This window comes from Melospiza georgiana, chromosome 1 (assembly GCF_028018845.1).
Source record: "Melospiza georgiana isolate bMelGeo1 chromosome 1, bMelGeo1.pri, whole genome shotgun sequence".
In the NCBI taxonomy this organism is placed as follows: Eukaryota; Metazoa; Chordata; class Aves; order Passeriformes; family Passerellidae; genus Melospiza; species Melospiza georgiana.
Window position 1 is genome coordinate 121,600,447 of NC_080430.1, and position 288,358 is coordinate 121,888,804.

Genomic DNA, 288,358 nt, shown 5'->3' on the forward strand with positions numbered 1-288,358 from the left:
GATACAAAAGAAAGTGTTAGAAAAATCGTGAGTTTTCATCCCACACCTCAGCAAGTCAAGTCCCACTGAGATTCCAATTCTTCAAGAAGATTCAGAATTTTTTTGTCCTGTTTTAGATGGCTGGTCACAAAAGACAATATCTGACAGATTCTGATAGATTTGTAATTCTAAGTTAATTGAATATTTTACCACTAGCTGCATAAAATACAAAATGAATTAACAAATAGAGTGCACACATGTGCTATTTCTTTTGGGAAACAAAATATCTGATTGTGATAGAATCTTTAAAGAATTGGGTATTAAAAACCCAATGAACTTCTTGATGCACTTCCATCTATATGAATGGAAACAGGTAAAAGCCTGCAATAGCCTTTCAGTTGTTTGGCGGGGGTGGGGGGGAAGGAACATCTTAATTTCTTGCAGATTTATGTAAAATAGTCCAAACTCATGAAACTGTGTGTGAAGAGCACAGTCTTTAAGGTGATGAATAGTACTAAAAGACCTCCTCACCACTCTGAAGGTAGTTAACTGAGCTGACTGCCTGGAGCGCTGACACCTTTAAACGGCATGTTTATCAAGGGAAAGATGGGTTGAATTTGTAAAATATTTGTCCTCCTTCTGGGGCCATACAGTAACCCACTAAACCGTGTAATTGCTTAATTTTCTTCTACTCCATACCCTGCAAGAGATGACAAGCAGCGAAAATAGAGCCTGATGCTGAAGGAAAGTAAGATTTTACTGTGTGCTGGGCAGAGGCTGCTGCGTGCCTCCTGGCCATGGGAATAGCTATAAGAGAGGGTTAAAAGCTCTTCCTCAGAGCCCCCCGGGACTGCTGTGTGCACACAGGTAATGCTGTGAGCCTGACTAGGGGCTGCCTGAGGCGGGGCTGTGCCCAAAAGCAAGAAGAGATGGGCAAGAGCCCATGTGGGAGTGGGCATGCAGAAGGGTTGAGCAGAGGCAGAGCTGCTGCAATGCTGTTCTCAGCATTGCAATGCCCTGTTCTCAGCAATGCCCAGCTCTCAGCATTGCAGTGCCCTGCTCTCAGCACTGCCCTGCTCTCAGCACTGCCCTGTTCTCAGCAATGCCCTGTTCTCAGCAGTGCAATGCCCTGTTCTCAGCACTGCCCTGCTCTCAGCAAAGCCTGCTGAGCCCACCACTGTGCCTGGGCTCTCCCAGGACCACCACAGAACCAAGCTAAGCCAAGGCACCTCCGATTAAGCCACGGCAGGTTAAACTTCTGCTGAGTTTCTAATGACTGTAAAAACTCCCCTTTGGCCTTGGGTGCTATAACTATTTATGAGGTTGACCTTTAATTACTCTCTCATGTAGAAATCTTTGATAATATGTCTTTGAAAGCTTGACAAATACGGACCTACCCAGCGCAGATCAATACCAATATAGTAACAGAGTAGAGCAGCTTCCACAAAAGCAGATGCTAAAAGGTATTACCAGCAAAGCTGCTTCAAAGGACTAGGAACTTCAGCTGGGCACTGTCAGCTCTTTCCTACTACTGAAGGGTTTAGGAATGTAGAAAACAAACATGCAAGGGATGCCAAATATTAACGTGACATAAAGACTGGAAAGGGCATGAAGCATTATCCCACTGGGCCCAAGGGAACTGCAGCTGCCAGCAGCAGCAGGACACGAGTGACAGCAGCAGGACAAGAGTGACTGCCATCTGCCGTTGCTGTAAAGTTTTCTGCTCATCTGCCTTTCAGGGCTGGAAAAAAAATGATAGTGCTGAGTACCTGGTTTGAATGTCACACAGCTTTTTGAAAAACAGCTCCTTAGCAAATTCACTATCTGCATGAATGCCATCCAAAGCAGTAATGAAACCGAGAGTGGATAGTTACTAATTCTACATTCAGCTTACTTGAATATTCAGTATTGCTTGATTTTTCAAGTTTTAATAGACATTGTACACACGCATAAGCATACCTATAGGTACACAAATGCACATATGTGTGTGTGTATGTACACACAAATAAAATCAAAAAGTCAATAATATTCTGTTAAGAATGGTGAATACACTTGGAAAATGTCTACACATTTGTAGGAGGAGGAGGGGGTTGAGGAGGGGATTATCAGTACAAACATACAGTTCTATAAAACAGAAACTCATAATCCAGAATACTTAATTTTGATTTTAACCCACCTAGTATAACTTATTATTATCATACAAGTTTAATGCTTTGTCTCATAAGTACTATGCAAATAAGTGGGGGTTCTCCTAGGACAATGATAAAAAGCACAGAATATGCATCATCTTTGACCACCACAATACATTATAGGGAACTTGACATTATTCTCACCAAATGAAAGTTTGCTGCTGGGAGGGTGATTCCCAAAGACATAGACTGAAGAACATACAAAGATAAAATTTTAAAGTTTTTATAATAGTTTTTATTTCCTCATCACTGCTAGAAAAATAATTGATCCATCTACCGGACAGCTATAGTTAAAGAAAAGCATCAGACCACAGAAGCTGTACAGATTTTGGGAGAGGTTTTAAATGCTAAGAACAATTTTAGTTTTCCTTCTCTTCTGAATTTCTGCAAAAATTCTTGTTTTCTCTTATTCAGAAGATCAACTGTTCTCCTTTAGCTCACCACAGAAGATTTTTTTGCCATAACAACCTCCTGGCCAAAACAGCTCCCAGGAGACAAAAGCAATAAAAGCCATAAAGGAAGAATGTTTTTGTCATGCCAGGCCCTACTGCTCATGTCTTACGCTTACAAAACCATCAGCAGCTAAATTAGGGTAGACAGACCATCTGAATAGATTTGGCCAGTCACTCCAACTACTTAAAAAATCCAATATATAGAAACAAACTATGTTAGCAGTGTCACAGCAGTGTTACATCAGCATAGAAACAGAAAAAGAATTTAAAAGCCCTAAAGTCAGGGACCTTCCCCACAAGGGGGTAAGATCAGGTAAGATCAGACTGATTTTCTCTATGCTTGCCCCCCTGCCTGCAGATCTGGCATTTGAATTCTCTCTGTGTTGGAAAGAAACTCAAAAAAAAAAAAAAAGCAGTCTACCTGAAGGGGTCCTTCTCCATCCCTCTTTTCTCCAATCTGCAAAACATAAGGCTGAGGACACCCTTGGGAAGGGGCCTGCGTGTGGGCTGTGGGGAGATGAGTAAAGAACCCAGATGCATGAGCAAATAACCAAATGTCTCTTATCCAGGAATTTTCCCTTTTAATGACACGTTTTCTCATGCTGAATTTTGTTCTGTGTGTATTATATTAACTGGATGTGTGATCTCTCCAGCTCTGAAACTAAGAGAAAGAACCCTTAGAAGAAGAGGAATGGGTTAAACAGAAGCCTACTGTGATAAATATAGTAATATCCATAATGGGTTTCATACAACTCTTGGCTGGAGGTCCACCAAAGTTGAGAGAGAAGAGCTCCTTTTGATGGTAAACTTCTGAATCAGCCTCGTTACAATGTGTGGAGCAAAGACACCCAGCCGGGGCCTGTTCGGGCCCTGCTGCCTGCAGGACAGCAGAAGGTGTGAAGCCTTCTTTTCGTGCCAGAATAAGGAAAGCTTTCAAGAAGGCAGCTCCAGACACACCAGAAAAGTAAAATCCTGCCCTCCAGGGGCCGGACTGTCTCTCTTCCAGCACTGCACATGGCTCATGGAAGGGAAAGCCCCCAGTCCCTCCAGCATCTTTCAGCACTGCCATCTCCAGCACTGACCCCACTTTGATTTGGACAGAGGATGGACTTAGTCTTGCTCTCTAGGAAGCTTGATTTCACTTCAGGGGTTATCTGTGAATTGCACTTCTTGGCCAGTACAATCCAAGTAATCATCCCTCTCTCCTTCCCTCATTCCCAGTGGGTGTTTCCTCTGCTCCTGCATTTCTGTTCATGACTAAGGTATCTCCAGCACTTCCTGCTCCTGTCTTGCCCATCCCCAGTAGCAGCAAGAGCAGGATGCTGCCAGCCCGAGTTCCCACTCTCTGCTTACTGATGGGTACAGCTGTACATCAAGCTCTGGGGGAGGGGGCTCAAGAAGAAGAGCAGATTCCCCTTGGGTTGTTTCATGGGAGCTTTCACATCCCTGACAAAAAAATAAAATTGAAAACTATATCCACTTTTCATTAAGAGTCTATTGGTGAAACTGATACTACAGAAATACACATTCCTGTGCGCTGCCTTCCTGCTCCATAATGGCTCTTGCATTAGGGGCTGGGGGCAGGGGGGCTGCTGTTATCCATTTACTTTAGTAAAGATTGCTATTGAATTAAACCTTTAATGGGGTGTTTATGCTCCTGCTCAGCTAAGAGCTCCAAGCTTGTGGCAGAGTAGTCTTTCCCTCCACCTTGACGGCTATCAGAGAATCAATGCAGGTAATCCCTCAGCACCGCTGCTGTGGGCCTGCCCTGGCCACTGCGCTGGGGTCACTCGTGGGAAAGTGAAACTTCTCCGGGGAGTGACTTTTCACAACACCCTCACCGCCTCTGCACCGACCCTCTGCAGCTCCAGAGGGAACGCCACTGACCCCACTTCCATTTAGACAGAGGATGAACTTACTCTTGCTCTCTAGGAAGCTTGATTTCACTTCAGGGGTTATCAGTGAATTGCACTTCTTGGCCAGTATAATCCAAGTAATCATCCCTCTCTCCTTCCTTCATTCCCAGTGGGTGTTTCCTCTGCTCCTGCATTTCTGTTCATGACTAAGGTATCTCCTCCTGGCTCTGCTCAAGATCCTGCAGTCAAAGTGAAAGGATTGCATTTTCTCACTGCTACTTTGCAGGCTGATAACACTGCAGTTTGCAGGACTCTGTGGCATTCTCACAGCAAGGAATTCAAAAGTGCTCTTGACACTACTAAACTGCTGGGCCGGCCGGAGGTTAGTCCTGTGACAAAGAATAGTCTTGTGACTTAAAGTCTGGCTTGTCACTGCTGCACTGGAGATAAGCTGGGGTTTCAGTACAGCCCCTACAGCAAGGCTGCTGCAGAGTGGCTGGCTGGGGAGGGAGACAGAATTGAGTCCCTCAAGCCCTACAGCAGGAGAGGCAGAGGTGCTGTCACTCTCTGGTGCTGCTGCACAGCCCCTGTTGTCAACACCCAACCCCAGGAACCTTCGAGGGGATGGCTGTTCAGAAAAGGTGTTCACTGGTGGAGATGAAGCCTCTTTAAAGCTTGAGTCAAACACCACAAAAACACAGACTGAAAGTCTGGACACGTTTCACCTAAGGTAGAAAAAAAAAAAAAAAAAAAAAAGACAAAAGAAGAGAGCAAAGACAGAGCCTCACACCCCTCATGTGCCTAAGGCCCTGCACTAAGTGTGCTAAGGAGAGACAGAAGGGAGAAAATGCAAGGGCATGCGTACCAGGAGAGAAAGGGAAATGAAGGTGATGGTGGCTGTGTCTTTAGGGGTAAAACATACACCAGCACCTGCTGCAAAGGCGTGTAGGAGACTGGGGACACAAGGAATGGCTTTCTTAAGAAGGGGACAGCCAGTCAGGGCTCCTCTGGTGAATGATCTCTTTTGTTCAATGGACAATTCAGCACTGACCAATATTTGTGACATTATCTTCAATTCATTAACCTCCTTGCTGCTTTTCATTTTCTTTCAGTGGTTAACCACCTCCCTGTTCTCCAGAGTGAGCAGCAGGACAGGGACTGGGACAGCAGGGGCTGGGGACCAGGTGTTTGAAAAACAGGGATATGCAGGAGATGCTGGAGGCAGCAGATGTCTGTGGCCAGGCCTTTTGTTCTCTCTCACTTGCAAGCCTGAGCTCTGGGACCACCTTTTCTTTTGTCTCCCATTGTCATTTACCCAGGAGGAGCATTTCAGGAGTTTGCCTCACACAGTCTCTCTCCCTGCACCCCTCTGCTCCAACAAAGCAGTTGATTGCCCTCATACTCTGGTTTCTATTTAGATCACTTTCTATTGACATTTAAAAAACTCACACAGAGTTAATGCAGAGCACTTAAAATCAGCTAGTGTCTTACAGGACTGATTAGTCCCAGGGACTTGTCTTGCTGCTCCCCTTGGGAGGACCGTTTTAAATCCTAGTTAAAGGAAGAAGAGCCAGGGTGCACTCACATCCTTTGCCTTAGTGAAAGCAGTGACTATGTGACCCCAGACAGGGACACCACCCCACAGCCAGTTTAAGCAAAACTGAGTGAGAAACATGAGTACCTATTGCACATAGTGTATTACTGTGGTTACTGTAATGGAAAATATCACTTCTGTCCTGTATTTGCAGATGCCAAGAAATGGAAGAGATGGATTTAGTACAGCATGTAAAGTCACAGCCCGGCCCCCTGAGAGCTGCAGGGCTGTCCTTTCTGCTGCCTCAGCTCAGAAATAGCTGCAGGAGCATGGAGCACCCCGGAGCCTGCTCAGGATGGACCTGGCAGCCAGGGCTGCCCAGCACAAGGACTGAGATTTTACACATGGTCACAGATATTCTCTTTTCTGCTGAGCTTGCAGTGCAGCCTCCTTCATGCACATGTCCTTCTGTGCCATGCAGTCATTCTGGGAACATGCCAGATAGAAATGTGCAGCATGCACACAAGCTCCCTTCTTAGCTGTGTGCATAAATATCCAAAACCCCACTGCTGGCTCAGCTGGCTGGAGCTGCACATTCACTCTGCTGCTGAGAACACAGCCACAAAAGGAGCAAGTGAATGTGCAAATCCTCCGGGAGGAAAAGCTCAGCTCACTGGACACACAGGATACAGGTACCCTACAGGAGGATTCCCTAATCTCTCCTAACCCCCAATCTGGTAAGAACAGCAATCTGTTTGCTCTGACAATCAGTGCATTTTTGTTTCAGAAAACTAAAATCCGTGGTAGTCTCGCGGGTGGCTCAGCTTGATCTCCCTCCTGATACATTTCTTTCTCCCCACCCTGCTGCGAAGTGTGCGGAGTCAAGTGCCGTCCTCACTGTCCCCAGCACAGCTGGGACTCACTATTCAAAAGGGAAGGATGACTCTATAGGGTAGTTAAATACTACGAGGTTGTTTAATTCCTTTTTTTAGTGCTCAATTCGGATCCATCATCTTGCTTGCAAGTGGGAGTGAACTCAACCCAGAACTGAATGCCCTCAGCTTTCATGAGCTGTTGGGGTACTTAAGACCAAATCCATCAAGACACTGGGTGCCTTTGACTTCTTGCGCAGTCAGCTCTGCCCAGCAGGACAAGCACTAGAATTCCCAATAAGAGACAGTTTGACTCTGTAACGACTTACAAATGACACAGAAAACACCCTCCATCCATTTGCTAGTGCCTCAAATACACAACTCTGCATCTGGCAGAAAACAAGCCATAGCCCATTAGCTAACGCTGCAGCCTCCAACAATTTGTTTTTATTGTGTAAAATATTAATAATAGGAAAGATGGGTGCTAATGTCTTTACAAACAACTCGATGGGTGAGGGTCTTTAGGACAAACAGGTGTTAATGTCTTTGAGATGGGTCCTAATGTCTTTACCAACTTCAAGCTGAAAGTTTGTTACAGAACCCAGACAGTTTGGCTGCAGCATAAACTCCTGAACTTTATGGTAATAGAAAAATGGGTCAGCAAAGCCTGTTGCAGAACCCAGATAGTTTTAACTTCTGAACTTTGGGAGAAAATGACAAATGTTCAAGGCAGCTCGAGAAGGCTGTACCTCGCCCAACGGGGAAAGGAAAAGGGCAACATGCAGCTGAGAGTTTAGGATAAAAGAAGGCTCAGTCTCCCAAAATCTCAGTGGGCTCTCCCTCCCCTTATTTAAATAAAGTTGCAGGACTCCTCTGTCTCCTTTAGGGACACTGGCTTTTCATACAGTGGTTTTGTGCACAATAACTGGCATCAAAATTTACATATATGGTTTTAATGTGCAATACAGCCAGTACTTTCAATCACAAGTACAAGTAAAACCCTTCACATACTCCTTTACAGGCAACACATCAAATACTATAGCAAAGTGCAAATAATTAAGAACAAGACATTTGGGGTTTCTTCAAGAAGATGAAAATGCACACAAGAACACTACAGAGGCACCATTTAAACATACAACCTTCATTTAGAGCAAAAACAGAGGTAACCTGCATGGGAAGCTAACCAGGCATTTCACAGTGCTTCAAAGCCATTCCTAGTCATAACATTTCCTTCATTAGTAGGCAGCTTATTTCACCAAATCCTGATTTTTTTTTTTTAAGGGACTGAACTAGCAAAGGCTTCACACACATAATTCTTGTTTCTGTTGGCCAGGATTTTGTATGTTTGTATCTATCCTCCTAGACAGCAGGCAGCTGGAAGAAAGGTACAGTTCCCCTACCTGTTTCACAGCATTGTTTGTACACATAAGTACTGTGATAATTTTCTGCTCAGGAGTGAATTTTACCTATTTGGAGGCCTGGAATTCAACCCTCATTATGTCAAAAATTTAGCCTGCTGTATTAGAGTAATATTTGCTATTAAAACAAGCAAAAACCAATAATCAGAGCATACTCTAAAATCTACATGTATAAACATACAATACAAATGGATTTGCTTATTTCACATACTTCCTAGTGCTGGGCCTCAATATTTTGTTTACCAGTAAGTGATTCAATAAATATCTAAAAAATATTTTTACCATGAAAACAATGAGAACAGAGCAACTTAAGATACAAAAAACCCTTATAAAATTAGTGCAAATCAATATATTTAAGAATACAGTATCTGCACAGTACAATTAAATGTACAAGTAAAATATTTTCTATTTTTATGCTGTATTTAAAGAGACCAATAAAGTTGGTACAAAATAAAAACTTTACTTTCTTCTACTTTATGTACAAAATTCTTGTTAAATCTAGCTGATCTAGGATACTTTGAAGAGAACTTTATCATCCCAGTAATATCGAACTACCTGTGTTTACCAACTAACTCCAAAAAGGATTTCCATTATTCCTCCTGGATGCAGGACACAATCCCACTGCCACAGTGAGTCCTCTCATATGCACAGCCTTCTGCACAGCCTCCTGCCAGGCGTGGTGGTCATTCAGTGATAATTCAAACTTCTATACCAATTACATCACTCCCTATCCTCAGCAGTCCTTCAGCACAGACTTCTTGTTAAGCCTCCTATTTAAGATTTCACATTGATATGGAATGCCACTTTCTTAAGTACTGAAAATGTCTCACTGACTACACTCCTGGCCTTGCTTGTGTGGTCAGTGAGACATGGAGGATGACATGTTCCAGTCCTCCTGTGGAAGCAAAGCCTTTCCTGCAGACCAGGGAAGGAATTTTATGTGCAGAATTTTAAGCACTGAGGAGTCCTGGTATCACTTTACAGTAATCCAACATAAAGCCAGGAGGAAGCAGAGGTGCCCACCCTTCATATCAGGGTTCACTGCAAAGATTCACCTGGCCAGGACCAGGCAGGTTCAGGGAAATGCAGAAAGAAGAGCCCACTGCTGGGATAGTGCTTGCCCCTGGCCTGCTCTGAGTCTACAATGAAACACCCCTGCAAGGCCACCTGACTGCTCATTATCCACAATGGCTCACTGATGGTATCACCATGTTTGGTCCTCCAAACTCTTGAGACGACAAAACCAAACCCCACTATCTCTGCTAGCTGGGATATCAGGCCTGCATATATCTTACTACACCCCACTTCTCTCTTTCTGGGTTAACCTGCATCCAGCACCCTCTGTAGGAGCTGCTCTCACAGTCCTGGAGCTCTCAGTCTCTCAGCAGCTAAATGATTTAAAATAGCTCTTCGCTGGTCCAGCAGCCAGTCTCTCTGAGGAAGTTCACATTTAAATAGAACATTACTAAAAGACAAGTTAAGGGTAAGTAGACCATATAACTGAGGTCATCTGTCCAAACAACACGAACAGGTTAAATCAGCTTTGAGAAATGCACCCGACAGAAACATCCCTTACAGAAAGCCTTGATACAGATTATACCAGGCAGCCCACAGGCATTGGAGATGCAAAACACTCCTCACAGTGATATTTGTGCACAAAGGGGTTTTGGGAGGTAGAATTCCTTTCTGCCTTTAGAGATTAAGTATGGGAGGAGAAGGAGAGTGGCATCAGGGGGTGTACCCTGTTCCCTTTGCTCAGTCATGTGCCCTGGGCCCAGAGACCAGACCCACCCCAAGAGCCACCGCAGGCGTCCCCTCCTGTGCCGTGCACACAGCCACGCACAAACAGATACACACAGACTGATGCACACAACGAGCTGGCCCAGGACACGACCGTGGGGCTCCTGACTAATGAGCAGCATGGATCTTGAGGTGGAAGCTGTAATCCTCCTGCTGGGGGAAGTGCTGGCCGCACACGGAGCAGGTGCAGCCCTTGTCCTTGCTGTGCGTGCGCCGCACGTGGCTGTCGTGGGCGGCGTGCGAGGCGAAGGCTTTGCCGCAGTGCTTGCACTTGAAGGGCTTCTCCCCCGAGTGCTGGCGGATGTGAGTGCGCAGGATGCTGGACGCTGTGAACGCCTGGAGGGCAGGGATCATCCAGGGCAGGAAAGGAAATGGAGTTGCAAGTAATTTACATGGCAATCCCCACCTTCAGCTAACCCAGACCCCATCAGAAGCACGTAACCCTAAAAATTATGTCCTGAAATAGCTCACGTTTCCACTCCTCAGGTAAGTGGAAAAAAAACAATGAAAACTCCCAGCAAGGAGGAATCAGAAGGCAACAGCTATTGCTATGCACATGTGGCTGAGTCCATGGAGATAGATGAAGCTCAGAGAAAGATTTCTGACCAAAGACACCAGTAAATATCTTTTATGTCAGAGGGAAGAAGTCAATACTACCCTAATTAGTTTTGCAGCTCATTTATGTGTGAGAAACATAAAGCAGGCTTTCCCTACAGTTTTTGTTTTTAAAGTTAAACCCTTTGACTGTTTTGGGATTCAGCTGCTAAAACTCATCTATGCAGTCCACCATTCATCATTTACAGGTTCATTTTTTCAGCTCCATCATACTCTTCTCTTTCTGCAGGCAGAGTTTCCAGCCTGCTCTCCCATCTCTAACACTTTTGAGCAGCAAAGTCATAAAGACTTCTCCTCCATCTGGGGGTAAAACTCTCTCATTAAAATTTGAGCAGGAATGTCGTAAAGTTTCCCATGTTTTTCCTATTTTGTCTTATCCAAAGAGAGAAAATTTCAGGCCCTTCACTATTTGCAGACCACACAAAAGAAATACTCTCTAGTAAGTTTTCATGGCAAACAGCAATACATCTTAGCTACCCTTTCACTAGGAACCTTATAGGACAAGAAGATCACAGACTCCTATCACAAGTCCTTAGAGGTGTATATCAGGGGCAAAAATATGTTTCGGGGAGAGAATGGTGATGCTGACCCAGCACTGCTCCTTTAGTCTCACAATGTTCCTGAAGTAAGTGACCACTGATTTCCACCATAGGAGCTGGAAAAGCAAAGCCACTGTTACAGGTAGAAGAGGAATAGAATCGTAATTTTATAGGAGGAGCCAGTGAGGATTCATTTAAACAGACCCTGGTTTTCCAGCCTCAGAAATGATGGCTATGTCCTAGGACAGCTGCATGCTGCAGCCTGAGGACAAACAGTTTAATCTGATCCAATCCACAACAGTCCAACTAGAACTGGCTGGAGACTGGTCAAGTGTCCCTAGAGATCTCTTTATAGAGCAAGCCATAAAGCTCTGCCACCTCCTCTTGTGATCAGAAGATTAAGGATGAGATTTCATCCTAACCTCTGAGAACAAGTACGTTCAGGATGATCATGGGGAGACAAAAAAATATAATAGCCAAAAGGAGTTTCCTCTAAGGGCACTCCAGCAGGACACTTCAGCTTTGTGCCAGTCATACACAAAACTTCTCTCTCTACAAAAAATCAGGAGCAGGTTACCACTGCTGATGGGGCTTCTGCATTGCATGGACACTCCACAGCACTGGGAGCCCTACCAATATTCATCCTCCAGCAGCCTGTGCATCCACATGCTGTCTGCTGTGAGAGCTGCCAGCACTCTCACAGGGAGAGCTCACCTGAATCACCCCTGCTGTGATGGGCAGCAACAGCAGAGTGCATCTTTGATCAGGGCTGTATGGTTCTCCTTGTGCTCTTTTTTAAGTGAAACCTTCATGCCCATCTGCACATCAATAACCTTGATATTTCAAGGTAAGCATGCACAAATTCATGTTGTGCAGGTTCATTTTATAGACCAAATCTGTTTATTGCAGTCTAGAAGCAGTGTCAATAACACCAAAAAATGACCTATTTGATGAAGAAGTGGGATACTGGATATTGCTGCATGCTTTGCATGGTATTTGAAATGCTCTCAAGCTTCCCTAGACCTTATTTCTGCAGCAGATCACTGAGCTGGTATGAACCACAAATTCCTTGTCAGATGGAGACCAGACCCTGTTTCTTTATTTCCCTGTCACCTTACCTCACAACTGCCCAGAATACACACTTACTCATCTGGTTACTAGTTCAATAAAAAGCATTTTCTTGAAAGAAAACAGAGAAGAAACAAAGCACAGCAGAGGGAGGGATGGGGCAGGGCTTTGCCTTACCTTGTTGCAGTAGACACATTTGTAGGGGCGCTCCCCAGAGTGAACCCTCATGTGTTTGTTCAGGCTGGAGGATTGAGAAAAGCTCTTCCCACACACAGAGCACTGGGAAAATAAAAAGGAATAAAGTTAAAAGGAAGCATGTAACCACATAGTTAAAGAGAAAAATGAAGTATGTGCATGATGTGCACATTTCTTACATATAATCTAGATATACACATATATTTATGTATTCATGTGTAAACACAATAGCAATTTTAAGCTGCAATAAATTGAAATACCCAGAAGTTTAGTCTGGTTTTAAGAACAAATTTACCTGCATATGCACATATACATATATTATATATATATTAAAACCATGCAAAATCATTTGTGTTAAAATTGTTTCAATAAAAATTTGTTATTTTACAGAACAGATAATATTGTTTTTCAGTAATAAAAATCTGAAAATTTCTGTAAAATCACTTAAAATATATATAAACCAAACCCCAGTTTTAATTTTTTCCCTAAAAGATAAACCAGCTAATGAATAAAATAATCCTAAATTTACCAAGGCAAGGGAAAGGAAAAGGAATTACATGGTATTTAATACCTCATATTTATGGAATATTTTTTATCTGTTATGAATTCCATGCAGATATTCTGACATTGTAAGAGTGCCATTTTAGTTACAAAATATTTTTTCTGAAAAAATAGACATTGTAGGATGATCTATAAAATAGGTATTTGGAGGATTTTGAGACTGATTTAACTGTGCCATTTCAAGCACTAGAACTTGCCCTTCCCAAGCTTGTAGAAAAACTCAGATTTCCCATTCCCAGCGCTGCTAGAGAAAACTGGTGCTAGAAGCAAGGTGTTTGGTGGAGATGAGTAAAGCATTTTGAAGTTTTGCTTTCATCAATTGCAAATCTGCTTCATGCTGAATGTAAAACTTTTAAGCCCTGTTTGGTCCAACAGACACAGATAAAGCTGTGGTCTGTTCTCAGACCGAAGGGTGGGGTGTGGGAAATAGACATGGTGTGGGAAACAGACTTGAGACATCTCTCCCCTGCTCCTGGACAAGCCAAGCACCTTTAAACACAAGTTAACCCCACACTGTGTAAGAAAAGGGACACTACTCATAGGCAATCATCCAAAAAGCCCAGGGGAAATTTTGTTTCTTTTTAAACTGAGACTGTGGGGTTTATTTTCCCAACATAAATCCATTAAATTTCTTTAACCAAGCTTTGCTGCACATGACAAGCTCTCCCTGAGCAGTCCCACCAGGAAACTGCCAGGGAAACTGGAGGAGGAACAACGTTATCAACATCTTACCTGGACCAAAAAAAACAATTTAATAATAAGTACCCTCAGAAGATCCAGTGACTGCGGAGAGATCCGGGAGCAGGCTCACCTTGTGAGGTCTGTGCTTTTCGTGAACGTGGAGAATGTGGATCCTCAGCCTGTCTCTTTTTTCAAAGGATCGGTCACAAAGGTGACAAGGAAATTTGCGGTCCCCCTGGTCCACGCAGCGGGTGTACTTGAGGTGTTTGTCCCGGTAGTACTTGTAGGCAAACACTTTGCCGCAGCGCTCGCACTTGAAGCTCTCCCCGGCTTCTGTACAGCAGAAGGGAAAGTGCCACCCCTCCGTTACACCACGGCAAAAGGGATTCAGGTCAAATCTGCATCCTTGTCAGAGCTCGGACCCCTACGGGGAATTTTAACTCTCTGAGAGGGCAACGACTGTAAATTGATACTGGCAATATCATGAACAAAATATGTGCCGCGTCTCCTGAGCGTTCGCAGGGCTCCCCTTGCTTTTTAAAAGGAGGGGAACAAACGAGAGCCCACAGTCTGCTGAAATTATTCGGTTTAGCTACTAATTTCACCAAAACCAGAATTTCATCCTTGTATATCCATAAATAGCAAGGAAACATGCGAAGAAGCAACTCAGAGTCCCACATAAAAACTTCTCCCCCTATGCAACCATTGTGAGATGTTTCTTATCAAGAATTGTCGGCAAATTTTACCACCATCCCAAAAGGAAAAGAAAATGCACACCTTTTCTATCGTTGTCAAATAACTATTGAACAAAATAGCATGTTTATTTGACTTAAAAAAAATATTCAATTCATTTTTTACCACTGAATTTAGGGAAAACACCAGAAAATTTTCAGGCGTTTATACATTCTTTTCTGTCTTTAATAAAAATAGCTTTAGCTTAAGCCTTAAAATGAAATGAACAATTTAGCATCTGTCTGAATTAGACACTTTAAGACAACAGGTATAAAATTTTCTATGCCAAATTTTCATGCAAATTCGCTTCTCTCTCTGCTGCAGCCGGCTGACTCAACCCTTCCCTGCTCCAGTTTTTCCCGCACGGACACAAATCTGTTTTCTCCATACATAAGTTTTGCTTGTAAGATCATACTTTCTGTTCATTACAAGTAGAAGTACGCTCCCTCTCCCCTCACTGTCAAATGAAGAAAGTGCATTTGACATTTCTTTTGCAAGCAATACTGGCATTACGGGATCGGAACGACATCAGCCTGCCTCATTGACCGAGAGCGGTAATTACACGAAAGTCAGGTGTGCAATCCTGAGATGAAAATAGGACCAAAAGTGGAATAACTCCGAAAAGCCAATCTCCTCCCAAAACGGGACCCTGAACAACGGCGCTGCGGGGCCGAGGCAAGCCCAGCCCAGGACCACCAGATGTTTTACAATCGTCAGACCAAACAACACTTCAAACTCCCCGAGGAACCGCGGACCGGGAGCGGGCTGACGGCAGAAGAAAGAGGAGCCTCTCGCCCCGCGCTGCCGGCAGCCCCCGATGCAAAGCCCCGGATTCCCGGTGCCGAGGGGAAGCTGCTGCCTCGGGGTGCTGGATGCCGCAGGAAGGGGCGGCGGGGATCGGCTCCCCGGGAGGGCGGAGGGACAGAGCCGAGGGACAGACTGCCACCGCCCCCGCGGCAGGACCGGTCACCCAGCACCGCCTCATCGCGGGCTCTGGGGAGCTTTAAAGTAAAACGGCCGGACAAAGGCGGTGCTTGTGTTTCTTTAGCTCCCCTCGTGTGAATCTAATCCAGGCCAGGCACACGTCCGTGGGAATAAGGGGCAGTGTCCCTCAAGGGGTTGCTGGCAGGCTCACCTTCCGGGTGCTGCGGGGGTTTCTTCCCCTCCGCCGTGCCCTTCAAGCTGATGGGGATGCCCAGGAATTGCACGTAGCAATCGCCGTACCACACCAGCAGCTCCTGGTTCGGAAAGATTTCCTTGCAGGTCTCGTAGAAGATTTGTCCCTGGCACTGGATAGCCGTCAAATTCTGCTCCTCGGGGAACCTGGCACAGTTCACCAGGGACATCCAGTTGCCAGCGGCGCCCTTCCCGTCGATAAAGTGGCTCAGGCCACCGTATTCAAAGATCTGGGGAGCAGAGAAAAAAGGATCAGGTTTGACGTTCCATACACGTCCCGTTCTCACCAGTCCCACCACCCTCACTGGGCCGAGCCCCTCTGGCAGGCTACGGTAGAGGGGACGCCAAAAACCTCTCCCCGGCCCCGCGTTGGGGGTGCGGGGTGAGCCCGACGGTGCCTCCGCTACCTCCCACATCAGCGAGTTGTCGTCGTAAGTCTTGATCTCGCTCGTGTTGACCACTTTGCCTTGGAAAGGGCCGAAGCGGACTCCTTTCGGGATGGGGTCCGTACAGAAGACTCCGAGCTGAGACACGTCCCCGTAGGCCACCCGCAGCACCGAGAGCCCTGCGGGGGACAGGGGGCTGAGCGCGGCCGGGCGGACGGGCGGCGGGCGCTCCGGGACACCTACCTACCTTCGGGCAGCTGCAGCGAGTCCCGGTCCAGCAGCGGGGCGGCCGAGTCCGCAGCGCCTGCAAAAGCGGAACCCCTTCTTCAGCACGGCACCGGCCCTGCAGGAGCGGGTCCTACCGCCCCGACAAAGGCCGCAGCCCGAATCACCCCCAGCTTTTTCCAGGTGTGGGCTCGTAACGCAAGAAAACCACAGGGAAAATAAATCCGACGTGCCCCCGGCGATAACCCTTGAGCACCCCTTTTGGGACTGTCCCCGAACCTTCCCGCACACCTGGCCGCAAGGAGCGACCTGCCGCCCAGGGTTACTCTGTGCCGGGTCAAAGACCCCCTTACCCGAGCCGGCGGGGGACACCCGGAGCCCCGAGATGGCGTGGAGATTCCCGGTGGGCTGGCTGCTCCGGAGTGCCCCGTAGAGCACCGCGTTGAGCTCCTCCTCGGTGAAGTGGTACCTGCAGCTCTGTCCCGCCGCCCCGTCTGCCCCCGGACTGCGGGCAGCCCTGCGCGGGGGGCTCGGGTAGGGCGGCGAGAGCGACCCCGGCGCCCCCGTCCCGAGGGCCGAGCCCTCGTTGGGAGGGAAGGGGGCCGGCAGCCTGGTGTAGACGGGCAAAGGAAGCCTGGGGAAAGGGTCGGGGGGCAGAGGGGGCGGCTGGCTCAGAAAAGCGGGGACCCTGCTGTAAGTGAAGGGAGGCAGAGGCGGAGGGGAGGAAACCAGTTCGCCCAGGGGTTTCAGGGGCTGGAAGAAGTCGGGGGCCGTCTCGAAGTAATGGGCGGGTGGAAGAAAAGAGGGGTAGTAGGAGGCGAGGCCGGCGGGGCTTATCCCGAACGAGTCTCCGCCGTCTCCGGGGACGGACTCGCCGGCCAGGGACAGAGCCATGTCGGGAAGCAGGGGGCAGACACCTGGGTGCTGCCGGCGCGGGGTCCCTCTGCGGGGCGGGACGGAGGTGCGGGAGCTGCCCTTCGCCGTCGGGGCGGGCGGGCCCTGCCGGCCCCCCGCGGCTATATCGGCGGGGCGGGGAGGGTGGGCACGGGCGGCCGCCCTGGGGGTCACACGGCCCCGGGGGCGGGCGGGGGCGCTGCCCCGACCGGCACGGCTACCCCGGGGCGGAGCCACGGCCACTCACGGAGCGGCCCGGCCGCCCCTCCCCACGTCGGGGTAGCGGAGGGGGTGTGTGGGTGGTCCGGCCGCCCGGACCCTCCTTCCCTGCCGCCGGTTCTGCCCTCCGCCTGCCCAGGCCCGGCCCGCGGGCCCGGCCGCAGCCCCGTGGGCTGTGCCTCGCCTCAGGGCCGGAGGCCGCGGTGCGGGACTCACTCCCCACAGACCACCACCTGCTGCCGGAGGACAGGGTGCCGCGGGGCAGGACACAGGGCTCCCACACACTGTCCTAGGGGCTGCAGGGATGTGGTTTGAATATGGAAAGGCACAAAACACCGCTGAAACTCCGGTGACCTGGACACACAGGAGCAGCGCAGTCACTGCAGGCTTCACGGGCTCAGCTGAGGCGCTTTGACTCCAGCCTGGAGCTTCCTGTTAGGTGCTAAGCAGAACTGGGGTCTCTCTCCTGCTGGGGTCTCCATGGCTCCATGAGCAGGCTCACCCGCCCAGGATGGGACCAGAGGAGGACACCTGGCCCTTGCCTCCTGCAGAGGCGCTGGGTGATCCCCTCTCTATGGTTTCATCCCGGGTTTTTATAGGGTTTTCTCCTGCCTTCCTTCCAGGTGGATACATGGCAAAATTGCAATGAAAAGGCGGCTTGGAAGGGGCTGGAGGATCCTAGGAGCCCAGGTGTTCGCTTTGCAGAGTGTCATTCCTGCTGGTGCAGAGAGAGATGGAGAAATCTTCAGCGCAGGACAAACCCCATGCAGCGTGTGTTACTGCAGAGCTCCCTCTTGAGCAGCTCGTTGCAGCCTGGGTGACCCTGCACATGCAGGCATGGAGGGGAGGGACAGGATGGGCTCTGCTGCACTGTGGACAGCTTGGGCACTTGCACCCAGGGGGCTCTCTCAGAGAGAGGCAGCACAGGGCTTCCTGGGACACAGCAGAGCATGAGCCAAGCTGCACACAGACACAGCTGGAGTGGGGAACATAGCCAGGCTTAGCTCCTGGAATTTTAAATGCCATTTCAGTGGTTATATTTGGTGTGCTATAAAACTTAATTAGTATAGCTCCATGTGAGTCCGTGTAAAATATTGTCTTCATCCCAAAGAAGGATGGGTTAGGAAGCACTTGAAGCAGCTCCAGACTGCCTGCACTTGACCAGAGGTGAAGCCATCCTTTCAATCCTGATTTCTTATCTGGCCTGAATTAAGTGCTCTGAAATAGAGAGTTTGAGAAAGAATCACTGGCTGCCCGGGGCAACGAGGGTGTTCAGCCCTCATTCCTTCAGGCACTGCAATCCCTACTTACTACAGTCTTTCATTTACAATCTCCCTTTATTTTTGCACTCAGGACATAAACACTTAGACAGCAAACATAAGCACACAACCCCACTGGAGAGAGACAGAGCTGATCCAGTCTCCCTCAGCTGCCAAGATCCCTTCCACAGCCAGTCCAACACATCTCTGTCCCCAGAGTTGAACAGAAACATTTCTGTAGTCGGCATTAAACATATTGGGCTAATTTTTCTACCTACAACCTCCTCCTCCATCCCAACCTCTGCAAGACAAAAGTATTAAGTACAGCAGGGAAGCTAATATGTACAAATCTTATGGAGAAAGTAGGAATGAAGCCTTATAAAACTTGCTTGAGATAGTCCCTTAGCTTAAATGGCCTGATTTTTCAGTTGTCTTTTCAGTTTTAATTTTTTTTTCTAATTTTCTATGCTTTGTGCCAAACCTCTGTTATTTGTAAAACAGAATTGATGCTATAGTGCTTTAGGAAACAGTTTCAGCCAGGCATTTTAACACAACTTTATTGATGCATCAGTAGCATAAAAGTAGTACCAGCATTAAGCTGATTTACAGGAATAAGTCTTTGAGCTCTGATTGCACAGAAAAGTTTGAGTTATATTTAGAATTTAAGTGTTGCCAGTGAATCTGAAATCTTTTGACAATGCTGTGTCCAGGTATCACAGCAAAGGAAGAGGGACTAGAGGAGACATGATCACATTAGAAATTCAGGAGAAATGAAGTCAAGTAAGCACAACATGAAATTTTAAAAGTGACATCATTGATTAAATTGTAGACACAACCAGAAACAAAAGGTTTCCTTTTTCTAGAAGCCTGATGACACAGAGTCCAGAGGAGGAAAAGCCTTGAAGCACTGTTGCCACTATATTGCAGATTAATCTTTAGATGCTTTAACATCCTCTAAGAGGTTAAAGGCATTTAGTGCATTAAAAAAGTCATGACCTCGGGGAGAGACGTGGGGCAAGCAGAAGGGCAGCCTTGCAGATGCACCCCCAACAGTCCAGTCAGTACTGTGGGCAGCCCCAGCCTAGAGGGCCTCCCTTCCCTGATTTTATGTCTTATTACAAAGTAATCAGAGAAGTCTATTAGCCTCCCTTCCCTGCTGCAGGATTTTAAGAGTGTATTCCCTCTTTGCACTGATGTGGGGATGTATAATTAAAACAAGCACCAAGGGACATCCCTGCAGGCTGCTTGCATAGCATTGTCACCTCAGTTTGGACACAGTGAGTTCTTCATCAGTCTTACATCCACTCTACATCTCCCTTTCTCCAGGTTTAAAGCAGCCTGCCTCCTACACATTCCCAAACACACAAGTTACACCTGTGAGCATCCCTGCAATCCCCCAAAGACTACAGTGCCACAGCACTCCCTGATGCTCATCTTCCACGTGGCCCAGCACCTACACTGATACTCAGCTGCAGCATGGACATGGGAATGCCAGCAATGGCACTAGATGCTGTCATGGAAATAACCTGAATTGCAATTTAGATGAGGTTAGAGCAGAAACAGTTTATTGCTATGGCTATAGAAGAGGATAGGTAGCATAAGAGCAACTGAATCTGCTGGTAGACTATTAAAAAAAGGGGAAAACAAAATTAAGGTGATTCAACTTTTCTTTTCCTGTACTAGCTGTATCTTTAGATACAGCAACATTTTAATGGTGATACCATTTGCTCTTTGATTTCACAAAAGTAATTAATTGCTCTCAACTCATTCCAAGTACACTGAGAATAGAGAATTAACTGAAAAATATATGCACAAGAAAGAGGTGGGGAAGCCAGTCTAAAATTTGGATCAAACCAATCCTGTCATAGTGATGCAGTCCTGTTCCCTTTGTTGGAGTGTGCCACTGAGTAAACACGCAAGCAAAGGCAGGAATATCTGTTGTTCTTGTGTTTTAAAGACACTTTGCCAACAGTTTGCAGGGAGCTGAATAAGTTACTCCAGTCAGGATCACTGTGGGACCTTCCAGCATCCTGAGTAGTTGTAGAATGAAGTGATAAAGTGAAGTATAGCCTGAAACTTGGATAGGAGAAACATTTTTCAAGCAATTGGAGAGTTTTCCTACGTTTCCTCCTCTGTCTTTGCAGGAATATCTCCTAGGGAGAAATTCCTGGGCAGATTACAGAAGATGGAGCAGCTTTACCTCCCTAGCAGTTGTATGGGACTGGGTGAGTGTCTCAGTTTCCCCAGTCTTTGCTACCTTCTTCATTCTTAAATGAAGTCTCAGTGAGTGGTGGTTGAGTAGTTCAGAGCATATTCAGTAGGAGCTGACACATTCCAAGCAAGGTTCCTGCTGCTGTGTGAATGAGCTTTACCTCTGGCTGTCTGGTGGAAGAAGGGTCTGAATGCTCTCTCAGCTCCTTTCTTTGCACAGAGCCACCCTTTCATCATTGAGTGTTTCTGCCTTTAGTGCCTAATTTCAGGGGAGGTGGAGGAAACACCAATTGGATAGCATTCAAACTATCACTTGGCCGGTCTCCTGCACCCAAACTGCTGCTGTTCTTAAAGCCAGAAATTTTAAGGACCCACAGAAGGATTCCAGCTCCTTGGGGTTGGAGAAGTAACAGAACATTCATCCCATTGGAGCAGGGAGTTATCTGAGCATCCTTGGACACAATGACAATCACACTGGCTGACACTGGGTTTTCCTGCCCACCCTCCCTTGTGTGTAACAACCATGGCAGCATTTGTCTAATGACAGCAGCCATGTTCACCCAGCAGCAAAGCTGAGCACAAATGCCACAGACACACAGACACAGGATGCATACAGAGGACACTGACACGTTCAGTCACACAGATTGCCACGAACAAGGTGTTAACCTCAACTGCATCCACTTGTGGTACCTATGTAAGACATAAACACAGCTAAGTTTCCACCTCTTCTTTAATTGGGAGAGCTCTATGTTCACTGATGAAAGCAAATCATGCCCTCCCTCTCTAGGCTCACAAACACTGATTCATGGGTGGCCTTGCTCTGGGCACAGCCCTTCTGCCTGCCCAGTATCCCTGCCCACAGTCCCAGCCCTCACACTGAGCTTTTCAGGTCCTTTACTTGCTGGCTGGTGCAGCTGGATGCACCAAACCTGAGCACTCACACAATTGTCCCTTGAGCACTCCACCACATTCTGGTCATACTCCAGGGTACAGTTGTCAGATTTCACCCTTTCAGGCAGAATGTTCTGTTTCAGCCACCAAAAAATGTTTCTCTAACTGTCCTTTAAGATCCTCTACTTGATCTTAATTTTTTTTTTCCTCCTGTGTGTCTCTCAAACTTCGGATCAGAGATTCTGTTTTTCTTTTGCCATCCTCCTCACACAAACTGAAGAATACAACCCACTGAAACTGGGGAATTACAGCTTCTGCACTCCAAAATGCTCCTTAAACATAAACCCTGTAATGCAATCAAGTGTGGTTTTCTTCATCCCCAAGGTAAGTATACAGAACGAGAGACTGAAGAGAAGAAACAAGATATACAAGGGCTTCCTCCTGGTCACAACATCTGGCTTAAGCCCACCATGCTGGCTGAGGCTGGAGTCATGAGCAGCAGTAACAAAGGAGGCTCAGACTAGAACCTGTCTGAGATGGTTTAATGGGGTCCATCACACCACCTGAGTCTTTAACTCTTGGTGTGGTTTCTTCTTCAGATGAGACATCCCAAGAACCTGTCCTGAAGTGGCAAAGAGCTCAATGCCCAGCTCTGAAGGACCACTGTTCAGACAGGTTCACTCACACTAATTCCAACTTGGACCTTTCCTGACCTACATCTCCAAAGGACTTCATCAATTTGTGTTCATTCTTCCTTCTTTTGGCTGATTTTAGAGTAGGACCTCTTACTGTGGCTCTGGACTGACCTGTGTTAAAAGCTGGAATTCAGTGCCAGCAGAGATTTCAAAAAGGTGATATTACACAAGTCATACATACTCACTACAAGCACATGGCCAACAGAATCACTCAAGGCTGCTCTGAGTTCTGCTTTCTTGAGGACAAGAACAAATCCATCAGGAAGGTTTCCCTGTGATCGCTCTTCCAGGAGACAGGGTGTGAGTCAAGAGGCCCCACTCAGGCTGCACTTGGCATCTCTATCTCCACATTTCCCAGCCCCACAGGCAGAGGGCTGATACCCCTGGCTGCTCTCTGCCCTTGCCACAGGCCAAAGCCCAAGCACACACGACATGCAGCCCTCCTTTTACTCTGGAACAACACATAAAGAACTGTGAGTGGTGAGCAACAAGCTGGGGAACAATTCACAGCTGCCAGGCACCCGTTCTATTGTGTGAAAAGTCCAGTCTGCGAGACTCAAGGCACAGTTTACCATGAGAAGGACCTTCAAAAGGCAGAGTCACTTTTTCTCTGGTCATGATATCAGGTTAGAAGAACTTGTCCGTATGTCACATGCACTGGTCTCTGACAACAGAGCTTGATCTAGAAAGTAAAAGGCAGCACTTCTCTTTCACAAAGCCAGTTACATCAGAGGTCTTCATTAGCTCATCATATTTTAAAGCCAGGAGTCTTAGCTAAAACTTTTGTATCTTCTTTTCAATATTAATTAACTATAAGAATGTCTAAAGGCAAGGTTCCCATTGGAAACATTTTGCCTCTTACTACATGGATGTTTTTTCTGCTTGCTTCTGACTTCACATTGGGAAGAAACTTCCTTTCCTTGCATTAGTTTCCTCATCTCACCCTGATTTTGCTGAAAATAAGAGAACTGCAGGATAAGCCTTGTTTCGGTAGGAACGGCAAAAGGCTACAGGTGTTTGAAAGTCTTTAAAATAACTTTAATTTCTAAAATTTTTAATATAAGTAGTTTTTCTGCCTCATCCATTTCCCAGAGACAAGATAAAATAATTCTTTACATTGTACATTCTGGAATGCTACAAGCACAAGCATTCTTGTAGCTCTTTTTTTTTTTTTTTTTAATTGACCAATCAAACCTTTTCAACTGTCTTAAATCCACCATTTGGCATGGCAAGGAGAACAAACCTGTAACTCTTATCATCTTCACATCTGAGGTCAGCCTCTGCTGACACTGCCACGAAAGATGCCCATTTCATCCTGACTGATAAAAAAAAAAGTACTCATAATGAACTGTTCTCACATTAAGCCAGGTGATAAACATTTTCAGTCAATGCAGCCCTGAAAACGACTTGCAAGTAACAACTAGCTGGAATTTCAATTCATTACCAATGCCTGCTGCTTTTTTAAAACCTACCAATCCATCTACCCTCCAGTGCTTTAGTGCTATTTCTTACAGCCTTCTATGAACAAATGAAGACACAACAGAAACCTGTTGAAATCTCTAAAGCCATGTAAAACCCGAAGGCATTAAAATTTATTAAATGATGCAATAACAACAGAATTCTTTATTTACAATAGCATTATTTAACATCAAATAAGCAAATAGCATCAGCAAAGCAATATTAACTTGCATAAATGTATTTAAAATTTCTCTGAATATATCTACCTTTGCATAAACTGCTAACACTAGAAATACAAACATCAATGCAGGTGAACAAAGTGATGTTCAGAGTCAACTCCGTTTTTGAAAATAAATCACAACCTGAAACACTGTAAGCTTTCTCCTGAAGAACCATAGTTTATATATTGCTTAATTTTACCCTTGTATAATCTTTTCATATACACACATCTCAGATGCAACTTCATGATGAACTGTACAAATAAAACCCACAAATGACATAAAGGGAAAAAAATTAAATGACAGTAAATGTTTGAAGAAATGTGTCCATCATCTCTATTGAACAACATAAAGATTAAGTGATGATGCACTTATTCCAAAATTGTACACAATTCACTATACAAATATAATACATCAGACAGCTATGTAGGAATATACAAGACTTAAAAACAGATCTAAGGCATTATGCTAGATTTTAGCATTTTGAGGTTCTTGCACATAGCTTTTACCTGTAGTAAGAAACTTAAAAGATTTTGTTTTAGTCTACAAAGAAACACCAGGGAGAAAATTCTAATTAAAATCAAAGCCACTACAGTAAATTTTCTTTTGTGCAGAGAATGCTTTTGCTCTTAGGCAGCATACTACCATACAAATACTAGAAAACTTTTAAATTCACACCAACAATTAATGGCTTAAGTTGCATTTCAAAACTGATTGTGTATCTTTGGGTTCTGCAAGTGGAGCTGTGCCACCCATTTCGTCTGTTAAGCCCATATGAATTCCGCTTTTAAACAAAGATTAAAAAATGTATTGTATAAACTGCAAAAACATTGCTTTTAATTAATACAGGCCCAAAGGGATACCGGTGTGGGACAATATTTTAAGGATTGAGTACAAATTAACTCCTTGTAGCAAAACAGCTCACTTCACTTTTTAAACTCACCACATTACATGAACACTTAAACGGGTCGTACGACCATGTATATATGCTTATTTTTCACATTATGCGCCTTTCACATTTAATTATGTAAATAGAACACTGATTAATTGTTCTCTTAAAACAAAATCCAAGTACTTTCTCCGACAAATTTACTGTATACAGGATGAAAAATACTGATAATGAAGGGAATTGATTTGGCTTTTTTGTTTCTATAGTGATCAATATGATCAGAAGATTCCTTCACTCACTTTTCTCTTTCATTACTTAGAAGACGACAAAAGTCACAATGAACCCAAACGGACCCAAAGTGATAGGTACAATCTCCTTTCTTTCAAAATGGCAATGGATGATGAAGTATCATAATCACTACAGATAAGGGTTTGCAGATCTGTTGTGAAATGGGACAAATTTAAACTATTTTTTTCCACTGTGAAAAAGAATAATCTATCTGCAGAGGTTATGGTTAAGAACCAAAAATGAATGGAATAGCAACAAAATTATTTTTAGACTCATTTACACTTTGTGGTGCATGAAATTAATTCCTTCAAAATTATACATTTCGTATATAAGTAATTTTTTTGTCAGATACATAATGCAAGTTCAAGACCAATGTTGTAGTAATGAGGCTGTGGAGGTTAGGACTGATGGTTATTATGTCCCATCAGCAGGTCAAAGAATGGCTCAGCTGACTAAGCATTCTGTTTGAGTTCTGCAACAGAATGGTGACAGCTGAAAACGTCTTGCTTCTCCAAAATGGTGGCACTGTCTTCTTTAAGGACAAACACAGACACAGCCAGCCTTTGTCATATTTTCCTCAGCCTTAACATAGAATAGCTGCTATTTTATTTGAACTCCCACCTGAATACCAAAACAAATTAAATGACAACAAGACAAACTTTTCAATCCCAAAAGGCAGGGCTGATGAGATATTATAAAATGCATTGCATTTTACATTTAATCAAAAAATTTGCGTTCAGGTTAGAAAGTTTGTCGATTAGTGTCCTGGTTCCGGCCAGGATAGGGTTAACTTTTGCAGAAGCCAGGAGAGGGCATGGCTAGGACCCAGAGGTTATCCTATAACACCTCACATCATTCCCGGGGTGGGGAAGGGAGTCTCTTCCCAGGAGAAGGGCTCTCTTCTGGATCAGCGCAGTGGCGGAGGGAGCATCGGGCATGTCGTGAGTTTCCGTCTGTCTCTTTCTTGTACCCTCTGTCACTAGTACTGAAGTTGTTACTGTTTTCTTATCTCATTGCTGTTTTCAGTAAATTGTTCTTATCTCAACCCATGATCTTTACCTTCCGTGCCTCCAATTCCCCTCTCCAGTCCTCCACAGGGAAAGATGGAAGGGGAGCAAATGGGCTCACGGTTTGGAGAGTCTCAGTGGGAGCACTAAATTAGGGAATACTATTCCTAAACAATTAGGAATCAGCAGAAAGAAAACAGGTCAAACTCATCAATTTCTAATATTCCAAGTCCTCAGAAAGTGATGTATAGTAAAAGATTATTCAAACCACAGTGGGCAAGGAAAAAAACCAACACGCCTTAACAGTGGCCTGCTTAGTAACAGTTTTTCTAAGATTTGTTACGAAAGGATATAAACATACAAAAATCAAGAACTGGTTCCTACAGTGGCTGCATATAATATAGGTTAATTAAATGGTATTATGAGCAGAATCACAAGGCTTAGAAAATGAGAAGTCTCAAGCCTACAAATTAGGTCTAATCAAGGCATTGTGATCCTTTACAAAACACTTTTCCAGGAGACACACACGGCTAAGAAGATATCTAATTTAATACTGAAGTACCTCATTTGGAATCAACTTCACAACATGTATATCTCACAAAAATTATACAAGTAAAACACTTAAGTTTTCAACTTAAATTATTGCTTGTTTACATATAAACTGGATTTTATGTACCTTACAAAATGTCTTCGTAGTCCACACTGCTTTAAAATAATCAGAAACATGATAGTGGTGAAGTCTGTAGTGATATCTGCTATAGGTATTACAGGAATTGTTATTTTCCCAGCTAAGGGAATGGGAACCAGAAATTATCATGCTTTAAAGCAGGTATCTTTGATATTATGCACCAATTCTGCCACTACCATAATCATTACATGCATTACCATTGAACTCTGCTGTTCGGCATCCAGTAACCGGCTGTGCAGATTGCTGGAAACACACCTAAGGAAATAACGGAGTAACCTGTTTTTTAATTCTACTAGAAAGAGTAAGATGACAGAGGTCAGGAGAGCTGGGTTAAAAAAAAACCAGATTTGCTGACTGTTAGGAATTTAATTAAATGAGAATGTAACCAACTTGTATGTTTGGATTAATGACTTGCATCATAAACACTACCACAAAACCCAACCAAATCACCCCTTATAAACAGCCCTCTCACAGGGTAATTTTCATCTGTTTCACAACTTTAACCCCATTCAAAATTGGTCTGTATAGTTTTCTGCATCAGTTGATCTTCTCTGACTTGCTGTCAGTGGAACATGCTTGTTGGAGGTCTCTAAATGTACCAGACGTTGCTTTTATGCCCTCCTCCATGCCTCCTCTCCGCCCCAAAATGCAGGCCTTAGTCAAAAACACCAGTTTTCAGACAGAACTGAATCCTTTGCACCAGACTGTGTAAGCCAGGGAAAACAAAGCAAAAAAACCCCAAGGTCTAGAACTAAACAGAAACAGAACGAGAGCATGGTTGTTTTTCCTTAAATACATACATTTAAATACATTCAATCTGACATGGTTTATGAAAATTGCCTGTCAACATTTACTTTGCAGGAGAGATCTAAGTTGCACTAAGGTGAATGCAGTGAACAGACTGAGCAATGTCTGTACGTTAGCTCCAGACTGTCAAAGAAGAGGCTGCTCTTGGGCAACGCCCCCGGCTCCCCTCGGGAAGGCAGGGCTGAGTCCTGTTGGCAGCAGGCAGCCGCCGGGGCCGGCAGCTCCGCGGGGACAGACAAACAGATACAGCTCTTCAAACTGGTAAGGGTTTGGGGCCGTCAGCCCAGTCAGCTGAAGAAAGGAGCAACCAAACCACCCTCAGGGTCAGCAATATTTCTGCAAAAGAAGAGAAATGGGGGAAAAACAAATGAATTCTTCCTGCTGGGATAGTGAGGATGGACAGGTCAGTGAGATCTGGGATGCTGTCAACTGTGCACTACTGTAATGCTTTACACCTGAAATTTAATTGGAATTTATAAAGCTAAACTATTACTTGTGTATGCTGATACAACTGACCAGTGATTTAGTTCCTTTGATATCAGTGGCGGTTTGATTTCACTGCATTCTTAATTCATTCCAATTATCCTGGATGTTATAATAACTCAAGATCATCCACCTGTTGTGAACTCCACCTGAAGGCATAGCAATAGGGTTTAAAAGAAGTCTTATTCTCAGAATATGTGCAAAAATCTCTCAGTTCTGCATCCCTGTCAAAGAAAACAACTGCCTTGGCTCACTTTCCCTTCCAAGACTCATAATGAAAAAGGGAATAAAGAAATAAAGCCAGCTTCAGCTATGGATCCCTAGAGATGTCTTTTACCTCATACTTAATACCCTTGTGATGTCTTTACACAAATATAGTACAAACTGGCTTCAGCTGAGTTGATTATCTTCTTTCTTATTCACAAAAACATCAGGATGTGGTTTTCACAGCTGTTTTAAGACTACTCCTTCCAGTGGCTGCAATCTGTGCCTTTCTGTCTTCCTCTCCTTCTAAATGCCTTCTCCCATGGGGTACTGTGGTCAGTCAGGTCAGAGAGTCAACCCAGCCAAACCCATCTTCCTCCTCCCCTGGGGTTGCTTTTCACTCCCATGCCGTGGCTCGGGCTGTGGAGCAGCTCTTTGCTCACAGCTTCCTGTCACGCATGAGGAAGGCCCTGTTTGCTCAGGGACAGTGCTGCTGGCTAGGCAGCTTTCTCACCAGTCCCCGTGCATGCTGCTAGGCTGCCTTCTGGAAGCTGCCTACACTATGCTTTGGACCTTACCACAGCTTCCTCTGCACTCACACAAGGCCTAGAAATGTAGCTTTACTGACAAAGTCACTGCCAAGAGTTATCCTGCAAAGCAGGAAAGCAAGGTCCTACGTTTTATGCATCTCCTATTCCCAGTTTAGCTGGTGCAGCTGGAGCTCCTTGGGTGTGAGCAGCACCGAGTCCTGATCGTGGCTCCTCCTTCCTTCATCACAGCACAGAGACACCACCCTCACATCCCTCATGCCCTGACTAATATGGACAAACTAAACTTTGACTCTTCTTTCTAACATGCTGAGAGGCTCAGGGACCCTGTCAGTGGTTTTTGAAGTGGAAACAAAAGTGAAAATCGAAAGATGTCCTTATTTTCAGGGCGGACATTTAGGAAACAGTATCTCCAGAGATATACTAAATAAACACTCCCACTATACCAGCGACTTGCAAAAAATTATGTAATGTGAAAGTTGCCCATTAGTTATACAGCTCGAACTTTCTTAAAAAAAAAAAAGCAGCTTTGTAGGAGTAGTTTATGGCTCAGCTGCATGAAAAAGCAGCTGTTTAACCTCTATTACAGTTCAAAGTTCAGTGAAAAGTATTTATAGTGCATATAAACTCCATTTTCATTGACAGTCAGAGGTACATTAGTAGAATAAATGTAAAATCACCAAGTGCAGTCTGATGTATCTTTCCAAATGATTTGGGATGTTTGAAGAAGTTGTTTTTCTTCAGGTGAAACAGAGCTTCTCTTATGCATTGCTACTGTCCCTCTCATTATCATGGCACCAACACCACTATAATAATTTTACACCCCAGAGATTCCCTGCCAAAAGTCATGCCACTCATTTCTTTCCACCTGTACCCTGACTTCTCTCCACCATCTCTTGTACCTAAAAAGGCCCACAAGAGAGTTGGAGAGCCACCTTTTACCGTGGCATATAGTGACAGGACAGTGGGCAATGGCTTCAAACTGAAAGAGAGTAGGTTAAGATTAGATATAAGAAGAAATTCATTACTGTGAATGTGGTGAGGCACTGGCACAGGCTGCCCAAACAAGTTGTGGATGACTCATCCCTGGAAGTATTGGATGGGGCTTTGAGCAGGCTGGTCTAATGGCAGAGGGTGCCCTGTCCATGGCGGGGGGGGGGAACCAGGTATCTTGAAGTTCCCTTCCAACCCAAACCAATTTATGATTCTGTAATAATGCCTTGGTATATAACAACTTCTGCTAGAGCAGAATACATTGCATCTTTTTATTAATCAAAGTGGCCATGAAATGGCTGCAGAAGAGACTCTTTATGTACAGATGCCCCACTCTTGGAGACTGACATTTGTATGTTTATATGAGCAAGATGAAGATGTGAGAAGAACTGGCATTTGGGAAGTTTTCAATATATAAGAATACAAAAAAGACAGGGATACAATAAAATATATATGTATGGTTACTTCTGCCTCGGTACTTTCACATTCTTCATTTTCACTCATGTTATTAACTTTTCAGACAGATGTTTCCAATTTCCCCTATTACTCAAATTCCTCTTCTTTAACAGCAGAGAACCGAGGAGGAGGGGCCGCTAGGTGGCGCCTCCCCCGCGTCACTCGGCCCCTCTCAGTCAGTCCGTCCATCGTCCGTCTGTCCCTCCCTCTGTCCTTCTGTCTCTGTGTCTATAAAGCAATCCTCCCTCACATTAATTACTATTATACAGGGCACTTGGAACTTGCTAAGTAAAAAGGTAAAGTACCCACTCCAGCCTCAGTATATTCATAGTTCTGCTGTGCCTGTACCCCTTTTCTTACCCGTGCTGCATCTCCGTCCTGCTTTATCATATCCATTCCAGGCAGCTGGTTTGGAAAGAGATTGCCTCCCCTCATAGCAGGATCATTAACCTATTGGTAACAAGATATTAAAGAGAATGAATCAAGAAATGTCTTGGGAGGAGGGCTGGGAATTTAAAAGAAGCATTACAGACCACTACACTACTTGCATGTACCAACACCCACTCCTGAGATGATGCTAAAGTCAAGGAAGTGACTGTATAGCCAGGCACTCCTCTTGCACAGCATGGATTTGACTTATATTATTCTGCTTCACAGTCAACAACAAAGATTTCATTCCTGATACTACGACCCTTATGCATATTTTACAAAGGTTCCATAAATTATCTCAGTGTTATCTAAAGAGGAAATCCCTGCTATCAAAGTTCTGAGAGCAGAAACATATAACTACCTTCCTAACCTCAATAACACATGGCTTCGCTGCTTGCAAACCACCATACACTTTTTTCAAAGCCTGATGAGATAACATGTAGGCTAAATGATACCAACTACTGATTCAGTTTTAACAACATTTTTCTGTTTGCAAGCAATGGGAGAAAGGTAACATTAAATGGGAGAACGTGCAGTGGCATGCTTTCCTAAAGGATGGTCACCACAATTTTCTGAACACAGTCACAGCAAAGTATTGAATCTGTGTGTTTCGGCACAACCAAAAGGTCTGTCATGCTTAGCCATGTGTAATTTGCCAAATTTACAGCATGGCTTTTTCAGTCAAAGGATTAATCTCACCATGTAGGAACTGGCATATAATACAAAACAGAGCCCTTCAGCAAGGTTAGGAAATATTAGAAGAAACAGTTTGCATTACAAGTTTAACAGGGAAAGAAAGAAAACTCTTTCTAGGAAGACTTTCTTGAGTCAATTCTACTCCCTCAGAGTAGATCCCATTCTCATGACACTGTCCCTCCAGACATATATGTTGGTAAGATCTTGTCTCAGACTTCTCTTGTTGAGGAAGGCTCTTGAATTCACCACACAAAGTCTTCTCATTTCAGATCCTCCTGACTGTTATTTCTGTTGCTAGTCACTCATTTTAAAAAATACATTCATATGCAACCACCTAAAGATTGGTTTCCAATCCTGCCAGATAACAAGACTACAATTCAATGAGAAAGATTAGAAACGTAAAATATTTTTGCCTTAGGAATTTTGACTCCAAAGAAATTAAGTGCTGCAAGCCTCCTAGTGATGTTTTCTGCTCCTTGAAGTGGAGAGATTTTTAAACCTGAATGTGAAAATTTAAATCAGAAGGGAAGAGAACCACATTATTTTATTCAGAAAGAGCAGACAGCTTTGCAGCTTTATCTGCATGCAACTGATGAATCCATGTTTAAAAACTGCTTTCTGCTACTAATCAATATTCATTGGAATGTGCAAGCACAAATACCTTTTCTGATTGTTTAGTAGACAAAGGGAGGTAAAAATGAAAGCAGAAATAAAAAAAGTGTATCCTGAATCAACAGCAGTTTTGAAACCAAAAGATGACTGCATGATTTGCCTCATGGCACTTAGGACAGGTATGGAAAAGGAAAGTGGCTCCAGGCCACGACAAAAGGAACAAAGGCATCAATGAAGTTTCTATTAAAGAATCTCTTTGCCAGTAAGATGCAAGAATCCTGACTGACATGGTATCAGATATTAAAAAAAAAACCCAGCCCAAACTCAAAAAAATAACAAAAAAACCCCTACTATTTTGTTATATGAATACATTTGCTTCAGAAGATCTTACAACACCCAAAAAAAATTCAATTAGAAAAGTATGGAGAAGGACAAAGAAATGGAAAGGTTTTTATAATTTTCTGAAGAATGGTAAAGTGGTGTTATCATATATAAAGTCTTACTAAAAAAGAGCAAATATGTTTTACAATTCCTTTGCAATTAAGCAAAATTAATAGTCTCCCAAAAAACAAAGTTATATACAAGGTGTATAACGAGTAAAGTTTCCTACCACTCCAGAGCTCCTTTAATCTGGTATGCTGAACAAAGTCAAAATACCATTTCAAGATAACTCTTCTTAAATGCCATAATAATTTTGGCCTGGCGAGTACTGCCCTGTGCAGATTAATACACAACTACTCTGACTGGACTGGGTTTACATCACATAGTGATAAGCCTCTTTTCTTGCACAGGTTTCAAACTGCTTCTCTGATAGCTCAGTAAACAGCACGGATCCATGATGCAAAATAAGGAACAGGCAAAACCGTGGCAGCAGTCCACTGTGCCAACAAGAAGCTGAGGACCAGCTGATCACAGTAAGATCTCTGAATGATGCAACACCAGGAAGGTTTACTTTCTTGATGCCTGGGAAAGCTGTTTTGGACAGGAGGAACCTGCAGACCTGGCAGCCAGCATTTCAGCATTACTGGTAGCAGCCTCCTAGAAGAACACTAGTAAGAGCAGCCTGAAGAGATTTAATGTAATTATAAGAGAGAAGATGATAACGAGACAAGATCTCATTCCTCAAATATATAAAAGAGCCTCTAAGTATATAATAATTACCAAGCCCATTTTGGCCACAATCTTTTTGCCTGGTGAGGCTGGGAGCCCAGGTGGTAAACCAGAGAAGTTGGAGATAACACAAGTATGATCAGATAGACACCGAACTTAGTATTTCTGAGCTCTGGATGCATCTGTCTGATACAGCATAGTGCCACAACAAGAGAGGAAAGAGAGCCAACAAAATCTATTTGGTACCAGGGGTAATACACCTGCTTCTCACCCGGTAAGTCAGTCCAGGCACAGCTGTTTATTATTAGGTAGTAAGATCTTACTTCCAAAACCATCAAATAGTAATAATGTTGAGTTTTTTTCAAAAGCTAGAACACATTTGCAGAGAGTAACAGTGAATCACTGTTAGTCTCACTGTGGTTAGAAAGAGACAAGCGTGTGGAGTTCAAATTATGTATTGTGGAACAAAAAGTGACACTGAATAAGTAAACAGAAATGTAGGTGACAGTATAAGAAAACCCCAAAGAATGAATGAAATGGCAACAGTCGGCAGAATTACAGAAAATACAGTCATTTTGAAAACCACCAGTTACAAGAAAAAGTTCAGCACAGTCTAGGTCAATTGCTAAATAAAGATGTCACTTAAGTAAAACATTATGCCCTGAAAACAGGAAAAAAAGGTGTCAATTTTAGTATTCAAGTATACATTTTTAGTTACTTGTGTTTCTCAAGAAAGAAAATGCAAAGCAGTACAGCACATTCCTGAGGACTAAAAAGTACTGTCTTGTGGCCCAGAAATGTTCCCTCAGCTGTCAGTTGGCCACCTCTGACCTAGACCAAGCATAAAACATTTGCTTGCAGATGACACAATGCTGGGATGGTAAATCAGGAGGAAAACAGGTCACTGTTACAGAATAAGCCACAGCACTTTGCTTTAACAGGCACAATCTAAGAAATGCAATTTGATGGAGACAGGAGGGAGGCAATACTCCTGGGAACAAAGAATGCAGAATATGTTGAGGAGAATTTGGGGGACCATGATAAGGGTTTCAGTGTGACATTGTCCCCCAAAGAACCAAGGCAACCCATACACTGGAAGAGAAATTACAAGCAGAACTTGACTCTACACAGCTTTGGTGCAGTCACTGTTAAATCACTGTCTCTGGTTACTCCATTCATGGTTCTAGGAGGAGGTTACAACAACAGAGTTTAAAGTAGATCCAAAAAAGGAACTGATGGGCTGAAACCCAAATGTTGAGATGGATAAAGAACCTCAGCCTATTTAGCTTACTGGAAGTTAGATAAATGCTATCTTGAAACAAGATCTTGTAGTCTAACAGGAAGGAAAAGCAGTGTGACAGCTGTGCCAGGGGAAACAGCCTGCACGGAAATCTTCAAAATAAAACCAGATCTCCTTCTACAACGGAGTTTGTAAATTCAGGTTCCTAAGAAAAACTGTGTAGCACAGGAATACTGAGAAATCAGATAGGGTCACAACCTTTAAATCCCCCTTTTTTTCTTTTTTTGTTTTACTACTGTTTTACTACAGTAAATGTGTGCAACTCTATTAACTTGGTAACTAATAATAAACAAAGTCTGATATAATTTGGCTTAGCAACTGGGAATATCACAGAAGGTGACAGATCTGGGAGTATCAAAATTACTTTGGGTCACCAGTACGTAGCAGCTGTAAGGGACAAATGTGATCTGCAGCTATATCTGTCAGAGTATTCCAAGAGAAATGGGGAAGAACTAGTGTCATGCACATGGCTCTGGTACTTATGAAATACTGATTCAAACTAGAACAGCTGCAGAAAAGCAAAGGCAGTTTAAAACCTAAGAGACTGAAAAAATATGGCTTGTTTGGCTTACAAGAAAAACCCCACAAAATGCAAAACTAAACAAAAAAAATCTACCCAAACTAACAACAAAAAAAAATCATGTTGATAGAATCTTTCTAAAATACAGGAGAAGAAAAGAGCTACTTAAGGTAAAGGACAACATTGGAAAAGTAAATACTCTGTTATCAAATTTAGGCTAGAAAAAAGTCATACATTAACAAACCATCAACATAACCAGCTTTAAACTGGAACATTATGGTATCAGAAAAAAGTTATAGCAAGAGATCTCTATAGCAGAAGATGTTACCTGAAGACACAAGAGGTACCTTCCTGCCAATATTTCTAAGAAAAGTCCATAATTTCAAGCCTGTATTTTTGAACAAGCTGAAGGTCAGCTTTGAAACAAATATATGAGCCTGTTAATTAACAGAATTTGTTTATTAAACACTTAATAATGTACTGAGAGAGTTTAATTGCAGGTTGACAAAGAGAAATGTTATTTTTTCTTATTTCAGATATCCTAAGTAGCAGTATCAAATAAGAATGAATGTGAATCCTCTCAGCAGAAAAGAACAGGTTACTTACCTATTGATTCAGCAACCTATTTTATATGCATCACATTACACAAAATGTGCATTTAGTGCTTGCAAAGTTGCCACATGGATAGCTCTGAAAACTGATTGAATATTTATTGTTTGGGGCTACAAATACTGTGGCAGTTGAAGCATCTTCCAAACCCTGCCCACACAGGCAGCTTTCACTCCTCTCTCCAGGAAGGAGCTGCCTGCCATCCACTTCCAGCCTTCACTGCTGGGAAAATCAGCAACTGCAGCTGTGCCACAGACACTTACCTACTGAGAACAGGAGCCACCATCAGCATGTGCTCCCCATGGAAGCCCAGGAGCAGCTACAGTGCTCTCTACCTCACTGGTCACCTTGGCTATTTGAGTGCAGAACTAAAACCAAAGCCCTTTTATCATCATTTTTGAAGACAGCTAGTAAGAGAAACATAATGCAGTGGACCTGAAAAACTACTGGAAGTAAAAGCAAATCCTCTAGCTTGTCATCTCACATCCTTAGATTCTCACCTGCTCAGGACCCATGGAGGACAACCCTGATGTAGGCACAGAGGTCGCTGAGGTCATGCTGATCTGCCCTGTCATCTGGTTCATGTTGTTCATACCACTTGTGTTGGTTGCCATGGATACACTGATGTTCATGTTATTGTTGTACATGCTGGTGCTTGCTTGCTGCCCAAAATGTGGTGGAGACTGTTGTGAAAACATGCTACAGCAAGGAATGGAAAAAGCAATGTGTCAGACTTAGAATGCTGAAGCCACTAAGAAACTTTTTAAAATATATCTTAAGCTAGAATTTCTATATACTCTCATTTATTCCAACTTCAAAGGAAAAACTAGTTTTCAGCTGCATCGATGTCTAAGGAGTAGCTTTTCAAAATTTAAGGTCCCATGTCTGTGTAAAAAATGCATGCCTTTGCATGTGAAACTATGGCAGAGTACAAATCTGTTATGCACGTGCAAGAACAGCCAATTAGCAGTCTAAAGGAGCTTTGTATGTATTTTAAAGTAATGTTTGGAGGGAGAGGAAAACACCTTTAACCTCCAGTGTTGGCACAGTGCAGAACTGCTGAGCTAAAATTGAAGACAGGGTAATAAACTTTCTTTTTTGCAAAATAGGCTGTTTGCATATATGAATACCAGATTTGCACATACAATTATGGCAAGTGGGCTCACAAATATAGACATGCAATTGTGCAGCAATTTATTTACTAGGTCTTTGCATCAGGTTTTGAAAATATGGCACTGTAAGAAATGACATCAAGTCTAAGGTATCTATGTTTCTTTAAGGACATTTCTGAACAACTTACAGGGGAGTAACTGTGGGAAACCTCATCCTAGATTTTATTCAGTCCAAATGCTTTCTGGACAGTATCTTCCTTCCCACTGAAAGCCACATAAGGGACTTCTTCACACTTCCTAAAATGCACTTCACTGTTTACACATCAGTCTTCTCTAGTCTTTGAGCATAATTCAACAGCCAATGAAAGAATTATTACTGACAATGTGTCTGTTTAGAGGATGTGCATTAGACTGAAATACTGGAAGGGCTGCTGTGTCTCATTAACAGTGGCTGACTTTCCCTTCCCTGTGAAGCACTGCTCCCACAGCTGAGGAAATCTTTCAGGTTTAACACTCAGTCTTGCACTTGGGTACTCTGTTAGGCTACTGCTCTGCACTCTGAGACCTGGTGCAGTGCAATGGCATTCTGGGCACAGAACCAAACCCAGAAAATCCCACTATTCTCTTCCTTCCAATTCCATGTCTTTTCAGGCCACCTCACCCCATTTTTAAATTGTTATCTGGATGGCTGAAACAGTACACTACAGATCATTGTGAATACTCAGTGGCTTGTGTAAGCACATTTGACATGTCTCTGCTGTAGAGCTGCAGCTCAGCAAAGCCAACCATTGGACTTCTGGAGCTGCCCCTGCTGCCATTTTTGGCAGAAGCCACGACAGTGGCAGCTATGCCTCCTGCAGATGCTTCAGGAAGACTGTGAGGATGGACAAGGATGAGGGTAAGAGATAAATCAGCTGCTTTAGAGGGAATTTTACTTGGATTAGCCTCATCAATAAAATACTGGTGTTTTGGGTTTCTTAAATCTTTGTCAGCTAGCTGGAAAAAGATTTGTCACTGTGCTAGGACAGTAAGCCTGAGAACTTCAGGGTGACAAAAGCACAGTGCTAGAGACAGCTGTGTGCACCCCAGTGCCAATTGATAAAAGGCTGTACCTGACAGCTCCTCCCATTTTCCAAGGATAAGGTCAGATCACTGCCATCTGGAAGCTCATTGCTGCCTACTAATAGTGTTCAACATCCAACCCATTTGATTTGGACAGACTGATTATTAGAGCTACACCCACTGGGGCAGGGGCCTCAGCTGAAAAGGTGACTGCATGTGTGAGGTATTGCTACAGTGCTGTCAGGGAATGACAGCTATATGCTGACCCCCAGCATGTGCAAGGACTAATGGGTGAACCTGGTTACACTCCAGCATTTAAAGTGGGAGGTGATAATCCACTCTCTGCAATTCCAGAGCAGTAGAATGCACAGGCTCTGGTTTAGCTGATCCAGCCATGTAGAAAGCAGTGTGGGATGAAAATCATATGCAGAAGAAATGCATCCACACAAACATTAGGGGCTGGAGCTCACTGTGCAGCACAGGTGCTTCTGAAGGGTACACAGTGTCTGATCAGTTGTAACAGACAAAGCAATGCATTGTGTGGATGCAGGTCTTTTAGCTGTGCACTCACTTTGCCTGGTATGAAGACAGAATTTAAACCAATTTGTCAAACCAAACCAAAAAGAAATCTCTTTTAGGACAGATAGTTAGCAACAAACAAACACACAAACAGCTACATAAAACGAGCCCATAGAGAAGTGTAGACCATCAATGACCCCATTACTCTGTGTGCTCATTTTGGTTTTCTTCTGGATTTACCTGTTACCACCCATATTCCCTTGTGCCCACCCATTCATCTCCGTAGAGGACTGATAGGCAGGATTAGCCTGAGACTGCTGAATCATGGGGCTTTGAGTGTGAGCCAGCCTTGGTGACATCAGTGGACTCTGAGGAGTGGTGGCCCCTGTGAAGCCTGGATCGGGCTGCTGACTAATACCTGAAGAAGAAAATGAGAAATTTACCCACTGTACATTCAGAGTTAAAACAAACCAAGAGCTCAGACCTGCAAATGTGTCTTTAACCAGTCTTACTTTTATAATCTGGTAAAAGCAGATACCAAGTTTAGAGTTGGATGGACATAATTTGTTATATCAGCAGAACTTTCACATAATATATTATATAATATAATTATAACATAACTTATCCAGTAGGTATAAATAAAGAAACTGTATAGCAATAACTGTATGGAGATAATTGCCCAGAACAGGTTTGTGGCTTTGTAAAACAAAGAAAGGAGATGGTATTAATTATATTACACATTGGGTATGGGGTAGGAAATGGAATGCCTTATCTAAAACTGATTTATATTACTTAAATTGAGGAGGTTTTTGTTTAATTCACTCAAAATTCAGAGGCCATCAAGCAAATACATACACATATATGAGTTTGTGTGTGTGTACACATATTTATCTGCATATATATAAACAAACACACACACTGCACTGCTGCTGCTGCTCAAAGAAAGAGCAGTGCTTGGAGAGTAACTGGTACTAGAGCTAGGAAAGTGGAACCTCCAAGGGGTCCAAACTGCCATGTTTTCCCTGTTCCCAGGGAGCCAGGCAAGAGCCTGTGGATCAGGGGCTCGGACCCAGCACTGGGGGCACACGGGGGAGTAGGACGGACAAAATTCAGCGAGGGGAAGTGGAAGCAGTACCGTAGTTCGGAGGAAATGGGAACTGCTGTGCGTTTGCCTGCGGGATGCGCGGGTTGCTCATGGTTGCCGGGATGCCGCCGGTGGCCACCATGCTGGGGGTCATGCTCAAGCCTTGGCCTCGCATCATCAGCGTGCGCTGCTGCACCTGCTGCTGCTGCTGCTGCATCTGCCGCTGCCGCAGGTGCTGGCTCAGGATCTCCCGCTGCCTCTGCGCCAGCATCTGCGCGTTGATGGGGCCCTGGGGAAAACCACCACCACCCATCCGTCAACAACCCTTCCAAGGCAACCCAGCCAGAGGTATCTCCACTAGAGCAATCTCAAAGATTCCAGCTTTTTTCCCCCTCATCACACAACTAGCAGAAATACAAAGCAGGAGAGAATAAACTTGCTAATGCATGCTTCTGCTAGGAAAGACTTCCAGCACTGCAACAGTCAGTAACTGAAATAATACCAGTGTTTAAGGCTGCAGTGATTTGTATTTGCAAATGGAGCAGCTCATTAAAAGCACACATCTTTAGGAAATGAGAAGCATGGTTAAAAATGCAGTTATATCAAATCTTTTTAAAACAGTCATGCATCCTATTAAAATGGGAATGACTCTCAGAAATGAAACAGCAAAATACTCCCTTATCACATAAGATTGCAATATTTGTATTGAAATTGTACTTGCCACATAGCATAACTATTGCATTATATTGGGGCAAGAAAGCAAAAAAGGAAGTGACTTTCTTTTTTAAAAGGTTTCTCACCTGTGTTGGCACTCCAGTTCTCAAAGACAGATTCATATTGGAGACGCTGCTGATCTGGTTTATCAGTGGCTGCCGATTCTAAAGAGAAAAAAAACCAAACCACCCCAACACCAAAACCCAAAAGTTTTTAGAAGGAAAGGCAAAACAAGAAGTGTTACATACAAAGTCATACAGATATACTTCCCTGATCAGCTGGTCTGCAGACCTAATTCTACATATCCAAGCAGTGACTAATTTTCCTCCTCAAATCCTACTCTCATTCACAGAATGCTGCTTCTTAAAGAGATAATACAGCATAAAAATAACAACACGGGCACTATGTTGTTAATACCAAACATGGTCCCTTCATAGTTCCCGTTCTTTTCACTTTGGGACTGGACTGTTGAGGTTTACTCCAAACTAAACCTTATTCTGATGATTGAAGGCAGAAATGATCTTTCCTCCTTAAATACCATAAGCATTGGTATCTCACTGATAGTACTACAAACCTATCTATTTAAAAACAAAACAAGAAACAAGAACTTAATTCTCAGAAGCAGACCAAGGCCGAGGTAAAAAAAGGATGTAGGGAACAGGCAGAATAAAAGCAGTTAGATTGGCAGAAGAGTCAAGATACAGCAAATAGAAAAAGACGTATATAAGAAAAAGCACCAATGTAACCTTGCTCAAAGACTTTGTGAGACCTAGACTTAAATACTAGACTTAAATAGTACACTTATTAGATTTAAATACTAGACTTAAAAAAAAAATTCTTGTATTGTACAAAGAACAACATGAAGGTGCCAAAAAAGAAGATCGAAAAAGAGAACGAGGAAGGCACTATCTTGTCCAAACTCATTGTGGCTGCTGTTAGATTTTAGCTGAGAAGGGGAAAGAAGCAAGAGCCGCTCTCTTTGGAGCAGGCTGACCGCACGCGCTGCCCGGGAGAGAGGAGGGCACGGACGGGGCCGTACCTGCTGCGCCTGGAGCCGGTGCTGCAGCTGGAGGCGCAGCTGGTTGGGCTGGCTCTGCACGATGCCGGCGGGGCGCAGGCCGGGCCGCGGCTGCATGCGCAGGGCGGCGTACCCCGGGCGCTGCCCCATGCCGTGGAAGCCGGGCTCCTGCATGGGCGCGTAGCTGCCCTGCGCCATCTGCGCCTGCGCCGCGTACTGCTGCGAGAACACCGGGGCCTTCTGCTCCAGCAGCATGCTGGACTCCTGGCTCGGGAACGTCTCGGGGTCGACAGCCTGGCTCTGCAGAAACACACCAACAACAGGAACAGTTGGTGGGACACGGCTTTCCAGAGGATTATACGGGACTAATACAGACAGCCTGCAAAAACAACCTTCTAGGGTGGGAATGTTTTTGAAACAGAAAATCACATTAGCTTTCTTTAGCTCAATATAAAACTTAAAAATAAGCAGAATTGCATATTTGAGTATCAAAATATATTCATGGAGACAAATTCCTTCTCTCTCTTTTCCTTTGTTATGCTGTTTTTTTCTTTATAAAACCCCATAATCTTTCTTGTGTTCGTTCTTTACACAGACATTGCATTACTCTTCTAATGAATAAAAAACTGAAACGACAAATGCTAGATCAAAATCTGTAAATGAAGTGATGCTACCATATTTTTGCCACTGAATCTGAAATAAATTCAAAGGCATTACAAATGAATAGTTAGATTTTTATCAGTATCTTTTAACAAAATAATGACTTCAAATAAAGATGCCTGAAACTATTACAGAAGCTAATGTGAACAGAGTGCCTAATTCTTTCAGGGCACTTTTGCACTAACTGATTATCCATTAGCATAAATAAACTAACACAATTCTGAATTCAATTCTAGATACTCCCCTAATATTTGCTCTAGCCAGAATAATTTTATAGCTTATTCCACACTGACCTTGAAAATGAAGTTAATCTAAATTTCAGTGCCCTCATGAAATAAAGTCTTTAAGCTGCTGTAAAATGTTCGAAGACTATTTTAAAAAACATGTTTTAAAATGAAGCAGTCCTCTTATCTGCAAGATCCTTTAACTGTTTCCACTGAATTATTAATTAAATAGAAACATATTTACTGCTTAGTTTGAAATAAACCATTATTAATATTTTTTGGTGGTGGCATTCCAAAACCTATATAATATTGCATGAAAGTTGCATAGCGCAAAATTGAAGTTCACCAATAAATTCTATCTCCAGCTCTACACCTCACTGACTTCTGTGTTGTACCAAATAGGCTTGGAGATAGCTTTCTCATGTTCAAAGCAGAATTTCATTGGTCCTATTTCATATCTAAAATGCAGAGCTAGTTCACAGCTATGCTCAGGGTGCTGATGAGTGCTGGGGAATGAAATGGGTATTGCAGGTTCCTCTGAGAATATTAAGTCATTGTACAGACATATACTGATTTTGGAAATAAAATTCTGATGCCAGAAACATCAGGAACTAACTTTTACTCAAAATACTTTCATTTTCACCACTTTTTTTTTTTTTTGCACCTGAAAACAGGCAAGAACCTGAAACAGGCAAGAACCATGTGGAAGTCAACAAAAATAACTGTGGGGAAGAATGGATGAAAAAGTAAAGAACAAAGTGTAGCAAGCATGCTCGGAATGTGAAAAAAAATTACAGTTTAAGTGCTTGGCATGGAATCAGCTGCCTCAGATAAATTTCATCCCTTAACGCACATTATTCAACTAAGGAAAAAACCATGGGTGAATTTATACATCTCAGGTCTGCTAATCCAAAAGCTTGTTGCCCCCATCACACTAAACTCTTGATCCTGCTCCCTTGGCTCCCAGGTCTTCATGCTCTTATTTTACTCTTTCCTATATTCTGTTGCTGGCCATGATCTTACCTTTTGTCCCCCCACAGCTGTTCCTCTGACCACCGTTTTTTTGTTTTGGTCAGTTTAGTTGCATAAAGCAGGTCAGAAGAAAGAGATCTAAGTGAGGGGGGTGGCAGGGGAGAGGAAGGAAGACTAAACCAGGGGCTGAGAGAACGTTTTCAGGTGACACTGAGCCATTAAATGGACCACTATCCTAAGCTTGCAAGAAGTGTTTTCAACTTTTTCAACTCCACCTTGACAACATATTTTATAAAAGCAATATTTAATATATGCAAAATACCATGTCCAGTATACCTGGCTCACTAGCTCTGGTATTCCTAGAGCCCTGTCGATTTCTTCTAAACCATCAAAATTCCTTAATGCCATGTAAAGCTGATCCAGGAGAGCACCCTCATCACTTGGTGACTCTGATGAAGGATGATTACACAAGAGATCATCTGGTGAGCTGCCAAACGGTTGCCTGTGAAAACATGAACAGAGGGTTGGTAAACAGCTGCTGGAAAACATGAAATAATATCAGAGGACTAGTACTCAAACTGAACTAACAAGTAGAGACAGAAATTATTTTAATTGCTGCCAATTTTGGTTAGAAAGTTATTCTGGTGGAAGTTATGCTACCCAAAGAAATAACTAAATGATTAATGCCTGTCAAGACCTTACAAAGGTGGTATACCTGACAAGCAGGAAAGCCCAATAAAGGTAGCCTAAGTGCTGACTGCATATTACAGGGTCAACAGAGGAACTGAGAAGTCAGTATAGTCACTGAAGACAAAAGGATAAATAACTTCTGAAAGTTTTAAAACTAGTTGTAACTATTTTAAAAACTAGTTCTAACTTTGAATGTCTCATGTCAGATCAAGTATACTACCACAAGTAGTACTCATTTCCATAGACTCTCCCCTTAGCTGGTTTTCTGTCAGGCTAAACAAGCAAAAGAGGTCACAGATGGGTCCATGGATTGTCTGAGCTCTCAAAAACTGAACATCTGGAAGAGCTGGGCAGAAGCTGAGGGAGCAGGGAGAAAAGGACATTCCCCTTTTTGCTTGCAGCAAAACACTGCATCAGCTTACCCCAAATGCACACTTGGGTATCAGTTTATAGACTTGGTTATGTGCCTTGGAAAGGCATCAGCAAGAACTTGGGTACTGTCAGGCAGCATGTGATGACTCTATAAATCCTGCTTACCTCACCCCTGAATTTGTATGCGAAGCACACTTGCAGTTACAAAGGCAGAATAAAGGTTTGTTATAAAACCCAAAGGACAAAACTTCCTGAGACACAAACTAAATCTGAAATAACACCTTATCTGCAGTCAAATGACAGGTTTTTGTTCTGCAGTTCACACACCTGCCCTGCTTCACGCACGCTACCACAGAACTGCAACAGAAAATAAAAAGAGCAGAGCATTCTGCAGGCAAGGGCAGCTACAATATGCACATCCCACAAGAATCCCATCCCAGATAATTACTCAGAGACAACAAAAGCTGTCACCCATGGAGGGAGGAAAAGCACTGTATGTGAACCCTTTTTACATGTCTGTTTAGAAAAAACAAAGAAACATGTTTGTGTATTTAGTTTCCATAATGAGATATATGGTTGCCATGGAAGTCTAATCTCTATGTCGAAGCTAAGCAGGAGAACTGCATCGTCAGGCTGCACACTGAATGAACTCAGTGTGGCAGGCAGGAAAACTAATAAAAATATATTCTTTTTAATTGGATCCCAGACAGTAAAAAAAAATAAAATAGGAAGGATGTATGACACACCTTTAAAACATTGCAAAGTATTAATCAAACTCATACATAGAGAAATTTTTCTAACTCTCATAGATGAAATTATAAATCAGCAAAAGGAAAGAGGAAAAAAATTCCTTTGATTAAAATTGCTTACCAACTCTAAAGATAACTTCTAAGAAGGCTTCTATTATATGGAAAAACAGTTGATGAGGCTAGCAAAAAACCCTCTCTGAAATTGCAAATGAGTGTGAACACACATGATAAAGAGAACTAAAACATTTGTCAAATTCTCTACATTAAGAAATGACAATTACTTACAATTTCTCCATTTTATATACCACAAGGAAAATTTTACTTTTTAATGTAAGAATTATTTTAACTCATTTAATACATGGCAACCATCAGATTATAAAAATAGCCATCTTGGGGATTAATAAAGCAAGAAATGGCAGCATCAACCAATTAATCATCTCTGGTTGGGGTGTAAATGATCAAAATATTGGTACTTTCAGATGCAATGCAATGGCAATTCTTCCATTATCTTCAGCTATAAGGAAATTACTATATGGAAATAAGGAAATTATTCAGCTGTAAGGAAATTGTGACAAATGCAAAGGTAAAAAAATGGAAGAATTAACTGCCTGGCTTGCTGACCAGACATGACCCTGTATTTTCTTTTAAGGTGTAGTTTTTGAAGTGAATAATTCAGTTATACAAACACTGCATTTTGCATATGCTGACTGAGGGAAACACCAGGAAACATCTTGAAAAGCATGGAATATAACAAAGAAAATGCCACATATATTTATGGCTAATATTTTCGGGCATCCTAATGAAAATTAAGAGAATGTAGTCAGAAGATAAACTTTTTTTCAAACATACTTTTTTTTCCAAACGTATCCACCTAATCTTCTTTTCAGTGATCCCTCAATTTACTACTTACACAATTGAAAATATTTCAACGTTTTGCACTTGCTTGTCCATTTTGCCTTCCTTAGACATTCCACATATACACAGTCTCTCTAAAATAAGCTGCAGACCTTTTGGAGAAGACATGGCTCTTTTTTAAGAAACGTAAGCGGCTTATAACAATTGTGCCATCACTTAAAAGTCTTGATGATGAATGAAGTTATGAATACATTACATATGAATTAATGAGTTGTGACCAAACTGCAGTTCTGATTACCTGAGGAGGAGCTAACTTCAGGAAGAGTCAGCCTTCCTTTCACTTCATCTTTCCTTCCTCCTCTTTTACAGAATTTAGGTCAATTAAAAGAACCCAAACAAAACATAATTAACCATGTCCTACATCACTTAAAATGCTACCCTGTGGCAGGAAGGGACAGATATTATGACTACACAGTCATGGCTAGTACTACTGGCACTCTTCCACATTTAGTGTTAAGTGTAATTGTTAACAACAAGAACAGCAAAATCAGACAGAATCACATCCACATTAATGCTCCAGAGGTGAAAAATGGTGCAACTATAACTCAAGTGCTGGCAGCATTCACTGTGATACAGAACTTTCAATTCATTCAGCACATTACATGGTAAAGAGAGCATTTATAAATATTATTGGAACACACATACATTTCGCGAGCACAAAGTAATACAACGATTAAATTGATGTACATTTGGTGGATGTTCTATGCAGAACTTGCTTTCCACGAGAGGTGTAAATTAAAGGCATGCAAAATCTCTCTGTGTTCTGATGTGACACCAAGACTCACCTGTTCTGATTACCAAAAGTTGCCTGTTCTATAGGCAAGATGCTGTCTGGCCACGGTGCAGTCTGATTTGGAGGCGCCTGCTGTTGGCTATACTGAGGTCCTCCCATGTTCATTTCCAATTCAGACGGCCCTAATCAAGAAAAAACCATATAATATTACAGCGACCTGAGGAGGTCGCTGGGGTGAGAGAGAAGGACGAGAATCTTGTTTCTTGATCAGAAGGCTGGATTTATTGATATATGATATATAATACATTATAACTATACTAATAAGAATAAGAAGAGAGGTTGCAGATGCTGCTAAGCTAAGCTAAGAATAGAAAAGAATCTAAAACAAAGTTCTGTGTCCCAGGACTCTGTCCCCAGCTTGCTCCTGTGACTGGCCCTTAATTATAAACACATGGAACATGAACCAATCACAGGTGCATCCTATTGCATTTCACAGCAGCCGATAACAATTGTTTACATTCTTCTTCTGGGGCCTTTGCTTCCCAGAAGATGAACAAATCCGAAAGAAAAGATTTCTATGAAAAAATGTCTGCGACAATATAACTTTTCTGAAGAGAAGCTACTTGCATGTTAGTTCTTAAAATTGAGTTACCTATGTTATGGTAAAAGTAAACTAAAGCATTAAGACTTCAGCAATATTACACTTACAAGCAATATTACTCCTTTGTTAAAATTTGCTTTTAAATTTTGAGAAAGTACAAGTATTCTGAAAGTGGTTCAAAATTATAAAATAGCAGATACAACATCATAGATGCAAAAATGAATAACACAAGCATAAGAAAAAGACTCTACATAGAGTCAGTATTATAATGCGCTTGCTTTAAAAGTGACTGGGAACAATTATCTTGCCACAGCATTTGGTCTAAAAAAACTCCATAGTCTTTAGTGAACCAAAGCAACTTCATGTCCTCTTTCTCTGGCCACACAACTGTGGAGCTAGAGTAGCAGGAACTGTCCATCTCAAAACATGTTCAAATTCAGCATTTTAGACACCTTCTTTCCCAGATCCACAGGAAAATTTCACTGTGAAGTATGGCTCTTATCAAATCTCTAAATGAATGGAGGATTTCTTACTTTTCCTTTTTTTCTCCTGCTTCATCTTTAACAATCCAGCGTGCGCCAGAAGGAACAGCTCCAGGTGTGACTTACCCATATTCATGACCTGAGATGGAAGCATCTGCCTTGGGCCAGGCTGGCTGCTGGGTCTCAGGGGGATGCTGCCCGTGGGGTTGCGGATCATGCCTGCTTGCACGGGCCGGTTCATGGCGCCGGCCGTGGGCGCGCAGGTCACCCTCGCCGCGGGGGCCTGGCTGCCCCAGTCTCCGGAGGCCATGGCAGGCCGAGGGGCATTGCCACCAATCATCCCTGTGCAAAAGCCAAACACACTCAGGCACCAGCACATGATCACAACAGCTTTAGCACCACTGCTGCCTGAGGAGCTGCATTTTCAGCAATACCAAAGCACTCTGTACCACCACAGCTGCCCATCCAGATGTGCAAAGCTGCAGAATGATGCCTTACACTGCTTACTTGAGGGACTGGAGACTGTGATACATCTTACAAGAGGAAGACTCTTTTATCATTTCTGAAATGCTGCTCGGGGTAAGTGTTCCCACATGTGGTCTGCGACAGGTGCTGAGGGTGTGTGGATGGCCTGAACTTCCTTCCTCAGGAAATGAATCACGTTTGCTGATGGGTGTCAGTGCTTTACTTTCCAAGCGCTAAGTGAGAATGGGGACTTGAGTAACAACGTGCTAACACTAAACACACTTACAAATTAGAAGGACTGAGTATCAATTTGTGTTCTGCAAACATCTTTTGGCGACTTCTTTCACTTGGAGCCCAGAGCTTTCAGAGCTTCAAGGCTCACCCAGATAATCTCAGATGAATGCTCAGTGCAGGGAAATTACTCACAGGAACTTTCCGATAGATGCTGAAGCCCATTACCGTTATTACAGGGGAAGTCCTCCCACATCTACTGTAAACAACTGATATGTTTTATTTACACTTGGAATATACAGAATACTACACTGACAGTAGCCAAAAAGCCTCAAGCAAAACCAAACACAAAAATCCCCAAGGCCCAAAGATGGCAGTCACAGTTATACATTTCAATTTTATACCAGTCAAGAGAGTAGATAAAACACTGATTTCCGGTTGGACTAATGGTTCAGATTGGTTTTTGCAGTTGCATTATAGAAAATCCCTAAATGAATACTAAATGCCACACAAACAATTATTACTTATCAGTTCAAATATTTGGTGACATATAACCATAGAAAAATCCTGTGAAGAGTTTCAGCTGCTGTACAAAATTTGCTTTAGTGTGTTACATCCTCAGGTTCAGCCCATTTGTGTGCATATTCTATCAGATGAAAGATGTGCTGTGCTAGATCAAGGCAGGGACCCAATAATATTCTCTAACTTGTATACATAAGATGAATAAAATCCTCTAACATGTATACAGAACATGAAAGTAAGAGGACACTTGAAAGAATGCAAGTTGATTTCTAAACTGCTTAAATAAAATATTTCAGCCTTTGGCTGCATGTCTCTTTTAATACTGATGCCAATGAAATACACAAATTTGACACCAAATAGCCAGCTGAGAGGATTTACAATGCCCATTTATTTACTCAGAGCTCTTACAGTGGTTGATGCACACTTGCACAATCTCAGATTATGCACTAGTTGAAATAAATCCATCAGCCAGGCTTTTCTTGTCAAACAGGCTATATGTTTGTTCATTATTAGGTGACCATGTTGTTAATTGCAACATCTGATGACTCTCAAAAAGGAGCTAAGCCTACTAAGTAAAGAATAATTGAGGGCAAAGCCAACATCATAAGGGCAACAGTATTACCCATGATTTTGTTTTGAAAGACTCATCTCTATAGGTAGGTAAAAGGCAGTGCATAAAAGGGAGGAATAAAAATATGCAGACAGAGAAATTCAAAATAAATATGCCAATACATAACATGCCACAAAACAGACTTCATGGAGAGTAATAATCTGCACTGGTATTAACCCAAATGTTAAGCTGCACATGCTACAGCCTGTTACTCAAGTATATTTGGAAAAAAAAAAGGAAAATCATCTTACCTGCGCTGCTGTTGCCCAAAGTTCCTTGACTTCCTATCATCCCTTCATTCCTGCCCATCAGTCCCGGCTGAGGTATCACTGAGTAAGGGCTACTCGTTCTTATGGGTGGGAAAGATCCTGCACCTGTTGGGTTCTGCAGTGTTATGTCAAGTGGTAAATTCTGGTTTGGTAATAACCTGCCCAGTTGCCCTGCTCGTGGGTTATTAAAAGCTAGACAGGAGGAGCAAAGAAAAAAAAAAGCAAAGTTAAAAGAATGGAAACTTCACTAGGTTAAAAAAAAAACAAAAAAACAAAAGAACCTAGACACAATTAAAGCTCTTGGGCTCAGCTATTTAATGCTGCATAATTTACTCACTCCATATCTGTCTGAGAAACATCCCTTCTTGACATTTAAATATAAATTTCAAAATGGAACATTCTGACACTAAACACAAACCAGATATGATCTATATTTAAAAAAACTTTAAATTATGCTAGTTAACTGACAGAAGAGCCACTACAGCAAAATATACCACTATGTGATGCACATACTACTGTCAATTAATCTTATACCTAGTAGGACTGTAATTGCATGCAGATGCCATCCTGAGGCAGATTGTTAGGAATTATCTCAGTTTGGAGAGTTTTCCAGCACAAGCTATGCCCCTGAAGAAGTTTTCAAAATTAAGGACAGACTGACTCTATACTGGATCCCACAGCCCCATTTTAACATGTCCCTCTTAATTTTTTGGGCTTTACATTTTTTGTCATTAATAAAAATAAATACTTCTGTGATTCAGCAACAACTATAAACGAGCCCAGAATCAGAGCTGTGCCACCATAATATTCTGGTAAAAAAGAACCATCCTTGATGGTTACTGCCACCTTTATGTAAATACTTTCTTCTGGCTTGTGCCTTTAAAATCAGCCTCTGCAAATAAAACACCAGACTGCTTCAGCAAAGTGAGTTTCTGACTGTGACTGGCAAGCATCTGGCTCAGCTGGTCTTTGGGCAATGTTCCAATTCATGAAAGCATCCTCTGTGTGCTCAACTAGTTCTCAAACATGAATCAAACACTGACCTTGTAGCTTCAATTCCACTTCCAATCATACCCATGAAATACATGCAACTAAATTAAACATTTTTGTGAAAATATTATTTGCAATACTTTCTGATAGCTTCCCCTAGAAGAGGCACTTCTGCATTTTTGTGTTCATCACATTACTGAGAAGTTAAATTAATACTATCTTATTTTAGACCGAAGTAGTGCTACTTTTGAATCTGAAAACTTATATGAGGTTTAGCAAGTTTATTAAAATGCAGAGAAATATCTCACAACAGAGGTCTCTGGCTTTTATTTTGTAAAACCAGACTACAGGAACTCATTGTATTTTTGTTTTAATGTAAGTTCTCTGCCAGGTGTATTTGCCTATATGTGTGTACAGAAAATATATCACATCACATACACCTAACTTCTAACCATGAGATTCAAGTTTTGTTTTGTCTGCCTGTTTAACTAAGCAAACAAAACTTACTTACGAAGCAAAAATTACTTTTTCAAGATTAGGGGTATCACAAAGTCTAAGGACTGAAGCAAAATTAAACTTCAGTGACAGTTTCAGAACAGTGCGCTCCAGAAGTTTGACACATCACATAGATAAATGAGCTATTTTATGTGCAGCTTTGCCAGCCTCAACTAATATTACAAAAAGGAATTCTGGTAATGTGGCACAAAATAACAACACAGCTGATGAACTGTGCTGGTGCTTAGATCACATCACCTCCTGCTTATTCTACTCTTTGTCAGGATGGGACTGAAGGAGGCTCCCTATCCCCCATATAACAGACTCTAGCAATTTGGCAGATCTAGCAGCCTTTCTATTTTTCAACAGGCAAAAGTATCTGTCTGTTGAAAATAAATGCAATTCATTAAAACCTGTAAAATTAAAGTTGGTTATTTCATCAGAAAAAAAAAACATAAAAAACCCCCAATCACTTTTGGAATTGTATATGATTTGACATTCATTCTACATTGCTTTTTTGTGAGCATATGAGAGGCCCCTCACTTTTTCTGTGGACCTGTTTTCTGTGTGCCCTTCTACTGAACATAAGGCACAAATTCCTAGGGAAATCAGGCACAGACACAAGAGTAAGTTGGGGGAAAATATTTTAGGGCTTTAATTTAAATGGGAATCAGAATGCTGCTTTTACAGAACTGCTGCTAACCATGAAGCCACTCTCATTTACAGTCATACTGTTACTGTACTGCCAGTAGCTTTAAAAGCAGATTTAAAGCTAGGCTACCCCTAGAAAGCCAAAAGGCTGGAAGGACAAACAGATCTTACTTCAGGAACAATATGCTGAAGACTTCACATGCACAGAGACTGCCTTCTGAACTTTTGAGGTGTTGCTGTTAGTACCTCTATACTCATAAAAGCAAGTACATTAAACCCAAGCATCCTTCTCTGAGCAACATGGATAACAAGTGATAACTTAAGAATCTGAAGTGGCCTTAATATGAATTTACATACTAATATTCATTGATAGAATAGTAGTATTTATGTAAACATTTCTAAGTAACTTGAGTGAATTTGAAAGTGGCTCAGTGTTAGTTTTTTATTATCAGAATGACTAAAAATATTATCTAAACCCTAAATTCTATAAGAAAAAAACCCAGAGCACATCTAATGAAGTAAACAGATGCGGCCATCCCAGCAAACAGGAGCAAAAAATGAAGCAGTGGTTTTTTATGCTATTGCATTCAGCATTAGTACTTGATAAGACTCTTGTCTTGCTTGCTTTTATATTATGATGGCAAACCAATGTTTCAATGCTGATTTGTAAGCCGATTAATAAGGTTAAGGAAAGCCGTCAGCTGGAAGTGACTCAACTAAAAGCCACAATCTCAAATTAAAGTTGGGCATTCTTAATCTTCTGTCCTTCATTTAATCTTGTGGTTTCAGAAGACTCTCCTTCATGCTTAGAAAAGCCACCAGGAAGGAACGGCCTGCATCGCAAGAAGATGCACGTGCTCTCCGTGCCAAAGCCCTCCCAACAGCAGTGTCACTTGTCACCCCAGGAGGGCATGTTTGATGTGAGGGCACCCCAGAAAACGTCTCTGGGGACACAGACTTCCAGGCTGTGTGAGCTAGACACGGCTCCCGTGTGCCTGGAGCTGGGAGGACCGCAGATGGCGCTCTGTCACCACACAACACCGCCAGGACCGCGAGCTGCCCAGTTCCTCCCTGGCTGACCCTGACCGGGGCACCTTGACCCCGTGCCAGGGGTTCCCCAGCCGTGTGTACGTGAGGGGGGTGCACTCACTGCTCTGTGAAATCCTCATTGCTGGTTTCTGGGTGGCCACTGCCGCGCCGGGGCTGCTGTCACTGGTGAGCTGCATGAGGTCATTGATGATGGCTTGCTTGTCCACCGAGCCCGCTGGCACGCCTGGGCGGCTGTCTGGGAAAAGCTGTGGTAACTGGCTGTTCTGCAGGTCATCCAGAATCTCTTCCAGGTTATCCAGCTCGCTGCCTGGCTGCAAGAAACAACACACAAACCCCAGTACAGGTCGCTGCTCGCCTGCTGTTGGCCAAGCTGCGCAGCCCCCAGTGTCCCGCCCGAGCGGCCTCTGATGTGTCTGGCAACAGGCCTGATGTGGAGGAAGCTCACAAACCTGTTGGAAGGGGACTGGGAAGGCTTCCCAGGGCTTTTCCCTTGCTTCTGGGGAGCCCAGAGTAGCACTGGCACCCTTCAGAAGTCCTGCTGGGGACTTATGATTCCATTGATTCCATACCTTGGGCAGCAGGGGGATTCCTGCCTGTGCACTTTGTGATGAGTGCTGACAGCAGGGATAACAGGAGAGCAGGAGTGCTGAAGATGGGGGTTTATGTAGGTGTAACTGCTACTTCTTTCAACACAGTTGTATTTCTAGTCTCTTTATGACTCGATTAAAAGCATACAATCAGAAAGTTACTTTATGGCTATATCAATTCCCCATATGCCCTTTCTCTGTTATATTCCAAACCTGAACACTGAATAACTCTACAGAGGTTAACTGGCAATATATATACATGGGATTGGGAATTTATTATACTCCCAACTTCCCAAATCATTGAAAATAACTTCTCTAGAGTATGACAAGAGAAATCTACATCTACATATGAATTTACATTTAAATTTAGTAGAAAATTAATGAAATAAAGATGGGAGAAAAATTAAGTTCACCTTACACTAACATAATTACTTACTTGCTGTTTTTCTTATATATATTGATTTTCACTGATACTCTCTTTTGTCAGCTTCTCTGTCTAAAACCTCTTAGAATTAAAAAAAATTTCTGACTGAAATGTGGTAATCATTGCAATTATGTTCTCCAATCCTAAACTCTTGATAAGGGTAAGACTTGGATAATAATTAAGAACAGGGTGTCCAGTTTCAGTTTACTACCATCTTGAGCAGTGAATATATCACAGCAGTATTTATAACAAACATTCGTAACAGTATTTATAACAAATATCTACTCAAAATCAGTGTCTTCATTAGGAAATGTGCAATGCCAGAGGAGAGGCAAAGTGAGCAGCCACCCATTAAGGATTGGGAACTGAGAAATAACATCCCAAACATGCAGAACTGAAATACAATTCTTCCTCGTTTTTTTTTTTTTTGTCCTTCCCCACATCATGAACTTCTTACTGAGAGCAATCTTAGGCCAAAGATCACAGGATACTGAAGAAATACCTGAGATGGCTTTAAATACCTACTGAGGTTCTCACAGGCTAGCTAGAAAGCACAGCACATTAGTCTGTACAGAACCCCTGCCACCACATCTAGCCGGCTCCTGGGAAGTCCAGCTATTTATTCAAAGGTAGCTAAAATGCCCCAAGGTTACACTGCTGAGTGCTTTTTTTGGGTGACTGACTGCAAATAATCATGGTGCTATTTTTTATTATTTCTACATCATGTCCTAGTCATATAAATTGTAGTATACAGTGCAAAAGAGGAGGGAATTCACTCCATCAAAAGGCAGCATGTGGGTGATCTAGAGGCTGGTGTTATTGGCAAAATGGCAGGAAATCAGAGAATCAGAGGACTGGAAGAAATTTAAAGCCTCCAGGCAAAATCAGTGTGTGCCATTCCCCATGGAAGTTCATACAGTTACTTGTTAAAGACATCCAGAGACAGAAAATCCACAGCTTCCCTGGAGAATTGGTTTCAGCACTCTGCCATCCTTGCTACTCTTGTATTTCTTTTATCAGTCTCAATGCAAAATCTCTCACACAGATATTTAGACCCTTCTTTCCAATCCTATTTTCAATCTGGAGAACATACTGTGCTACCCTTTCTTTTTCTAACTTTTTCTGTATTTGAAAACATGTGCCCTTTTGTGTTTTAAGCTGAAATGAACAAACAATCTCAAATTGTGAATTTTCTTCAGCAAATAACCTGTTTTCTAGGCCTCTCATTACGCTCGTTGCTCTTGTGGATTGCTTTCACTTGATCCACACTTTTGCTGAAGCCATGTCCAAGACAGGACTTAAAATGAAGCCTTATAGCTGCTGAGTAAAGCAGAAAATTTCCTCTACACATAGTATGCTTTGATGGCATATTCCAGAAAAGTATGTGATTCTTTTAATTACATGACATTTACTGTCTCTCACTCATCTTGTCATCACTATGATCCCTAGAACAGTTCTGAAAAACTCCTATTTAGTCACTTCTCCCCTCATAATTAAAAAAAACAAAACTGAGACATTATTCTTGACTAATGATAATAAATAGCATTTATTCACCCTGAATGTTCTAATATTTTCTATCTATATCTCTTCATTGCAGCTGAATCTGAACTGTGTCCTCCAGGGTGTTTGCAGACACATTCAAGTGCCACACTCAGCTTTACCAAGCTCCATTGTCACATCAGGTCATTCAGGTTAACTAAAACACTGAGCAGCTCTAGATGCTGCACGAGTCCTGCAGCATCTCCATTTTGACAGTGAATCCTTCAATAATCACTGTGTGTGGAGGGATTTCCAAACAGCTTCCTCACCACTCACAGCAGTTTCATCTTGACCATGCACCTCTACCCTGCCATAAGGAAAAGGGCCTTACTCAAATCTAAACACCTTGACACACTATTATTCCAACAATTCTGCTACTTTCTTGCTGAAGGAAAACAGGTTGGCTGGTCCAAGATTACCTGTTCCTGACAAATCCCTCTGATGAGGATCCCACTGCTTTCCAGGCAATTACAAGCAGCTGGGTGGACCCAGCACATCAGTAGAAAAGGCTGAGCCAGGAGGAATCCAAAGTGATTATATAAAACCTAAATCACTGCAGGGACAGGTGATAAGCAGATTCAAAAAGGTGCTCCAAGAGACAGCCATGAGTGATGTTTATAGGAGCTGCATTTGAGCGATGGCAGATCTGCTACAAGAAGAGCGCAAGAGCCAGGAGAAGAGACTGATACAGAGCACCATAAATTATAGAAGGATGATTCAGGACTCTTTGGGGGAATTAAGACATATGGCCTTCATTACATGGATCTGAGACAACAGCAAAGGGAAGTTTTATACGTTGCAGGGGGGTTTTTTGGTTGGTTTTATGTGGGATTTTGTGTCATCTTTTCTTTTAGCATTCTGGCTACTGCAATTCTTTGTTCAAACACTAGATATATATATAAAGAAACAACCTCAAAACCAAACCTAAAAAAACACCAATGAAGAACATATTGATCCAAATGTGTCAGAAAACTGCACTCCCTAAGATGTTTCTAATTCCTCTCAGAAGTGGCAAAGAAAGGGCAAATACAACAGATGTATTACAACAACCCAAATACGTAACCTTCTCCTTTTTTTGCTGAATAATCAATATTAAATACTTAAACTTTATTTTTTATAAGGGTTCTCCACTGCTACAAAAATTCCAAGAGATTTGGAATTATCACCAACTTATGATGTTATCCTAAGTCTTTCCAGACTCACCCTCAAATGGCACCATATGTGCAGAAACTAGCATTAAAATATTTACTTGGCTAGATTCAAGGGATTTTTCTTTTAGTTATAGTCTATATTTATTTTGTTAATGGCCTAAATTGAATTATATGTAAATAGAAGGCACACCCTAAGCTCCCAGTGAAACAATTATTTGTCAGGAATTAAAAAAAACAAAACCACCTGACAAAGTACTAAGCATCACAAGAAAGTTCTTGTGTGGGTATTTCCACTACGTCTAAGTAATGCAATTATGACAATCTCTGTAGAAGTTGGGCACTAAGTGTCAGAAAGGGTAAGACAAATAATTCTCAGGGATGTTTTTGCATTTGAAAAAGTACTTATTTTATACTGTCATATAGAGAAATACAGATTAAACTTAAGAGCTTACAGAAGCTGTACTGAAAGGCAGCTGCACCTCAACATGAAGTTTGTTTTACAATAGTTGCTGTTTCAAAGCCCAGCTTCCATGGATTGTGAAGGACTGGATAAGATACTCAAGCCTCCGGAAATCTCCTTCCTGCCATGGGCATTGCCCACGGCTTGCACTGTGACCCTCTATTCTAAGGACTTAAAACAGGATGTTTTTTGGTGGAGACACAACTTGAAACTACATCTGATTTGCATAAATTTGAAGTTTAGTTCATCTTCTGCCTCAGAAGTACAGGCAAAGAATTTGACCATAAGAGGCAAATGAAACCAAATCCCTACTCCAAACTGGCAATAAATCAAAGGATTATAAAAGGAAGGGAAAAGGAAGTTAGAAGTGGAACCAATACAGTATTTTTCTCCCTGGTAACTGCAATAAACATAAAATTGGCTAGAAATCCTATTAAATTATCAAGCTATTCTATGACTAACATTTGAAAGCAGAACTCTAATTGAAAGACATTCAGAAAATGGAATCCCCATTCTAAGGTTTTGATAGAATTTCAAGAAGAAACAAATGTTCCTCATGAACTTAATGGATTCTGGACTATTAAACCAGAAATAGGTTTTTTAAATATGAGTGGCATGTGTAGAGAAAATATGCTGGTATTGGGAAGACACTGGTTTCCACATGAAGCATGAATACAGCATAGTTGATAAAATATGTGAGGAACACCAGAGCAGTTTCTGAGTTTTAGGACAAAAATGTACATACTTGAGATGATTTCTGGAACAGCATTTGCGCAGACTGTTGCATTGCAAAGTCCCTGTCAAACAGCCTGTCTTTATGGTCTACTGAACAAAAAAGAGGAGAGTACACTTGTGGAGATTAGGATTTCATTCCATGCTCCCCCAGGTGATTTCTCAGAGAACAAGCTACTTTAGCAAGGCCATATCTAACACTGTTCATGGTGTTTCTCTGATGTTCCTCTGTACTTTCACTCTCCTTCCCCTCCAAGCTGTCAGGCAGTCCTTGCCACATCTGACCACTTCCTGACCACTACAGGGGCTGCTCCTGGCAGTGGACAGTCAGGGAGAGCAGGAGAAGGCAGGTTTACTGCTCAGGGATGCTCTCTTCCCTTTCCAACAGGGCTGACCCATATGAGAACTTGTGCTCGACAGCAACAGCCCTACCACGGTTGGTGCTGGAGGAGAAACCCCACTGAGTGTCCCCAGCAGGTCCCTCTCTCATCCCCTCCCCTACAGCTGCTGTAACTGGAACAGCAACCAGCCTAATCAAGCCTGATAACCATCATCCCACCAAGGAAGGGAAAAAGGTACAGCAGGGCTGGAAATATTCTCTGCCATTTGAGAAAGGCTTCCTGTCAGTCGCTGCTCTCTGCAGAAGAGTATGTTTAAACACACTACCTAGAAGACTGCTATTTTTAGTGCAGTGGTGCACTTCAAAGCATTTCCTGCTCAGAAAGTCACACCAAAAGTAAAAGGAGAAAATGCAATGGCTCTGTTGCCTCCCAACACACTGATCTCCCTTGTAGAGGCCATCCCACTGCTGCTCTGCTGCAGTTTCCAGAGAAACTGCACACTCCAGTGACTAATTACTTAAAAATACAACATTCCTCAGGGAGGAGAAGTTTTAAATAAACCTGCAAAATAGGTAACACAAGCACATGGCTAATTTTTACATATGGGAGGAAAAAGGAGGGGGAAGGATGCAGGAGGATGGAAGAATTTAGCTCAAGAATCTGTGTTCTAGTCTTGTACTAAATAGTTCCAGCTTTGATCTAAATTTAGGCAATGAGCACTTCCTGTGGGAGACCATCTTCCAAAGCTGAAGAGTTTTGATGCTAAATATTTTCAGTGATTTTATAATTGGGGTAAAGTGATTATTTGTTTAAAGGCCTGGCCTTCAGACAGTTAAACACTTACATTATTCTGTATTTCCCACCATTTCCTCTCCTACTCCATGCTGGACTTCTGTTTATTCAGGTCCAGGCTTCACTGCATTTTAAGTGGGTTTTAAAGTTCTGTTTACAACCAACAGGAGCAACAAAAGCCCTTCTGTCATTATCCAGCAGTCTTCCATCACAGTGACAAGACTGGCTGCTCCATACCTTGGAGCTGAGGAAGCCCTCACCACTTTATCACAGCTCCTGCACTGCTCTGTGGTTTTCTGAGCAAACCCAACTCCCAGACCTTTCGGTGCCTCCGGTTCTCCTTCTCCTGGGACACAAACTCTGTCTTCAAATGTTAAGAAAAGGCAATACATCCACAGCCCACACTTCAAGCCCCTCAAATCCCTCCCCAGCCTCAGAAACATAAAACCTAAAAATAAAAAATGAATGGACCATTCACTTTACGAAGTTCATCATTCAGGAGACCTGATTTTCAACTGCTTGAGGTTGGCAGTGCTTGTAGAGACTGAAGTCTCTTTCTTGAAAGCTGGTTTTATAGTTAGTCTCATGTTTACATTTAGGGTGAGACACAAGTTGCCTATGAAAAAGTAAAGCAGCTAGTTTAAACTGTTCACCTGTGCTACCACTTGTCAATGGGAAGACCAGTAAAGAACAGCTAACCTCATCTGTTTTAGACACACATTAGGATAAGATAAGAAAAAAAAAAGTCCTGGAGTATTTTTCTGTGTTTCCATCAGCAATAGAAGGAGTTTGAAGGACTGCCTTGGACTAGACAACAAAGTTCTAGAAGGGATAGAACCTGGTCTCTGAGAACTGGTTTGTAAGCTAAACTGTTTCTTGTGTACTCCACAGAGATCATGAAAGAGGAAATTTTAATTCTTTTAGAAATTTAATTCTAGGGGAACAAACCATCTGAAGGCCATGATTTTGATCTATGGAGGAAGGGCATACAGTTTTTTGTGATTACCAAATTTTACATTCTTGTTGAGTAACTAATTTTGGAGGATTGAAGATCTCTGCTTTCAATCTAGTACTGACTTCAATGTGTAGGATCTGAACTAGGAACTGAAATCTATCAGACATGTTAAAAATATGCCATTCTTGCTAGTTTACCTATGAAATTCTTGATTTCTGTATTTTTATAGCCTAATGAACCATCAGTTCTCAAAGAGAATCTACACCCTACCTCTACAAACACTAGAAAATACAGGCTTCTATTGAAAACCAAACTAACATCCAGGCTTGAGGATAAATCAGTGCAAACTTCAGTGAGGAGAAATTAGTACAATTTGGCTTGGCTTCTCCTAAAGTGTGGGAAGGATTGAAAAACCACAATTGCTCCTACATAGTGGCAATAGTTGTCAAATTTTGTTGAAACAAAAGCAGCAAAGTAACCTTAGGAGTTGCCTGGATAACTGAGATTTTAACAATGCTGCATCTACACTGCAGTGACACATTTGGCCTCTATGTTTTGTGGTTATAACCACTGTTGAAAGAACTGTCTACTAGTTACAGACTGCCAAAAGGGCAAATAAAAAAATATTAATCCAATGTTGTGTCTTAGGGCTAAGAAAATGTCATCTAACCCTCCTCAGTCTCACAATACAATATAGAAAATATAAACAAGAATGTCTTTATGCACACATAATAAAAAGATAAAATGGGTTAAAAAAATAAACAAGCTCAAACCTAGTCTACACATTAGAAAATATACAAAATTTTTAAAATTAAGGATATGGCTGTGAATGAGATGCATGAACATTTGCATTGCATATGATCTGATCATGATTTACAAACTAAGGCTTCACACACAGGGCTGCCTGGGGATTAATGACCAGCTGGGAGATTTGATAGTGTAGGACAAATCTAAGGATCATTAACTCCAGCTAGTTATAACCTTCCCAGAAAATGCTTTATACTAAAATTGATATTGTAATTACCCATTTTATAAATAATATAAACAGTAATACTGAAGTAGCAGATTGCTTTCACTGTGCCCCTTCTTCTTGCAAAGCTCTGAAAACTGGAGCACTCTGGGTGATGTGGACCTGCTGCTTTTGGAAACTGAATTCTGCATCAAAGCCAGTGTGACATAACACTTCTTAGCATAGGTCCCAACAATACACCATTTATTATTGTGTTGGGCAGCACAGCAACAAGGGATCTTGCACAGAAAGCAAAGAAATTCTGAATGTAAAATTCAATGCAGATAACCTTGCATGAGGAGACAGGATCCCTGCACTGAACAATTAATCTTTCACAGAAACTTGAGGCTGAATATAAAGAATTTTTAAGATTACAAGAAAATCCCATCAAATCCTCCAGACTGCCACATAAGTCTATTTGCTTTGATTTTAATTTGCAGGTCAAGCATAACATGAAGACCAGTAATGCAAAGTTGTTATCAGTCCTTTCAAACAACTGTTCTTGAGCATGAACCTGTTTTCCATGGGAGGAGTGTAGCTGCTATGCTGGGCTAGGTCAAGGACCCATTTAGCAAGCACAACAGCAGTTCAACCTCAGCCTGTGGGAAAAGCTGTCAATTAGGCAGCACTAACCAAGAGCCACGAGTATTTTTGCCTGACTACCATCTGGGAAAGGCACCCTGCATTAGCCATCTCCTCCCAGGCAGAGCCTGTGCTTTTACACAGTGTGACCATCACCAGCTGGGAAACTGAGTGAAGACTGGATTTCAAAAGACAGGTAACAGCCTCCTGAAGTGCCAAGACGCTACTCTTAGTGTAAGTCAGATGGCAGGAATGCAGGCCTGGAACAAGTCATTCACACATAATGCAAAAATTAGCTTACCTGTTCATTAGGCTCAAAGCTTATCTCTTCTTTTTCCGTCCTCATCGCTATTAACTTTGTGCTACCGGAAGGGTCTGTCTTACTGTCCAACCGCTCCAGTTTTGGGGGTATGTCTGGTAAACCAATATCTTTAGTATCATCTTTATCTAGCAAGTAGCGAAGTAGTGCATTATTATTCTTCTTAGGACTCGCTGGCTCCTGCTTAACAGTCACCTCTGAACCAGGAGCTGTGCTACTGGACTCCTGGTTCAGTTCTTTGCCTGTGGCCTCTGCTGTGAGCTTGGCCAAATCTACAGGAGAACTACTGTCCTGCAATAGTCTGTGCAAAATTTTATGCTTCTCCTTGAGCGAGGTTCCATGTGCTGAACCAGACCCAGGCAACCCTCCCGTGGAGTCCTTGCTAATGTCTCCCATGGTACTGGACAAAGGTGAAGGCTCCATCTGATCTGATTTGGTGGTCAGCAACTGTAAGAGCTTTGTCTGGCTTTTTCCATCGTGCAGTTTATTCTGTCCATCAGGTCTCTCGCCACTGACAACCGGTGGCATGTTGCTATCGCTGCTGTCTTTCTGCTCTCCTGAATGGCAGCTGCTCTCTGCTTGTCCAGTTGTACCTTCTGATTGCTCCCCATATATTCCAAAGCAGTCTTTAGAGTCCAGGCTTCCCATCTTGCTTAGCTGGGGAGGATTCATATTCACAGGGGAATTTTGTAAATTTCCCATTTTTAGGTCAGGTGAAGCCAACGACGATCCTAGAGAAACGCCGTGGCCCTCGCTGAGGGCCTGAAGTGCGTTCAGGGAACTGTTGGTGTAGTTATGGCTATTTCCTGTGCTGCTGCAGACTCCCACAGGTGAATGCAAGCTCCCTGCAGGGGAGAACTGACTGGGTGGGATGCGAGGACTTCCTGCCACTCCAGGGCTCACGCGATGCCTTGGGGAAAGCATAGAGTTTGGCTGCCCTGGGTTCATGCCGGGGCTGCTTTGAGAGGGGCTATTCATTTTTAGTGCATAGTTACTACCCTGAGGAGTGGATGCTTGTATGCTTGACACATGGTTCATTCCCCCTGAACCACCAAACCTGCCTGCTGGCATGCCCACTTGCTCCTTTGGGCCATTTATGGCAAAATTTATATTGCTACTGATGGTCATATCCTGACCTGGGTTCCCACTGCACATGGCCTGATGGGCAGGGCTGCTGGAACTAATTGGGTTCAATATCTTCCCCATTCCTTGTCCAGTCAAATCCTGATTCATTCCACAGACATTCTGCTCTCTATGTGGCAAGAGGAAGAAAAACAGCCTGTTAGCTACATGACAGTGGCCAACTTGCAATTACATAACGGAAAAAGAAGCAAAACCCAAAACCTCACTTTAAAATAACACAAAACCTCTACAATCAGAAACAAATCAACAATTTGACAAAAGTGATATGCAACTCTCAACATGGCTGAACATTAACAGTATGGTTTTTCAGTACCTCATTAGAAAACAATGAAAGAGAGGAAAAACAAAATTAAACCTCATTTAAATGACAGTCATTAGAAATGCTGATAGGTTACAATTTCACACTCTCTTTAATGTATCTCTCTACAGTTTGGCAAGAGCTAATTTCTAGAAATGAAAGAAATCTCATCTGAAACATATGACCCAACAAATACATGTTTTACAAGACAGCTGCGGACAGCTGTTTGCTGGAGTTTTGAATTTCTCTAAGTTAGCCCCACCACAAGGCTGGAGTGGGCTATTTGCCCACCAAGTTCATAGTGAAAAGAAAGTTGAAAAAGTCACATTTTTACACTGCCAGAGTATTTCAATACTGCTCCAAAACAGCCTGTGAGCCAAGGGAACTACTGGATACTTGTTCAGAATGAGAACAGTCTGTTAGCAATCCAGTCCTGCACAGGCATTTAGGAAAAGGGGAGAAGAAAAACAACAAATCACACACACAGAAGCTGAAACTTGTATTTTAGAGATGTAAGCCTCAAGACAGAAGAAAGAGAAGAGAGAGACACACACACACACAGAGAAAAAGCTCTTGTGAGAGCACCTGAAGGTCACTTTTCGTTTCCTCAGTAGATTTTAATTAGTTTATGGGAGGATGTAATACACTTTTTACTCTGTGCTAAAACTTAAATTAGGAAAATCAGATATATTCCCAAATGCTAAAAGCTACAAAAGAGACAGAGCCAAGTAGGTTAGGAAGGAAAAAAATGAGATTCTGACAAAAAAAATCAAATCAACTCCAGACTTCCAATACCAAATATAAATGGAACATTCCTAATATGCATTCTCCATGAGACAAAAACCATTCCTATTTGCACAGTATAAGTAAGTGCAGATAAACCTTCATTTTGCTAAAGTGTGAGTAGTAAAATAATTGAAAAATACAGAGCAGTGAATCTTCTTATTCTGTATTGGTTACCTTAGGTATAAAGGCAAAGGCGAAAAACATTAACTATAAAAAAGGGGTATTTTTAATGCCTTATTACAAATACAGTAGTACCAGCACTCTGCTTTAAAAAGTGCAAGAAAATTTATGAGTACCATTTAAAAATTATCAGTGCTTGCTTTTTAAAATTTAAGATTTGGCACTTAATAAAATATTAGGTCTATTCAGCAATCCAAAGAAAACAAATTGCAGACAGCTTTTAGCCTGATCAATCTACAATTTCTATAAAATGGTTTTAGTTATAAGTACGTTTAGCACTGTTTTCTTCCTCTCAAGAAAAATGATACAGAGGACTGGGAATAAAGCCTGAAACAAAATCTGGTACAAATACACCAGGACGTGCAATGACTTAATAAAAATTGTATGTTAAAGTTCTGATGTCAGTGATTGCTCAATACTGACTTTAGCATATTATTGTCTCTACTTTTTAATAATAAATCAAACTAACAGTAGTGACACTGCTTAGAATTGGACATATGAGAGCCACTAAGCCAAGCACCAGAAAAGACAAGGCACAAAGACAATCAAAGAATTAAGCAACACATTGTCTAAAGTGTAGTTCTAATACTCATAACATGTTTTTTAAAGAAGAACCAGAACCAATAACAGAATATGAACTACAAGAATTCTAAGCTTTCTAGATTTAATTGCTTTTGAAAAGTTTCTTGTATCTACTACGCAAAATACAGGAAATTAAAATACTGAAAATAAGAACATGGCATTGAAAATCCAGCATGCCTGCCATTTTCAAATTCTGAAACAATCTTACAGTCTTTTCCTGCTGCAAGCATTGATTTCAAAATCTTACTTTGTTTCCATGATATCAGTTCTGGGTCAACAGAAATCTATCAGCCTTAAACAATCTATTTACTTTGGCAACCTCGTGCTTTGCATGACTCTCAGCAGAGTGTGGACGCAAGGAAGTATAGGTGGCCTTTGAGTCACAGTAAAATGTATTGTGTTGGGGAATATAAGTGGCCTTGCCAGTTCTAGTTATTCTAAATGAGCCACAGCTGTGAAGTCCTTAGCTGGGCAGTAGCTGTGGCTCGTGAAGGTTACTGGGATAAAAGGGGGTGGGTTGAGAGCCCTGATGAAGCCACAAGGAACTGCACTGCTGAGAAGAGCAGCATGGTAGAAAACCACTCAGAAGGTACGGACTTTAGAAATATAATAACAACAGTATGCTTACAACAAGGAAGTGGCCAGGATTACCTGTGAAGCATATGCAAGGAGATGACAAGCTGAGGCTCACTGGTCGTCTGAGAGCGGATGAGCTTGCTCTTGGTTTGGGCAGAGACGATGGTGCCGTCCGACAGGGAAAAGCGATACACGGGGCTGAAGGCCAGCCCCTGCCTCAGCACTGCAGGCAAGCACAACAACACAGGTAAGCTAATGGCACACTGCTCAGCTGCTCGACATCTCATGCTTAGCACTGATGCCCAGATGTGGAGCTAATTAAGCAAAATAAATAAAAATCACATTTTGAAAATAAATAGATGTGTACAAAAAAAAAGAGGATCCCGCATGCTGTAGGGCGATCAAATGAAAATCTGCAAGGAGTGACAGCAATAACAGGAAGATACTATGAAACAGAATGTATTCCAGGAGCAGACAGGAAGCTCTTGATGTCCATTTCACTTTTCATCAAATATGTGTCTAATTCCTTTTGTTCCTCAAACACTTTTTCACTGTACCATTACACCATGATGATATGATACAAGTATCCTTAGTTTTTAGATCATCTGTTTCCATTAGCCTGTATATTCTCCTCCAAGCCTGACTAAATTGTCTTGCAACAGTTACTCTCACTACCTGTTTAATTTAAAAAATGCATAAACTCTTACCTAAGAACAATTAGAAATGAGAACTGGAAAGAGAAATTATTACTTTTAAAAGAACAAATAAAAAATATATATGTCTAAAAAATTACAAATAAAATTACCTAAATCAAAACTGGGGCTCTGCTACCCTTTCTCAGTGTTGATTGCATTTCAGGTTTGGGGTTTACTTCACTGTACACATTCTGCAGCCCTTTAAGTTTTTAATGTAAACTTGAACTGAAACAAATTCAGTTTTTTAACTTCCATACACCTCTGTGACACTTCTTTAATGAAATATTAAAACATGTTATGGAAAAGCACATCTCCCAAACATTTATTCTACTGTTCACTCTCTGCCATCAATGAAACAAGTGTGGTCCCTTAAAATTTCTAGTCCAAAAGCAATCACATTAGGATTGCAGACATGAGAGAAGTAAAATACTCCAAAAATTTTCATATACTCATTTAGGGAAAAAATAGGAACGAAGCACTACAAATACATTTAGTTTCTTATTTTTTCATACATCTATATTTTCTGTGGGGTTCTGTCTCTCTCTTTTTTATTTTATTTTTTTAAATTAATATTATCATGTGATCTTCATTTCATTGCTAGTCTTTTAATATTTCCTGTTATAATGAAATGACGTCGTTTTCCAAGTGTGGCCTTTATTTTTCTGGTCTACAGAGCTAGCACATTTTCAGCCTTGCAAGACTGGTAACGATTGCTTTCCTTCCCTGTCCCCCACTGTTATATATTGTTCTGCAAGGTTGCAAAGTATTATCTAGGCAGTGAGAAAACAGGAAGCACAATTTAAACAACCAGAAGGGGTTTTTCAGAGTAAAAATGTAACGAAAAACAAAAACCTACAACAGTGAAACAATACAAAACAAAATTTCACTGTTAGGTATGTCATTGTTTCAGTTTAACCTTTGGGCACCAGAAGGTCCAAAGCTCTTAACTTTAGCATATACCACATCAGGAAATTCCAGTACTCAATGCCAACAGGATACAAGTGAAATCTCTACTTAAATCATTTTCCAAACTAATTCTTTAAGCAAACAAGAATGTTTCCATATTCCTCTTGAGGAAATGCTATTTTTCTGACCGTGGCCAATAAAAACTTACCATATATTCTGCATTTTACACTGAGAGATAATTTTAAAGCATGTTTTTTATTGTTTATCAAGCTAATGCTGGATTTTTTTCACACTGTAATGCTGGACTACATGTAGCAGAGCATTACTTTCTTTGCTTCCATTCTCAAACCACAATGACTTGAAAACTGCAAGCATAAAGATGCTCCAGCCTGAGATATGACTTGTTTGTCTTCCCCATACTGCAGGTCAGGGGAGCAAAATATTTCAGCCATTTTTCCTCTTCAGTGCTGTATCATTTGTAGGGAAGTAATTCCAGAGGTTTTGCCTCCACTTACACTCACTCTTTTCATTTTGACAAGAAGAAAAGAGCCCTCTCATTTAGATTAATTCTACAATTTACATGATGATCCTAAGCCACAACTGCAAAATGATACAGTGTAAACGCCAAAACACTTATATTTTTACCACTTCATAGAAAGCTTAAGAAAGGACTCATTCAACCTTAGGACTCAAGGTAGTAGCTGCAAATTTGGTCAGGAATAACTTCAAGAAGACTGAAATTAATCCTTCAACTGCCCTCTAGACCCCTTGTTTAATTTTAATTGCATATTGCCTTCTTCACTTGTCTAAAATCACAGCACAAGGCTGTGAACTTTTAGCACTTCTACTGTACATACCCCCAAAACTGTTATCTAAAATAACACAGCATTTCTGTGACCCCACATTTCTAAAAGACCACCTGAAGATTTCAGGAAAGCAGAACATATTAAAGAACATTTAACTAATGCCTCATGACTAAAGCTCTTTTTTTGGTGTATATTTGGTGGAATAATTAGATATTCCAGTTATAATTTAGTATCCAAGATGACACATCTGCTGCTTAATGACCATGGTAACTATTTGTTACAAGCCAGCTGTAAACCCTGTTCTTTAAACATGAACCCAAAGAATGATGCTTCTGTACTGGAAACGTTCCAGCTATTCCCAATTGGTTTTGAAATTACTTTCCCATGGACTAGATAGGGTTATTTGCTTTTATTAATTTGGGTCTGTGTTACTAGAATTAGAAGTATAAGGGTTTTATGAAAAATCCCCACCCAGTCACTACTACAGGAACCTCATGGGGACCATTCCAAGTGCAGTGCTTTCCTATTTCTTACCTGCCATAATCCTGACTGAGTAGATGTGCTTGTGGTATATCCTGTAACACTTATCAGCTAGATAAAGTGCAGCAATGTAGGTTTCCAAACAGTATGAGAGGTGCAGCTTTGGGAATTTACGCTCAGTGTTTCTCACAGGAAATGTGACAGTAAAAGTCCATTTTTGTAAAGAAAGGGAATACGGGCAATGAACTGCAATGTGTGAGTTGAGGTTTTGAAGAATAATGGTGAGTGAACATTTGGACAGCATGCAAGGGTCTTTCCTTCCAAAATAATTTTGACATTTGGAAGATTTAAAACACACTTCAGGATGGCACAGTTGTAACAAGAAGGATAAAACAACCAGTGAGAAAGCTGAAGACCTCCCTAGAGAGAGAGCCATCAGTGTGCTAAGTAAAACAGCTTGAGAAAGGGACTGTCAGTAGCTGGTGATTGCTCTGAAAGCATAACAAAGAGGGAACAACCAAGAGATACAAATGGCAAACAGGTTAAAAATAAAAAGTACTAAAAGTATGAAACCTAACCTTCCTGGTGATGCCTCTTGGCAAAAGATATTTCTCCCTCGTGCTGTGAATGGAACCTCTGAATGCATCTTCTCACCAAATCCTCCCAGCCAGGTTTCATAGCTGCTCGCATGGTACTTGTGTCCAATGAAGTTATTTTGCCTGATATTAGATACATTAGAAAGTATTTGTTATAGCAATTTCTCCAGTGAGGAAAAGGAAATACAATTAAAACTTCTACTCTTATTTCACAATACCTTGAAGATCCTGGCGTGTAGTAAAGCTCTCTGACGAAGGAAGAAGTGGTCTTTCCTTCATTGGAGCTCTTCTTGCAACACAAATCAAGCAAGACTGCAAATCTTAGAGAAAAATGTTACTTCATTTTATTTTCATGAAAAGGGAAGACTTTTGCTTCCACAAAGACTTCAGAAATACTTTAAAAAAGTTCCTTAAATCTATTCAGACCAAAATATAGATTTTGTACCAATACATGCATAGACAAAACTCAGTAGATTTGTAGGACTCAGTAGGAAGTAATCTTCATTACTTCCTAAAACATTAAATAAAACACGAAAGGTGGCTTTGCTTTCTTTCAGAAGAAAAATTAACAAGGACTCCACCACAATCCATAAGTATTGGCACATGTTTATGAATCTACCTGTAGTAGCTCAACCACTCAGGAAGTAAGTAATAAAAGAGAATATACTGCATGCACAAAGAGCACGTTTCTTTAACATTCCCCACTTCATATTTTCTAAGTCAAATTCCTTAAACTTGCCTCAAATGCTTCCTGTTCCTGAGAACTCACCTTCACTATAACCATTTTTACTTACCTGAACACTTACAAAACAATCTGAGGAAATTTACCTGCTGAAGTAGTAAATGGGAAAGGAAATGGTGAACCACGATTGTCTTCAAATTCTAAGAATTCAAAAAATTGCCCTTTGAAACCTTCTTCCTAGTCAGCTACATTTTTTTTTACAATTTCAGCAATATAAAACTAGGGTATCTCCCTTTGAGGTAAACAGAATTTGTCTCAGCTGGTTTAACGAATAGCTGCATGCAAGTGTATATCCTCATAGCCAAGACACAAAAGCACATTTCTACAGTTAAATAAAAAACCCCCAAACCTAAGAATTTTTCCAATTTTCAAGACTTAGAGGTCAACTTTATCAACTGCCCTGAAAGTGCATTAACACAAACTGGAAATGGTAATTACCTTCACCGTCCTCCTTGAAGGAATTTGGTTGAGAAACAGCAAAGCACTGCATAGTTTCATATTTCTGATGTGCTTCCTGGTTATCGTGGCCTTCTTCAGACTCAGCCAGAGGCTTGACCAGCATGCGGCAATTGAAGGTATGGCTGTTCCGCCTCGGAGCGTCACCGGACCAGGATCCCCCATTCACTGAGCAAAAGCAAAATCAGGTGCTGAGACAAAGCTGCTACCAGGCATTTCTGCTGCTTATCCACAGGAAATTAATCAAGATGTTTTACAAACTGGCTGGGAAACAAGCTCATTTAACAACAACAATTTAATTATAATATTAAAGCCCAAACCAGCACATAACTAGGTCATTTATAAAATTAACAGATTTTAAGAGCACTGCTAATTTGTTCAGCTATTATGTTTTCACAAGTGACTCAAAATGACATAGTAGAAAAGCAGAATATAAGTCTAAATATTGGTGCATGTAAAAGTTACACAGCACTGCAAAAGCCTACTGGGTAGACCAAGTTGATTAATGAGACTGAAAAACATAAGGCAGTATGTAGGATCTTTCCAGCAAACTTAAAAGGTACTACTAGAAGACATGGCTGCATTGTATAAAAATCTCTGTCCAGGTTAGAAGGGAAAGAAATGAAACTAATATGCCCTTATAAAAACAGGAAGCAATACAATAGGGAATAAATTGAAACACACAGTCACAGCTACAATGGGAAAGACTGAAGGGTTGAAACGACCTGGGTGGAGCTATGGATAAAACTAAAGCCTAACACAGTGCTTAAGACAAGTAAAAAAAGAAACAAAATCCTGAGATGCACAAATATAGGTACTGGACATCAGTCAGAGCGAATCACTGTTACACCACATTAGGAAATGGCAGGGTCATATTTAAAATACTCTTTGCTTGCCCCCTTCAGTTATAAAATGCAATAAATGCAGTAATATATTGACTTTAGCCATTTACATTTTTGCTTCTTCAGAGTATATAAGTACAGTAATAAAATGCTAAAGTGAATTGAGCAATACTTTTTAAACTGCTGTGAGTAAATGAGGAACCCAGTATTGACTTTCTCTTTCTTTTCATCTCCTCCAACACTCAATGACATTAGAACTAATATTAATGAACCCAAAAATGGCTGCAACTAACAAAAACAGTTTCCTAAAGTTAAGTATTGCTGAGAACAAAACCATTGAAATAAAAATTCTAATATAAGGAGGTTTCTGATTTTTCTTTTATATTTCTCCTTTCCTGGGCCATTTTTGGAATAAGCAGCCAAGACAGAGAACTAACAGAGTTCACATAGCTAATGCTGTCTTTTAGATTCACTCTGGAGATCCATTAAAAAATATCAGCTAACATGAACTACTAAAAGCAATTTTAACAAAGAAGAATTTGCAAAGAGCGGAGAATGCTTTTGAGAATAATATTAATCATTCATAGCCTATATATACATTAAAAATAAATAATGTATACGATGAAACTGTAAGCAGTGTCAGGACATTAACTTCAGTTATTTAAATGCTGACTTACAAAACCAAAGTTAAATAAGTAATGGTACAATATCAGGAGAAGTTATATACCTAAAGATTTTGGCAGCAGGATTTTGACAAATTCATTGTGGTCCCCTACATGCAGGATGCTGTATATGCTTGTGTTCATCAGCTCTTCTTGGTTGTACCTCAGGTACTGTGTCACATTCTCAGAAACAAACACAACATTACCCTCTGGGTTCACTACAAAAAAGAACCCATCTAGGGCCTAAAGGGGGAAAAATAAAAAATCAGAGAGAGAGAAAAACACAACAGCAAACAATCAGATTAACAAAATACACAGAAAATAAATACTCGATTCAGAAGACATAACTGAATTTTTCCTCATCCATCCCAGTTCTTACATTATTGTCTCTAAGAGCAAAGGACACATTTCAGATTGAGCATCTAATCTTACTTATATGACAGCAGGGTAAAAGCACAGAAAGGTACACACTTTGCAAAATAATGAAACCCACAATCTCCAAGCATGATTGCAGATGGTAGAAATGTATCATCCCTCTAATTTTATGTCATATAAGCAGATAAAGGGGGAATAAAAACTTAAAAGCACCAAAGCTTTTTGTCTAAGCATTCAATTAACTATCTACACAGACTTCTGCAGCTTTGCCTAATTTATTCACCTCTCTAAGGATTGGCAGGAAATCACTAGAAGAGTTGTTAGTTATTGTATCTCCAGGGACAGAAATAAATTAGAAAAACAGGCCACCCACAATTCGTTGTGGGTCAAAACCAAGTGGATCCATACTAAATCTGAACACAGCTCACTGCAAAACAGTCTGAACAAGGAGGAGCTGCTACAGCAAGCACCAGGCATTTTTGATCTGACCCAACTTGTACACTGTACAACTCATGTGTTGGTCTTAGCAGGCAGTTCTGTCCGCTGGTTACAGAGAGATGTTTAAAACATTGCACATTACTGAGCAGTTAGCAAATTTAGATGATAAAATAGAAGGCTTAGGATGGATTTTATTTCCACCTTCAGCCACCCAGCAGAAGGCTAAAGAGATGACAGAACCAGGCTCTAGGCCAGAGGTTCACAAGGGAAGGATGAGATGCAACAGACACAGGTTGCAAGTCAGGAAATGTCATGGAGATACAAGAAAAAAAAAATTCCACCATGAAGGTGGTCAGATATGGCAAGAGACTTCAGAACCACCTTCAAGAGATATTCATACCTTGGCTGGACTCAGATCTGGGCCACCCGCTCTACTCAGACCAGACTCCAGTGGAGGTAGGAATACACAAGCTCCACAGGTTCTTCCCAACTTAGTTAGATAAGTTAGATAATGATTCTGCTCCAGGGGAGGGTCAGTGAAAGCACAATGCAAGGGGAGCAGCTGAGCCAATGGCTGACAAATGCTTTCTTTGTTCTATCTTAAAATTAAAACAAAATAAAACCCACAAAGAAATGTGTAAGTGCGTACTTTCCCTGACTGCCTCTAAATTAAGATAAACCAGGTCTTTTTGTCCTCTTGTTGGCACAAATTCTAATCTCTGGCATTGTTTTTAATCATTGCCTTCTTTTAGTTTCTGATAATTTTTGATTCCTCCTGTTGATTCACTTTCTGTGTGAGATCCATCCTTTACATGTACTTTCTTAACATTCATTACATTTTCCTGCTGAGTAGTATTTATTTTAACTAATAAAGATTTACAAATTAGTTAATAAATTGAGGGTCTAGTATAATTTTCAGCATAATAATTTCTAGTATCATAATCAGCATCTCTGCTATTGATTAGTGTTTTAGGCTGCATTTCACCACCATTTAAAGCCAGTGTAAGCATGGCCTGTTTGATTTAGTACTCCCTACACCACAACAGCAACCTGTACTGTGTGAGGCTATGAAGAGCTGGACCAGAGAGCTGAGTTGGCTGAAAACTAATTAAAGAAAAAAAAGATGCTAGCCACATCAGTCTCCAGTTGGCCAACCATAGAAGCCACGGTATTTAGAGCTGGCAGAAGTGTGTGGGTTTGGCCGAACCATCCTGCTTGGCAGCTGTCCACACATCAATTCATAGGGGCTGCAAAACCAAAGCTAGCACAGATGTTTATTGGAGTCCTAAAGAGAAAATTTTCAAAGGTGGAGATGGCACGCAAGAGATTATGAGAGTTACTGGCATCCCACAATAATCTTCAGTTTTCCCTACTGTTTCCTAGGGTGGCAACTTGTTTGGCAGAGAAGTGCTCTCTGTGCTGTTCCCTCACAGCTGTTTCTTGAGTTGATCACAGATGTGGCCATCTGGGCTTAGAGCAACAAAGGCCCTTATATTTCAGTCTCTCATTTCTTTCCATTCTCTTAAGAAAATAATCTTGCAGGTAAGCAGCAGCAGGCCTTTGAGGAAGTTAGTGCACCTAGACACTTGAATATTTTAGAAGCTCCACTTTCACAGTAATTTCTTATTTCTGTTCCCAGATGTGAGCCACCACAATCAAAAACTTTTTTTTCAGAGCTATTGGGAAAATGGCTGAACAAATAATGGACAGTATGATGGAAGAGAAATCAAGAAAACAGATATTTTAGATTATATATTGGAACAGAAAATACATTTGTGTTCTTTGAGATGTTGTCATCTCTCTCGACTATTTTTCCACAGCTTCTTCCTATCTACTTTATGCTTTAAGCAAGAAATATGTTAAAATATTCCTCAGAGACAGCTGCCTGATGAATTTTACTCACTTTCTTCAGCTGGAAACACTCATTATTTTGAGTATTCTTCAGTTTTATTCTCTAATAAAAACATACAATAACATTTCTAAACCAAATCAACTAATAAACTGTTCATCAGCATTGCAATTTTTGTTATTATTTGGCAATGAGAAAAGGTAGGGGGTTTTAAAGAGGTTGTGTAAAAGGGTTCTGTAAAGATTAAATAACTGAATTGCATTTCCTTAAGGTGATAAAGACACAAAGAAAGCATCTGTAGTCTTTCCACAGCAAATATAGAACAACTTTCAGTCCTTTTTAAGTTTCCTCGTGCAAAAGAACTGTGGTTCATTAATTTCCACAATGTTTCATTGTTCATATGCAAAGGAAAACTAAATTAAATGGAACAACAGAATAAATGGTTGATTTTACATGTCATGTTTGCTGCAGTAGCCAATCACACAAGATAAGCCATGAAAAATATAATCTTATTCTTATTTTCCTTGTCCTTACAAAATAGGTCCTTACAATTAAATTAATAGAAAATTAAAGATAAATTTTAACATAGCAGTGTAAGAGATGAATGCATAACCTTGTTCGATAGCAAAAACAACAACATTCAATTCAGTGAGTATGTATAATAAATATTAAATAAAATAAATTATTTTGTTATCCCCACTTTTCAAAGAACAATGCCTCCAACCTGTCTAATCTTATGTTTTGCAGTGTGAATTTGGAGCCTTTATTTCATGCACAGTATAGAAAACTATGTCTTCTTTTGACCAATTATGAAAAATAGAGCAGATACTTAAAACTGTTATACAGGCATTCAGAAATGACAGAATAATTATGCTTTTGCCAAAGCTGGCTCCCTTAGCTTTATTCAGAGTTTGTGTTTTATGTTACCTAAAGTTACATTTATTCTTCCTTACAAATGAAGTCCACAGGCAGAATGGGATGGGAATAAACAGTTTGCAAGTGAGTTTAAGCAGATAAAGCAGTAGTGCACATGACATAAGGATCCCTGATAACATACCTACCCAACATTACTGCTAACACACATTTGGAAGCTAGGCTTGAATCATACAGCCTTTTGGGGTATCAAAATAACTGCTAAAATGAGACAGAAATCTTAACTGAACAAACTGAAATACACATCCTGAAAATCTCTCCTAGATTACTTTCATATTCTAGGGGGAAGAGTCCTGCTTCAAGTGCTGAAATGATAAAATATTAAAGCAGTATAGCAATGGCATGCAATTTTAGAGGAATATTTTTCACTTGTACACATAAGTACACATAAGTCAATGTTTAAGTGCAACAGGTCCTCCACAGCTGTTGTGGTTCAGAAAAAATAAAACATGCACAAGCAGACACCCAACACTTGCTGTCAGCTGAAGCCCCTCAAGCTGTCCATGTTACAAAGAAGCAGGAACTCTCTGGGCCTCTCCCTACTTCAAGTTGAGAGAGTTTCATCACTGAATGCAAGAGAAATAAATATGCTGCCTACTCTTCAATGGCGTAATCCCAAGTAGCCAGGATGGTTTGTCTCTCTTGACCATTCCTTTACAGCGACCTCTGACTACACCTTTTCATTTTGTTCATCCCAGGAGGAGCAGAACTGCCCTAAATACAGGGATTTTGTGCTCTTTACCTCAAGCATCATTGGTCCAAGTGCATCCTTGTCGATGACACTCTGACCTGTAGACGATACATCTGCTTTTTGCACTTCATCTTCATTAGCTGCTGCTGCTTTTTCTGCAAGAGAGAATACCATGTGTTAAGCGACAGAAGACTGATCTCACTGATACACCAAGAGCCCACAGAGCATTGAGAAGAGCTGTGAAATGCTTACAGTGCAACAGTTCTGAAAATGAGATTAGGCAGTCTCCCATAATGATTCAACGGAAGCACAGCTAGTCTATTTGCTTCTCAGTTTTCAGGTCTTGTGACACAAAAGAAGTAATTTCTCATGTTTCTCTGCTAGACATTTCACCAAACTACAGAGCCTAACACTGGGCAAGGACAACGGCTCTTTATGAAGGTGCAGTGGGCAAAAACTAGGCTCAAGGTGTAGTCAAAGACTGATCTAAAAGAGCAGGCAAAGCTTACAGCTGCAGAGCATTTCCACGACCGCTATATTTAGAAGGAAAAACAGAAGTCCACAATCTACGGTTTCAGTACCGAGAAAGAGCGGCCTCAGTTCTGCTCCCATGTCTCCACCCACGTTCTTACTATCACGTCATTTTCATACCGCCTTATTTACCAATATATTATTAGAACTACATACAATTTCAAGTGCTGCATTTGAAAATTGCAGGCAAGAAAATAATGATTTCAGTTCCTGGAACATAATGCCATACGTTAAAATGTGTATACAGCATCACAGGTTATACCCAACTCCAAATGCAAGAGATTTTCACAGAAATTTCAAACCTAGTGGGCTTATAATTCCTATCAAGAAATGAACTGTATTAATATTTCTATTTCAATAATGCTATTTTTGTTTAAAAATGAATTAATAAAACTAATAAAACCAGTATGTAAAATACATATTCTAATGTACATTGTACATTGTAAATTAATGAAACCAGTTACTTTTTGTTGTTAGTTCTATACTCAAAATAAAATTTGAGTTCTATATTCAAAATTATTTTACTATATTTCAAGCAGCAGTTATGTAAAAGCTAGGACCATCCTGCAATCTAGAATAGTAAAAATAATATAAATTTCTTATTTTTTAATATAATGCAATAAATTATTTTACTAAACATGAAAGCACACTGAAATTCTAACTAGAATTTATGTCTTCAACAATAAACTAGAAGAACATTCATTGTAGGAATTACTGAAAGTACCACGTGCAGATGGAACAAAGGGCCTTTGGAAAATTACTGAGAGTGAAAATTAAAACATCAGTCATGCAAATTAAAATGTATCCAAGTGTACAGTATTTTCCACTATCTGCAGATCTGCAATAATGCAGGTAAAGTTCTTCTGAATTTCCCTGGCATAGGTTTTAAGGTCAGTGTGAATATGTGCTGCTCAGACATAGAGTAAAGGAGCAGCTTTTGTGAAGCCCTGGGTGTCCTCCTGTCAGCAATCACCTGCTGGCAATAAGGCTTTGGTCACTTGGGCTGTCTCATCCTAGATTTCTATGGTTTCTTGCTTTCATGAAGAGACTCACAAAAATTTTAGCTGTCTTCTTAGGTGTTATACACTATATAACACCCTTGTGAATAATGATTTAGCAAATTGCTCTGAAGATGGAGTTGCAGCTAACCATCTAATTTTAAATCAGTCTGATTAGCATAATCTCATAGAAATAAATTCACTAGAAAGAACTATTAACATTTCCTCTGCCACTTGAACTCACAAGGACATAAAATTAGTATCTCTGGTTTAGACTAGGGGTGGGATTTTATTCTTTTCCTTACCTCCCTCGTTTTGGCAAAAAGCAGAAATTAGGTGTAACAGAAAAACAATTGAACAATCCTTCCCATGCTACAACACAGCAGAGTTGGCACCATATGATGATACGAAACTGAAAACATGTTCTAAAAATTCTAAAAGAACTCTAAAAATAGAGTTGAGCTTTTAATAAAGCCAGTGATGATATCTGTTTCCCATCTGTTCCTGCTAGCATAAAGTGATCTCTTATTTTCACACTGCAAAATATTAGAATGGACAGGGATACCAGCTTCTTGTTCTCATTTGACCACTGTTTCAGCCATTGATACCATCTTGATTATGCGAGAACATGGAATTATTCTCTATGAGCCAGAAATGGAGGGGCTGCAGATATGATCCAACAATGGTGTGAAAGCACATTCATTACAGTTTCCTTATGTCACCAGTTTACAGACTACTTTTACCGATTATTTTTACATAATATGAAATATTTGCTGCTGATTTTTTTCACTCTTACAACCATGGAGTTTATACATTGATAAAAACAATGGTTTTCTTTCATGCACACTGATGAGGTTTATACAAAGGAAAAAGTGGACATTTTAAATTATTATAATAGTAATCAATACAGAAGCTGCAATACCAGGTCAGACCAAGGATCTCTCAAGCCTCACATCCAGTTCCTGAGAGCCACTGCTTTCCTCTCCACTTCCCTCTTCTCTCCATTCTGATTGTTTGATCCCTGACTGCTTCTGCTTCATCACCAGCTGTCCTTCACAATCATCTGACTTCTTCATTTTCTTTTACACTCTTTTCCTCAGAGAGCCCAACATCTTTGTGGAATCAATAAACTCAGTGCTTTCTCAAGGAAAAAGCATAATGAATGGAGAAAATATGAAAATTCTATTTCTACTCGAATGTTACCCACCCTCTATTCCCAGAGATGGTGACAATGTACCACTCATGAACTACTAATACTCAATGCTCACTACTCATGAACTTTGGCTAGGCACTCTGAAAAGTATAAATCACAAGTGCTCCAAAATGACTGACTTCCTAATTGGATCTGTAACTTAATTGGGTAAGAATTCAAGTAGCTGGAGAGCTTAGAAGAGGCTACACATCCAGGCCGTAAGCCACACTTAAATTTAAGTGGCATTGTATAGGAAACCTAGGCCTCAGACAGCCTCTGAGTAGGACCAGCTGTAATTCACGTCGCTGTTAGAAGCTGCAGCTACTAATAACATTCAACTATGCAATAAATGATCCATTTTGGACTGAATTACAAAGCCCCTCGAGTAGACTTTATCAGCGCTTCCAAGACAAGTAAGTGTGAATCCTGTCAGCAGTGCCGTCCTGACAGTCAGTCATGGGGAATGTCTTGAAATGCAAATCTCTCCCTCAGCAATACAGCCCACGGGGCTAATTGACAACAAAAATTTGTTACAGAAAGGCTGGAAAAAACCAATGATTGATACATGAATTTCTAATGCTGACAAAATAATGCATTATCACAAGTCAGTATTCTTCGTTTTTCTTAACAGTTCCAGCTTCCAGCGTTAAGTAATGGTGCAAAAATGTAAAGTTCACTTTCCCTTTTTTACTTCTATCTTTTTTGAGTTCATGGGAGCCCAACAAAGAAATCAAAAGCTCAGAGAGCTTATAATTGCTATGCTACATTAATGATCTTTGAATGTCAAGGCTTAGGAAAAGGGCTACATTGCAAAGCCCCTCAGAACCTTGTTCTCCCAGCCCCAGGAGAACCCCTGGTGTTACCCTCTGACTAAGCACAGCCACTGGATTTTGCCACTGCAGCCACATGGAGAGTGGGAGCTGCTTCCCTGACCTCACAGCTGCCAGTGATGCCTCCTGCTGGAACAGCCCCTGTTAAATGTCAGCCAAGTGCTACCAGCTATCCTACAGGCACAGCGGCCAAAGGGCAGCGGAGGAAGAGTATGGACAGAGGTTGTATTTACAGGGCTGTATTTACAGCCTTCTGCAGCCACAGGAAGTGAGCAGCATGGAAAGGGACTTCCCATGGCTTCATCTCCATACAGGGAATTCTGCACTGGAGAGGCAGCATGGAATTAGAAACTGGTCCCATCCTTATGAATATAGCTACCAGGGATCAAGCATATTTTATCTGAATTACAGTAGTATAAACTTGAAGCACATTAAATAATTATTAGCTCTGCTCAATTAAGAGTTTAGCCTAGAGAGAGAAAAAAATTTAAATAAAATACAAGTACCCCTGAGAGAGATACTACAAAGAATATATACATCCAATTATGTAGTATTTTAGTGATGTGCGTAATTTAGACTTTAAACTGTGGAGATGTTTACAATTGCATAAGCAGTATTATACTAAAATACATATTAATATTTTCAATTGGGCATCTTCCTAGTGATCATAAACTGTATTTACTTTTCTACATTTAACATACAGAATAAAGAAGGAAAAAAAAAGCCCTCAAAAATATTTTCTGACAAATGTATGAGTGGGAAGCCTCAAGCTTTATTTAAAGCTCATTCCAGATTCTGAAAGCAAACCTTTGTGAAATCACATTAGTTTAACAGAAATTCATAAGTCAGAGAAATAGAAGCCAAAAGCAATAGTTGGAAGTCTCCTGCTACATTTTAACTTAGCAAGCACTCTTGGTTTTCCATCCTCCCAACTCAAACTATGTCACTTCTCTCTGCATTTCTGACAGCAGGCTCTGAAGTGTTAATGACAGGCATCACCTTCTCTTGGTTGTGTTTCAAACTCTACTTTCCTACAGGTGGGCCGGCAGGACCAGCTGAACCACTCAAAAAGCTCTCTTTGTCTGTATTCAAGCTCTGCTCCAACTTCCTTAAGGAAACCTGCTACAGAAATATTTCCCCCTTCGTGCTCTCTGCAAAACCAAGATGCATTTTTAAACTAAAAGAGCAAAACTTAGCCTCTGCAGGAATTTCAAAAAAGATGAAGCATAATTTGAAAGCGAAAATTTGCATCAACACAGATGTAGCTTATTTTTCACTGGAGCAACATTTAAGGCTCTTCACAGAACAAGAAGAGCAAAAAAGAGATGCTGGTGAAATGCTGGGCAGACAAAAACCTATGTTCTAAAAACCTCCCAAAAAAAAGGTTAAGCAAAAAAAAAAAAAAAAAAAACCAAACAAAAAAACCCCAAATACCCTGTAACAGGTAAATTCAAGTTCACTATCCAATAGTGTTTAAAACAGGGTTTCCAGATGCCCTATATGTAATTCCTGCTCTTTGTAATTTTCTGGATTTGCTATTGAAATGCCACACTTATCTCAAATCACATACCTTTTCTGTACAATACATAAAAATATAAACAAAGAGATTTTAATAAGTGACACTAGAAAACTCAACTCTGCCCTTTTCAAAAAAAATTAAAAATCATACAAATCAAGATCCTTATAACAGTAACAGGAACCTCAGTTGAAAGTGAATCTCAACGCTATACAAAGCTGAAACACGCAATTAAATTTTACACTGGAACTATCTAGAAAACAACTCATCTTTTCCATTTTTGGCAAGTATTAGCCAACAACTCTTGTCTTGCCTAATTCATATATCTAAGTTTGCCCTGCATGATCTTTCTGAATTGCTGTGCAAAAGTAACACCCAAACAATCAAAAACGCAGAAGTATCTAACTGTCCAAAGGTAAGGGTAGATACAGTATTAAAAACTAAGGCTAACATAAAATAGAAAGTATACTTAGCAAAGGCCATATTTTAGCTGACCTTACAGTTTTGAGCATTAGATTAAATAACATTGCAAATATTAGATGCAATAACATCTGTGTATGACTATTGCTAAGTAATTGTATTGACTCTGGTAATGGACAGGAGGTTTTTAACATGAACAGGGCTGTACAGAAAGTGCCTTCAAATGTACCAACTTGAATAAAAGAAAAAAGAGAAAAAACCCAAAAAATTGTATTTGGTAATGTGAGTAGTTTTGGATCACTACACATGATGAAGTAAAGCAGTGAAGAACGTGCAAGTTATTTTGATGCTTGGTTAACCACAGGGAAAGCAGCTCTGCCTTGTAGCTGTGTAATTCAAAGCACTGCAATCCATGGCTCACTTGAAACTTGATATCCCCATGCACGTCCTCACCCAGTTCCCATTGCCTCAACACAAGTTGTTTTTATTCCCTGAAAGCAAGCAATTTTTCAAAACAGCAGTGCCTAAGAAACAGCAACTATTTCAGCAATCAATTTTAACACCAGCTTATCCCATCCTTGTGAATAAAGTTAGCTACTATTTTAGGGAAGTGATTATATAGTGAGGTTGCTCTTTCATCACACAGCACACATCTGTCCAGAGCAAAGCGGCTCTTAGACTCTTGAATACATATTTTCCCCCAGAAACTATAGATCAAGTCTTACAGGAAAAACTATGCAACATCTCAGGAAGGTTTTAGGAGGTAAAACAAGGGAGAATTATGCATCTGCACTGAACTAAAATTAGAAAAGCTGCCATATGGCTCTGTGAAGCCAGCAGCACGTTCTTATTCATTAGGAAGCATTCTGCTAACATAAAAACACAAGGCCTTCCTGTGCTCTCCAAATGTGTTTATCTTTTCAACATTAATGCATGATATATCATCAGGCTGCTGAAATCTCCTGCAGTGCATATTAAAAAAGCACAGCTGCACTTTTTCTCAGCACGTTTATTCACTGGGAGCAGAGCTTTGCCCACCTCCCTGACACAGCCCTCTCGTCAGCCCGGCTCCCCTCTGCTTGGGAAGGGCTGCACTCCCACTGCACGCTCGCCTGCCCAGCTCATCTGCCCGTGTTCTGTTCTGCTCATCACATCCACATGGTTTAGCTTCATATTTACTGCTGCTGGTGGAAGCACACTTAAATGGTAAATGACCCTAGGGTTTGAGCTAAAAGCCCTTGGAAAGCTGTAAGTGAAATTACTCGCTCAGGAGCAGCAGCACTTACAACGTTGTGGTTTCTTTTTCCAGCGCAAGCTGCTCTAAGTGGTGCAGCTGCTCTCCAGTCCCACACATACCTGCCCCACCTTCCCATGCTAAAGGAGCATCACTAAGGCACTAACTCTATGGAAAGCTTCATATTCTCACAAACCCATCAAATATAGGCAAACATTCGTGCAGCTTCACAGGCTTTGAGTGAAGTCCCGCTCTTAGAAAATTCAGTAACAGTAGCTAGCATATAAAATTTTCATGGACACTGAAAAGAAAACAAGCAGTAAAAACCCATGATGAAATTTGGAATAGCAACAAATGGAAGTAATAACACCTAAAATTAATACTAGTTTTGTCTCTTAATAATTCTGACATTTTGCCATCATTCTTTTTTTGTACAAGTCAGCATTTTTGTCACTCAATACACCTCCTGTAAGAAGGACTGCCTGCAAAATAATTGCCCCCAGCTCAGTTAAACTGGAACAAGGACAAAAATAATGAAATTCAACTTACCAAGGATAATATTTAACTGCTGGAGGGACAGAAGCCTATTATCTCTATATGTATTTTTTTGCTAAATACTTTAATAAGCATTTTACTACCTTCTCCTTGGCTTCTTCCTCCCTCTCATTTTGCTGTCTTTGCTTTCATCAACATCTATGACCTCTTTTCCTTCTCATTATTACAAAACTCAGCGGTCTGCTTCTTGGAAGTGAGGAAGCAGACAGTGGCAGCAGTGGAAGTGCCCACTCCTTCTGCCCTGGCCCCAGGATCCAGTTGTCTCCAAGCCCCATGAGCAGGGGTATTGCAGTGCTGAATTTCTGGCACATGGCACCACTCAGAGCACCAAGGCAGAATCCCATCCATAAACACACTTAAATAACATATATGAAGATTGCTAACTCTTGGATATAACAGTGACAGCTGAAAGTGATGTTGTTATTTATATGTAAATATGTACTATTTACAGAACTTCGTACCTACTATCTGCAGATCTACCTACTTAATGCAGTGAGCAAGAGATTATTCTTACCTGGTATCACCTCAGAAGGCTCCTAGTCTCTGGTAAGTTAAGGACTGGGGACTGCAGTAAAACCCAGATTTACAACCCTTTCTCTGCTGCTGCTCAAGTGAAGACCAAAGAGAAATGTCCTATCTGGGACCCCAAATCCTCAATGGCTTGATCCATCCCCAGCATACAATAAAAATATGAAACAATGGAGCAATTAAAATAAATTCTTTGGTGGTATTATTTCTAGTATTTTTATTTATCAGTAAAGACACAGGAGGACAATTGCTGTATTACCCTTTATGTGAAATCCTTTCTTAAGACTGAAAGGAACCCTGAATCCAGAAACTGTTCCTCACCCCATGCCTCCTTTGAACTTGTGATGATGTGTCAAACTACCACATTGTGAGTGGAAAGTTATTTTTCATCTCCAGAACATGGAATTAAGCCTCCATCATGACTATCACCTGTTGAATCCCTGGACATGCTGCAACATTAACCTTTTCCACAAAGTTTTCAAAAAGATGGAAGAAATATAACTGGATATAGCTTTACTCCTGCAACATTTTTAGACCTGTCTTATTATTAAAATATTTGAGTATGTTCAACATATGCTTTTATATGAAATGAAAGGTTGTGCTTAACTTGCAAACAGAAAAATTAAAGGTATATGTATTCCTGTGTTTTAAAGAGATCATCTTTTCCCCCAAAAGACCACCAACACCGTCTTTATAGTGTATACAGACTGATTAGGGAAATATCTAAATAAATTAATTATCAAAGGTGCCCTGCCCAGGAAATATCCTTATCAAAAGGCCAAAATCCGGGATGATGCTGAGAATTTCTAATTTTCACTGGTTTTAAAATGCATTTTTAAATACAGGGGTTTGGGATTCTCTTTTTGCATTTACATTTCCTAAGAATGTCTAGTAACCAGTATAATCACAAATATCTGATTGAGTACAGTGTCATTTACAGTATTTAATATATGACCAAAATACAGTACTCAAACAATAAAGGAGTACATGTGTTAGATTAAGCACATTGGCTGTCAGTGCCTTACCCCAAAATACCCTGAATTTAATCAGTCACTTATTATTCTGTGCTAGAATCAGATAAGCAGATTCAAATATATGTATCTGTAGCTGTATACACAAACACATCCAGGAAACGGTTTTGCATCTGTTGCTATTTACATGATTTCAAAACACTCACGTAAACTACTCAACTGTGCATGATAACAAATGCTGCACAGCCATCAGCACTGACTTAAAATCTGTTACATTAATATGGCTGCATTTCAAAAGAAAGAGCCAAGCTAACTGACCTCTGCACCGAAAAATGAGATACAAATATTTGGCATCACTTTGTTTAACAAAGTAATTATTTTCTTTGGTATGTGCTGAATTGGGACAGAAAAATTTACTGTATTTCTTGGCATTTGCAATTTTATAAGTGTTAGATATTTACCAAATGAGTAACCTCATCTTATTTTGATAATTCATCTCTCAAAACAGTATTGATATAAATGTCTAAATGGTGGGAAGTCCAGTGTTCTTTAACATTTTGGCTGAGCTAATGTTTTCAAAGACAAGAAACATGGCAGAATCTGATAATTTTATTCCAAACAGGGCTCCACCATGGTCTCAGAAAGAATATATTGCTTTTACAAATGTTAACAGCATCTAATTGGTTCTCTGACATGTTAAAACACTGGCCAGATTTTGAAAATAAAGATACAAGGGTTAACACTTTAGACTAGAATCCGCTGATGCAGTTGCCAAGCTAATTAAACTTTTGGGTTTCCAAAACTTGGGCCAAAATAACATACTAGAGAGGAGTATTAATCTAGCCAGACTCTATTTCTTGAAGCCTAACTCTTCTGTACTCAACCAGCTGTTAAAAGGAAACAGATGACTCGCTTTCTTTGAGTGCCACATTGCCATGATTACAAAATATCTGTCTTATTTTAGGATGCTGATAATAAATCTTTGTGACACACCAGATCATCCACAAAAACAGGCAAAGATCTTCTTGCTTTTATAAATTGCCACTGACAACTGCATGAGTTTTCAAGAGACCTAATGTGGCCCACAAAAAAGAAATATAATGGATCATGGGCTCCCTATGAAAGAAGTTTCCATAATAAAACGTAGGCCAAAAAGGAGCACAGATAATTGAAGACAGCTAAGAAAGAACAGAAACAGCTTTAATTTAATGTGTCCATGTTAACATGGATTACAGGGCTCCTACTGTTTCTAATAGTCCAGATTATGGTAGATAAATCTTTTGCAAAAAACCTCTAAATCATTAAGGACAAGCAAAGTTTTCTTCTATAACAGCCCAGTGTTCAGAAATAGAAGCTTGGGCCCCTCTCTTTACTCGTCTAACCCACCATCATAGGCCTCAGCCAAAATTTCAAGGCAATTTAGAAACAGAAACTTTCCTATTACTGCAAGGAAAGCAGATGGAAAACCAAAACCTTCCTAGAAGAAACTGCTTATTTCTGCATGTTAGTTATTTAAAGGGATTTTTTAATCCAAGTCCTTCACAAAATTGTGTTTTAAGATAAATTTAATATATTTCAACAGTGGCTACATTACTTCAGGTACATTACTTCAGGGTGGCTGTGGGAAGAAAGGTAAGATTATTAACCTGCATTGCTTAAAATATTCTCTAAAATGAAGAGATCCTTTTTCATTACCCTAGAAAATCTTGGCTTATCTTGTTGCTATGATTTACATCCAGACAAAGTCACTTTTAACCTCAATTGTATTAATTTATTCTGTCACATATTAATTAGCAGACATTTTAAAATGCCTGCTAATAGCACTGATAGATACAAATGGGCTCCCTTCAACAGACTGAACCACACTTAAAACTTAATTAATTAGGCGCTCCCATTTCTGTATCTCTAACTCAGATTCATGAAGCAGGGATCTGCACCCAGTCTGAAATATGTCAGTATAATCCATAAACAGGAAAATGATTAAACACTAATGGTATTGTTTTCTCTCTTTTCTCAGTGAGCTTTATCAGTTCTCTTCTGAGAAGAAATCTGGAGCTGTTTTAACAGTTCCCCAAGAGTTCCCCAAGAGTTCCCCATGGACAACCAGGAGCTCAGCAGAGGACGCTCCATGCTGTGCCGGCAGGTGCTGCCCAGCCAGCTCTGCCGTCTGGCTGCTCTTCCCAGCCCCAAACTCCTGACATGGCACAGGCTGGGAGTGAGGGGCCCTTGCTGGACAATCATCACCCTGAAAACGCTGAACATATGCAGCTTTAACCAGGAACTGTTGAAGATCACGGTCTGCCTCCAGCCATGTCCCTCCCTGGCACGAAGGCTGGTAATGCAGGTCTGCAGCCAAGCCTGAGCATTACATCAGAAGTGATAATCCAGAACATTTTCCTCCAGTCTCCAAGGTACTTATTTGCCTGCAAAAAGGAATATGGGTGCCTGCTCCTCGTTTTACATTTTACCCATTAGAACACCAACAGGTGAGACCTTTGGCTTAACAGCTGTTATTTCCACAGTATTATGTGCTCACCTCAGCCTAAACACTGAAGAATACTGGGGCCAAAGTCCTTATTAAATAAACCAACCAACTAACCCAACAAAAATCCCCATAAAAACAATAGAGAAATCATATCCCTTTCTTTGGAAAGCATTTAAGCTGCTGAGATAAAGGATATATGCTCCTTGTCTGACCTCCAAAGAAAGAACAAGTGGCAATGCCCATGACCATCACATAGCTCAGGGAAAGGAAGAGTATTCTTGCACCATAATTCACAATGACCCTGAGAAAGCCAATATCCTCCCTCAGTTATATTTAATAAAGGTTTTACAGACTGGCTTCTCTGCCTGTATCACTGATATAAAAAAGTAATGGGAAAAAAGCTTACTGGGCATATTTACATTTTAGATTGCCAACTGCAAACACATAATTATATTTTGAACATTAACTACAATGGCCTGACAATCTGTACTACAATGTTCACTTAAAATTAGCACCTCTTGCAGATAGACAGATGGTGGCTCAACTTTCAAGCTCAATAGTAATCACAATAATCCTTGATTTTCATCAGTGTAACACTCAGCAATTCACTAGTAACTTTTGTCAAATTCCCTAAACTATTTGATGATTTCTCACCACAGCAACCAAGAGTAAAAACATTATCAGAGGGATGATAGTGAATGGAATAAAACTGTCACAAGAGTGGTGTTGCTGGTCATAAAATTACGGCTAAAGCCACACCAAAGGCAAAAGTAGCAGGACTGGAGAAGGCACAAAAAACCCCAAAAAACACAGGACAATTACCGAAGAGAAAACAGTGCAGGCTTAAAAATAAAACCCTTCAAAAAATGGGGGGAAATTTGAAAATATAAAGAAAATTCATCCAATACAAGACTCCATTTTTGACAATTAGTGACAGGGAGCATTGCATTCAGAGGAGTCAATGGGAATATGAAGAAACAACTAAAGACAGAAAAAAGCCCCAAACATTCAAATCTTTCCTTCAACCCAAGACGATGAAAGGCTTTATACAAAAGAACCAAGACAGGAAGAATTTTATGCGATTGGCACAAAATACCTTGCTGTTTTTTCCACCAAACATCAAAATAAACAAACCAAGAAAAATCTAAATGAGGGTCCATCTGAGTTTTCCAATCTATATTTAGAAATTACAACCTTGATATTTTTTCCTCTTTTTTTTTTTTTTTAATTTCCAAGTAGATTAAATGCTATATTTAAACACACTTCCTCTTCAGTGTTGAATATAGGCCCACACCTAATTTGTCTCTGGAAGTCATCTCCCTCAGTAGAATCATGGGAATTGCAGGTTGTTCCAAGTCTTTCTAGGAAATTGTGCCTCAGGAAAAAATGTACTGGTATAAGGCTAGTGCTCTTCAGGATCACATATCTTAAGATGACAAGGGACCATTCTAACTGCCTAGCCAGCTCTCTGTAACACATCCCAAAATATTTCACACCAACTCCTGGATCATGACAAGAACTTCCACTGAATCTTTTGAAGAACATTCAGACTTCTTTGAGAGAGCTAACAGAACCTACCAATTCCTTCATTAAGTCACTCCCGATTTCAGCTAACCTCCCATTAACAATCTGCCCCTCCTGTATGAGTCAGTCACAAATTCCAGCTGCGAGGCAGCATCCTGCCTTTGTGTGCTGGAGTCCTCTGTGGCAGGCACACTGTGGAGCTCCATTCTGGTTCATGCCAGTGAGCAAAGCAAGGTGTACAGACATGCATTTCTGCTCTGAGCCTCAGTGAAGGGATGCACGATACGGCTGCTTGGTCCAAAGAAGCATGTGGATACTTATTCAGATAACATGGGCATAGCTGAAGCACCTCCAGTTATGGAGTATCTGCTTAATAGATTTATGGTTTATGGAGTTGTCTACTTTAGCAGAACTTAAATTTATGTACTGTTCTGTCTCCCCTTTCCCCTCCTCTGATGTTGTGCAAGTTAAAGAAGGAAAGGAGAGTACGCGTGTGGTTAAGTGTGCGGGGGATATATTAAGAATACCCCTTGTCTTGTAAAATACACAGAGATGTGCCAACATCCCATAATGATGGAAGGAAACAGAAATCATGTATGTATTGACTCTCTAGTCCCTTGTCTGGGGGCATTCACTATGAGCTCAACAGTGTTCATGACAGAGCAAGCAAGTGATCACTTGCCATGTCACCCTTCAATCTTCAGTCTGTGATTTTCCCCCAGTTGTCCATTGAGGGCTTTCATAAAAGAAACTGAAAGCTGAAGCAGTAATAGCTGACATTGTTTTACATATCCTTGATGATTTCATATTCAAGGATCCCTATTTCCAACTAACTGTCCATACACAGAATGCTTTACAGCAATAAAAAAATGCATGACTTAGAACAGATGCAATTATCTTGGTCCTAGTTTGAACACAGAGAAGCCTTTGATCAATGCTTCTTCAATGTGCTGTGAATCCACAGGTTTTCAGGATTCAAACATGGTATGAAAGGCATTGCACCCTATTGTGAGTAAATATTATATTATTGCTTTTCAAGCTGCAGTCTTTAAAAAGAAAAGATAAAAGCTGTGTAACAAAAGCTAGATTCCTTAAATAGATGATTTTTTTTGACTGAAGTATCATCACTATTCACAGTGAATTAATTTGCTATTCCATAAATTAAGCTGCAGACAGAAAGCCAAGGTAACATGAAGTCTCCTTCATTTACTTGCTTTATGTGCTGCTGAGATTAAGACGTTGCATTCATAACCTAAAGCACATAGCAAGATTTGGTGTTCTACAGTCAGCATATTTTACACTGCAAACCATCCAGCAACAAGGGACTGAAACCATTATCATTAGGACTCAAATCAGAAGGCTACAATTGTTCTTTAAAACCTAAACTCAGCATTTATTTTTTAGCACCTAAACTCAGCCTTTGTTTCTGATCACACCTCTAAAGACAGAACAGCTGGTGAGAAACACTGGACTCAAAAGCTTAGTCCATATTGTGCAGGGATGGGTGTCAGTCTACATTTCTGCATTTTGTTTTACCCTCAAATAAAAATGCTGAATGAATTTATGGTATTAACAGTTCACAAGATTACATGTTAAACTGCAAAAAATCCGCTGAACGAACATGTAAAGTTTTGAAGTTTAAATTGCTCAGTGACAATTTAAATGCAGTCTGAGAACAATACACTTACCAAGGAGGTAGCCTCCAAAACCCAAAATTTCAAGGAGAGATGTCTCCATCTCTCTTATGCAAGACATTTTTTCTACAATCCCAGAAGTACATAGACCATAATATGATCACTACATATTAAAGTAACTAAACCAAAATGTTAATGAAGATATTCCTGTAAAGAATAAAGAGGGAATACTTGACAATATCCCCCAAAGAAGGTTAAATATAGGAGAAGCAGCTCAGTCCTTTATAGCTTTCGAAGCATTGGTGTTACAGATCACAACCTCTTACAGTGCAATCATCTTTGCAGCTATATAATACAAAACAAACAGCCACACTTTGCTAGTTTGAACTATTTTTTTTTCTCTTGGACATTTAGAATTTATGAAAGAACACAAAGACCAAAGAAAAGCAAATATAAGTAGGATGCAAAACAATCAAGAAAGTTTTCCTGTAGCACTTGCCAGTAATGACTATTTCTACCTGAAAAAGAGCAGCACCTCAACAGCTAAGAGTAACATCTAGTTTTTTTTCAACTTTGACCCATAATTTGAAGTCAAAGTTTAGATTTTCAGTCTAAAACTTCAAGCAAATTCTCTCTGGCATGGAAGTCATCCATCACTGACTAAGCTGAAGCCCACGGTCAGGAGGAATGTCTCGTTAGGTGACAGCCATGACGTGACACCCTGCAATGCCCAACACCACCAGGACAGCTGTGGCCATTGGCCCTTAGCTCAGTCATGGCTGGCACACTTGGACTGCGTGGGAGTGGGGCCCCACCAGGGACCCAGGGTGAGACAGATCCTCTACAACCTCTACAATCCTCAGGCCACCTCAAAACCACTGCTCAGGCTCACCACACAGCTGCAGAAATGCTACTGTCATGGTAGGGAGGAAATGGAAACTCATGATCAGGAGGAGGGCAGGCATGGTGAAACCAGGGCTTTTCAACAGCTGACTTATTTTCCACAGGTTAGTTTGAAGCCTGCACTTTTGATCATTTTAATCTGTCTTCTTGAAGAAAGAGAATCACAGAATCACAGACTAGCTCAGCTGGGAAGAGAGCTTTAAAAATCACTTAGTCATCCCTCCTGCCATGGGCAGGAACATCTTCACCAGACAAGCTGCTCAAAGCCTCATCCCATCTGGCTCTGAACACCTCCAGGGATGGTGTATCCACAACTTCTCTGGCCAACCCACTCTGCTCTCACAATAAAGAACTTCTTCCATAATGAAGAAGTCCAATCTTCCCACTCAAAACCACTGCCTGGCACTACAGGTCTCAGTAAGAAGTCTCTCTCTGCCTTTCTTGTTCAGCCTCCTTTACACATTGAGAGGCTGCAATAAGGCCTCCCCAGAGCCTTCTCCACTCCATGCTGAACAATCCCCCTCTCTTAATTGTTTGATCCCAATGTGGACATAGTTATATGTCATAAAGTGTCTTCAGCTTCTTATTCAGTTAGTAATACTAATTACATTATAACACTGCCTCCACACAAGAATATTAATATCATTAAACTGCCTTAACTTATGTGTAGATAAGGTTTAAGCTAAGTATTCTCCATGATACACAACTCCAATAAAACAAGCAAACACCAGGAAGCCTCCCACTTGATGGGTTGCTGGCCAAGGACTGCTTTTCATCAGATACAGAAAAGAAACTGATGGTCTCCATTTTAAAACCACTTAAAATTCTTCAGTGAATTGGTAGTTCTCTGGAGTCATGCAACTAGTAAAGTCAACATAAACTACATATTTAGCCAGAAAGACTTACAATGTACACAGGAAGAACAAAGATATTTTCAATGTATCACTCTCAGCTGTAGGCAGGGGAGACAACAAAGCAAATTCAGTAATAGTTGTTGTTTTGGATTGGTTTTTTTTTTTGTAAATGCTCTGCATAAATTCCTTGACTTCAAGCACAAATTTCTGTGACTCTTAATTTAGTCTTAAAATCCTATCAGACTGAAAATATAGGATATCCACACAGTGATAGCCATGTAGAATTCCTTCAAAAAGAAGAAGATTCAAAAATTGGCATAAAATTTGAATAACTCATCTCAAATATGATTAATATAAAATATAATTACAGTAAAATTGACTTAGTAAAATATTTGCAAAACAAAAACCAACAAACAAAACACAAGTCTTCATATGCTCCCTTGCCTTAATATCCTGATTTTACCAGATATTTATGCACATAACTTTGAACGTTTAAGTAGTTCCACTGACTTAACAGGGATTACTCATCTGCTTAAAGTTAGGCAGTTGCTTAAATACCTTGTGAAATATGAATCTAAATTCAGATCTGATAAATTCAAAGTAGCAGCAGCCAAAGCAACACCTCATTACAGTGTTAAGACCATGCTGCTTTCTTTTAGCAAGTGATTTTACTTGCATACTGGTGCTGGAGGCAACAATGCACTACCTGCTGGAGTGCCCCTGTGATTACACAGTATTGCTACAGGGAAGCAAAAACTGGTTTTGCTATCAAATGTGAAACCAGAAAAAGAAGATAAATATGATTAACAACAAGCCTTCTTTCAAAGTTCATACAGGTTTCCATGCATGTCTCTCTTCATCAACCGCTTCTTCCTCTCCCAACACTATTTTGCTTTCACATGGCGATTCATTCTGCCCAAGGTCTGTCTTTTAAGGCTATTCTGAAGACAAGGTCTGTTTCACATCTCAGAAATGTACATTAACAGCTAGACTGGTAATTGCCACCCAATATCCCTTCCCTGAACCACTGAAAAGCTGATCTACAGAACATAAAACCTCTTCAGAAACTAGTGACACATGAAAACTGGACTCTGCAGGAAAATGGAACTGGCATGAAATCATATTTGAGGGTACTTTACCATAGTAGATTATATCCCACTGTATGTGAATCTAAATAAGACAGGTGGATGCCACAGTAAAAAATTGCTACAGAAGACAGAAAGGGTTGGAGAATAGGAGGGGAGAAATAAGAGAGAGAGACCTGGAGTTTAATAAAAGGAACTCAGGGGACTTGGGAAAAAAACCAAACAACCCCATGTCCTGCACTTTTGTCAGGACACATTCCTCAGCACTCCAACCAAAGAGGTCAGAGGAGACTTAGCTGCAGAAACTGCTGAAGAAGCTTAAGGTGATCTTCAGTATCCTCTGTACCTACTGCATTGCTGATATTCACACAGGAGGCTAAAGAACAACTAGATAATGTAGAAAAGTAAATTTAAAAGCTTTTTAAAAAGCAGGAGTTGTTCAAACAGTGAAATATGATAGATAGTCTCTGCTTTAAAAGATGAGTTATTTACCTGCTGAGACTAGGGCCAGCATGACAGATAAAAGGAGCTGCAAACTAAGGGCAAGGGTTTAATTTTTATAACCTGCTTTATATCCAAAAGAAGAATAAAAAAACAAACAAAAAAACCAGAACTAAACAAAACAACCCCACAAAATCCTGAAATAAACAGAGACAAAGCAATCAAAAAATAATGACAAAACCCCCACTACCACAATGAGGGGAGTCAGGCTGATGACAAGAGTGAAGGAAAAGGACTACTGTTGGAATAAAATCAAATAAGATTGATGTGAAACAGTTCAATTGATTGTCAACTAAGGAAGAAGAAAATTCAGATTACTTTTATTTACTGTCAGAATTCTGTTGTCTTCAGATATGAGAAAACATTTTAAGCAGTACTTATATGACAGAAATTAGTATCTTAAATGCTGAAGTTGCTTCTTAAAATAAGATATGATCCTAAAATCAATCAGATACTATCTTGCTAAGCATATTTCTTAAGTACAATCAAATGGCTTTATAGCTTCTTGGACATCTAGGATATAAAGGAATGTTTATTCCCAATGGTCTTTACACTTGTCTTACACAAGCTTTTTAAGCATGTGCAAATCAGAACTTACTTGCCTGTACACATTATGAACACATCTGTAACATACATGACCATTACCCTTTCCAAGAACCTTAACATGGACTGCAAACAACAGGAGAGCTTACACCTCAACCACCATGTAGCACAACTGTTCCAAATTACTTTCATGTTATAAATAAAAATCTGAATGAATGTTTTCCAAAGTGCTTGAAACACAAGGCTCAAATCCCAATAGAGATATCCACTTAAGATTTACATGAATACAACTTCTGTTTCATCTTCATGCTATAATCACAATTTTCCATCTCCTCTGGACATTCACAAAATCTCCATCCAATCACTGTAATATAGTATGATAAAAGTCATACTCAGTAGAAAATTAGGCTTTCAAAAAAGAACTTGTCATCACTTTCCCAAGTACTAAAACCATTTCAAAACCCAGATTAAAACTCCATGCAATGGTTACATCTTCCAAATATCTTGAATTCTTTTAATGAATTTAGCTTTACACATGCATTTATAACTTGCCTTCAAATTGTAATAAAAAGAATCTCTAACATACCACAACTTAGGAATCTTTGAAGTATATACTGTGAGAAATGATAGAAAGATAACAGATAAAGTATTCCAAGTATATATTTGCATATAAAATAGATCAGGATAACATTATACTAAATTATATAGTATTATTAAAGCAAAAGATCCATTATTTTTTCAGCTACCAGCCCAGCTAGCTTGACATGGGAAACAAATATCAATCTGCATTTCATCCTTCCTTGTTCTCATTCCTAGAACCTAGAATAAAGTTTCCTTGACAAAGCTCAGTAGAAGTTATAAAACTTGTTGCTTTCAGTGGCTTTTCAAGGTATTTATAACTGACTGTGCTTTTGTAAATAATTAGACCTTTAGGTGCAATTAGAATTTTTAGTATTTATTTCAAAGAAACAACCTCTTTACTAAAATTTCTAAATAATAAAACTGTAAATTAAGTTCTCACTAATTTAATCTAATCTGCTTTGGAAGAAATGCAGAGCAGACCCACTGTATGACCACTAAGCCATCTTAATTTGTCTATGTAGTGTAAAATCACAGAAGAGTTTCAGCACGTTCATTTAGTTTTGTCCTACAAGTATTCTGCGTAACATTAAAAATCAACACAACAACTGCAATAAAACATTGTTTTTAACCTGACTCTTGTGGCACTTCATGCAAGTATAGCATTATTTTAATGACTTTTGTTTGAGAAAGAGATAATGCAAGTTTTTGATTGTTGTCAAGGTGTTCTAACAGGTCTTTACAGTGGAAGACCAATCAGAAAGATTTGGAACAACCTAAAAGTTAATACATTTAAATGATGAGCATATCCAAGTGCAAGATTCCCAATGTGAAGTGATAAATTACCTATAAAACATGAGAGAGCAACAGTAATAGCCTCACGAGGTCTGCAACCTGTTTGCATTGTTTATGTCAGATTTTTTGTGGCACTGAACAGAAGTACATGTAGACTGTACTGCTTGTGCAACCTGGACACTTAGTATATGTGAGAGGTTTTTGTTAAAGAAGTGCCTGTTTCAAAATAATACTGCATTTCAGAGTATGCTGTCAGTTGAATTTTTCTTAAAAGGAAAAGTAGCTTCTATGTAGGAATAGGTATCAAACCTTTATCAGCTCAAAGGAATAATTTCAAATATTCTGATCTTCTGAGATGCTACTAATGACCACCTTGAAGGTCTCAGTGTTTTGCGGTGCCCCTTAGAGGCTTAAAGTCAGTCTGTACCAGCTGTGAGTTTTATGTGGACACCCAGTTACCAGATCATCTAATTGTCCTCAGCTGAAGAACCTTGTGTAACAAATCAACATCAAAAAGAGCAATTCAGTGTCTTTATTGCTCAAGGGCTGCAAACAACTTCTACTTGTTGAAATAAACAGTGCTCACAGCAGTTTAGTCTGTCTTTAGGACTGTATATTCAGTTGTTTTCGTAATAAGATTTTATGACTTTAAAAAACTAACTGCACATTCAGCTTTGGCACAATTCTGGCCCTTGATGACTTCAATAGTTTACGTATAACCTGGTCTGGTGAGTGTGCATGTTTCATGAAAACTATTGTTGTGATATTGGTCCTAAACAATAAAACCCTGGATTTGACAAAGTTACCCTGAGTTAGAGCCAGATTTTCAGACTAGATTTTCTAGAACTGCTTACAGAATTACCAAAGTGGACTAGCAGATTTTCCTTTGTGCACCCACTTCCCAGGAAAACACAATTTTTTGGTCCTTTTCCTTTTCTCAGGTAAAGATAAGGAGTATGTGTTGCTTGGTGATGGAAAAAAAATCAATTTGAGAAAAGGATGAAGAAAATAAGGGAAAAAGAATACTTCAAAAGCCAGTAAGGTTCAAAACAATGATGGACATTGGGTCAGGTTAATAAGTACACTTCTAATAAGGGGCATGGCAACATCACTAGAATATCCACTTTAAAAATCATAGCAACCTAACAGCAAAAAAGAGGAGAACAAGCTGAGAAATAGAACACTCCTTAAGATTAATCAGTCAGAACTTTGGAGGCAACTGACACAATTTGTCTCCTTCCACTTTCCATTTAGCTTTGAACAGACTGAAGTCTAAAACTGCAGATCTACTTATATAGTTATGTATTTAGATAAATACATATCTAAATTATGAAACACGCGGTCTCCACTTTTACAATTTTACACACACAGTATGGAAAAGGAAAAATTCTTTTCCCACAGAAAAGCGAAAAAGTGAAAGATGTTCAAATTGTTTGAAAATCAAAGAAATCACTCTAAACACAGTTTACAAAGAGATATAAATCTTCTACATTAAAAGAAAAATTACATGCACCCACTTTAAGAATTTGAATCTGCCCCAAACACCTGCAGTGTGCCTGCCTAGACAGACCTGTGCCACAAAACCCACTTCCAAAAAATTTCAAGTTTCTAAAAGATTTGGGTTTTCTCTTTGAATAGGAAATATATCAAAAGAAAAGAAATACAAAACTAATCTTCTAGACAAAAAACAGGAAGAAAACTGTCACGTTCTGTGGTTTACATTTATAACAGGACCCTATCTAGAGATTAGAATAGTTTCAAATCTATTGTAGTTGAGGATATGATGTCATCATTTAAAGGACGCAGATAATTTAGTCCACAATATCTATTCATACCAACAAAAGAAAGCAAAACGAGCATGCAGAACTCTTGCATACCCCACTCTCCTGGACACTTCTCTTTTGCAAGGATTCTTACTCATCCATGTAAAAGTATGTGGTTTTTTTTCCCCAAAGCCATCTGCTAGTTTAACTTTTGTGAAAGCACAAGTGATTTCAATTCCATTAGACACACACATCAGACTGATCGACTTAGTCTCTCTCTAAACAATTTTCAGTGAAGCTTATTTTAAAAATACTGAATATGATACTTAAAACACTCTATTCACATGTCTTTACAGCATTATTCATTACTGATTAATGAAAAACATGGGAATTTGCTAAAAAAAAGCTGAAGAGACTATCAGGTTAGCCAAAAATAAAATAACAATCAAGACGAAATATTCCAAGTCAATTAATTAGTCTTCTTACCTTGTTCTTTTATCTGACGAATTTGCTTCACAGTTTCTTTCAAGATTGCACATTTGTCAGGTTTAAAGTTAAAGTTGTCAATATCATTAAAATTTGCAAAAATCAGCTCTGCAAGTTCTTCAATGTATTTATTCTCTTGCTCACGATTGCGTTTCTCAGTGCTTCTTTTAGGGCTGAAAGAGGAATTTATAAAAATTCTGTCTTTAATGTCAGTTTACTTGTCTTCTGGCCAGCTCAGAGGTCATTTTAGAAGGTTTGACAGTAGTTTAACAAAAACACCTCTCTCACTACCAGTACATAACTTAGGAGTTTATCACACAGAAAGGTTTCCTCTGGAACAAGGAAAGGAGCATTAGAAAAGACGTTACTTATTTTTTTTTCAGCAGTCATGTTTTTGTTTCAAAAGAGGATTGGGATTAGAAATTGAAAACACAAGATTATTTGGGGGGGAGAAGGGGGGGGGGGGGTCAGGATTTGAATATTTACAAGTATCCCTCCCACACGGCATTGAGAATCCAAAGAGTATTATACAGTGATTGTGTATGAGAAAATAAACCAGCTTAAATAGTTACACTGAGCAATCCATACTCCCTGCCTCCTTATGAATTTATGGCAGTCTTAAGAAAAGATGAATGAGTGGTTATGCTTTAAAATGCATTTGTGTTGGTAGCTGTAAAGCTGGAAAATATTTTTCAAGACCTAGATTATAATGTACAACAGAGGTGGTAAAAAATATCTCAGATTGATAAAATGAGTGACTGAAGACTTCTTGCAGTAAATGCCAAAAACCATTTTTACATCTCTCCTAAATTGTCACCAAAATTCTGCATTTTGGCAGAAAGTTGGACTCAAAAATAAACAAACAAACATCAATAACAGAGAATAGTTCTCATCCCCACCCCAAACCCTCAACAACACAGAATTACTGCAATAAAGTAGTTTGGCACTGACTTCTCTTTGCAAGAATGTTGTTTGTCATCTTCTAACTGAAAAACAGAAGCACATGTAACATTTTTTAACTCATTCTCTCAATATTTCCAGAAATAAATGGTCTTACCTGGGTCCAACTTGATCAGGATCCTTGCGCTTTCTCGACTCTGCTCTGGATGGGTCAGAGGTATTTTCTCCCATCCCACTCATCTTGAACACATATCAGCAACTAAAAGGAAGAAAGTGCAAGAAAGGGTTATGGTGGAAAAGTATTGCGTTCTCAGTTGGTATTTACAAGTTTCTCATTCCATGCTCAACTAAGATTTTACTTGGCCAATCCATCATTCAAAACAGCTTGTTTGAAAGGCACCAATAAAAATACTGTGTTTATGACCCAACAAAATGCTACACAGAACTCCTTGAGAAGAAAATTTGTGGTGAGCAAGTAAAGCATTATAATCTGATTGTTACCAGAACTGATAAGTATATTTTGTGCCTGAGTTGCTGAATTTTTGTGGCAAATTTGCAAGGTTGAATGCTGAAAGACAAAAGAAAAGCCATAGTGCCATACAACAAGAAAAACACAACAGAACTGAAATACATGAAATAAAACATGTGTCCCAGCTACATCAAAAGGTAGCACATGCAGCTTTAGCTAAAAATCAGAAGATAATGGCTGCAAAAGTAGAAAGCTGTAGAAACAGAACATCTGCCAGCACTAGAAATTGCTGAGGAACTGATAAATATTTTGAACATATAATCTACCTCACAAGGAGAATAACTTGTCAAGCTAATGTAGTAAAATAACAAAAGTTTATAATCTGTGCAATAAACAGCCTGTGGAAATCCTGCCCTGCTCCCAACTGTTGGTTTCCCTATGCTGTTTAGAAGCACATGAAACTCAGATTACACATTTCTCAACAAGAACTAATATTCTGGAGGCAGAAATCACCAAAGGACATAGGGAGATGATGTAAATGATCAAAAATTCATAGAAGATGGAGCAGTCCCAGCTCAGCCTCTGCCTAGCTGCTGCCAGTTTTGTGAGGATGATGGGAGAGAGGTGTTGCTAGACGTTTCAGAGAGCTCCTGTAGTGTTTGGGATTAGCAGAAAAATAAGCATGAGGAGCCTAAAGAAGGTGAGTGTGTCCAAAAGGTGATTCATACCATACTAAAATAAGAGCTGGAGCCTGTAATTGTATGACCACTTCATTTTGGCATAAAGTGGAAATCAGGTATCAAAACAAGGGAGTTCACCACCTCCTTCAAGCCCTTCATTTATTTCTGTCCCACCAGCTCCTTTCCCTCTGCTGACCTGGTCAGCCATGCACTGAACCTAGTAAGGGAATTGCTAGGGGTTAAAGACACAGTCCTCTTCCCTTTTTCTTTTTGACATTTTTAAAAATCTAGCTGCCAGCCTGTGTGGGGGTAATCAGATGTTCACATTGGAAATCTTGGTTTTCTCAATGAGCCAACTGAGTGAAGATACTTCATATATTGGCAGAAACAGCCCAAAGATTAAGGTGTGAGCAGCTGATGCTGAGAAAGGCTACTCACTGAAACCTGAGCAAGCAAACAATGAGATGGAGCCATCCTAGATTCAGAACTGACCACCACCTAACATTTCCCTAAATTAAAAGAAAATAAAAATTCCTTTTTACTGAAAGCAATTTTTCACAGAATATTCTGAGTTGGAAGGGACTCACACAGATCACTGAGTCCATGGGCCAGTGAATGGCCCATACTGGGACCAAACCCACATCCTTGGTGTTACTAACCCCACGCTCTCACCAACTGAGCTGATCTCAGTATTTTTTTAACCAGTTTGAGCAGAGAGTGGAGTCATTTCCTTTCTTCTAGATACTGTTCAAGTTTCATTAGAAAGACTGTATCATGCCTGTAACATACAGCTTCCATCTGGTCTTTGACATGAACGGTACCAGACTGTATTTGAAAGACACCTGGATTATCTTTTTCTCTACTGAGTCTATACATGCATATGCATATCTACATACACACTGCTATTATTTTGAGAAGATCCCACTGTAAGCTGAGCCAGAAGGTCCTGTGGCAAAGCAGACACAACTCTCCAGGGAAGATGCACCACCACAAGCTCCACCATTCTGTCCTGGCTGCAGAACCCCCAGTGCCCAGCGGAGCACGAGACATCGACTGCAGTGTCCAGCAGGGTCTGACACCCTGACCCCAGCTGCTCCCCTACAGCTGTCTGTCCTCACTGACTCCTAGCCCCAGCAGACACACATATCTGAATTTATCCAAGCACAGGAGTAGCAATATACATTCACAGATTTTTCCTTGAAACTATGCAATTTCAGAAGTGTCACAAATAAGAGCTCCAAGGAAGGTGCAAGATACTGTTAAGGAACCTGACAATATTTAAACAGAAGCTTTGTCAGTGGAGAGTTGGAACTGTCCTTGCAGCTCTGTTTCTATGACTAAATTTTTCACTGACCAAGGTGAGAAAAAATCATCAGCATGATGAAAGCTGTATATTCCCAAGATCTGATCTCTGATCCAGACTCAGATGGTGAGTTGGTCTTCTAAAGTTCAGAAAAACAATTAGGCTGGGGAATCCCATCATTTCTTATGCTTCCCAAGTAATACCTGAGAAATGTAAATCAGCCATTTTTCTTGAGTAAAGCAAGAATAACAATTCACAAATACTGTCAAACCCTCAACTGTCATCTTCTCACTCCCCTTCCCTGCCAAGCAGTACGGAGGTAAGCATTTATGGTGGACACCATCCTCCAAAACCCTCTCCTCCTCAAGAAAGCATACAGAAACTGTTACTGACAGCTCTCCTACCTACTCTGCCAGACTTCAGATAAGGAAGTTTTATTTTTGTGGGAACCAAAGTTTCACCAGTAGCTCTACCAATGTATAAATCAATTCTTCCTGCATTCACACTAATGCTGTTCTGTAGGAATCCCACTAGGTCCACTATCAGCCTTTGGAGGACATATTAAAACTCACCTCCCACTCCAAACTTTAAACTTTATTCTTCTGTACTAAGGGGAACAAAAGCAGTATCATAATGACAAAACTAGCACCTTCTTCTCTCCTTTTTAAACAAAGCAAATAGTACTAAACAAACAATATATGTATTTATTTTGTTTGCACTTACAGGCTATTACATCTTTTTTCTCAGTGGCATTATCAGTTTATTCTTAGAATGAGTTACCCATGTCTTTCTCACTCATCATAATTTATTTCTGGAAATCTACCACCTACTACCATGTTTGCTTTCTGTTCTACTTTATGTCTTAATTAAAAATCCTGTTCAATACCTCAAAGATTTTTATAGGCCATTTTCTTGTCTTGTAGGTAACTGTACTCCGGAGCAGAATTTAAAATCCAGGGATGGGTGTTCTGAAAAGTGGAGAGCTAGACAGATGATATTGAAGCAGAATTTAAAATCCAGAGATGGGTGTTCTGGAAAGTGGAGAGCTAGACAGATGATACTGAAGCAATCTAAAAAATCTCAAAGGCTAAAATGAAAGTCACTCATTTGTACCTAGCACACAGTACTAAAAACAAAAGGATGTGCCCCCAAACCCTTGTCTCCCTAGGTATTTAGGGTCTGACTGGGATAGCTAAGAGATCAGGGATTCTTCTGGAATTCAGAAACTAAAATCTATTCCCTAGTTTGCAGAAATGAGGAAGAATCAACTTTTAGAAGGTGTGGATAGACTCTTCTGTAGCACTATCTTACCAACTAAAACAGCCAGAACCCGGGCGATGGAGATGGAGTTTCCTCTTCAGAGAGGGCTGCCATGCCTGTATTTCCAGCATGCAGGACAGCCTCCTGGGTGCTAGGCCACCTGCCTGCCATAGCTGGATGCTCATGAAGCAAAGAGGGAAGGCTGATTAACCCTTGCAGTGCAGAGTCTTTAGGGGTGTGGTCCATACCAGTAAACTCAGGAGTAAGCAGTTCAAGCACTGTCTGGAGAAACAGGGATTGAGGTTTATTTAACTCCCTTAGGCTGAGGAGGGTAGCAAAGCTCCATCTCCCTCTTCTCAGCAATGACTCTTAATGAGTCAAAGAGGAAAGCACTCATCCAGTTTCCTCATGTCTTTTGAAAAGAAAGCAGCTGTTTCACATATTTTTCCATGAGCTAATTCGCAATCAAGACCAATGCATACCACTAGATGAAGAACTTGAGAAGTTTTGGGTACTTCTACAAATTGAATGTGGCACAACCAAGAAGCTAGAAACACATTTTTCTTAAGAAAGTCCTTCTGGGCACATACAGTACCAAGGGACAGGGTCCTGGGAAACTTGAAACTTCCAAGCAAGAAACAGAAAATGTCATAAATTTTTATTGAGTTGATAGATGAATTTTAGACTGAGAAATAAACATCTGTGGGTTGAAGCAGCTAAATTGCATATGATACTTTTTGGTTTCTGCCTTAATTTTCTCAATAAATATTGGTTTATCTGTATCAAAATGTCTTGGTTATTAACTATTACCAACAGTTTTATACTACACAAACATTCATAACATGGTATCATTCAATATTTTAACAGAGAACTTAAGAATTTTTAATGAACTTTTAGATATTCCTAGGTTCCTGAGCTACTCATAGAACTTCTCAGCTCAAAAAACAGAAGTCCCACATTTGAAGTCTAAATTTTTCCAGGAGACATGACAATTCAAAACTAAAGACACTATGAGTAGAATGACAAGTCAGAGACTCAAAGTTTTACTCCAGTAAACTTCCCCTTAAGGGAACTACCTTAGATTAAAAAGCAGCATTTATCCTGCTCCACTGATCTTTTTATATATCTCTACAGGAATTTTCAGAAAGAAGAAAGATAAAGAAATTAAACCATTCGATCCATCCAATGCTTTAGATGTAGTGGCAATATAATATCAGCTCTATGATATAAAAATACAAAAATCAAGAAAATGTTGGTAAGGGTTATTTAGCAAGGTATAGAAAAATGATTAAGCAAATTGGGAACTAGTTAAAACAAAATCAGCAGTAATCACTACTTTGAGGAGAGAGAGATAAAGAAATGCTTGATAATGAAAAAAAATTCATCATGATATGTCAGATTCTGAACTAAGTTTTATTTTAAAAGCAATTGTCTTACAAAGTTAAATTTGAATGCATGTCTCGCAGGATGAATTGTCATGCAAGACCAGGCACTCCCTTTTTTATTGTGTAAGTTGTTTGAGAGCTGTATTGCACTCCAAAATACAAACATAATATCCCACTGTGGAATTGGTATTTTGCCTTCAGTGGCGGTACCAGATTTTTCTACTCTACATTATGTTTTTTTCCATGTGTCCTATCCCAATAAAACACCAAAACTACAACAATAAGTAAGAACTGAACTTCTAATGCTGACTAAGGTGCTACTCAAGCTTTAATTCCACTGGGCATAAATGAGCAATAGAGCCATGGAAATATAAATACACTCACTGTAGCATTTTCCTACAAGGAAAGAGATAATTAGACAATCACATATATTATTACTAAAAATATCCAAAGAACTAATTTTACTCTCCCACTGATGACCCATATAAACAGGACATATCAGGTAACTTAATACTTTTTTCCTATTTATATTTAAGACCAGAAGTGCATTTTCCCTCTTTCCATTTCATTACCAGAGGTCAAAGCATGCAAAATACTTGCCAAAAATAAACCCCACTGGCTAATCATTCCAATTGTTAAATTTAAATCACAAATACTGAAAAATTAAATTAAAAAAACTTTAGGATAGTACATATTAGTAACCACATTGATTGACACCTAACCAGTTTCTACCAGATGCAGGAGACTGAAACAACAGAGCCTGAAATTTGCTTAAATTCTTTTTTCTTTTGTTTTTTCTTTTTTGTTTGTTTCTTTTGTTTTGTTTTTGTTGTTATCAGTAATAAAACAATAGTCTCTGCTCTCGTCATGACGGCACATCCTCCTTTACATCCTCCACCAGCAACTGCTAAAGTTGGAGTACACAGAGAGGCTTAACCTAATTATAAAGCAATAGTAAACATCCATCTTTCAAATGGGAAAGAAAAGCAGAGGCACCGTGAAGTGGGAGACAGGAAAATATCTAGCACAAATCACTTGTGTGAATTTTTACATCTCCTCAACTCCTCAAATGTCACGAAGGAAGATGGCATGCAGAGCAAGCCTTCCAACACTGATCCTCAGCACCAGTGAATTCAGTTAATCATCCAGAGTCAATGCAGAAGAAGATAATGTGCATTTTATCTCTTATCAGAGCAGGCCATCTTCCAAACAAGGCCTGTTAAACTGTCAGATTTATTATAAGCCTAACAAATGCAGTTAAAGAATAAGTGAGGATTACACCTTCAAAGCTGCTATTTCAACCTGAAAAGTAGCAAACAAAAGGTAAAGCACCATATAGTGGACAATCAGGTAGCAGTACTGTACTACCACCCCTCCAGCCCACCAACAGATGAAACTAGTGAACCTACAACTGATACACATCAAAGAGATTTATTACAGTCAGTGCTTTACTGAGTAACAAACAGAAAAATACTGTTTAGTGACCAAAACTATACTGCAAGTCAGTGAGAAGGTTGGCAAAAAATTTTCTCTAACAGCTAATTTGAAAAAAAACCAGCTTATAGTTCTGTGGTTGTTTACTCAAACATACAGCCATTAAAGCTCATCCTTTTTTCCTGAGAAGTTGCCATGACTAGAAAGCCTTCTATCTCAGTTTCAAAATTAGAAAAGTACTCTGTGTAACATTAATTCTGGTAGAAGCCAGAGGAAAGTTGGAAGTCACATGCAAATTCTGATTCTTTGCATTTTTTCCTGCTTATGAACTCTTTTTTCACTGGCTTCATTTCAGAACTGGAAAACACTGAATATTGATACATACTGCAATCTGCAACCTTTTCAGCAAAGGCAATGCTTGCTTTCCCAGGCCTCCAAAGGAAATTGCTGTCAGAGGCAGGATAAGATACTAGATCAGAGAGGGGGGGGCCACTGGAGCCTGAAGCCAACCTCTCCTTGGTCAGGCACAGCAGCTCAGGGGAACTTTTCCCTCCCAGCCCATGGCACCTGTCAGAGTCCCAGGCAGGGAATGTCGCCTGCCCATCCCACGTGCACTGGGAGAGCTCGGCCTTTTCACACACGACCTCGCTCGGCACAGGAGCTCCCACAAATCCACACAGATGTGAGTAAAGGTTTGAAAGTCAAAAAACAAGAGGTGAAAATCCAGGGAAATACAAGGAAAAAAAGACTGCATTGTCTGGTAAAGTAAGATTTAAGCAAGAGATCCACTAATAAGAAGTGTGACAGAAAAGGAAGTTAAGAGATATATTAAGCCATCCTCCTGAATCCCTGGTACAAGTAAGCCACATTCTCTACAACCAATGTAGGTATTCCTGTCCTTCATCACTGGGGTGGTGTTTGGGGTTCACACCTGGAACCCCAAACAAAACAATGCCAATCTGCCAAAATAAACAAGATGTGCAATACCGTGGGTTGGTGATGGTAACTTTAGATTAAAAACATAAACTAATTTATTTAAAGGTATGCTTCTTTCCTCAAAATAGCACCACCACCTTTACTACATACACACCTGTCTAAAACCTTTGCCACCCCACAACATTCACACAGGACAAAGCTAAAGGGAAAGCAGAGTTTCTACAAGGAAGGTGATAGCAGCGAGATGAAAGACTCTAGTCACCTTTAAAGGATTTGTACTAAAATCTGACATGCATCTGTAGCCTCTTCTATCTTTTCTATTCTTTCTATTTTAAAGACAGTCTATTACAGGTAACATTAAAACAAGATTTATGGCAGTATTTAGCAAACTCTATTCTTCAACTCCGCAAACTAGAACTAAGAAAAGAAACATAATTTACTTGGAAATGCCATTGAGTCCATGTATATAAAAACTGAAAACTGGCTCCAACACCTACTACTCACATTTTTAAGCTGAAGGCTCCTTCCTCAATCTTTTCCCTCACTCCTGTGTAATGGCTTTAGAGTGGTGTATTAGACAGCAAGAAGACGACATATTCCATTTGCAGCCTGAAAGCCAATAACGCTCATGAATTTTTTACCTGACAGACACTTCAAGATGCCACTGGGAAGATCGCCTAATAAACACATTAGGCTGCAAAATGGGCGGCAGCAGCTCTTTAACACATGCTGTAACAATCAAATAAATGGCTAACATTAATGTTCAGTGTTACAGACTGGGATTTAATACCACTTTTCTGTAAAATCCACCTACATCTTGATGGAGAAAGAGGTTTTTCTCAGCTACTCAAACCCACAGGTTTAAGAAACTCCCAGTTCTGCTTGAGACTTTGCCAAAACCCCTCCAGACTGACCCCAGCTCTGTAGGCTGGCTCCTACCTTCTGTATTCCCATAGGCTAAGGCTCTTAACAGAGCCACTCACTCAGCTGCTTATGGATTAGGCTACGTCAGCACCTCTAATATGCCCAGGAATAGCAAAACCAGGCTCTAATAAAACAACAGGGAAAAAAAATATTAGAAGGAAGTACCTTTTTCTTTTTTTTTCCTTAATATACAACAGGTTTGCTTGATTTCTACTTTTAAAGAGGAAAAGATCTGTTTGCATCAAAACATCATCAAAGAGGAGACAGGTGTTACTACTGAAAAAACCTTCAAGACTTTTTTTTGTAATTTCAGATCTGGGATTCTATTTCTCTACTTATCAAGAATTGTTTGTGATTCTTAATACTCAAGGACAAAAAGAAATGCAGATTAATATCACTAAAAGTTCCTTTTAAACACCAAATTAAATAACTACAAGGCTAGAATATATTCATACATATATCAGTCACTCTTACATCCTTTTGTTTGTATTAGGTAGGAAGCTAAGTTAAAAAACCAAACCAAAACAAAAGTTATTCTAAATCAATTTAGCCTTGTACGATGCATTTAATAAGTATTAAACTTTGGCTGCAAAAAATTCTACGCCTGCAAGCATTTTCCCTGAAAAAGGAGTCCAAATTTCCACATAAGTTGTTTATTTAAGTTTTTCTCTTGTAGTTTACAATTATTAAGAATTTATGAGACTGATTTTAAAGCCTATTATTCGCATCTACTGTGATTTAAAATAAAACTTTCTGAATAGCATAGCTGATAAATGAAGCAAATCTAACAACACAGAAAAGGATAATATTATGGGAACCTTTGTATTTAAACAGCTTTCATTTCCAGTTGATGATACTTCTGGAACAGTGAGTTAAGCATATTTTGACTCCTACTGAATCTTCTCTGCCAATCTCAGTTTCCAAACTGTTATTTGTCCACTTAAATTCTCACACCAACTTCCTCTCCAGAAACCACCAAAGAGCAAGGAGAAAATCAAACTCAAGAGAGGAAAAATGGAGCAACTCTCACAAGCGTAAGACACTGTGGAAAAACTCAAATCCATGAACATTTTCTAATCTCATAACTGACACAAATGTACACATTACTTACAACACCAGAAAGCTTATACAGTTTGGTGAGATTTTCAAGATGTCTATCTTAGCAATGAGAAAAATATGAATATGACCAATCACATAAACAGAGGCATTTACACATCTCTGTAATGTGGGCTTGCCTACATTAGGATTTCACTCCAGTTAACTGCCTGTCAAACACCAGTCTGTTTACATCAGATAAAATACATTCCATTGATAAAAAGCTCAGGAAACATGGTTCTGTACAGGTAAAAAGCAAAAAGTAGAGGGCAAGCCAGATAGAAACACTGTGTTTTCACACAAGGTGCATACAGTAACACATAGAGTTATAGGACCTACACACACAGATATAAAACCTATCATATTGGAATTTAAGTTCCTTCATTTATCAATCTGAATTTCAATTACTTCACACAGCTAGAGAGGTGTTGGTCCTCCTGGTCACTCAGACCAGCTTAGCATGTCTGCACACTCAGGTGCAATGTGATGTGCAACCCAGGCTTCAGCAGAAGATGCTTATGTTGCATGCCACCTTTCATATCTCCAACCTGGGCATTAAAACAATGTTCCTTCAGCCCCAGAGTAGATAGATACTGAAATCACATCATCTTACTGAAACTTTTGTTGCACTTCAATAACTCCACCTCTATGTGTCTTCTCTGGTGCCTCATCAAAAACTGAACTCATGTTTTTAATTTTCACATACCTACAGCACCTAGAGGGTTTATCTTTCTTTTCTACTTAACCACCCATTACTAGGAAGCATGTTGAAATTTCAGGCCATTATTTAAAATGCCAAGTTTTGGATTAAAACTTTGAGCTGCAGAAAGCATACCTAAACATTATCTATAATATTTCGATACATTTTAATATTGTTATCACGGTGAAAGAATAAACCACTGCACGCATATGTACAAGATACATACTCCACACACTTCCTTCTATAATACTGAGATGCTTTCATAAGCATACATTTCATTTAACAGTGTATAATAATAAATTTTCAAATTAAGAATTCAAGCTGCTTTGTTCCTGTAGGTTGCAAGTTAACAACAGTCTGAAGACAAACATACTTATATTCAAGTTAAACAAATGGTAGCACCCAGCTCCACAAATGGCCACAGTCATGGTAACTTTAACAGCTGTCTGTGAGGTGAATTGGACTCCACTTTGATGTCCTTTGTGCTCCCAGAAGTTCAGAATGCTGCACCACTTCTTTAAATTGTATACCAAATTATCCTGTTCAGTACAATGCCCACTACATTTTACCCATCCTCTCTGCCTCTGAAATGCATTTAGAGTGGCTGTCCTGGAAAACTCAGTGTTCTCCTCAGCCTCTGATGGCCTGCTGGGCCCTGGTCCCAGAGGGTGCCTGCCTAGTGGCAAGGATGTGGTTCCGGATGTTATGGGAGAGAGCAGATGGAGAGCTTGGCCTCTGCTCCCATCCCCTATTTGTATGAACAGGTAGATTCCCCCAGCAGGTGCTTCCTGCTGATACTGCTACACATGCCAGTGTCATCCATTTACACTGCAGCAGCAGTGGAAGAGCTGGGAAGCAGAAAAAGCTTTTTTCTTAATAAAGTTTGAGGAGCAACCAATTTAATACATGCTTTTTGAGAGGATACAGCTATATGCATGAATGATTATATTTGTATCACCTCCCAACATGCAGAATGTTGGGAGGTAGCAGTAGTTTTGTACTTAAAATAAATATATACTAGATGGACATTAGACTTTTGGCAAAGCTAACATGAGTGCTAACTACACACATTGTTACTAAGAACAAAAATTAAAGCCACCAAATTATGTCAGAGCCACACATGAACGTCGTGCCAACACTTACAAAGTATGATTAACTTGATGTTTTTAATACATCCATTAGCTCAAAAACTGGTCTGTGAACACAAATAACAGTTACTAACAACTTCAAATTTCATGTCTGTCTTAATTTCATTTGCTTTAGTAAAAAATGCAACCAGCAATAACAGAAGAAGATGAAAAGTATAATTGTCATTTTAAAGCACTTAAAAGCATTAAACTCATAAAAAAGTTGTTGCTTTACTTAGTCAAGTGCCAAGAAATAAAATCTGGTGAACACCAGCTTTGTAGTAATGTGTGTCTATATATATACACACACATATATATGAATCCAGGCTGTGACCAGATAAAATATTCATAGAAATGGCTGTATGAGTCCACCAAAAGAAACACTGAGTTTGTGACTAGTCTACCATGGAAGCTAACAGCAGGTATCTTGGAAGAAGGTACAAGGCAGCTGTAGATGATCCTTCCCCCATACCTGCTCTCTGTCTCTGACAATCAGTGGTACAAGCTTAGCTGCAGCATAGCTGTGCCTCCTCCTTCCTCTGAACCTATCTTCAGTGATGCCTAATTCCATCTTAAATCCATATATACCTTTGGCCTCCACAATGCTTACAGGCAATGCCCTACAAGCTTTACAACAGCTCTCTATAAGCTCCCCAAAGCAGAAATGGCACTGTAAAAAAACAGAACAGTTCTATGGGGATGCTATGACTCAACAGAAATAAATCAGAATTTTATCACTGACTTCACTGAAGCTTTGATTCTCCTCCTAGTCTACTATAAGAAGATATCAAACTGTAATTTCTCTCTTTTGTAGGTCATAAATCACTCCATAGGCCTGAAAAGTCTATGCTTGTATCCTGTGGCCCAAAGAAAACAAGGTTATTCTACTATTAAAGCTGAATGCTAATTATAAGCCATTTTATTCTCTTTGTAAAAATAAAGTGGAAATTATTTTTGTTAATAGTGAAACAGTTTCTGGTAAAGAATCACAAGTGCTAAGAAAGAATCAATGTCTACTCCGAGTATTTTTAATTTTGGATTGTAATGGAATATAATCACTAAAGAGAGGAACACCCACTACATTCATAGAAGGAGCTGACCAGAAGTCTGCAATACACAGCCTCAAAGCAAAAAATAACACACATTTATAACTACTTGGACTGAATACCTGGCAAAACTTCAGGAAAAGGACCAAAAATAATTTTATTCCAAGCAGTTCTAACAGAAGTTTCTTCATGAGGATCTCGTGTTGCTCAATCACAACAGCCTATGGTATCAGGAATGGAAAATCACAGCAGTACAGCATCCTGATGAAGTTTGTTTAGGGACAGCGTGCATAGGAGAAAATTAAATAGGAGCAGCAAAGAGGATATTCAAGTACAACACACACTGCAAATGAAATGCATTTATTATAAACCTTTGGCTTGAGTCTTCATTCACAATTTTTGCCCAATTGCTGCACAGATCCCCATGCTCTGTATGCCCACCACCCAGGCAGCCCTCCCCAGGGCCCCACAGTGCACCTCCAGCTCTCAGGGCAGGGATCAGCCTCGCTCATGGGTACTGAGACCAGCCACTTCTGAAACACCAGGCTTTCACATCCCACACCTCACCTCCAGAGACCAAAGCTTGACCTGCCAGTCATAGCTTTTAGTCCAATTCAGGCATCCTTCTAGGCCTGCCACGGATGAACATGAGCAGCAAGAGAAGCTAAGGAGGAATGCAGGCAGTAAAATGACTCCATCAGGATTTCCTCACAAGTACAGTGATTATCAACTTACAAACACCCTTCTCATTTACTCAGCTCCAACAGCTTGGCTTGCAGATCCAGTCCTCAGTCCTTAACTCAGCTTTCTTGCTACAATTATGGGGCTATTATGTATTAATGTGCTAACAAACTTATTTTACTTAATAAAGTAGATTCTGAGAATCAAGGTTGTTTGCACACCTTCCCTCATTCTTTTCTATGACCAGCCTAAATAAATAAATAAAATGTCATTATAAAATCTAACCAGACAGTTGACTTCCCAATGACACTTATTATTAAAAATTGTTCTAAGAACTCTGGAGTGAAAAAAACCCAAACATTTCAAAGTACACCTCTAGTTCACACCTGCCAAGGAGGGTTTTTCCTTACAATACTGGTACATTTTGCAATGCAGTCACCTTCCCTCCTTCCTTGCATGAGAAATTCCCCTTACAGAGATAACAACAAAATGGGGAAAAGAAAAAAAAGAGAGCCACACGTTTTGAACATTACCAGTGTAACCCTGTTGACTACAGAAGTATACACAGCTTTGAAAAGTGGACAAACAAAATTACTCTGGTCAAAGATAGTTTTATATATGCTAGATACAATAATTCTGTAAGAAACCGCTTATGAAAGAAAACATCCCAACTTGAGTTTGTGAGAACACAGAGCCACATGAAGAACACAGTCTACACAAAAGGTTGATTTTGTTCCAATTTCCCCCCCTTAATACATCCTAAAAGGCATCAGGGAAATCAAAATGACTGTACAAGCAGCAAAAATGTATTTTTCTACAAAACATAAGTGCCAACATATCAGAAAGCACTACTCAGCCCCCACTATCTTGTTAGATCTTCTGTAATGAAATAAAGGAAGAAAACACAAGAAGCAGAGAGGAAGTTTCATTGTTCTTGTGGCTTCGACATTTGGTGCCGTGAACGTGACAAGCTCTCAAGCCTCCGCTCCACGGCACCGCCTGCCCCAGGCCTCTGTACCAAAATGTTACCATGCTGCAATTAAAATAATCAAACTGAGACAAAAGAGAACAAGCAAATAAATAGCGCAAACTTGTTTACGTTTCTGGCTCTGCCCTCACAGTATGAAATAAAGTCTCTTCAAACACCAACTACATTAATTTGAAAAACAATAATATTTTCCTTTCTCCCTCCTATCTCAAAGTAGCACGAATTTTTCAAAGTTCTAAATAAAATAAACTAAGGCATTTCCTGTATGTATTTAGCTAATTATTAAACTGATTCTAAGCATGATAGTCACCACCACTATTTCAGTATGAATCTGGGAAAACACACTTTTAGCAAACTGCCAGTGCATTGCAGTAATGACTGATCATATGCATCCTCTCAACCCTGCCCTTAACTTTGGATACAAATTTCTAAAGAAATGACAACCAGCACTCCTATACAAATCCAAACACTTAATTTTAGCTTCTTTTTTTGTGCTCCAGGATTAGTATTACTGCTGTGATTTAAGGAGAAACGCTGGGCTTAATGCTGCATAAGAGAGGAAAATAAAGTCAACAAGCCTGCAATAACTTCCCAAGGAGGGGGGACAGCATACTGTCTTCACTTTACTACAAGTAACTACCAATAACCTTTTTGAGGGGGATATTATTAGTTAATTAATCTGCAATATTAAATGCTGTCCTCCCAAGGTTAAAAGAAAGGTAAATACTGCCGAGATATTTAATGACATCATCATGCATAACCATGAGATAAATATGAGGTCTGAAGATTAACTGAATGTCATTCTGTTTACATGAGCATGTACTTGTAAAGAAAACTATTAAGATTAGAGAATAGAGAAAGTTATGTAACAACTACCAATATTTCACTGTGTTTTGACTACTCAAGCTCTTGGTCAGAAAGAGAAGGCTTTATTGCAAAAATGTCTCACTCTGACATACTTTGTAGTTTCTTCATGTGCATATAAATTACTGAATATTGAATAGTAATTACTGCAATGAAAAAGACACTCTCAGGCTCCACCTCCTCTTGACAGTGGGAAAATATAGATGGGTTTGTGCATTATTCTGGATGCCAGAAAACTTGCTTACAAAAATATTTCCTGTGCACTAAGATATATTTAGCCTCATAAACCCATAAAACTGTCACAGGCAACCACAAGTACACCTGTAGCCATTAAAACGGGGGAGGGGAACAACAGAAACTGCAGACTCGAATTTACATTATTTCTTTGCAATTGTTAATTAGAAACATTCTCTTTAAACTCTCTTTCTCAAACGGAAATAAACTGTTCCTCTCACTCCCCCAAACCAAGACCCCCCCAGCCCCCCTGCGCCCCCAACATCCAGACCCCTATGATGCACGCAGGAGCACACATATGCAAAGAGAAAGCACTAACAATGAAGTCACAGCACTTCAGAAACACACCTTGTCATCTTCCAGCCCTTGCAGATGAAGGCAGATCTTATTAGTTTTTCTCCGTCTTCAGATCAAGATGTAGATAAATCCCCCACTCATCCCACTGGCTTTTTTATTAAAAACAGGAGGAGGGAAAAAAAAAGGAAAAAATAAAAAGAAGAAAAAAAATAAAAAGAAAAAAATCCCCAGACGATTACCAGTAAATTTACAGCTTTAAAAATATCAGCTCTCCATTATCCCAAACCTGTGTTATGTCTTGATGTAAACCAAAGCACATGCTGAGTGAGGACGTGCGCACACAGCAGCTTATCATCTCTGTCATCTGCTTCTAATGACAGCTGACAAACTGGCCACGCTAATCCTTCCCTAACTGCTGATCAGAGAGATCCCCCTTTGACAATCCAGCATGGTGGAGTACTCGAAAATTCCTCCTGCTTCTGTTCTGTTGCTGCTCTAAAAAGCAGTTTCCTTTTCATTGAGATAATAGCCTTTTCTGCAGTCACGTGGCAGCCGGGCTACATTAGCAGAGCTTGATGATAACAGAGCAACTCCCCTCCCTCCCTCCCTCCCTTCTGCTGGTTTGAAGTGTTCGACTCCTGGAGAAACCCAAACCCAGCACACTTGAAATCATTTTGCATCTTCCTCTACCGAAGAGCAAATTGTGCTGTCGATGTGAAAGAGGAATATAAGGGCTCTCTCTCTACTTCTTGCACCAAAACTAATTAGCAAATACATTTTTAAACAGTGCCTTTGTTGGGGCATACACATTGGTCATAAACATGTCATATGAGACTAAACTGAATATTAAGCATGCTTAATACTGACTATCTGGCAAGCTAGAATTATTCTTTTCCCCCAAGAGTACTTTAATTTTTTGCCTGTAATTTTAGTTCTGCTGCAATAAATACTCTTCTCTCAGCAACAACCTATGGTTCAAATCCCCCCAGCACACAACTCTCCTGTAAATACAAAAAAGCACAAATAACAAATGATCCACACTACAAACTCCAGTGTCAGTGCTTCCATATATTAAGTGACATCATTTATCTTGCTTTAACTCAGTACCACGACAAATATCTTATGTATTTTTTTAAAGACACTGTCAAGTGGGGAAATCTACCTAAGCTTCAGCTTCACAGTTCCCTCCTAAATGCCAAACCCCAGGCAGGTTTGCACCTCGCTACTCACAAGTTTTCCTGCTTGTAAAAGGCAAAGTACACAGACAAGCCCAATGCTCTGCCCTGCCCTCACTGAAGTAGTTCACAGACTACAGAACAAGCCTTTCCTCTTCTGCATTAGCACCATTTCCCTACTACCTCAGCACACAGCATAAACATCCCCAAATTATTTCCCCCAGCTCTGTCCTCCTCTGACAGCACTGGGCAGTGCAGCTGGGCACAGACCAGCATAGCCTTACCCAGGCATTTCATTGTTGGGATTTGCAGGCGATTTAAGAAAGTTGTGGATGAAGCACTGTAAAATAACTGTCAAGCCCACAGAATAACTTTTGCAGCTTTGTACCTGCTCTTTTCCTATATGATCCAGAAACAGAATTATCTCCTTTTGCTTTAGGGTAGATATTAGAAAAAAAGGTTCTTCCTCCCAGGGGTGGTTGGGCACAGGCTCCTCAATGAAGAGGTCACAGCACTGAGCCTGACAGAGTTCAAGGAGTGTCTGGACAATGCTCTTGGGCACAGGGTGTGACTTAGGGATGGTGCTGTGCAGGGCCAGGAGTTGGACTTGATGATTCTTGTGGGTCCTTCCCTGTAACTCCTTCTACTTCCATCTTATCCCATTACACCACTTCATTCTCCTTAAAGACAGCATTGATCATTAACTTACGGTTTCTCCAGGAAACTGGAAAACAGTTTTAGAGACTGTGGCTGTACTCACAGGAAAATAAAATGGAAATTGTGAAGAAATAGTGGCTGTCCTGTGCATACAATTTTTGCCAATGCTGCCCCATCACCCCTTCTGTTTACCCCTCTCCCTAAGGACAGCTCTGCTCAGGGAGACAGCCCTGCCCAAGGCTCTGGGGAAACCTGCCCCAACACTCTGATCAGCACCATGAGCTCAGGCCCAACCCTTCTGCAGCAGAGCAGCTGAAAACGAAATGGGAACGAGGCCCCTTCTGGAGCAGCGTGAATCCTATTTCCTACTCTTCTCTTTTCCATGCTACAGAGGGAATCTGTGAGAAAGATCCTCAGTCCAGGAAGAAATAATCTGGTTCCATAAGGAGAATACATTCACCAGAAAAACATATTCACAGTAAATTGAGGGGGTTTATTTTTCCCAGGCCTTTCTCCGTATGTCCCTCCTTCTCAAAGTACTACACTGCATAGGGTAAGCAAAATGAACATTATTTGGAGTTACATACAACTTTTACCCCAATACAACAGGAATTGCTTTGCAATCTTAATTTTATCTCATTTGCATTTTCCATATGAATTCCTTATCTAAAGAAGATACATCAAGCATACTAGTCAAATTGGAAAATTATACTAATGGGACAAAACCTGAAGATTAGGGAGAGCATCTCTGGTATTCAAGAAAATATATTAACAATTACCAGAAGGAAAATGAACTTTCACAAGAATGTTCACATACAAAACACTTCACTTGTGAAGTAAAAATCTAAGGAAAACATAAAAAATGGGAGCAAGCATCCCAGTCAGATAGCATAGCTAAAACTATCTCCTTGATGTTTACAGGAATCATAAAATGAGAAATTTACATTCAAAATAATATGGTGAGTACAAACACAGTAATCACAGTGTTAACGAAAGAGTTATGTGTAAGTAAAAAGGAGGTAACAGAGAAGAGTCATTGTAGCAATAAAACAGGAGATGAAGGCTGAAAAAGCAGTGAAAGTACACAGATGTTGTTAAAAAGATTGCTTAGTGAAGAACAGTATACAGATAAAACTAATGGAGAAGTGGGAACATTCCACTGCAGTGTACAGACTAATTCTAGACAAAAAGGGAAAGGAGAAATGAGTGAAGAATACTCCTGACAGAAAACACTGCTCTGAGTGGGAATAAGGGAACATGCAACAGCAAGAAGAAAAGGCTCTTTGGCTTTATCAGGCAGTGATATATGCTTCCAATGAAATGACAGAGTTGTTGCTACCTTTCAAATAGTTTCACAGGCATCCCACACTCAATTTGGGGATGAGCAGGTGACATTCAAAACTAGTTCTAGCATTGGAGACTTTTTCATGTTAGGATAAGACACAGATCTTACACAGCAGAAGAGATTCACCTAAGTTTTCTCTAAGAAATGAATCTCATTAATACTTCATTTTCTTTGCCCAGCTGCAGGTGACTTTGCAATAGACATGGGGAAGATGCAGCTTCACTACAACATTTATGTTCAAATAGTTGCAACTGATAAACAGAACACTGTCCTCATTGCAGGCATTTCACCATTTTTAAAGTTTGTTTTCTTTTTCTTCCTTTTTTTCCTTAAAAAAGAATGCATCAGGCAGACAGGACATATCACAATAATCTGATGTTCTTTGCCCTTCTAACATACCCACACTTAAGACAAGGACTGGTAAAGCCATCTCAAAAGACCTTTTCAGTCTTCTTAACTCCAAAACATAACTTCTTAGTCCATTCTCTCAACTCTTTATGCCATACCCAGGAGGATCCAATTCCACCCTCACAATCCCTTCAATTCTATCAGTCTGGAGTAGCCAAAGGGTACCCAGTTGACAGCTATAGTAACAGCTCTCATTTACAAAATGGCCAGACATTTCAAACTGTGTTTGTAAGAGTTTGCAAAGCTGACTCACCAGGCTTTGTTCAAGGCACGAGGCCACTGACTTTTAGGAAAGCTGGCTGGGCAGCATTAAGTCTCACTCCTCGTGAGAAAGACTGGAAGGGCACTGCACCAGCAAAGAGAACAACCAGAAACTATTAGGGCTGACTGCTATGATGCACTATAAGGCTATTACTGCTCAGATAAAGGAGTAAAACAGTATAGTGATTTAATGTGTTACACTTCAATAAATGTAGACACAAACATACAGTTTTCAAATATTAGGTATTTTTTTTCAAACTCCTCTACAGAACATTACATAAAAACATTGGTTTTTCAAGTCAAAACTGAAAACCTGTTGACTTAAATGTCAATGACGTGGACATTTCATCAGTTTAGGAACTCCTAATTGAAAATTGGATTCCTCCATTTACCAGCTGATAAAAAATGAATAGAATACTGGAGATAAATCTCGTTTTTCTGACCTTCGCATCTCCTCTGGAAGGGCACAGAAATCGTATCACTGGAATTTGCTGCATTTGTCATTGCTCACTGTCAGTCTCTGTATTAGCAGTACAGGCACCTACAGTGCTAAGAACCTTTTCAATTCTGTCCATATGAGAGCAATGAAAAGACACTCCCTCCCCTCTCAACCTCTTAGATATTACTGTTGGCTTCTCTCTTCATTCCATAAAATGTCCACGCTTCTTGAAGACAGCTCATCAAGGCTCTCATAACTTTCATAAACATCCACTCAGAGCATTCCATGTGCAAGTATCTGCAACATCTAACTGGAGAATGCAGTACTGAGGTGTGTGCCATATATAGCAATTAAGTTCTGTATGGGCATGTCCACTGTTCTTTTCAAACTTGTTCTTTTTTAGACAAGTTTGATGACTATAGTTAATTGAAATTTTTGAGTAATAGCTGATGAAGATTTCTTTTTTTTTTTTTTTTTTTAAATCTCCATTGCTTCACTTCTTTGCCTTTAATTAAGAAGGAATACAAGAGAAGAAAAAGGGGTTCTTTCAGTGCAATCTGGAAATGGTAGCTCCTGGCTCAGTTCTTTCTCCTCCTGGAGACTAAAAAAGGTTGTTCCCCTCTGTTTAGAGAAGAGTGCTTGCCAGTGCTCTCTATGGTTATTCTCTCTGGTAGAAATAGGACTCAATCCACAGAGAGAAAAGTTAAGACCATGAGATGCTTCCATCCGTGCTGGGAGTACACGAGAAGAACTCAGCAAAGGAAGTTCAGCAAGCAAAGAAAAGCAGAACCAGAATGGAAATACTAGAGCATAGAAAAAAAATGTTGTATTAACACACAATGTTACATAAATATATTAACATCTAGTGCTACCATGCATTTTTAACAGAATGTAGCTAAGTTATGAAGAGTCTGGGATTTTTTATAAAGAAATTATTTTACGTTCTACAGAATGTGCCTTCCAGTGAATACTTTTTTTTAAATCAGCTCAAACTCTTTATTTCATCTCATCTCAAAACAGAAGTACTTCTAAGGACTTTTAATACTAAAAGGTTCCCAAAATTTGCAGACTGACTGCTGGCAGGATTCAGTGGCTGAGATTTGAATTAGACAAAAGTTTTAACTAGATAAAAGTCAGACAAGAAAATGTTAACTATTAAGAGCAAAACAAAACCATACTAATTAATCCAAGGATAAGGTAAGTTTTCTTTCATGTAGTCTTATCTACAAATAAAGTATTTCCAAATGACATCATATGACTCAATCAAGGTAGAGGATTAAAGATAAAATAATTTGGTGAAATTTCAAGGTTTCTGATAACCAGGCAGGGCAAAATAGTGTAAGACTCCAGCTGGCCATAACAGCAACAGTGTGTGAACTCAGCAGGATTTGATACATTGCCTGTGTTTCCCTTGAAACAGAGACTTGCTGCTGTGCTTAATGCAAGTGGGACCTCTAACTTTTAGTTCAGGATACAGCAAATTATTCTGCCATACCTGGTGATGAACACTCAGGTCTCTGCACCTAGATCTCCTATTTAAGAGAAGACTGACATTTCCCAGGAAGTCACAAAAATGTCATGTCTCATGAACATTCAGCAGTCTTGTAACTGCTAGTGGCTTGCAGACATTGCCTTGCATTTGAAAAGCCAGTTCCCACGAGAAGCAAGCAGGAAATGCACTGAGACTGTATCTTGCAGATCCTGAAATTCTGGGCTTTCACATCCTTCCAAGAGACCTCAATGAAGAAAGGAGATGCTACTGATTACAACTAGTGTCACCTGGGAGAAACTTGAACACAGGGACAGCTGCTTTTTACAAATTTGAGAAGAAATAATAAGCTAATTTGATGTTGCACCATCCACTCTCATCAATTCTAACAAGCACCTGGAGCAGCACTTTGTGATGCCGAGTGGTGAATGATGACAATGAACAGCAAACATTGATGACTGATCCCTTGCCTTAACCACTGAGCACGTGGTACACAGAGAAACAGTCATGCTCCAAATTTTGGTATTATTAAACATCCAAAATATCAGTGGATGAGACAAGGTATAGAAGAGAAAATGAACAAAGTTAGGTTTTCTATTAATAGATTTCAAGCAGTAATTTCCATCAGCATTAGACAGAGCCACAAAACTTAACTGAGCCCAAACACAAATACTTCTGAGAACTACAAGAATTGGCACTATTTGATGAGAAAACCAAAAGCCACAGACTGCAGCCTACCAAACAAAAAGTGAAAGGAAAAGCAGGAGCAATTGAAATTAATTTGACTTAAAATAAAATAATTAAATACTCTGCTATGAAATAAGTATCAACTTCAGGACAATTGGTCTATGCTCATTTTTATAGTGACGTAGATGTGATGAAATTGGCATTTAATTTTAGCACTGTGTCAATTCAGAAACTACAAATCCCACTTGTGAGAATAAAAGAGGAAAAAACCCCACAACCTTTGTGACAATCCAACAGCAATGACTGAATGTAGGGTATTAAAGAATATTTAACATAATGATAGTTATGTGTTGAACAGAAACCAGACTTGCTCACTTTTCACACAGAAGTGCAGGTTTGCTAGAAGCAGCAGTAATAACAAATGACATCTTTCAAGCATGTAAGACAAGACTCATTTCATTTAAGTAAAGAAGCAATAAAATTTAGGTATGCAGGTAAATATTTACAGTAGAAACAAGACAATTCTTACAGAGACAGAGTTCTGAGCAGAAATGCTACACCATCTCAACCATCCCCAGTGTGGTTAGCACTGAATATTTAAGTCTATGATAAGAGGAAACATGTCAGAACTTGGGTCTACTGCTAACTCTTATAAAGTTCAACACACTGAATTCCAAAACAGGAATCTGTTTACAACTTTACTTTGTACTAGGTTTTCCCTAAAACCAACTGCAAAATCAGTTCATACATAAGACTGAAGGGAAAAGATCAGAAGCAGAATACTGCTTGATCATTTTACTCTGAAATATTTAGAACATATTAAGAGCTGTCCCCTCTAGAGGACTCCTACACACATTTACGTCATACTGTACATCAGTATGAGAAAGTCAAACACAATGTTTGAAAATGGATGGCAGACACATTACAACTGCTATCAACTGCAAACAGCAGGCCTGATAGATCTTCCCTCAATGTAAAATTAGTGACCCACACCACGTTTATACACAGTAAATTTGCCACAAAAGCAACCTCAAAATTATTACTGTAATGAAAATATCAACAATATGGGCAGTGCATTTTATTTTTTCAAAGACTGCATTTGAGCATGTTGTGTTGAAGCACAAGAAGATACAAGGTCTGTAAATGAGGAGAAAAGTCATGCTTGGAATGGCTATTTCATTGCTTTCCTCTTGGCAAAGAGAGTCCCATTTTATCTTTCAAACACATGGCTGTCATGACTCATCTTGAAAAAGCAGTACTTGACAGTTCACAGGACTATTTCTTAAAATCATTAGCAAATAACCTTTAATATGAGACTTATGAGTAATTTGGATTTTTACAAATTGCCAGTCCCAGGTTCTTAAGAACCTATATTTTCTAAGCTCAAAGTTAATAACATAATAATATATATTGTTTAAGCCATTTGTCTTGAGTGAAGCAAATATCCTTTTGAGAAGAAATCAGTCAAGTTTAAATTAACTGTCCTTTCTGCTGTGCAATTTCTTCCCCAAAACCAAAGAGAAAACAGGCAGAGTATGTAACATATCAAGACAAAAAGAGCTCAAAGAAAATATTTTGCTGGCAGTTTTAACAGCAGTATGGCAAAGACAGAGACAATTTGAAATAATCTGGACATAAAGTCATATTTTGCCTTCAAAAGTCAGAAACGCAATCACAATCCAGTCAAAGTAACTGTGAGAGAACTGATGCACTCTGTTTCCAAATTACACCTCCACCTGAGAAGCAGGATGCCCCAACAGGGCCACCTTAAACTCCAAGTAGATGGCCACTACCATTGTCCAAAGGTAAATCAGTGTTACTTGCTAAGCAATATTTCAAGACCATCTTTTGACTTCGTTTTGTGATGTGCATTTTTATCAACCGCTTTGCAGATGACACTGCAGTGCTAATTTTGAATGATAAAGCCATGTAGAGTCCTGGACATGGGAAGGCTGATCTTCTCTTTATTGCATATGTCAAAGGAGGTGACTCTCCTCTTCTACTCTGCTCTCATAACGCCCCACCTGGAGTCCTGCATCCAGCTCTGTGGCCTCCAACATAGAAAGGACATGGATCTGATGGAGTGAGCCCAGAGGAGGGCCAAAAAGATGATCAGAGGATTGGAGTGCCTCTCCTATAAAGACACAGAGATTTGGGGTTGTTCAGCCTGGAGAAGTCCCCAGGAAGCCATACAGAACCTTCCAGCACCTGAAGGGGACTTACTGGAAAGCTGAGGAGGGACTCTCTACAAGGGCATATAGTGACAGCACAAGGGGAGATGGCTTTAACCTGAAAGAGGGTAAGTTCAGATCAGATATTGGGAAGAAATTCTTTACCATGAGAGTGGCAAGATGCTGGAACAGACTGCTCAGAGAAGTTGTGGATGCCCTATCCCTGGAGGTGTCCAAGGACAGCATGGATGGAGCTTTGAGCAACCTAGTCTAGTGAAAGGCTTCCCTGTCCATGCAGGGGAGCTGGAACTGGATGGTCTGTAAAGTCACTTTCAACCAAAACAATTCCATGATTCCATGTTGCTGTGGGAGTTGTGGGGTTTGGATACTACTGCTTTGGAATAGCTACACACACACACACTCTGATAACCACTCGTATTTTTGAAAATGCTTCTAACTTAGCAAAGCCAAAGTTCAAGGACAATCACTCTACTCCCAGAAGAGAGCCTGACAGGAGTGGATACAATGAAATTTAAGTGAACTGAGGGCATGAATTAACACTAAAGGGAGCTTTGTTCTCAAACTGGTGTGATCCTCTTAATAAGCATCTGTGACACTGCATTTACTTGCTGATGTTACTGTTCAAAAAAGTTAAGGTGTTAGGGGGCTGTTGAAGGATTTTTTTTCCCTTGAAAGGCTTCTGGAAAAAAAATCCCACATTTTTCACTTAAATTTTACATGGGAGGGGGTGCAATGTACATTGACAGCCATCCAGAAATGTAAGTCCTTCCAGATGAAAAGATATCTACAGTAAAATAAATTTTACAAACAATGTCAAAAACCAATAAAAAAGGCTAACCCACGTCCCTATCAGCCAAGAGATGCAATTTCTTAAATTACCTGCTGCTTGGAGACTTTGGATTTAATGCAATTCAGAATACACTGGCTGCCAGTACTACATAAATGCACATACAGTGGGCACTGAGGGGCACATGGAAGAACACTTTTTGAGAGGAGCAACAGTGGAGAGCCCCCAGTGGAAGCAATGAATGATGTGCTGGAAATTAAGTAACAGGGCCAATTAAAATACCTCAACTTTAGAAAACTAGGTAATATAAGAATACAGCTACTGTCTGCAGTGCTGTTCTTCTCCACAAAAGTGTGTTTTTTTAAAAAAATCCTGTGGTTTCAATATAATTTTATGATTTGAAATATTACATAATACAAGGGGAAAAAAGCAGCAAAGGAAACATTGAGCTGAGTATCCTGTACATAACACTGACAGTAACATTTGTATTTGCAATGGAGATTACTGAGAGGGATAAGGAGAAAAAAGTGACAAAGTTCCCATTTAGGGTTCAAGTTCTTGGGAAGCTTCCATGACACAGTATTCCTGCAACTTCTGATACATCACACTCACTTAATATCTGTGCTATATGTAAATCAGATTAATTACTTTTATAAATATATAGCCTGCAGTACCTCAGTGTTGTTAAGAATCAGAGTGGTGGGTAGATAAGAAAAACCAGACTTGCCAAGACATCAGATTCTACAGCTGTGAGGAGGGCTAGATGAAAATACCCAACAAATACAAAGACCATGCAAAACAATGCCTGAAGTAGAATGGAAGAGAACCAATAAGGAAGGCAACATAAAGGGAAATACTTCCAAGCAAATGGCTCCTTTTAACCAGGCACTTTACTATGGTCCAAAAGTACAGTCTTCTTAACAAAATATATTGATACGTAGAAGTAATATTTTTTTAAATTTTCTGGGAAAGCTCCTACTTGGGAATAGCACTGCTTCCCTTCATCATCGCAATCTGATTTCTAGTAACATCTTCCCAATCCTTCCAACTGGACATGACTTCAGCTGTAGAACTGCCCTTTATCCAAAGGTGCAGAAGAGAACCAAACTTATCCAGGAGTCTGTAATCTCCAAGAGAAGTTTTAAAACTGGTGCAAGAACTCTCTGCTTTCAGCACTGGAAAATCTGTGCCTATCCCAAAGAGTTAAAAGCTCTTTTGGATTTAGCTGGACACAAATCTGACCTAATATTTGGACTTGAATTAAAGGCCAAGCACTTGAGATTTATGCTAATGTCACAGATCTCATTTCTGGGTAATTTAAGTGTGCTCCACTGAAGACCATTCCTTATACTCTTTCAGAGGCTAAAACTATTACCGAGAAACCAAATTATTAAAGTAGCATATAGGAAATTCTAAAGTAGCATAGCAGGAACATGCACAGCACTTCTGCAAAACCTGTGCTAGCTGCCTACTGATTTCCAAGCACAGCTGAGAATGATCACATTGAAGTGTAAAGGCCTGTTCTTGCAACAAGCCCATTCTTGTTTCCTGCATGCTTTGCATCTCCACCTATATATACATATTCAAGATAAGCTATGCATACACACACATATAATGTGCCTAAATTAATAAAATATATAATGTAAACAGTAAGCACAGAACACAACTCTTTTGATGACAAGTAGGACCTACAACAAACTCTAGGAAAGAAGAACAGAAAAATACTAAAAGAAAAATCAGTTTCACACTGCTGGTATGTCAATTAGAAAACAAACAGCTACAAGCACTAGCAGTAATCTCTTACCCTGTCATAACTTTACCATGATTTTGATGCCATGAAACTCTAATTTGCTTTCTCCAAAACCCAGTATTTGCTTCACCTATGACTATTCTTTTTGGTCTCATATTCATTCTTTTTTGTTTTTTAGATGTTTATTATTTTGAAAACTACATTTGCACCTCTCAGACAAACCTGGGTATTAACAGTTGAAACCAATTCCTTGCAGAAACCAATGTTTCAAGATTATCACACACTCATACACATAAAACTATATTAGATTTCATACAAAGAACACTTTTTTAGGTGTTTTAGAGCTATGAAGGTATGACTTTTATTCTCAGGGGAAAAAGGAACAGACAAGATATCCATAACCTTACAGTCTGCATGCTGTGCATGTCATGTAGCAATAAATAATTCATATTTTGACCTTATGGGATACCTTTTACTCATGGATTTCAGAGAGCTTTTGCAAAGGTGTATATATGTTTTATTATCAGAAGTTTATAGATCTCAGGGTGAAGAGAGACATAAAATTACCTAATCAAGGTGTATTTAAGTGGGTAGTATCAGGCATTCTGCCTTTTTGGTTCAGATTGCAACTTACAGGGATACTACAGATAATTTCTTAAATGTCCAGATAATTTCTTAAACTTAAATTAAACCTGCAAGAAAATATGATGGATGTTATCTCTGTAAAATTACAAAAAATCTAAACATATTCCTGGGTGAGAGAGGAGAAAAAAATTACTATCTCTAGGTATGCGGTAGCAGGATAGTACAGGAATTCTCCAGAATAATCTTATGCAAGCATTCTGGAAAGGGCATTGGATTCACAGGCAGAGCTGTCAGGATCTGCTAAAGAGGGATGAAAACAAAGCTGTCTTCCTCCACAATGAGATTTTTCTTGGAGACTCTATCAGTTATCAGAATGAGCCTGAAGAAAGTAGAAGCAGTTCTACAATAAAAATTATATAGAGATGTGAACAGTAGAAAATAATATATTTTAGAAAGACTGATTCTATTTCCAGCAACTTTCCCAGAAGACTCACTACCAGCACTTAAGGTATGTAAACCAGAACTAAACACATTAACTATTCCAGTAAATATTCTTTTTTATTTTCATTTGCTTAAAAAAAAAAAAAAGGCGTTTCCCTGATGTCAATAATTAACTCCTGAAAAATATCTTAAATAAAAAATAAATATGCAAAAAAGCTTTGCATAGAAAACAACTCCAAACTCATACATAAATATGAGAACATTTGTGAGAATGTAGCACTGGAAAGACAGTTTGTTCGTTAACACCACAGCAATAATGCTCTGGATTAAATACTTAAGTCCTGCAATGCTCTGAACTGCCTTACCTAACATTAAGTACAGGGCTCCATTCATGGCCTTAACTGTAAAGATTATGTGCAAGTGCTTGCTTGGAGTAAGCTTGGAATGTTTTTTACTTTTCAGGATAGAGTCCTTATGTTGTCCCAGACTGCTGAGAACTTAGAAGCACATAACATGCATAAATTATCTGTTCAGCTGCCCTCAGGAGTGCAGCAGTAGCAGGACCCAAGGTCCTTACGTGTTAGCCAAGAAAGATAACAAAGAAATAAGCCTTGGGTTGTTTCTTTGTATTGCTTGTGTTTGTTTCTTTTTCCCCAAAGAAAGAAGGTACCATAATCTGCCACAGAGGGAGCTTACTCTGTTCTAATAACAGAGATGTTTAAACAAACCAAAGATTTATATTTTACAGGAGGAAAAAATTATCACCACTGTTATCACTACTGGCTTATAACAATTGGTAGCAAAACACTATTTCATAAAAGGTCAGCATTTCAAAGCTAGATTTAACTAACACTACCACTGAAATGTTTCCTTTACATAAAATTAGGTTTTAAAAAGAAAAAAGAAATCACAAAAACACACACTCCTTATTCTGTATGTAACAAAATGAGGTAAACCCAAAACCTAGTGACTGGCAAATCAAACTACCATCATAGGCAGAAAAAACCTATCCTGACTTGTCTATGCAATCAGAATGAAATGGAGTTTAAGGATATCCAGCATGCACTAAGAAAAGACAGATTTGCCAGAATTTTCCTGGGATTAATTAAAGTGGAATCATTTGAAATCCTTCTCTTCTTTCCAAGCCTCTCCAAGCTGAATTTACTCCATTTAGGTAACAAATGCAAAGTAGGTAGGAAGGCATGTGCTATTTTCAAATCAGAAAAGCAATCTGGTTTAGAGAAGAGAATTTTTTAAGCTTTCAAAATACAAAACCATTCAGAAGACCAAACAAAATACATTCCTCAATTCCTTTGTGCAAATGGAGTCCTTCAGACAGAGAACAAAATGTGCCCCTCATGAATAATTTCCTGCACAAGATTTACACGAAACCCTCAAAAGTCTTGATGTTCATGCCCAACTGCAAAAATATTTGATGCGGCAGAGAGATAAGCAATGCTTCTTGTTGGAGCTGAGTCTGTGACTCCCCTACCCTACTGCTGGTGTGTAAACAGGACCGGGATAAATACAAGCCTCTGTGCAAAAGGTGAGGGACCATCAGCACACACTGCACGTGTTCCATCACAATTTGCCCCGTACCTTCTCTGTATTTAAGCTCCTTACCTTTTTTTCACCACTACTTTCACCACCTATGCTTAAGCAGAAATTATTATAAGCTTATTAGCTGTAAGTGGTCATGTCCACAAACATGGGGAAGGGTTGGTGCTTGGTGCCAATCAGCTTTCACTAATCTGCACCCTATCAGTGATCCCACTGCTCCTCGGGATTGACTGTCAGGAGGTCAAAACTGTTCCTGAGCCAGCAGGGGCACAAATATCATGTTCCTGGCTCCCTCTCTTCTGCTGAAGGTATGTATCAACCTAACTCCTATGTCTTATGGAAAATGAACGTGTCCAGTTACTCCTTTGATTTTGATTTGTTATGTCACAGACATTGTGCAAAGCCAGAAATTTTCACAGCTTAGGCGAGGAGAAGAGAAAATCTTGGAAGATCTGCGGAGTTCCTCATGCATTTACAAATGAAGAGCATCAAATTCAACACTTTCTTGTAACAAATATTTCACCTTGACTTTGATACTTTTTGTGTGGGGGAAAAAGTAGATCAGAATCTGAACTTTGTCTACATTTCCACTAGCAACTTAAATGCATCAAGAAAAAATGTTCTTTTTGCTAGGTCTGTATGGGCAAATTACTGCTTTTATCCTCCAATTACACAGCCAGCACTTAGCTTGGTGAGCAGCACAAAAAATAGTGGTGTTATACTACATACTATAACTATATTCTATTACTTTATTTGTAATGATTATACAATGGCTTATTGACAACTTTAAAACTTCTCAATATCCAAAATACTCTTGTGACAATAGTTCACTGGCAGAAACCTAAATATTACTGGTAAGGTGGTGATGATGCTCTCCTGACATGCTAATTTCAAGCCCATGCTAAACCAGGTAAGTACCAAGACAGGTGAGCAATACCTCAATACAGGACAACAAGGAAACATGCCAGTAGGTTTGGAAAGTTGTCTTCTGGAGGCAGAAAAAAGCCCACCATTTTATTTGAAACTGTATGCAAGGTGTGGTCTAAGAAACAGCTTTTGTCATTTACTCTTTCAGAGCACATAAAAAGAAAAACTAAATTAGGTATTTAGATAACACTAAAAGGAAACTGAGCTTACCCTTATTGCACACAGGCGTTTCACCTATTTACCAAAGGGTAGATAAGAACTTTTTGTGCCACTCATAATAGAAACCTTCGTACTCAGCTTTGAGCAATCCTAGAAGAGTCATTTTAACTATTTTATTTCCAGCAATGATTAGGAAATACGAGCATCTCTCTTATACTGTGGCAAGCAATAACGATCAGAATTAAAAGAAGAATATGCAGCCATTATAAAGCACAGGTCACTGTTACAGGTTTAATATACCCCCCCCCCCCCCCCCAGTTTGGTTTATGTGTTAAAAGGTTTTATATTTTTTAAAGCAGCATACAGGGTATTCATCAGGTAACTATAATTGTTCAGGATATTTCAGGAACTGGAATACAAGACTAGTTATTTACATAATAGCTGTGAAAAGTGCACATCCTTCAATTAAATTTCTATTTTAATCAGCGAAACTGTGGGAATAATCCCATAATATTTCAATAATACCATTTCAGTAATAATGCTTCAATACTTTTTTAGACTTCAAAAAGAACAAGAATATAACCAGACAAAACTAGAGTCTGGATATTCTGGCTCGGAAAATCCTTTTCTTTCCCAAATATGAAACCCACCTCTTTAATTCATTTCCCTTTCTACTTCATGTATTAAGAATCATCCTTTTCTATAGAATTGTTTTTGGATTTGCATTTCTCAAGTACAACAAATTCAGAATACCTCTATGAAGCTGGTACTTATTAGGCAGAAAGCTGACAATAACTGCTTCTGATTTCAGGTGGTATAGCTGTCATGTAAAGAAGCTTTAATTCATTAAAGTCATGAATACAACAGACAACCACCTCACACTGAAAAATTATGCCACTACCTTTAGATTAAGATTACTCAATGAGGTTTTAATGAGGTCTGTGAGGTAACCCTGCCAACCCACTATCTCTGGCAGAAGCCACCCCAACGCCCCGGCCCAGCCTCCACAGGGAGCACAGGGCAGCACTTGTGGTTGTGAGCACACTCTGAAGAGCTGGGACGTAACAGGTCCAGGAAAATTTTGAGTGCAACTCAAACCCGGTGATCTGAAAGCTGCCCATCTGTAAAAAAGGGGAATGCACCAGTGGGATTTTTAACTGACCCAAACTTTTTTTTGGTGGTGGGTTTTTTTGTGTGTGAGGGGGATTATAAAACTGTAGAAGGAATTAATCTATGACAGTGTGCACTGTTTGACATTTGAGGAGAGTAGTTTCCATTTCACTGCATTTCAACAACCAGAAAAGTTTCGAAATCTTGTGTGACCAGATCAAACTCATGTAGTAGCAGTCACTGAGCCGTTTAAGTGCCTTAAAGCTTGCAGCAGCAGCTCTTTGCTGCAGGTACAGGCATGGCTAAAATGAACACAATTCATCTCCAAAAAGAAATGGAATTACACCCAGCAGTCTATGTACAGTGCAAGCTTCAGCATGATTTAAAAGGAAAAAAAAAAAAAAACCAAATCCAACCAACCACACTTTATCAGTATGTAAAAATTCTCCCTTCCTCCAAAGAGCATTTTCCAGTATCTTATTTAGCTTACTACCATATGTTTGCAATTTCTACTCTCCGTGGAAGTCATTCTGAAAAACCAAAGGAAAATTTTTTGTGAACCACAAATATAATAAAATAACCCCCTCCATGAAATGGTCTAAAAAGCTTGGATTGCTTCTGCTCCACCTCCCCACATCTGGCACTCGCATCAGATTACAGCCAGAAGGCAAGGCAGAGAGACGGAAAGGGAGACAGTGGCTGGATCCCAGCTAGGAGGAAGCGTGCCTTCTATAACTCACTCTTTTCCCAAATGCCGATACGTCAAAGCCTGATAGGAGAAACAATTGTGGGAGAAGTTTGCACACGTACATACACAAGATACACAAACATCTGACAGGCAGTGAATTACACAAACTATGCTCACATAGCTTCAGAACTATCAGTCTGTGCCAAAAGTGCAACTGGGCTTCTGATTTTGTAACTGACAAAATTTACAGGAAATGGGCAATCATTGGTTTCTAACTCACAACACTTTCACTTCTTCTAATTCTCCATGTATTTCATAGGCACAACAAAACCAAAAGACACTGAATAATCTAAATGCCACAGTCTTGTCAAATAAGCAGTTCATTGATTGGTGGCTTTGAAATTTAAATTTTGCAATCTTTAAACTGGTTTAAAACTCAACCAGGAAGATGCCTGAACCTACACAAGAATGCAAGGAGCTGACTGGAAGTGCTTTTTCCCAGAGCTCTCTCTAGAATCACATTCTCCTCATCCCTTCAAGCCTGCATCAACAGCATAAAAACTTTCACTGAGTCTTTCAAGCTTAGCAAGAAATCTACTGCAGTCCAAATTATCGAAATTATTCAGACCACTCAAATGATTTTTTTGTTCCAAATGGACTCGGCACGCTGGTCAGGAACTCACTGAGTCAAACACGAGCAACAGAAGTGGGATTCTTCTTGCTAAGCTAATTGATGGCCCTACAAAAACAAAACGCAACTGCATATTCAAAACTTTCAAAGACGCCCTGTATTAGAGCTGCAGAGCGCCTTCCCCTCGGTGCCTGCTGTAATATGATCATAATTGCTGTGAAAGGGCGAGAGCCCGACTATACGTTAAATCCTGCCATCTGTAGGTGCTTTACACAGCTCCATTTGCTGCTGCCGGGTCAAAAGTTTACCCTATTTTCGCTTGTTCATAACCAATCACACAAGCCTCTGCTATGCGTAATCTTTGACCTACTCTCAAAGCAATTTTTGTATTATATAGTCATATGATTACACTGAAAAAACCCACACATTTTATTAAGAATACAGTTCTTGTTGGTTAGCTTTACAATTATTATTATTTCCATATTCAGTAAGCGTACTGTACTGACCTTGTTCTTCCCAGTTAACTCCCCTGGAGCACAATCATAGAGCCATGAATTCTCCAGCATTTCTGGCTAGTTGCAATCCAGAACCACATGCAAAACAGAGCTGGAAAGCATTCACAGTATCTGTCATTTTAGAAGTAAGGGGAAAGAACTGCTCCATCTGTACTCATAGGGAGAGAAGACTTTTTGTAAACATTTAAATTAATGTTCATAGTAAAAACGAAAAATGTTTCTGAAAATTAGGACTGCCATAAGAATATCCCTGTATGTTTACCTTAATAACTAAATATGCAAAAATATACTTCATGGAAACATTTATGCTACTGATATTACTATTATTAATATCAAGGGAACAAGCAGTTTCATGAATAACAGAATTAATTAAGCCTCATCTCTCACAGATTTACACCTCCTGGTTGGTTGACTTCGGTGTCTAGAAAGGTGAAAGCTTTGAAGGAAGTTTTTCCCACAGCTGGGACATTTGTTTAAAGCCTCTCTTTTCCCATCGCTAGGATTCCCAGACAACTAACAAGATTGTTTCATGCTGCAACCTTTCCCTCTGTCAGGGCACCCTTAGGTGGTTCCACTTAGACTCAGCTACTTATTTTCACAAAACCTGCGGGATCTGAATTTCAAGCTCTCCACTGTGCCAAAAAATGTGATCGAAATCAGCAATAGGTTCAAAAGATAATGAGGAGAATTGAAGGGATGTGTGTGTGCATCTACACAAGTGCATGGTGTGACCTCATGAGCCTTGTTTCTGTAGGAAAAGAGGTTAAAAATAAAGGACAATATTTGACCTTCTTGCTATTTCACAGAAAGCTAACTTAGAAAGACCCAACTAAACTGCCGGCTTTACTAATAGGTCACCCAAAAGTAACAGCACGATATTTAAATCCATCTTGCACATTTTGCTAGACAGTTTTTAAAGAAAAACAGACACACAGGCCCATTTAACTTCTAACAGGAGATAAAATCAGATACTTTTTCAGAGATATATATTTTACTGTAATCTATAAATTGTGATAGATTTGTGATGTTTAAAATTATTTTTAAGCTAGCATTTATACAAGTCTGTTCAATCTTCAAGATTATAAACACAAGTCAGCACTTGCATGAATAGTTACAGTGCTCCATTTCACATTTGACTTTTAGTTGCTAAACCCTTCATAAATGTAACAAGAGAATATAAAACCAGCCCTTGCCACTGTGATCAGTAAAGTAATATAAACCAGAGAATAATCAATCAAATAACAGCATTAAGCCATTTCCAAGCAGGTAATAAAATACATTCACATGCAAAATTCTAATAGTTATGAAGTCAAATCATTTACTAAGAGACAGAATAAAAAATTACTCCAAATAAATAAATCAAGATGTAGATTTCAAGGCAACACCAGTCCACCATCTTACCTCTTTGGTACAGCAAAGACCATACACAGGACTTAGCAGCTCCTACAGAAAAGATCAAGACCTTATATGTGCAAAGCACATCTCCTTAGAATGCTATACATGAAGTCATATATCACTTCCATAAACTGCTCAGTCTAAGTCAATAAGATGTTTGGAAAACAGGAAAAGCTACTCAAAATGTTTCATTTTTTGTAGAGAAATAAATAAAACCCAAAATAAAACAGAAGTCAATATTTAAAAGCAATGAAAGCAGTTCATCTAACTGGCAAACATGGTGTCATGTATACCAGACATTAGCTATCAGATATTACACAAAATTCTATACAACAAGATGTTTATTATGTATATTAATATATAAATACAAAAAATAAATAAACTGTGTGCACATATACACACAGCCTTCAGACATCTGTTAACAGGACTGATATCACCTATGATCCAGGCCAGGAACAAGTGAATAGTCTTTCACCCAGGGGAAAGCAAGATGGATGCTGTTACAGGAAACCTACTCCACTCAGCTTATCAGAAGCAAAATGAACAGAGGAAAAAGCCCAGTATAAACGGAGAAACGAAGACAAGGCAACAGAACTGACTTTTAAGAACACAAAGGAGAAGGCTGAAGGTACCCAGAGCTATCTACAACATGTCTCAACACAGGGAAATTTTTCACCTTGGCAGAACAGTGTGATCTAGAGCAGAGCTCAAACAACTGGAGCAACAACTTATCAGGAGATAAAAATACTGAAGAAGTGAAGTTGATAATTCAGGAAACCTGACTCAAAGCCCAAGATGATCCAGTAACACAGAAATGCTACAAAACCACTCAGTGTTTTATGTAAGTTTGTGTATCTCTTCTAATTTTCTTACTATGCAAAAAGTGATTTTAGAAAGTTTGCAGCTGAGCATGAATTTATATTATTCTTTATATTACTGGAGCAATTTGGAGAATTCAACATCGGTCTTGGTAATATGGTTAGTTCACTCATATGGGCCCCATTCCTGATAAGGAGAAACGATTTGTCCCCAGCAAAGAGATCATCCATACCAGAGCCAGAAACTTTTCAGGAAGCTGATGAGGCTCAGGGGAATTTACAAGTACCAGGATTTTATGTAGGTTCACAGAGCAATGACATGAGGGATCTGTGATGCAGAATTTTTTCTTCCTTTTATTTAAGAGCAACAATTCTGCTATACAATTAGAGACCAGGCCAACTGCAGTAAATCCTTACCACCACATGTATTTCCATTTGACTGTACGGGAATTAAGCAATCCAGACTATTTCTATAACTACACATACAAAAAAGTAACAAATTACTTCTATCACCAGCTGACTGTATCATAGTAAACTGAGTTCTTAAAGATATCACCCAATTTGTACATGATTTTTCTACTGTTTCATTTCACCTGAACCATTTTCATTAGTACAAGAGCCTAATGATTTCCTGGGTGTGAAAATTCTTACAACAATGAATCTAAAAAAAGGAAAAATTTTAGAAATTATAAACCATATAAAAATCTAAATCTTAATTTAGTATTTAACTTTATGATGATAAAAACACAAAACCAAGTGTGGAGACAATTGTTAGAAGCATTTGCTTTGGAAAATATGCACAGATTAAAAAGGTACTCAGTGCTCTCATGTAATGGATATGCATATTATCTCAGGATAATAAAATTTTTATAGACTACCACTGCATGACAATGATGAGTACACATACAATTTTATTAATATTATTATTGTTTCATATATATACAGGGCTTTCCATCTTCCCATATTCTGTTTGGGTTTAATAGTTACAGTCTCAAATTATTCCTGCAATTCTCCTAAAAGGCAATATAAAAATATAATATCAAAATCCACTCAAATATTATTATTTGACTTCTCAAATGGCAATTAGAAGTTTGAATCTGAATTACTTCATATGCAAATAAGGTGCTTTTTATATGGCAGAGGAGCTTGGAGTTGATAAGGGCATTTTCAATGAAGTGTTTTAAAGGATGTGGTTTTCTATTAAAAGAGGTCATCTAATACAAGGAGTTGGCAATTCTGTTTCAGTGGTTGGCTGCAAAACCTCCCACCAGCTAATTCTCACAGACTTCACTTCCTAGTCCTTGGGGCAGTCACCAGCCTGGCCAGCCCACATATGCTGCAAGTAGCCACCCTAGAAATATTATCAAGAGATTATCATGGAAATAAAACCAGACCACAAGAGAAGGGAGGCTCCTCCACTCCCTCAGAGGCAGCCCTCTAAAGTGGATTGTGGCAAGCCTCCAGTGCAGTCCAGTTGCTGGGCAGCATTTGCTGCAGCGAAGTCGCTCTCCATCTCCTTTGGTAAAAAGCAGAGCAGATGGAAATTTCCTGTAGGCTGGTCTTGGCCCAGAGAGCACTGTTTGGACGATCCTCCTCCAGGAATAAGAGCAATCCATTCATTGCAACAAGCTGACTGGCCCTACTGTCTCTTACAAGGCAGCTCGGCCCAATCGCTGCAGTCGGTGATAAAGCACAGCGCAATGCGAGCACATTTCATCGCCTGTGCCCGGCCAGGAACTAAGCCATGAGGGAAAATATGGCCATGTCACGCTAAGCAAAGAAACACATGAGTAACTCTGGCAAGCACCTAAGATAAGGCTTTTCTGAATGACTAAAGGTAATGTTATATTGATGTTACGATAAATTATTACCTACGGACACAGAGTAAGCAGCAGAAGCTGTGCAACCATACTCTTCAGAGTGGCAGCTGAATGCTCTTCTCTTAAAAACATTGGAATATTCTATAAGAATAAAAAGAAATCCTTTACACAATTAAAAATATTATAAATCTGTTGTGTCCTAAAAGTTTCCAAATTTTAATTACAATGAAAGAAACATTTCAATATATGTAACCACCATGGACTTTTTACAAGACTCAAAGGAGCTCTCTCTTTGGTGTTCCCTTGCCTGTCCATCATAGCTAAAACACTTTGGAGCTCAAAGCAGAACTCTGTCCTGACTTCTGTTCCCTTTGCAATCACTGTTGTACATATCTTATTTGCTATGTACAGGCTGCTAAGACTGCCTTTCCAAACTCCATTCAAACATGAGTCAAGGTGCTGGTCACTGATGTAGCTTTTCTGGTTGGTCCAGCTACAACAAAATGAGTCTGCCAGCTTTTCCTGAAGAAATTAAAACATTGGAACAGGATGAAATAGTCCTTTAAGGCCCAAAGACAAAAGGTGATCACTATGAATTTATGATATTTTACTTTTTATCTGATAGTAGAAGAGGAAAGCTAGGAAAGGGAAGGGGAATGTTCTGTATTATGTTTAGGACAGAGGAATCACTGTTGAGCTCTGCCTAAAGGTTTCTCACAGGGCTTTGCAAAATGCAGTGCTACCTATCACATGAAGAAAAGGCACACTCAATCATCACATGCAGCCAGTGTTGCAGCTTCATTTTCTGCAGAGCTTCCCTACAGAAAAGCTCCTGGGTGAGCAAACTTTCCCTGGAAAGGCTCCTCAATGGTCCTCTCCAGCAAGTAGAGTAAATGGGGAATATTCAGTACGTATTTGCTGTTCAAATGCTGTTCATGCATTATATCAGCAGAGACAGAGAGTGTACAGGCCTTGTCTGGATGAAAAGTTAGAGCTCTCTTCAAAGGCTCTCCAAGCAGCCTAAAGCATATTTAAACCAACCCAAGAGTGCACGGGAACAGAAGAGGAACTCTTTCTTATCCTTTTGTACTCATGCTTTCTCTCACACTAAGCGCATGAGTAGAGTCAAAGGCAGGATGGCTGAATTAACTCAGAAAAAAGCTGTCCAAAAAAGCTGAGCAATCAGTCCTCAAAAAATTAATGATAAAAGACTTTGAATAAAGCCAATTTGTAATGGAATGTAAGAAGGGAAGTCCCTAAAGAGAAAAACTGTCTACCAGCTCTGCAGCAGGTTTTGCTGCCCCATGCAGTTTACCATGGCAAGACGCCAACTTGGCAAGACTCGCTCTTCTCCAAGGAGCCTGGCAGAGATCCAGCCACACTCACAGGTCTCATTGCTGCTGCCAAGCTCAAGGGGCAACTGAAGACCCTCTTCTGTGAATCTGCAGATCTGGTTATGACTGGGGATATTTGTGTTTCAAAATGCTCTTAACCAAGTCAAAGTCCCTCTGTGTTTATACAGTGACTGAACAGGCGAAACAGAATACTTAACCCAGCTACAGAAATGAGCCACAGATTGTTAATTATATGGCTATTTGCACTTTGACTGGAAGAGGAAGTAAGCTGGTTATAACTACTTTGGGCTTTACTCCTGCAACTGCATTGAAACCACATTTATGACAGCTGAAACTATGCAATTTATATAAATGTAGGCGCTTCCTGTTTTTGAAACAAGTCGTGGTCTGCTTGCCCTTACCTCACAGTAACATCACTGGAACCAGAATGTATTAAATGTGCTACGTTTTACTGACTTTATGATCTTATTTTTCTAATTATTTTTAAATGTGTAAATAAAATACATATTTTGGACTACTGCTGCCAAGCATATCTATTCCTAGGACCTGGCTGTGCTTTTTAGGCATTAGGAAACATATGTTTTTCACGTGTGAGACTGAAATGCCCAGCTACCACCAGGGCATGCTCAGTCCCTGGTGACGTGGTCATGGTCACTCAGATGAGGAGGCAGGTGCATCACACTCCCCCAGCAGGCAGGCTGCACTCTGAACTACACATGCAGGCAGACCTAACCTTTTCCATTCAATATGCAGTATTTCAAGTAATTCGTAATAGCAGCAATAGTGAAAACTTTATTATTTTGTACAGTGTAGTGTTCATTCTTCATTGTGGCTAATATGTGTTCAATTTTACAGACAGTGAGTATGGGGAGTAATCACAGCCATACTAGCATAAATTGAAGAAAATCACAATTTGACTAGAAGATAATTTTGCAAATATTATTTAAAAACCCTAATAGGCAGGAGCATGTTTCCTGTCCTTTTCTCTCATTTTGCTTATTTATGTAAACTGGAACTCACAAACCAAACTTCTGCAATGAGTACAATTATGTACCATCTGCACTCTTGCTTTTCCAGTACAGTTATTTTCCTACAAGATTACAGAAGGAAGACTGATCCTACTGTTCAACTAGAAAGCAAACGGATGTCCAGTAATTCCTGATGATAAAATGTGGCAATTCTTACCAAAAAAACCACACACCTCCCATTTAATTTACAGTGCATTCCTCCAAATTTAGTTCGGAACATACTATTTGAAAGTCAGGTATCTAAATCCAAGACATTTACAGTCAAGATAGCCAAAATCCTCAAAAGACAGAAGGGACAGCATTTCTACCACCTTTGTTTTGCTCTCCAAGACCACAACCTCATATTTCAGTCCATTAGATCCCATCCTTTAGGCTTAAGAACTCACCAGCTTCACAGTGCTAAACGAGGGAACAATTACAGAACTTAGTCTCATGTTGCAAGAAGACTAAATAAAAGTTCAGTTTAAAAGTACTTGTGCAAAAACCTTCAACTTGAAGAAATACTAAAGCTAAAATTTTACCTGATTGATTTCTGTCTACTTTAAAAGTAAACACAATATACAGTCAAGCAGGTATTTCTTAAAAACACTTCCCTTGGTTGCCTTCTCAACGAAGACATGGTTTTGAAAGCAATTTACAACTGCAAGAGGCAGGTCCTGCCTTCCTCTCTCTTCCAGGCCATCTTCAGCAGAGACATTTGTCCAACTCTGATGTTAGGAAGTTCAAAGAGGTCAAGAGCCAGCCAAGTGACTCAACCAAAAATGCATCGAGCTGTCCTCTGGTTTGGCTCCCTGAGCCAGCTCAGCCCAGAGCTGTGGCTCAGTGGCACTGGCACAAAGGAGAGGGGGCAATACCTCAGCACAGAGGGTGCAAGCCACACTTCTGGAAGCTTTCAGACCAATGCTAGCTGCCATGATGTCACATTTGCGGAATCTCCACAAAAACTGGCCGTGTGTTCAGCCCCTAAGCTCCAAACAAGAGAGGACACACAAAAATCCAATTCATGATGTCCATCTAGAGCTGCCCAGACTGAAGAGACTCACTGAGCTACAAAGTCTCCACTCATCTTCTGATTTTTTTTCTGACTGAAGCCTACTGTTTCTACACAGAAACACTCAAGTCCAGATCTTCAAAAACTTATTTCCCAAAGTAATGTGAGCATTTCTAATAAGGAGAAGAAAAAAAGGACTTAATGAAGGCAACCCAGATTAGCTAAATGACACATCGTAGTGGAACAATTCTGCTGTTAAAGACCATGCAGATGTTAGGATGGAGGCAAAGAAAGCCTTTCTTTAGCTACAGCACAGCTGCTGCTAACAACTTCAAAAAGACTTGGCACAGGATTTCAGCCACAAAACTTTCCCCTCACTTCATTTCATGAACATCATCTGTAGCCTCAGTGAGCTGCACCAAGGACAAAACCAACACATGGGGAGTTTGCAACATCTTATCGGCAGTGGGGCAGCTTTTTGCACCGGCAGTACTCACATGCACATTCAGTAAACTTGTCTGTACATCTCCATTCCTCCTCAGCACAACAATCCCTCAAAAGCAATGATATCCCACACTGCTGTCCTCCTATTTGTTCTTCCATTATCTTCTAAGTTAAAGAAGACAAACAAACTACTACATAATTAAGAAATATTACAGCTTAAAAAACAGCTGTAATCAACAGATCATTTCCTTTACTTTTTAAGGAATTAGAAAGTACTATCAACTTTCATACACTAAGCTACTCTAAATAGACACCCTGACCACAAAGCTGAAAATATCATAGCTTACAACTACCCTGAATGCACATGGTTAATGCCAATCTTGTATTTTGCATGTAATATACGTAGCACACAAAAAGTATATATTCACTGTCTAAATTCAAAGTCCAGCTTTCCCTTTCAAATATGTCAAAGAATTACAACCAGTTATGGCTGTAATACATAGTACATAGGAAGTAGTACATAGGAAGAACTTGCATTGGTTTTATAGTATTTAACAGTAAAGCACTCAGAACCGAACTGGATCTGCATTACATTTGTGATTTCCTTTCAGTGATGACAGCATTAAGATACATACCTGAGAACTTTAAGATTCATGTATGTATATGACATAAAATTAAAACATTTGTGACACATGGGAACAAAATCTTGGAAAGACTATTTTTAACGTCTCCCTTTTTTCTTCTCTTATTATTCATATGTCAGCTTGTTGACTCTAAGACATTCTTAGGCATCTAGCATGTGAAGCCATAAACTGCTTTGTCATCTACAATATTTTTCCCACATCTGGAAATCTACAAAGAATCAGTCCAAATGAGAAAACAGCAATAGGAGCAACTAAAACTCTATTAATATTTAAACTTTGTAAGTAAAACAGACTAGGCAAAAATGGAAATTAGAAATAGAAACAGAAAGAGAAATGCACTGGAAGAGGATTTTTTTTAAGACCTGCTCAACTGCTTTACTACCAAGAACTTGATACAAAGCTGGAAGTCTACAACTTTAAAGACTATTAGTAATATTTATTAAAAACAGTGAAGAAAACTCATTAAACCAAAGGTAAAGCTTGAAATACTAGAAACATTAACCACATTATTACTGTATTCATAAAAACAAGACATTTTGACATGACCGACTTTAATAATAGTAAAAAAAGTAAAGAATATGGGCTCTAACCCCCTGACTCTACTGATCTTATAAAACACCATCTACTTTTCAGAATTAGCAACAGACTCATGAAATTGAACCAATTTGTTCAACAGATGTTTCAGCTGACTCAAGAGAAATTTTACTTTTCTATTGTAGAAACAGAGTGAGCTGAGTAAAATTCCACTCTTATTAGCAGCATTTGAAGTATATTAGCTCATAATTAGCTGCCATTTCCATTCCTTCTTTCTTTGACAGAACAGAAAACATTTTCCACACCGAATTAGACGTGACGCTGAAATAAAGTAGGCACATTGATAAAAACAAGTCACCCTCCTTGTCTCCCCCCCTCCCGTTTTATGGGACATGCAGGAATGGCAGAGTCTGTATTTTCCTTGGCATTCCTGTCCCACATGAGCTGATAATCTCCCTGGTGTGGCTGTGCCAGTGTGCTGCCCTGCAGGCCCACAACACCCCTGCTGTTGCAGTCCCGTGCTTTCCTCCAGCGGGCTCTGCCAGCGCCGAGATCCTTTCGTAATGGCTGCTATTGCATCAGTCTAATTGCAACATAACTCTCAATACTCTAGATAAAGGAAATAATTTCATTTTTAACTTCTGCTCATAAAATACAGATTGTTTCCCTGCAACCCCCACTGCCTTTTTCTGTTTATTTTCAAAGATTTAAAGAAAGACTTGCACGCTGCACAGCAGTAGTCAAACAAAAATACCTCATGTTTTCTTAGAAAGCAGCACTTAGAAATATTGCTCAACACCTAAAGCATTAGTGCAGCCTTTCACAGAGCTGTATGCAGTAGATCCCCTGTGAGCAGGCTGGAAGGGGAATGTACATTCTTACTCTGTGTATTTAATATAATATTCAGCCATTATAAAACCTTCACAGTTTTTTACTCTCTCTCTTCCCTGCGATGGAGAGAAATAGCTTATCTGGCAAACACACTCACTATGTTTCTAGGCATTGAAAACACACTCTTGGTTAATTCATAAAACCTGATTTAATAGTTTTCTTGCATTCAGGTTAGCTAAGTTGAAACAATATTTAGCTTAACCATGCCTTGGCCAAAAAATTCTCTGTTATCTACTGATTACAACAGCATTGTAGCTAGCTATGGACATCACACTGGGAAAATACAAACCCCATGACTGAGGAAATGCAGATGAAATTCTGACTCCAAGCCATTTTGATAGTGGGCATTACAAGCACTACTTAATATCTGATATAATAACCAGGCACAAGAGTCATGTGCCTGCAATGAATGATGAATTTACATGTCATTTTAATTTTATGTATATATATTATCTCCGTTGACAGCTTCAAAAAATGCTGTGCTTCTTGTACCCAAATCATCTTGCACGATACGAAATGTCTACACTAAAATTAATCTGGATGCAAGCACTCATAGGAGGAAATATCAGAAGCTAAGTCTCCGAAAACCTAAACTTTGCCTTTGTTTGCTTTTGTGGCATGGTACACGTCGCAGTTATGTCATACCATGTCCACAGCACCTCTGTGCTGCTCAAAAACGTACAAAATTACCACTAATCAAAACAATAATCTGTTTAACTCTTGGCATTTGGAGTATGGTCCTATACCTGATTTACTGCACACTACTCAAACTTTTTTTTGGAAGACAGAACAAGTGATTTCTTTGTGAATTCAATGGTGCAGCTGAGTGCTCCATCAACATAATGGTTAGTCCTACCCTGACCCTGTTACTCCTAGCCTAGAATAACAGAGTTATTCCCAGCTTCCTAACTAAAGCACTGACAGCTTTAAGGTCAAAATGATTCTCCAGTTCTGAAGACAACTTTGTCTCCAGTTTGGCATAACTCAGACCTGATTTTTTCACAGCACTTGGCATTACGTTGTGCTTTATATAGCACCTCCAAACCTCAGCCCCCACTGCCTCACCCCCAGCCACCAGTGGTCAGTACTTTTCCAAGCAAGATCCCAAGATCTCAAGTCATCCACAAGACACACTGAGCAAAGACATAAGAAAAGCCAGGATTGAGCAGCTTACCTAGCATCACCTAGGAAGTCTGCAGCACAGCCAGGAAGGGAGTCCCACTCGCCAGGGCAGCATGCAGCTGCACAGAGCACCAGAATGGCTCCTGCCTTCTGCAATCCCCTGCCTTATCCACCACACACGTCCTGACTTCTGCTGGAAGTGAGGCAGGGTACTCCAGAGAACAGCCTTCTCCAATGCATCAACCAGATTCATTCCCAGAGCAAGTCCATCCTGTGCATGGAACCGAGCAGGAGTCCTGCAGGAAAAAAACCCCAGCACATCAGCATGTGACTTAATACCATTAAATTGAGAGGCTTCCTCACAAGGGGCCAAAAAAAGAGATTTGCTAAGGTAAGTTCAGTTTTGACAATCCTTGACTTGAACACTGCCACACTGGAAAAATGTTTGTATTCACCAGTTCTAGAAATAAGAAACTGAGACATCAGACATTGTTACACTGGCACTTACAAAAAAAACAGCAGTTGGTTTGAAATCTTCTGATGAACCATGCAGCTTTTGTGGGAAAGTAATATCAAACTGGTTGCAAATGTGAAATCATTCTCTGCATGGAAATTAGCCATAGGTGATGACTGAAAACATCCTCAAAGAGCTTCTAATGAAATCAAAGAGTGTTTACTTAACATTCAAGATCTCTGGACCTTCCAAAACAAACTTCTCTGCCTGTTTTCCTCAAGTCACATCCTCTGGCCCATGCTGATTGAAGCCCTGGTCCTTCTTCATTCCTATCTTCAGCACCCCTGCCAAGTCTCTCCTCACCCTGCTCCCCAAGGATTTTCATCTCTCCCAGCTCAGTCACTTCCAGGCTTGGCTAGCAGTGCCACACGCTCCCTTCTCCCTTCATTTCCCCAAAATTAACTCTCACTCTCCCACCCCGTCTGCCTCCTCTGTTCACAGTCTACAGCATTTTGGGGCCAGGACTGCACCGGGACCACTGACCACACATGTCAATGTCCCACCGGTTTGCTTCTGGCTCTCAGGCACCAGGGTACAAACCCAGCTTCCCTCTCCTCTTTCAGGTCACACAGCTCTCACATGCCAAAGACGCTGCGTGAGAGCTGTCATTTCTTTAAAAAGTTAAAGTTTGTTTCGATCTGAGAATTTTGTGGTGCTGACAAAGACAAAGCTGTGAGTCGCAATCGGCTCTTCTTCCCCAGTGCCCTTCACCAGCGCTTCCCACACTCCAACTCCTAGTTTCTGTTTCAAGGGGAGGGACATGGAGCATTTCCAAAAAAAGACTAGTTTTTATTGTTTTGTTTGTTTGTGGGGTTTTTTTTTAAATCTACAATGAGAAACAACTTTTTCCACACATGCTCACAGAGAGCAAAATTATTTTGGCAGCAAAAAAAAAAATTAAGCTGGCAGCAACTGCCTAGCCCCAAAGACTAACAAAGTAAAGTTATAAAAAACTCCAAGGAACATCCTATACTGGGAAGTACCAGGCAGCCTTCCTTACTGCAATTTCTGGCACTCTCTTTTCAGCTTAACTCATTCAGCTCACTCCAACAAGAACTGTGCCAATCTTACCACCTGAGTGGTCAAGCTGAGCAGCAGCAGCTGTGGGTGGACGGTGCTGGGGTGAACCCCATGCCATGCAAGCTGCCTTTGCCTTCACCACCAGTTTTGTTGCATGCCTACAGCAATAGAGCAAACAGCATCATCAGTGCACGGCACATCCAGCATTTCTTCAGATGTTTTCATCCTGGAGGTACCAATGACTGCCTGAAAAGCTACAGCTGCTCAAAAAGTACTTCCAGGCCAGGAAAACCTGAAGTAAAATGGGTTAGCTTCAGTCCCAATTAAAGCCCCACACAGCTAATAGAGATAATTTAAGCAAAACCATTTTACTTTACATTTGCAGTAAATCAGGAGCAGCCCTGTATAAGTTACAAAAGGGAAGGATAACTTCACACAGTGCTATTGCTTGTGATCACCTGCCCCTGCCTGGAGTGGAAATAGCCTTCTTAAATGAAATATTGGGAAGCTTCTTCTTTTCCTTTTTTTCTATTTAGCTGTTTAGTTAGTTATCTCAGCATGAAAAACAAATGCAGCATGCTGTCAATACACAAAGGAAAGAATACATATAAAACAAAAAGGAAAACCTCTCAAAACAGATAACAGTCTTTTAGAGCAAAGTCCAACTTACAGATTTTTATACTGAGCTCATAAGAGCAAACAGGGCAGCATGGCTCTTGTAAATATTCTGTACAAATAAGGTGCAGAAAAGGAGACCAGGAAAAGAAAAACACATGCTCACAGACAGATGCTAATTATGACATGGATTAAATGCAATATGACATTTATTTTTAAGAATAATAGAAATAATTATTTCCAAGGCATTATTAGCCATTCCTGTGATATCATATTTAGTCTAGAGACATTTGATGCACCTAATTCTTAACAACTATGGCAAAAGAAGTATGGGACCCACATGCACACTCCTAGGACAATTATGTTAATTCTTATGAAAATAAACTGAGAAGCTTCAACCTCAATATTTAAAACAAAATGAGCATTGAAAGCTCACTACCATTTTCCAAAATTACTAATAAATAATTTTATCATATTTTAAATTCAATTTAGCAATGAAACTGGCTATCAAGCATCCATATTAGCTATATGTACTTTTTTTAAAGTCAGAATAATTATCTGATCACTAGTTACAGTTCAGATGAAAAATATAATTAGGTTGAATGAAACTTCAGTACTTCAATGTACAATCATGGAAACTACACAAAACTTCTTGCTTAAAAACAAGAGCAGAATTTCATGCACTATTTCATTTGGCAGAGTATAACACATTTGCTGTCAGCAAAAGACTTTTTTCAGTGAAGAAAAAGGAAAGTATCTGAATTCATACAGCACTGCGCAAGTGATTAGAAGTATCAGTCACTGCTAGTTGTCTCTCAACTCTAGGCAACTGCAATGGATTTTGTTCCTACAGACCACTATACTGTGTTTCTAAAAACACTTCCGAAACCCAGCAGACCTCCAAAAAGCTATGTGTTTGTTTAACATAAACTAACCTAATTATTTTGTCATCAAAATCAATATTTATGGACTAAAACACTACTTCAAGTAGGAAAGCTTTAATGTAAAACAAATCATAAAACACTGATCATGGATATGCTTGAAAAGGCTCTAGGATTGCACATATTTATATAAGATTTGTGAATGTATAAACACTTGGTTAAATATGTCAGGAAAAAGGTGAGGCTCAGTGCAGTGAACTAAACATCTGAAGACTAAGCTTCTTTAGAACAGTGGATTCCTACAAGGACTTAAGACAGCTGGCTGAAGTATATCAAATATCTTCTTTAACAGCAAAGACTCATCCAAGTCCATAAATTCATTGTTCCTATTTATTCTATTTTTAAAGTAGTTTCCATCATTTTTGAAATGCAAATTATTCCATGAAAACTTTCAACAGCTATTTTTATTGCTAATACAATTATCACAAAGGCACACTACAATGCAAACAGTGTGCTTGCTATGATCAACAACACTGGCATTATTTGGTGAGGGATTCTTCTGTATATGAATAAAACAAATTCTGTCATAAATTCTGTTAGGGAAGCTGGTCTTTAAATCATCATAAGAAAAATAATTTCCCACAATACTAGAACTTTTAATCATCAGAAATCCCCAAATCATGATGATTCCTTTTCAATCTCAAGAAGTTTCTCAAAGAATTCTATAATCCTACATAACTATAAAATCCTATGCACTAGCACCAACACAAAAACTACTTCATGCATTGCTCAACACGTATAGTGTAGTTTATTCTTTCATTTCAATCTGTTCAAATAACATGACACAATGAGTTCAGTATAAAACATCATGCAAATTAACAGATTCCCAACATTAAGGTTACTGCTCCACAATACACTGCACACAGCTGCTCACAGCTTGCCTTCACACTGAAAAGTAGATTAAAATGGAATAATGAACTTCTACCTGTATTCCACTGATTTTACTGACTTGGGGCATATTATTAAAAAAAAAAAAGTTAGTTACAAATAGTGACAACAGCACCTACAGCTCCAGCTGCTGCGGCACTGCATCCCTTAGTTTTGTGCCTCACTGTCATATGAAACAAAGCCCTTGCCTTGGTGCTCTGGTTAAAGGAAAAAAGGGGTGGAGTTTCTAGTACTGTCGAATTCCATATCACCACGTCATGGCGGGGACAAGGTTCCAGCAGGAGGAAGCTGAGGCTGGAAGCAGAACGCTGGGAGGGCGTGTGCAGCTCCCAGGGCCAGCTCGGCTGCCCTTGTCCCTCTCTGCCAGCAGCAGGCCCTTCCCCGTTCCGCCAAACCGCAGCATTTCTGGCTTGGTGCTGAAAGACAGCACCAGCCAGCCCCAGAAAAAAGAAAATGGAGCCCACTGGAGCCACATGGAGGCCAAGCCCCATCCATGGCAGCCACAGTAGCCGCTGGAGCTGTGGTTGGAGCCCGAGATGCAGCCAGAACCACCGAGCACCACAGTCCCACTCCCACAGTCAGGCCAAGAGGAAGGGTCCCCTAAGCTGTTTCAAGGCCCTGTCACACCCCACCAGGTTTAGTCTGTTTTTCCACTGTTTTCCAGCTGGGAGGGAAGTAGAGCCAGGAGCATCCCTGCCATGCTGCCTTTGTTTTCCCATCCACCACATGGCTCAGCATGGGGCCAGTTGCCATTCTGCCTTTGGCTGGGAAACCACACTAGGTTCTGTCTTCAGGAAGTGTTTTGGTTTGTCCAGTGGTAAATCCTCTTTTGTGAGTAAAACACTCACTTTATTACATTCCTTTATTAACATTGCTGTGGTTATTGAAATTTTCCAGTAAATTGTGATTCCATTGTATAATCTCTCCTAGTGTTTCCTCCACTACCAGAAGGGAGGGGAGGGAAGGGGGCAGCTTGAGTGGCTTTAATTTTCCCCCTGGGTTTTGAACTAGCACACTCAGAAACCAAGTCAAGCACAATGAGCACCCACAATACCAGCCCTCCACTGTTAACCCACCATTACAAGCTCAAGGTAATTCAGTTTCAGTCAAATATTCTTCAAAAGTCAAATGACTTTTCCATTCTTTAGCAAATATTGAGGGAAGCAACAGATGCAAAGAGGCAACGTGTCATAGCTTTGTTGACATCAGGTCACATCCCCCACAGACTTTCTCTTGGGATCTGCAGTAACTTCCAGCACCTCAAGCACTGTTCTGCCTGACTAAAGCTTGGTTACGTCATGAGCACTTCTTTAAGACCACCATTTAAGCTCACCTCACTTCATGTACTCTACAAGAGAATTTGTTTTCCTTAGTCTGTGAATAACAGTGCCAAAACAGCTACAGAGCAAACAGTAAAAAGGTATATAGCAGTATGTAATCCATATGCTGTCTACTAAAATAAATCTACTTATAGTCTGTTGTTTTCAAAACAATGCACCTGAGTCTCAGATTTGTGAATACTGGAAGTCATATACTTAGGTGTGATTTAACTTATTTTATAGTAAATCAGAGTTATAAAAGCAAAATTAAGTACCAGCACAGATACAAGGATATCTTGCATAGAAAGTTAACAAAAAGCCCTTAGAATAAATGCATATACACCTGTAGTATTCTCTGGCCACTGAGGTGGCTCTTAGGATATATCTCAAAGCGAAGATGACTCTTGGCACGCATTTGGCTTTGGTACTGTACCAAAGCAAACCTTGCAAAGTTATCTCTTATTTCTGGCTTGCAGCAGAAATACACTGTGACCCTTTATTTTTGTGAGCAAATCCCCATTTCTGCTACAGGGCTTTATGACTATTAGAAAGCTCTGCTTTAGTTGTCACCAAAGTAATTTTCAGAAATTCAAAACTACATTACATAATTCATACATTTGCCAGAGACACAAGAAAATTATCCACAGAAAAAGAGCAGAGAATAAAAAATAGGAGAACTGAGAAATATTATTGCTTCTAAACATGTAAAAATCTATGTTATGCATAGGTTCCTTAAAAAATAATGAACACTAAACTCTATTAACCTCTATTATACTGTTTATGCCTAATTTGCGAAATTCTTTGAATAAAATGTCTTTTTTTACAATACCTTGCTATGCCAACAGTGTGCTTAGCTCCAGAAACTGTAGGTTCTAAGCCTCAAATCCATGACGAGAAGGAGCAGAGAATATTTTCTTACAGAAACTGTGTGTGAAATGTGAGTGTGGTGCCTCACTGCTTGACAGCTCTGATTTAATACAGTGATTTCCCCTCTACTGTCTGGGCTACATTTGTAAAACTTAATAATCTCCTTTTTGGTATATCTTTGGAACCCACAAATCATTCCTCTCATGGAAACCACCCCAAACACCATCACATTATTCTGGCAAGAAATGCTCAAAGTGTGCTGTCACACCAGAGTACTGAGCCAACCTAACAGTTCACTATTAAAAAGTTCCCTGCATTCATCCTATGCTGCTCAGTTTATCCTGCCATGCCAAACCGTCTCAGTCACTTGTTGATACTTCTCCCTTTGCAGAGACAGATTAACTCTTGCTAGCCCAAAGACCAGGAATCAGGCATGCTCCCTGCCAGCTAAGTACATTTGATTAAGCTATACCAGCCCTCTGAAATCTGATTACTATTGTCACCTCCTGTCTCTTTCCAACTGAGTTTGAAGAATCTCTGAATACTCCAAACAGCAGTTTCCAAGCTGTAATGCATGGCTGATAGCCTCAATAACTGCTCTGTAATTAATCTGGCAAAACTCTACCATACACCAGCATCATAAATGCCTAAATTTCACAAAGTGAGAGCAGTAGCCAGTAAGATAAATTAGTTAGGAGAAAACATCCTCAAAAACTTAGGAAAGCACTTAGCAACAAAGCTGGCCTGTCCCAGGTCCCCATACAAGAACTGAAGAAAGCCCCCAGTACATCAACCTGCCCCACTCATGGTTTCAGTGGCACTTCTCTCACCTTCAGCCAGTGCGGTGGATACACTTCAAACTCCACAGTGCAGCAGTTTCAGAACTTTTTGTAAGTTTTTCAGCAAAGAGGGAAGAAAAATCAACACTAACTTCAGTATTTTGGTTCAAATTGCGCTGCCTGATTTTGCTTTTTATTTCTTGCCAAGCATAGGTTTTTTTCCCCCCTTTAAGCCAAGTCACCACCAACTCACTATGAAACCCATGGAGACAGCTTCTCTATCACAATCTGGTTTTAATGTGAAATGGTTTTAATACTTACCTCCAGTGACAGTTACAACATAGAAACAGAGAATTATTATATATTAATCCTACGCATTCCCAAGTCACAAAAGAACATAGAGCATTTAAATACACATTTCAAAATAGAGAAGTCTACTTAATTTACTAAGAATAATACTATGCATAAACATTTATATAGATTACATTATATATAAAAATATAAAGTTGAACATTATATAAAACAAAATTGAACATTTTCTATAAAAATATAAAACAAACACAACATATATATTTAATTTCTAATGTCTAAAAAAGCTGTCCCAAAAGTGCTACTTAATTCTTCTAAAAATCAAGCCAGTCCCAGTGTTATGACTAAATTTGGTGACTCATCTTTGGTTCCAGGATTTTTCTGCAGATAGCCCCAGAAATAAAAAAACCTGCTGTTGTTTCTGCTCAACACAATTGGAGTTAAGTTGCATCTCTCTCTCAACAAAGAGAGAAAATATTTTATTTGTTTCAAGTGTTCATTAAGTGCAAGTGGGATCAAGTGAAAAAGCTGCTACACCTACAGCTCAGTGCAACTGCAGTCCCCAGCTTTCACCAAGGAATGTTCCCATGCAAGGCAGGGTGCAAAGAAATTCTGACTACACATAAATTAAAGGAGGTAAAGAGAGGTTCACACTTTGCTGCAAGGATCGGTCACGCTCACTGCACCTATTCAGAGCACCCTGAACACCCCCATGCCACCTTTCTGTCATCCTCTATTTCACAGACTACTGACCCACCTTACCCACTCCTTCAGTCACATGAGCACCACTCCTCCCTTCAGCCCCTTTTGGGGAAGCTAAGGGCCATTAACATGCCTGCTACCTGACTGGTTTCTAACCAGGCAGGCCAGTTTTACTGCTACCTTAATGACTGCAAAGACACAACTGCATTTTCCAGTTTTCTGAGTAGCCACTCCAGGAGGGGACACGTGGAAACGCTGGTGCACATGCAGGTCCATGGCCCTGCACCCTCCCAGCTCTTGCATCACATTGGTGGCTGACACCCCTGCACATGCACAGGGCAGCTGAGCATGCAAATCAACCACCTTTAGATGCAAATGATTTTTTTTTTTCTTTAAAAAGTGGCCAGCTGGCATGCCTAACTCTATTTCTCCTCTTGCATGACAGCAGGACAGATTCCCATTTCTATCAACAGACTGCAAAAGGTTTTGTAAACCATCCCTTGGTAACACCACGGCTTCCTGCATCACATTTCTTCTAGTTCCTCTTTCACCTCACTTCCCATACCCCTCAAATCCTCATTCCCATCTCTCTTCCTCCTGGGCATGGCACAGGTCTAGCAGAGTGCCAGCTCTGGGAGCTGCACTAGGAGGATGGGCAGAGGCAGTTTGGGATATTACACTGGAAGGTGTTAATGGCCACCATCAAATGGTTCTTTCATCTCCAGGCAATTCCAGAGCTGGGCCTGCTAACCAGATGCAAGGGGCTCCCTCTTCCCCTCATGTCTTCCTTCTGCATCCCAGACAAACAGAAGTGCCATCAACTTGAGTCCAAGGCTCTATAAACCAATTAGAGGTTTATTTTGATCTTAAAAAGAAGAAAAGGACAGTTTTGCCTTTATAGATGTCAGAAGGAGTTTGCAAACCAACAGTGCAACTCTGGAAGAGACTCTTGTAACAACTCCTGTCTGCTTAAGAGGTGGCTGAAAATATGCAATTTGATTGCTGAAATTTAACAACATTTGAAATCCTCAGAAGTTCTTACCACAATCATATGTGGGAATAAATAATAAAAAAGAATTTTTAAAAGCTTCAAAAACTAGATGAAAAGCATGTAAGATTGGTTAGGTGCTTTCTACTAATTAGTACTGCTTTTATTATACAGGGCAAGAAAATGACAGTTTTTTTCCTAAACTGGCAGTGAACAGCCAATTCAATAAGCTGCGTTTTTGTTTTCTGTGACAGGGCAGTGGAAAAATCTCTTTCATTTATTAGGTCTGCAGAGACCAAAACTGGCTGGGTGTCAAACCTGCTTTATAAAAGCCCAGATCCATTCAGCCATGTGTAGATTCCATAATTCTTTATGACCTGTTCTCAGTATCAGCTTCACAAAAGATGAAACTTTCGTGTCTTCCAGCGAGTGTTAGTGCAACCCTTTATAAAACGAAGCAAAACCTGAACTGACAGTTCAAAACAGAAAGGAAAAAAGCCCACCCTAATGGCACTGCCAAATTAAATTAGTTTTAGATATTTTTTTTCCAGATGAGCTTTGCATAAAGATATAAAATGACGTCCCTTATAATGGTAGATAAGCAAGCTGCATAAATATGTAAATTTTAATAGCTCATTGCTCCATGCCCCACTGCATGCACCTATGCTTAAGTGACAGTTTCATCACCTCACTAGTGATTGCAGAGTATCCAGAATTTGTCATGGGGACAGACAGGGCAAGGCCTTAAGCTGAGAGGTCTGATGGCAAACTGAGATAGTAACACAAACTTTTTTTTTTAGGAGGATGGGGCTTTCAAGACAGAAGAAAAGTAGGAGGGTGGAATGACTGACTGGCTTTTAACTACAAGAATAGCTAGATGGCTTGGATAAACTGAATAAAACGTGCTGCCCTGTTAAAAACTACCTCTCACATCAAATCAGGTGCACACTCTATTATATCCAGGGAAAAGTATTAAATTTCATTTATCAGTAAACACACCCAGTATCACATTCTTACATTTTTTACAGCAGAAGTCTATGAATAAAGCACTCATAACACTTTATAATCTCACACTATGAAACTGAAATAACTAATTAATAATTTTATTCAAGTGAAATATTCTTGGCTGTGCTAGGATTCCTCTGTATCTGTCTATACTGACAGCATTTGCTTGAACTGTCCCATTGTTTCGGCAATGCATTTTTTTATCTATTGCATTCTTTAAGGTAAAAAACTACAAGCTAACTCACAAATGTTTCCCACATTATTAAGTACTGTAAATAATCATTTTACCATCAAACCAAGGAATTCTTGTGAAACATGCAATATGCTTCACATATGCTAGAAGCCTAGTGTCTCATTCCATACCCAGTTTGTAATCTTGCATGTGACACATATGTAAACATTAGTAGTCTTAACAACACCTTTCCATGCAAGCTACACGTATTTATCAAGAGAGATAAAGAGGCACACATGCACATGATTTTCTTCAAAGTTAAATAAAATCTGCAGGGTCTTTAGGTCACCGGAAAATACGTGTGATTTTTATCACCACCACATAAACAGCCTGCTTTAATAGTCCTCTCTTCAGTATGCAGCCTGCAGATCACAGCAGCACAGAGACTCTGAACTTCAGTTTCGCTTTCACAAGAGCACAGGGAATGTTACACAGCACCATTTCTCAAACAGGGAAGGGAATCTGTGCTCCTCACACACAGATTTGCCACAATTCAAACTTCTGTCATAATCTGCTGATGGTTTTAGGGCAAGGAGTGAAAATTTTAGAAGTAAACAGACGCAGCATTCATGAATACAGCATGGAAACAATTTAGAACTGTTTTAGGAATAGGATGCTCTAATCTGGCTCATTTAACATTTTAGAAATCTGCTGCAAAACATTAAAACTCTAACCTCATCTTTGTTCCTCGTTTGAAGCAGAACAGCTTTGTGATGCCTCTAAAAATAGGGAGGGAGCAGTGGGGGATGGGAAGGGGACTGCATAAGAGGATAAGTGGGAGAATTGATACACCACACTGGCAGTAATTTTAAAAAGACTAGGGACCAGTATTCTTAATACTATGGCTTTCCTAACAAAGTCAAGCACTTTCTCAATTACCGAATAAAAAAGGTCATCCTGTACTTTTTATTTTGTACATGCACACGCGAAAGAAAAAAGGAAAAGTTTTGTTTCATCTATTACCAAAACCATCATTCTGCAGTCAACACTTTTAATGAAATACAGGCCAAAGGATTAGTCAGAACAGATCCATGGAAAACAAAGGAAATCTGTATGAAAATACAGATAACTAAACTACATAACTAAACCCAAAAGAGAATCCTGCTTAAGTACCTCCAAATATTGTCCTACAAGGGTCCCTGCAAGGGCTTCCACTCACCCCAGCTCCACAGCAATTAGCAGCAACTTTAGCAGCCACTGCCCTGAAGATGAGAAAGGATACTAACATCATCATTAAAGCCCTGAATTAAGTATCAAGTGTGTCAGCAATATAATCTATGTGTGCTAGAAGTCTTAAGAAAATTCTTTTTTTCAGAAAAGGCGCAGTCGGGGATCTGGCAGGGAAGGCTATGGGTGATGGTACAGGGAAGGCAGTTGCTGCTGAACTGTTGACCAGCTGGAAAGACAAGGTATTTCAAAGCTACAGAGTCACAAACAAGATAAGAAAGCAAACTAATTGTGTCTGTCACAGGAAAACTTGTGATGAGCCAGAGGATGGGCACAAGCATGGAGCATCACAACAAAGCACTGCAGGCCTGGCCTGGAGAGGCAGAAGCAGCACAACCCAGCACTTTCCATGGCTTAACATTAGGCCCATCTCAGCTGGGGCTGTATGTGAGTAAACATGACTCCAGGAGGTTTTTTTCAGAGAGTTATTTTTAAATACCTGACCATATGAGCTTCCTTGGAATTGGAAAAAAGGGGAGGCAAAACTAAACAGTCATTACACATATATTTAAATATAACATTAAAAAAACCACAAAATATTTAAACTTACTAGAAATGTTCGCTTTCATTTTAATTTTAAAGTTGGCAGTGGACCTGGACCAAAAAAAGGTTATATTCTAACTGAGATGAAGCAGTGTGGATTTTCCAAAACCAGTCTTTAAAACATATAAGAGGGGGGGAAAAAACCTCCCAAACTTGCCCAGAATCTCTCACTTAGAAAGTGGCAATTTGGGTTTGAGCTCTTACTCAGAGATGTGCTAAAATCACTCAGAGCTAGAAGAGCTGAAGTAGGAAAGGAAATAGAAGTAAGTGCACAACAGGAGAATGTGGCTGTACAGAGCTCAGTTAACAACACCCAGATCAACACATTAGGTCAGCAGGTTTGACACACAGTTTTCCCAAGAAGCATTTGCACTAATGCCAAAAAAGTCTTTATCTACTTCTCTTTTAAAATCTGGACATAAACACATCTGGATCTATGTAAATCATCTCCAAAGATGCAGTAGGATGCCCACAGTCACAAGCAATAAGCATTATCAAGAGAAAAGGCTGAGACCAAGAAAGAAAACAATTACATCTAATGGCATATTTTGGAAATATTGATTCTGTTTGACTGCTGGAAATCTAAAACCAGGATTTTTCCAGCAGTACTTGTTAATATATTTAGAATCAAATTCTGTAACAATACCTAAAAGTACAAAGCAAAAAACTGCTTGAAAACATGCTTTCAGTATACAGAGAGAAGTATCTGTTTATCAATCAACCATCCCCTTCTTTTTACTTGGGATACTTTTACCTGGCACTAGCAATAATGCATGCAAAAATTTGCATAGTTCTGCCACAGTTGTGGTTAATTATCCATTGCTGAAGTTCTCAGCAAAATTATTTGTCAAACAAAATGTCATGACAATGAAACAGCAGAATTTGACAATGGAACAGTAACATTTAAATATTAAAATTACATTACCTTATCTCCATATATGACAGTAATTAACAGCCACTGAAAGAATGGGACCTTTTCCTGGCATGCACATTACCTTTCAAGATTACTTAATTGCTTACTCCCTAACATTTCCTTAGTTTTCTAAGCTTGGACTTTTATATAATTACAAGAAACTGATTTTTTTATTTCAAGGAAAGTACACTCACCCCACATCTCAGAGTGGAAAACACAGACAGCTAAGCCTTTTCTCAAGTAATAAACTCCCAAAAAAACCCCCTCAAGCCCACTCCCTCTTCCCCTGAACCCACCAACATAGGAAAAATACCAGAAACAGCCAACCCCAGGTGATAGTGGGTAATACTTATGGGGTTACTAATTTTAATATTTGGATAGTCAATATCTTTTCATTTACTATGTGTACGTCTGCATTTCTGGAACAACAAAGCTTCTCTTCACATGGCGAAGCACCATCTGCGGCAGAACAGTTTCCTTTCTGCTACATACACCCCAAACACTTGAGATGATCTGATAACTTACTTCTGGTTTTGCACAATTACTGCAGCTAATGAAGTTTGTGGTTGTTTATTAGAGAGAGAAGGAAGAGCTACACCAGCTTTAAACCAAAAGCTCTGTGATGCTGTATGAATCTTTACTACACTGGCCATTTTAAATGTCCATTTCATTACAAAACAGGAATTTCTTTTAATGAGCTTCTAAAGTTCCTCTCAAAGTACACAACTTTAAAAAAATACTAAAAAAAAAAGAAAAACAAATCCCCAGAAAGACCACGAGCACTCACACCACATGTACCACTAATCATCTACAGAGACAGAATAAACCTCTCTATTACATACACATTTGAGTACCAGCAAGTTGTGCACTTACTGGTATTTGCAATATCCCTACACATTCCAGAACCCTTCAATCTAACCAGTGTTTGGGTTAATGGTTGGAGTCAATCCCCTCTGAGGTCTTTCTCAACCTAAATGACTCCTATGATCTAAGGTAATGCTTTTTGGGTTCCCTCACCTCAAAGAGCTGATGAAAGGCTAAAGGCAATGAACTGAAAGGGGAATGAAGTAAGACATGAAATATTTACAAGAGAAGATTTGGAGTTTCAACCATAAATTAGCTTTCTTCAAATTTTATTCCTTGGTATTTATAACCAGTTACAAGATAATAGTTAATTTGGCATGAGTGCAGCTGAGTATCTGCAGGAGACCGAAGCCATTAAAACCATCTGCAGACACCAAGTGGAAGTAAGTGATCCTAGGGCTACTTTCTTGCTATTACCTTTGGACCTTGAAGAGGCAGTGCTGCTTTTTTCCATCCATATAAACCTTCTCAATGTTCAACAGAGTTAAGTTACAAAACTGAAAGAGGAAAAAGCACCAAAAAACCCCTCACAAAATCACTTCACCCCATCAAAACCAGGTTTCACATGACAATAAGGGTTCTGATCTTGCTCACTGTGTTTCCACGCTAAGGTACCCCAAAAACCCCCACACAACTACAGCACAGCAATAGAAAATCAAGCTCTTTAGTTAGGACCTAACTGAGCTTGCCTGAGGAAATCAGTTTCCTCACATGGATGAATTATAATGCATCTAACCACACAAATTCCAACTGTGCTGCCCTCTGCACTCCACCACAGTATTCCTGCATTCGATGTTTTGCCTTACTTCCACTGCCCATTGCATGACTGCACGCACCACTTGGTGCAGCACACAGAAATGCTCAGTGTCCAGTATTATTTTCATAAAGGAACTTTCTATGAAGTTCACAAGTAAGCTGACCTGCTTCACTTACAGTATCATTTGTGTTTAGGATCAGCATTTAGGATCAGCTTTCAACATGAGCAACAGGCAGCATCTAAAGGGAGGTGATTATTATGGAAACTAAGGCCTTTCTTTTCCACAGTACTTAGGAAATACATTCATTTAAATATTCAAACCACGTAATCTCCTGACTCAAAGTACAGCTTCTCCTTGAGAAGACTGAGCACTCAGCATTTTTGCAAATCAGACTGAAGCTGAGCACATGCAATCAAGATGAATACTCGGTGCCGACCTCCAAAAAAAGCAGAACGACATGCGAGCGTCACATGGGGGGCTGGTGGCAGAGCCCAGCGCACAGTTCTGTTCTTTACAGCTGCCTCGGTCAGAAGATTATTTGTTTGACTGCAATCCTTGCCCAATTCAGCTGTAGGCAGACACCTACCACAAAAACCTGGTGAAGATGGAAACTGAAAATCAGATTTTATATTCATATTGAGATCTGTCAGCATATCCAACAGTTTGGTTTTAAGTGTCACGTTCTCCAACTTTTGCCCCTTTTATCAGCTTTAGAGGCCACAATTTTTTATTCATTAAATTTTATTTTCTATATATGCACATTTCTACATATTTATATATCTCACATAAAAACAGGTTTCTATGTTTTATATATCTATAAAAGACTACAGCCAAAATGTTATTGAAATACTAGTCAATAAGACTTTGGGATGGGGGCATAAGGGAGCCAATTCTATAATTTAAACAAATTGAATGTGAAAGAATGAAGTACTAATTTTGGAGAAAAAAGGTCATTTGATGAAAAATTTCTCAATTAAATGTGAAATACATTAAAAATATACTGCTAATGCAACTCTGCTTTTTTGGCATCATATTTGTTGCTGAACTGCTCATTCATGAACTACTAGCATGAGCTTGAATACAAATGCAATATTTAAATTACACAGCCCCAATTCAAGACGTCTGTGAAATAAAGTATTTCAAAAAGCCAGGTGTTGATCCTGCTGGGGAACTCACATGATAGCATCTGACACCTTTCCTTTTGGGTTCCCTTCGAAGGACACTCGCACTATTTATGTGCGTAGTGAGCAAACACCTGATCCCATTACAGAGAAGAGATTAACAAACCAGAAGATCTGTTGTGATCTATTGCTCTCTCTCTGTAGGTATTTCACTGAGCAGAATGACTGGAAGAAACCTGAGCAAAAAGTGATAGTATATTTATTTTTTTTAAACTAGAATTACAGAGCTTGTTTGAGGAGAAGAAAGTCCTGATTCCTACTCCTTCACCCCAAGTCTGTTTCTATTTTGGTTTTCTGGGGGCTTTTTTGGTGGCTCTGGATCAAAATAACAAACAAAGACTATTTTTCAAAATTCATAAGGGAACATTGTACTGCCCTTGCAGCTACTGCTGGGGAGGAGGGACTGGACAGCAACCTTCAACACCTGAAGTATCCCTGAGCTTTCTTCCTGGAACATATTGTATCTTAGCATGTAACATGAAAGTTACTTATCATTCCTCTCCCCCAAAAAATCAGATATGATCTTGTCAAATAAACCATATTGGTTAGTTTTAATTATATTGCTGTGCTTCAACTCCTGGTTAATCAAGACCTTGGTCAGCCTTTACAAGATTTTATCTAAGACTGGAGTTATTCTGTTAGGACTAGAATAAGTAACATCATGCCCAAAACAATATTAAACTCAGTATATCTAAATTTTCCACATGTGTCAAGTTTAGGTGTGAGTGTGGGGCTGCTCAATAAAAAAGAAAAATCTACATTACCAGTCCGGATAACTCTGCAGGTAAGCCCATGAAGTTATGGATAGAAGTTGACAAACTAACCCAGTGTGTTCAACTACTTTGCTGTTTCATATCCTGCTGAGCCAGAACAGGAAAGGCAAGTGTTTCATCATCAGCTCAAGAGCTCAAAACATGTGAGTATTAATTTTTTTTTAAACAAAAATACAAGAGAAATAGACTTTTCATTTTCTGTGTTGTTAATTGCAAAGCCACAGTTTTCTCCTTGGGTTGCTTTGCTTTCTCCTTTGTTACTTTCTACTATTACAAGCTTCTGATTTAGATCTGGCTTCTCCCATCCTGCCTTGCTTTGATTTGTTTCCTATCATTCCCAAGTGCCTTAATTCTCTCCACAATATTCATAGTTTTCAATCAATTTTAATCTGCAGTGTTGGTGTCTTATTGAGACTTTTTTAAGTCTTTTTTTTTTCAAATCACATGGGTTATCATTTGTGTATTTCACACTTTTTGTAGTGTAAAATACAAATACACACAATTTATGTGCATACTTTTTGTCCACCCCTAACTAGTCCAGACTTGATCATGTCTTGAAACTTGCAGCATTTTTTTTTTTGTTGTGTGCTCAATCATCCTTTTTATTTCAAACAATGAGATAAAATGCCTTTTTTTCTCAAAGCACAACACCTTCCATAAGGACATTGCCATCTCCATATTTATGCCCAAAGTAATGGTACTACCAGAGGGAAATTTCGTATGTATTCCTCAGTTTATAATCTCCCATTCTCCCTTTCTCCCCTTCTTCATCTCTTGGGAGGGTCAACCACTCTCACCTAGAGTGTGACTTTAGCATATCTTCACCTTGCACTCTGTTAGAAACATTTAGAATCATCTCCCACAGGGTTGTCTTGAAAAATCCCAACTAATTAATGACATCATTTCTAACAAAGTCAGATTCCCTCAATAGTCTGTTTCAGTTTTCCTACCATAAATCTGCATGTGAAGTGGGAAATGTAATTGCTCACTCTCCTAACAAAAGTGAAGGCTTTTCTAAAAAACCTAATCAGTGAATACATTTTTTCCTTTGCTATATATTTATAACCTTGATCAGATGTCAATATGCTGGAAACAGCAGTCTAAAAAGTCCACAATGATTTCCCAAGAGACTCCTTAACTTGACTCTTGCCTCACTTTCATCTAGCAGCCTTTTGGGGAAGTAAGTTCACTTCATTCACCACCATCTTCATTTCACTGGAGTGGAAAGTGAACTGAATGGAACCAGGAAGATTCCAACCACAAAGAAAAAGAAATATACTTCAAATGAGAAGCAGAAGGTGGCAGAAACTATGGACTACAAGCGTTTTGCAGCAAAAGTCAATCTCAGCTGTACTCAAACCAGCACAGCTGTAGAATTACCATCTGCATACCAGCACGCATGACACGAAAACTTCATCACTTTGCTCAAATTAAAGTCCAGCATCACTAAAGTCCTCCTAAATTAATTTGTTTTCAAAGACACGTTAAATCTCTAAATTATGTCAACACTCATTGCAGAACATGATCACAACTCCATTTAAAAAGTGGCTGGCTTATTTTGCTGATGACATCACTTAGGAAGGAAGGTGCTTTGCATTAGCGTGGCTGGCACCCTGCATCTCTGCTTTCTGACTCCAGTTTATCTTACCCACCTGGGTGTTTTCCGTCATTATTTCTCGTGCACATAAAGATCTGCCATTCATTAAAAGGGCATTATTAAATTAGTATCATAATCTGTCTCTGACTCACATAACTTAAAAAAAAAAATCAGAAGATCAACTTTATTTCCCTTATTAATGAAGCTAATAAAACAGCAAGGCAAGACAATGCAACAGTCTCAGTCCATGGATATCTAAGCAACAGGAACCATACAGATCCCTTTCATTAATTAAGCAGAGGTAAGAAATAACAATAAATTAAGCTATGATCTCAAAGTAGAAAAAGACTGATTTGAAGATGGTATTTTATTATAGCAGTTCCAAGATGTCTCACACATTTTAAATTTTATCAAGACTTTAACAGAATCATAAAATTACAGAATCACAGAATCATTGCAGTTGGAAAAGACCTTGAAGATCATCCAGTCCAACTGTTAACCTCAGACTGCTGTATTCACCACTAAACTATGTCCCCAAGCACCACAGCCACATGCTTTTTGAACACTTCCAGGGATGATGATTCCACTTACTTCCCTGGGAAGCCTGTTTGAATGCCTGACCACTCTTTCAGTGAAGCAATTTTTCCTTATATCCAATCTAAACCTCCTCTGACACAGTTTGAGGCCATTTCCTCTTGTCCTGTCCCTTGTTACCTGGGAAAAAAGCCCTACCCCCATCTCACTACACTCTCAGGAGAGCGTGTAGGAAGCTCCCTTGAGTCTCCTTTCCTCCAGGCTGAACAACTCCAGCTCCCTCAGCTGCTCCTAGCAACATTTGTGCTCCAGACCCTTCACCAGATCCACTGTCCTTCTCTGGAATTCCTCCAGCATCTCAAAGTCTTTCTTGTCCTGAAGGGCCCAGAAGTGAACACAGGATTCAAGGTACAGGGGACAATCACCATCCTGGTCCTGCTGGTCACACTATTGCTGACACAAGCCAGGTGCCATTGGCCTTCTTGGCCACATGGGCACACACTGGCTCATGTTCAACTGGCTGTTGACCAGCACCCCCAGGTCCTTCGCCATCAGGCAGCTTTCCAGGCACTCTGCCCCAAGCCTGTGGTGCTGCATAGAGTTGTTATGACCCTCCAAAAAATTGTACTAAAATCAATAAATATTGGTTAACACTTTGCATTTCTGACTGACATAAGAAATGCTTGAAATTAAAACTTTTCCAAGGTAGTGCCAATGTCAGAAACAGATACCAGACAGTTATAAGATTTGCCAGAGAGGCTTCATCCCATCACACAATAAATGAGTTTCTGATTTAATAGGAAAAACAACACATTTGCAGGCAAAGAAAATTCCACTTCTTCACAATTATCTAAACAAACAGATAACATTACAAATAGGAAGCAGAAGTCTTATGGGAAAAAGCAAACAATCTCCTCATTAAAAAATGCCCTTTGCTAAGCACTTTTACATACATTAGAGAAGTTACATGTCTGCTGATGCCATTTAGCAACACTTATGCACATATACAAGCTGATTTTCTTATACAGTGGAGTGTGGTAAGATATAATCAATTACCTAATTGGTATAAAGACTCAAAGAAAACTTTTCCATGTGTTCCCAAAAAGAGAAAATAATGGCATCAAGCCTCTTTGCAAAACAACAGGAACATAAAAGATTTAGCTTCATATGCCATCTGTAATTGCGATGCCAGACCAATGTTTCCCAGAGTGCCGATCTGTTTTCAACAACTGTATCTAAAATTTTTTTCCACTACTATACAGAAAAAAAAAACCTCTCTGATCTGACACCTTGAGAGAAGTTACTTGAAAAGTTTTATAAGTAAAAAATTTAAACTACTTATATGAAGGTCTACACCCAAGAAACAGATGTTTTAACCACCCTACAGAATGGGTTTTAGTTAACAAATAAACATTAACAAATAAAGAAATTTGCAAGCTTGTTCTGAATTAACTTTTCCTCTTAATCAGTTCTAGTCCATCATCTCAAGAACAAGCTTGGATTTTACTTATGACAATGCAATGTATCTTGAATGCACGCCTTTGAAATCTAAACTAGAATTATTGGTTAATTTAACATGCAAACAATGAATTGCTGACTCCCATGGCCACATTTTTAAACACAGATTATGTAAGCTAAAGCTTTTGGTAAAATAATACAAGCTTCCTTAAGAGTCACTCCACAAGCTCTATGACTAACAAAGCTTACTTTCCTACAGATTTGTGCCATGTGGCTGGTTGACCTTGTAAAGCTCTTCCCATGCCTGAGACATGGATGAAATCACCCTAACCTATGCCAAGTCCTTTGGATCTCACACTTTTTCTTCCACAGTTCAGCCACTAATGATGTCTCTCTCCCCTTGACTTAACTTTCAGTTGTTATAAATGTCTTTTTAAGATATTTATTCCTCCCCCCTTTGAGATATTTGTCAATATTTACTGAAAAGGGCTAATAATTCAAAACTAACAAGCGATGAAACCCTGAGACAGTCAGACACTGTAATGACATTATTTTTTACTCCAAAAACAAGTTTAAACATTGAACTTCTAAGGTTTCAATGATCACCTTTCAAAGAGAAAGGTATCTTGGTAGGTTGGACATCAAGAATTTCTTCATGGAAAAGGCTGTTAAACATTGGTGGTGGGGTCACCATCCTTGGAGGTGCTCAAGAAACAACTTAGTGTGGCACTCAGTGACAAGGTGGTGGTCAGTCAAGGATCTATGATCTTAGAGGTCTTTTAGAACTTCTGATATATGGGGAAAGAATAGCACCTTTTCTCTCACTTGTGTTGTACTATACACGGAAGAGAAGCTGCAGTGAATCACAAAAGCCTGAATTTCTGGAAGCACACAGGTAAGGCACTGCTTTGCCTGGAAATTAAGAGTGATATTGAATCTCCTACTGGTTTTGACCTAACTAGCCCCTTGCTAAAACTTTAAAACAAAGCAATTGTTCTTCAAAAAGTGCTAAACCTCACAAGTTATTGCTTAAGCTTCCCCCTAGGCTTTAACTCCATCAACCAGCAGTGCTAATTAGACTGAGCTAGGCAAATCCATCAGGAACACACCTTTAAAGCCCAGACTAGACAAGACTGAACACTAATATAAATTGAATGGATAAATTTATTAGCATAACCACCTAGCAAATATCCCACTAGGCTTGTAAGCATTAATGCCTATAAGATGCAATAATATAAACAGATTAAAGGTTTATTGTAACAAAAAATAGTGGTGACACATTGTGCTAAGTGAATGCACACAAGATAAACACAAAATAAGCTTTGCCTTTAATTGGACACAGGCTAAGATCTTCCAGCATCACTTAAACAATAAAGGCCTAGCTTTAATATCTCTAGGATATTATGGTATTATCTCTAGGATGAAACCTTCAGCAAGTCATTATCAGTAACTGCCTTTGGTTCTGAACTGCTGATGACAATTCTGCAGTGGAGCTGAGGTCCCTGCAGCCAGCACAAATGCAATGCTGGTGAATGGTGTTGTACCCACAGCACCCTGCATACACTGTAAGAATGCCTAAATTTTTACCAAGGGATCATCTATGCTGTGCAGCTACCACATTTCTTATGTCAGTCAGAGAATGGCAAAAGGTAATCCATGTAAAAGGGTAAGACTATGCACAGAAAATTGAGGTTTAAGTGACAACTTGCACCAACGTCAGCTCCTCTTCTCCACACTAAGCAAGACTTTAACTCAGAAGAAAGGGCAGCTCATTATTCCTTGGACATTTCAGCAACACGTGGGTGAATGGTTATGGACTGAGGCACAGTGGTGCCATGCAAGCAGAAACCTGTATCCTCCTCTTACTACAGTTTCAGGTGCAAAACTCGCAGAACAACAGGATATAACAGCACCCACAGAGTACAGACTACTTCAGAGATGAATACAAGGAGGATTTATTCATTTAGTATTTCTACTTCTAAAAAAAGCTATATAGAATAATTCCAGATTATTTTCTGCTCAAGTTCTGCAGCTCTTTGCAGTTGTGCAGTTTTATTTGAGGTTATCACGCAACTGGGAAATCTTGCTGCCTGAAACATTGAACAGATTAAAATGCTGTGGTTTTTCTAGAACTATCTTATTGGAAACAATCCTCACATTCAAACCCCTCTAAAGATGTTAAGCATGTGCCAAGCTGCCTATTTTAGGCTTGTCTCCCATCCACCTCCTTTATAAGGGCAAAGTTTTCCAAGTGTGAAACAATCCAAAGCACTGGCTATATATTTTAAATGTCATGCTAAAATCCTAATTAAACTACCAAACAAATATTCAATTATTTGCCCTTAATTTTTGCAAAATAATGTAGATTTCAGTCTCCCTCAACACACACTACTGCCTTTCAGAGTTTAAATCCAGAACTAAATGCAATGACCACACTACAAAAAGTTTAACAAATGCATACTTTATTAGTTTTCTGTTTTTTTCATCATCCAACAAGTAGCCCAAATAAGACAGATTTGATAGGAGGAGAATTTTCAGTGGACTATAGAAAACAATGTCCTGATAGCTCTCAACTACATTTTAGAAATATCAGTGTATATATAAAAATTCTCCTATCAATTTACTTCAATATGGCACAAAAAATAAACAGAAAAGACACAGCAGTACCATAACAAAACAAAAAGTATTTCTACAGACTGGCCTTCTCTTATGCAAGTTAAGGCCAGATACCAATTGTATGCATGTGGCTTCCTGTGAATGACGTAACCAACAGCAGAATTCCAGTCTTATCAGAGACCTGAATGCTTTCCTAAAGACAATGTACTCAGTTTTTCTTACTACTGAATCTTTCTTGCCTTTTCAAGTCATGAAGCCTTGGCTCCAACCTGAGGAACACCCAGATTTGATAGAATGTGAAAACAGACAGATTTCTTAATATGTTTGATGTTTGGTTATAACATCATGATTCTTATTCAGGAAGCAAAGCCATAAAACAAAATTTAAAAGTAATGCAAAAAAGTGGAAAACAAAACCTTTAAAAGGCACTGTAGTCACCATTCCTTCACTGATTTAATACCACTCTAGAAAACTTAAGAGATGTTAGCTATGCAGCTCTCATTCTCATGGCAGAAGGCACTTATTTCCAACTCTAAGTTATAATCTGAAGCCTAGCAGAGTTTTAGGGTGGGGACAAAGGGAGCACTGGTATTTTGGTTTGGTTTTTAACATACTGGTCTACAAATAAAAACCAAACAAATACAATAACAGCAGCCTCCAAAGACCAAAGTCAAGATCCTGAAACAATAACTATTTTCCATCCCTGACTACAGCTGAAATAATCCATCCTCACAGCCTCCTGCTCTTCAACATACAGTAACTGTGGTTGTAGCTAAAAAATGCTTTAAGTTCCACTGAAAATAAGAGAAGCATTCTGCTGTATTTTTAATTTTGCTGTATCTTTGCGGCCAATCTTTGCTTGCAGTCTTTGCAAGTCAACTGTTTCAAGCAGATGGGAAATAAAAATAGTACTCAAAATAGAGGCAAAAATTGTTTTTAAGGGAGTGAAATGAAGAAAGCATTACTCTACTGAATGTGTTATGTTAGAAAGCACTCTCATAAGATCCTATGAAACACAACTAAAAGACTTAAAACCTGAATAAACAATACAGGTTTGAAGTATAGATAACTTGCCATTTTACAGGAGAATTATTGGAATATTAATTTTCCAACTTACTTCCAAAAATCCAACTCATATTCTAATTCGCCCTCTTTTAAGTTCTTATCTGTGATTAATTCACTCTTTCAACATTTGTAGCCTTCTTGCCAAATAGTAACAGTATATAATTGTACTTAACTCTTTCATATGCTACTATTATGTGCAAAACGTTTTATATTCCATAGAAGAAAAAAAATTGAGTGAGGATACTGGGAGTTTCACTGCCTCTGCAAAGAATGTAACTGGGAAAACTGTAAAACCTAGGGGTTTTTTCATCATTCTGCAGAACTGGGGCAGAGGGCAGGAAAGGCAATGCATATAGACAATATTTACAAAACTCCAGATCTTTTTCATGTTAAAAGTTTATTTGAAAGGTCATTTTAGAACCACTGTATAAGTCCTCAAACCTCACTGTTGCCTAGTAAACCTGCAGAAAACAACGTTTTGCCACCTATCCCAAAAGTGGACAACAAATACACATTCCTGGTCTCTTCTCACTTCTTTGTAGGACAAGTCCCTGTTTCCATCAAGGAAAGCCAGAAAGAATAAGCACATTACAAAAGAATGTCACTGCTCAACTCCTTGACACATTCTCTTTATATTTCAGTCTTCATGGAAACTAAAATCACTGTGCTTTCTCAGTAAGTTCATCATGCTAAAATGAGACTTGCTTGTGAAGAAATGAGGAAGGCACAAGAGATGTCCCTCAGAACAGTCTGTATACACACCTTAATGACAACAATCTCTTCAAGAAATCTTGAAAACCTATATGGTTTGATCTTTTTATTTACATTTTTGCATCAAAGGACACGGCTCAGAACACTGAAGTGTAGAACAATTACTTAAGAGTGAACATGGGGAGCCAGGAATTTAACTGCAACACTTGCAAGCAATTATCATGTTCTGTATCAGACTACACTTGTTTCTACAGAAATGAAATATCCCCCTTATGATCATATTTGAGGAGCTGGTCCTTAATGTAGCCAGATATAACATGTCAGTACATAAGAAAATATTTCAAAGGTTGAAATACATAGCAAAGAGACTAGAGGTTCAGAAGATGATTAAATGAGGCTCTCAACCCAAGCAGCAACTTCAAGACATACAGGCACTGTATTTCCACATAAATGTTTCCTTCAGACATGAAACAAGCAACCTTAGGACCTTTCATTAACATCCAGCATACTACAGATGTATTTGATTCAGGAAGCTGTGTCAACATGACTTCAGTAAAGTTATCTTGCTTTTCAATAAACACAGTCAAAATGAAATTTCTCACCAGGATTCTAATATTTCAGTTACATTAATTGCAAATTCATAAATCTTTTCCTAGTCTCCAATGCCAATTCTGCCCCACCCACACTCCATGGAGAACTTAGATAAACAAGCCAAACAGGCAAGAAAGTCTCACACATTTGAGCTTGGTATACATTAAATGTATTTTATGCAAACATTCTGTTATGTAAACATTTATGAATAATTTCTTTATATTTAAATTAAAAATTCAAATGGAAATACAAGGCTGTATGACACAAGGGTTGTTTTAATTAGTAGAAATAAATTCATTTTTGTTAAATGTCAGCCCACTTAAACAACCAGAGCCTATGCTTGGGTTTTGAGGGGGGAAAAAAAATAATCAGACAACAGTATTGGTGAGAGAAGCAAGATGCCCATACCAAGCACATTAAGAAATGTGGAGATATCACTGCAAAAGACAGTTTTAGTTTTAGCCGTATCTTGGCACGAGGGGAAGTGAATTAGCACTACAGCAAGCAAGGAAATAATCTGCAAAGCAAAACCTACAGACATGTAGTTTGTATTAGCAATGATACATACCAGGTTGTTCCAGCAAGACCTTGCCACTTAGAACAGAATATTTTTGTACTCCAGCCACACAGACCCCAGAGACTCAACCCACATTTCCTGATTTCTACAACAAAGAGTGTCATTAGCTACCAGCATCATCAGGAATGCAGTACTACAGTAACCATACTTAAAGAAACCTTTCATCTAGTTGGGGAAAAACAAAACTATGGTGAGACTGGTATGACAAGTTAATCAACTTTTAAGCTATTAACCTTAGCTTCAAACAAGGCAGCTCAACTAGTAAGCACACAGTCCTACATATACAGAACCTGTGCTCAACTCAAGTTAATACAAGTATTAAATGTTCAGTTTAGTCTGCTTACTCTAATTCTCTACTTCCTTTCGTTTTCATTTGATTCATCTATCAGGTAATGCATAATTTCATAAGATTTAGCTGCTAAACAGAAGTCTCAAGGAAGGTTCTCTTTGCTACAAAACTCCAGCACTGGATTCTATTAAGAGCAGAGATTCAAGAGTTATTTTACTAATATGCTGCTCCTCAAAAATATCTGTACTATCAGGTTGGAGTTATGACTTTTCTGGGTTTCTCTTTTTCTGCAAGTTGTGTTTAACTGTTGATTTTAATAAAGCACTAAAATATTCTTCTGTACTCAAACACAGTTGAGTCTTATAATTCCTAGTAATCTTATGACTTTTAATTCCTTACATTCTTGTACGTCATTTTGCTATGCCACAGCCAGTCTAGCTGCACTGGGAGCCAAGACCTCTCTATTCTGACCCTGTGACTATGCCTCTTATTGTTACACCTTCTGCCATCTTCATATCTTTTACTAGAACAACACTACTGCATGTATTTTTACTTTAGCTTATCCCTGTAATAGCCTATTTCATAAAGTACATAATGAGAACAATGTGCACAGATGAGGAACATATCAATACAAATAAAAAGAAGTCCCTTAGGCTTCTCATGTCAAACACAGAAAAACTGTACTATATTTTTGAAAAAAAAAAATGTAGAGGGGTGTGGAAGGGGCATTAGAGCCAACATGTAGCTGCTGAAAGAGTATACCATTCCTGCTTCACCTGATCAGAGAGCATAAGATAGGGTATTCATGAAATGTCTTCCAGCAACCCCACCAATCATCTTGCCTGGAACAAACCTCTGTTTCCAACTCCATTCAGACAACTTACACCTCTCCTTGCGAACCCAGGCTGGCTGTAGTAGTGCCATTGATTTCTTGACTACATGTGTGCACTGAGCTTCTAGAGATCACAGGTTAAGTAGTAGAGATAATCCTGTTGCAGTTACCTGTAATTTGTTCACATAAATGTTGATTATATTGGCCGGGCTGGTGGAATAAAACCACTTGCTGTTCTACAGCGTGACTGCAGAGCCCTGTGTGCAATGCTAAAAAAGTGCAATGGAGATGGTATTCCTGGCACAGAGCTCTGTTTTCTTTAGCCTGCAATTCCCTCTGTATTTTGTTTACCAGTGGCATTACATGAATGGTTGTATCAGTAAAAGCTGCAACCTTCAGGTAGCTTATGTTCTAAAAAGCTTTTTTTTAGTTCCTAAGTTAATTACAATCATTTGTGTATGTGCTTATTTAATGTCAGAGCAATATAAAGGAAAAAAATACCTGAAGGACAGCTGAAATATCTTGATTACTCTAAATTTTGATTAATTTAAACTTCTTAATATATTTCTAAATGAAAACTGTAGAACTCCTCAGATTCCAGCAGCACTCTTCTTCTCATCAGTTTGCTTTTCCATTAGCTGTTTGATTCTCAGATCTCTAAACTGCCACTCCAGAAGTCAATCTACAATTAGTCACTGAAGGTGCTGCTAGATGAGATCAAGAAAGTTCCAGTTGCATCCTGACTAAATCTACACACACCAAACAAATTAACTTTGTAATCAAAGCTATCAAATATATTTGCCTTTCACAATTTGAACAAAACTTTTAGTTTTCAGCACAGATACCTTGGGAAGCAAAACTTTTAAAATTGCAACATGCCTGCCAGTTTCAGTTTTTGGACCAACTGGCCAGTGCCCTCTTAAAAAGAGAGAAGAATATTCCAGATAGGTGAGAAATTTCATGAAAATCAAGTAACTCAGACATCCTCAAACTCCCTCTTTTTTCTTTTTAAGCAAGTTTTTTTGTCATTTGCAAAGATCAATTCAGAATTAAAACCTCTGTCTTACAAGGTTTACTGGAGAAGTTGATGATACTCTGCAAGGGTTTCCTACTATTCTCAAGACTGCTGTTTGCATGGTAGTGATTTCTGTAGATTTGGAAAAAACTACTATCTTCTAGTACAGATAATAATAATTCTCTGTCCAACAGTTAAGTACATAATACACACATACCATCTAGCAACCAAAACATTTATTATTCCTAAAAACTTCAGAAACCACGATAAGCAAAAAACTGTAATTTCAGTTTTGCTTTTAAAAGAATGAAGTTTCTAGTAATTTTAGGACATTTGTTTGTCAAAGTTGAATTTGGCCCAGTGTGAGCCAGGCCACCGAGATGAAAATGCCAGGCATACCCAAAAACATCAAATCACAGTCTTTTCAACACAGTCTCAATGTCAAACAGCAACAATGAAAAAAAGAAATAAAACAAAGACTTACTGAGGTCAATGGGACATTTCAAATAACACTGCTATGTACTTTCTAAGGAGACTTGTTAGCAACCCTTACAGTTCAACTGCTTAACTACTTTCATCACAAAGGATCTTGAAAGCTTTTCAAGCAGAAGTGCCTACACCTCAGTGGTTTACAGTATACCTTTGATATTCAGCAGAGGAAATCCCCATGGGCTACATAACTGTTTTCATTTTGTCCCATGAAATTCTGTTCACTTCTGGATGATGTATATGCTGGTGTAGTCCAGATTTTTCTCCTCTCTTGCATTCCTGCAAATTTTTGGCAGCATACCGTAGTCATAACCACTGGTTACAAAGCAGGGCTCATTTCACCAAAGCAGCAATGTAAATGTCAGAATAATTTTAAATGGTCAACAGAAAACTCCTTCCTCCAGCATCCTCACAAAGGAGACCTTCCAAAAAACACCATGAGGGCCAGAAGATCCCTTACCTCCAACCACGATACAGTGGTTTTAAAAAAGACAATTAGCACACAGCTAAAGTAGCCTATACTCCACAAGGTGGTAACAAAGAAAATAATTTCCTTCAGTCTTGGACAAGGGAAAATACTGCATGATCAATCATGACCAGGATTTTTCTTGCCCATCCAAACACTTAAAACTTAAAGTGAACCACCCAGCATATCAAAGACTGGTGGCAGACAATTTTGTAGATTAGCTGAAGACACTTTTGTAGTTCAGTTGAAAACTTTAAAGCGTCACTGCTCCAATTCAAAATTAAAACCTTATTGCTTCCCACTTATTAAACCCCAGAACACTCCTGCATATATTATTACAGAATGTAAATTAGGTTAAACACTCAAGAGTTTGAAACATGGGAAATGGTAGCTTGACAGTCATCAGCGCTGCTTTGGATATTCTACTGTGTCATGCAAACACATTATGATTAAGTTTTTTACCTATGTAATATCATTCTTTCATTAACTTTATCTTCTTTACTGTTAAGAAAAACAACATGCTGAGAAAGGCAAATGAGTACAGCAACCAAATATAAGTAGAGCAGGACCCTCCCTCCCATTGAATAGCAACTTCCAGATGATGAAGTTACTCTCATTCACATATTCTAAATTCACTGCCATAGGAAAATCTCTTCTGGCAAAATGTTTTTCTTCCTCAAGATACCAAGTACTTTTTCTCAGCATTAAAGCTTTGGCCTAGGGAACCTTGAACTCTGAATTTCCTTTTTTTTCTCCCCCTCCCTTCCTGCTTCAGAACAGAGAAGCACAGAACAGAGCTCACAAATGATGGTAGCACCAGAGCAGGATGCACATTACATATCTCTGCCTCAAATGGAAGCACATACATAGTTTCACTACACTTTTAAGGACCATTGCTAACCTTATTTAGTGCCCCTAATTCTGGGACTGGGGGGATAAAAAACAAATCAGTTGACAACTGTCACGCTTTTAATTTCCCCATATCTATTAACTTCTGCCCTATCTATCATTTCTGGTCACAGGACAGAGGCGTTCACACCCAGTGAAGTAAGAGGGGTATACTGTGGGAATCAGGCACAGCCCTCATCCACAGCTGCAGGTTTCAACTGATCCTACTCCAGAAGGTTCAGGGCTGAAGCTGTTACACAATCAGAGAGATAATCTCAAGGAGAGGCCAGTACTGTCTGAAATTTTCTTCTTGCTGCTTCACTTGCATGAGCTATCCCTGCCGTCCCACCCTCCTCCCCCAGATGGGGACATTACACTGGAGACACAGTGACACTGGGAACACGGAGTGGCTGAGGTTAGAAGGGACCTCTGGAGATCATCTAGCCCAACCCAGTGCTCAGAGCAGGATCAGCTACAGCAGGCTGCACAGGACATGGCTGAAATGGGCCTCGAGCATCTCCAAGGATGGAGGCTCCACAACTTCTCAATGCAACAACCAAAGTCTAAGTAAGATTTTGATTTATGATGAGCCCACCAAACACAATTTGGACATTCATGCCCTGCTACAGTTTGAATTATGAAAGATTCACCCAACTTTGGGACTGTATATGCCTTAAAGACACCTGAAAGAAACATGCTTTGCTGAGCACAATCACCAGACTCTCCAAGAAAAACTTCCCAAATCTATATTCTTATAATCTACAGGCTAGAGCTCAGTGGTTCTGTATGGTGTGAATTAAGTGTTCAAAGAAACATTCACAGTTTTTAAAGAAAGACCTCCCAGAGTAAATAATCTGTAACAAGGAAATTTCTTGAAGAAATACCAAAGTAAAGGAAGAGATTCACTAAGGGGAAAAAGTAGTACATTTTTAATACTACAGAGACTAGAGAGACATGGAGGGTAAAATTACATTGGAGGAAGATTTCAGACCTGTATCAGACACCAATCAGTCTTAGAAGAAGAAAACAGTATCTTTACCAAGAAGTACCAGCATATCAAACATTAACATCACAAAAAGAGTCATACTTTGATTCACTCCAACATGAAGGATGAAGACTTGACTCCAAGGTATGTAATCCTCCAGGTATGTAATCCTTAACAACCCCACAGAACTGATGTAATTTTGACACAAGAAGTGTGCTTAGAAAAACCCTCACGAATTCTCATATCCCCTTGTTTAGCCAGCTCTATGCAGCAAGTAATGCTGAGCCACACCTGGGCATCTTTGATCTTTCCTGCTTCAGAGAGAAGAATAACCACTAGCCCAGACAGATGGATAAAGGAGGTCAGAGTAGCTCTTCATGACATGAACTTTCTTTCAGTCAACACATCACCTGGCTCCTGCAGCCACAACACGTGACAGAGGCAACTTTAAAGCAGGATTCTGGTACTGAGACAGCATCTCAGAGTCACACCAGAACTTGATGAGCTTTTCCACTAAGAATCATTTTAGACAGGTATTGCAGACTTCTCAGAAAGCCTCACCAAATTCCCACAAGTCTCCATTGACAGTTTAGAAATTAGGAGGGGTGGAATGCTAGAAAACAAGCCCTCTACATAACTGTCATCCAAGAGGCATTTCAAAGACCAAATACTTTGGTTTAAACCACCCTGCTTCTTTAGGGCTGCCCCTAGGCCACCAACAAGACAGGACCTGCCTGCTCTCCTGATAAAGAAATAAAAAACACAGGTGCAGTCAGAGAGAGGACCCTCCAGCACACATACCAACATCAAGCACTTCAGCAGTCTAGCACTCACTTGGCACAAGAAAGACATACAGCCAAAGCAGATGGGTGGCTAGAAAAGGGGGGTCTGTAGGGCAAAATTTACACAGGGACATTCTTGGGCTAAGCACCTACTGACTGCCATCTTACACAGACCTTGGTACCAAGAAACAAAAATCAAAGCAAACAATTCATGACTTACATCATGGCAAAATACGAAGAGCTTAACTAGAACTTACCATTAAAAGCGACTCCTAACTACCTTCAGGTAAAGAGGAGAGTACAGCTGTATGTGACAAGGGCACAGCTGATGCTGCTGTACCTTTGCTGGAGGGCAGAGCACACACACCAGCCCTGGGTAGCTGTGCACATCTGGTATCTTGCATGAACAGCTACCCTGGGCAATCTGGGCATACACCCAGCATACCAGGTTTCAACTCAAACATGAACACAACGACATAATTACATAACAATAAATTGCCTTTAAAAATCAAAGCCAAAAGCTACTAGATTCAAGAGGTCTGCTAATGTCACAGAAATAGCACTACAGTTAGACTGAAAAAATGCTGCTATTTTCAAGTATTTCTAATCACACACAGAATGACTAGGTTGGAAGAGACCTTCAAGATCATTGAGTCCAATCCATGCCTCAACGTCTCAACTAAACCATGGCACCAAGTGCCTCATCCAGTCTTTTTTTAAACACATCCAGGGATAGTGATTCCACCACATCCCCAGGCAGACCATTCCAGTACTTTATCACTCCTTCTGTAAAAAACTTTTTCCTAATATCCAACCTGTATTTCCCTTGGTGCAGCTTTAAGGCTGTCCCCTCTGGTTCTGTCAGTGGTTGCCTGGAGAAAGAGACCAACCCCCACTGGGGTACTGTCACCTTTCAGGAAGTTTCAGAGAGCAATAAGGTCACCTCTGAGTCTCCCTTTCTCCAGGCTGAACACCCCCAGCTCCCTCAGCTGTTCCTCACAGGGTTTGTGTTCCCAGCCCCTCACCACCCTCGTTGCCTCCTCTGGATGCACTCAAGCCTCTCAAGGTCCTTCCCAAACTGAGGAGCCAGAACTGGACACAGCACTCAAGGTGTGGCCTCACCTGTGCCAAGTACAGGGGCAGAATGACCTCCCTGCTCCTGCTGGCCACACTGTTCCTGAGGCAGGCCAGGATGCCCTTGGCCTTCTTGGCCCCCAGGGCACACTGCTGGCTCATGTTCAGTCAGCTCTTGACCAGCACCCCAGGTCCCTTTCCATGTGGGCCCTGTCCAGCCACACCGTCCCCAGCCTATAGCATTGCAGAGGGTTATTGTGGCCAAAGTGCAGGACAGGGCACTTGGACTTGTTAAACTTCATCTTATTGGACTCTGCCCATCTACCCAACTGTTCCATGTCTCTCCCCAGAGCCCTCCTACCTTCCAACAGATTGACACAAGCTCCCAACTCAGTGTCATAAATTTACTAATGAGAGACTCAATGCCCTCATCAATGTCATCAATAAAAATATTGAACAGAACTGGCCCCAGCACAGACCCCTAGGGGACACCACTGGTGACAGGCCATCAGCTGGATGCAGCACTGTTCACCACCATTCTCTAAATTACTTGTAAGAAACTATGAACCAAAACCTGAAAGGTTTACCACACAAGCACCTCAGACTTCATTCTACAACTTTTCAGCCTGAACACAAAAATAAATTTAACCATTTTAACCTTTTTCTGTTACTGTCTGCAGTTCTGCAGTTGCCCTTTGAAAATCTTCAAGCAGGTATGTCCATAGCAATCAGTTACAAAAGCTGGACTTGCTCACATGTCATAAATGCTGAATTCAGAAAAAAAAAATTAGCACACCTGATTTCCAGCTCAGGAGATAACTCTATTTAATAAGGTGCATGTTACCTTAGATGTTATGTAAATGTTTTCTTTAAAAACAGGGGGAAAAAAGAAGAAGAATGTGTTTAATTGCTGCTTTGAAAATCCAGGCTCATGAAAAGTCCATATGTGGAAATGTATTTATTCTTTTTTTTAAGTGATTCCACATGTACAGTTACTCAAGTGTAAAAACTTACACATCTTCCAATACAGCAGACCAAACACTAAAGAGTAGGAAAAATGTTGTAATAGTAGATTTATCTAAGGAAAAAACCATGACAGTCAGTGTTATGATTTTTACAGTACTAACACTACTAAAATGCATGTTCATGCTGTGGCCAAAAGAATTATACAATAAGCTTAGAAGTAAATATTAAAAAGCAGCAGGTTTCCAAGCAGGGACTCAAAAGGCCATGGTTGGCACATGGTTCTATTTAGGGCATTTTCCCTCTAAGTCTTCATTAGAAATGCATGGTGGTCTTGAATATACTGAAGGAGGAGAGTTGTTTCATTGCTAAAAAGTTCTGGAATATCCTGGCTCAATTTGAATTTAAAAAAAAAAAAAAAACCACAAAAAAAAAACCCCCAGTATGTTTCAGAAGTCAAATAGTTAACCTTTTCTTTCATACACATTCAATAACTATTAGAGGTTTTATAGAAACAGTACCTAGGTAAAAACTAGTTACTAAATAATGCTTTTAAATATATCCAAGATATTTTGGCAAATTAGTGTCTTTGGAGCTGTGTTCCTTTTTTATAGTCTGAAAGGTAGAGGCTGCTCATCTTAATCAATTATATAACCCCTTTTAAATCTGAAAAGCAAATATAAACTCTCACGAGTTTTACAAGACCTGAAGGCCCTCTCATTAATTAGCTTTAAAAAGCCAATTAAAAGAGGTTTTTTGAGCATCACTCAGACAATGTTTTGTTTAAATAACTGCTTAGGAAACACCATTCTATTCAATATTTAAATTCATAGTTAAACAACTCACTGAAATGCTACAGCAGAATTCACTATCCTTGGCAAACAAATCAGAAGCATTACTTTATTGCTTAAATAGCCCTAAAACTCCACACCAACAAGTAACAGATTTGTCAGAACTTGACTATCTTTCATTTACCTTTATATGATATGTAAGCACAGGAAGCAAGCAGGAAGTTATTCCTCAGCTTGAGCCAGCCCTTAGCTCGAGCCCAAGCACAGGAGCAATTTCTGCCCACCTAAATCAGTATGGTAATACCTACCTTTGTGCTAGGCTGGAACACCAGCCTTCCAGGTAGACACACAATGCTCATTTCAAAGTGGCATGGATCTATATATACTCCAGAGTATGTAATGAACCTTAATTTTATGCATGGCTGACAAATAAACTCATGTTAAAGGGTCTGTTCATCTTCAGAAACAGTACAACAAACCACCCAAAATACAACACATGCTCCACTGGTGTTCAACATTCAAAACCTATCAGTGGTTAATGACAACCTGATTGCAAAGATACTCACAGAGCCATAAGGCGAGAAAAGGAAGGTGCTCCAAAAGTCACACCCACCTCCAGATGGACTTAAGGCATTTCAAATTGCTAACAATTTCACTATCATTATTGCTATTAAACTTCCTATGGCCTCAGAACCACTACATCCAGGCAATACTAGAACTGCTCCAGAACTGAGCTTTTAGTCTTCCTGATACCTACTGCATTTACCTTTTAGTTTGTGCACCTGATAAAAAGCCAATGCCCTTTGCCAAGACACACACCTCAGACAGGCAGTTAGTACATATGTGCTTCAGACTGATTTTTTTATCAATTAGTCAGATTTACACAGTACTGTCAAAATCTCATTTTTCTTCCTAACTCACCTACATATTAAGCTATCCGTTTTTTGCTGTTTATAATGTATAAAATCATCCTACCAACCACCCATTCTGATGAACTCTTACACTAAAGAAGATGCAAAACCTTTGCATACGTTCACAATCCAATCAGAAACAAAACCACAAAGTAATAAAACATTTTTTTCCTTAAGTTTCAGAAAGTGTTTATTTAAGGTTAAATTATTATTTTCTTCCTGTAATAGCAACTTTTTCAAAGTTAGTTAAAATGTTTGCTGTTACAACCTCTACAGGTTGCTAAACACTTTCTGGGTACAAAGTCACAAGTTCTGTGGAATGCTGCTCTGTGTACTCTGCCTCTGCCAGCTCAACTTCCCTAGGTAACACATGCACCATACAAACACCAGGTATAAGTGAGGAGTTAAAGGTCTGTGCTTTCAAATTTTGTTATCTACAGAACACACAGAGGGTTCCAATTGACCACTCAAAGCATCATCTTCTGGGTTTCCTACGATCACAGCAAGTGACATAGCAGTGCATCCCTTCCATGCAGTCAAAAAGGTTTAAAAGATAATCCAGTAATTCAAGTAATCACAGGATTTGTACAGAATTTAATAAAAAAACAGAACAAGGTTTCCCTACTCTGTGATACAGTGAAAAGGCATGTCAGCACTCTCTCAGTTTTAGAATTCATTACTTTTTGCAAAAAAAAAGATTTTTTTTTTCCCAAAGTGTTATTCCAAGTAGCATTATTCTAAATAAACACAGTGCTTCCATTAATGTATGGTATTAGTAAACAAGTATATATGGTAGCATGTTAATTTCTGTCCATTGTCACACAAATGCAACACATTTAAGTTCTTGAAACAATTGTCCTTGTAAACTAGGATTTCAAATAAACACCTTGAAACATTCAGGTTCCTCTTACATGTTAAACAACTAATACAACATATGTTAAAACTTAAGACTGAGATTACTGCCTGAACATTCCTGCAAAACTTAAATTGTGCTTCATAATATTTGGAAAGGCCCCAAAGGGGAAAACATGAAGCCTCCTGTCAAATCAGCCCCTTTCCAGGGCAACATATCCCATGTCTGACTAATCCTGAAATGTACAAAGGGGCAACCAAGCAAAGATTGCTAAACATGCTGGAGATCAATACTTTTGCACAAGCAGCACAACCTGGAGAACTAGGCATGGGACTGGCTGCTGCAACCCTTCCGTTTATGCTGCTGCAGAAACAAACATCTATCTTCCTGGTTTCTTACATGAACAAATTGATGTGCAGTTATAATTACACAAGTTCTGTAAAATTCCCTGAAGAGTTCTCGATGTCCCAGTAAAGCACAAAAGTGTGTCAAGGAACAAAATATTACTGCCTCTGTTTTTAGGAACCTTGGCAATAAAAAATAAAAAAGGCAGAAATGACTAAGCCAAAATAACTAAAATGCTCACATAAAGCCAGACAGCATGATAGAGGTATTAGAATCTCAACAACCTGAGTAACTGCTCCAACTGTCAAAATTAGCATTCTTATTAAAAAGATGGCATGATTTTGGTTTGCTTCTGTAAAACATGTAAGAGTCCTCTAAAACAACTAACTCCACAATGTATATGTTAAATACAGACTATTATCAGATTTTTTTTTCTTCTGGCTTATCTTAAGGCAGCTACTGAGAGCTTTTATGAAATACTATGTACAAATATCATGAGAGAATAGCTATGCAAACAAATTTTAAGAACATTTCTCCTTGCAGTCCCTCAGAACACAAAAAGTCACAATGACTGTAAATGGGACTAGAAAGGCCTTGCAAATATATTAGAGGTGCCATCAGAATTCATTCCTTCAACTATGCTTCAAAAAAGGCTCAAGCATATCCTCATGATAGCAGATGTGTTCAAAATGCTATCAGGAATAAACATTACCATATCAACAACTTATATTCATAGAAAACTCCTCCTATCATATAAAACTTTAAATCCACAGTTCTACAGCTAAGTTGAACAGTACCCTGACCTCTCAAATCTAGATGTCTCATTAAGACAAAAAAAATCAGTAATTAAAAAAAAAGGTGGGGGGAAGGGAGGAAAGGAATTTTAAGCAAGAGCAAGACATGAATCCAGTTTTTAAGTGAAAACAAGGTAATACAGTTCTGAAGTGCTTCTGACCGTAAGCAGAAAATGTTAGTCATCCCAAGAGTTGGAATATATACCTGGTTTGCCTGAGGTCTTTCCCTCTCAATATTGTTGATTTCTGGTCAAAAGTTAATTAAAAATAAACTAGTCATACCTACAAAAAGTACAGAAAACACGTAACAACTACAAGTTAAGCTCAAAACAGGTAAATTTCTATTGATCTACAGAAGTAAATCTTCTTTTCAACCCTGCAAAGAAATGAAGTGTTCTAATCAGCAGGCAAAGGTAGATTACTCTCAAGCCTGTGTGTACCCAAACACACAAATGGAAAGGAAGGAGATGCAGTAAAACCTGTTCCAACACGCCGTACATTAGAAATCCGACGCTCATATTTCATAGGAGCCAAAGTAAATGAAAATGCCATGAAAAGCAAGCTAAGAACAAGGTAGAACCAGAAAGTACAAAGCTTCCACACATTACAGTATTGGGGAAATTCACTGAAACACATTTTTGTAGTTTAAAAAGGGCAAAAAGAAAAAACCCATGTGATTTATTCTTAATTCTATTTTGAACACACATACACACACATGCATGTCCTTCAGAAGTGTTCTTGGATCTCAAATTAAACATACTTTCCCCACAGATCATGAAACTGGCCCTATCAGACAAAAATGTTTATCTAACGATAGGTAACTAAACCAAGCACCCATAATTCAGCAGAAAAAAATGTTTAAAAATGGATTTAAGAGTACTAGTAGTTTACCATGAGGATTTGAACTTTATGTATGGCAGTCTTCTGAAATTACAAAGCTGAAGAACACAGCTGAAAGAAAACCTCCAGCAAAAAGTAATTTCAAATACAACCAAATGCACAGAAAAACCATTTGTCCTTTTGTGTATAAGCCATTCAAAGATGGCTTTCCTATCACAACTCTGTTGGGCTATTTGTGGGATGACAGGCAATTATTTACACACAACTTTTCAGAGCAATGATGGACATAACGCGCAGTTATGACAGGCAAATGAAAGTCAGCTGATGCCTGCACTGACCCTCTCCAAAACAATCCTGATCTAGAAGCCTCTTTCACAACAACTCCCACTAATTTACAACAGGAAAGGAATCATCCCTAAGTAGCTAGGCTGAGATTTTACTCTGCAATTGGTTATATGACATTCCCGGTGACAAAAGCTGTTGACATTAAGGCTGAATAGACGAATTTGCGCGAGAAGAAAAACCACCTTGCATATCGCTTTCAAGGTTTTTTTTCACTCCTGACAGCACTTGAATAGTCCAAGAATTTTGTCTAAAAGTTTAAGACAGTTTTTACCAAATGCAATCGAGGAAAGAAGTCTTATACTCTGTCTTACAAAGACTGTTTAACTTGCTTTTCAGTGACATGGGCCAGTGGTACTTTGTCATTGCCTTTGAAATCGTCCGCCATTTCTTCTCGAACACTCCAGCTCCTAGGAAATGAACAAACTCCATGCCCAAATGTTTCAGGACTCATTTTCCCCGAAGGCCATTCCTCAATAGGACGAGCTCGCACATGTGGCCAACTGCTATATTAAGGAACAGGATTAGTATCTGAAAACCGATCAACATGCTCATCACCACTGGACAGAATAATTGCAATCACTGCAGCATCGCCCATCGACAGGCCCGCAGTCAGCTCCCAGCATCGCCAGCGCCCAGCGCCACAACAAGAACCCGGCTTTAAAAACTCAGTTGTTTTCCTAACAGGGTTGTCACTGCTGTAAGACGTGACTTGGAAAGCTTATGAGGTGCAACTGAGTACTTACTCAGCTGGAAGTAATAGAGTGATACTTTCACAAGAGCCTTTAAAAACCAAGTGTGCAAGTGATGTAACACCAGTAGACAGAAAAAGGACAGGAAAAACAGCATGTAGAGGAGAGGAATAAAAGGCATTTATGTGAAAAGTAGAATTGTTACTCTAAGGGTTGTTTCTCTTATATCTTTTGCCTGATAATAACAGTGCATATTTCAGTAACATCCATTTGTGTATTACACTTGGGAGAGCACTAAACACTCATTTAATTTGTAGAACAGCACTAGATGCAATAGCCCAATCTCTCCGCTTCTGCCAGAGTTTATAACAATTTATTTATTTACTTGGTTATTGGAATCACAAGAGGCTGGACTTTTAACTTCTTCTATTGACCAAATCCTGAGATACATAGAAGGGATATAAACACATAATTCACATAATTATGTGGAAACAATGCCATACTAAATCAAACACAGAAATTCATGAGTATTGAAATCGCCGTTTCAGCTCTCAGTTTAAGAGATCTAGAAACAGAAACCTTAGAATACACTTGCACATGAAAAATAAGTGTCAGTCTTAATTTAGAATTTCCTGGTTATTACTGATATAAACAGTACAACAGAAATTTATGTACTTTGAGATATCTTAGAGGATATCTTATATGTTAGAATAAAACACATCCTTAAAGTATGGTTATAAAAATATCCATCATAGAATCTGTAGTCAAATATACAAATTAATATATTTACAATGGAACTAACATGCCATAACAGTGTCTTTGCCAAAAACATTTGTCACTTGGCTAGAATAAACAATTATCTTAAGTTTTTAAGGCCTTTCTGCAGTTCAAAACTCTCATTTATCTCCATGACTGTGTTATATTAAAATGCACAAAAGTTCTGCATTTAGGAAAGGGAGATGAGAGAAGATTTTTATATGACCAGAATTTTGAGTGGTGTTCAGATGTATGCAGATAATATTATCCGTTTTGCTAGCACAAATTAGGTCGCATTCATTTTTATGGTTTCTGTTACCAGAGGATGACAGCACTCCATTTTGGTTTCTTAAATGCAGAAAAATGAAAAGTATCATAAGTACAATTCAAAGTGGTGCTCATTTGGAAAGCTGAGGAAAAATATTTTTCCAAAGGAGAAGTGTTAATATCTCAAATAATTATTTGAAAATTCTTAAGGGAGTTGAGAGAAGCGAGGACAGGATTACAACAACAACATTAGGTGCAAACAGAGTCTTGTAAAGTACAGTGGAGCAAAACAAGTGTGTGTATGTGGGCAGGACATTATGTAAAAGGAAATAAATAAATGAGTCAACAATTACATTTATTGTTTTTAAAAGACCCATTAAATTTTATTCCATCATTTTCAGCAGACTTCAGTGGATAACCATACCATCTTATTCTTGTAATCACAAGTCTTTTTCCCACCATTTTGTTTTCTCCAGAATCAAATCTCATTTGGAAGAGTATCACAGATGTATTAGGGCAAAAGCAATGGCATCTATTTTCTGTTCCTTTTCACTTATCTTGCCACCACATGGGAGTGAGGAAAAGGGGTCACTGCTGCAACTACAGACAGCTCAACTTCAGGTAAGCAGCATTCATTTCCTAACACACAGAGGTCATTAAAGAACTGACTTACCAAAACCATTTCCTTTGCAAGTACATTCTCAAGAGAGTCCTGTTAGAATAAGATTGATGATGAACCTTTGAGTGAGACTGAGGATCGCCTCGAGACAACGCACTGAACAGTCCTAGCACTTACTACAGGTATTTAAAACCATCATCTGGTGCGGGCAAGTTGGCAGTTTTACAACTTGAGCTGAGGAAAATGCCACAGTAGTGGCTATTCCTTATTTCAGAATCTCCCTTTCATCAATACAGTCTGTAAAAAAATGTCCAACACCATACTCTCACCCTCATATGTAACAAGCATTTTTCAGATGTCTCGCTATCTTTGAGAAAAGGAAAATAAAATTTGACTTAATTCTACCCTACTTCACTTCTTACACTTGTTAAAGCATTAAATAATGTTTCTTACTCTCCACTACCATTTCCTAAGATATTCTTGTGAAAAGAGGCTGAGAGCTGGTGTGCGTCTATAGCATGAGCTATGGGATCACCAAAGGACTCCATTAAGAGTTCCTCCTTAGGAGGCATTTCCCAGACACATTAGGAAACAAGGTGGCAGAAGGTACTTCACCTGTTTGTCAAGGATTCATAAACTGCCATAAAATGACGTATATTAACAGAATACAGCTGAATCAGTGAAAAAATTTAAAGTACACACTTGATTATGGATAGCAGGACTCTGCTCCTTAAAGCAGTATCACACGAGTTTCTCAAGGGCCACCAAAAGGTGATAAAAATAAAAATGGATTGTTAAGTTCTTCAGGTGGTCAAAAGCTTCTCTACCAGAGTAAGGTACTTTCTATTCTTTTTTCTAAAGTCAAAAGAATGGTTGAACCTTTTTAGGTCATGTTTTCGGTAAGCTTCTACTTTCTGCACAGCCATTTAAATTACAAGTACATTTTGTGGTAAAATTTTAATCTACTAAAATATAAATGTGCACAAAAGAAAAACAATTAAGCTTCATCTGCAAAATATATTAAAGCTGCCAATATAAAGTGCACACATGAAAAATTAAGCCTGTAAAAATATATAATGAAAGACATCTGGCACAAATGTCAGCCTTCACATGCTTGTTTTGTCAGCTGTCAAATCATGGTAATATACAATGGTAAAAGGCACACTGACAGCAACATTCCTGGTATTTTAAAGAACAATCATAAAATGCATGCATCTGCATTGCTACCAAAGTAATTGAACAGGGCTGGTGGTCCACAGAAAAATATTCATGCTTAATGCTTCTGAATCTCAAATGAAACTCTGTCCCAAGTATTTCTTTTCCACACAAGGCTTTTTGAAAGAGTTACCTGGAGTTATTGCATGCCTTAAAAGCTATTGTAGGTAAATACTGTTCCTAAGCAGCAAATGACACGGGGTCAAGGAATGCTTGCTATTCATTGTATACTTACCTTTGTCAATAAGAAAAATATTTTAAAAACATATGCAAGAGGGACAAAAAATTCCTTCCAATAACTCTCTGCTTGACTCCATCTAAAAGAGTTAAATGTTTTGGTATATCCTGCTGATTTAAAAAAACAATGTTTTTCATTTACATCAAACACAAGTTCCAGTTATACTTTGTACTTGAGCACATGAAGCACTAAAACCTCAGGATGTGGTCCCATTACCATCTTATAGTCCATACAGACTAACAAGAAGTTGGAAGGAAACTGAAAATATTATATCAATATAAGTTTTGAACTTAATTTGCTTCTTTATAAAATAATGATTGAGAGCAATCATTTGTACCATGGGACAAAAAGGAAAGCTGTGCAAGATTATGCTACCTAGTTGAAGATTTTATATATCATTATAGTCATCATCTCCTGGAAACCAAAGGAGCAGTAATAAGAGTTAGTCATAAAGACTCCAACCTAGCTTCCTGTTAAATATATAATCATGTTGCAACAAAAACACATTACTTTTAAATAACCATTCCTTTCTAAGTATGCCTGAATTTTTTCTGCTGTAGTCAGGTAGCTAAATCAGGTCTGCATTTATTCACATACCAAGCACACTGTGACAATTTATTTAAATGTGGAGGAAGGTGAATGAAGAAAGTTTTCACTAGAAACTAAGTTTACAGTTCAGTTGTTGGGATCCTTTTAATTTGCAAAGTTAATTCCTGCCTTGATGTTATGAAGTAGAAAAGCTTTAGTCTCTCTGAAAATTACTTTCAAGACAGAAGAGGAGACAGGTGAGACTTTAGGGATAAAACTATGACTTGGCTTTCATGGACACTGCAGCAGGCACTGGATTTGGTGAATCCCAGTGGAAGTGATGGGCTTTCCTAACCCCAGTAGGAAAATTTTATTAGGTGTCATTTTATAGTGTAAATTGAAGCAAAGTCTTCCAACTACTGAAATTCAGAAACAATGAAGCCTAGGCTAAAACTGGCTGAAGTACAGCTGGCCTCACCAGGAGTATCACACCTGGCCAAGGGCATCCTCTACCACACAGAAATCTGATGTGCACAAAACTGGCCAGTAACAGCTGGAGTTTGTGACACCTGCCTCTTCTATGCTGCCATGCAAAGGACTTTTCCCCTCAATCGTTTTACTGAGTAACACTTAGTACAGACTAACTGCATAAATCTCAATCTCATCCAAACAGCAACTGAGCACATAAGAAAAGTTCTCACAGTGGTGTAAGCCTACAATCACTTGTGGTAAAAGATATACATATATACACCTCACTATTTTCAGTAAGTTTTTGTTATCACCAAGACTATTAAAATGAAGCTTTCCACATGAGCAGCAGCTCAGTGAAATATTACTGCAACTTCAAATGCTTTCTGCATAATATCAAATACCACCAAGGTATTTAATCAGATTGATTATCTGAGGCTGAAACAAACAACTTGCAGCACTGACAGTCAAAATCATTATGGTAGATGTGGGGAAGGACAAATGAAGGCCTGTACTGATCCACTGCCAGAGAACACTGCAAATTTTCTTTCTGCCTCTACCTTGAAAATCAAGAGACTGAGGAAAAAGGATATTAAGATATGACATTTTGGCTAATTCAAAGATGAAAATCAAGACTAGAGCTATCAGCAGTAACTTTAATTTTGTGCAATGAAACTAACTTGCATATTTAACCTGAATTTCTCAGTGTATGGAGTTTTTCACACTTTTCTATAAAGAAAGGGAGGTGTACATTTTAAATATCCATATACATTATAGAAGATTATACTAATACTGTACCTGTCTTTTTCAACAGATTTTGAAGCACATAAAACAGTGTCTTCCTATAACTTATCATCTGATTTTTAATCTAAGAAGTCTTAAACCTCATAATCCCTCTGCTGCATGAAAAGGTGTTTCAATTCCCAGGTGACAAGGAGAGACTAAGGAGCATGAAAATTTAGCTTGACAAAGATGAACTTGACTGACTTTGTGCCCTCGGCCAGCCCTAATTTTGCTCTCCCATAATGCTTTTCTGATGCCACACGAGGGCTGTCAACAGGTAAGGTCCTTCTCTCACTAACAGGATGACAGTCATATACCTGATGCTGCAATTTCTGATACCCTGCAGAAGCTCAGTTCCTTTGGGGCAGTGGAAGGGCAAACACACACACACACTATCCCACAAGCACACACTAACATGTTTTATCTCAGCCGTGATCACATGGGTTTCACTTCCTTCAGAAACCAGACGAAAAAGGACGAAGGCAGAGAAGATACATAAATACACAACTACCAGATTCATTTATTCTCACACCTTTTTTATCTCTCTCCTGCTCACTTCCTCAGTAATTTTTGGTAAGCTTTCCCTGTTACATTGTACCAATCATCAAAGAGAAGCTTGGGAAATATTCTGGCATCCATGTAATTCTTCTAAAAACACTAGGAAGTATAATCCTCTCAAAACAAGGATCCTAGGGAACTAGGGAAGCAGTATTTTGGCTTTTTACCAACCATTTCACAGCAAAGGTAATTAGTAAGTTATATACCACTGGAACCAACACCAGCACAAATCCAGCTTCCCTCACTGCTTGCTCCCTCTTCTAATGATGCCAAGATCGTGACAGGCTTACTTAACACGGTTATTGTTTCCAGTTTCAAACCCTTATACTTAATTAAGTTTGAGCTCTAGATGATCTGTCTTAAGCAGCCAAACAAACCAAAAATACTCCAACTCCATTACCTCACCTTTTACCCCCTCACTACAGCAACAATGCATCAGAAACAACTTCAGAAAGACTTCATTTGTGTTGAAGAACTAGGATTTGGTAAGTGCATGCAATAAGCCACTTTCAAAATAAATTACACAGCATAACATGTTTCAGTGACAGTAAGCACCCAAATTCTGGTCAGTCTTTTAATATCAAAAGAACATTATGCATCAGGAGCAAAAGTCTGCGACAGAAGTCATGTGAAAAAACAACTAGATGAGTAATAAGTTGCATTTCATGCATATTCGGTACAGTCTTCCATCACCTGACAAACTGGAAGAGCTGGCTCTCTGTCTCTTGCACAAAAAGCTATTGCCTTTTGGGATCAAAAAGCATCAGATATTTGCAAATGCTTTAAAAGTTTTATATAATACATAATCACACGTATACCCCCATCCTAAAGGAATTCCACGATTTCCATTCAAATGCTGAAAAGATTTGGAAGAGCTGAAAAGACTGAGACAGTGATCAGCATCTCAATACTCCTTTCAAGAGCCAACAGGAAATGATAACTAATGAAAAACTCCAAATATTATTAATACAGGAAAATATGTCCAGCTTTGACAACCGAAGCAGTCATGGAATAAACACTTCCATCTTCAGTAGCTGCTAAAACAAACACTCTTTTACAGGCTTTGACAGAGAACAGAATTCATTTCCCCTTTACAGCTGCAGTGTTTCAAAGTCAGTTCAACATCAATGTGACAGCCTTACTTGTGAGAGCTCAGACATTTACTGTATTATCTTAGCTGGACATGAGCAGAAAGCAGAGACTGTGAAGGCAGAGAAGGCAGGGGGGAGAGAGGGAAATGAAGATTGTTTTTCTTAAACACCTTATGAAGTGTTCATCTTAGTTTTTGCCAGAGAGTTATTTTTCTTGTTCATTTATTCTGCATTTAAAGACTCAACTAATACAAACACAGCACAGATCTGGAAGGCAAAAAGTTCACTAGGATGGAGCTTGTTTGCACAGATACTACTGAGCTACCAACTTCTCACTCTGTCATAGTGTGCCTCTACAAATGAAACCCAGTTGACCGAGCCATTATCAATGCTTACAAATTAAACCATCTTACTTGCTGCTAGTTATCACCCTACTGATTTTCTCATTAATATCTACAAGATACAGTTTAGTCTCTCATCCTAATTTCTGCAATTGACTTTCTGCACAACCCCTACCTCACAAGACCATTGTGAACCTTAACATATATTAATTTCACACAGAGCAGCAAGCATGCTAAGCACTTAATAGTAAGCAGTTAGGAATATTGGCCAGATGTCAAACCAACTCTAACAATGGCACAGGCCACTAAATTGAGGATCATGAACTAAGATTAGACACTAAATAACTGTAGTAGCCATTTGCAAATTGAGGTTCTGTGGAAAGCTGGCTGCTCACATGATTATGGTCCTGTCTACTTCCAGGTGTTCAATTACATTAAACGAAATTAAAAATACATCAATACACGTTCTTACTACTGGTTTCACATGAAAGCAGTTGTTGCCATTGGGGGAAATGCTGTGATCACGAAGAGAAAATGTCTTATAAATTACTTACATAAATGGTTTGCTGTGTGACTAGTTCTTTCATGACAAATGATATCTACAATACTGAAAAGTTTTCCATTTGGATTCCATATTTATCATTTCTCTGTGCATGCTATAAGCAAGCTTAAAAAAAAAAAGAAAAATCTGCATTTCTTCTTTTATTCTTAGTGGTGTTTTGTACACAAATACTGAAGAAAAGGCACATCTGAAATACAGCTTAAACTACAGATCTACTGTTAAAAAAAAAATGGAGAGAAAACAGTAGCTAGCAAAAACAAACCACTGTCACATGAAACAGTCTGTGTAAATTATGTTATTACGTGGTAGTCTTTTTTTCTTCTTTGAGCCAAGTCGGAATTTTAGAGCAAGCCTGAGGATTTGTGGCCATTTCATTTGGCAAAACATGTAACCTTATATTCAGGAAATCTCCAAATCTCAGCTAATCAGAGTTTGAGCCACCTTTCACCTTCTGAAGGGTTACTTCAGTTAAGGGGAAGAGAAATCAAGATGGACTTCATCTGTCAATAATAAAATCACTCTTCTTCGCTCTTCATAAGAGCCCAAATCTGAGGATTTCTATTTTACAGTAATACTTTGAAGTTTCTGTCTGGCCATTGACTGACTCCCCACACTCCCCTAGACACTCTGGTTAATATTTCTCCCCTACGATAAAAACAAGAGAAGCAAATAAAACCCTCCCTAACAAAAGCGTTTTCACTTGTGCTTCTCTAAGCCCCCCTCTTCCCCAAAAGCTCCAATGAGTGACCTCCAGGGAATGCTGCCCAAGCCACACTCAGGAGATGAGCTGGCCTGTAACTGCCTAAAACACAGAGATGGTGTGTTTTGATTTATCCATTTGCTTCTTAAATCTTAGTGTTTGGAGGGCTGTAGAGGCTTTTTGGTGCTGTGCTGCTGCACTCTCCCTGCTCCAGCACCACTATTTTTAGTAACCAGCAAATGGGAGCCTGTAGGACCTCTCCTATCACCAGAAAGCTATCCAGCTTGAAGTGGACAAGCAGCCCAGCTCACGCGTGCTAGCAATTTAACAGATACAGGCTTGCAAGCCCAGCCCTGCCTGCTTCTGCTGCAACTAGCACTTCACTACATCCATTTTAATGCAGGAGAGGTCTTTTTTTTTCCTTTTGTAAACAAACCTTTGATCAGAATACTGTAAAATAAACATGTGTCCTTTCTCTCTTTATTAACCTTACTGCACAATGTTAGTTACATATGTGTCAGCTCTTAGAGAGCACAAAAAAACTCTCATATCCTAAAAAAATTCCCTTCCCCTACATGTGTACAAAACTGATGATCATGCTGTTTTACCTAGTATTTCTTCCCAAAGTTGAAAATCCTCAGATTTGGTCAAGACTGCAATTTCCATATCAATTACCAACTTCAGAAACATGATACAAAACACTGAAATACAATTAAAAATTTATTTCAAATTGATACGTATCTAACTGCAGCATAATAAATATAGCTACATTCCTTTTAAAAAGGAACAAAAATTCACAGAAGCAACAGTAAGTAAATTCTGTTAAATATGCAATTTGAGCTATGTATAGAGCCAGTTACTCAAATCAGAAATCTTAAGTGAAATCCAGGCACGTGGTGTGTGGCAATGGAAAGTTCTGTAGGACAGGCTACACTCAGAACAGTGCTGGAGCCAAGTCCACGACTCATGTCAAAACTGATGTCAAAAAGTCTTGTGAATTTTCTCAGTACAAGCAAGGCACACTGCACAGCTTGTCTCCATTCAATACTCCTCATTGTTAAAAATGATGCATTATGCTAAGATTTCATTGTCTTAATTTATACCCTGTAACATCACATACTAGAGATATTTTTTAAAAATTCAACTTAACTTGTAAGACAGAGAAGTAAGCTGGGATATGACTAGTTCTGTTATGACTTCTAAAGGTGAAGTGTGGCTGAAAAAAATGTAACAGCAACATGTACCAAATTTCCAATATAAAATACTGAAAAGTAAAATGTTAGAGTGAATTAATTTTTAACTGAAAATCCCCTGCTTTTACTCCCCCAAATTCAAGTTACTAAATAACTGCCAAATACTCCCTTCATGTATGACACAGCATAAAACAGTTGAGTACTTGTATTTCAGTAATTTGCAAATTAATTTTAAATGTTTTGGCAGGATAAACTTTACATGCATAAACTTGCAAAATATACAAGCTGCTTCTTTATCTACTTATAAAAAGCAGAACTCCCTTCAGTTCCAGTCACGTGAATTATATTTCATAATCAATTTTATTATGAAAAAAATACAGATTCTTCCTGTTGGGGCACAAAACATTTATGCAAATAGAAGAAACACAAAACAAAAACTTCTCCATGTGTAAATAACACTGAAGACAAAACAAATAGTAAAACCCTAACCCCAACTCCCCCCAGTTAAAGAAGACATTTCCTCCTTATCCCTCAATTATATTAATCTCCAATTAGAAAGCTGATGGTCAGCAAAAAAACCCAAAACAAAAACAAACAAACAAAAAAAACCAAAAAGCCACCAAAACAAAAAACCCCAACGACAAACCCCCCAAAAAACCCAACAAAACCAAAAACCAAACAACTGCTAAAAAAACCAAAAAAAACAAAAACCAAAAAAAACAAACAAACAAAACCAAACCTTTATCACCACCCTACAATTTCAACGTTAAGTTAGATCTTAAAAATAAGCCCCATTCATACAAGACCTTAGTCATCAGGTCACAATCCTAATTTAAAACATCAAATTTTCCCTTTTGGTTCCATTATAAGGTGATAGCTAGCACCTCTAGTAATTTAAAGACATCCCATTTTCCTTGAGGTTAACCAGACAGCAAATCAAATAATCCTACAGAGGATTCAGAACAGGCTTGACCCATTATTGAAGTGTTAAATTAGAATTTCAAATAGTCACCCTTCACAGGGATAATTTTTAATTCTTCTCCTGTGAAATGTGAAGTTAAGTCAATACTTGGTGTTTTATCTCATAACAAAAGCAGACAAAAATACTGCTAACTCAAAACAATCTAGGTTGATTCTTGTTTAATAAGACAGCAAAAGGCCACTGCTTCAATGTTTTAATAGGCAAGTTCTCTCTAGCATTTTTTTACAATTTCAGTATTAATTCACATTGGTAGAGAGAGGTAGGCATTTTATTTACATTTTATGAAATTAAGTACATAAATATATTTATTTTCTCAACACAATCCACAAATGCCAATTAATCTGAATTTTGCGTATGGAGAAAATAATGAGGATTGACCCCATTTTACAGCTAAGAAAATGAGGAATTTAAGCTCAAGTGATTTGTTTAGTGCACTTCTGGTAAACCTAGCACTGAAGAATAAGCCCCTGGCTCTCTAGCACAAGGTCTATCCCTGCTGTTGCCTATGTAAGTTCATTCCCATGGGTAACATTATAGTAAAACTTCGATCACATGCAGAGGCAAATATTCCAAGTCCCCAAATTCTAACAAAAAAGTTCTTGCCACCTTATGTAAACTATTGGTGGAATTAAAAAAAAAACAACTGTCAACAATACATTCAATTTTTGTAGCTGACCCTCAGCCAGCCTAAATAAATCATTTTAGCTGCCTGTTCAACACAAGAGCAGAAGCTTAGCACAGCAAGAGCCACAGAACCCATCACCAGCATGGTGTAAGAGTGGCTGGTATCACCTGGTATCCTAAACAAATCAACAATTCAGAACTAAAAACTGATACTGCAACCACTACAAATTACAACACAGAAAAAAACACAAAACCCCCACACATTTTTAATAATTAAAATATGCAATAAAAAGTCTCATGTTGTTGCAGATTTATTCTCCTCCTCAAGACATAGTCTGTGTAAGAAAATACCAGTTCCCTTTTACTGATTTCCTTCCCTGCCAGTGGTAAGCAAAATCATTTAAAAACCAATAAAACACAATGTTGTCTTTACATTCAGCTAATGCAAGTGAAATATTAGCAGAAGCAGGCTTAACCTAATATTGGATTTTACATTTTCATCTTTCCTGTACTGCCAGTTAGCTCAAACTTTCTGCAAGAAACCTTATTTCCCTTCTCAGAATCTCATCTCTTAAAAAAAAGTCCCAACTCCCCTGAGGAAATTCTAAGGGCAGGGTCACAGCCGTCCTTTCTCAGCTTCCGCAATACAACTTGAGTAGAAATTATTTACACAAGTGTAACAGAACTGAGTACAGCTCATTTATGAAGAAGTTACCACTATGCTTATACAGCAATATTTCCACAAAATCAGAACAGTAAGACAGTCTCCAAATCATGTCAACAGCAAGAAAAGTTATAGCTTATGGCCCTTCCCACCATAACACAAAGTATTCCCTAGTGGGTTTAAATTTTTAAGAGTTCAATTCTATCACTGCTGGCCACTTTCTACATAGTTCACATTTTTACTCCTCAATTGCTCTGAGATATCTAAATAGGTCTTATTTTGATCTTTTCAGGTTTTCAAAAATTCATCAGTTTTACACAAGAAAATACCTCTCACTGACCTTAGCAACAGATTTGGAAAGAAAAGATGGCATAAGCAGTGGCAACCACGTGAAACTTTAATTGTATTACATCTTTGTAGTCAAATGCATCCATTTAATTATGGACAATCATACATCTGATACAAGGAGCAGAGCTGTGTCTATAATAAATTTTTTATTTCAGCCACTGAACAGAAAAAACACATTTTAAAACTGTTACAAGTTGTGCAAATAGTCAATTCACCAGGAAAAAATGCCCTTGTTTCAGATAGCTTACTGCACGTCAAAGTAGGGTAAGCTATTCAAAGCATTAAGAACATCCACAAGAGGATGTAATTGCTAAATATATCTGTGAATGTATACCTTAGCTTCCTTTGCAATACCTTCTCTGAGAAGAAAACCTTATGGGTAGCAGATAAATAAATTCCATCTATGAAAGTAGGCATGAGAAGAAACTACTGCCCTTTACTGTAGGACACATGAAACAGATAGGATGCTCACCTCCAACGTAGGAAAATCACTTTTCTGACAAAGTATTTACACACCAGTAAAAAAGCAGAGCTATTCCAGAGGCAGCAAAGCTCAGCTCAGAAACACTGAGCAGCCCAGAGAAAGCAGCCATCTCCTGAGAGGAAGGAGACCCAGAAGCCAATCTCTGCTCTCAATCTGCTGAAGGAGCAGTTCCCTCCTCCATCTTGCTGAGCACCCAGATCCCAGTGCTCAGAAGGCAGAGGCCGGCTGCTCTCGGCCCTGCAGCCTCCCCCTGCCTCAGCAAAGATGGGTGCAGCCCCAGTGCCAGGCCTGCTGCTGCATTTGCAGCCACAGCCCCCGCAGCCGTCCCGGGTGAAGCAGGTGACACTCTGGGCCACAGCTGTGAACACCGGCCACTAGCTCGTCCCCAGCCTGGCACAATGGGGAGAGGCAGGGCCACCCTGGGCCCAGGAGCGGCCAGGGAGCAAGGAGCCATCTGACCCATCAGCTGGCCCTGTACCAGGGCACAGGCTGTGCCACTGAGATGGTGGCCATGCAAGGGACCTCTCCTTGCACCCCGCAGCAGCTCCCACTCAGAGCTGTACCCACAGCCACACATGTGCCTCTCCTGTGGCTTACTGACTGTTGAGTCTTGCTGTGACTCTAGCCTTGAAATCCAAAACTTCATTTCAGAATTTCCTAAGTGAGCCATTACAGCATTTCTGATTAGCAGGGACTTTCACCCCCTTCCTCAATGAAGCTACTTATGAAATTCCAGCCAACTCATTAACAGCTTTACGCTAGCCAAAAATAAATTTTCAGTAAGCAATTCCCCCTCAAAACACACACACACAAGTAAGTTCAACTCTCTAGAAAGAGTCTCACAATCATGGATCAAGTTGTCCTGACACAAAACATGGGACTATCCCAAAGCTTTATGAGATTGTATCAGAAGACCACAAACCAGTTTTCCTGGAAGCTGGGGGCAGAAGGAAATAGCTCCTCAGAAACCAAGTGATGAAGCAAATAAGAGGGCGAGTAAGTAAGATGCAACTTTGATAACTACTGTTACTGGAATCAAGCTCAGCAGCAGGAGGCTGCTAGGTTTTTTTTCCCCTTTAAGTGCCCACAATACCTAAAACAGGACCAGAGCACCATATGCATGGTTCCATGCCTGTATTCAAAAATAAATACATACTATTGTGAAACATATGTTCTATATACAAAGCACATTTGGCATGAACCAACTAAGGCTGAAAATTATTAGAACAAATCTATTTAACCATTTAGGTTGTGGCACACAGCCTGTGGTGTACAGCACTGGTGGTAGCATGGTTGGGGTGTCACAGTGGGGGAACAGCAGGTGATATCTCATATAAGATGGCCTGGTTTGGGGTTTTTTTGGCTTCTATAGATTTGTATTGGAGTATGTTTTAAGTGTGGCAACAAGAGTGTTATACAATATGACTTGCTGGTATTGGTTCCTCAAATATTTCAATGTTGCTGTAGTGGGCTGACCACGGTAGGATGCCAGACACCCACCCAAGACCTCTCTCATGCCCTTCTGCAGATAGACAGGGGAGAGAAAGTATGACAATGAGTTCATTAGTTGAGATAAGGACTGGGAAGGATCACCCACCAAACACCATCACAGGCAAAACAGGTTAGAATCAGAGATATTAACTGAATTTATTGCTAACAAAATCAGAGAAGCATAATGAGAAGTAAAATAAAACCTTAAATACACTTTCCCCTCCCCCTTCCTTCCTTCCCAGCTCTGCCTTCTCCCCCATCAGTGCAGGAGGAGACAGAATGGGGGTTATGGTCAGGTCATCGCCTGTTGTCTCTGCCACTATTTCGGAAGTGGAGTCCTTCCCCTGCTCCAACATGGGGTCCCTCCCATGGAAGACAGTTCTCCAAGAACTCCTCTAAAGTGAGTCCATCTCAGGAGCAACAACTCTCTACAAACCGCTGCAATCTGAGTCCATCCCATGGGCAACAGCCTTCCCCAGACTGCTGCAGTTTAGGTCACTCTTCCATGGGGTGCAGTCCTTCAAGAACAGGCCGTTGCCCTGTGGGTCCTCCACAAGATCACAAGTCCTACCAAGAACCTGCTCTAGCATGGGCTCCTCTCTCCATAGGTTTTCAGGTCCCTGTCAGGACCCTCCTCCAGCATGGGCCTCCCGCAGGGTCACAGTCTCCTCTCAGGCACCCCCTGCTCCAGTGTGGGGCTCCTCCATAGGCTGCAGGCAGATCCCTGCATCCCCATGGATCCCCATGGGCTGCAGGGGCACAGCTGCTTCACCATGGCCATCATGGGCTGCAGAGGGATCCCAGCTCTGGTGCCTGGAGCACCTCCTGCTCCTCATTCTGCACTGACCTTGCTGTCTGCACACTTGTTCCTCTCACACATTCCCACGTTGCTCTTCTCTGCCCACAATTACAACTGCAAAAGGATTCAAGGATTTCTTTTTCCTCTTCTTAAATGTTTTCTCAGAGGCATTACCACCATTCTGAACTGGCCCAACCTTGACCAGTAGCAGGTCTGTCTTTGGCACTGCCAGGGGCTACTGGCATAAGTGCCAGTAACTCCCTGAGCATACTCACTGCTGGACAAGGAGGAAGCTTCTCAAAGAATCTATCCATTACCAGAGCCTGGCCATGCAAACCCAATACAGCTGATCAAGAGCCTAGAACCTGGATATTGACAAAAGAGTAAGCTCATGAGGAAGGAAAGACTAAAATCACAGTCAGGGACAAGGAATATTTTAAACATTAGTAGTCATGCATCAAGCTCTATGCGCCATCAGCTGCAGATAAACCCTATTCCACCACAGGATACATTCTGGAAGTTACATACTGTAACTCGAGACAGAAGAAGTTTTACACAAGTCTGTTCAGCAGGACTAAGCAATAAAAACACAGTTAACCAGGATCTGTGAAGAGAAGCCAAGCAAAAAACCACATCTGAAAACTGAAAGGCCATAAAAATTAACCCAAGTGAAATTTCATGTGTTGGCCACCTACTTTTAGAGAAATGTGGATGGTTTTACCCCATTTTAAAATACTATTATAAACTGCGTCACCACACAGTAGTTTCAAGCTCACAACCAGAAGAGAGAAATGTAGGCGATGTCTCACTCTCTTAAAGCAGTAAAATAGGCAACTGGAGATTGAAGGACAAAAGAATCCAAGGCAAAAAGGGATCTTCAATTCTATGTGTTACTCATAAGGATAATGTTTTAAAGTTTAAGTGAGAACATTCAAATACAAGCTAAGAAAAACACACTGAAAAAAATGTCAATAGAAACATTTTAATTCCTCCTGACACTACTACAGCTTCCCTCAAGGAAAAACCAAATTGTAATACCTACTATAAAACTAATTCTTTTCTCAATTCTAATTTTAAATATTCCTAGTTTGCTTATTGTTGTCATTTTGAAAGATACAGAGTTTGGTGTACAAAGAATGCTGTAGTTTATTGATTTGGGATTACTGAAGGAAGAAAAGTACTGATAATGAAAAAAAGGCAAGAATCTAGAGCATAAAAACAGATGTTGGAATAGGAGAACAGAGCATGTCCTTCATTTATCATGGACACAGTTGCAAAAAAAGTTTTAGCAACACATTTACACACATACTGTAACAAATACTGTGTATAGTAGAGTGCCACTACCCTTTTTACAGTTGTGGTGAGATGACTAGAGGAGGCTTCTGTAACATATTTGAATAGTTAAAGCCCTGCACAATGATACTGTAATACTCACCAATATTTCTAAATCATTTTCATAATACTGAACTTCTGTGATTTATTTAGGACCTTTCATCTGATTTTTTCAACATCAAAAAGTTTGTTTTAAAAAGAAAACCTGTAATTTCTTGGCAGTACAGTTAATATAAAAGCAAATTAATGAGAGAGAAACACATTGTACAAGACTTTATATTATAATCATCTACACATTTCCTTACCATTACAGCAGATAAGTCTTCTGAGCCTAACATCCCCACATTGTGGTATTAGAAAAATTCACCCACTTTAATATATACAAATATCCATGAACCGCAAAGCATTGTACTCTAATGCTGTCAAATAAACAGACTACTGGAATTCAATTTCCAGAAAGCCAAGGCAAAATCTACTGGCCTTCATCTGAAACACCAGTACCATTTCCAAGCCCTGTATTTAATTAATACTATTTACTGTCAAGAGCCAAGCCATGTAAATATTTCACTCTTCCCAATTCAGGGACTAAAGGCAGGCCCAGAGGAAAATCTGCCCAAGTAAATGCATCTCATCTTCTTTGATGATGCAAGTGCTCAGTTGTCCTGTTCTTGACCCCTCTAGAATTCTGAGGCTCCAATACTGGTGATACAATGTCATCAATCTATATATAAAATATACATTGATTTTCCACAGATGATAATGACAGCTATTTCTTCTGCTAATGCTAATACAGTATAACTTTGTCCATATAAAAAGGTTCCTATCAAGGTAAGAAATGAAAAATCTTAGCAAAGTCCATTACAAAGTCAAAACCAATATTTAAGAAGTGAATAAAATCAAGTTAGCAATCCCATTTCCTAAATATTTTTTATTTATCTCACTGAAACTGCAATGTTCAAAATAATCTTCCAGGATATAACTACATACAAAAGGCAAGCTTCAATCAATTGAATGAGCATTTTCAACAGTCCTGGATATATATTAAGTTTGGTTCCATCAATGCAGTAAAAAGTTCACTGACAGAGCACTCCATTTAAATCCGTTTACAGTAGTTAATGAGTTTTACATATATAAGAATAGTTTAATCCACCTTTAGAATGAATTTGAACACTGTGGCCTCAAAACTATGAAAGTACTTTAAAAGTATTTTCATTACTAACAAATCTAGTTCTGCTAGTTGCAAGCATAAGATTTCTCTCTACAGTACTCTAGATTTTAATGAAATTTAAAGGAAAGAAATGCAATATACTACATGTGTAAATTTCAACTTTTCCACAACATAACGTTTTTCATAAACTCCCAGTTCCAATTTTAGGGGAAAAAAGCTTTTAGGGGGCAATTGTGTAAAATCTCAGTAGATGCTCATTTCCTAATACTTCAGTTCTCATTGTACCACCCACACAGAACTTCACTCTCAGATTAGGAGTACCATTTTAACGCTGATTACATTAAATGCACCATAATCAAGCATCCACTTTTACAAGCATCTTCACAGGCAATTCATGTTAACTAATGTCACTACTGAACACAGAATAATCTTATCGCATTTCATGCAAGACACAACTCCCCAGTATTGAGGTCTAGCAATGAAAACACATTCCCTTTATTTATCACAAACCAATTCAACATAGATTAAGTATCCTTCACAGAGAAGACCAAATTCGTTGAAGACTACACATACCAATATTTTATTTCAGTTATTTCAGAAACACAGCTTCTGTGGGAATTAGGGTGCTCCAAACTGACTCCAGGGTTCTAGATAAGCACCATTCCAGCCCTGCTTTACAAGCTCACAGAAGCTAGCCTTATTCAGGTCTGATAGTTGGAATCTACTCAAAGTTCCTCATTTGCATCCTTAAATTAATACCCAAGGCTTGTAAAACTTGTAAACTCTAAAAACTTGTTTCGATATAAGGCAATTTTATTTTCAGTATTGCACTTTATTTTCTGACAGCATTCCCTTTACACAAAGATGTATTAGGAGAACACAGTCAAAAATGAGACATTTGTCAGAATTTTCTGTATCTACTACAGCTGTAAACAACAAGCACTATAACTCAGAATAAAAAGACACACAAATATTTTCTATCACACTTGACACTAACTACAACACAAACGACAATGAAATCACTACAAAGTTAGATGGAAACAGACTCTCCAGATCAAGAGTGACAGAAAACTGAGATTTCTCTAATCTATGTTCTTTTTGCTGCGAAATATTCCTTACAAAGCAAACCACTTCATGAAAAAAGGAGAGAGAGATGAAAAAATGCTTTCTGACTGGTAACTTTTAGACTGGAAATTAAAACAGATTTTGTATGTGTTTGGGTTTTTTGCAAGTCTAAACTTATCATCATTCTAATTGCATCCCCTTTTTTGTGAGCACACAGCAGCTGCTACCCACTACCTCAACTAACATGAAAAATAGACCAAATAAGCTTTAACTAGTAGGTTCATTTTCCAAAAAAACTTGATACAGTGGCAGACAAGCTGAATGTGCACAATTTCAGTCAGAGTTGTGGTGCAGTCTCACAACATACAGTCAAAACCAACATTTATAATTCCACAAGCAACACTAGTCAAAAGCCAAGGCCCAGATTTCTTAAATGAGACTCCAACTGATGTATCCTTCCAACACTAGTATAATTTCAGATGGGTATACTGGTTAAAATAAACAGCTACAGCTCTTTGAACTTGCAACAGAGAAGGTGAGCACGCAAGTATGTCAAATAATAGGTCTGAAGCCCTAGACACTCAAAACTCCATAGAAAAACTTCCAAGGATTCAATGGAACCAAAATTTTAAACCATTCTTTAGCTTATGGAACCTACTTCTGCTGAACTGCCTATAATAGGAACACAGAGATAACCACACATTTTAAAGCAAATGGATCTTCTGAGTGAAAGCTACTGCTCTGCTTCATCCTTGCCCTATATATCCTTTCATGACACCCATTTTTTTACAGTGGTTTAATAAAATGTCATCACCATAGATTTCATACACAAATATTCATGTAATTTTCACTCTTAATAAAGGTTTTGAACTTCTTAAACACAGAAACTGTGTTTCAGTCAGCATGTGTGAAGTTACCAGATTATTTTCTATCACTGTATCAACCAAATCTATAGTTCTGGTGCAGAATGTAGCAACACTAAGGAAAAGACAGGTTGTTTTTTTTCCTCCATATAAATTAATTAGGAAAAAAACTCAAGTAATTATATGGAAATTTCTTTTTATTTTCATATTTCCCTAATGCATTCATTTTTTTAATCGAAAATTGAAATTGAGACAACTGAAAACAAACATACAATCAACCTGACAACAAAATTTCATGTTCTCTACAGAGAATCCTGGCAGCGACATTCTTCTCTTTATTACATACACCTAACTCATTCTGAGTGCTATTCACTAGGAAAACAATATTTTAGAGTATTTGCATTTTTTTAAACAATTTGCTTAAATGATTACAAAAGCAGATCATTATTGAGAAGACCTGCATAAGTACCTTATGACTATGCAGTCCAGGTAAGTAAATAAATAATAACTAATATGATGTAAGTAATAAGTATAAATAAGTAATAACACCTCTGTGGCTAAGAATTTTCAAGTTAGTATAAAACAAAAACAAATTATTAACTAGAATTATGAACTTCATTGAATAGAATGAACTTCAGAGTGTTTTATCTGAACTGAAAAGAGAAAAGACAGAAAAAAGCACTGGAAAACTGCTTAACCTGTTTTATCATTCACTGATGCTATAAAATGAGTAAAGTTTAATGAAAAGCATTGTTAATTTTCAAAAACTGCTGAACATAATTAACAAAAGAGGAAATGATACTTGATGTGAGCTTACATAATTTTACCCATACTTGGTTGGCATTTTATAAACAGTCATCCCCCAAACAACTAAAAACTCTTTCAGCAGGCTCATTTCCCACCTCTATATTTAGTGTGCAAGCCTCAAAAATACATATTTCTGACCTTAATAAGTCACTCTATGTGTTAAAAGACAACATTTATTCATGAGTACACTGAAAAGGTTCTCACATAAAATCTCAAATGCGTATTTGTTGTAAAAGATTTATACCAAGTGAATATACTGATATATCAAACATACCTAAAATAAAACCACAGCATTTATATTCTACTTTCTTTCACTGCACTACCAAACTATTATTAGTCTGCATTTAAACAATCCGCAGGGGTCTCTTTTTCTAATTCTCAGTGGTATTATCCCTTCTTGAGAGCAGAGTTAAACAGGCACAGCACTGCCTGATGGAGTCGTAAGACAGTAATTCTTGAGCAACAAGCAGTTTAAGTCATCAGTGTCATTATACCAATTTCAACCCTCAATTTAAGTAATTTATTAGTGCACAGAGTTGGATGGAAAAGCTTGTATTATTTCATAATCAACCTTTGCCATAAGACAGACCATAATCAGCACATCTGAAAAATGTCAATTTCTTAGTTACAGTATAAAATATCAAACAAACCTAATAAGAAAGAATATCACATGTTGATCCCTTCAGCCTTTCTCAGCAGAAAGTCCCATTCCTGGTCGTGGCACCAAAGGACCCTCTGCTTCCACAAGCAGTCTCACCATCATTTTCAAAGTTTCCAAAATGTCAGTCTTTCCACTCAGTGTACAATATCCCATGTTACTTAAAATCAAGGTTTGTTCTGCCATATCCACACAATCAATTCACACATCTCACATCAAACTCCCCAGTGAAGATAAAACTGCAACACAATCCAATTAAATGCAATAGGATATAGACAACTCACCAAGACTCAGCGACGCAGACAATGATTTCTAGGGGCTGTGTATGCAGGGGGCCTCACTACTCAGATACATCTCAAGTATGCTAGGAACAAATTTGAGAGAAAAATATTAGTCTCTTTTTTTTTTGAGATGGGCATAGAAGAACAAAAATATGATGTTTAGCACATTGCTGTTTTAAGCAAAACACAACGAGGGAAACGCAAACTTTGTGGAGCATTATCTGTGTTTCCAGACATAACTACAACCCCCTTCCAGTTGCACAATCACTCCAGTCACACAACTTCCTTTCTACCTGCTGCCGACTGCAAATTCACAGTGATAGCAGCTAAAATGTTTACATTAACTTACACAGTACACAGCCTCTATTTTCACTAAAGAATCTGTGAGAACTCTGAAAGTGCTTGGTTCCTTTTTTTGGTTGACTGCTTGATTTGACAGCACATTAGTTTCAAATCTCTAAAAAGGAGAAACTGGTGTTCTTTCAACCATTATTATAAGTTGCATGTACAGAAGCGTGTTTCTTCTCTCAGCCTCCACTTACAATACTCCTGACCCAAGTGACAAGCACCAGTGAACAGAAAGCCTTTCACTCATATGGAGTCCCATAAAGCAGGAGAGTCCATAGAACAGAGGCTATACATTCCACAGCAAAATAATTCCTTCAAGGGAGAAGGAGTGTGCTACTGCCCACACAAATATTATACCTGAATTTCTGTTTGTAGGTCAAAGAGCACTTTATGACAAATGTATCCAAGCAAACCACCAAAGATGAGTTTTCTACCTTCCTATTCTGACAAACAAAAAGGCAGAACATAAAGCAAATGAGAACAAAAATAAAATGAAAGGTACACTACAAGAGTCATCAGCAAAAAAACCCCACCATACACTAATTATGCCTCAAGAGTAGCAGAATTTAGAATCAACCTCTTTCTTTGCCATTTCTGCCTTCTTACAAAAACCTTCTTCAAACAAACTCTGCATAAGTTCTTTCAGTCACAGACAGGATACCACTACAGTAACAGACTATTTAAGGGCACCACTAACAAAGAAGTGTTCTTATATAAAATATACACACGGACGATAAGCCTACATTATTTCCTCAGGAATGTCCAAAAAGCACACAAGCTCTGTGGATCACAAACTCAGGGCTTTGAGTGGGTCCTTGTTGACAGAAAAAACCCATCTTGTCTTGGAATAAAATGTTAAGTAAGCTACTAGATATTTTGGCAGTTCAGAGAGACACCAAAGAGAAGCCACAGTCTCAGCAGCACATGGGGGCTGCAGCCCCAGCCCACAGTGGGGAGACCCTTTCCCCCAGGGAGCAGTAAACAGGAAACATTTCCCACTCATCTCCTGTCTTTTACCTGCTGGGCACCAGTGCATGAGTACTCTACCACCATTTTCTTTCTTTACAACTAAGGTGGCTGCTCACTTTTATTCCCCTGCTGTTCTCCCTATTTTTTGCATCCCACCTCCTGGTCTCTGTGGCCTCCAATACAGCTGCTCAAGGAGTCTGTACACAAATCATGTGGCTCCTGACCATTACAGTATTGTCCACAAATGCCCACTGGAAAAGACAAGCTTTGCTGATTTTCATTTTTCTATTCACAAAACGCTTAACAATAATATTGTCTGAAAACAAAGACAATGCATTATAGCTTCACAGTAGAAGCACTACCTTCAAAACACAAAAACATGACTAACAAGACCTCTCTTTCCAAAAAAACCTCTTGAATTATACAGCAACTAGCGACAGGCTCATGCACTTGAATAGATGTATTACTAGTATATTTCTGGTACATTTCTCTAACTAAACTAGACTGTCAGTGAAGAAAAGAAGTGATGAACATGAAGTTATGGACAACAAAATGATCTGCTAGTCCTTTGCCTTCCCTTCTCAAGCCCATTCTGGAGGCTGAAGAAGAAGGAAGTCAACTACCACCTATGCCTGTGCAAATTTACACCCAACCCACAAGAATCAGGAGCTTCTTGGGAAGACCCTCAGAACTCAAGGGAACTACTCTTGCAACAAGCCAGGTCTCACAGTGGCATAACTCTGTTAACAGTGGTGCACAAAGGCCCACATGAAGAGCAGATCACTGCCTCAAATAATACACAGATTATCAACATTACCTACAATATAAAAATGGAATGCACCACAGCCACACCTGTCATTTTCCAACACCACCATCCAATCCTCCATCCCACAAAGAGTAAAAGAAAACTGCTTTAAAGGTCAAAAAACCTCAACTAAAAACAACTGATATGGAACAGAACAACACACTGTCTTCTGACTTGAGAACACTTTACATCTTTACTTTCCATTTGTGCACAGTCACTTCTTTCCCTTCTGGTCTCCACTCCAGGTACCCAAGGTGTGTTTACCTGTGTGGTGCAGAAAAACGCCATTGTGAACAAAACACACAACATCAATGCTACAAACTACACTTAAACTGAAAGGGAGTGGGAACTGCCACTTTCAGACACACTTGGAAGAGACCATCCACAGCATGCAAGCTCAGTGAGCATGAACTTGGTGAGCTTAGAGAGGCTTTTTCTCATCTACATTCAGTCTTTAGGTTCCATCATTCCTAAACTAAGAAGAAAAGGAGCCACAAATGATCTCACCATCATGCAGTTATCACTAGCTTCACACAGAACTGTAGCAAAAAATATTTTGAGGCCTCATGAAAAATTCAGTATCTTTGTTTCAAAGTAACACTTAAAAAAAATCCAGCAAAACAAGCAAAAGTATGTTTGCACTGCAAATGCCAACAAAAATTGGCAAGCAATTAAAATAAAAAACCCTTTAAACTATGCTATTAGAGCTACATTTTATAGCCTGTAAAGTATCAACAAGTTTTTTTTTTTTTGCACCCCAGATAATAGCAACAACTCTTCTGGACTCATTTAAAGAAAATAGTACATTTCTAGCTGTAAATTTTAATTTTGGAAAAAATACAAAGATTTAGACTGGAAGATGAGCTTTTCTCCTTGAGAATTTAATTGAAAACTGGAATTCATTTATTTTTATACACTCAATAATCCTCCACAAAGAATCTATTTCAGAAAATTGATAGAACAGGATGAGGACATTGTTCATGTATCTGCAGACCAAGGTATAAAACTGAGAGAGACTAGCAAGTGAAATCAGTTGACAATAATCACATGTATTCTCAGAATATATAAGTACTTGGTCAGCAAGCCCTGACAATAACTTTGAAAGAGTAAAGAGAAAGGGCTGAAAAGCTACTTTGTGAATTCAAAGCATGGTGTAAGCAGAATTAAGAAAAATAATCTCCACTGTAGCCTAGATGATACTTGAACTCTCAGATTCACAAGTATTAAAACTTAGGACCGTGGGTTTTCATAGGGTTTGGGCTGCTTTGGGTTTTTTGGGTTTTTTTATTAATTTCTAATAGCATTGCACAGACATATGATGAATCTGTAAGGTCATAAAAATATGTGTAATAAAAGTGTCAGCATACACTCTCAAATTTATTCATAGACTTTCCTCTCTTCTCAAGAAGTTTTATTTTTAAATGCAGTTTAGTATCTCCTACATAATCCATGAGGTACAAATAGGTGACAAACTGCATTGTTTTTAATTGGAGTGATTTTCTTCAAAATCCATGGGCCAGGCTCATTAGAGATCAATACTGACAGCAAGGAAAAACTGAATCTGTTCACACACAGATGAATTACAGCATAGGCAGAGTAAGAGTAAAATTCTATAATAATTCTGACTTAACAAGCAAAATGTTCTTTCACTTTCCATACCAATTCTTCAGTCCCAGGCTTCTCCACTGAGGCAGCCAATAAAGCAGCCAATTGTGATATGCCCACTATAAATCCTACCCAAGAGCAACAATATGTCTTACATAGCTCACTAAAAAAGCATCAAAATAGCAACTCTCAGTCAACACTACAGCAGATATATGTTCTCACTATGTCCCCTCATAGAAGCTCATGTGATCCATACTACCTAATATTTATGGACAAATCAACACATTCGGTAGATATTTTAATTAATTTGTCACCTATACTCTCTGCCCTTTCATTAATCCAATAAAGATTTTCATGTAATGGGGAATATTCCAGCAAAATACAAGTTTTCCTTTCCAAACAGAAAATAACTTCTTGAAGTTTATAAACAAAGAGAAAAATGTAAATAGGATTTACTGGGGACACTGCATCTTAGCTGCAAAAAACAAATGCACATTCCAAAGAAGCACCTTAATATCTAAGTAATGGGAGCACACTCACAGAAAGAGTGAGATTTACTATCAGTTGTAACTGCTAAAATGAGAGCAAAGGAAAAAAAATATCTGTCAGTAACTGTATTAATGGGAGATTGTTATGGAAGCCATTTAAGGAAATGCAAGACTTGGAACAGCATAATGATGAAGCTGCAGGAGAAAAAAATGTGCATATTGTTAATATGCTGCGGTATAGCTTCAGACACTTAAATTAATGAACTAATTTCAAACTTCAAGATGTCAAGCGCTTTGATGACGATACATTTTCCATAGGAATTGTTTCCATTATATATCCATAAAACTCTTAAATAAAATTTCCATTAGTCTTTCATTTGAATAACGTGCAATTTCCACAGAAAAAGATTGAAAAATCATAAACAGTTACAAAACACAGTGCAGCAAATCTACCACATTCAAGATCTATTTTTCAAACTATTCATCAACTCAAAATAATTGTATAAAATCAGCAAAAGCATTCCAGATGCTCAGGAGAGGAAAGGCTCTTCTAGGTAATAGGTAAATTCAGAACTGAATGAAAGAAAATTAATTTCTTTCACTCATTTTTCCATCGTATAAATGCTATTTCTGAATATTCACAACACTGACAAAATTGCTTTGTCTTAAAACTGTCTAAAAAATACCCTGGGTTTTTTGTCTTTTTTTTTTTCTAATTCTGTATCCTAAATTAATTAAACTATACAACCTGTCATTTTTCATGTCAGATTTCTACTTGGTATGTTTTGAAAAGACTGAGCTACTGAATCATTAAAATAGGGAGTGTTTGCATAATGTAAATACTGCTGACAAACTACTAACTGTAGAACTGGTAAGATGCCTTTGTAATATGTAACCACTGATGTAATATTAGAAATTATTCTTACTACTCTAAGTTACCATGTCAGCAATACATATGACTGTTTAAAATGCTATTCCAACACAGAGCAGGAGTCCTGGAAACTGTATTTTATTCCCTGAAATCATAAAATATTATCAAAATATTATCTATAATAAATACATGAAATATATGTTATCTAAGCTCCATTATCCTGACGGGTAAAAGCCAAAGAATACTTCTGTAAGGTTTAAATTCCCAAGAGAAGAAGAGCTCAGATCCTGTCTGCAAGCACACAATGGAATCACAGCTGACGATGCACATCTTTTTCTGGATGTCTCCATATGCTCAGGAGGGTTTTTCCCCTCCTCTCCCTCCCTGTTTCTCCCTCTCCGCCTCCTTTGCTCCGAGCATTACATTGAAGAATTTGTCATTATCTGCTGCCAGAAGTATAAGAATGTTTTAACAACTAACAAAAATAAAGCAGTGCAGTGAACTTCACCTCATTTAAAAATAAAAATAGGGGATCCTGCCAGAGTAGCTGTCTATAACTAAGTTAACTAACAGTAGAAAATGGGTGGATGAATGAATGCTGTTATACGCCTTCTATAAAGTAATTATCAATGTTACTCTGTTCTTAGTTTAAAATGCTGTGTCACACAGCAGAGTATATACAGTAACAACACATTTAACCTCTGACCTCTAAAGCCAAACATGGACATAAATGAATATTGAGCATTTTAATGCCTATCAGAATACTGAAGAAATGTGTGGAATTTGTTAAATATACTTACTTGCATGCAATGTGCATTGTTTAGAGAGGCCAGCCACAGCAAATGTACAAAGAACTGAGCATGGCAAGAACAGTTTTAGTTCAGTGTTCCCTTTCTCCAATGCACAATCTATTAGTGCTCAGCAGACAAAGAGAGTTACGTTTACATTTAAATTTGGTAGCAGTCTTTGGTTAGTCTTTTCTTTCAGATGAACTGACAGCATCCTCAAGGCTTAGACTTCTTAAGTCTCTGCAATTCTGGTGTCAGGTGCTAGAGAAACTCCAGCTGAGCGCAGAAGCCCAGATTTTGCCAATGAGACCGGTGACATCAGCAACAAAGGCAAGGAGCAGAAGACAGTGGGCATTGTAGCAGCAGCTGGCTCGCTCACTGACTTTGTTCTTCCTGCTCCAAAATCTGGGCTCCCTGCAGATGGGCTAGCTCTTACTGGTTTTTGGGGGAATGGAGGGAAAAGTTGGGAATGCCAACACTACAGACAGTTTACATGCCTCTTTCCACAGAGCCTTTCAGCATTCTAATGAGCAAGCTACACACCCTAAATTATTATAGAAACATAAACATTATTCTTAAGTAATTAATTTTTACTTCAGAGTCTCAGTTTAATGCAATACACTACACTATATGTGAATAAATCCCTTATATTTTCTAATGTTTCCACCTGAAACAATCTTTATTTTCTCTCTCAAATAACACGATTTCAGTTTAAAAATTTAAACTGGTTCCAAAAGTACCATTCTTGATGTTAATAAAGTATTCAAATGTCTTGAGTTTCAAATTTAGCACTGACACCACCAGTACACACAATGAGGAATTTACACACTTAGTAAAGAAGTGCCTTCAGACATTGCAGAGATACTGAAGAACCACATCAGACATGGATTCTCTCCCTAGTAAAGACCACAAGCCTGAGAAAATACAAAGTTGAGAAATCTTCAGGTTTTATGTGAAATAAAAGAGTACAGTGACTATAAAAAGATGAGGTGATTGCAGCACGTTTGACATGCATTTATTGCATAATGCCCACGGAGATAAAAACATGTTAAAAATAATGCAATTCTTCAAAATAATGTGTGATGTTGAAAAAAGATGAATCTTTCTTCTTAAAGTTGTACTCAATATTCTTGAAGGTTGAGTCCATGACAAAGTATTTTCTTCAAGATTGTAGATAACCAAGATTTCCTATGAACATTAAGCTTCTCACACTTATGGAATAACCTTTTGGGGGCAATACACAACTTTCCTTATCTCATATGACACAACAGAGTCAACTTCTATGTCCAGTCCCCAAAAGAGCTGTTACCACAAATGCATCACTGTCCATATGTGCTTGCATACACGTCTGTACGTGGAAATATATGCAAACCTGGTATAGCCTATCTGTGACACCACTGGTGACGTAAACAAACAAGTCTTCTGGAAAAAAGTGGGAGGCACCAAGTACCTACACCAAGTGCGATAAAACAACCAGTTTCCATCCACTATGTTTAAGCAAACAAGATCTCTGCTTTGGGGTGTAATAGTTTCAGTATGACATTAAAAATTATATACAACATGGGCATTTCTCAGAGAGCATCCAACACAGTGGACCGGCAGCTCCCTCCCTTTGAGCGATGCCAGAGGATTCCCCCGTGAGAGGAGCCCACCAGGTGGCCCAACACTGCCACTGGGTTATATGGAGCCAGGAAATTAACTGACTAGGGTTGTTTTTATAGTTCAGTACATAAAAAACCCAAAGGGATAAAACCCAAATGACTGCCTTCACCCACAATGGCAGAACAAAAACAAAAAAAAAAGCTTTAAGTACAAAGACTGGCAGTCTTAAATGCTTACTTATTTACAGTGGCAATAGAGCTCTGCTGTAACTGCCATAGGCAGGCACTATATGCTTAGCTCAAATTATACTTAAACATTATGGGTTGAGTTCTAAAGCCTATTCACCTGCTTCTTACTACTCTGAAACAACAACAACAAAAAAAGAAATATAAAAACTCTACAACAATTGATTATTATCAAACAAGCAGGCTGTTCTCCTTTCACAAGGAGACTCGCCAAGCTGAATTACAAGTATATTTATAGTGTCCCACATACACACATTTCAGAATGAAGTATACAGGCTAACTCAAACTAAGTATATATCATGATACACAGATATCACGACTTCCCAGTGACTACCAGCAACCTTCTTGCCTTTTTTTTTACATTTTTTTTATTTCCCTCCCCCCCCACCTTTTTCTGCCAGGCTCTCGGGCAGGTTCCCCACAAACTACACGGCCTGAATGCTCCTCTCCGGCAAGAGCTGAGCGCGGTCCCCGAGCTGGAGGGAACGCTCAGGCCCGAGCGGCGCCGAAGGAGCGAGGGGCAGCGAGGCAGGCGAGGGACACGGCTCCGGTTACGCCTGGGCCCGCAGCCTCGGGGCCGCGCGGTGCCCGCGGCGGCGCACACACCGCCCCCCGCGGAGCAGGGGAGGGGCCGCGCACCCGCCCTCCGCGGAGGCGGCGGCACCTCCGCACCCCTCCCCCGCCTCACGCGTGGGGCTCCGCTCGCCGCGGAGGGCCCGCCCGCAGCCGCCGCCCGCTGCGGGGAAGCGGCAGGGAGCGGAGCGGCACCCGCCCAGGGACCCCGGCCCCGCGCCCGGCCGGCTGCTCTGCTCTTCCCCCTCCTCCTGCCGCCGCTCCCCGCCCCGCGCACACACGCAGACACACGGCACTGCGGCGGCCGGGCCCCCACCCCTCCCCGGGCCGCGGGGAGGCGGCGGCCGGGCGCCCCGGGCTGCGCTCGCACGCAGCTGCGACGCCTCGCCGCCCGCCCCCGCGGCTCGGCCCGGCCCGGCGCTGCGCGGCGCGCACGGGCAGGCACAACCCCCGCGCAGAAAGTTAGAGAAGTTGCCCGCTTCGCCCCCTCCTTCCCCTCGCGTCCCCTGAGAGCGCGGAGCGGCGGCGAGGCGCCCTGCGCAGGGGGAAGGGGAGAGAGGGCGCCGGGCGGCGCGGTCGGTCCCTGCCCGGCGCGGAAAGGGGGGCGCCCGGCTCGGCCCCGCGGACGGAGCGCGGAGCGGCCCGCGCCGCTGCGCACCGAGTCGTTGTCAGCCGGGGAAGGGGAGGCGGCGTCGCTCTGCTCCCCAAATCACCCCTTTTGTCATCGGGGAGAGACCCTCCCTCAAGTTTCGCTATCGCTACGTGGTGGGGGTGAGGGGGAACGTCCTGAACAGTCCCTTCCAAATCGCACCCCGCTGCCCCATCCTCCCGCAGCCCGGCCAGGGCAGTCCGTGACCCCCAGATCAGCCCCTCGCCTTCCCGGTTCCTCGCACTTTCCCCCCCAGCCAGGGGCGCGGAGAGGCGGCACCCGACCTCCGCCTGGCCTGGGAGCAGGAAACCGGCCCCCTCGGCCCGGCAGGGTGGGGTGCCCTCTCCCCCCTCCTTCCCTCGCCCAAACACGGGGACGTCCCGGAGAAGTAACCCCGCGCTCCCACCCCCCCACCGCCGGGCGCGGGGGTGCGAGCACGATGCCCCGGCAAGGGGCGGCCCCGCGGTCCCTCCGCTCCCCACGGAGGGGCCGCAGCCCCCGCCCCGCTCCCCCCGCCGCCGGCGCGGGGGAAGCCGCCTCGCCGCGGCCGCGGTGCCGCCCGCCAACGCCGCCCCTCCGCGCACCGGCGCGGCCCCGGGCGTCCCCCCCGGCGCTACACGGGGCGGCCGGGCAGGCGCGGGGGGCCCGGGCACACCCCCCGCCGCGCCGGGGCCGTGCGGGAGCCGTTACCGGGGTCAGTGCCGTCTCCCGCCGCTGCCGCCGGCGCTGACCTTCGCTTTGTAAGATGAAGCTGAAGCTGGGGCTGCGGCCGCCATGTTCCTTTTTAATAACTGCCTGCTTGTTTATTTCAATGGAGACCCTCCCACCGCTCGCCCTCCTCCTCCTCCTCCTCCCCTTCTACCCAGAAGAGGGCTGGACGGGGAGGAGGCAGGGGGAGGCACAAGTCACTCCCCCCTGCCCCCGGGCACGGCGGCAGCGGCCGGGCCGCGGGCGGGCGGGGGGAGGCCGGGCCGGGCGGGCGGCAGCGCGGCGCGCTCCGGGGGCCGCCACCGCCCCTCGCCGCTGCCGCCGGCGGAGCGCGGGGCCGCTCGGCGCCCCGCCCGCAGGGACAATGGCAGCGCCTCGCTCGCCGCCCTGCGCAGGAGCCTCCTCCTCGGCACCCGAGCCGGCGAGAAAGGGGAAGGCAAAAACAAAGTCCTTCGCCCTCGGAGGGAGAGACTTTGGCTGTGGCCCTTCGCCGTCCGTCCTTGGAGGAGCCCCGCTCCCAGGCGGGACCGGAGCAGGCAGCCCTCTTACGGCTTTCAGTGGCCCATATTCACGAAAACAGGGAAGCGAGGCGGGGGGATACAGTCTTACAGTCTTATTTCCTTTCTTTGCCTCCGGAAAAAAAAAAAAAAAAAAAAAAAGACACGCATGCTGAAAATCGTGTCAGCTGTATCTCACTCATGGGAGCAAGGGGATTGAGATCCAGGCTTTCCCTAGATTGGAGGAGTGAATACATGAGTTAAAATTTGTTAAGGGCGGGAGGGTGATTGTTAAACATTGCCCTTTAGTTCAAGAAGCAATCCGTGATGCAGAAATCCTATCTTACGAAAAAAGCTTTACGTTTTCACACGTTTCGATAATGGCGAGTTGTACTTTACACTGCAACAGTCGTTATTTTTGACATTTTGTAGCCTGGATGTGCAGCCCCAAGTTGTTCTGTAGCTATCTGCAGATTATATATTTTTCCTGGTGGTATAGCTAACTCTGCTTGCAATTAGGCTCGTCCTATATTTTTTGGATCATAATCCTTGTTTTTCAGATGGTTATATTTTGCCCTACTGTGCTGCATAAAATTTCCCATACTTGTCTGACTTCATTTTTTAAGCTGTTTTCTTGCATTGGGCAAAAATAGTTCAATTGTTTCTCCAAACAAATTAAAGGAAAACTCTTTCCCACTCTCCTCCCCCATGTTAAAGAAGGAAGCCTTTGCAATTAACTAGCTGAAAATTTGCAATATTTTCTTCTTCTACTGAGAGAACTCAGAAATGGCAGGGATGGCCATCAGAAATCTATTTGAATTTAGTCCCATTAGAGATGAGGATGGAGGGATTGTCGTTCTTACATGCTCAATTGGAGCTTTGATGTGATAGTAACCAAAGATCCAATCCACCTTAATGCCCCTGTTTCAGCTGGAGTACTTTTGGCATCATCTTCAGAAGACAACACTGCAGCAGCTGGAGAGGACAAAGTTTCTGAATGTCTCTCCCCATCAGTTGTATTTGGCAGAGAAATTACTTGGTCTTCAGGAAGCTCTTCCGCCCTGCCCATACACAGGCAAAAAAGTGATTGAGGATTAATTCTGTCTGTAAAACATACAGAACAGAATATTACCTTGAAATAACATAGCAAGTAGGAGTAGTTGTATTTGAGGGGGAGAAAAATTAAAAAAAAAAAAAAACCAAACAAAAACACCCACCCAGCAAAAAAAGAAAAAAGGAGGGGGGGTTAAAGAGTCCTGGAGAGACAAAACTTTTCCTCTGACCTCATTTGTCATATCTCTGCAAATCTCTGTAGCAAATAAGCAAACAGTTAGATAGGCAATAATCTCATTTACCTCACAGTTGTGATTCATTCTCTGATGCAAAGTGAAACAGTGGTTCACTGGGGAGAAGAAAAGAAAGAAAAAAGTATGTCTTTAATTTTGACCATAAACAGTCCAATTTAGAATTGCACAGATAATTTCAATTCCAGTATTTCTTATTTAGGAAAGCTTGATTTATTTATTTTTTTTCTGACATCTAACTTTCTTAAACATAACCAAAAATCTTTATTAAACTAATACCTAAAGCCACCAGGAAAAGCAAGTAAGATCTTAAACTTGCTGTGGTAGGAGCATAAAAGACAGATCATATAACATGGAGATTTTAGCCTCAACATTAACAAAAAGCCCTGGCTCCTATGTGGCTGAGTTTCCTAGTCAAACTGTGTGGGAGAGGAGATTTAACTACACACATATGCTCAGATCCACTGAAATTTGTTACAAGCCTCTAACTCATAAGCAAATACATTTTGTCATCCAAGGCCAAAACCCAAAGCCCTGGTTACAAGTGTCATTGTATGCAAAGACCAGCAATTATGTTATTCCTAACTGCTATTCTTTAAAGGGAAGGGACCATCTTCCAGATGGGAAATAGATTTCATAAACACACTTCAGTACAGACTTTATTCAGCATTACAGCTTTTCTCTGAAACTTCTCCAGTGTCACCCTTGCTGCATTGTGCTGACTAGAGATGGGCTTAGTTTTTCAGCAAAAACTTCATCCACTCAAAACAAGAGTAATACAAGTTTCCTGTCATTCTCCTGTATTCACTTTCCTCCCCTTCATTCTTCTGCTTGCTATTTTGTCCGCAACATCACTTTATGCATTCATTTGATTATTCACCGTGATTTGCAAACCTTTCCTAGTGTGAAAATTAGCATTGAGAGAAGTTTTTAATTATTTTGAGTTTTCAGGGGAATTTGGTTGAATTTCCTTTCATATAACTTTTTTTCCCCCCAGAAATTAACAGGAAAAATTCAAAATCTGAACACAATCCTGTTTTCCCAGTCAGTACAGTCATATATTGTCAATGTTATTTTTCTTGCCTTTTCTACATACCATATTTCTTTAAAAATTGGTACACAGAGTAAAACTAGCACTTGCAGGTGTGTTTCTAACTGGTTTTCAAATAAGTAAAGTTATTTTTCCATAAGGTGAAAGGTTATGAACAAATTGTTGGTAATTTATGAACTTGGTGGGCTATTCAGGTACGGCTGCTGTCTCATAAAGCTCTACCTGCAGCTTATATGCATAAGGAAGAATGGTTTATATGCACCTGCTGACATCAGGGCTGCATATAACGCAGCTGTTGGTGCACAAAGCCTTTTTCATGAGCAGCTGCATTTACTCTGTAGAATCACTTTGCCCACCTTTATGGGGAATTGAATCCCCACTTATTCATTAACTTTCCCAAGAGGATTTAAATATGGTCTTTATGAAACCAATAAGATTTTTGTTGACACAGTATAGACCTAACTCAAACCCACAAAAAAAAAAAAAAAAATGAAACTGTGTAAAAACACTCCACTATCTTAACCTTCTTCAGGATTCAGGGGACCTGTTAAAGTCTTCCAGTTGCAGCCTCATCTCAAAGTAGGGCCAATTTTAAAGTTATGCTAGGTTTTCCAGGGTCATTACCTAATGATTTTTACTGTCTCTACAGCCTCTTTGTACTACCTATTCCACAGTTTGAACACATTTGTGAGTTGTTTTGGGTTTTTTTTCCATGATGTCTAATTGGTCGGTTCCAGCTTATGCCTGTTGCTTCCCACAATGAAAAGGCTACTGTGGACTTCCTAGAAGGCTCCATCTTCTCTATATCTGCCCATTAAGAAGGTGAGGAGAACATTAAAATTCACACCAGCCTTTTCTTCTTCAGACGAATGGCCTGACCTTCTCGGTCTCTTCTTGTACATTGTGTGCTCCAGCACCCTCACCATCATGGTGGCTCTCCTCTGGATTTTCTTTTTTATGTCTGCATCTTTCCCACACTGGGTAGCTCAAAAATAGCTCAAAACTGCACCAAATTTTCCAGATGTGCTCTCACTCCATGGATGGGAATAGCCACTTTTCTCAACCTGCTAGCCATTCTTTTCCTATGGTAGCCCAGGATGTTCTTGACCTTCTTTGTTGCAAGGTCACAGCTGACTTACTTGTTGCTCACCAGGACTTCCAAATTTCTTTTTGAAAATCCTTTCCTATTGCTTTAGCCTCCAAATGGGTGTTCTGTACCAGATGCAGGATGCTGCTCCACCGGTCATTGGACTTTGTGAGGTTCCTGCCAGCCCATTTTTGCAGTCTGCTAAGGTTGTCCAGAGCATTGGCCACTCTCTCCCACTTCGCTGTGATCTGCGCTTCATCTCATCCCTGAAGTCACTGACCATGTTTCACAGTACCCACCCCTGAAGTACATTGGCCACCAGCAGGACCTGCTGATGGCAGCCCTTGAGACCAATGGTGCAGCCAATGTTCCACCTTGTCTTCTACTCAGCCTTGGTAATAACTCTCCAGTGTGGCTAGAGGAGGTCTGTGGTCGGTTGTGTCTAAAGCTTTGTTACAGTCAAGGTAAATGACATCAGCTGCTCTCCACTCCTCCACAGATTCACTTACTTCATTATACAAACCAGGCACATTGGTCAGGCAGAATTTGCCTTTTGTAAACCCTTGCAAAGAGAGAAATGGATACACTAACTTGCTGCCTGCCCCCAGGCACCTTATTGCCTGTCGCACACCTGGAGAAGGTGTCCAGGAGGATTTGCTACTTAATCCTCACACAGTGTGACCTCAGGCTGGCTGGCCTGTAATTCCTTGGATCTCCCTCCTAGAAGATGGACTTGACATTTGCCTTTTTCCACCTTCCCCAGTGACCCCTACCTTTACTCACTACACCACTACACCACCCCCCTGGCATGACACACACACACCCTATAGTTCCTACAACTACAGTGACCCTCTGACCTCCATTCACATCTCCAAACTATTGCTGATTATCCTGCTTCCACTGGCCCTTCCACCGCAATCTACCCTTTTCAAATAACACTTTGACTTACATGGCTTCCTTTAAAGCATCTGGGGTCTGGCTCAGGTTCTTCAAGGACACTTTGCCTTTATCATGATTTGATACAGTGCTGCAACAACCTCATTAAGAGCTTGCAGTGAAGAGCATATCCTATGCATATAGTGCATATGTGGTTAGAATTTTTTTTTCCCTAGGAAAACTTTAGAGATAAACATATTTTTTTTTTTTTTTGCATTTCAAATAACAAGCTCCTAACTAAAAAAGTAATTACTTTAACATCTTGTTGTATGTTTACACCTGATTAATTCAATAATGTGCTTCACCATATTTGTAATAAAATAATCTTGAAAAGCTTAATACATTTTTAATTTTAAAAAAACCAATCAGGATAAATTTTACCAAATAAAATACTTTGAAGAAATTTATAAATGTATATGCTAAGAATAAGAATTTTAATCAATATTTGTTCAAATATTTTTATACTGGGATAAAAGACTGATTTTACTCATGCTACTTTAGTAAACAATTCATGCTAAGAAAAAATAATGTTCAGCTGAAGGAAATACACCTGTAGAACCAAAGCACAACTGATGTAATTTTACCAGAAGTGTATTTATTTGTCTCATACTGTAATGTTATACCAAAACCCCTGCCTTTTACTTTGCTGGATTCACCTCCATTTACCTGGCCCTGTTGTTTCTTTACTTTCCTTCAGCCATGTATAATTGTGACCACATGAAGTGCTGGATCAGACAAGCAAAACCTGCCTCTAAAACTCTACTTGAACACTGTGAGGGAAATTCTGAGCAGGTGACACCAAATTCCAACCCTGGTGATTCCAATCCCAATGCCTGGTGATCTCCAGAGGTCCTTCCAAGCCTCAGGAATTCTGTGCCTCTGTGATATTTTTGTAGGAAAAAAATTGTTTATGCTATTCCGCTTTATTTTGCACTGCTCTCCAACTTCTTCAGTTGTTCTTTTCTTTAACTACCTTTTTTTCCCCTTTTGCCCTGATTTTCTCTTTTATCTTTGTTTTTGCTAGTCTTTATTCTTGGTCTCTCCCATATTCTCATCCTGCAGCATGTGTTTAACAGTAGTTATGCTGTGACATATTCTGTGTATTCATGTAGTCTATTAAAGAAGACATTGCCATCCCTCCTACTGAGGATTAAGAAAGCCCAGCTCACCCCTGTACTCTGCCTTTAACCAAAATGGTAAACAGCCCCCAAGCAGACACATTAAGGGGCAGAACTAAGCTACTTATAAGAAATAGAGGTAGAAGTTTTTCATTATGATTTTGCTGGTTAAAGAGCAGTGTTTCTTCCCCTTGTAATTACATTGTTGAAAATGTTAACTTACCTTTTGTTTAGAATTGTGCAACACTGTCTTCTTCCCTTGATTTCCTGCACTTGAATACACAAATTTTTGTACCTTCACAAGATTTCCATATTGAAGAGCATTGCTGAGGAAAGGCATAATTAAAGGCCATCCCACCATCACCAAGTGCAGATGTACACATTTACAAGCTCCCTTTGTGCTGCTCTCTTTGGGATGTACTCTGAAAATTGATTGTAAGGAAGATTCATTAATTCACAATTAACAATTACTTCTCATTGTTGACCATATGTATTAGAAAACCTTCCTCCTCAATCATGAGTGTGCAACCCTCAGTGACTCTACATCTTCTATGTTGAAAGTACTTTCTAAACTTACTGTTAAGAAGATTGCACCTTGAGTCTGATCAACCTCTGCTCACCACTGTCCACTTACTATGTAAATCTAGAGTTATGTGCACATGTAAATTTACCACCTAATGTATTAGAATCCAGAAGATAGAAAAAAAAAATCAGAATGGTAGTGAAGCATGTTTTTAACTGTCAAAAAGTAAGCATGTCTGTACAAGCAACACATTTCATGCAGCAGACTTAAAATCTACCTCCCTCTTTTGCAGTTCCCACCTAATACCATTGTGAAAGAAATTAAATTAAGGGGGAAGGATGACAGTGATTTAGTCACAGAACCAGTTAAATGACTTTCCAAACTGGAGGCCACAGATAGCTTTTTGATTTACAGATAGCACAGAAGCTTGATCTTAGAAACTTTTAACTGAAGTAAATAAAGTCCAGAAAGCATGAAGTAAATTTAAAGAGCCTGGCTTCACTTCAAGAGAGAGTTGAGTTTCAAGTTATACTTCTGTAAATTCAGACAATCAGCTTCTTGGTCTATTTTATTAATCATGAGGATTGTTTTAAATTTTATTTTTATTATCAAAACAATTATATTTTCATTAGAGCTTCCCAAACTCATGTTCTTTTGTTTGACTTCCAACCCTAAACCCTAGAATAACAAAATTTTTGTATGGAATTATTTTAATCTAATAAAATTAGAAAAAAAAAATGTAGTCCCCGAGCTTTCTGGACTATGTGATAGGGCAGAGGTTTTCCATCCCCTGAGACTACCTCCATTTCACCCTAATGACATGGCCTCTGAAAACGCCTTGACATCAGTTTCATCTGACTCACCAGAGGCATCAGGAATGGGGAGCAGTCATTCTTGAAGGCTGAGCCAGAGAGTGCAAAATGACCAGAAGTGTTGAAGATTTCCCTAATCAGTTTTGGACATCTGTCCTACTTCCCTGTGCAGCTCCTTGGATTTGCAGACTCCGGTGGTCTCCTGGAACTGCCTTCCCTACCTTTGGAGTAGATATTGTTGTACGTGAACCTCGGTATGTAGGCAGAGATGACACCCTGTTCACAATACAAAATTCCGTTGTTTCTTTCTCCTTTCTTTAACGGGAGGAAAAGGTAGCAGCGCTGAACTGAAATAATCACTGGTCATCAAAATTGTCACCTTACCAAAATGAGTCTGTGCTCCAGCCTCCGTGCACACTCAAGGAGACAGCTCTATATCAGTAAAAGATGGCTCCCATTTCTGAAGTTGTAATTATACTGTAATACATTTGCACCTCTATTTTTTCTAGACAGAGGTTTTGGTTTTACTGCACATGCCTGTTGTCCATTGGCTCATCAGGAAATAGTGAATTTAGCAAAAGCCAGGGCTGAAGAAGAGAGAGGCTACAATTGTGTTTATTTTGATATTTTTCCTTGTGCTGTCACACTGCAGCCATTCCACTTCTAACTCTTCAAATACATTTGTAATAATTATAGCAGTGTTTAAACATATTAGACAGTAAAGCTGTTTAATTTAAACAATTAAAGAGGAAAGGGAATAAAAGCAAAATGGATGCACTAACTGGAGACTCCTGTTTGCAGTGAGACAAAACATGCTTGACTAGGTGCTTGAAAGATGATGCAAATGTACTGAATGGTTTGGAAAAGCACAATTTGTAATCATGTGTGTACTTACACACAACTTAACCAACTCAGCCTTACCATTGTCTGGTGAGTCCAACCTGACAGCGAAGGTAATGGGCTCTGTCAGTAGCTCTGCTTGCACTCTTTAAATCAACAAGTGTTTTGCAAGAGCCACTGTAGCTGCAAGGTTTCCAAGAGAAGCGATGTAAAGCTATTCCTCCTCCCCCACTCTCGCAGTCCTTTCTGCTCGGTCCCTCTCTGAAGGCAGGTTACATCCTAGGCTTTCCCCTACTCGTTTTGGTGCTTACACTTAGGAAAGATCCCGCGTTAGACAACTCAAGTATATTTGATGAGATTCTTATAAATACTGTGCTTGCTGAGATGCAGGCTTCCAGAACAAATTGTCCTTTGTGCTCTCCTCTACTAAGTCTCAGCCATATGTTTAGCAAATGGAAAAAAAAAAAGTCCTATGAAGGACAGAGCAAGCTGAGACAAAGGTGTCCATCAGAGAGAACTAAGTATTAAGAGGAATTTAATTTCTTTATAGAAAACTATCACCTTCCCTCTTAGTTTAAATACAGCTGGGTTGGTTAAATACATAACCTGAATCCAGAAAAAAAATGTAGCAACAAGATCATGAGGCTGAAAGAGGTCAGGAGGCCATCTGTGTCCACCCCCTCCTTTAAGACAGGATGATCAACACCTGTCTCATTCCTAATGGATCGGTCTAACCTGTTCTTAATGACCTGTAATGAAGACATCTCAGCCTCCCAGGCAACTGTATTGCTTTAAACTTCTCCCCATAAGTTTTTCTAGTGCTTAAACAGGGTTTCTTTTGCTGCAGTTTAGCTCTTTATCTTCTCCTCAAATCTACCACAAATATGGAGATTTTTTTTTTTCCCCTTTCTCTTTGCTGGTCTCGCCCTTAAGCAGAGTTGCAGCAGTGTTTCTCTTCAGTCTGTTGCTGTCCTGAGCAAATCCTATTCCTTCCTGCTCTCCTTCCAGGGCACGTTTTGCCGGTCCCTGCTCACTCTGTGGGCTTTCTGCTGTTGGTACAGAGAAAGGAATTCATTTTAGACACTGAGCATACTGCTTAGTTTGAGGCCTTACTGATGCTGGAAGCGTTACTTTGCCATTGCTATAATTTGCCAAGCAAGCTGTACATCACTTTCCACATCCCAAGAATTGTTTTATTTCTCCCCCACCCCTACAACGATATGGCATTGCTCACTGTTATTCAGAGATCAGATCTACCATCCTAACTTTAGGATTCTCCAAATTTTAAAATGCAGTTTAGCACATTACATGCATTGAATTGATGTAAAGACATACACCACTTCAGATGAAGACCTTTCCCAGACATTACTTAGACAAAAATTGAAGAAAGAAATCTAACACAGCTATTTAGTGCACAAATATTGGTAGATATTGGCAAAATCGAGATTCTAAATCAAAGCATAATAAACAAATAACACTGCTAGTGCTTGTGAGCAGATCTGCCTGAATTTTTCAAACACAATGGCACAAGCCTTATTTTCTGTGCTGTCTGTATTTCTATAAATCAGGACTGAGAATATCAGAGAACCATCAGGAAGCTACAGAAAAGGCTCAGTAACACCTCATTACATTCTTAAGACAAACAGTCCGATATGTAGGAAAAAAATCCAAACCTTCCAGGATGGAGAAGGATACTACTTATGTTTATAAAACTGAGATGGTCACATTTGCTAAGGTATTCTCTTCACAGCTATGTATTTTTCTAAACAGGTCACACAACTCTAGGTTTAAACACAGGGCACTACACTTCTGCTGTAGCAGTGATCACCTCTTGAACACAATCCCATTTTGCTAAGGACTGTACGAGTTTATTGCAAAAAGATTTTCCCTGGCCAAACATTGCAAGCTAAATACCAGATAAGGAGTGGGTGGACTGTGGGGGAGAAAGAAAAAAATGAAAAAACCCCAAACAAACAAACAAACAAAAAAACCCCCACCACCCCAACCCAACCTACAAGTCGCATCCTCACCCTCCACCTAGAGAGTGGAGTTAAAGGGAACAATGAAACCGGCCAAGTACAGGCTTTGGTATGATAGAGAGCTGTCCTACTCCGGCTGCTAAACTGTCGTTGAGTCACTTGGTAGAAACTAGAGCAGGGTAAACAATGCAACAATTCAAAAAATTCAGGAGACACCCTTAGTTAAGTGATTTGGCAAATATATTTAGCTTTGCTGGGGATACTCACTGAGACTGCTTACATGCCTAAGCACCTTGCTAATCAGGAGGCTATTTAAGCTATTTGGAGTCAGAAACTGAAATGTGTTTGTTTGAAGCTGGTGGGCCTGGTTTTAGCTGGTTCTTGGAAGGCTATCATGCATAATAAAATATGCCTTCCAAACATGCATTTAGTTGAATTTATTTGCTACCGACGTATTTTTAAAGATTGTTTTTCATGCTCATTATTGTAGATCCATGTATTTCTCTTTTTTTCTGTTAAAATGAAACAATTAAAAAAAATCCAACAATTCACTCTTCAATAAACACTTATAATTTTGAGACAAAGCCTGTCTGCCAGCAAAAAAAAGCTTTTTTTGATATTACTTAAATTTCATCCCCTACTACTTTGATAAAGTCTTTCCTTTTCTTTGATTAATAGTCAGAGAGGAGGAACCTGAATTGTGACATGTGAAACAAGCTTTATTCAAGGAAAACAATGTTTAGTTGTGTATAACTTGTGTATAATTTTGAATGTGTTAACTTTTTATACACATGGTTTGGTTTTCCGTACTGGATATCTTACATGCAATTTTTAGTTTATAATCGACCCATGAAAACTGAGTGTGTAAAATATTACATATTCCTATTAAATTGGTTACATGCCTTTTCTATAGAGGAACTACTTGTGATATTATTCAGGAATTATATTTAATTGATTACTTTAAAGGGTGTTCAGTTCCACAGTGTCTTAGCATCCCCCTTCACTGACACATTGTTTGTGAATACTTGCAAATTTTAGAGGAGTAAGAAAATGCATTTGTTAGAGAAATTATGTATTATATTTCTGTTTAAGCATCAGAAGGCCTCTGCAGCTATGTAGCAATAAATTGCAATTTTCTCATTGTGTAAGCTTATTTTCCTTATGTTTTCTCACAATTCTGACAAAAACTAGAATAAATAAATTATAATCATGGAGATCAAGGAGAGCATGAGCAGGGAGTAGTAGGCTTGCCTATGTCTAATAAGTCTTCCTAATTCACATAACTCAAATGAGAAAATCAAGTGAGCCGGCAAACCCCAACAATGGAATGAAGAAGTAATGCAAGAGTAATTTCTAATTAATGCTGCTTATTTTGTAGAAGCAGAGTATTTAAACATCTGGAATTTCATCTGTACACCACCATTCAAATATATTGCTTTTAAAACATAACTTCTAATACAATGCATTATATCTAGAAATGTGCCTATAGACATAGAATGACATCTATAAAATCACCAGCTGTAATTATTCATAGCCATTGTAAGTAAACATGCTGAAGTCAGGGCAAAAAGACAAAGTAATAGAAATAAAGAGAAGAAAAGATGAAAATGTGAATTTCTGAGTAGATAAAATTCTAATAAACAAGACCACTTTCAAGAGATAATTTCTCCTCATGCACTATGCCAGTTTGCTGACTGGAGTCAGAAATTCTGGAAATGAAATGCAAATTAAAGTGAAAATGAAAATCAAGTTGTTTCTTACACAAGGAAATGTGCATACATTTTAGATATCCCATAATCCATTACTAAATCATGACTGAATTGCTACTTCAGAGCAAATAGAAAGGTTTATTGCAAAAAAAAAAAAAAAGAAAAGAAAAAGTTCCTGAATAGTCAAGGTATGTAAATATCTCTTTATACCTGCAGCAATCTCAAACTTCATGTTTCTCTAAGACCTACCTACCTACCTACCTATAATCCAGAGAGAAACAAATGAGAAAATCAGATTTGCAGTACAGATTGCAATGACGATAGAATCTACACTGAAATATGGGTTCATTTTATTGAAAAAAAAAAGCTGCCAAAAGGCACAAAGCGAAGGTTCAACCCTACACTGTGTTTTGTAAATGTGAGTATTATTTTAAATGCAAGCAGAAAGGAACCTCGCCCTAACTCAAATCACAGTGTCTGCAACTACCACTTACTGGAAAAAAATAAAAAGAGGACAAGAACACTTTGTAGTTCTTGTGTAACTGGTTCACACACAGGTAGGTAGAAATCTGCATCAAACCCCTGCGTCAGCTCTTTTTCCTAGGAGTGCTGTGTGTTACCCTTTCCTTGCCCCATGAAATGGGGTGGAACTGCAGGGCTGACGTCACTCACACAGAGCAAACTAAGTCTTACTTCAGAAAAAAAAAGCACTAGAAGCAGACTACAGCCAGCTTTTCTTTGGCTATACCCTGAGCTTTTTTCCAGCCAGCAGCAATCATCTCCCTATACAGCAGTCTCTTCCTATTGATACTGCTCCTTACTGCCTGTTCTAAGGAGGAAATGCTGCCACGAGCAAGGCAATGGAAGCCAAACAGCTTGCAGTGTATCAGCTCCAAACTGAAGGCTTGAAATTCCCTAAACATCCTAGGTTTTTATTAAAAAGCACAGAACAGCTGTACTCTTTCACAGTCAGTTGCTGTGGTTTATACACCAGTAATCAAGCCCTACTGTCACATCCAAATTTGTGTGTGTTTGGGGGCTCCAGAAGCAATAGGTGCTGAGGTATTGTAAGTCAGGCAAGACTTTAGGCACTGAAGGTGCTTGTAAATACTTCAGGTCCTTGTAAAACTTCTGAACCAAACTACTATGGAAGCCAAAGTTTCAAAGCTGACAAAAACTAGCCATCCCAGCATGGTTTTAATTGTGGAAAAAGCAATACAAGCATTCAACTTTCAGGAAACAAAACCACTATTTGGGACATCTTAGCCAAAATAATGAGATGTTACATAACACTTGGGTCAAGCTGTCCATTTTAGTTCAAACCAGGAGCAAGGCACAAATATGCACCTCCTGGATTATAACCTGGAAGGTTTCTAGGAGGGTACTCTTGCCCCAGCTGCACTCCTTTACATCAGTCCTTATCTTTATCATATCCTCTCTTGGTCTTTACTTCCTCTTTCACCGAGACCGTTAAAAAATCCACAGGCTCCCTTTTCAACAGAGAAACCTCTTTCTTTTCCACCCTGACCAAGATAGGCAGCCACAAGGGGGAAGGACATGATCTCAGGGGTGGCTGGAGCTTGGGACACCTGCCTTGGTAGGTGCTGGAAAGTGTAATGTGGTTCCCCAGCTCTCCAGAGCCAATGCTCAGCCTCAGCAGTGACAAAAATTGCACTGCTGTCAATTTGAAGCAATAGTTATAGGAGGAAACAACACAAATTTGAAGCAATGGTTATTTGAGGAAACAACACAAAAATAATAAACATTCTGATGTTTACTTGTTTCTTGCCTTTTAAAAAGAAAACAAATATTGTTGTTGTTTGGGGTTTTTTTGTTCTTTTTTTTTTGTGACACTTCTTTTCTTGAAATCTGGACACCAGTTTGATGGGGAGAAGCTTGGAAAAAAAAAAGTTTCTATCTAATGGCAACAAAGGACAAACCTCCTTGCCTGCTGTAGGTGATGCATTTCATCAGGAGCCACCAGACATTGGGTGCCAGACAGCAGCACGCCAGAGATGAGCAGCCTCAGCACTCAGTACCAACAGGCACCCATTTTGACTTCTCATATGTGAACAGGCCTGAAATGAGAATGAGAAAAACACATCTGATGCCAATGGGCCTGATGCACAGAGACGGAGCTCACAGCAGCAAAGCTTAATTTGCAATTTCCTTGTGTCTCCATAGAACACTTTCCATAAGCAATTAATTTGCTTATAAACTAATTAGATGTTCAACACCTTTAAAATTTCAGCCCTTGTTGTAAAAAATTAACAAAGTATACTAATTCTGTTTGTAGAAGTGAATTTCCCACAAAGTAATAACTGTTTTCTTTGGACTTTAATTCCTTATTTAATTTGATTGCATGAATTAAGATGTAGAGGCCTCATCAAAAATATAGATAGTTGAAGTCTCTTCAAGTCTTCTTTTTAAGGGATACAAAAATTTCTGTTTATGTAGCTTTGTTTGGGAACCTAACATTTACTGAGATAAATGGTAAGGTAATTATATTCAATGTTACTGAAAGAAAATGACAGAGAACGTTATGTAATCGTTCTATTTCTGCAAATCCGTGTTTTTTAGTTGCTGGTCTGCAATCTGTATTTTACCCAGTAATATCCCAATTTCCTCCCTAAGACAAGCTGCAAATTGAGTTTATAGTTTATTTTAATATTTCCTGCCATCAAATTATATGGATAAGAAATCCTGTATATTCGTGCCATAATCCCATTTCTGTAGAAGAAAATAATATACAACCTGTAGTATAATATTGTCATGCAAATGGATTTGAGTCTCCCTATCTTAGCCTGCCCAGACTTTGAAATCTTTTAAAGTAAACAACATATTTTTTTAGGTTAGCTGGAGAATGAGCTTAGAAACTTCACATGGAAAACTGAGATATCATCTTTCAAAATGAACAAAATAATGGAGAGTAAAAAAAAAAATCCATGTTTAACATGGTTTTGCTTAGAGTTCCATTAAGAAATGAGGAACAGTTGTCCAAGCCCTTCACTGAAATACTACAATATAACTTGAGACACTAAACAGATCTTTGTGTTTTACTGAGCACAATTTTTGTGACATGAATGTTTAATTTCATTAGAAGATGAAGATGAAAGTCAAAGAAAGAATTATAGCTGCATTAAATTTCAAAAGAAAAAAAAAAACACTCTGCAGAAAAGAGAATACAGAGAATACAGGACAGGAGAGCAAGGTCTCTTTATGAGATTGGTGAAAGAAATTGATATCCTAAGGAAAAAAATTGGAAATTGGCATGAATAAATAAAAGTAAAGGGAAACATAGTGGGAGGGACATCATAACTCAGGATCCAAGCAAACTGTAAAAACAAAGTGAAAAATACTAAATTAAATCATAATAAATAGGCAAGATAAAATCAGTTGAGAGAGGGATTTAAAACTGGTATTTATGTGGTTTTAACACAATCAAAGTAATTATTATAAATCCAGCATAGCACAGAAATTATACATTCATAGAAATTTCTTCAATTAGATACTTTTTACAGCAAATATATAGCAAGAGAAAACACTTGTTACTTCTAATACTAGATGATAAGCAAAGTAAAGGGTACAATCTGGGGAAATGAATGTCAAGTTTTAACAGTTGGTAATTTCAGTGTAGTTGAAACTTTAATGTGGTTTGTTCTCCTGTCTCAGTGCTTTCTGAAAATCAGGTCCCCTCTGATGTTTTCTCAGAAAATGGGGCACACAGAATAACTAGCAATTTGTTAAAACTGTGGCCTGAAAATACCTTCAGGAAATAGACAACTGCACAAAGTTTGATGAATATTTTGACTGACTCCTGTGAAAATTTTGGGCAGAGGCAGAGTACAGTGGAATGTCCAACAATGAATAGTACCACATAAGTCACACCTCCTCAAAAGAACAACTAAAATGCAGCATTCTATCTGATAAAACTATGAAGGAAAAAAATACAGCTTATTATGAGATGGAGAAACAACCTCCTAGAATATCAGAATAATCACTAACAAGCAAACTCATATCAGATGTATTGAATGTTTTGGGAAAGTACCAAACTAAAAGCCAGGAATATCTTTCAGTGTGACAACCTAACCACAGTGCTGTGTGATGCTGACAAATTCCTTTACCATGATAACTTGGTGCTATTAATACTAATAACACAGGATGCAGTGGTGCCTTAATTTCTGTAGAGCATTATAAAACTATAATAAAGTGCTACATGCTGTATTTTTATTACTACTCTTACAATGCTTTTTTTATTTTTCAGCCAGAAAACTGCGGGTAAATCTTTTTAACATACCTGTGTATAGGATATCCACAACAATCAAGACTGTCCAGAAAAAGTAAGATACAATGGTTCAAAGGCATTTGAATATGTTCTAGAGGAAGTTAAGGCCAGAAAGAAAGTATAAAAGGCCCTATATTTCAATCTACTCAAAATCTTTATTTTCCCTTATCCTAACATCAAGTGTCTTATACAGCCCATGGTCTGGACTTGTAGCCACATGGGTGCCTATTTTCTAAATTAAAAGTCAGAAATTACTAGAGAGTATTCTGGAGAACACTTATCTCTCTACATACATTTTCCAGACTCATAATGAGTAATCTCATAAAGGAAGGGCTTGAATGCTCTGATTTTTATTGCAAGTCAGCAGATCAGAAGAGAAAATTACAGTTCCAAGTAAAATTCAGTAAGGATCCAAATAAACCTGAAAGAAATACCAATTGCTTTAAAAAATTGGTGATACAATTTTATTTAAAATGCTTTGAAAATGGAAGTAATACCTGCAATCCCCAACCTGGTTGTCCTCATGAAATAATAGCAGGGCCTGTTTCACAGGTTTGTGTGACAGTTGGTGATGTGTCTTGTTAATCTTGCATAAAGGGTGACTTCAAGCTGACTTATATGGCTGGAAAGCCATTTAAAGACATCTTTAAAAACCAGAAAGGTAAGCAGTGAGAATATGAGTTTATTTAGCTTTCTATGAGCTTAAGGAGGTTCATAAACTGGTTTCATCTCATTTAGCAGCTTCATTAATACAATGGCAGAGCATGTTGTAAACAACGTGCTAATCACATCACATAATGCTAAAATGAGAGGGTCTGATGGCATTAATGAGAATGGAGATAGTATTAAAAAACCAAACCAAAACAAAAACCAGAGACAATGAAAACAGTGTAAGAAAATAGAATAACAAGCTTTGAGAATTATTCTAGGGACAGTATAGGCAAAGCCAGTTGAGGGAAGGTGGAGCAGTGGAAGCAGGCGTGCCCAGGCAGCCCTGCAGGTGACACTGGACAGCGATTTGGAGGCAGTTTCACAACTGTGATGCTGTAGCACAAAAAGGATGCAAAACTTAGGCTGCTACTGTGGCATTTCTCTTCTAATAGAGCAGAGAAAGACAGTCCTTCTAGCTAAATCTGGCTCAGTTTTCACTCCCAGAAGACAGGCAGCACGCTGGCATAGATTGCAATGAACTGAAATGAAGGGTAGAAAGACAGAAAAGGTCTTAGAGGTTGCAAGGAGAACATTAACTCTTAAGAGGTTTTGAAATCTCCCCTTCACAAATTTTACAGGAGGCAAAGTTTGGAAACATTAGATAAAACATGATGGAGGGAAATGAAGAAGGGGGTTGGCAATGGGTATATTTTTTGATTGAGTCAAATCATTCCAGCCAGAAACCATTCAAAGTCTCTTGCAGATGAATGGTGGCAAATTAGAAATGGGTTGTCATTCTCTCTGCTAGTCCCACCGAGAAAGGCTTCATTTTGCAAAGGCCCTGTGCCAAATGACATCTCCATCAGTCACAACAAAAGAGTCAAGATCTGAAAGGAGAAGACAAGCAGCTTCTTTTCAGATGCATGTGCTCTCAATAATTCTTAAATTATTTCATGAACAATATTCATCATGAGGACCAGGGGCTCATTATCTGTATTTTTCACAGGAATTCTGACCAACATTTTAATAATGTGTCATTCTGAAAGCTACACTCAAATCATATTAAATCATTTGAAGTATAAAGCCACAAACTTTCCTGTTTAGCAAAGAGCATCACTGCCATTAGATTTTGGTACTCCCTCATCCTGCCAAAGCTTCCTTTGAATTGGGTTGCCCCGACTCTATTTCAAGACTTTTCAGGTTTTCTCTCTCAACCAGCCCTTCAGGTAATGGCTGCTAGTGGCAAATGTCTTGAGGGTGGGCAATTCCTGGCCTAGTTTCTAATAAATATAAGTGCTGCTACAGACCCAGTAGTGTTTGTGTGCACTTCTTACTCAGTGCTGCTGTTATTCTCTCAAACTTTGGAGTAGTCATGTTGTAATAAAAAACACTCTTCCTTGTGCAGAGGGAGAACTGTAAAACCTCATTAATAATATTTTTTTCCTTTCTTAAGGGCTAAAACCAAAACAACATACTTCTCATCCCTAATTTTATGCACTCAGACTTGAAAATGGTGACTCACGAGAATTAAAAGGCAATGCAACTCTGTCTTTTGAGCCAAGATAGCAAGACTCATCTGCTGCATAAATCTTGGGATCCTATTAGAAAACAACATAAAAGTGGAACTGCTCAGTCCAGCCTGCATACAAAACAGTATCAGAGAATGCTCACCATCACACATGTAGGATCCCTCACTCCTCAAAAACTCTTCCTCTGGCTGTTACCCATGATGTTTGAAATGAGCACATGAACTTGGCTTATCCCTGATTTGCCTCCTCCACGGCACCTCCAGCTGCTGCTTGGCCCCAAACAGCATCCCCAGGACTCCACCCTGCCAGGCTGTGGCCCACAGGATTTCTTGTGTGCTCTGGTTTTGGGCTGTATTTAATGAGTTCTGCCCAAACACAGGAGTAGAAAAAACAGAGCCCTGGCACTGTTGGCAACAGCGTGGTCCTGTGAGACTGAAAGAGTGCAAGGGCAAGGAGCCACCGCAGCTCCTGTCAGCTTCCTGACACCTGAGCAGGCACCCACGTGTTCACATACCTGCCTGCATGCACACTCGGTGTGACAGCCATTCAAAGCTGGGGAAAAAAGGGTGATGAATGAGTTCTGAGCTCTTTCCTCTCAAGAAGAGGGCCATTTCATGCACTGTGATATGCACTGCATTGGCAGAATCAATGGTAAGCATCATCCCATTTATAAATCAAACCAAGATTGTTTTCCTAATTACATTTACATCACTTTGGTTTTTAAATTTTCATCATAAACAGGACACATATTCTGGAATGACATCAAGGACTTTCTAATGACACAGAAAATAGGCAGATAATTTTGCAGCAATATTGACTTGTGATGCTTGTGTGCAATAAAAAAATGCTTTTTTCATCAGGGATCTGCATATAGGGGAGTCCAAAACAAGACATGAAACAACAAGAACTAGTTTATGAAGTATACTTTTATATTAATAGTTCTGGGGTGGGGGTAGGGCAAAAAGTAAACAAAAACAAATTTTAGTTAATGATCTTTACTTTTGTTCTAAGCTTTTCTGACACTTGCTCAGCCTCCCCCACTCTGTCTCTCCTTGCACTGAATTCTGCCTGATCACATGGCCACGAGTCAAAATGAGATCAAATGACGCAGAAAACTAAAATTGAACTTTAACCCCCACTTCTTCTCACCAGCTATTTCCCCCGTGCACTGGCAAGAAAAAAACCCTCAAATATGAAGCAGAAGTCATTCTGACACAAATAGTGAAGTCAAACAAAACCCAATCCAAACCTAAATAAAAACCCCAGACAAACAGCTAAAATGTTTAAATTGACACAAAGACTTTCCTTTTTGCAGAGTTCTGCCAGGCAGATTATCTGCAACAAGAAGTGGAGCATTTAGAATGAAGAGCAGAAATAGAAATGTAGGCGTGGAGACTGCTAGCTCAGAAGAGTCTTTTGTCTGGCGATACTGTGACTAAAGATAATCTTTGTTTATCTTGTATGTTTAACTTGTGTCTTGTATACCCAAAGTGTTGGAAAAAAAATGTGGAATTACAAGTGAGTAACTGAACAAACCCATAACACAGGGTATAATTTCTAGGCATGGTGAAGGCAGGAAAAACAAACTCAGCAGTTATTATAGTGTATTTATTCTCTTTTTTCTTTATAAGCACTCCCAGACTTGTGGCACAATAATGTTACAATTAAAGCATACTTTGACCAACAATTTCACAGCAGAATGGAACGAATTATGTGACATTGCTAATACAGCACAGCAGAGCTGCAATGCACCCTTGGCTATGCAAGTACAGCTTACAGCTAAAACTTTACAGAGATGAAGGAGGGAGCTCAAGGCTGCCGAAAACCGAATAGGATTTAAGTATTTAGTGTCACCCAATCAGTGAAATATGATTAATGAGGCTGGAGGAGTACACTGCTTTTTAGTCTCCAAAGCAAGGCGGACATGGGGGGAAATGTATTGGAGCTCTTCAGCGACAAAAGCCGCAGCAAAATTCTGCACAGTTAAACTACACGTTCAGTTGCAGCTGCTTATTTCTCCTCTGTGTGATTAGAGCCTCCCATTTCCCTCATTACAGGCTTGATATTATTGAAGCAAAGCCAACAGCAAGTTAGCAAGCCAGCAGGGGATCAAATTGATTATACAGTTAGCTGTGGAAAAACTGAAATTCTTTATTAAGGGGAAATGAAATACAGTTAATTTATGCTTCAGCTGAACCCCTCCCACACTACACTTACTCTGCTGGTACTCTGAATTTTCTCTGAAGCTACAAGACAGCTGAGAAATTACAAAAGCTTTATTGATATAAAAATAAATCAGGGCTTCAGTATTTTATAAAAGGATTTTTCTATTACTAATTATCATAACTCAGTATATAGGACAACGCAGCATTAAAGCCGAAAAGAAAGAAAGGTGGAAAGCAGTTGGGTTGAGGTAGACTGGAAGATTTGCTATCTGTCTTTAGCTGGTGTTACAGAGACAGTCCACAAGTAAATGTAAGCATCACCTTATCAGTAAAGCAGCAACTCAATTTTTGTGGTATTTCAGTTGTAAATCTCTTTCCCAAAATGAAGAAAATAATCATTTGTGACAGAAATAATTTTCTGAGAATTAGAACAGGCCTGTTAATTTATTTCTGACAAGGACAGACTGTGAGATAAAGCTTGTTTCTAAAATGAGACCTTGTAGAAGATAGCACCACACTTGCCCCATCCCAAGCAGTTACAGCCCAGCAGTTCAGATCTTCCCTTCAGAGCTGAAAAGTGCAGAGAACTCACAAACAGAAAGTTCCCCCTGCCCCACAGCCCTTTGCTCTCCAGCCCCAAACATTTGTCCTTGGCAAAGCCCTGATAAATGGAGCTGTGGGTGGAACTCTGCTGAGGAACATCCCCTCTCCACGCAGGTGTCACCTCCCTCTGCTCCCAGCAGTGTGGTCCCAGACCACCGGCCACCCTTCCCAGAGACAGTCACTGCTTCTTTTAATCTGTTTTGCATTGTCCCTTTCCAGCCCCTGGCAGGAAAAGGGATACTTCCTCTTCAGAAGCCACCTTGGCTTCTGTCCCAAGAGGCATGAAGGATGTTGTAACTTGTGGAAGTTTAGCAACTGAGCCTACACAAGGATCCCATGGAGGGAAATGCTTAAGGAGACTGTTCTGCAGGAAGTGAAAATACCACACAAGGCATTTTTAATGAATTTGTCAGGATTCACAGCCTCAATCATTGCCATTGACAAGATTTGCTTCATCAAATTGCAAGGAGGAGCAGCCCTCTGTTTGCTGGGCTCCTTAGGTAGGCCTTCCTCTGCTTCACTAGACTTTCTTCTGCCTTCTTTGCATTTCTGATGCCTTATTCATGTTGCAACACCCCTGTAATATGTTGTTTCTCCTAATCACTGAGGAATGCTTTGAGATTTCTCTGGTTTTCAGACAAACCTTCTACCAATACCTGTCAGTGTCTTTTTGGATGAAAAGATTGTGATGGTTTTGGCGGTGGTAGAATCAGTTTTCTTCATAGCTGGCGTAGGGCTGTGTTTTGGATTTGTGCTGCAAACTGTTGATAACACAGAGATGTTTTAGCTGTTGCTTATCAGGGCTTGCACAGAGTCAAGGCCTTTTCTGCTCCTCACCCCATCCCAGCAGTGAGCAGCTGGGGGTGCCAAGGAGTTGGGAGGAGACACAGCTGGGACAGCTGACCCCAGCTGGCCAAAGGGATATTTCCCACCATATGGCATCAGGCTCACTATACAGTGTGGGGAAGAAGGAGCAAGGTGGGGACATTCAGAGTAATGGAGTTTGCCTTCCCAAGTCACCACTGTGTGTGATGGAGCCCTGCTTTCCTGGGGATGGCTGAACACCTGCCTTCCTGTGGGAAATGGTGAATTAATTCCTTGTTTTTCTTTGCTTGTGTGTGCTGGTTTTGCTTCACCCATTACATTTCTTTACCTGAACCCTTGAGTTTTCTCACTTTTACCTTTCTGATTCTTTCCCTGATCTCACTGAGGGGACTGAGTGAAAGGCTGTGTGGGGCTTGGTTATCAGCTGGAGTTAAACCATGACAAATATTCAAGGGTCTTATTAGAATAAAAGCAATTGAGTTTGATTTGCACTACCCACTTTGGGAATATTAATATTAAAAGAGAAGTAAAAATAGACATTATTTTTTTATTTCCTCTTACTCTTCTCACCTAAGAATAGAACGAAATAAAGGTCTTCTTTTCCACTTTCTGCAATAATATGCACTGGCTGATCTGAGGAAGTGCTAATAAATGCAAGTGAAAGTTTGCACACAACTTAAAATGCAGAAGAGCTTATTTCACTGAAGGCTGCATGTTTACCAGGAAATGAGATGGACTCAAATTGCCCTTGTGACTGCTTGAGACATATACTCATTAAAGATACTGTTGAAGTAATATGGAGGAGGAAATAAATTGCTTGAAAGGACAGTGCCAAGACTGGCAAATCTAAAATTTACTACACAGTCATACAGAAGCTATTTTGGGAGCCACAATCACCTCTTGGAAAAATAAACACATTTCCACAGAACAGCAATTCCGTATGTTACACTTGGCCATCTTGACTGAAGCCAGTAGCGTAATGAGTTTTACAAGTGGCAAAAACCAGTCTCTTGGCAAAAACAATCCCTAACCTCACGAAATACAGAATATTTTGCTAAAAGGAAAACAAAGTTGAAATGTATTTTATATAAATATAGATATATATAATTATTGTTTACAAGAAAACTTCTACTAGAGGAAAATAAGTCTATGGTACACAAACTCTGACACAAAACAATCATTGACAAAAAAATACTGCTCTTATGCTGACAGGTAGTTTTCAAAAAGAAACAAAAAACCCTCCATAACAAAAAATTAAGTGAGACAGATTTCCAAGAAATTATCTGAGATATTCTGTACAAGTTTTTCCCTGATCCATAGCAGCTATCTATTTCAAAGAGTACTACTTTTATGTGATGCAAAAAGTGCCATAGGGAAACCAGTCACTGAAACACCCTGGATATATCATAGCTCTTACTGGGATGTAATCAGAAATCATCCAGAAAGTTGTATGTGCATTTGTATATACATCTATACAAACATATATACTCTGCACAGAGTCCTTTCATAGGCTTTTCTCCCATATTTTGATGTTTCATTTTGCCTTTCCTTTGCTATGTGAATGGTTTTTACATTTATATATATAAAAATATATAAAACTTGAAATTATATATAAATATATATATAACTGAAAATATTTCCATTTTGCAAAGGGAGCATAGCAAAAGACTGTAAAGATCTAAGGCTCTTTTCAGTAACCTAAGGTAAGGGCCATGAAAAATTCCTGTTGTGAAAAGAAGTCCTCACATGGCTGTGGAAGCTCTATAGCTAAGTGGTGTCATCTTAAGGCAAGGGCTTGAATTATGGAGCCTGAGTCCTGATTTGGGGCGCCTCCATTATTTGAAATAGAGTTGCACAACATGGTAAATACTCTGTGATTTCCTAGCATTTGGCCAAAGAAACTTCACTATGCTCCAGAAAAAGCACAGGGGACAGAGCTTTTCTGTTAGGGCAAGTTGTTTTACTGGGGATAGAGCTGCATACATGTAAGGGAATCATATCACTAAATGAATCTATCTATGTGCAACAAATCTGACACCTTCATTTTCAGCATGATAAAGACAACCTGATCCATGCGCAGTGAATGTGCCATTTAACCATCCCTGGACTGTGGACAAGAACTTGCAAGTCCAATGCCTCTAAATTCCTTTAGGTGACCCTGTTATTGGTCTCAAATACAATTCATGTATTTTGAAGGTGAAAAAAAATTTCTTTTGTACGGTAGACAACAAATAAAAGTGATTGACAGCATATATGAAGTGAACAGCATATCCTGAGCCTGTCCTAGCCAAATGCTCTGTGTGTTACACAGTATTGTTTCCTAATATTTTCACAGTTGCTTGTAATGCTTTTTGGCTAATCAGTTCCAAATGCTTTTCAAAGACTCAGACATTTCAAAAAATCATTAATGTTTTTCAGTGTATTTTGCTGTGAAGCCAAGCTGAAATCCTGAAAGGAACGTTTAAAAAGATGGCCTGGTGGTGAGTGCAACAAACAGGCAACTCAAAAGCAGCTGGCATCAAGAAGAGTAACAAAAATCAAGGCATTCAAAAGTCCTCTGTGAGTTTCAGAAATCTGTGGTCTGTGAGTTCTGTTTCCTGCATCTTTAAGACATAACATGTCATTGTTCTGCATCAGAGAGCATCCGTCTGCAGCTGGGAGCAATACCCATCACTGACACCAACCACTGCTTTGCCAGGTGTAAAAACCTGGGGTTAAATAATTTTATCCCTAGGTCATTCTTTAAGTCAGTTCCAGTGCAGAGGAGAGCTGCATTTCCATCACCTTGCTGACAATTAGATACACAACAGATGCAAAGCACTCATCTTTCTCACTACCAAAAGTGAAAACCCCCCCTTAACTCAGAATTTCCTTGCTGTAACAAAAGTGAACGTTTTATTTTTGCTTTCAGTTTACTAGAGTTTGAAAGGTCATGTAACTCGACTTTTATGAATATTCTTAACATAAGCTGGAACGTAAGCACAATATCAAAACAAATTAAGAGGATTCTGAAAAGAGAGAGGTGGAGAATAATGCTTTAGCATTGTAGCACTATTGTATTAACATCTTGTCTTGCGTGAGGCTGATGCACTGCACAGGAATCTGGGCTGTTTTGCTATAAGTGGAAAGTTACTTAAGTAGGGTGTCTCTGCAGTGATGAAGGATGCAGCAAAGAGGTGGAGATTTAAAAAGCCAGATTCTCAGAAAGAATACAGCAACACAAGAACAGGTATAGGAATTTGAAGACCTTTTTTTAGCTGCTACATTTTTGTAGCTTTTCTACCCTGTAGAGAATAAACTTTTCAGCATTAAAGCACTAAAGGCCTGGGAAACTTTAGACAACTGGAAAACAAACAAAAAAAAACCCAACCCAAAATGTAAACCCAAATAATCTGAAGCAGTAGAGCAATGCTGATTCACTTGGAATCCTAGGTAATACAACCCATCAAATCTAACATCTTTTATGGGGATCCAAACTAGGGCCCAGTAGGGAAACAAAGAAAAGTAAAAGAAAAACCAAGGGAAAGAAGTAAGTTTGATGCAGTGATAAAAACCAGGCCTTTGTTAAATTCCCAGATGTTCTCTGGGCTAGCTGTGTTTCAAGGTACTATAGGTTCCTTGAGGATGGATAATCTCCAAGCCAGTGGGGGCATTATGAAGTTTAATGCTGACTGTTCCGTTGGTGCAAATGCACAAAGTGGGAACATGGAAGACTAGAACATGAAGAAAACAAGCAAAACTGTCTAACACTCATACAATTTCTATGAGCTTTTACTTGCCTAGGACTAGAGAGCAACAGAGAGCAGCTCTGTTCAGCCTGTTTTTGAACAGCAACTGGAGATGAGCTAGGATAGTCACAGCATTAAAGCATCCAGCTGACACTTGAACAACATGTCTAAAATGAGCATATCCAGAAGCACCTAGTGGCTGAGGAAAAAAATCCCCCACTTTTGCATTACAAGTCCTATTTTTAGATCACTGGTATTTTAAAATAAGGTTTTCAAGAAGAGTGTTGTTTAAAAAACAGGCAGAATTTACAGAACAAGACCAAAATGTGAAGTGCTGGTTGACTGTGGGTGAAGGAAAAGACTTTGGCACAGGTTTCTCAGCAAGCCAGCCTAGCCCAGACTCCTGGCCAGGCTCCAGCTTTGGAAGCTGTCCTCAGACTCCTCCGAGATGACTATCGGCTCCTCTTCCTGCTCAAAGCTGTTGAGCAATAAAGCTCTGAGTTGTCAAACTGATACTGCTCTTTCAAGCAGAAGTGATATGATTCAGTCATCAGAGAAATAACCCTCCCCATACTACACCTCCCAGGGCAGCTCTGGAATTAAGAACATAATAATAAATGCAATGGTTTTGTTTTGTTAAGCTTTTTGGTGAATACTGGTTTGTTATTGTGTTTACTTTTGTGATCTTTCATTAATAACGATTGACCACGTAATGCCAGAAATCTTCCACTACAAACAGGAATAAGGCTGTGCACTTCACAGCTACATTTTAGAACCATGAGAATATTTTGAAAAATGGTTTTATTCCTTCATTGTGTCATCTCAGTAAAGCAAGAGAAGAGAGGATGTCTGAGCTCAACGGAAGCACTTAAAATCATGAGACTGGCAAAGCCAAGCTCAAATTGTCCCATGGAAGCACTGCTCCCATAGTGCTGACATTTCTTCAGCATCCCTAAAAGTGAACCAGAATGGTCTTCAAGTACTGAAATTAACTAACTCTATCTTGCCTATCAGCCACTTGGTTTTTTTGTTTGGCTTTTTTTTTGTGTTTTTTTTTTTGTTGTTGTTTTTTTGTTTTTTTTTGTTTTTTGTTTTGGGATGTGTTTTTTTGGGGGGTTTTGTTTTGTTTTTTTATTTAAAATCTCGGTTGGTTTGGTGTTGTTGGTGTGTTTTTGTTTGGTTGGTTTCTTGTTTGTGTGGGCTTTTTTGGGTTTTTTTTTTTTGTGTTTATTTTTCAGGAAGATCAAAACTTCACATTTAAAATGTTTTGTTTTCCACGCCAAATTCAAACTTCTGTTTACCAGCACTTGTATCTCAGCACTGACTTCTTCTGGCTGTCCTACAGATGATTCCATTTCCCCTACATAATAATTCTTCATTTGCTATAGCATTTCCAAGCATTATTCCTTTCCATGTTCTCCAAGTGATGCTCTCAGGAATGTTCAAGCAGTGTGTTTGTGAATCAAAACTAGTATTTTATGGAGGGAAAAACCCAGGAAAGGTCAACTTTGCCACTAGCTTTCTTAAAACTACCATATTCATACAGCCAAGATGACTGTAACAGGACATGTGGCCCTATTCTCTTTTTCTCCTCACCACTGCCTTGTAGCACCATGCCACAAGAATGAAAGCCACACTATCACATCTGCAGCAATATCAAAGTCCCCAAGAACACAGTTCCCCTGGTCCAGCAGTGCTGGAGGGAATCTGTGCTTTCAGAAAGATCTTTGAGGCACACAAGCTACCATGATAATTTCATTTTCTGCAAATAAATTATAGGAGGGAGAATGGCAACTGAACTAAGCACTCCTCAAAGTTGTGCCAAGGGATGTTTAGAATTAGTATCACGAAAAGTTTCTTCTCCTGGAGGGTTGTCAAGCAGTGGAATGGGCTGCCCAGGGAAGTGGTTGAGGCACCATCCCTGGGGTTATAGATGAGACACTTACAGACATGGTTTAGTGCTGGGCTTGGCAGTGTTGGGTTAGTGGCTGGACTCAGTCTTAAAACTCTTTCCCAACTTAAATGTTTCTAGGTATCTGTTATTGAATTAAACATCTATCTCTTAAGGATCCAAGCATCCTTCAGAAATGAGACAGAGAAAAACAATAAATCATCCAAACATCTAGAACAGATAAAAAACTAGCTTTTTACACAAAGGGTTTTCTGGCTGAGGCCAAGTTGTTCTATGTAAAGAAAAGCAGATCAAAACTACCCAGTCTTTCTGATCTAAAGCACATTTCTGGTTGTATTACAACAATTTCTTCTTTGGGATACACCCATTGGGAAGTTCCAGCTTTTTGGTCATGTTGGCTGTCAAAAATGCATGGAGCTTTGTTGGTGGGAAGGGCAATATTCTGTTTCCAGCCTCAGACTCTTATTATAGCTTAGATCAAGCCCTGTAATAAAACACTTTAACAACCACCAGTTCTATCATATGCAAATACTTAAACTTCTACTGAATCCCCCAGCCTAATCGACCATCTACAGCCTTACTTACCCTGAGAACATTGCCAGAAGCACATTTGTTCCTCATCATTTCATATTCTAGGCATGGACACAATCTAAAGTTCAGTTGTGTTCATCTCATAGCAGGAAAAGAAGTGCCTTAACATAACAAGCTCAGAAGAAACAAATTTGTTGATATCATATGAAAACTGGGTTTTATAATAACAGATCCTCATGGGGTTTTTTGATAATCCCTATGAAAGCTTGGAAGGAGTGTGGATTACTACTACATGTTTGTTTAAGAACCCAGGGTATAAGCCCCCTAGACCAAGCTGCCTGTGGTCCGTCCCTTTTCCCCCCTCCAATAAAAGCACGGATTCCTCCAGAGGGAAAGGGCTCTGCTGGGTGTCCAGAGGTTACAGCAGGCTAGCAGGGGCTGCTGCAGCTATGCTGCTGCAAAATGCACGTCATTTCTCATTTTTGCCACAGAAGAGAGCCCATGAACAGTGACAAGGCTGCCATTAAGAGTGTGATGTCTCTGCATTACAGACCAGCTCTCTAGTCTTCCATGAAAAGGAAGATATGGAAAAAAAACCCACCAAGCGAGATCTATTGCATGAAAACAAAATGCAAAATGGCACGTAAGGAAAAATAAAACAGAAGAATGGCAGTGTCTTTCATTTATAACACCACCTTTAAACTTTATTTTAGCCTTATACTTTTTGGTAAAACAAGAAAGCTCACATGGACTCCAGGTGGAGCTGGTATGAGTGCATATTGACAGTAAGGGTTTTCTGTTAAGCCATGTCACTAACTAATGACAGATCATTGAGACCTTTTTTTAGCTAAGTGACTAGATAAGGAGGCAGCAGATGGTCTTCTAACCCTGATCTGTATCCACAGTGTGGGTACACACAGCAGCCTACAAATCTGACAATTCTTAGCAGTGACTTGAGGCTGCTTCCCTGTCTCACACCCTTGGCCCTTAGAACTCTTCTCCTCTAAAGAGCCACTTCCTTGCCTGTGGGAGACCAGGACACCAGCCCTCCCTACCAGGCTCTCACCCCAGCACCTCAAGCTGAACAGCAGAACTGTTCTCATCCATAGCTCTTTCCCCACCAGCAATCAATCCTCCTTTCTCCTCAGCCCTCCTTTCCATACTGCTCTCACTTTTTGACTTTCAAGCTTTTTGTCTCCAACAGTCCCCCAGGATGACAGCCCCTTCCAATCTGCTGCTCCCATTTCTCCTTGCTTTATGACTGCTCTTGCATGATCAGATGTAACATCCATTAGCCTGCAGCTGGCGAGGTAACCAGACCTCCTTTTTTGTCCTTTTGGCTTCCCCTCTGCAGGTGCTTGTATCCCAGCTCAGGAATCACCTAAGAAAGTGGTCAGTATCCAGGACAAACTCTTAAATAGATTAACCGGAATATTTTGATTGGGGCAGGGAAGGGGGAACACCCCTCCCGCCCCCAAAAAAAAATTATGGAAAAAGTACACCAGCAGCCTGTAGGAGCAAAAGACAGACATTTGCTATCTGAACTCACTTGCTGTTGGGTAAATTATGAAATAAAATGAAATAAAATTATATTTCCAATTGCTGCCTCCAAGGGAGCAGAAGGGAATCAGAGAGGAAAGCGGAGCTCTGGAGAATCAGCAGATATAGCTGCAGCTCTCAGTTCTGCTGGAGAAATCCTCTGTCAGAAGCAGTGTCTCAGGCAGGCTGCGGGCTCGGCATTACGTACCCTCGGTTCGGTGGATTCACTCTGCTCAAAACCACTCTGCCGTTTTCAGGTGAAAGTTGATGTAGTTGGAGGTTTATAATCAACCATGATCTACTTTATCCTTTCTACTTACATTCTTTTTATTATACACATCACCAAGAGACACAGAAAAACCAGAAAGAACGGTGCTAAGAATGGGAAATGCAGACTTTTAATCTTGTAAATAGGCGCTAAACCTGGCTAGGGACTGCAGCGTTCCCGGCGCAGATAAGCATCGCTCCCTCGTGTGGTTAAAACTCACTATTGCTAATTTAGCGGCACTGCAGATCTTTGCATGAAAATTCAGAGAAGAAAGGATTATTTGCCGGGATTTACATCTCAATGCACAGTCACATACGCGTTCATGCATGCAGAAGTATGAGTACAATAACACACCTTGCACAGAGTTCACTCTGAACAGACAATTTCACCTTGTATCTGTGTTGAAAGGCTAAAAAAAGCATCTCCCTCAAAAGGCTGATAAAAACAGCAAAGAAAACTGGGATCTGATATGGAGAAATCTACAGCTCCTCACAAAAGAGGCTGTAAGGAATAGAGTTTTTCATATGCAAACACTGATTGAATTGTTGCCCTCTAGATAACCAATAGTTAAACCTCCAGAGTAGCTTGAAAATTGAAGATGTGAAACTACTGGATCCCTACACAGGATTAACACACCCTTGAATATCTTCTCAGACTGTGCAGAATCCTATATAAGGCTTTCTGTGAGCATTCAGAGAGTCCACAGATCTCATCAATTTACCTGTTAATTCAGACCCGAATGGCAATTATGAGTTCAACACATAGTGTAATGACAGGGTTCCCTATTGCATGTAAGTAGACAAGGGATGTGTTATTAATGCCGTTCAACAGAGCTGTACCAAGGCACCCTAATGCCTCAGAGCCCCCTCCTTTGCCCTGGTTTCCAGCTTCATAGCACAACAGAGGATGCCTCTCATTTTATCCCAATGCAGTGGACCCTTCTTACACAGTTTAGCACAGTAAGCTTGCATAAAGAGATCCTCATAGAAGCTTGCATAAACAGATCCTTATAGAAAAAAAAACCCCATAAAGTCCAGTACTACTTCCAGCCAAGTTGCAATTTAATCAAGAGAACAATGAATAATTTTCTGTGCTTTCATTGCTAACAAATCACAATTTGTTTAAAAAGCCAACTATATTAGCAGGTTTATATAAAATATCATTTTGCAATAAATTCCTCCCCAGAAATGCTGGAGAGTGAAAATGGGAATAAGAAATTGATATTGTTGAAATTTTTGTTCTCTTAACTCAATAGTATTTGAATAAGAAAGCATTGTACAGTATGAGCAAATATGCTTACTTAGGAGTAACAGCCAACTCAGGTATTTCCAGCTGATATCGGGAAACGTTCAAATTTATCTAAAATACATAGCTACTGTTATGTGTTGCAAAGAATGGCTGGAGATCAAGAATTTAAATACCTTGAACACAGGACATACAATGTCATTTAATCCCAGTAAATAGAAAAGGAAATGTGCTCTCTGAGAATTTTCCACCCCACCTTCTCATTCAAAATATTTGTTTCATTGAAGGTGCAAATGTCCTTGAAAGACAAAAATAAAGAGAGCATAAAGGTGATATTTTAGGAACAAACTGAATCTACATATGTCCGTGCTTTCCAGGAACTTGCAGCTGCTATTTCTCCCTCCGTAGTGACTGTGGCTGGTCTCTGCCTTAGAAGAAAACTAGACCCATCCCTGCAGGAGTTTCCCTTCAAGCAGCCTCCCCACCCTCCCCCATCCTTAAGGAACCATAATTCAAGCTTAAATACTTTGGAAAGAAATTCATTTTCCTACAGCATAGGAAGACTGATGCACAAACATTAGAGCAATCTAATTTTAGATCATTCAGACAATACGCTGGATCCTTACGCGCATTTATTTAAGGCTATTTATAGTGCTCCAGACGCTGCTGGAAGTATAGTCATCCATTGTGCAGCTATTCTGCAGTGCTCCAGTTTGGGAGGGAGGAAGGGAGGGAGGGGTGGAGGATGCAATCAAGAGTCTGATTGTTCTGGGGCAACACAGGTATAGAGGTGTTGGATGAAATGTTCATTTGCAGGCTGAACGGAGATCAAAAGTTCTGGCCGCTTAGCAGCACTGCTGCTGCCAAGAGCTGTAGGGGCACTGGAGAACTTGGAAGTCCCAAACTGCACCAAATTACAGGCCCAGAGACAAGTGCTGCTCACAGCTGCAGGCATAGAAAAGGGGACTGCGTGCCAGAGCGGGGGGAAAAAAACCTCAAAAAAAATTTACTCCTCTGGGGACATTTTTGGAGTAGAATAAATGACTATACTGTACCTCAGAGCCTGAGTGTTGGAGTCAGCATCTCCCTCAAAGGCATGTGACTTCCAGAACAAAGTTCTTTTTGCTGTAGGCACTTGCAAGTTCATCTGAACACTGGCACTCCACAGCCTCTATGTCTTGGGTATTAGAACACTTCTCAAATCCCAACCTTCCTCAGTTCTTCTTTTTAGTTCATCTTTAAAAAAAAGAACAGAATCAAGAAAACCAATGTATCTTCTAGGTTCAGATGAATTTTAGCAACACATTAAGACAACATTGCCAATGCACACATCCAGTGGTTGAACTGTAATTCATGCTCCATGGTGTCACAAAAGCCTTTGGACCATCAGCTCCTTGGATCAGAACATCCTTCTTCTCCAGTTTGCCTTGTCTGATACACAGATCATCTTTTATCACATCTAGATGCAAGTCCTAGGGCCTCTAGCTATTCTAGAGCAGATGTGCTATTTTAACTCACAGTGCCATTCAGATATCCAGGTCAAAGGACTCCTACTTGAATATAAGAACAATCCAAAGCACTACAGCACAACATCTTGTTTTCATCATGGTGTGTCTTGAGTAGCAAAATCTGCTTTTGAAATTATTGGTGATTTTGACAACCTTCCCCATGGATCTGGCAGTACAGAACCCAAGGTCTTACTCTTTTCCTATAGAGCAGCCACTGCAAGACACAGCAGATAAAGCACATTTGTAGGTCACAGATCCTTAAGTCAGTGTCCTAGTATCTATGTGAGCTAAATATGATCCACTATTTAAAAAGAAGCAGGTTGTAAGTTTAAAATCACTATTCCAAGGCTCATAAAAAGACTGAGATCTTTGCTCTCCGATCTAAATCTGCTGTTGGAAGTATTAGCCAGCTGCTTTTGGTGTGATCAAACTGTACTGCTTGGGACTCCAAAAGATAGTTCCTCACTTGAAGAAAACAACTTTGCAGTTTATGAAATTGCCATGGACAACAAGTGACTAGTAAAATGGGAAAAGGACAAAACGAACTAGTATAATAACGTAGCTCTGTCTTGAAGATTTTTCTTTCTAAAAATTATGTTTTGTAGATTAGTTATGACCCTTTAAGAACTAGCTGATCTCCAAAGAAATCCAAGCTACTCCCAGCAATGAAGGTGGGCCAGCAGTGCTTTTGCCAAAAGGGGTTAATTGGTTGTGCTGCCTTCTTCCAAGACCTCATGTTGAAACATCCAGTGCTTGCTACTGAAATATTGCAGAACTAAGGTATTAAAGCCAGCTTCACTTGCAAATAAATGGTACTGTCAAAGAGAATTTTCCCAAATCATATGAAAAATGTTTTGATAGAATCAACCAGAGCAATAACAGAGAACAACCACTATGCAGGCTCTACACTACAAGCAAAGCCGACAGGCCACCAGAATGAGCATGGCTGAGGAAGACCAGGCTGCATTCAAAATAAAGTCTTTCACTTCTGTGTTAGCAAGTCACTGTTTATTTTCCTTGTGAGGAACTATTGTTTCCCTAATCAATTGATATCCCAGCACTCTAGGAATGTAGTCATGCAGCTCAACTGACACGTAAACACCTGCAGCTAAGATTGATGCCATCCAGAGGGACCTGGACAAGTTGGAGAAGAGGGCCCACAGGAGTCTAACAAGAGTTTAACAAGACCAAATGCAAAGTGCAGTACATGGGTGGGGGCAACAGCTGATCTCAATACAAATCAAGAGCAGTCTTGCTGAGGAGGACTTTTAGGGGCTGGTGGATGAGAGGCTGGACATGATCCAGCAATGTGCACTTGAAGCCCAGAAAGCCAAAAATGTCCTGGGCTGCATGCAAAGCAGCATGGCCAGCAGGTTCAGAGAGGGGATCCTGCCCCTCTACTCTGCTCTGGTGAGACCCCACCTGCAGGGCCACATCCAGCTCTGGGGTCCTCAGCACAGACAGGATATCAGCCTGTTGCAGTGAGTCCAGAGGAGGCCACCAAGATGATTAGAGGGAATCCCTAAAGGGGAAAGGCTGAGAGAACTGGGATTGTTCAGCCTGGAAAACAGACAGCTTAGGGGTGACCTAACTGGGGCCTTCATTACCTGCAGGGAGCCTATAAGAAAGCTGGAGAGGGATTTTTAACAAGAGCATGTGGTGATAGGACAAGTAAAGATGGATTCAAACTGAAAGACAGTAGGTTTAGATTAGATATTCAAAAGAAATTCTTTACTGTGAGGCACCAGGACAAGCTGCCCAGAGAAGCTGTGAATGCCCCATCTCCAGAGGTGCTCAAGAGTAGGCTAGATGGGGCTCTAGGCTAGATGGGGCTCTAAGCAGCCTGGTCTAGTAGAAGGTGTCTCTGCCCATGGCATGGGGGATGGATCTTTAAGGTCCCTTCCGGCCCAAACCATACTATGATGCGAAATATGTATCAGAAAAAGGTGGTTAAAGATAGAAAAAATTTAAATCTAGAAGTGTATGAACAGTCCCAATAAACTCAACATATAAGGTCAAAAATTAAGCATTTAGGTGAACCAGAGAAGGTACATAAAAACACAGATAATCACATGTCCAGAACAATTTCTGCACAAGAAAATACTAAACAGAGAGGGAACCCTTAGGCTTGAAAAAGAGAGGTCTATAAAATCAAGCATAATATGAGAGTGATGAAGAGGGAATGATTATTCACTATTTGAGACTCACACAAGGAAATCATCAGGTTTAAAGCACAAGCCGCAGGAAATATTTTTTCCAAACAAGGCATAGTTAAATTGTGTAACTTATTGAGCATTGCGGATGCCAAGTATTTAAATGGGTTCAAGAGGGATTACACAAATGCATGTAGAAAACTTCTATTGGTGACTATAAAAAATTAAAAGGAAAAAAAAAAACCCTACAGTTTTGATGTACCAGATGCTTCAGAAGCCTGTGAAGTGATAACTGCCAGAAACTGGGGGGATGAAACATGAGGACATTTCTCACAGTTTTGCATCCCTTCCCTAAAGGGCCATGAGTGCCAGACACTGGAGCACGTGGTCTTCTGGGTTTGTCCAGGATAGCAGCTCTTTGCAGAGAAGCCTTACAGCTGTGGAGACAAGGAGTCTGCCAGGCTTCCCTGTAAGAGGAACCTCCAGGGTTAATCCAGAGTTTCTCTGGCCTTCACTGCAGCTCATTCTCATGACTTCACTGACTTGTGGGGCATAGAAGAGGAAGAGGGAAGAGTGAGAGAGCAGAAGGAGAGTGTCAAGACAACTAGGGCACCATTTGTGTTGCCTCTAGAAACTATACCATTTCCTCTACCTTCTAAAAAATTTTCCTCCAGAAAGCTACTGAGAGTTTTCTTGACAACACAGACAGTTTACAATGTCCGAATGTTTTTTTATGGCATGCAATGAACAAAATTTAAATACCAGTGCCAAGAATTAGAATGATTTACATCATTCTCTCCAGGGTGGAGCATACTCTATTCTCTACTCAGAGGCTCCGAATGTTCCCCATGCTGCTAAGCTGTGTTTGTCACCATAAATTAGAAGGCTTCCATTTAAAAATCTCTGAAGCTTTTGAAGCAGAGCAGGCTTGGTGGTGGGGAACAGGGGGTATGTATTCAAGTTCCTGAGGGAATCAACTGCTTGCAGCAGAGTCTCAGCTCCAGGCTCCTGCTGCATTCCTGCAGGTCTCAGTGCAGCCATTCATCTCCAAAGCGATAGCCAGAGCAAGAGGAGAATGTTTGATATTGTACCTTCTCAGTGTGAGCATTGCAAGTCTTTGGACCTGTTTTCACCTGCATTTCCAGAGATGTGGAGCCATACAAACTGAGGTTTCACACACTGTGTGGCTCTGCCAAGCCAATGATTGGGCCAGTCAGATGCTCAACCCATCGCCATCAGTTTAATGAATTACAAAACAAAGCACATTCATAGATCATAACATGATTCAGATACTTTGCCATTTCTTAACAGGGCTACCCAAATCCAGATGTTCAGGAAAATTTTGCCCAGACTCCACCACAGCCCCAGGAAATTCCTGAAGGAGAGCCATAGTTCTTATTATTTTTCCAGAGATAGATTTCCCTGTGCTGCTTTCCAGCAGCAAAAGAGCAATCCTATCAGGACCCAGAACAGCTAAGAACAGCTAGAACCAATCCATGATTTTTTTTTTTTTTCCTGGGCAGAGTAAAGCAAAATTACCCCAAAGACAACTATAAAAATTAGTGGACTACAACACTGTTTTCCAGTGTCATACCAAAACACTTTTTTTCTATATATAACAGGGAATGTATTAAAGAACAAAAAGCTTCCTTATTACTGTAAAAAAATTCTGTAGGCTGCAACTTTTAACTTGTATTTTCTGAGAAGTTGTTTTAACTATTGCAGGCTAAGTTTTCATACAGCTCCTGTAGCATCTAAAGGGAGATGTCCAAAAGCAAAACTCCCACTGAACAAGGATCTCCCATTGGCAGACAAAAGCTGAAATTTCAGTGCAGGAAACAATTTCATAAGCCTTTCTAACAAATAACTTCATTTTGAAAGCACTAAAAATTGATGGAAATAGAGAGAGCAGGTTTTCTGTATTTTCTCCCACCCCAAGTATTCAGCAAAGAAAGCAGCATCTGCCACAGCATAGCGTACTTGCCTACAAAACTGATCTCAGCAGAGGCAATCTGAGACTTACTTTGCACTCTCAAGGCTGCTTTTCATCTAAGGTGGAGCTCTTTTGGGCTAAGATGAAAGCTTTAATACTGAATGTCTACATTCTGTTCTCAGCCAGAAGTGAGGAAGTAGATTCTAGCCAAATTAGGACACCTTCCAAGCCCTGCACAATATTACCCAGGTTTTATTTCTATGTCAAAACTACAAGGAGATCGGTTTAATTCAATGCTCTGTTTTCTGAGTTACAGCACAAATGCTTCTTAAAAGACAACAAGTAATTTTGGCTGAAAGTGCAGCAAAAAAAGTGTCCTTTGGAAATGTTCTTGCTGGCTACCAGTCACCCCCAGTCACACGCAGCTGTCGCAGACTTTGGTGGCCTCTAGTGGCTGCTTTGTCCACATCCCAAACTCGTCACATGATTTGACTCCTAAGACTCCATCTGCTCCACCTCCCGTCCGTATTTGCTGGATCACTCCAAACCTGGCATCAGAGCGAGATGATGACATCGAGAGGTGCAGTAAAGATAAAGTAGCAGTTGTTACAATCATAGATGCCATGTACCCATCAAGACCTGTCCTCAACACTTACAGTAGGTTCCTGTCACCTGCCAGGTATAAACAGGGGCAAGGAGCTCTGGTTCTTTTAATTATGTGCTTTCCATTGATTTTCTGACACAATTTCTTTTTAAGCCACAGTTTAAGCTATGATGTCTAACAACAAAGTCAAGAGCAAGACGTGTCTTCATGAAAGACTAATGTTCACTTAACAGTCTTTCAATTAGTTTGAGGATTAAAAAGTTACAAATTCAGGTTTTTAAGAATGAAATATTTAGGTGGTTCAACAGTTCTTCAAAAGCAACAATCTGATGTGTCTCGAACTGAAGTGAATACAGAGCTCATGGGATCTGCAGACATCCCCTCTACAATGCACCAAATCAAACCTAATGAAAAGGAACATTCATGGTAAAAGTTTTCTAAAAGCAGTCTAACTTTCCCTAAATTGGGTACAGTTCTCAGGTCCCACCACATTGCCAAATCACCAACAGAGCAGTGTGGAGGCTCCAATTCAGATTGGATGAAATTTTGCTCTTCTGCATCAGGGAAACTGAAGCCTACAAAGGCTTTAAAAGCTGTTCAGCTGAAAGGAGTGGACACACCAGAATAGCAAGTTCCAGGCAGCACCAGACACTGCCCAGCACAGCTCCTGGTGTTCTCCAAGTTCATGGTTACTCTCTCAAGCTGGAAAGTTCTACTCAAAGGACACAAAATGCTGCACAAACATTACAGCAAGCAAGCCCCTCCTTCCCAAGAGGGAGGGCCCATGCAGTTTCTCAAGCTGACAAAAGGTTTGAAAGTCAGTCCTGAACTCGTGATAATTTTGTGCAAGTCCCAGCTCCAGCCCAAGTTACAAGCCATTCCTCTTTAGCTTAAGCAGATTTCTTGTCTCTGGTGCTCAATGGTTCAAGTGAATATCCCCAAACAAAACACCATATTTGCCTTTGGGCAGCATCTCCCTGACGCTGCTGCACTGTAAGCAAGGCCAGAAGCAATTGACACGCTTCCATTTTTGTAACAGACTATTCAAGCACAGCTTTAATTTGATACTCTTTATTATGATATCCAGGAAAACAATAACAAGGTGATTGCTTATTACAGCTTCCAGGGACTGGGGCTCCAGACCTCCTTGTCCTGGGTACACACACGCGCAGGCACACACACGCACGAAAGACAACCCTTGCCACAAGAACTTACAATCTACATAAACAAAACAAAGATAATGATTAATCGAGAAACAAAGAGGAGGAATCACCTGCGTGAGAACATGAGTTAAGTTTTGGCTTGGTTTCTAGTCCAGAGTTCAAGAGCTGAAATTCCTACCCTGTTACAGTATTCTTGTTACCATGGGCTGAATACTTATCTGTTGATTACAATGCAAGATACAGTCTTCAACATTTAAAAACAAATATAAGGAGACAAAAAGCTCTAGACCATAATTTTTCACGTGGTATACAGCAAAACTACAGTCTAGAGATTCAGAAATCTTGGGTGCCCAGTTTCCTAAATGAGAAAGGCAGTGAGAGTGAACTGCAATAAACAAAGCAAAACCATCCAGGAATATCAACTTCTGTTAAACCAGACTGACTAACATATTATTTTTTCAATTCACTATATCAAATTTCCCAATGCTCTTGTGTGTGGCATGAAGAAGTAACAACTGTGTTGTGCTGAACGATAATGCCTGACCTTTAATGTTAACCACAATAAACACAGACAAAGAATGAATACTGAAACACTATTGAATTATAAAGCTACACTTTAGCTGCTCTGATTCTGCAAAAAGTTTCAAACACAAAGAGAAGAAAAAGGAGTTGTCATTTCTGGCACTCACATCATAGACTTGCCATCCTTGAGCTGGATAAAACTAAAGTATCTGCAGAAACCTAAAATAAAAGTGACAGGACACATAGAAAGAGATCAAGAGCAAGTGCATTGGATTCAAAACTAGGCCGTATGCTTTTTTTTTTTAATCAGAAATAAAAGTTGTTGCCTTTTGAATTGGCAACATCAAAAGAGCTTCTCTAAAAGGCAGAAAGCAGTCAGCCTACTGCTGCTGCAGCCCAGCACTCCTCACACATTGCTCACCAAAGGGAATGGACAGGGGCAGATGCCAACAGCAGTCCCATTTCACTCACAACAGCACTTGCTATGTGGATGTGAGCTATATCCAAGTTGTATTGCAATTTATTCTTCCTAAAGAGTTTCAGTTCCCATTAAGGAGGTTCTGATGACACTCAACATATTGATGTGCATGTTTCTTTTGCACGTCTGATCCAGAAACACTCCAGCACTGATCCTATTTTAGCTCTGAAGAGCACACAAAATTCCTTATTGTGTACAGATTTAGGGTTATCAGATCCAAAACTGAGCAGTTCAGGGAGCAGTGTGAAGAAGGGGCACTCACCAGACATCCACCACAACAACTTACAGTATATAAAACAACCCCACCGACAAACCTACAAGCATGGGCTAATCCAGTGCTCTAAAGATAATCCACAGCTCGCAATGTAAGAAATTCAAATATGATGAACAGATGATAACTGACGTCAGTCCTTTGAAGTCTTTTTCTTTTTAAAGGATTTTCTAAATATTCCCCAAGCTTTCATTTTGTAGGACATTCTTATACCCTGCGCCAGAAATAACCTAAATATTTGCATAACAAGATTCAGGCATTAAACCACAGCCCCCCCTCCAGATGCCATCTCTGTATGCAGGCTCCCACTGGCCTGTAAATGTTACAAACATCACCACTGTCTCTACTTTGTGTTTAAGTCCCTTCAATACTGACATTTTCCAGACAGAACAATTAGGACAGCGATGATCACTGCACAGGGAGCCTATTGAAACTGCCAATCTCCAACATTTACAACACAGGCCCAAAGGCCTGAGTCACAAATGGAACCAAACCCAAGTATGACCTAGGAATCAGCTGGTGAACTTCCTGAAAACAGGAAAACAAACCAAGAGAAAACCAAACAATCCTCCCCTCCATGTACCAAGGCTCGCATACAGTGCAATTCTTGTGAAGCTCTCTGGAATACCTCCTCCAGTACATAAAGGATTGATGTAGGAACTAAAAAATCTCACACCAAAAAAGAAAAAAAACCCCATAATTTCCTGGCTGTTAAGGAAAGTAATGTTGTTTGTTTGATCCAGGACAATCCACAATTTCAAAATCCCTATTTCTCCTCTGCCAATGTCCTCTTGCACTGCTTGGAAACCCTGATGACAGATAAAAGGTATCTCAGTACAGTAAACCACAATGAGTAGCTCCCCTTCCCCCACAAGATATGAAAAAAATCCATTAATACTTAATGGATTTGGCATGTAGGAACTACCAGAGAGACCAGGCCCCTTCTGGTTCGGGTGACTGAAAGCGTTTAAAGATCTCCCACAGTGTAATCTAGTGTAATTTTTAAGCAACATGCTGTTGAAAGGGACAGATGCCTTAGAACATTGATCCTTACCCTGCAACTCTTCTTCTTGCTTATACATAATTACTTGTAAAACTCTGGGGTTACTATCAGGCAACTAACCCAATGGGAAAAACCCAAACATGCTTGTTTTCATATCAAGTTTTGCCCCAACAATATCAACTCAGGTGCAGTCAGTCAGAAATCTGCAAAGAACAAAGGACTGCAGATGTGTATTGACCCTTTTTACAGAAGTCCAATTACCTATACACAAGGACCACACTGCTTTTTATGATTCTGGGTACTATAACTCCATAAACACAACCAAAATTTTCAAAGAAAGAGTATTTAGAAAAAATACCAAATGCTTACCAATACCTGCTGATTTTCTAAATGCATCATCCCAATATACATAATTTACCTTCAGCATAACCTAAACTTAGAAGAAATAGCCTATGCATTTTCTCTGCTCAGCAAATTCCTTCACTATTCCTAAGTTTGGGCATGGGATCACCAGAAAAACAGTATTTCCAAAGAATATTTTCACATTCATGAATGATTCACACAGGAGAAATCAGTCTTTGCAACCAGTCAAGGAGAAAGTGCCCAGATGAAAACTAAAACTCTGAAAATTAATTTCAGCTGCTCTGCATTCCTTGTTTGTACTTTGAAATTAAATATAACTACTTTAAAAGTAAAATGATGGTTTTGAGAGAATATTCTGGCACATAAAACAAACACACATTCAGGGCTCAAAAAAAGGCTTGAAATCATCTGTTGTTAAATCTTGAAAAGTTTTGATAAGAAGGGGCAAAGAGAAAGAGGTTTAAGAAAAAAAACCCGAACCAAACAAACGCTATCCACTGTCTGTGTAATTATTCAATTCAAATCCATCTAAATGGACAAAGCTTTCTCTTTGTGGGACCTGGTAATTGATGAGGATAAATTAACTACTGCCTATTTTATTTGGCGTAGGATATAATAATGAACTCCTCAGTCATTTCCATTTCTAATTTTCTTGATGCCATAATAAAGAAAACATGACTAGACAACTAATATTCTTCCATCTTACTGAAACTCTGATTACAGCAAAGAGCCAAAACTGCAATAACATTTGAAAATCAATTTTAAGCCAAACAATACTCTAATGCTAAAACAAGTAATATCAAATTAGAAGTCTCAATATCTTCTAAGTTTGAGAGTTTCTATCCCAAGGCAGATAATTAAACAATACTGGTCTTGCCTCATCAAACATGATAAATATGTATTTTTAGTTATGAGAGAAGAGACAGAAAATAGTGGCTTCCAATACTCTAACCAATTTCTGGAACACCTGTTGTTACTTTCTATTACTTGGCAGATACCAACAACTCCTATAAGGCAATGATGAATATTAAGCCATTGTGGAAACAAAAGTGCTTTTGTAAATGTCCAAAGGACAAGAATGTCCGTCCATAAGGCCAAAAGGAGACAAAAAGCAACGTCAGTATTAACAGTCAAGAATACTTCTGAAGTTTTTGGAAATTAACCTGAAGTTTACATTTCAAGACTACTGTGTCAAAGAATGAGGTTAACAAGAAATAGTTTGCCTTAGGGAAACAACTATTACAACCCTCAGACTCCTAAAAGTCTTGAAGATCTCAAGAAGTACCTTAAATGACTGCTTCATAATTTGTTCCTCCACCCTTTATGATTCTTTCAGCCCCAGTGCAACCAGATATCACAAGCAAACTGATTTAGAGTCCAAGCACCATACTAGACACTTAAAATTTACCCCCTTTGGCTTAAGGTACAATTTGAGAGCAAGGCACACAGAATCTTTGAAGGTTCTCCTGGGAACATCAGACACAAAACATGATTTTGAACAAGTATATAATGTACACGAGTCTCAAAATTTCCGAGTTCCAGTTTTCCAGTTTTGTTGTCAGGTTGGACAGATTCACAGTTCTACCTGGGATGTCCCAGCACATGGGATCCCTACTTCTGCTGAAGCAGACTGGGCATACTCGAGGGCACCCTGCCCCAGAGCTCTCCAGCTAAGCAAGTACAAGTCTGCCAAGTCCGCTTCAGGAGCTGTGAACCAAATACTTGGGAATTGTGTCTGTAATCAGCTGAAACATGCAATAAATTATACTGTAATAACTCTAAACAGCGCTAAACAACTGAAGAATGGATAGTTGCTTGTAGTGAGGATTTTGTACTAGAATGTTTATTCTGAATAGTAAGCAATTGAACTGTAGAAAATACAGAATGCAGATTTATAATTTTGTTGGGTATAGATTCCATTATAATAACAGTTTTTAATTACAATTATTTTATTTATCAGCTTGATTGCTCATAATTACTCCTTAATCAATAAGCAGTTCAATACTTGGGTTAACTTGATAGACTAATTTAGCAACTTCTTCTTAGGACTGCAATAACTGTCTCACTCATTCCCAAGTGAAACAGGCTGAATTGCACCCATTCCAAAAGTCTACAGAGGAAAGATTATCTGCATAATAAACTGGAAAACTAACTGGACAAGGTTTCACATTGAATACAATTATGAAAGATAATGGAAAAATTCTTAAATTTAGATTTTTCCAGTTGCAGCAGAGGTCACAATAAATCAGTTTTAAGAAGCTGTAGCTTTTAAATATTTTTTCATAAAAATATATATAGGAGAAATCAAACTATTTCCTAACAGAGGTGAAACAAAGCAAAGCAGTTAGAATAAAGGAATGTTTCTCATCACTTGATCCATTTATCTAATTCCCTCTTCACGGAGCATTGATTGCCTCCCAAAACAAACACAGCACATTGTAATAACCTCCACCCGGAAAATCAGACAGACAAGTTTTCAAAGAAGGTCCAGTGCACACCAATTCTCCAAGATACATACACCTCAAAAGCACAGACAGAAGTGGACAGTGCTACTCAAATTACTCTCTCTATGACCATACACACTCCCTTCTAATTTTCAGGTGCTAAAAGCTATATCTCAAAAAGGTGTTGTGCTCCTTGTAAGAGATTTCTAACCAACAAACAATAAGACTCTGCAACGTTTCCAATTAGTTCAGTTTTGTTTTAATGATATGGGGCAATTCTTAGAGCAGACATTGTGCAGCTATAGTAACTACCAAATAAAGAGGTCTATTGGTGTGGTCTTGGAATCCCAAATTGAAATGTAAATTTGAGTCAAGGTAATTAGCTGAAAACCCAGAGTATCTGAATATGCATACAATGTTTTTACTTCAATTTTGCAATACTTTTTGAGGAACTTGGAAAAAGTGAAGTTGGTAGAACAGTATCACCAAGATTACAAAAACTGGAAGGAAATAATACACTGCAACAGTGATCCTCATTAAGTAAGTTATTTCATCACAGTAAATATTTAAAAAAGCGTCAATGTGTTTTAAAAAGTGTTGAATCCTCCCCCCAAGTATCTGAAGAGAGATAAACTTTTTCCTTAGTCAAAATGGTTTTTTAAAAAAAGTTTCTCAAAACAACAGCAATAATCAAAAAACATGAATTGTATTTTCTTTAATCCATAATATTTCTAGTGCTGAAGGGCCATCCATGTAAAAAGCAGATTCTTTGGGGACATTAGTCAATTAACTTAATAAAACCCAGTTTTACGAGGATTTATCCTTCCTGCTGCGAGGCGAGTCTGCTCCGTTTGAGGTCACTGTTCCATTTATTCCATTTTCTAGAAAAAAAGAAGAAATCACTCTTTAAGTACAGTGAGACACTTTGTATTTTATTACATTTTTGTGGGTCCTACACAAACAGCCTTTAACTTCTTTTCTGATGTACCCTCAGAAAAGAAGGTTAATTAATTATCATTCAGTGTGCAACAGCACAATGAAGTTTTTACAAAGTGCAATATTTAAAGTTTACTATAATAAACTCCAGAACCCTAATGTGACCAGACACTGAAATGAGTCCATTATATACATCTAGACTGAAAACCAACACCAGTTATGATATTTTAGAAGACATTCTGTGAAAAACTACAACTTGAGATGAGATGGTTCTGTGAAATTTTGGAGACAGACTATATACAGAGTTCTCTGCTACAGGTCTTAGCTATTTACCTCACCTATGTCATAATTCTTGTTAAAATTACACTCCTTTGCTTACTTTACAAGCACTCAAAACATAGAGGAAATCCTTTTTACACAGATATACCCACAATTTTTAAAGCATATATTTTAACATATTTAACTCATTTACATTATGATGAAGATATTTACATAGATAAGGCAGAAGTAAAACACCGGTTCAGATTTGCAATGAGTATGTGTAGGTGGAAAGAGCTCAAGATCAGGCACCTAGCTAAGAACACAAAGGTACTTGAGATGATAGTTTGTCCTTACATTTAGGTGTTTATTATTTCTTATTTATGTTGTAGTCTCATAGGTAGTGAGTTTTTAGTTTTTTACTAATAAGGTATAAAATGGTTAACAATTTTTTGTTATAAGGTTTTTTAAGGTTAAACTATTTCATTAAGAAATGATACTTAAATTATTTTCGCTTTTAATCTAATAACTAATTACTTGAAGCAATGTGGACTTTTTTGACTAATTACAAAATACTATTTAAACTTAAGAAGAAGGAAGAAGAAGGTAAAGAAGGAATAGTTTTTGCTTTAAAGCTTCTATCTTGTTCTATATATATTATTATACTTTAAAACTTCAAATTCTAAGTTTTTCACCTTGTGATATTACACACTTCTAATTAACTACACACTTGTAATCCTAGTGTTATCAATTAATTTTGGAAGCCTTCTTCATGGCTTCAGGTCAAAGGTATTGCTCTCCTGGGAGTTAGAGTGTGTCAGCACAGAAATCCTCAGCATCCACAACTCCAACACCCCCTTTACTCAGTTTCACCTCACCCAAGGAAACAGATGTTGCCTGACAGTGACTACATTTATAGAGCAGATCTAAAGAGCACAGTGCATAGCCAGCTACAATGCTTGCAGCCTAACATCTCTGCTCTGACTCAGATCACTCCGACTTCAAGCAAGAGCTGCTGGTTTTTTGGGTGCTTTTAAACAATTATTACGTAGACATATTTATATACTTTTATAAAGGACTGGTTAAACTTATTTTTCCATCCACAGATGTGCTGAAGGTCACTAGAGTGTGGACAGTCTACAAAAACAACTGTTGGCCTCCCTCTTTCTCCCACAACTCCCAAGTGCTCCCATTTGTGCAAACAAGCAACAAAAAAACCCAACAATGACAACCACACATGAGCAGGAGACCAGGCCCAAAGAGTCAAAGTCTGTTTGAGCACATATTGGCTGTAAATGACACCACCATTTTAAGCCTACATAAGGTGGTCTTTGGATATTTCTGAAAATGTTTGAATTGTTCTTAAGTAAAGAAACTTGCAAACAATTAATTAGACCCAAGCCAGCTAACTGAAATCATATTTTCCTAAAGAGTTTAGGTAAAACAACAAAGAACATGAATCAGCACATGTATATCCCACCTACATCACCAGCAGGATTTTTTTACTGTCATTTCTTGCTTTTGGCACAGACGAAAAGTAACACATTTTATTTTGCCCCGGCTCTCAAAAAAAACATTCAACCACACACACACACACACAAAAGCATTTTAAATAGTTCAATTGCATATATTACTCCTTCAAAACCACTGCTTTGCTGCATCCTATGCAAGTGTTTTGAATAGACAGGAATACTCAAAACAGAAGAATTTGAATGAACTGAGTTCTTTTATGTTCATTTAAAATAAGTAATACAATTCTTCAGTGTTCAAGACAGGCATATTCACAATTATTTTGTGAATTAACTGACTTTTTCACTGTTTGTTTACTATTTGCAAGTCTCCATTGAAGTAGGCTGAAACCCAGTAGATTCACTAAACTACATGAATTAAATAGATTAAGAGATTTTAAAAAGGAATTTCATTTCTGACTCCCTAATCAAGGCATAGATTTTAAAATTACTTGACATAAAATACTTAAATTTAAAAAAACCCTCCATATTGAGGCCATGAACATGAAGCTCTATTAAACAGGACACTTACACAGGAAACAACCTTCACTCCATTAAAAAAAAAATTCCAACTGAATTTTCAGATGAAAAAAAACCAAACACTACACAAAAGCCAAGTTGTGATAATTACAAATCATTCTAAAGGGAGTACTCTAAACCACATAATTTTAATAAAAATAGAAACTTGGGAGAAATAAAAAAAATACTGATCTCCCACCACAAATCTCAGTTCTCAGTGCAAATGGTCCTGACACACACTACTTTCAAAATATCAAAAAGTGGAACAGAGGTTGGTAATACATAACTGGGGGCAAAGGATCATGCTGAAGAAAGCTTTTGAAACAACTTCTGCCATTTTAAAAGGGTGCAGAAGTTATTCAAACTAGCAGTTAAATACATAGGAAGGAGTTGAACTGTTGGTGCAACAGATATACTGAAGTACAGGGATTTAATTTTTTTTTAAAAGAGCACAAAATTTTTTCTTGGAGGAAAGAGCGTTCTGTTCATCTCTTACACCATTTCCACAAAAAGGGTGTGACATAATGAAAAAGTCAAACCTGTACTCTTTATTTCCAAATGCTTTCACACAGGTTTAGAGTAGTAAGGTGTTATTACCTTTCCTTAAAGAACTACCAATTTCTGGTTTTTGTAAAAATAGTCCAACACAAAACTTTTTACTGGGTGGATCACCAAATCCTCTCTTTGCTCTAAACCCTCAGAATTTTGGGGCAATGAAAAAGAAGCTTGAAATCCACAGCAAAAAAATTTTACAAATGAATGTCTAAGAAGAGATCTAAAATTGCATCTGTTCCCTTTATATAAGGGAACAACACACAAGCATGACACATTTTGTTCCAAGTAATGAAATTATAGAGAATAAAAAATATCATGCTGCATTAATGAAAAATACCCCAGTAATTCCTTTATTTGGGCAGTTAGAAAACCCAACAATATATAGTGGTTTTTCTTTAAAAAAAAGAATTATTCTTCCCACAGTAATATTCCCCAGTACTGCTTCTCTAGCTGAGTCATCTCACAAGTTAAACACAAAATGCTTCTTTAGCGACCTAAAGTTGGTTTTGAGAAGTCAAGGGAACAGAAAAAATGAAACTACAAACCTCTTTCTTTTCTGGAGGTCTTTCCTTTAGCTGATACAAACTTCTTTTTCACTGACTGAGGCTGAGAAGAAGAATGCTCTCTCCACCTCCGAAGCTGGAAATTAATGAACTTCCACATCATAAATGCTTGGGTCATGCAGATGGAGGCCAGCACACTGATTCTAGAAACAAATAATAGGTAAAGTTTCATCAGTAAGTTTGCCTCATTATTCAAACAGAAAAGCAAGGTAGAACACCTCAGGATTTTGGGCAACTTCCACCCCCTCCTCCTGGTAACCTCCATTTTCTAAGCCAAGACTTGAGTTCACTTGCATAGGGTGACACTGGGCTTAAACACAGATGATCAAAACTAGATATAGAGCGATGGTCAAATTTTTACCCATCAAAACTGGCAAGTACTAGGTTTCTTTCCTGCTGTCTTTCTCAGAATTACTGTCAGGGTACCAAGCAGTAACAGATGAAAATTGATCAAGAGTGCCTTGCAGCTCAGAGTATCAATTTTGCAAGGTAATGCTGACATTGTCAAAGTTTCAATAAATTCTTTTTCTGCATTTATAAGAAGGTCAGGCAGTTGGATCACACAGCACAACAGGGGCCATAAAAAAAGCAGAGAAGGAAGCAGTAATCTTCAAATGATACCAAAGCTGCTCTGGGCACAAATACCTTGACCTCTAAGATATACTGAGAGCAATCGTATTTAGAATTCATTTTACTAACTTTAAAACATTTAAAAGTAGTGTCTGTAATTGGATATTCCTATTAATTCTACTGGTTTGTGTTTAGGGTTTTTTTTTTTTTTTGGTTGCTTGGGGTTTTTTTAACAAAGAAAAGAAGAGTAACCAGTTACAGATTTCTCAGCTATAGACTAAATTCAGTCAATTCATTTCACTGTGCCTTACAAATTTCTTACATGAGCTATTCCTATTGATCCCATTGGTTGCATGAAAACACTCAATCATTCAGAATTACTGGCAATAGTACCATACCACTTACATTGTGTATTTAACAGGGTTTACAGCACATGCTTAAGAACTGTTCCAGGTTTACTGTACCTAACAGCCAGGATGTTAAAGTTCCCAGTACTGAAATTCAGCTGCTGATCTTCTGCTCTTGCCAGTCCAAAGCCAAAAGTGAGGACTGAGAGAATCAAGGTGAGAAGCCTTCCCAAAACAAAAAGAACTGCCCACAGTGAAAATCTAGAAATAAAAACACCACAAACACTAAATCAACTTTCCATTCAAAACACATACACTAACAATACAAATGCTTACCTTTCACCATGCAAATTTGTTTGAAATCCAAGAACTTACCTAATTACATGATTTTGCATCTATCTTAAATGCATCTTGTATTATATTATGAGAACTGATTTCAACTCAATTGAAAGCGCTTTCCAGCACTATTAGAACAAAAGCACATTTTTAGTTCCTATGGAGGTGGCTATATTAGCAATCTATCCTGTTTCTTTCTCTACAAAATTTAAAATAAACCCCACATTAGTATACATTGAGAGATTTTATTTCATTTAATACTGCTACTACTATTTACTTAAATAGACTAAAGCAAGGTAGAAAGTATACTGATGGTTTAGAAATATAAGTACTAACACTAGTCTGGACAACTGTGGTTGCTTAAGAAACACTGTTTGAACTCCCTTGTAATTTTACTTTCTGGTCAGTTAAATGCAAAAGGCTCTCAGACAGACATTACAAGAACTTTAAAGATACAATTTTAAAGACTATTTACCCTTTCTGGTATTTTTCATCACTGAAGTAGAAAAGACGGGATATGTGGAAAAGAAATTCAACGAAGTAATGCAATACCAGAAGAACAAGTCCAAGGTGGGTCAGACTATCAAAACAAATAAAACAAACATTCAGACCTTTTGTTAGATATTTAAGGCAAAGAAGGGAGTCAGCAAAAGTTTACAATTGACTTACTTCAAGAGATAGGCTCCAGCAATATGAAAGAGGTAAAGTCCAATGTAGACAATCTGGCGAAAGATATCCTCCTATTTGGAAGAAAAAAGTGACCATGTGTTATATACAATGTTACACAGTATTGTACTGTGTTATCTGTTATTACAAACTATTCCCTAGTCTTGGAAAATTGTTCTTGTATCAGCTACCTCAACATGGCCTGGTTTGGCACTGAAACACTCAGCCTGGATCATCTAATTCCACACATAACTGATTGCTCATTTACCAGTCATATTCAGTGTCCTACATATGCTACTGTGAGAAAAGGCATCAAACATGGAAAGATGCTTTTAAAAAGGATCTACTTTTATTTGTTATGACCACTGTGAATATATACAAATTATTACATTTCTTATTTTGCATCTATTACTGTACCATCAGATTCTACAGTTCCACATGTTTGCTGCCCATCAAATTGTTAGATTGTTACAGAATAAAATAACAGTCTATGAATCAAAATGAGAGGTTTTCCAAGTGTTGACATAACTTTTAAAAATTCAAGGCCATCCAAAATTCTGGCACACTGTTTCTGGCAAATACAGAGAATATTGTTATTAACCAGTCATGCTAAAGCACATGGTCCCACTTTAAGTCAGGCTTTCGTCAGCCCTATTGAACTGAACGCTTCATGGAGATGAAATAATAAAGAGGAAGATACACAGCACATGGAAAGCAGATTGTGCCATCTGTGAACAGAGGGACCACTGAACCATGCCAGATCACAATAAAAATCTCTTTTGGAGTGGTAGCAGAGTACATTCAGTTGTGCTTAAGAAACTCCTATTTGGAGAGATTCTCTAAACTTCAAGTAAGGATCTTTAGCTTGGATCTTTTAAGGATCCTTTTTACAAGGATCTTGTAAAAAGGGCCTAAAATTTTAGTCTTACAAGAGCTATACTATGTTATTCAATACTCAGTATCACATTCAACAAACCCACAGAATTAATTATGACAGCAGCAAACATCACACATAATACACAAAGAGCAGGTGGAGAAAGGCCTACTATAAATTATCTGAAAGAAAATGAAAAATTGGTTATTTCAGATAAAGACACAGCAAGTACAAACGGTCAGTTTCTACAAGCACAACCAGGACCAGCCTACAACACTTTAACTTTAGAACTGAGATAACATTTTAACAGCCCATGCTGCCTGCTTAGACAAACTGTCAGAGACTGAAGGCCTTTTGGAAGAATGCACAAGGTTCACATGACAACAGAGGAACCAGAGCTGAGAAGTTATTTTCTTGTTTATATCAGCAAGACAGATAACTGGAGCTGAGTAAAAGCAGCCAGTTTGTTCAAAAGAAGGAATAAGGCAAGTAAACCAAGATAGCAGAGGTTAAGCTGTGGTTGAAGAAATATCAACCATGCTAAAAAACAAACGAACTATCACTCTTTAAACTTAATGCAAAAGTCAAAGGGCACAATTTCAAGCAGTGACCAAGTAAAACACTGCTATTCAACACACAGCATTTAGGCCACTTGTGACAGCTTTCTTGAAGTTATTTTAAGAACAATCTCCACACTTGGCTGTGAAGTCAAATTTGGAAGGTATCACTATCACAATAAGAGAACATCAGCTGCAGTGCATCTGCAAAACAATACTCATATTGCATATGAGCAGCACAAAAAGAGTGCATTTTGTTACTATTTTACTAAGCCTCTTCTAGGCTCCTGTACAAGGACCTGTGATTATGTAACACCTATGTTTAATTTTCTTCAATAAAGCAGAACTGGCAACAGAGATGCAGCCTGCTCACAGAGCACCAACAGTCACAGAATGGCTTGGGCTCAAAGACACCTTTGTAGATCACTTAGTCCAACCACAGGCTAGGTGATCTACGAAGGACATCTGTCCCTTGACCAGGTTGCTCAAAGCCCCATCCAGCCTGACCTTGAACACTTCAAATGAAAGCAAATTCACAACTTCTCTGCATTGTTGAGAACTGTCATTGTTGGGCATTGTGTTCCAGGGTCTCACCATCTTCATCACAAAGAATTTCTTCAAATCTACTCTAAACCTAATCCCAAAATAATTGTTCCTACAGACCCCAATAAAAAGTCTCCATATTTCTTATAAGCCTCTTTCAAACAGTGAGAAGCCACAATAATTCTCCCTGGAGCCTTCTCTTCTCCAGGCTGACCAACCCCAACTCTCTCAGCCTGCCTTCACAGAAGGGGTGCTCCAGCCCTCTGTTCATCTTCATGGCCCTCCTCTGGACCCACTCAAACTGATCCATACCTTTCTTGTGCTGGGGACCCCAGAGGTGGATGCAGCACTCCAGGGGCAGTCTCACCTTCCCTCAACCAGCTGGCCACTGCTTGTTATGCAGTCCAGGTGACACATGTTTTTTTTGGGGTGCAAAGGTACATTGCCAGCTCACATCCCATTGTCATCCACCCATTTAAATGCTATTTAAATCAAACCCCAGACTTTCATACTCCTTTGATGTATAGAATTATTCACAGTTTATATTCTACACCTATATCATGATTCATGAAGCAGCTGTGATTTTAGCGAGCCTATTCAGACTATCAGTCCTGAGAAACAAAGGGAAAAAACCCCAAGAGTTGAAAAGAAAATATCACAATCACTTCCTTGAGGGAAAATTCTTTCAGTGCATGAGAAACACCAGTAATTTTTATTTACACAACAGATATTTAGCAATTTTACTTCAATTAGATTTTAACTGTAAAGAAAAAAAGCCACCTTGTTCTGGAGTTCCTTCCATTTACATTTTGAACTTACTTTTTTAGTTTTCTGAAAGTACAGTTCTGGAAAAGCATGAAACCAGTATGCCAACTGTAAGATGTAGAAAAACTTCATTTGAAACCTGTACAATACAGCAAGAATTGAAGAATATTATTCATCATGAATGAACTTAGAACATTTCAGAAGCTTCTAGTGAACTCATTTTATCTCTCTCTTAAAAAAAATAAAAAATACAGACCCTTCATGCCAGCCAAGTCTAAACTAATATCTTCAATAATAAAATCATTCAGACAAAGCTTGCAAAAATGGAATTCTTTAAGGAAAAGCCTACATAAAAAGAACTTTGTATGCTACAAGTTGTCAAAGAATCGAGCCCACATAAATACAACCAAAACCACATTAGTGACTAATATAGTTTTACAAACTACTTATCCTACACAGATTGTACATGACACACCCTAGGCTTAAAACAGTCCCCCCTGTCTGTCCCCCAGCAATCCTGGAAGGAAGAGGCCTTACGGAATCAGAGTGTGCGGGTAGTCCCTCCACAGAGACGTTGGATCTGATATATAGTTCTCCTACAAAAAGAAAATAACAAAAAAACCCCAATAAACACTCTAAGATGTTACTTTCTAGTCAGAAATAGTGAGTGGACGCACATATATGCATTTATGTAAATGCACAAGTGTACACACAAAAATATTCATATACACATACACAAGTAAAAGCTGCAGATCCATAAATTTTGTTTTAGAAAATCCCCAAGAAATCACAAATAAACAAAACCAAAGCAACCCAGAAAACAAATCCCCAAAACAAAAGACAGCTGCACTGGCTTAAGAAAATAAAAAGCAACCAAACAAATCAAGTGATTATTCAAGACAGAATATCCTTATGAGATGGAAATTATTCCAGGATTACTATGGCCAAAAGTCTTCTCTTATAAACTGCTGACAAACTTTGAACTTAGAACTAAGACAAAGAGAGGTTTTCCTGGAGTTTTTATGTTAAAATAAAGAAAATCATAAAAAAGGCACAGCCTTCCCTTTCTATGAGCTAAGCTCATACACGTCCAGCCACCAGCAAAGGGTATGTCACCTAAAGGCACACAGTGACCTGAGGTTACAACAGTCTGTCATATACCCATCCCCTGGTGTCCAGAATGCTGTGTATGGTTCCTAAACATTTATTTTATATTAATAAAACAACATAAAAAAACTACAGAGAATTAAACACCATTATAAAGTTAAATGATTTTATCTTATTCAGTTTGACAGTAAATCTATTCAAGACTGAGCAACAGTAACACTACTGACTTACACTCAGTTATGACTCAACTCACACAGAATCCTTAAACTTTTCCCCACTTTTAAAACCAGCTAAAACCAGAAAAATAAACCAAAATCATATTTATCATCAACATAAGTGAATTTTTGGAAATCTCATAACGAAACAGAAGAGAAAGCATACTTACAGAGACAAGAATACTCGTTCCCCAAACACAGGAGAAAAGGTAGAATGCACTGAGTTGCCCAGACTCATTGAACTTGCTATGCTTTGTTTTTGAAAAGTGCATTTTCCTGTTAATTTTCTGAAATGAAAGTCCACTGTTATTTATATGCTGCAGTACTTCACATTCATTTAGTAACTACATTAGATTACCTTGAAAGTTTAATGCATGTTTTTACAGTTAAAAATTTTAATGAAGAAATTTACTTTAAGGTTAATAGTCTTAAAGTCTAATTAAAACCCAACAATTATCTTGATGAAAGGAATGAATATTTTGTACTTACATCCAGTACATACTCCTGAATTATAGCATGTATGATTATTGCTACAAGCATGTAAAAGAAAATTGTAGCCAAGTCTTTGATGCCATAGTAATAGAGAGAGATTGTTTCAGCAGATTGTTCTTCTAAAAGACAAAGAGAATTAACTGTTAGGCACCAATACAGTTTAATGGTTCATAAGTTTATTTCTCAGAGTGAAGTCTTTCAGACAGAAGTAGCTGTAGTCAGCTGAACAAGTAAAAGTCAAATTAAACTGCCATCATGAACTAGGTCACTAAACTGTTTATAGTTATCTTCTCCATCACATCACAAACTCAATTTGACTCTGGAAAGATGCTATAAAACTAAAAACTTAAGTGCATTTAGGAAGCTTATCCAAATACACTGAAAGTGGACAATAAAAATATGCTAAACCACCACCCCACTTTGACTATTAAAAATTATCACCTTCAAAGGCAGAGTAAGAACTCATGTGACCTTATCTACCAGAAAGATGGTGTTTCAGCACGAAGGACAAATCCAGCAGAAAAGAAACATTGTCTCTAACTTAATTAGCTAAAACAGTGTTTTAATACAAATAAAGTGAAATCCTTGAAAGCTGCTCGTTATCTATTGAAGTTGACAAGTTAAATTGACTAGTTCCCTTCTGGACAAGTCTAGGAAGCAGGGCACACTGACATGTCTGATACACTGTCTCCTCACTAACCTCTGCAAGATACATACCTGTGGCAGGAATGGTAACATTATACTGAAGCGTAACAAAAATGACGGCTGCTTTTGCTGTAATCTAAAAGAGAAAAAACCAAAGGTGCTGTAAATTCTCATGGAAATAAACTACATTAAACTGAAAACATTTGCCCATAGTTTTGGCACCCTTGCCCAGCATGCTTGCCTCCTCCCAAAAACCTGACTGACCTCCCATTATCTCAGCACTGCACCTGACTTTCCAAGGGCAGCACACATGGCGTGGTCTCTGTGGGTTTGTTTACAGAACGCTCAACCTGCCAAATGAAAGATCCTTGAAAATGTTACTTACACACAGCCTTTCATACAACACTGAAGTGAAAACACATGCTACAATTCTGTCTTTAGTCCACACTGTATTATTACATTAACAGAATGTACAATATCATGGAGTCCCTAGACCAAGATGCACTCAGCAGTGGCTGAGAATAAACTTTATTTAAAAGTACTTTTCTTATTTGACAAAATTTGGAAGTCAGTTATCATATTCATAAATCTGTGGGTGATCTGAAAAATGTGGACAGGGAAGGAAAAAAGGCATATACAACAGAAAACAATTTCAGGCCAGTGGGATACCAACTCAGTACAATTACCAGTCTTTTGACCCTGGGGATCCTTTGGCAAGAAGCATAAAACAAATTTAATTAAATTTAGCAGTAGTGGTACTACCCCTTTATGATAAGCTGTAAGAAAAACCAGAATGAATAAAAACAGTTTGAAGAGAAGATGTCCCAATGGCTTTCTTTGAGAAGTGGGGTGGAGATGTTCTAAAATCCCCAATACATAAAATGGAGTGTAAGTTCTTATTTGACAAAAAGCAGAAACTTATTTTTTACTATAACACATTTTAATTGAATCCCAACATGAAACAACATGCCCTAAATGAGAGGGAAAAGTAACTGTGCTTCACCATAGTTCAGACAGATACCTTTGTAGATCACCTAATAGATCTGATCTATCACATAGACCAGATGGTTTCTCATTGCTGTAAAAACTCAGCACCTATGTGGTAATTAATAGGGCTGGCAAAAACCCCAAGCTCCTTAAGTAATCCTGGAAGGACATACTGAGCATCTGAAGATAATGACTAGGTTACTACTAGTATTAATTATTCACAGGAAGTGAGATTTTTAAAACCATTGCTTTGTCAACAGGCCCTAGATTTTCTATGAAACCCTGAATATGTGGCAGACTGTTCAGACCACGTAACTTCAGGGAATCCAACTAGTTTGCTCAAATTAGTGAAGTTGCCTTGGGCTCCCTATTCATCAAGGGAGCCCTCAGAGGACAATTTGAAACAGTGCTCAATTCTGAGCTGCCCTTTGAAGGCTCTGTCAGCTAATCTCAATACTAGAATTGTACAAGTCAGGCAGTGTAAACACCTTACCATACCAACATCAACCACAGCAAGTGATTTCCTGTACCTGTATCAAAGCATTTAAAAAATTGCAACATACCACATCTGTACCAACAATGACACATGGCCTTTTTTTACACTGGGTTAGAAAACACAGTGGGTTAAAAAATCCGGAAACAAAATAATTCAGCACATTCAATCCCTCAAAACCTCTACCCCTACCAGTAATACTGTTAATACAGTAAGCCTGATGTAGGCACCAAAGGAAACAGTTTAGATTTACCTCTTCAACTTCATTCCCCAGGAAATCACCATATAACAGTTATCTTGGTAATTTTTGATAGCAACCCCTAAAACAACAGTGTAGCTGGTCTGCCCTGTTCTATCTATCTATCTATCTATCTATCTATCTATCTATCTATCTATCTATCTATCTATCTATCTATCTTCCTAACTCCACTGGCTTTTAGTGCTGAGCTGTAACAACAGCTGGATGAAACCATCCTGAAAACCATGACAGAAAGGTCCACAACCCTTAACAACTGTCTGAAATAAATGTCTGAACAAATGCCTAGAACACCAGAAACATTTAGTCAACACCGTTTTAATTTGATGATCGGTGATCTTAGATCACTGATAACGTTTTGGCAGTCACACAGGTGAGTTACCTTTCCAGCGCCAAAAAGGCGCGGTTTAAAGCATCTGCATTCAACATGGGGGCCCAGAGAGCGGAGGGCCTGCAGCAGGGCCGGCCCTCAGGCTGCAGGGAGCGCTCCCCTCCGCCGCTGCCAGACCTCGGCGCGTCTCCGAGGCGGGAGAACGGCGGGGGTGCCCAGCCCAGCCCAGCCCAGCCGAGCCACACGGCGCCCGGAGCGCCCGGGAGCCCCGGGATGCTCGGCGGGCAGGGGGAGCGGAGCGGCGGCCCTAAGGACACGTCACCGCTGCTCTCCCTTCCCTTCCCTTCCCTCCCCGCCGCGCCGCCCGCCGGGAGCCGTAGTGCCGGCGGGGCCCGGCGGGGCCGCGCACACAAAGAGCGGGGGATCGGCTGTGGCGGCCGGGCCTCGCCCCCCGCCCCCTCCCCGCCGTGCCGCGCACTCCTCCCTCCCTCGCCGGCTGCCACGTAACCCCGCCGCCCGCCCGCCCGCCCGCAGCAACTGCGCCGCCCGCTCCCGGCCCCGCACGGCCTCCCGCCCGCGGCGGGGAGCGGGACCCGCTCCTGGCGGCAGCCGCGGCTGCGCCTGCCCAAGCCGCGGCGGGAGAAGGGCGTTCCGCCCGGGGAAGCGGGGATGCGCCGCGGGGAGGGCGGGCGCCCGCGGCGGCTCTCGGGCGGCGCGGCGGGCGCGGGGGTCGGCTGCTGTCCCCCCGTACAGCGGCTCGGGCGTGGGCCGGCGAGCAGGTGCGCCGGGAGCAGCCGCAGGGTTCCGCCGCAGCCCGCACAGCATCCCCCGCTGCCGCGGCACTCCCGCGCCCTCCCTCCCCTCCAGCACCGAGAGCCTCCGGCGGAGTGGGAGGAAGCGGGAAGAGGACCCCCGGGGGGGAAGGGTCGGTGCCGCCTCACCTCGAACATGAGCCCCAGCAGGAAGATCATAGCCATGCAGGAGACGATGTCCGCATGGTTCTGCACGATGAACTCGTGGCTCAGCACCGGCGGGTTCTTGTTGCTCTTCTTGCGGATCGCCATGGCGGGCCGGGAACTGGGCGCCGCCGCCGCCGCCGCCTCCCCGCTGCCAGCACAGCTCCTCTGGCCGCGGCCAGGAAGAGGCGGAGGGGAGGAGGCGGCCGCGCAGCCGGGGAATGGCAGCGCCGCCGCTCCGCTTCCCCCGCCCCGCCGCCAGCAGCGCCCCTGCCGGCCGGCGGCGCCTCCGCCCGCGCTCCGCCCCCGGCGCCGCGCCCGCCAATTCAAACCCGCCAACCGCGGCGCGGCCTGGCCGGCGATCGGCAGCACAGCCGTGCCGTGCCGTGCCACTCCGTGCCATGCCGCCCCGTGCCGCGCCGTGCCGTGCCGAGCAGTCTCACCCGGGCAGCAGTGCTGGCAGATCTACTTTGCTTTTTTAATGCTGGCAGAGACGGCCGATACTTACTGGCGGTAGCCCGAAGCCCGCGCTGACCGGCCCAGCAAAAAACTCAACCCAGTAAAAGAAGGCTCTTGTCAGATTAAAACGATGAAGGAAGAGGTCTGAGAAATGAACGCTGATCCAGGATGAGTTTAGAGGTCCTTCTACCCTCGCAAAATTCGTGCTGTCTTTATTTGTTAAAGCTTCTGCTAGGCAGATAGTCCCAGTGGATCTATGGAAAAGAAATAGAAAGAAACTGACTAATGTATAGCTGAAATTTAGTGTTGTCAGAATGGCTTTTGCTGCCGGCAAAGGGCAAGAAATTAAAGCATAGCTATTTGGTATTGCTTTGCTTTGCCAGAATTGAGAGTGTGCACCAAATTAATTGTGTGAGACGTTTTAAAAAGGTTGATTTCTTCCAATTGTATGGAGCAGTGACTCATGGAACAGATTGATCAGTGTAAGATCAGGTTTTTCAACTATGAAACACCTTCATCAGCTGTGTAGATGCTCACAGACTTTCTATGAATTTATAATGAGACAGCTGTATTTGGTGTCTGGAGATGATCTAGGACACTTAAAATACAGAAAAAGCTACAGAAAAATTTCCCTTCACAGCTGGATTTTTTAAAAGTTTAAACAGAAGGAGCATTCATATTTGAGTCCCAAGATGTTTTGTATTCTAGAAATGCCTTAATCCCCTGACTGTACCAGTATTGTGCAAATGTAAATAAGCAGGACATGATTTCAACAATATCAATGTGAAAGTATATCCTGACTGCATACAGTATAGTCATGGATGGAACATACTGTACCTGTGAAATACCCTCAAATGGAATCAAAATTGGACTCCATTTTGCAATGTAAGTTTGCATCTATTTCCCACCTCAGGCTTAAAAGAAATCAGGTCATCTCATCTCCACAGAACATAACAAGCAGGACTGAAGTGGGACAAGACATGCTTTCCTCAAACTTTAATCAGCAAGTGCCTGGCTAGATATCCTGTCATACAGGCAGTTTCAGCTCGGCTCTGTGTTTGTCCTGATGGTACACTGTAAACTGCTACACTGAAATAGAAAACAAGGAAACCTGTTGCCTCACCCGAGGTTTCCACACCTTCCTTTTATCAGGAGTCTCCTCTTCTGCCACATGAAATTTTGTATGGCACTTCAGACAAAGTGGGATGGTCAGCCCTTAGTCTGCTGCTTGCCGTGGATGGCTGGTCTGTGTCTGCCATGTTTCTTTCCAGACATCTGTATTTTCCAACACTAGGCTTCAAACTGATCACATTTTTTAGGAAGGAAGTTCTCTACAATCTGAGTCAGAGGGAGTTTCTAGCATCTTATCACAGAAGCCACCATCATGTGCATGTGTGTCCCAAAACCTTCCCAACCAAACCTAATACAATGTTTCAGGTGGCAAAATTGTGAAGACATCAGCAGGAAGCATATTATGGCACCTGCAATAACAAGACACAAACAGCTTTCTATTTGGGAACCTTTCCTGAATTTAAGCATGCTTGGAGAGAATCAAGAACAATATTTTAAAACAAATATAAATAAGAAAACCAGGAAGGAACAGAATGGAAAACTTCAAAAAGATGATACCTACCACCAAATGTCTAGGTCTCAAATGTAATAAATGATGTTGCTTGTCAGGACAGGATCTTGAAATTAGCAGGCAGGAAAGGTGGAAACAGTTTGTGCATCCTTCTGTCCCCAGCTGTTTAGAAAGTTATCCCAGCAACTGGTATCATTAGCCTTTCTAACCTGTTAAGACAGAAGTAGCCCCCTCCCCTCTTTTTATTTGTAACTTTTAATGCATTATCAACAGATGAACACATTCATGTGAAAGGGCCCCCCCTTTTTTGTACATAAATGGCCAATCTTACATTGCTACCTTTTAAAAATAAACATTCCATTTGACATAACAAGGAGCCTTGAGACTTTTTCAAGATGCCACAGCCAAGTATCCTTTATTATATATACATCTTAGTAACAGTGCAATTTCTGCTATTAATATTCCAAAGACACCATATACAATCACTAATGACTTGTCTGGTTAAACAGCCTTTTTCCTTGTTTTTCTAAAGATGTCAGTCATTTGCTGCAGCACAGCACAGAACATGAAGCCTTCTATTTGTGTCCTCTTGCTTTCCTCACTGCCTGCAAGTCCCAACAATTCTTTAAGTGCATTCTAAAGCCACTTCTATGTATATATTTCAAAATTTATAGTAAAACAGAAGAAAATCATTAAGTAACATTAGATTTCTTCTCTAGCTCAGGAAGGTAATGAGACACCACCTCTTCATACCAGTTTCCTGCTGTCTTAGGTTCTCAGACCTCATGACAGGAAACTGTCATTTCACTTGAAGCAAAATGTGAGCATGTGAATTATCATTTTATCTTTGTCAAAAAAGCAGTGATAATTATGTTTTTATGCCTAACCATGGAAAAAGGTAACTATAAATTCATGGAACAGCTACAGGAAAACTAATTATTAATGGAAAGAAGTCCATTTGAAAATTGAGTAATTTTTTCAAAAGGAATTGAAGAAAAAATATTGTGGGAGGAACAGATAAAAAGTGTCTGGAAAAATGTAAGTTAATAGAAAATACAATGGGAAGGAAACCTAGCAGACCTCAGAAAGACCTCAAAATTACAATGCAAAAAAAGTTAAAAGTGAGCATGTGACACGATCTGGCCAAATTTCAGATCAATAAAGTTTGCAAGAAGCATCATTTTTACAGAAAGTAATTATTTCTCTTCTTCAGGGGCCTGTCTGCTACCTCAGAATATGATTTCAATTTTGAGTTGCTATTCCTGTTTTGGGTTGCTATCCTGTGAGTATTTTTGCTTTGGATTTGTCCCAGCTGATCAGAACAAATGCCATCAGCTTCATAAAATAATGTAAATTCTTAAGACAAGCCTTCAGTACCCAAACACATATGCATGTTTCACAAATGAGGGTACAGGATTGAATGGTCAAAGGTTTTCAAGGACATATATTTGTCCTCGACATATACCTGTCCTTGGTATTTTCAAACATCTCAGATCTGCTTTTGTTTTTTAAGGCTGAGTAATACTAGAAGAAATGTATATATCATCAAATGTCACACACTTTGAATAGACAAAGTAATGCAAATATTTATGTACTATTCTGCAAGTGGAAGGTCCACAGAGAACTGAACTTGCAGTTTAAATTAATCTCCGAACACATTTTAATACACTGTACAGTATTTTTCAACCAAATACAACCTTTTAGTTAAAATATTTCTACTTTAAGTAGATTAACACCAAAACTTCATATGGCATACATACATATGTCAATTTATACAGCTTTTTAATCACATTCTTGCAGAATCTTACAAAGAATTTAAGAGTCTGCTCCAACTCTGTGCATTTTTGACACTTGTTAGCTAAAATTAATGAATTCTTTGAATGAATTCCACAGAAATGGTGTTTCCACCAAAAAACCCCAAAAGTCTAGAATTACTTTCAGTGTTTGTTAAAACTTCTGCACTGAGCAACCAGCAAAGACAAGCACAGTCAGCTGAATTAGAAAAAGAATGTAAATCCTGGTATTACACCTGTTAGCAAAAATAACTTGGTTTTTTAGAATGTACAGGTAACTTATTAGAAAATCACTGTTTGAGAAGCACAAGCAGGTGAAACCAGGTTTAGAATAACATATTTTCTGGTTTTTTTCTAGAGATTTCTTTTATAGATGTGATTTATTTGGTTTATAATATTGCTTTAAGATATTACAATATTAAGTTTATAAGACCTTGCTATTTGTCTTTTGCCACCAATGATAAAACTCAGCACTTCATAACAAAGGTAGGATTCAATTCTTCACACTCATTCCATTTTATTAACTCAGTACCCACCAGGGTATTTTAAAATTCTAATAAAGTAGAATGTGAAAAACATCAGTTAATTTACTGCAACATTGCTTTAAAATTGTTGCCGCTTTTTAAAAAAACAAATAAAAATCAGTTTTTATTTTACATATAGTTGCAGCTCATTGTTATGATTTTTCATACAGCAACCATGCAGATCAAATACATTCCTGGACAATCTTGCCTAACTTATAAATTGTTTTTCCATCTGAAGCTGGGAGTTTCATCACGTACTGTTAAGAAAAAGAAACCAAATTAGTTAGAAACCAATACTTAGATTTTATTTATAAATATTAGATTATCCCACACCTAACCTGTACATGAATATAGATGTCTACACATGACATTTATTATTGAAACTAATGAAATACTGTCTTTCATGCCAGTGTTCAGTTTTAATTGAAGGTGATAAACATTAACTACTTCACAATGTAACCTAGCAGCATAAAGAGTGATTAATAAAAAGGTCTTAATAATCCTCTAGTTATTTAAAGTTTGGTATATTAAACTTTCTAGATATCAAAAAATCCGAGCTAGTAGAGTGCTTGTTGCATTTTCTGAAATTCATAACCTTTAGATGGAAAAAATCTGTGCTCTTAAATTAAGAATAGATAAATTATTTTTATCTCTTCATCAGCTATGAAGTGAAACAATGACCAAATTATTTATAACTAACCATGGGATAAAGCTTACATGTGTGCATTTTGCCACACTCCTGCTTACAAGACATTATTTTTGTTTTAAGTAAGAAGAGTAACATTTTTGTTGGAATTAAGAGGCAGTGTCACTCCCAATTGCAGTTATAAAAGTTATGTACCCACAAAATCTGCAATCCCTAGTACTGAGTGGGTAATTAATGACTGCAGCAGGCAGCATATGGCCATCATTTACAGTGAGTAACTCACTTGTAAGGCTGTAATATGCCTGTCACATTCATTATTGATACTGACAAGATGTTCCTTTGGAAAAACGTTTGGAGAAAATTAAGCAAGACAGTGTTATGTCTACAGCTCAAGTCCTCTGTAACGAGAATAAAACTTGAGATACTGCAAGGTCTTGGAATATGAGGAAAGGGCATCAAAGGATATTAAAATCAAACGAGCAAGTACCATGAGTACACAAGCATTTGTATGCTACATGCTCAGAATCAACAGAATCAGTCTTCCTTAAAGGATGCCCTTAATTTGAACTGAAAAATGGGTAAAGGTCACGTGATGTTAAGCATTTACCATAGGTCTGGGCCTAAGCTTGTATTCAAAAATTCAGCAACCCCAAGTGCTCTGATGAGATTGATTCTCACTTTTTCTGTGCCCCAAAATTCAAGTTTAAAAAACAAAACAAATGTCAAAGAGCACATCTTGTGCTTCTAGGAAAGCAAGGCACATCTGAATCAAGGGCCTCCAACTGGAGTAGGAGAGTCCCAATAATTATTCTGACTAGCATCTCCTCTAGTTATTTAAGCTTTCTAATAATTTCAAGTAGTGGATACCTTGTGAACAGATGCATGACTATATCTGCTCTCTCTTCAAAACTGAAATGTGATTTCTGAGAAAAACTGAGTTATTTTTGTTTGGTAAACATGAAAAGAGTGGTTTTGAGAAAACAAACCCTTAAGTCAGTAGCTCACTCAACCAGATTATTTCCTGGGCATTCAAAATGAAGACATTCTTGTAGGGAAGACTACCTTTAAACAAAAAGTTAATTTATCCACTATTTGATCTCAACAGAAAATGCTGTGGCTTGAATTACTTTGAGAGTGAAAAGAAGGGATAAACAATCAACAGCACCTCATGCCCTTGATGAATTGGGTGGAACAAAATTGGAGGAATGTACAAATCAATGATGTATGTTAATAACCAAGAATTGAGACAATATTTAAAAGCTGGTGCAGTAAGTACCATGCTGGTAAAGTTTCTATGGCATTCTGCACAAAATAAGCCCAAAGAGAACATTTTCTGAACTTCAGTGATGACTGTATTCATGTAACTCTAGCCTATTTTCCTTGAATAAAAAGCAGGTTGTTATTACTATTACAAAAATTCAGTCTCAATTGTTCAGTTAGTACCTAGTAGACATTCTATCACTAAGATAAACAGAGGGTCTAAGCTGAAAAAAATACACTAATTTCATGTTGTTATTCAGGTTGGTAAATGGTGAAAATCTGCAACAGCTTTAAATTCATGTAATTATTTACTTATAAATAGACAGTCCTGAGTGCAGTCATGTATTCTACAGGAAGAAATATTTTCCTAAGCTTTGGCTGAGTAACGTTTCCATATGCTCATGCCATTACAGAAACAATATTTCACCTTGTTCACTAAGACTAAAGGCACAATGTAAAAACACTAAACTAAATACAGCAGCTCTACTTAGGTACTGTACTAATCAGTAATTGCAAAAATTTAGACTGCATTATTTTAATCATCTCTGTAGCACATACACACAAAAATATGCAAAATATTTAGCACAGGCAGAAACTTAAATGTAAACCCATAAAATGCTACATTCATGCATATTTAGGTATGAATTTCAGAAAATACAAGAAGGTATTAATGCTAGCATTAGGAATGTATTCTATGGTATGTTTTAAATAAAAATTTAAAGGGATATGCATTGCAGTAATCTGAGCTCTAAGCATTCAAATACTTAGTAAAATATTTTCTAAAAGCTTGTGAATACTGTACAATCATTCTGCATACTACTGTACTTTAATTTGTCTAATGGACAGCTACTGCAAAAAACTGCATTTTTTTCCCCTAGAAAATAATGCACTAAAATAATATGAGAAATAATGCATAGAACATAAAAATAAAAATGACACTCCTTCCTCCCTTCATCCACAACTTACACACTTTTCCTTCTTTTTCCAGCTTTTTCAAGTGGACTAGGAGGTTATGTTCTGCTGCTGGAAGTAAATTCTCAGGGATTTCCTAATGGGAACAAAAAAATGCATTTTGTATTTGTTTAAATACTCATCAACTATTTTTTCAATATATGGAACCCATGGTTTATTGCCACAGATTTTCCTCTTCTGAATCAGTACGGGAACATTCAGTTAGTTATGTAACAACAGGAAGCTGAGTAAACCAATTTTACACCAGTTAAATGGGCAATCTAACAACACATTTTTGTTTATTTTGTTCGGTTTTTGCATTATACATTTGTGTGATGAAAACTTTGGCCAGCACTCCTCCTCTGAACTTGGTTTGCCCTGGGTTGTCAGTGTAGGTGAGTATTTTTAAAGACAAATTTATAATGCATTTCTCTACAGGTAACTATCTATTCTATTCCATGACAACATTTGCATAGCTTTAAATATCCTGTGGCAATTAGTATCTGTGTGTAAATAAAAAAAAAATGTAACAGCCTCAGAAGGACAAAATATCTCTTACAATTCTTTAATGCTCATTATGTAAAAAGCAGTAACACCTGTTGCCTAGAAAAGCTGTGGATGCCCCATCCCTAGAAGGGTTCAAGGACAAGGTGGATGGGGCTTTAGGCAACCTGGTCTTGTGGAAGGTGTCTCTGCCCATGGCAGGGGGGATGGACCTTTTAAGTCCCTTCCATCCCAAACCATTCTGTGACTGTATGATGTCTGCTAAAATCCTCCTCTCCAGCTCTACCATCTTAAAGGTAAAGCTCTCTTTTCCTCCTTTTTTGAAAATTAAAAAGTTCTTCAAATACTATGTATGGCAGGAAAAGTCACTAGCAAACTAGTTAAAAAATTGCGAACCTTAAGAATACTTTGAAAGCATATATTTTTTTTTGTATAAACTATATAACTATAACTATAAAGCTGTAATAGTACTGAAAAAATTCTTATACATTCTTATACAGGCAGAACAAGTGATTTGTGATTTACAGAAACAGAAGAATGGCTCTATACTTAAAACCTAGCTCATCAGGCAGGAGAACCGCAGAAGCTGAATGGCCATAGGTAAAGGTACATCAGCCCTGCAAAATGTTCACCACGATGCAGGCATTCTTTCGGAAACTAGGTATCAGCAGAACCATGAAAAATGAGCTGTGAAGCTGTTACAGACCAGCTCCCAAGCCACAGACATTGGCAACTTTGACATCTTCCTCCACAGCAGAAATACTGTATCTCTTATCTCTACTGGTTAGGAGGGTTACCCCACACCACAGGGAAAAATTGCAGAGGTTACATGAAGGATGATGAAGTAGCAACAAAGTATTGTTACACCAGTCTAAAGACACATACAAGCTATCCAACATCAGAGCTGCAATATCCTCCTTTGTGCTGTGGAACTGCAGCTCACCTGTAACCTCCTGCAGACTGATAAATCAGGAACTCCAAGTTTTCAACCATTCTTCAGGAGACCCCAAACACACTTTGGGAAATCCACAACCAACAGTCTTGTCATACTTTTCACTTTGAACCAAGCACTACAACTTAATATTTACTTAGTCTTACGAAACCGTGCCTAAGACTTGGATAGTTAAACAAGTTTCTAAGAAACATGTGGGCCTCACTCCAATTAAGTGCTTAAACAAGTGCTTAAAGGCACAGTTATAATTGAACCCTGAACAGGCAGAAATGTTTTTTATCCCTCTCAAAGAAACACCATGATTTTCACTCAAAGACCATTGCTGTTACATACAAGTTTTATGAACCTAACCTCAATTTTCTTTAGTTTGATCTAAAAACTTTTGATCAACAGTTACCTTGTATACCATCTGTACAAGCTCTGAGGATGTAAATGATTTCCCAGTATTCTTCTGGAAAACACTCAGAATTTGCTGTTCACGTGCAAGGCGGTGAGAAATGTAGTTTTGGATTCTAGTATTTGCATCACGTACTACTGGGCCATGACCTAAAAATCAAAACACATGTACCAGAGCACTATTACTTACATTTGTAATTAAGTATGCTATTGAATAATTGAAACATTCTTATGTAAACTCTAGTAGATTTAAAAGCCATGAGAAAAAGATCTGAATGTCCGTATTGCAGTCTGCATCTGCAAAGAATTAAGATGGAAAGGAAAAATTAGGATATTAGAAGTCTGAACGGGGAAAAGGGAATACTTCAGATGGAATAAAGAAAGCAAGGGAAGACTACTTTAGGCCATTCGAAAAAAGGAAAGGAGTTCACTGCTGAACAGATTTAAAAGATGAGATTTAGATACTGTATTATCTCTGTCTGCCTGTCTTCCTCTCCCCAAAGGATATTGACACTAATGATTTAAACTGATACTGGCCTTTGAACAATAATGGCGGCTGCAAAGGACTCAGGTACTACTGTACCTCTTGTCTTGTTGGGGCAAACATCAAGGTGACATCTTTAATTGTAACAGGTAATTTTCCCAAACAAATCTTCACACTAAGTTATGCCTTTAAAAACAGTTGTGAGTATGATTAAAAGAATGAATAGAGAACAAATAAGCGAGGCAGTTGGAGTGTGTCAGGGCAGGAAAAATAGAAAGCACAGGGAAAGTTATAGGTGGATCATTTAATGTCTGGCTGGTTAATAAACAAAACATATTTTTTCCTGGACTGACTGTAGCAGATCAGAAATGTTCAACTTACTTAAAGGTCTTTGAATCACATTATGAGAAGGCTTAATTGGTAAATCACTAAGCTTTATGAAAAATCAAATGCTCACAGTACATTAAAATGACAGAGAAAATATTGTTCAGCCACAAGAGTTACATTAATGGAAATTAAACTTATTGTGTTACTTATAGAGGAATTGACTTGCACGAACATTCATCACATGCTTTTTATAGCAAGGTTTCCTATTTCTTTGCCTGTACAACTCACCTGAAGTAGCAGCAGCAACTTCCAGCTCTGCCCTCTGAGTGCAAAGTCTAAGTAATTTATAAAATTAGTAGAAAAGAAACTACTGTAAAAAACAACAGCTTTCTTTTAGAAGTTATTTGGTATCATCAAAATCAGCTTCTTTTGAGGTTCTCTAACTATTAAAAGAATCACTGTATTCTTTACTTGTACTTTTGGGTTTATTGATTAAATGGGTTTTTAATTTTTAAGCTTTTAAGATCAAAGCTTATTTTGCCTGACAACAGACAGCATATAGAAAAAGAGCAACTGATTTTTCATGGTTTGAACTAAAGTGTCAAAGGAATCTATCCTTCTGTAAGTCAAAATATTTATACATCTCAACTTACTCACTTCAGCATGTTTGAAATTACTAAGTATACATTGAAACTCACCTTGTTTAAGTAAGTATTATAAATACAAGATATGTAATGTGTAAACATAAAGCTATACTGGCATATGCATTTATATTTAATGATTTCAAACATATTTAATATGAAGCTATTTTCCTTGCAAAATAAATTACAAGTATAACAGTATCTCTACTGTTACCATTTATGCACTCAAAACTTAAAACAAATTTCAGAGAAATATAGATATACATAGTAATATATACAAAGCAGAGACTGTAATGTTAACGGTCGATTCTCTTGCATTCTCTAATGACAGAAGTCTCACTGAAGTAATCAAAATTAAGGGTTGCACATGGAATCCCAAGGCATCCTTAAAACCTGGCCCTACTCTTCCAAGTGATTTAATTGACTTAGACTACAAGACCAATGCCAGAACCTGAAATGGAACCCACATTTTGCAAAGTTAAAGGGACTTCATCTCCATTACATCATCTGATCTGCAGCTATTGTGTATGCATATATGTACATTAAAATGATCTCAGAAAGCTTGGAACTAAATCCAGATGTGGGACTTTCCCATCCATTATTTTTCAGAGACAGCAGTAGTTATTTATTTATTGACAAATAAATGGATTAATAGCTGAATAAAAGTAAAATGTTTCTGAGCATATGAAAAGCACTCTCAAAATATGAGTGTCTTTCCATTAATTCAGCTTTAATTTCAGACAGATTCATATTATTTCCTCATAACACATTGTGAAGTGTGAGATTCTCTTACTTTAAATTACAGCACAAAGGACAGAAGTGAAGGAAACAACTGGCTCATTAAATCTTCCACAAATTCCTAATTTTGGCACCATTTTTTTCTGTATTACCAAGGAAAATTGTCTATTATTACAGGATGGGGAGCCCTCTGCTGACTAAAATGCCCTTTTCTTGTTCCAAGGATTCTCATCAAATATTTCCTGTAATTAGATACCATGAGTGCTGTGTCTAAGTCATTCCCACATTAAATTAAAAAAGAAACATAGAAGGGGAAGGATTGACAAAATTCACCTACTCTCAGATAGCCAGCAGCCAGTTTGTTACAAAAATTCGTGCAATTCTGAGGCTACCACATGAGTGCTGAAGCACTGGTGGAGGAAACAGTTCAAGAATTAAGAAGACCTAATACTGTAGCACAGAGTGATTGACTTACATAGAATATATTGATAAAGGAAACTACTTCTGCTGTAATTATAGTCAACAGTATCACCAATTGTTCTGATTGTGCAACAGCACTTTTTGCACAGCTGCACGTACATTTTGTGGTGCATGGATGAAAAAAGAAAGTCAGTTCCAAGCCATCTCAATACTTAGCTTTCATTACTGAAAATACATGATGTCAGACTGGCTTCCTAACTGCAAGTTAAAACAGTAGCAAACACTTCCAAATAAAGAGCACAGATGTTCAGCCCTGGTGAATTTGTAATCTAGATCCAAAACCATTAAGAACAGAGCAAAATACAACAGATAAAACTGTTAAACCAAACAGAACTTGACATATATGGGGTTTTGGAAGGCTCCTTCAGTTAGAGGAGCAGACTGCATTTTGCAGGTATTAAGAAAAAAATAAAAACATTTGGTTCAGATTCTAGAGGCTAAAAAATTGTTAGCTTTAATGGTTAGTTAAGTCAGTTAAGTCAATATATATGACCAAGTCACTATTCTGTCTACATCAACCTCCACATCTATGGAATATGTAAGAATGCTTTTCTTAAACAGCATTTTTTTCTGACATCTTAAAGGACACATACTTCAAAAGAAGGCTATTTTAAGAGTGAACACAAGAGAGTAGGCTAAACGTAGATGGCTAATGGAAAAAGGCACAACTGAGAACATAGATACAGTAGCTTGGAATGACAAGTTGAAGATGAAACAGAAAAAGTCAGAAAAAAATCCTGAGATGTAGCTCTGAAAAAGCAAATGAGGAGCTTAAAGTGTAGTTACATAATGAATTCTTAAAATGTAGTCTTGTCAAACAGACATATGGTATATATGAAAAGTGAATGCATTCCCAATGTTTGAATGAGAGAGAGGAAAAGAATTAAAGAAAATCCATATGAATGAACAGACAACTTATTTTTAGAACATTCTGGCCTCCTGGTTCTTGTTCAAATTGTACCTAAATCATTTACTAAGATTACCACTTTAAAGTTCTGCAGCTTTCCAAGATGAATTTGTGATTAATCTGTACTGCAAGGGACACACAACTCTCAAAAAACGTTACTAGGTTACTCACACTGACAGTGTATGTGGGGATGAAAAGGAACAAAAGAACAACTATTATTTTTTCTTCCAGGATAACATTCAAGCACAGGGATAGAGTAATATAAGAAAATGAAATCTGCTGTATGATTCCACCAATGAAAGATTATGGCCCCTGGAGTCTTTGGGCACAGAAAGACAAGACCCACCCTGAAATAGAGAAATGTAAGAAAGGAAGATACCTATCACTGAAAATTTTCAAGTTTTGCAAACCACCATGACAAAGTCAGCTTAGCTTACTCTTTATTAAATTGAATTGTCATACCAGAAGTGATGTTTGATTGTAATAATGGTTCTCAAATTCTTAGAGGAGATTTTTACAAAATTACACAGTTAAAAGGAGCAGTTAAAACTAAAGCCACTTACCTGGATAAATCAAATCTGGTTTCATTTCTAACAACTTTTTCAAAGTCTTCATGTAATCAGACAGATCTTCTATTACTGTTGTTCCTTCTCCTAGGATACAGTCACCTGAAAATACAGCATTTTCTTCTTCTAGATGTAAAATCATATGATCATCAGTGTGTCCTGGTGTATACAAAACTCTGTTCAAAGAACAAAAAATGTGTATGTTTTTCATACAGCATATATACTTCATTTTTGAAGCCAGAACAAATTATGGTAAAATAATACACTTGGCAAAGCAGCCCATAACATGAACAAGAAAAAACTGACCAAAAAACACTGAAAAGTTGATGTAAACAAGTATCACTTTGTCTAATCCCAATCCATTTTCTTACACCATCTAAAGAACACCAATCATCTCTAGCATGCTTTTACTTACATGACACACCATAAAAGAAGGGCACTAAAGGAGCTGACTAGCCATGCATTAATTCTGTTATAGAGGGCATTATTCTGAAGCTTTAAAAAAATCAAATTGACCTTTTTTCCAGACTGAAACACTTGAAGTTCTTGACATACACGCTGTACTTTGGAAGGAGAGTAAGGATGATATCTTTCATTTAGAAATTAGCTACAAACTTCTGAACCCCACCCAGATAAAGTTCAGCCTCCAAAAATGTATTTTTCCTTGAAAGTCCCATAGCACAGTGGAGCACAGCTGTAAAATACAGAGAACCTTGCTCTCTCAGCTCTTCTATGTGCAGGTCATTAAACACCTGCATGGTAAGGATTAAGGACCCACAGCTTGGACAAGCAGTGTATGCATGCACCAAAGGGACAGTGGGCATGTATATAGTATATGGTAACCTGAGCTGCCAAGGAGCTGCATTGGGGTGGCCTTTCATGATGATTTCTGAAAAGCAGAAGGACCTTATGCTGAGGCTGATGCAGATTGAAAATAACACAACTCCAACCAGCATCGTTGCTGATATTCATTAGGACCTTCTTGCTAATGGCAGATGCATCAAAGCAGTGATCAGGAACTGACGGAGCTGGTGCAAGGGTGGTGTAAAGGGCAAGGCTAAACAGCTCCCAGCCAAGCTGCTGCAAGTGTGGGAGACCACAAGTGCAGCATCATCTGCTGCAATGACTTCCAGCTCCTGCTGAATACTGAGCTCGGGAGAAAGCAGGTGAGCCATCGCCCTGTGGAGGCAACACCAAAATCAAGCTGATGGGCTCACCTTTGGGACATGGTATCCTTCAGTTCTTGATGAAATTTCACCAGGAAGCCAAACCACTAACATAAAAAAATAGCAGAAAGAGAACACCAGACAGTGTGTGGAGAGGTGCTACCAGAGAGCTGCTGCTTGCTGTGGCACACCTTGAAAACGTGACAGTTGTTAACTAAAATTTAACATGCAGATACTGCAGTTTTGGAACCAGTGGTTACTGAATTAATCCAGGTGAGAATACCTGTTTTTAATCAGCCATAAAGTTAGGCTGCATTAGCCCTGTTACAACCCACCCATAGGGGCTGTGATGTTATAAATTCTCCTCAGGATCAACAAGAACACCAGACTATGTGTCTGGGAACTCCCATGCTTTCTGGTATAAACAAGCCCACTGTTTGGTCTCAGAAGTGCTGGCTAAGAAGCCCTTCACTTCGAGGACGCACTTCAACGAGCTCCCAAATGTCGCAACAGACTTCTCCCAGGTATTGGCTACAAGCCCTGTATTTACAACACCCCTCAACAAGCTCCCAACTCCCACACCAGCACAGCCAGCCTGTTTGAGCCCTCCTGGCTCCAAGCTGGGGTGGGGAACTGGTGGAGGCACTGTGAATCTGAAGGCAGAAAAGGCAGTTGGCTCAGGACCATGCTGCTCCCCCTCCAGGGGACTCTTCCTGCCAATCACATCTTCCCTGTCACATGTCAGAATGTCTGAGACAAAACATGCCTCTGCCTGGTCCTCCACAATCCCAAACTTCAAAATGTGCTAATCCTTGACTCACTTGGATTGAAATAAAAAAAAATTATTTTCCATCTCCAAATTTTTGTCCAAACATGGGCCACTTAGGGCAGTGAAAGGTCTTCAGTATGCAATGTAAAATGCTTTTTACTTCTATTTTTATACTAATAAAATAAAATGCTTTTGGACAAAACATACCCCTTTTCTTTTTAAATGTTTTTTCCTTGCAATCAACCAAGTGACATAGTCTACAAGTGGGATATAGTTCTCATCTAAAATGAGGAAAACAAGCAAACTTTGTCCTTATAAGAATAATGCCTTGTTAGTGAAAGGAGTCTGAAAACAGAATGGTCAGACCTTTTTATTGTGTGTGTGCTTCCATGAGGCACAGTAGCTTTCTGTTTCACACTCATTCAGACTAACATTACAGACAGTACACGCCATGCAAAGAAGTCTTCCAAAACTAGCACCCTACAAGAACCTCACAGGTTCAAGGTCTAAAATGTAACATTTTAAGTATTAAATGTTTTAGAGTCTCCTAGAGATGTATTTTTAAAGTAAAAAGAAAGGCATGCTAAATAATCCAGCCAGACTACTACAGACTTCCACAATTTAAAAAGTAACTAATTATGTAAGAGCGATGAGAAAATATGTAAAATCCTATTTGATTTTCCTGCAGAAAGTGTTTTTCTAGGGAAATATTTTCAATTTCTCTGCTGAGTCCAAAGACAAAATCCAAAGGCTAATTTCTGATAATTCTCATTCATAAAAACAGTGTCTTTGTATTAACATATCTTGCTGGATCATGATAGGAAGTCTACATGCATAAGTGCTGAAAAGATTAGATGTATGGATTGACAGTCATTAGAAACCAGGATACACGTACATGTCAGAATTCTGAAGAAAAAAGAACTTGAAGAAATTCATGGTTACCTGAGTGTGGCTCCCTCTGTCTCTACCACATCTCCATCTTTAAGATAAAAATATTTATGTCCTCCTTCTATAGTTTCTTCACAGTGAGGGACACGAGGGAGCTTACTTATGCGGTATTCCGAGTCTGATATGTAAGGAAAGCAAGAAAAATGATGTTTTGAGTTTGTCACTAACAAAGGTAATTCCACAGACAGGTTACTTTTTGAATAAGTACTATTAATTATCACACTGTATGAATAGAAAACTAGAAACAACTAATTCTGTAAAGTAACTTTGTATTGGTAGAGCAGCCTTATTCCAGAGCCAAAACCACTAAACAGTGAAAGCCACTGATCCTGAATACAGCACTCTGTACCAGTGACAGATTTGAAGTTGGAAAAACCATAAATGAAATAATAAAGATCAGTAATTATTATATTTCACAAATATTTCTTCTTGACTCATGAGCCAACTCCTCTAAGTTTTTACAATGCCACTAAGATTTTGGCCCTCATATTTTGCTTTATGAGTCACAGAAGCATCACTCAACATTTGTCTAAAATTGCATGAAGACTTTTTGACCTGCAACTTCTCTCAGCTTTTGTCATTCTGAACAGTGCACAAAATGCAAACACCTTGGCTGGAACAGCTACAGACAGCAACCCAGAAAGGCATTCATATCCCTTGCTAGTCTTTACAACCACACTGATAGGCTGGCAAGCCCAAAATCCTCACCAAGACACCAATTGTTTTCAGTAGTGCCCAGGCCTCATTGCAGATAAGCACCTGGCAACTTTACAAAATTAAGCCTGTGACAAAGCTCGTGACAAAGTCCAACAATGTTAAGAATTACCACATTATCCATACTGCTTATTCTCTTCTCAGATGACAACACAGAAATGTCTCTTACTGTTTATCAACATGGAATACAAATTTTTAGGTCAGACTTTACTTGCGCACTGCTCTACTGCTTTCCCCTCATGCTCTGAGGTCTATGAATTTGTCAGCAACTACTAATGGGCTCCTCTAAGGAATCCCAAAGTTATGTATGCTTCTTTTAACAATTCAAGCTATTTGTTTTTACAAAAGTGAAAATAACAATAAATTTATCATTGCTGTCCAAGTAAAACAGAAGCAGTATCAAGTTTTTCTCACATCTCTTAGTACCATGCTGATAATATCTAGGTTTTCATTATTCACACATAAGAAAAATTCACTATGAAAGTATGCATAGGTATTGAAGAAAACCTGCAGTACTACAACTATTACAATTCAGATTATTCATTGCTCTCAATCTACACACTGCACCAGAATCATGAAATTGCATATAGTTTATACAGCAATTCCAGAATAATAATCTAGTTGATTTGCACAGAAGCATTCAGTTAATGTTTTTCTTGCCATGTATTTAACATTTTAAGCAATATCTGAAACTTCTGGCCTACCACTTGGAATGTCTTTGCAGATATCAGGTATTCCACCAGTATGATCACGATGCCAGTGTGTCACTAAAATTTCTTGGATGGAGATGTTGAACTCTGACAGTGCTTGCTTTAAACAGCTGATATATTCAGGAATAGCTGGCTCTCCAGTGTCAATAAGGACTCTTCTACACATGGATCACACAAAAGGGAGGGAGAGACACACCAGAGAATAAAGAGTGTTCATGTAACAGCCAAGTCATATTAATAAAATAAGCCAACAGACAGAAATTTAGCAATAATGTATGTCTCCATATCCAGACAACACCTTTTGCCTCCTGGCATTCCACCCGCGCAGCATA

General features: G+C 39.5%; 4 protein-coding genes across 9 annotated transcripts in view; all 4 read right to left on the bottom strand.

Moving 5' to 3' along the window:
- Positions 1 to 10,208: 10,208 nt before the first annotated feature.
- Positions 10,209 to 17,172, bottom strand: PRDM14 (PR/SET domain 14). The gene is given in 7 exon segments (XM_058040507.1): positions 10,209 to 10,436; positions 12,500 to 12,601; positions 13,890 to 14,092; positions 15,627 to 15,897; positions 16,075 to 16,396; positions 16,547 to 16,844; positions 16,935 to 17,172. Coding segments are annotated over 7 exon segments (1,662 nt in total).
- A 6,825-nt stretch (positions 17,173 to 23,997) lies between these two features.
- NCOA2 (nuclear receptor coactivator 2) lies at positions 23,998 to 212,669 on the bottom strand. Of its 5 annotated transcripts, none has more exons than XM_058021410.1 (24): positions 212,475 to 212,669; positions 202,804 to 202,883; positions 143,030 to 143,273; positions 98,864 to 98,965; positions 97,807 to 97,979; positions 75,931 to 76,034; positions 71,659 to 71,836; positions 70,072 to 70,257; positions 69,110 to 69,211; positions 68,874 to 69,014; positions 65,484 to 65,631; positions 61,826 to 63,095; positions 53,053 to 53,263; positions 49,749 to 49,958; positions 47,796 to 48,011; positions 46,639 to 46,768; positions 43,464 to 43,629; positions 41,293 to 41,571; positions 40,340 to 40,417; positions 39,591 to 39,828; positions 38,696 to 38,873; positions 36,263 to 36,461; positions 30,847 to 30,936; positions 23,998 to 28,138 (listed from the first exon to the last, which is right to left on the bottom strand). In XM_058021410.1, the coding sequence occupies exons 4-24, from the start codon at positions 98,944 to 98,946 to the stop codon at positions 28,127 to 28,129; spliced, it is 4,392 nt and encodes a 1,463-aa protein (XP_057877393.1). In that variant the 5' UTR covers positions 98,947 to 98,965; positions 143,030 to 143,273; positions 202,804 to 202,883; positions 212,475 to 212,669; the 3' UTR covers positions 23,998 to 28,126. The 5 variants fall into 5 exon arrangements, with proteins under 5 accessions (XP_057877393.1, XP_057877384.1, XP_057877403.1 ...); XM_058021401.1 differs by having other exon boundaries at positions 212,434 to 212,669; XM_058021420.1 differs by lacking the exon at positions 212,475 to 212,669 and adding an exon at positions 203,506 to 203,524.
- Positions 212,670 to 250,841: 38,172 nt separating this feature from the next.
- On the bottom strand, positions 250,842 to 270,701 carry TRAM1 (translocation associated membrane protein 1). The gene is made up of 11 exons (XM_058020523.1): positions 270,495 to 270,701; positions 267,559 to 267,622; positions 266,839 to 266,960; positions 266,520 to 266,636; positions 265,565 to 265,623; positions 265,082 to 265,166; positions 262,292 to 262,362; positions 262,098 to 262,202; positions 261,404 to 261,547; positions 260,352 to 260,512; positions 250,842 to 256,911 (listed from the first exon to the last, which is right to left on the bottom strand). The coding sequence occupies exons 1-11, from the start codon at positions 270,615 to 270,617 to the stop codon at positions 256,838 to 256,840; spliced, it is 1,125 nt and encodes a 374-aa protein (XP_057876506.1). The 5' UTR covers positions 270,618 to 270,701; the 3' UTR covers positions 250,842 to 256,837.
- A 2,252-nt stretch (positions 270,702 to 272,953) lies between these two features.
- Positions 272,954 to 288,358, bottom strand: part of LACTB2 (lactamase beta 2) — a 15,972-nt gene continuing 567 nt past the window's right edge. Inside the window, exons 2-8 of one of the 2 annotated variants that reach the window (XM_058024808.1) lie at positions 288,021 to 288,184; positions 286,597 to 286,720; positions 283,717 to 283,895; positions 279,578 to 279,726; positions 277,744 to 277,821; positions 275,058 to 275,124; positions 272,954 to 274,247 (exon numbers count right to left, since the gene is read on the bottom strand). In XM_058024808.1, the coding sequence (XP_057880791.1) occupies positions 274,138 to 274,247; positions 275,058 to 275,124; positions 277,744 to 277,821; positions 279,578 to 279,726; positions 283,717 to 283,895; positions 286,597 to 286,720; positions 288,021 to 288,184 (871 nt within the window). In that variant the 3' untranslated portion in view covers positions 272,954 to 274,137. Of the gene's footprint in view, positions 275,125 to 277,739; positions 277,822 to 279,577; positions 279,727 to 283,716; positions 283,896 to 286,596; positions 286,721 to 288,020; positions 288,185 to 288,358 lie in introns of both variants that reach the window. The other variant, XM_058024800.1, reaches the window with a different exon arrangement.

Excerpts from the sequence above, each read along its gene's own strand:
- NCOA2 (XM_058021410.1), bottom strand. The coding sequence starts at position 98,946 with ATGAGTGGGATGGGAGAAAATACCTCTGACCCATCCAGAGCAGAGTCG. Across the intron at positions 43,630-46,638 it reads ACTTTTGGTAATCAGAACAG|GCAACCGTTTGGCAGCTCAC; the intron begins GTGAGTCTTGGT and ends ATGTTTTCACAG. Across the intron at positions 36,462-38,695 it reads GGGAATATGGGTGGTAACAG|CATGTTTTCACAACAGTCTC; the intron begins GTAAATCCAGAA and ends TCCTTGCTGTAG.
- TRAM1 (XM_058020523.1), bottom strand. The coding sequence starts at position 270,617 with ATGGCGATCCGCAAGAAGAGCAACAAGAACCCGCCGGTGCTGAGCCAC. Across the intron at positions 265,624-266,519 it reads GAACGAGTATTCTTGTCTCT|GAGAACTATATATCAGATCC; the intron begins GTAAGTATGCTT and ends TTCTTTTTGTAG. Across the intron at positions 262,203-262,291 it reads GCTGGAGCCTATCTCTTGAA|TCTGACCCACCTTGGACTTG; the intron begins GTAAGTCAATTG and ends TTGTTTTGATAG.